The sequence below is a fragment of the Talpa europaea genome (genome assembly GCF_964194135.1).
Source record: "Talpa europaea genome assembly, chromosome: 14".
NCBI classification, from domain to species: Eukaryota; Metazoa; Chordata; class Mammalia; order Eulipotyphla; family Talpidae; genus Talpa; species Talpa europaea.
Window position 1 is genome coordinate 12041134 of NC_140082.1, and position 267308 is coordinate 12308441.

The 267308-nt window shown below is 46.0% G+C and overlaps 7 protein-coding genes and 1 pseudogene across 16 annotated transcripts; 6 read left to right on the forward strand and 2 right to left on the reverse strand.

The window, feature by feature from the left end:
* Window positions 1-304: 304 nt before the first annotated feature.
* On the forward strand, window positions 305-24816 carry CABP1 (calcium binding protein 1; the record flags this gene model as incomplete). Of its 4 annotated transcripts, none has more annotated exons than XM_084253463.1 (7): window positions 305-949; window positions 15436-15615; window positions 18718-18748; window positions 18982-19125; window positions 20079-20188; window positions 20413-20560; window positions 24395-24816. In XM_084253463.1, the coding sequence occupies 7 exons, from the start codon at window positions 305-307 to the stop codon at window positions 24418-24420; spliced, it is 1284 nt and encodes a 427-aa protein (XP_084109589.1). In that variant the 3' UTR covers window positions 24421-24816. The 4 variants fall into 4 exon arrangements, with proteins under 4 accessions (XP_084109589.1, XP_084109590.1, XP_084109591.1 ...); XM_084253465.1 differs by lacking the exon at window positions 305-949 and adding an exon at window positions 9946-9990; XM_084253464.1 differs by lacking the exon at window positions 15436-15615.
* Window positions 24817-35009: 10193 nt separating this feature from the next.
* Window positions 35010-45743, forward strand: MLEC (malectin; the record flags this gene model as incomplete). The annotated part of the gene is made up of 5 exons (XM_084254442.1): window positions 35010-35235; window positions 43264-43442; window positions 43860-44036; window positions 44123-44180; window positions 45514-45743. 5 exons carry the CDS (start codon window positions 35010-35012, stop codon window positions 45741-45743), a joined length of 870 nt encoding a protein of 289 aa, XP_084110568.1.
* A 10539-nt stretch (window positions 45744-56282) lies between these two features.
* Window positions 56283-65203, forward strand: UNC119B (unc-119 lipid binding chaperone B; the record flags this gene model as incomplete). The annotated part of the gene is made up of 5 exons (XM_084253697.1): window positions 56283-56526; window positions 59572-59685; window positions 62265-62376; window positions 62796-62968; window positions 65091-65203. The coding sequence occupies 5 exons, from the start codon at window positions 56283-56285 to the stop codon at window positions 65201-65203; spliced, it is 756 nt and encodes a 251-aa protein (XP_084109823.1).
* Window positions 65204-70669: 5466 nt separating this feature from the next.
* ACADS (acyl-CoA dehydrogenase short chain) lies at window positions 70670-78857 on the forward strand (the record flags this gene model as incomplete). Its single annotated transcript, XM_084254443.1, has 10 exons — window positions 70670-70715; window positions 72894-73057; window positions 76420-76569; window positions 76781-76892; window positions 77297-77448; window positions 77748-77918; window positions 78001-78138; window positions 78257-78352; window positions 78516-78572; window positions 78705-78857. The coding sequence occupies 10 exons, from the start codon at window positions 70670-70672 to the stop codon at window positions 78855-78857; spliced, it is 1239 nt and encodes a 412-aa protein (XP_084110569.1).
* Window positions 78858-94048: 15191 nt separating this feature from the next.
* SPPL3 (signal peptide peptidase like 3) lies at window positions 94049-205850 on the reverse strand (the record flags this gene model as incomplete). The annotated part of the gene is made up of 11 exons (XM_084253202.1): window positions 94049-94120; window positions 94775-94884; window positions 96050-96249; window positions 97082-97245; window positions 97730-97836; window positions 100506-100618; window positions 101506-101584; window positions 102237-102356; window positions 109474-109562; window positions 124862-124939; window positions 205828-205850. The coding sequence occupies 11 exons, from the start codon at window positions 205848-205850 to the stop codon at window positions 94049-94051; spliced, it is 1155 nt and encodes a 384-aa protein (XP_084109328.1).
* A 5152-nt stretch (window positions 205851-211002) lies between these two features.
* LOC311183659 (GTP-binding nuclear protein Ran-like) lies at window positions 211003-211789 on the forward strand (annotated as a pseudogene). Its single transcript has one exon. The product of its transcript is annotated as a GTP-binding nuclear protein Ran-like (transcript).
* Window positions 211790-240476: 28687 nt separating this feature from the next.
* HNF1A (HNF1 homeobox A) lies at window positions 240477-256799 on the forward strand (the record flags this gene model as incomplete). 3 transcript variants are annotated; one of them, XM_084253335.1, is made up of 10 exons in its annotated part: window positions 240477-240799; window positions 247943-248142; window positions 251063-251249; window positions 251682-251923; window positions 252725-252873; window positions 252998-253199; window positions 253886-254077; window positions 255179-255300; window positions 255385-255526; window positions 256672-256799. In XM_084253335.1, the coding sequence occupies 10 exons, from the start codon at window positions 240477-240479 to the stop codon at window positions 256797-256799; spliced, it is 1887 nt and encodes a 628-aa protein (XP_084109461.1). The 3 variants fall into 3 exon arrangements, with proteins under 3 accessions (XP_084109461.1, XP_084109460.1, XP_084109462.1); XM_084253334.1 differs by having other exon boundaries at window positions 255179-255526; XM_084253336.1 differs by lacking the exon at window positions 253886-254077.
* Window positions 256800-258859: 2060 nt separating this feature from the next.
* On the reverse strand, window positions 258860-265568 carry LOC311183828 (protein CUSTOS; the record flags this gene model as incomplete). Of its 4 annotated transcripts, none has more annotated exons than XM_084253470.1 (6): window positions 265324-265568; window positions 262298-262340; window positions 262045-262143; window positions 260060-260133; window positions 259726-259783; window positions 258860-259199 (listed from the first exon to the last, which is right to left on the reverse strand). In XM_084253470.1, exons 1-6 carry the CDS (start codon window positions 265550-265552, stop codon window positions 258860-258862), a joined length of 843 nt encoding a protein of 280 aa, XP_084109596.1. In that variant the 5' UTR covers window positions 265553-265568. The 4 variants fall into 4 exon arrangements, with proteins under 4 accessions (XP_084109596.1, XP_084109595.1, XP_084109594.1 ...); XM_084253469.1 differs by having other exon boundaries at window positions 258860-259202; XM_084253468.1 differs by having other exon boundaries at window positions 258860-259202; window positions 259726-259816.
* Window positions 265569-267308: the final 1740 nt, after the last annotated feature.

Below are 267308 nucleotides of genomic sequence, written 5' to 3' on the forward strand. Positions count from 1 at the left end.
GGGCCACTGTCGCTCCCGCCCAGGCGCGAGAAGGGGGCGCCGCGGGCGCGACCACGGCCCGGGCGTCTCCGGCGCCCTCCCCGGCCCCTCCTGTGCGGCGGGGCCGCGCCGCAGCGCCGCCGGGGGCGCCCGGAAGCGGGGCTCCTCGCGCGCGGGGCGGGGCGGGGCGAGGGGCGGGGCGCGCGGTACCTGGCCCGCCGGGGAGCCGGGGGTGGGCTCTCCGGGGACAGCCGGCGGCCCCCCCAGATCCGCACCGCCGGCCGCGGGGAGCTCGGGGCTCCGGGCGGAGAGGCTGCGCTGTCACATGGGCGGCGGCGACGGGGCCGCATTTAAGCGGCCGGGGGACGGCGCCCGCCTCCAGCGCGTCCTCGGGGTTGGCTCCCGCCGGGCGCCCCGCTCCCTGCCCGCCGGGGGCCCGGCGCCGCGCCGCACCGCGCCACCCCCGCCGGGCCATGCGAGCGCGGGCCCCGCCGCGATGAGCTCGCACATCGCCAAGAGCGAGTCCAAGACGTCGCTGCTGAAGGCGGCGGCGAGCGGGGGCAGCCGGGTGCCCCGCCACGGCGCGGCCCGGGACCCGGGGCTGCCCGGCCGCCGGCTGGCCGGCACCTGCCCGGGCACGCCGACGCCGGCCGGGGACCCCAGTTCGCGGAGGCCCCTGTGCCGGCCGGCGCCGCGGGAGGAGGGCGCGCGGGGGAGCCGGCGCGGGCTCCCCCAGGCGCACTGCAGGCCCCGGGAGGCGCTGCCGGCCGCGGCGTCCCGACCTTCGCCAACGCCGCCGCGGCCGCCAGCCCGCGGGCGGGACGGGGAGGAACGGGGGCTGTCCCCGGCGCTCGGGCTCCGGGGCGCGCTGCGAGCCCCGGGGCGCGGGGACTCCCCTCCGGCCGCCGCGTCCGAGACAGACCCGTTCCTCCGCCAGCTGCGCCCCATGCTCAGCTCCGCCTTCGGCCAGGTAAGGGCCGCGCCTCCCGGGAAAAGCGCGCGGGACCCTGCCGCGGCTGCGCGCCCGCGACCCCCCAGCCCGAGCCGGCCCGCGCGCCGCGCCCGCCGCCTGATTCAGCACCCCGGGCGCTGTCCACGCGCCGGGCCCCGCGGGGAGGCGCGCCGCCCGCGTCCCTCCACCCGCCCGGGCGCGCCGTCCCGAAGCCCGCGACCTCCACGGGCTGCCAGGAGACCCGCAGGGGTCAGGGAGGGGAGCTCCGAGCAGTGCCGCGACTCCCACCCCCCTGGCTTGTGGCCAGAACCGCCAGTGAAGGGCCTGAAAGAGCAGGGAGTTTGGAGTCTGGGGGTTGCTTGGCGTTCTGGGAGCTCACAGATTTGTTTGGGGATGAGGGACCCTAGCCACGACCTTCAGCGGCCCCAAAGACGTGGGAAAGTTAGAGACTCAACAGTATGAGAAAAGAGAAGTGTCTGGACAGGCAAGAAGTGCTGTACAGAGCTGTGGCTGCTCAGGCTAGAACTTTAGTGTGTTTGAAGAAGGCTGTGGCTCCAGGGGTGTCACAGGATGGCAGTTGTCAGGTAAGACACCCAGAGACCCCAGCCTGAGTTGGTGTGTGTTCTAAGGTCAGTTGGTGACTCAGGGTCACCACGGGCTCCTTATGTTTCCTCTAGGCCTTTCTCTCAAGGGCCCCAGGATGCTGGGCATCTGCCCTTAAAAAAATGCCCTGTAGTCATAGTCCAGACCTACGTTTTGGGAGCATTCTTCTGGAAAGAATGGCTCAGCAGACAGGAACCTGTGCACTCCAAAACGAAGTCCGATTTCCTCTAGTCTGAGTCCATAATTAAGTCAAACTCATTGGCACAGCAGTGAGCCGGTTCTGCGGCAGCCAAGGCGCGTGTAATGCAGAGGTCTGCTCAGCGTGTTCATGTGGTGTGTCGGGGAGAGGGAGGCCTGAGTGATTCTGGGCTGGGATGTAGCATAAAGAAGCTGTTTCAAGCTCCTGGCTGGTCTTGCACCCAAATTCCAAGGAGGCCCGGTGTGTTTTGCTTCAGATCTGCACAGTCCTTTTCAAAATACTACTCTGCAGTGGCTGATGCCAGTGGAGGTCTGACATGAAGGCAGCTGCACATGAATTCAGGTTGCACTGGGCTGCTGTGGTGGGGTGATAGGGCAGCAGTGTGTAACTTTGTTCCTCCGGGGAGCCCTCGTTAGTCGAGTTAGTTGGAAGCAGTTCTCCCGAGTAGAGGGTTTAGATCCAGAGCTGCGAGAGTCAGTGCAGTGACATGTTAAGGAGAGCCTCACCGCAGTGGCTTATGAATTGCTGAGGAGGTGTCTGGGTGTTAGGGTGGGAGTGGCCTGTGGAATGGGTCTGGGTTGCAAACTGAATGCCTTTGAATTGGTGACGCCCATGCCTCCATTTATGAAATGTTTTGCTAGGTGCCAGAGAGACACCAGTGAACCAGGTAACGGAGGTTCTGGCTGCTTGGGAGCTTACAATCTAGCAGTTTGGAAGGGCAGAGACTTGGCCCGGAATCACTCACTTTCTGGTTATTTAGTCTGCTGGCCATCTGACTTTGCTCGTAAGAAAAAAAGCCGTTTTTCCAGTCTTGCACAATTTGCCTGCCTGGACCCTTTCTTAGCTCAGAGCGTTTTAGCTACTTGCTTTTCTTACTCTCAACTTTCTCAGTCATTAAATGAAGAATATTCTCCAGCCCAGTGTTCTGAAATGTCACCAGAGTCACCTGAGTCAGAAAGAACTGGAGGTCCCCATCAAATATTTACTACCTCCCTCTGGAAGCTCTTTTCTCTGGAGCTGCAGACTTTTTCTTTCAAGCTGAGCAGAGTCAGTTTGGGCTTCCTGCTGACAGGCCTCAAGCCTCTGCCCAAATACCACCAGCAGCAGAAACACAACCCAGCCTGAGACTTCTGGGCCTAAGTCTTCAGTTTCCTGTGACAGAGAGGATTTAGTCCTTCCTTCCCTTTCTCTTTGAATGGAGAATTCTGTCCTTAGAAAGAGGGTTGAGACCCAGAGAAGGGAGAGGAAGTTGTGAATACAGAAACTTTCAGATAGATTCTGCTTAGGGCAAAATATAGCCCTGGGAAGATACATTTTTCATTTCTCTCCAGTTTATTTATTTGCCTTAAGTGAATGGTTTCATTTCACTAAGCCTCTATTTCTTTGCGTGCAGAGGACTCTATCAATGTTAATTGCTATTATTGTTGTTATGGTCTCTCAACTACTGATGGGTGTGTCAGACCTTCTTTCCGCTTGCCATAGAGTCAGGGAGAGCCCGGGTTCAAAGTGCTGCTGAAGGTACCAAGCTAGACTCCTATGTGGGTGGGGGAAGGTGTTAGGACTCTTCCAGTGGCCTCAGGGAGTATCCTTGTTGTCTCTAGGGAGAGGAGGTGGTTTTGATGCTAAGGCCTGGAATGGCGGCTTGGAGACGGAGCTGTAGGTTCCCCTTCCAGCTCTGTCAATTCCAATTTCCATGACCTTGGGCCTGTTATTTTCCCTCTCTGGTCTGAGTCGCTTCATCCAGAAAGTTAATTGACAGAAACTATTTCACAGAGCTATTACAGGGTTACAGGAGATTAGGAATGTCAAACAACCTGGCTCAGAGTGGATGCTAGGTAGGGACTGCCTCTGTCATTGTCATCATCACCATCATCATCATCATCATCATCATTATTATTATTGTTAATAGAGTGATTGTCTGAATGAGGGTATGAAAGCTACCTCTGAGCCAGGTGAGAAAGGCAATTAAAGGAAGGAGCTGAATGACAAAGTACCTTCCCCAGTTTCCTCTTTGAGGCCAGATAAGGACATGCCACCCAGCTGCCTAGAGAGAAGTGATGTCGGATATTAACTCAGAATAGGCATGCCTTGGTCCATCTCTTGGCATTGGATCTTGGGAAACTATTTTAAGAACAGTTTTTCTGCTCCTTACCCTAAGCTTGGGAAGAAACACCTTGTAGAGAAGGCAAATGCGAATAAAATGCACTATCTCATCTTTCCCCTTTTCAAGTTTGAAAGATGTCTCTTTTCATCTGAGTAGGATGGCCCACTTCCCAGCTGCTTTACACTTAGCAGGATCGCAGGACTGAGACCCTTTCTCAGTCAATGAGTGAATGAGTGGTATCTCCAGCTCCTGGACTTCAGAGGTTTCTTAGTTCCTATAATTTAGACCAGGGAGCGAGGGAGACCAGGGGAGAGAGGGAGACTGTGGTGGTTTGGGTGCTAACAAACTCAATCACAATCAAGGCCTGTATTCCTAGGATGAGAGCTGAGTATATTGCCCACACTCACCCAGTCAAATCTCTCCCTTCTGCTCTCACCCTTTGCATTTCCTCTGGGGCTGTGAAGAGGAAAGAAAAGGTCAGTTTGTTGTTAACATCAACCATAGGGCGTAGGAGTGACTTGTCTTCAGTTGTCAGTTTGATGAGAACCCTCCTAGGATACCTGTGTTGGCTTCTACGTTTTGGCGATGCAACAAGGGTACTTAAGACCTCTGTCTGGAGCCCCCTGAACATTTGATGAAGTGTCTTTTCATTGTATTATCTTCATAGCAACCTGTGAAGTTTGGACTTAGCCCCCTTTTTAGAGATGAGGAACCAGACTCAAGGGAGGGAAGGGGTTTGTCCAAAGGTGACACAATAAGTAAAGGGCAAGACCGTTCTGGGGTCTGGGTGCCTCCAAACTGCCTGCCTGAACCGCACCATGATGCTTGCTGGGAAGTTCTCTGAGTGTTTCCTATTTGTCAGAAGCTTCTACAAAGCACCTCTCATGTTACGACCCAGCTTTCCCCAAGTGTCTCAGCAGTGGGCTGTCATCCAAGTTCAAATACTGGCGACAGAACTGATCAGGGCTGAAGGCCAACCTCCCTTCTAATCAGGAATAATCAGTAACGGGTTTATCCTTCTTATCCCTTTGATCCTATTATTCCATTCCAGAACTCAAAGTGGAACTTCCCGAGGCCGGGAGCTGCTGCTGCCATGAATAGGGATGGGGCAGTAGGCTTTGCTCCTTAGAGAAGCCTCCACCAGTGCGTCTTTGAAAAAATTTCTGCTGAAGGTCCAGCCATCTGCCCCTCAAGATCACCAGTTCCTCCCTTCACTCAGGACCACCACCACTCCACCTGTCCAGCCCAAAACAGCTTGAGCAAATTCTGAGTAGGAATCCCTAAATTCCCGGATGTCCTTAAGGTGCAAGCTAGTGCCAGCACCCTCCTGGGATTTCTTCAAAGTTCGTGCCTTTTCCACGTGGGCCTGATTTTGTTGTCTCCAGGCTCCTGTTTCCAAGGACAGAAGCCTATTCCAAGGTCGACAAGTGGGTGTTGTGCTCAGGGCTGGCCTGCAGGGGGCAGGAGTCATCAGGTTAGATTGAGTGAGTGCCCTGCTGAGTGGAGGCCACTGCAGCCCTGTCAGACCATGCCACACAGGGAAAGGGGCATTTCTAGATGTGTCTATCTCATGTATGATCTCATGGACTCCTCGCAGAAGCCCCATGGGGTAAGTGTTGTTAGCGGACTGTAGGGATAGTGTAATGTTAGGAATGACCACTGAGCAGGTTTTCTAGGATCCAGCAGACCGGGTAAAGGAGGAGTCAAGTCCTCAGTGGTTTTTGCAGGTCTTTTATTGGGATTTACCCTGTACACAGCAGGCAGGGGTGCTGGGGGGCAGGGAGGCTGGCAGGCCTCCCAGCCCCCAGCAAGTCTCCACTCTATCTGGGCTCTCCGGCCTTCTCTGCTTCTCTCTCGGCTTCTGCTGCTCTTCCGTTCGTTCTCGGCTTCTCTTTCGGCTTCTGCTGGCGTCCCCGTGATGCCGCCCTTAAAAGCCCAGTCTCAGCCCAGGTGATTCCCATCTACCCAGGCCCACACCCTGCTCCAGGTGCCCGCCATCAGGCATGCGTTCAGGACCGCGAGGATCCATCATCTTTCCTGATGGCGGGAGGGCAGAAAAGCCTAATACCTTTTACCTTACCCTACAGATAGGAACAGGGCACTGAGCAGGTTTTCTAATCCAGCAGACCGGGTAAAGGAGGAGTCAGAGTCCTCAGTGGCTTTTGCCACTGGGGTTCACCAGGCATATGGCAGGCAGGGTTGCTGGGGGGCTGGGAGGCTGGCAGTCCTCCTAGCCCCCAGCAAATCCTCACTCTATCTGGGCTCTCCGGCGTTCTCTCTGCTTCTCCTCTTCTTTCGGCTTCCGTTCATTCTTAGCTTCTGCTGGCATCCCTGTGACACCGCCCTTAAAAGCCTAGTCTCAGCCCAGGTGAATCCCATCTACCTAGGCCCACACCCTGCTCCAGGTGCCCGCCATCAGGCATGCATTCAGGACCGCAGGGATCCATCATCTGTCCTGATGGCGGGAGGGCAGAAAAGCCTGATACCTTTTACCTTACCCTACAAGGACCCATTTTAGAAAGAAACCGAGGCTCAGAGAGGTGAATATGCTCCCCCCCCTTTTTTTTTTAGATTTATTTATTTATTTATACAAGCACTGGGTACAGTCAGAAGCGCGGGAGGGTGAGAGAATTCACCAGAGCCAGAGCGGGGAGCAGAGCAGGCAGAAGGACCGAAGGACACTGCTGAGGGGAGCAGCGGGCGGCAGGAGAGGTCTGCACGCCATGTGGGACCCTCCTCCTGTGGCCGGGGAGCAGCCGGGGATCGAACCAGCGCTGCAGATGCTGCGGGCAGCTTCGCAACCCAGCTCTCAACTGCTGCGCCACTGGGGAGGCCCTGAATATGCTCTTTAAGATCATATAGCTGCTATGTATCGAAGGAAAATTTGAATCCAAGTTAGTCTGACTCTGCATTGCAAGCTCTTAACCTTTATATCAGTGGTTCTCAGCACTGGCTGCAGGTTACAATTACCTGGTGTATTAAGCACCAGTGTCTGGAGCTCATGAACATTTAGAAATCAGAAGCTCCCGCTAGGGAAGCTCCCAGTCATCCTGATCTGCAGCCCATGCTGAGAACCTCTGTTTTACACCACACTGCCCTTTCATGGGGCCACTGTCTAGTTAATATAAATTGAGTTTGTACCTGGAGCCAAACCTCTCTCCCCTCTTGGGTCCCTGGTGAGCTCTAGCTTTTCTGCTAGGAGTCTGCAGATTTTGTCTACTGGCCTTCTCTATCTCCACCCTTCCCAAGACTATGTCTATCTCACATTCTCAGAGTTTTTGTGCTTCCCTTTTGTAGCATTTACCTGAAATGTATTGAAAAAGTATATCCATGGCTCTTCAATTTCTTGCCCTCCTGCTAGGCTGTAGCTCCCTGAAAGCAAGGATCATGTTTATTTTGTCCCCCAACATTCCCAGAGCCATACACAGTGCCTGGCACATAAACATTGGACAAATGATACGTCTTGCTTTCGTTTTATTTTATTTTTTAAAGATTATGCATACAAGAGCTGGGGTACAGGCCAGAGGTGTGGGGGTGAGAGGATTCACCAGAGACAGAGTGGGGAACAGAACAGGCAGATTGACCGAAGTACACTGCCGAGAGGAGCAGTAGGTGAGTCGGGAGAGGTCTGCTGTGTCATGTGGGTTGCTCCCCGGCTGGCCAGGGATCAAACTCATGCTTCAGAGGCTGCAGACAGCTTCATAGGTTGTGTCTTAACCCCTTGTGCCACCAGGGAGGCCCTTATTTTATATTTTAAAGGTTTATTTTATTTATGCATACAAGAGCTGGGGTGTAGGCCAGAGGTGGGGGGTGGGGTGAGAGGATTCACCAGAGACAGACTGGGGAGCAGAACAGGTGGACTGACTGAAATACACTGCTGAGGGGAGCAGTGGGTGAGTCAGGAGAGGTCTGCTGCACCATGTGGGCCACCTCCCTGGCTGGGGATGGAACTCATGCTGCAGTGGATGCGGATAGCTTCATGGTACTGAGATTTAACCCCTTGTGCCACCAGGGAGGCCCCGTTGCTTCTGTTTTAGTAATTACTTAACAAGGATCTTTTATGTGCTAGGCACTTCCCTACAAATGCTTTAGAAGGGCCTCCCCGGTGGCGCAGCGGTTGAGCGCTGGGTTGCGAAGCTGCCCGCAGCCACTGCAGCGCCGGTTGGATCCCCGGCTGCTCCCCGGCCACCGGAGGAGGGTCCCCGCATGGTGTCAGACCTCTCCTGCCGCCCGCTGCTCCCCTCAGCAGTGTCCTTCGGTCCTTCTGCCTGCTCTGCTCCCCGCTCTGGCTCTGGCGAATTCTCTCACCCTCCCACGCTTCTGACTGTACCCAGTGCTTGTATAAATAAATAAATAAAATCTTTTAAAAAAAAAAAAGGCTTTAGAAGCCAGATAGGAGAAGTCCTCTTTTCCAGTCTAGGAAACTGAAGAAGAAGTCAGAAGCGGCCAAAGCCAGCCCTTGGAAATGCTTTCTTCATGCTGTTTCCAAGGAGCACGTCTTTGAAGAGGCTTTTATCAATATATGGGCTGCTCACTCTTCTCATTGCAGCTCCCATGAGCCTTCACCCCATTTCCTGCCCTTTAGGAGTCAATGCCTCTAGGCTCCTCCCTCTGTCCTCAGGGGATGCCCCTCCTCTGTACCCGCCTTGGGAGGTTTGGCCCAAACAAGGCTGCTAAGTAACTTGTCTGTCCAACCATTTCGTGCTCAGCAGCCGCAGCAGTATCATCAAGAGCTCTGGAGGGGCCTCCTTCAACAGGAGCAAATGTCTGGAACCTTCTGGGCAGTGTCCCCGCCATCTTATTAACAGGAGTTCTGAGCCAGAGCTATACAAAAAAATTGCCTGGGAGAGGACCCCCTCTGGATCGACAGCTCTGCGTCAGGGACCCGGTGGAGTTCGACTTCCCAACCTATCTCTGGTGCCCCCTTTTGGGGAAAGCTGGTGCAGGGAAACAAGGACGCTTCTCTCTGGGTCTTCTGCCTTGGACTGTAGGTCTCAAAAGTGACGTTTGAGGTTTGAGATGAATTCACATCAAAACTGGAACCTGGAGGCCGAGGATGAGCCCAAAATCGCCTAAAAAGCTCCAGTCGTGGGACCTTGAAGATCACTTTGTCAGCGGCCTCTGCTCCGCACCCCAAGGAAACGGGTGAAAAATTCTCACTTAGGATCAGCCAGAGGATTAGAAGACGGTTCACCGCCCTCGCCCCGGCCTTCAGTGCCAGCACTGCCACCATTATGCCCCCCTCAGGGCCACCTCTTGGGTCTCAGAGGCTGCACCTAGCAAAGGGAGCAGAGGCTGCTTGCTGCTGTCAGTTCAGCTGTGCTTCCCACCTGGGGGCCTCGATCCATTTCAGTGAGGAAGCAAGTGTGAAAAATGGGGTGTGATGGAGATGTCACAAGATCTCCCAGATCCTCGACTGGAGCTGCCTGCTCTCCATCCAGCTGCAATCGCCAGGGAGCAATTAGGATGCTTGTCTCTGGGTACCTGTGTGCCTCTGTGTGTGTGTGTGTGTGTGTGTGTGCGTGTGAGTGTGTACACGTGAGTGCACACAAGGGACCCTGCTTTGGGGGCCCAAACTAGCCTGCTTCCCCTTCTGCGTCTGTTGGCTGGCCTAATTCCCAGCTGCAGCTGCCACTCTGCCCCCCTTACCCCCCCAGGCAATCTCCCAGCAGATTTGGCAGCGGGAGAGGAGGGGCCTGATGGAAGGGGAATGAACCCGAGAGAGAGGGCTCAGCTCTAATCTGATGTAGATGATCAGACAGCCTCTCCAGCTCCTTGCCCTCTGCCATCAGCTTCCTGGGTGATTTTCGCTGTGCCCAGCACTCTCCCATCCTGCCTTCATCTCCTTAAGAAAGTGGCCAGAAAGTTAAACCCACACACACAAACACACACACACAATCAACCAAAAAAAAAAAAAAATCAGAGAACAGGAGCAGGCAGACAGTAAGAGAGCAGGCGCATAAGAGAGGCCTCAGATCAGTCCTGGAGGAAGAGCGGCGCGGCGCAGGCAGAGGGAGGCTAGGGTTGGTGTCAACCTAAGATCTCCTAGCCCCTGAGGAGCCTCCTTCATGGACCCCGGAATCCTGAGAAGGGCTGCCTCAGCTTAGGATGGGCAACTGTGTCAAGTCTCCACTGAGAAATCTGTCAAGGAAGGTATGTTTCTGGAGTCTTCAAGCCTGGGGTGAGGGATTGGGGCATCCTGCCAGCTTTCCCAGAGGTCGGGCAGGGAGGGCTGGGCATCTGAAGCTTGCTCCCCTTCCCATGGGTTCTGTCGCGAGCCGTTTCCCTGTTCTTACCTCTCCCCCCGAGCACAGTTTTCTGTGTCCCAGGCTTGGAGCTGAAGTTGGACTTAGAACTGCACTGGGGTCTGTGTTTGAGAAGTTGCAAATCACGTAGCTCCTGGGCCATCAAAGGAAAAGGGTAGATCCTTAGGGTGTAAGTGGATAGACCTCTTGGAACTGGATTAGAGGAGGGTTGAGCTGGGTTTTGGCCTCGCTGCTAAGACTCCTGGCCAGTAGTGGGGCAGGGGTTCACTCACCCTCTTTAATTGTCTCTGACCCTTTCTGCCGGCCCCTAAGTCTTCAGAATTGTGGGTTTTAAAGTAGATCCTGCGCATTGGAAGGGCCCGGTCAGGGCATCCCCTTCTACCTGTGATTATTTTTGAGTCAGGTCAGAGAATGTCAATGAAGACCAGGTTGGTTGATGAGCCAGGGTTGTTTCCTTGAGGAATAGGATGTTGAACAGAGTGTAAGTCGCATTCTGTAGTGGATTTATTTTTTATAATGTAGGATATTCTTGTACAGGAATTCCTTTTGGAAAGCAAACAATGACTTCCAAAGCATCTTTCATGTGAATCTGGACTCACCTCTGTAGGGTTTGCATCAAGTGGGCTCTGCCTGTAGCCCTCTGTGGTTCGACACAGAGAAACTCATAAATATCATTTAAAGGAAGGAAGGAAGGGTGACAGGGATGTTTTCCGTTCAGATATTTTCATTTTCCAAACAAGGGACTTGATTCCCTGCCACTCAGGTGAAGTGACTCACCAGGTCTTGGGCTACCTGATGACACATCTATGCTCTGCCCCACTCTACTTCCTCGGCCAATTTAACAACCTCCCAGTTTAGGACATTTTAGGCTTTTCTGTTTGTCAGGCAGCCAAAGCTAAGCAGCTCACATCAAATTCCTTTTAATCTCCACAGTTCCTTGGTTCTTCTGGGGTTGGCTGTTCAGTGTGCCCCCCACCATCATCTGTCATCTTCTTAGGGGAGTCTTTTTTTTTAAAGATTTATTTATGCACACAAGAGCTGGGGTACAGGCCAGAGATGCAGGGGGTGAGAGGATCCACCAGAGACAGAGTAGGGAGCAGAACGGACAGACTGACCTAAGTACACTGCTGAGGGGAGCAGTGGGCGAGTCAGGAGAGGTTTGCTGCACCATGTGGGTTTCTCCCTAGCTGGCCGGGGATCGAACTCATGCTGCAGATTGCCTCATAGTGTGGTGCTTAACCCCTTGCGCCACCAGGGAGGCCCTTAGGGGAGTCTTTTGCATCAGAGTTGGCCCCCACACTGTTGCAGAGTAGAAATGGATCTGAATTAATCTAAAGAAACAGAAGACAAAAGCCCTTCCCCTGGGTTGTATCCAGAGCTTGAAGAGGGGAATTTAAGAGTAAGAATGGTCCTTTTGTCCCACCCAACCCATCTTCCTTTCCTGGCTGAGTGAGAGTCAGACTTCTTGAGCTGTGTGACCTTGGGCAAGTTACTTGACCTCTCTGGGCCTCAATTTCCTTGTCCATCAAGTGAATACTGATATTTATGGCCTATGGGGAAAACAAGAATAAAATAGTGTTATGCACCTGCCTGGAATATATAACTCAATAAATGTTAGCTTGCATTATTGTCATCACAATGTTATCATAATCATCATTTTTCCACTCTGGGTTTTCTGAGAAGGGGGGTAAAGGAAAAAAGGAAAATAGGAGAGGTTTTGGGTCTGTAGAGGAAGGTAAGAAGATCATAAGTTTTATTCCATCCAATGTCATACTTTTTATTTTTTTTTATGCATATAAGAACTGGGGTGTAGGCCAGAGGTGCAGGGGGTGAGAATATTCACCAGAGACAGAGTAGGTCATAGAACAGGCAGATCTGCTGAAAAACACTGCTGAGGGGAGCAGCAGGTGAGATATCAGAGGTCTGCCGTGCCATGTGGGTCAGCTCCCTGGCCGGGGATCGAACTTATGCCACAGTGGCTTGCTATAGCTTGATAGTGCTAAGACTTTAACCCCTGCACCACTAGTGAGGGCCAATGTCATACTTTTTATAGTGATAACAATGATAGTTTTTTTTCCCAGAAAATCTACAACATAACCAATATCTGTTTATCTCACTTGCCCTTTTTCCACCAAGTAGTTCTCTGCATTATTTTCTAGAGAAAGGAGCTGGGCTCAGAGATAAGAACTTTCCTAAGGTCCCAACTAGAAGCAGAACTGGAATTGGAACCCTGTGTGTGTGAATCTAGAGCTGGTGTTTTATTTTTATTTTTGCCTCTGTAATAAGCCGCCTCTCTCATTTTCCTGCTGTCCGAAATGTTGGTCATAGATTCCTGCATCTGACCTCACCACTCAGCTAGTCCGACTTCCCATTCATTGCAGTTGGTCATCCCCACCTCACGAGTTCAGCTTCTCCTTAAATACCTTCAGTGAGAAGGAGCTTTGACCTTCGTGCTTTTGGCCAGCTTGTGTTGCTAGAGAGCTGTTAGGTCATGAGGCATGCTGGCCCCTCCTGTTGCTGTGCCACACTCAGGAGACGTCCCTTGGTGCCAGGAGACATTGTCAACCTGTGGGCTGGTGCCCACTTGGCTTCTGAGTGGTAGCCAGGGAACTGGGAATGCTGAGAGGTGGCTCTGAACACGGCAGGACCAGGCTGTCAGGTGCTATCATGGGCTGGAGAACAGCAGCCTCCCAGGGCAACTTGGTGCCAGGCAGTGTTATCATCAAGATGCAGTGGAAATTCCCCTGCCACCACTGGTATGTTCTTTGTGGGAGAAAACTCTTCTCCATCCTTCTCACTTCTTTCCTGATTGGCAAATATTCTCCCACTTACCCTGGAGCCAGTAGGAAATGCCTCTGGCACCGGCATCTTTTAAGCTGCATCACCATTACCATCACTGACATCATGGTTTTCATCATCATTGTCATTGCCATGGCAACTCCATGTATGGGGCTCATACCACCCTCAAGGCCCCTATGCAATTGTTCACATATTTCTCACAAGAGTCTTGTGAGTTGCCATGATTATTCCCAAACAGAGAAGGAAACTAGAGTACAGAGAGGTACAGTGACCTGCCCAAGGTCACACAGCAAGCAAGTGGCAGAGCCAGAATCTGTCTGCAAAACTGTTTGTTTGAGTTTAAAGGCAGCATACTGAACTATCTCCCTGGGTCTGTGCTGCCTGCTGCCTCTTCTGCCTGGGTTGTGCTCACTCTGCACCAAGCATGTGAGAATCAGCTAGAAACGAAAAGGCTGAGCCTCTGCAAACATCTCCTGGCACTACTTCCTAAAGTCAAGCCACTGCCTAGCCACCTCCCCCCCCGCCCCCCCTCCCCCACACCCCCCACCCCCCACCCCCCCCCCCGCTTCCCCTGAGACCCCTCCCAGTCAGAATGGTCTCTCTGATTCTGCCCTCGTTCTAACCCAGGTCCCAGAAGCCTGTGTGAGTGTGACAGAGACTATGAACCTCTTTGGGGCCTCAAACCAGAACGAGCACTTGGTCCTCTTGCCTCCTTCAAGTTTCCAAATGACCTAAGACTGACCCTATTGCACTTAACCAAACTTGGGCTTTGGACGGAGGCCTTTCACCTTGGGTCTGAGAGGCTGCTTCCGCTTTGAGGAACCAGAATACTGCTCCTCTGTAGGCCTGGAAGAGGCTCAGGGAGTTGGCAGAGCATCTATATCTGTACCCCACAGTGTGGGGCTTTGGGGATAAGATGCGTGAGAAGACAGGAGAGGAGGGGTGGGTTGTTCTGCCTTTCAGCCTGGGAAAACAGGCTGCCCCCTAGGGCTTTGGGTCTTCCTCTGGGCGAGGCCTTCTTGGAGCTGGAGGAAGCTGAAGATAGTGGAATTCTGCAGGGTGGAAGGGTAGAGTATGCAGTTCTGGAGTTCACAGGCAAAGACTCCTCAAATGTTCAGCTGCTCTGTCTCCCAGGGAAGGTTCAGCTCCAAATCCCCACTGTGAGAGCAGGCCTCCCAGCTCCGGGCTGAAGACAGAGTGCTTTGACCTGGATTCTGGGGGGCCCTGGGCATCTGGGGAGGCCAGGGTGGAATAGAATGTTGTGTCTGGATGCTGCTCTTGTCCTAAGGGGACGATCTGTGGGCCGTGCTGACTTTTTATAGCTGCATGGGAATCGTCAGGGAGGAGGATGGGTTGGCCAGGGCCTGGGAGCACAGCTATATTCGGCAAGTAGAGAGGGCCCCTGTCTCAGCCTCTGGAGGCCCTGCTGGCTAGGCAGGGAGCCAGAGAGGGCGGGAGAGAGAAGGAGGATTGCTGGTAGCAGAGAACAGCTAGTCTTGAAATCACAAACTGGGGGGATTCTGACCCATCAGTGTGCTTTGTTTCTCCCACCTTTAAATCCAAAGGTCCAGCAACATCGGCTGGAGTTAAGTAATGCTTCCCCCTCAGAAGGGACATGTTACATCCATTTTGCCCTGGTGTCCACCTCTTAGTCCTGCCTGCTTCATTTAGGTCAGCCAAGGTCTTTGTGCTTGCAACCTCCAGGGTAGCAGACTAGCCGAGCCTGCTCCGGGTTGCCAGCTCCCACTGTCCTCACTACCCCCACTGGGGATCCAGAGCAGGTAGGGTTAGAAGTCAGTGCAGAAGCTGGTGTGGGGAGCTGGGAGCTTGCATCAACCTGGGGATTGCACTGGGATGTTGGGAACATCTTGGGAAAGGATATATTCTGTTAATTTCTTTTGAAGTATTCTCTTATTGTTTTATTGTGTAGAAGAACTGGGGTATAGTCAAGAGGTGCGGGGGCGAGGGTGAGAAGATTCACCAGACAGAGTGGGGAACAAACAGATTTACTGCAAAACACTGCTAAGGGAAGCAGCGGGCAAGACAGGAGTGGTCTGCTGTGCCATATGTGGGTTAGTTGGGATTGAACTCAGGCTGTAGCACTGATAGCACTGAGACTTAACCCTTAGGCCACCAGGGAGGTCCCCCATTAGTCTCTGTCCAAACAGAAGCTTCCCTCTGCCTGTTTCTCCTGCTTCTCTTTCTGAGTTTTTGCATGTACACACAGGGGTATGACCCTACGCACATGTATGTGGGGGGGGTGTATGTGCACATGTGCCTCACAGGGGTATTACCCCAGCTCTACCTGGAGTATCCATTTCAGTCAAGTACTGGAGACCTCATCTGTTGGACCAAACTGTTGCTGGCCCTGTGCATCCTGAGGGCTCCCTGAACCCTGCTGTTTGACTCTCAAGGATCTTCTCTCGAGGAGAGTTCCTTCTGGGACCGGGAGCCAGGCTGGGACCAGGAGCGTGCAGCTGGACAGGGAGGTGACGCCCTGCCTCTCTTTTGCATTTGCTGGTGCCGGCTGAAGATGTGCCCGGAGGAGAAGGCCAGCTACACAGTGGTGCAGATGAGCGAGGAGGGGCTGGCGGACAGCGGTGATCTCCCTGGACCACTCCTGATGCTGGCCCAGAACTGCGCCGTCATGCACAACCTGCTGGGCCCTGCCTGCATTTTCCTGCGCAAGGGCTTTGCTGAGAACAGGCAGCCTGTACGTAAGTTGCCCCTGTGGCTTCGCAGGGCATGAGGCGGTGCCGGGAAGAAGAGGACTCTAAACAACAGCTCTGACTCCCTATACGTATACCTCAAACCCTCAACTTGTGAATCTAATTCCCCACAGTTTCCCCCTCCTGGCTGCAAAGTACTGGTGAGTCCACATCCATCAGCAAGAAATAATAATAGCAGATGACCTCATTCTGCCTTATTTTTATTTTTGAGTTATTACTATGCGCCAGGCACTGTGTTAAGTGCTTTGGTGGATCATCTCATTTAAACCTCAGAGAGACTCCAAGAGGTAGGTACTATTATCATCCCCATTTTACAGATGGGGAAATTGAGCTGGAGAGGCAACATGCTCAAGATGACAGCTAGTGGGTGACAGAGGATTTGATCTCAGGAAACTCAAGGGCCCCCTGAATTCTTTTTTTTTTTTTATTTTATTTACTTATTTACTTATACAAGAACTGGGGTACAGGCCAGACGCACGGGAGGGTGAGAGGATTCACCAGAGACAGAGTGGAGAACAGAACAGGCAGACTGATGAAATACACTGCTGAGGGGAGCAGCAGGTGAGACAGGAGAGGTCTGCCGTGCCATGTGGGACCCTCGCTGGCCGGCCGGGATCGAACCGGCGCAGTAGAGGCTGCAGATGGCTTCACAGCGCGGCGCTCAACCAGCTGCACCACCAGGGGAGGCCCCCACCTTGCATTCTTTAACAATAGCACTTAATATGCAGCATTGTCTGGTAGAGCTCTCGACCATGTTGGAAACATTCTATGTGCCGTCCAATACAGAAGTCACTAGCAACATGTGGCTCTGCAGCACTTGAAATGTGTCTAGGGTCATTGATGAGGTGGATTGTTAATTTTATTTAGTTTGAATTTTATTTTTTTTTTTAGATTTATTTATGTATGCATATAAGCAGGTGAGACAGGAGAGGTCTGCTTCACCATGTGGGTTTCTCTCTGGCTGGCCGGGTATTGAACTCATGCTGCAGAAGCTGCAGATTGCTTCATAGTGTGGTGCTTAGCCCATTGTGCTACCAGGAGGCCCTTTGAATTTTAAAAACCATCTGTGGCTGTGTTGGGGAGTTCCCTGTAGGTATCTGAGCAGACACAGTGAGGAGGGTAATAATGACAGCGTTACAGAGGCAAGTGCCAGTAGGTTCCATTTATCCAATGCCACACGCCGAACAATTTATAAATGTTGTCTCACAGGTTGCTCTCAAAGGCCCTCTTATGTGCGTCCTGCCATGAACCCATTTTACAGTTGAGGAGATGCAGCTCCTGGAGCGGAAGTGCTCACCCGTGGTCCCAGAGCCAGGAAGTAGCAGAGCTGGGCTTGGTGCTCTAGTCTCTGATTCTAAAGGCCAAACTCTTCTCCCTGGACACCCTGCCATAAGAGGAGAGTGTGTGTGTGCTCCATTCCTGGCTGACACCCCAAGAGTTGGTTCTCACTACTATATAATGGGGGTCCCTCCTCTACTGGAAGCCACCAGGGCTCAGCCAGACCAACTCGGGCCATGCTGTGCAAGGGGTCCTGGCTTTCCTGCAACCTGGTTCCGGTATATAAGAAAGAGGGAGGGGGGGTTGCAGTGGGACTCAGCAGCATCTCATTCCTGTCCAGACCTGTGAAGCTGGGTCCTGGCAAAGTGGGAAGCTGCTTGCTTGAGACCTGACGCTGGGCAAGGACTTGCTATAGCTATATCACTTGTCCTGGTGAGTGTACTCTGCACACTCCTTGCACTGACTGGGGACTGGGTATTGCAAAAAACATCCCTTTTGGTCACCCAAGTTCCCAGTCTGGCCAGGAACAGGCGTGACAATGCTTTCTCTGATCATCGTGACAGGCTTTTAAAGTAGAAGTGAGTACCGTCATCAGAGTCCCTGCCTTCAGTGACTCCGCTAGAAATGCTGCCGGCACGCCTGCTGGCTGGTGACCTGCCCACTCCAAGCTCACGCACACGCTCAGCCCTGCCCTGCCACGTGTAGCCACTTCCGAGTGCCAGGTGTCCTGTGCGCCTGGTTGTCGGACAGGATGTTGCTCAATAATCCCTTTCAGGCTGATGCTCAGATTCCCCCGTGCCCTCTGCCCTGGGGCCAGGGTAGCGTGGATGGGCAGCAGCTGCCGTGCCCACCGGCCCATGGTGAGAGCAGCCTATATGCACAGCGGGGTGCTCACGTTCGCTGCTGCCAGCCCGCATGTCTGTGTACGTGGTAGGTGGCGCCCACACCTGGGGTGCGCTTTCTCAGGTTGGCACCCCCTGCCTTTGTTCTCCCTGCCCAAAGGCAGAAAGCTGCAACATTTGGGGGAGGATGAGCTCCGTGGGCCAGCTCTGCTGCCTACTAAGCAGGATCAGCTGGGCGCCCAGATCTGTTCCATGCCTCTCTGTCCCGACATCCTGGGGAGTCTTACCACCCGGCGTCTGCCCCATGCTCTCTGGGCCTGCTCTTTGGAGACCTCTGCCATCTGTTCTCATACCTAGACCCAGGGCTTCCTTGGCTCTCCAAGGGGACCTGGGAGCTGCTTGAGGCTGGAGACTTATCCTTTGGACCCTGGCAGCCACCAGAGGCATGGGTGGCCCCTACGGTCCTGTGCTTTGCCCTATAGGCAGGCCAGTTACAGGGTGACAGGGCACAGCCCTAATTCTGCCTGGATACTCTCGACTCCTCATCCTCTTTCTCCTCTTGGGTTGCCTGCCTTGGCCTGGTGCTCTCTCCCCCCAGCTCCTCCTTGTCCCCTACTTGTCCTGGTTTCATTGAGGGGTTCTCTTCTCTCCTATGTGATCTGCTGACCCTGCTTTATTTACAGGTTTTTTTCCCCTGGCCAGCTCTGCCCCCTGGCAGTCTTGTGTCTGGAATAAGGGGCTGGGGATGCAGAGTTTCTGTGCCCAACCTGCATGGGGCTCTTGGGTTCCTAGGCATCTCCCATGTCGGTGGGAGACGTGAAGGTCACGTCTTTGTTTCTCGAGGACATAGTCCGGCATGCCCCTGCTGCAGCCCTGTCCCTTCCTGACTGGTAGGCACCAGTGGGTAGGCATTTGTGACCCCCGGGCCCTCTGCATCTGCTAATAGAACTTGTTTTCTTGTTTTAGGACAGATCACTGCGGCCAGAGGAGATTGAAGGTAAGATCTGGTCCCGTAAGGGAAAAGGGTCTCTCAACGGTCCCAGAAGGGACACTGCTGTCTGGTTGGAAGGAGGGCAGAGCTACTCGGCCTCCTGGGGATGGGGCCCGGGGCAGGACACTGTGCCAGAGGAGTGCACAGTTCTGGGCAGCGCTGGGGCCTTGGGCTGCCTTTGCTCCCAGAGACTTGCGTGCTCCACCCCCGTCATGCCCACCTTTGTTCTCTGCCCTCAGAGCTCAGGGAGGCCTTCAGAGAATTTGACAAGGACAAGGACGGCTACATCAACTGTCGGGACCTGGGCAACTGCATGCGCACCATGGGCTACATGCCCACCGAGATGGAGCTCATCGAGCTGTCCCAGCAGATCAACATGAACTGTGAGTCCCTCTGGCCGGCACCGCCTTCCCCCCACCCCGGCCTTGAGATCTTCTGCAGCCAGCCAGACAGGGCTAGGTTCGCCCACTGGGCCCAGCTCTCCCCAGCTCTGTGACCAGTGGCGACCCACTTGCCTCCTCTCCTCACCTGTAAAAGGGGCTCGTAATAGGGGAGCAAAGAAGAGGAAGTAAATGAGGGGATAATGCAAAAGCCCAACATCTGGCCCACAGTAAGAGGCGAACAGAGGGAGGGACGCTGTGATTCCTGTGTCTTTCTCTGACTTAGTCTGGGCCCCGACAAGAAAGTCGGCGAGAAGGAATGTAGGGCCAGTAGTTCTCTTGGTAGGTGGAGGAAAGCTTTGGTAGGGAGTGAGGAAGTGAGACAGCAGAGAGGTGCCAACAAGGCTGCCCTCACCTGCCAGCCCCTCCTGGGACAATGGGATCTAATTCTTCTGGGGAGCTCCGGAGTTGGGGTAGGTGCTCACCCCCAAGTGACCCTCCAGCTCTTGCCTCTCTGCTGGGGGCTTATCCTCTAGACTGTCACTCCCTGGCTGAAAGCTGTCGTGAGCAGGTCAGTTCTCCAGCTCACCTCCCTCTGAGAACCATCGCTTCCCTGTGCACCAGAGTAAGGCGGGAGCGGGTGGGCCAGCACCCGGAACTTCTGCTCTCTCTGCCTTTCTGCCTGTGTGTCTCTGAAATTCCTTGTCTCTGTGACTGTCTCTTCCTTTCTCTGCTCCATAGCTACCTCTGTCCTCTCCCGGGGTTGGTTCCCTTACGTGGACTCTGGCTGCGTGCCTGAGCCATTCTGTGACAACCACCTTTCCACGGTCCAACCTTTGGTTAAATCCTGCACCTGGCACTGAGCGGGTCAAGGAGGGGTTGGCGGCTCCCTGCGTTGCCTAGTTGGAGATGGGTAATGGTTAGATGGATGACTGAGCCCGCTCCTCTGTCCCCAGTGGGTGGCCATGTGGATTTTGATGACTTTGTGGAGTTAATGGGTCCCAAACTCCTGGCTGAGACGGCAGATATGATTGGAGTAAAGGAACTGCGAGATGCATTCCGAGAGGTGAGTGAGGGACAGTGGGCAGGCAGGGGCCCTGTCTAGATACCAATCCCAGGGTGCTTACTTGAAAAGAAACCTGAGCTCTGGATCCCAGACCAGGGGAAGGAGCTTAGAAAGAAGAGCCTCTGGGGAAGGGGGCAATGACTCTGGAGAAGGGCCTCGACCTTGGGGCCTATACCTGACAGTCTCCATGTTGTAGCTGCCTCTCCCTCCTTCCTGCTCCCTAGTTTGATACCAATGGTGATGGGGAGATAAGCACCAGTGAGTTGCGAGAGGCCATGAGGAAACTCCTGGGTCATCAGGTGGGACACCGAGACATAGAGGAAATTATCCGAGATGTGGACCTCAATGGGGATGGAAGAGTGGATTTTGAAGGTAGGTGGGGCCGCCCATGGAGCTCTGCAGCTGTGTATCCATCCTGCAACTATCAATCCATCCCAACTTTCCTCTCCCCTGCCTTCCACGCTCCTGTCCCTCCATCCACATGCTCCTCTAATCCTCCCTTATCCCTGCACTCATCTGACGCGGGCAGGCAGCCCATGACGTTCTCAGCTGTGAATGCAGACTCAGAGTCTAAATGAATTTGCAGCAGGGGGAGGCTGGGGAGAGCCATTGAGAGCAGCTCTGCCTTTCACTCTCCCAGCCCAAGCTTTTATTCAAGATATGAACAAAGAACAAGAAAATAGCACGCAATTGTGTTTATTCTTATACAGATGAATAAGTTACTGCTGGAACAAGTTTTTCTGGCTAGTAGGGAGCATGCGCACAAGCCAGAGAACAGGAGCCAATTCTGGGAAGTTCTGTTTGTAGAACTTCTAACGTCTTGGAATTCTGGGTGCAGTAAACTGGGGCGCTCAGAGAACCCCAGCTCCCTCCAGGGCAGCAGGCTGCCAACACTCATCCATCCATCCAGCCGTGCGTGCATCTGTCCATCTGTCTTTCCCTCTGTTCATCTATCCATCTCTTCATCTGCCCATTACCTAAATAACCATTCATACAACTCTTTATCCATGCACTTATCTATACATCCGTGTGCATCTCCCCAGCTATCCATGCGTCTGTTTTAAATATTTACATGCCTCTACCTACCCATACTTCTACACATGCTTCCGCTGACCTCTCCATCTCTGTGCAATCATGTTTCCTTCTATGTCCATCTGCCCATCCATCCATCCATCCATTCATCCATGTGTCCATTTGCCTCCATCCATCCCTGCCCATCTGTCTGCCTACCTCCTCATGCATCCACCCGTGAGAGGAAGCTCTGAACACCACGTTCCTCAACTTGACACTGAGGCATCCTAAGATTCCACCACAGCTCGCCCTCCCAGTCACCACTCCTGACCGCCCTTCACTCACGCTCTGCCTTAAAGCCACACCAAAAGGCTTATGTTCCATGAGCCTGCTAGGCCCTCCTCTGAATGTGCTGGTTTTTTTCTCAGATATCTTTTATTCTCTTCTGGGTTAAATTCTTTTTTTTTTTTTTTCTTCTGGGTTAAATTCTATCCTTCAAGACCCAGCAGTGGGGCCACATCCTCCAAAACTTCTTGTCTGAGTCTCCACCCTGAACTTCCTCTTTTGCGGAGTGCTTTCATAACACCCCTCCATCATTCTTCACTGTCCCTTAACTACTAACTATAGTTGTCTCTCCTCCCAACTGATGTTTTTGAGAAGAACCACAGTCTCTTTTTGTCTACATTTCCCACATAACTGAGTACCTGGCATATAGCTAATATTCAGTAAAATTTTATTTTTTATTTATTTTTAAAAAAGATTTATTTTTTTATTTATGCAACAGCCGGGGTAAAGGCCAGATGCGTGGGAGGGTGAGAGGATTCACCAGAGACGGAGTGGGGAACAGAACAGGCAGACTGATGAAATACACTGCTGAGGGGAGCAGTGGGCGAGACAGGAGAGGTCCGCTCACCATGTGGGTTGCTCCGAGGCCAGCAGGGATCGAACCGGCACTGCAGAGGCTGTGGACAGCTTCACAGTGCTGCTCTCAACCACCTGCGCCACCAGGGAGGCCCTCAGTAAAATTTTAAAGTAGTCATTAATAGTCATAATGGTTACCATTTATTATTCTATACTTACAATGTGCCAGTCACTGTGCTAAGTAACATCACCTATATTTCTCACTTGATTCTCACATGACATTACAAATAAGGAAACCAAGGCTCAGAGAAGTAATATAACTTGGTGGAGATTGCCTAAGTCTTTTTTTAAAAAAGATTTATTTATACATACAAGAACTGGGGTACAGGCCAGAGGTGCAGGGGGTGAGAGGATTCACCAAAGACAGAGTGGGGAACAGAACAGGCAGACTGACGAAATACACTGCTGAGGGGAGCAGCGGGTGAGTCAGGAGAGGTCTGTTGTGCCATGTGGGTTGCTCCCTGGCCGGGCATTGAACTCATGCTGCAGTGGCTGTGGATAGCTTCATAGTGCTGAGACTTAGCCCCTTGCACCAGCAGGGAGGCCCCAGATTGCCTAATTCTTAAGAGCAGAGCTGGGTCATAAAACCAGGCTTGAGCCCCAACCATCACATCCATAACACTGTAGAAAGGCTGTTCACAACTCTGTGGGAAACGGAAAATACAGAAAACACTGACTCTGCGCCTAGGAACGTGCATTCTGAGCAGAAAGACAAAATATATATGGGGCAGACTATGAGTGTATCTGGACACAAAGATGGGGAGGCTCTTCCTGGGGAGTCTTTGGCCTTTGAGGGGGAGAAGAGTGTGGTGAGATGGAGGGACGGCTTTGCCGGTGCACCGGGCTGGAAACCTCAGGGACCCTGGGTCCAAGTAGTGTCTCCTGCAGGCGATAGCCATCCCCTGAAAGCTGGGCATGCTCGATTCATTCTATCAGCCTGTGTTGTAGACCCACTGTGTGCTGAGACCTGACGCCTCCCTGGAGGAGCCCAGCAAGGAGAACCCAGGAGCCACCTGTGTTGTCTGTACTGTGTTGGGGAACAGTGGGGTGTGGATGTAGAGGGGACGCCTGTGTCCAGCGGCGTGGGGGGGGGGTGGGGGAGTGGAGGGCGGGGGAGGAAGGCTCAGGAGGAGCTTATCTATAAGTAGAGGTCTGAGATAAGACTAGGAGCCACCAGGCGGAAATGAAGGAAGGAGTATTTGCCCAAACGAGCAGAAAACTTACCTCCGCAGAGAAGCCTGCACAAGGATATTTACGGCAGTCGGGTTCCTAATTGCCAAAACTTGGAAACCACAGAAATGCCCTTCTGTAGGTGAAGAAGTAAACAGCGGTCACCCAGACGGTGGGATAATATTCAGCAGTAAAAAGAAATGAGCTGTCAAGCCACGAAAAGACATGGAGAAAGCTGAAATGCGTATCCCTGGGCAAAGAAGCCAGTCTGACAAGGCTATGTTCTGGATAATAACACTATGGCGATAGTAATAAAATCAGTGGTTACCAGGAGCTGGGGGAGGGAGGGCTGAGTAGGCAGGGCACAGAGGGTTGTTAGGGCAGTGAAGGCATGCATTGCGTCAGCATGACGTGTGTACACGTCACTGTCCATTTGTTCAGGCCCACAGAATGGACACCACCTCAGGGGCCCTGACGTAGCTGTTTCTGGGCGATGATGCGTCAGTGGAGGGTCACTGATTATAACAAATGTCCTGCTCGGAGGGGGATGTTGATGGAGGGGGAGGCTGTTTGTGTTGGGGGGTATATGAGGATTCTGCTTTCTGCTCACTTTTGCTGTAAAAAGTGCTCTAAAAAATGGTCTAGTTGAGAAAAATAAGACAGAGAAGACAGGTTTCAGAAAACCTGAGAGGTGTGAGAGAAGGAGTGGGGAGGAAAGGAGAGTCAGAGAGAGGGAGGCACCTGACCAGGAAAGGGGCTGTGTGTAGCTGGAGCAGAGATGGCAGGTGAGAGGTGAAAGATGAGGCTGGAGCTGTCAGCTGGGGCTGGCCTGGCAGGAGGGTGGGGGGCGGGAGGCCAAGTTTGGATATTGGGCATTTTCTAGAGGGGAGCTGTGGGAGCTTTGAGAGGGTCAGATACACCGTTGAGGAAGCTGGTGCTAACTGCTACACAGAGGATGGACTGCAGGGCCTGATCAGAGGTGGGGACAGCCTTCTAGTCTCGGGCCATGGCTGTAGAGAGGGGACGCATAACTCAGGGTGATTTGGAGCAGTGTCCTGAGCTGGACCCTGACTGCTGCTTTTCCCTCACCTCTGCCCCTCCCAGAGTTTGTCCGAATGATGTCCCGCTGAGGCCGAGAGGGCCCCTCCAGGACTGCCAAGCTCCCATAGGCGGGGAGAAGAGGAGCCCGGGCTCACCTCACCCCTGCCGGAGACGCCGAGAGCCCAGGATGTACTGGCGGATGGGGCCTGCCTGCACCCCGGGGAGGTGCCCACCCCGGACCCCTACCCCTCCGCACTGTGAAAGACTTACAACTCCTGCAACTGGAAAGGGGGGCGCCCGCCGATGAGGAGGCCGCCGTGCCAAGCCAGCAAAGATCATGCCAGGCGCCAAGTGCCATGGACCCAGCCACCGCTGGCTGGGTGGGCCAGGGAGCCCGCCAGCAGACCCCACACAGCATGTGTGCCCTGGGGCAAAGCCTCACCCTCCTTAGCTCTCTGCCCGCCCCAGCTCACCTCAGCCCTGTTGTCTCGGAACCAATAAAAATATTTCCAAGGGAAAGGCGGCAGTGGGGGTCTTTGTTTCTCGGGCCTGGGTAGATGACACATTTCCTGAGTACCAGCCACACACCCAGAACTGGCTGGATACCCCTGCATTCAACATGCTTTTATTGAATGCCCATTACAGACTCAGCTGCTTCTACTCTCATCGAAGAAGCCAGAACTCGGTAGCTCTAACTGAAAGGAGACACAATTTAACTGGCCATATGGCTGTCCCAAATAAAATCGATAAGAAAGTGGACGTTGGCTAAGTCCTGAGCAGGCTCTGCCCTGCTTCCTGTCTTCTGGTGCTTTCTTACTAGTTGGGGAGGCAGATGTGAAATAATCACATCCATACATGATTATAAATTGGGATACTGCTGCTAAGGAAACACACAGGGACTTTCCGTAGGGTGACAGGAGCCCTGGGCTTCTCTGGGGTGGTCAGAACAGGTGCACTTGAAGAAATGCTGACAAGATTTTTGCCCTGGAGGGAATCCCAGCGTGTGTGAGTGGACAGATGTGGAAACAGCTGTTATCCTCTCTGTTGAGGGAGAAGCAGGATGATAGAATAGTTAGAGTCTGGGTTTACTTGCTGTGTGACTTTGGGCTGGTCATGTCCCCTCTCTAAACCTCGGTTTCTTCCTGTGTCATGTGGAAATGGTAAAGCGCTCTGGCTGGGTGCCTTGCACACCTCCAGGGGCCGCTATTCCCCAAACTCAGTGGAGAGTGCCGTGGAATTGTGCAATGTGATGAGATTAAACAGGATCCTCTGTAATTGTGATTGATTTTCTTAAAATTTTTGAATTATTTATTCACGCATACAAGATCTGGGGTGTAGGCCAGAGGTGCGGGGGATGAGAGGATTCAGCAGAGACAGAGTGAGGAGCAGAACAGGCAGAAGGACTGAGATACACTGCTGAGGGGAGCAGCAGGTGAGACAGGAGAGGTCTGTTGTGCCATGTGGGTAGCTCCCTGGCCGGGGAATCAAACTCCTGCTGCAGTGGCTGCGGATAGCTTCATAGTGCTGAGATTTAACCCCTTGCGCCACCAGGGAGGCCCCATGTGATTAATTTCTATAAGTGAAGGGTGGAAGGAGACTGGAGGGAGAAGACTGGGCCGACGTTGCCCAGTATCTTTGGCAGGTTTGGGGCATCATCAGACAGTGGTGTGGGATGGACCTCGTACTCCAAGTCAGTGGGTCTCAAACTCTTAATTTGCATATAAGAATCACCTGGCACTTTTGTTAAGCCACAAATCTGGGTCTCACCCGGTGATTCTGATTTCCTGTTGTGGGAGGGGCTCATGAACTGTCATCTGTAACAAACTCCCAGGGAATGCGGACACCTGCCAATTTGGGGACCACAATTTAATAACATGGCTGTAAAACTCAGGTGTGTGGGAGGCAGGTGTGTTTACAGGCTTGTGGGGCGGGAGGAGAGGCTGCGGGGCTAAAGGCTGCTTGGAAGAGGATGAGGAATCCCCTGCCCATATGCTACGCAGAGGGAGGATCCTTGTTCTCAGGCCTGGCAGAGAATGTAGAAAGGACTGTGGGGCCTGGCCTGAAGCCTGGGTAATTCCCATGTCCCTGAGGCCGGGGGGCTGGAAACTCCGATTTGCTCTAATAATCCAATTCTGAGACTAAGCTCTTGGCTCCATGCCATGAGAGGCCTGCCTGCAGCCCTGCCTGCTCCTGTTCCAACTCAGCTCTGGCCCCACCACTGCTTTAATACTCCCCTGGTGGGAAGCTCTGCGTGTGTCGTCTTAGAGGAGCACACAACATCTGAAAGGACTGCACGCGAACCTGTATTTGTCTCCATGTGACTTGTAAGTCCAGCTCATTTACTTATTCATGCACTCAGCTGATATTTATTGAGCACTTACTATGTGTCAGGGTTCCTATCTTCAAGGGCTCAGACTCCAGAAGGGAAAACAGGTAAGAGAACAGACTAGTGTAGGTAGGGGAGAAGTGTGACTCACTAGGTTATTTACAAGATTCGTTTAAGAGCAGTGAAGGTACAAGAAAGACACTGAATCCAACCTGACAGGGTTGGGGTGGGGTGAAAAGGACAGATTAACTAGGATCTGAAGGATCAGCTGATAGGAGGAGGTGGGGGACTGCGTGGATTGAGAGAACAGCCTGGAGGTAAGGGAGACAGTGGCTCCTTTGGGAAAGGAGGCATAACCCCACCTCCCTGGTGCACCGGGTGGAGGGAGGAACAGAGGCAGGCAAGGGGGGAATCCCACAGCAGACCCTGGAATGTGAGAGGTTCAGGTAAGGCCTCTGCGGAGCTGCTTCTTGTGTGCCCCAGGCCCGTGCAGCGGAAACCTTGGTGCTTATAAAAGGCTTGCCTTGGGAACAGATCTGTCCAGAAGGTGGAGCAAATCTCAGAGCAGCCGAGGAAACGGGAGCTTCCCAGTAGCGATGCAGGTCAACAGAAAGAAAACCAGGCTTCCTATCCCATAATGGAAGAACAACCCCCCCCATCCCTTTCTTTTACAATAAAAGGGTTAAAAAATGTTTATGGGCTCAGGAGCCAGCTATCTGGGTTTGAATCCCAGCTCTGCTTCTTATCAGCTGTTGTCATCGCAGATAAGTTATGAGACCCTCTGGGTGTCAGTTTCCTCATCTGTAAAACAGAGATGATGTTATAACATTTGAGGATTAAGCAATTAGTATAATTGAAGCCTTTAGAACAGTGCCTGGCACACAGCGAGCGCGCTAACGGTTTTCTCTATTATCATTATTGCATTGTCATTCCCATTTCCCTACTCCTCTCTCCCGTGTGTCTTCATGCCTCCATGATTCCCTGTCAAGTAAAGGGAAAGGGAGAGCCAGCCATGACATTCTTTAATGACTGTGGTGGAACCTCTCACAGTGACAAGTGACAAGATAATCACAGCCTAAATCTGGGATCTGGCTCGATGATCAGGGAGTGAGCAGTGAACGGCTGCTCCACATGGTCCTGCAAGGTGGCCTGGATCCTGTCAGCTGTGCCTGGGGCTCAGGTTACAGGGAAACATCCCTATGGCAACATGGTAAAGAGCCAGACTATCCCATCACCCCTTTGGAGGTGCCTGCCACCTGCTGTCATGTTTTTGCTGATGCCTGCCTTTCCTAGAGAGGTGACTGAGGCATAGACTTTGGTGGTCACATGAACTGGCTTCTCATCTCAGTTCTGCGCCTCACTGGAGTTAAGGGAATTATGTGGATAAGATGGATATCTTCAGACAGTCCCTTTTCCTCTTTGAGCCTTGTTATCGGTTACTAATTATTGCACCTTCTTGGTAGGTGTTTGTGAAGAAGTAGCCATGCATGTCTAGTAGAGGGCCGAGGGCCAGGCCTCATACATGCCATTTCCTCTGCCTGGAATGCTTTTCCTTGCACTCTCTGACTACTTGGATCCTTCTCATTTCTTTTAAAATAAATTTTATTTATTTTTATGTGGAAGAACTGGGGTGTAGGCCAGAGGTAGAGGGGGTGAGAGGATTCACTAGAGACAGAATGGGAAGCAGAACAGGTGGATTAACTGAAATACACTGCTGAGGGGAGCAGCGGATGAGACGGGAGAGGTCTGCTGCACCAAATGGGTCAGCTCCCTGGCTGGGGATAGAACTCCTGCTACAGTGGCTGGCAATAGCTTGATAGAGCTTAGACTTTATTATTTTTTTTAAAGATTTATTTATTTATTTGTATTATTTATTTATACAAGCACTGGGTACAGTCAGAAGCGTGGGAGCATGAGAGAATTCACCAGAGCCAGAGCAGGGAGAAGAGCAGGCAGAAGGACCGAAGCACACTGCTGAGGGGAGCAGCGGGTGGCAGGAGAGGTCTGCGCGCCATGTTGGACCCTCCTCCAGGGGCTGGGGAGCAGCTGGGGATCGAACCGGCGCTGCAAAGGCTGCGGGCAGCTTTGCAACCCAGTGCTCAACCTCTGCGCCACCTGGGAGGCCCGAGCTTAGACTTTAACCGCTGTGGGGTGGCTGTCATTTGTGATGGTTGCCTTCAGGGGCAGTAAGGGCTCCAGGTCCTGACCCTGGTGTCTCTCCTGACCTCAGGTCTCCCTCTGCTCCCACGAGCTAAAGGGACAGTTGATGAGTCAACAGTGCTAGTATAACAGGGTGGTCCCCAGGAAAGAGGGAGGTTCCAGATTTCCTGCCCCACCCAAAAGGAGGGTGGAGCTGAGCAGGAAGAAAAGAAGCTGCAGAGGAGACTGAGGGAGGAAGGAAGCAGGATGAAGATCCAGAAGGAGAGCTGGAGGAGGCACATGGAGCCGAGAGACATGTGAAGAAACTGCGCTTGCCTTTTGGTCATGGACTGGGTGACACAGGTGTGGGTGAGAGACCCACGGGGAGGTGACAATGGCGGTTTTTGTCTTGATTTTGATTTTGCTCTTTTCCTCCCAGACTTGTCTGGTTGTTTCTGATCCTTTTCTGTGGGTCTGCACTGGAAGATGCTTTAGACTCGTGGCAGGCTTTGGGGACTTGCTCTGGGCCATTCCTGCTTGGCGGACTTTTACCCACGAGGGGATGGGTAACTTTGGGTGCTTGATTTAGAAACTATATTCTTTGTCTTTCCTGTATTGTTTACTAACTCTATTAAAGTTTCTTCCCACTAAAGTCTTATATGTTTTGTGTTGATGCGATGGATGGCAGAAACTATTTAGAGCAGGCAGGTTCGTGGGGTCTGGGGTGCCCCTCTCCCTGCCCTGTAACACTAGCTGCCGTGTTTCTTCTTGTTGCTTCCCTAATTTGCCCACCTCTAGGGAAGAGAGAACGAAAAGGATAAAGCAGTTGCAATATTTATTCATGTGGTATTGTTGGGGATGTGTTAAGTTTCTCTTATTCATCATCTCATTCCATCTTTACAACTACCCCATTTTACAGATGAGGAAACTGAGGTTCAGAGAGGGCATGTGAGTTGCCAAACAAACACCTTGAACAGATAACAAACACTGTCCCTCAAGTTCCTGAATCTAAAAATGGTGTTCTTACTATAATGAAAAGAGTGGGAGATAGTATCAAGGAGATGATAAGAATAGCTAATGTATATGGAGTTCTTACGGTGGCTGTGGAATATATAATCTATATAATACTCATTCCGACCCTTGGAGACTGAAAGTTGCCATCACTTCATTTACAGGTAAGGAAACCAAGCTGCAGAAAGAAGTGACTTGTCCAAGCCCACCCAGATGGGAAGGTGCTTGCTTTTTCTTCCTTTTTCCTAGGGAATCTGAGGCATGACTGGCTTCTTCCCTGTGACTCACATCCTCTTGAGGGAAGAGAAATCAAGTCCATTCTTCCTCTCTTTGAAGTTCTGCTCAAGCTGCCCACCAGGTCCCAGCACTGGGATCCTCTTAAGGTGCCTCTGGCCCTCCTGCTGGCTAACTACTAGAGGCCCAGGGTCCAGGGACACTTGGCTTTGGCACCAGACCACCCACCTCCAAGTGCAAGGCCTGGCAAGGATAGCTGAGCAGAAGGCAGGACTGGCCCCACCTCCTCGCTGTGTTTACCTTTTGAACTTCTATCTTGAGCTTATCTTTAAGGGAGGGAGGGGATATTCCATAAACTTAAAATAGGCAAGACGTAATTAATAGTATGCTTTGTTCTTTTGATCCTTATCTGTACAGGAAGACACACCCCTTTTCAGTTTCGTGAGTGGAGGAGACACTGCCCCTGGGGATCACAGTTGTTCCATTTTCCACTTTTGAACTCTGGATCCCTTTGGCTTCCCTCTCCCCCTGGATAAAGGGTTTCCCCAAGCCTTCCCCTGAGCACTTCACCAAGGTTTTTCTATTTATCAAAATTACCTGCATTATCTGTTATCATTATTTCTTCTTTTTTTTAATATTTATATGTACAAGGTCTGGGGTGTAGGCTAGAGGTGCGGGAGTGGGGGTGAGAGGATTTACCAGAGACAGGGTGGGGAGCAGAACAAGCAGATCTACTGAAATACACTGCTGAGTGGAGCAGCGGGTGAGACAGGAGAGGTCTGCTGCTCCATATGTGGATTAGCTCCCTGGCTGGTCTGGGATCTAACTCATGCTGCCTTGACTGGTGATAATTTGATAGTGCTGTCTTTAACCCTGGCACCACCAGGGAGGCCCCTCATACAGAGTAGTTTTGAAGTCAGTTTTGGAGATGTTGGTTTCAGAGAGTGGGCTCCATTGGGTTAACTAGGAAAAGTTTCACCAGAGCTCCCCTTCCAGTGGCACCAGTGATTTTCCCCATGAGACAGAGGCTTTAGTTATATCCAGAAGGGCAGGTTTATAATAAAAAGGGAGGGAAGGAAAGGACGCTTGCAGACACAAGCGGGCACGAAGAGCTGCCCCTGGAAGGGCTGGGTTGACTAAAGAAAGGCCTGCATGGTCAGGGGCAGGCAGCCTGGGGAGGAGCTGCCTCTGCTACTTTGCAAAGGGAGAAGGTGTGTGGAGAGAAGCACTGGCTTAGTCACAGGCTGGTGGGAGGCTGCTGCCCTTTGCCAGGCAGGAATTGCTCTGCGATAGTCTTCTCTTTGGAAGGCGCTCATTCCTTTGTGGAGCTGTTAACTTTTGTTAACCTAATTACTTCTAGGGTGTCCCTAAGTTTTGTAGGGACCAATGATTCTTTACAACGACCCTCAATTGCCATATCCCCACCTCGGGTATGCGCCGTACCTCACGATACTCTCCATAGCATTCTGATACTTGCTATAGCATTTGGTGCCTAAGGATTTTTCATTTCATAGTTTTATTACTATGTTAATCACGCTACCCCCACCTCCAGATCCCAGCATTGCATGAACCAGGCTTCTGGTCTGGTGGTGCCTCTTTTCCAACTTTTCTACTTGTAGCCTCCATCAGTTTCGCTGCCCTAAAAATCCTCTGTGCTGCACCTATTCACCCCTCCCTCACCCAGCAAGCCCTGTAACCACTGATCTTTTGCTGTCTCCGTAGTTTTGCCTTTTCCAGAACATCACATAGTTGGCGACCTTCAATAAGAGAAAAGCAAGGTGAGTGAGCAAGCTAAAGTGTGTTTATTTGAGAATAGTAGAGAATGACAATGTGAGGTACAAAGATTTAGGCCGAAACCCAAAACATGTCTAGAGGAGGGACAAAGGTTAGGGCTTTTTTATAAATAGAAAGGAAGGATGAGGTAATGACCAGGTGGAGGCTGGTAAAAGTAGCCAAAAATTCACTTTATCAGTTTTTTCAAACAGACTATTCTTGTTTTTGCTGACTTCTTGGAGTGTTGCCTATTGGCCCAGTCCAGGGCTGTAGTCCAATTTAAAGAGGACAGTGAAACAGCCTTTTTAGTTGTGGTCTGCTCCAGCTCAATTTTATCTTATTTTATTTTTTTAAAGATTTATTTATTTATACATACAAGAACTGGGGTACAGGCCAGAAGTTCTGGGGGTGGTGGTGGTGGTAGTGGTGAGAGGATTCACCAGAGAGAGAGTGGGGAGCAGCAGAACAGTTGGATCCACTGAAATACACTGCTGAGGGAAGCATTGGCGGGACAGGGGAGGTCTGCTGCGCCATGTGAGAAACTCCCTGGCTGGGGATCAAACTCATGTTGCAGTTGCTGAAAATAGCTTCATAGTACTGAGACTTAATCCCTTGAACCACCGGGAGGCCCTCCAGCTTTATTTTATTTTATTTATTTATTTATTTATTTATTTATTTAAAGATTTATTTTTGTTTATTTATATAAGCACTGGGTACATTCAGAAACGCGGGAGGGTGAGAGAATTCACCAGAGCCAGAGCGGGGAGCAGAGCAGGCAGAAGGACCGTGGTACACTGCTGAGGGGAGCAGCGGGCGGCAGGAGAGGTCTGCGCGCCATGTGGGACCCTCCTCCTGTGGCTGGGGAGCAGCCGGGGATGGAACCGGCGCTGCAGAGGCTGCGGGCAGCTTCGCAACCCAGCGCTCAACCACTGCGCCACTGGGGAGGCCCTCCAGCTTTATTTTAAATGGCTTCAATAATGTCAACTTTTCACAGGTGAGATTGCCACCTTACCTTCTTTAATCCTTATATCTACCTTCTGAAGGAGGAACTATTATTTCTTTTGCAGTTGAGGAAATTGAAACTTGCAGAGATATATCACTTGCCAAAGAACACAGAATGAGTCCATGGGGGAGAAGGGCTTGAAACCCAGGCAGTCCAACTCAAACCCCGAGCTTATCCTGCCTCTGGGTCTTAGAACTTTTGTTTTATCTAAGAGGTGACCCAGTCCATAAGCACCTGCATCTTAAAGATGGAGCCTGGCTCCTTGGTCCAAGAGTATCCTAGCCAGGAATGGAATCTGAAGAGTCATTGGGGCTTGGCCAGGTATGTTGTTCACCACCTGGGGTTGACCAAAGGTCTGGGAGACTGAGGGAAAGCTTAAAATTGGGTCTTTTGAAACCTCCTCAAAAGTTTAACACGTTTTTGTGAGTTTCTCCAGACTAGATGCCCTGAGGATGAAATAAACATGAGCTCCTAGAGGCAGTGTTGTGTGTGGCTGCAAGACCAGCTCTGCAGGTCAGCTGCCTGAGGGAACATAGGCTCATCACTTCTTCCTGCCTGCTTTGAACCCAGCCCCTGCTCCAACTTGTCAAAGATGAGTTTTCATAGGACAGTAGGGTTAAAAACCCCAGAGTAGGGCCCCAGAGAGCCTTGAGAGAAGCCAGATCCTTGCAAAACAGAGGAAAAGAAGTGGGATCAGGAACAGATACCCCAAAAGTTACCCCTGTGGTGTCTGCCCTTAGAGCTGGGGAAGGAATTGCTGCTCATTTAAAACGCTCTGCTGAGACTCTCCATTTTTGTACACAGTTTTGTCCCTTTGTAGGCGTTCATCATTGTTCTAACAAAATAATGGAGTTGTGGGTAGTTCAGTCTGTGCCTCTCATGTGGGACCTTGGGTGTGTTTTTGTTTACAGCTGCCCAAAGTTCACTGCCTGGTCTGCAGATAGGGTTGTCACATGAAATGCAAAAATCCCAGCTAAAATTGAATTTAGACAAACGAATCATTTTTTAGTTATGACTAGGTCTCATTTTAAATATTTCAAAAGTTTACTTGAAATTCAAATTTAACTGGGTTTCCTGTATTTTATCTGCTAAATCTGACCATCCCCGTAGCAGAGTATTTGTGGAACAAATGGGTTTTGGGCGTGCAGCAACATTCCGTCCCGCTCTGGGCCTGTTTCTCTATCTGACACGTGGGAGCAGGGCCCGCTGCGCAGGCGAGCGCCGTGAGAACCGCCACGCAGCGAGGGGGCACGTGCGCCTAGTCGCCGCCGGCCCGGCCCTCCAGACCCGGCGCTGCCCCAGTCTTCGCTCGCCCAAGCGGGCAATTGCCGAGTCCCGCCCCCGGCCTGAGGCCGTCGCCATGGAGACGCGGGTAGCCTTCCCCCCCCCCGCCACGCGTTTCCGCTGCGCTGGAGTCCTCTGATTGGACAGCCGCCTGGACGCTACCACCAGCCCCGTGCCCCCTGGGGGTGGGGGCGGGGCCTTGGCCTCGTGGGACTCTCTCTGAGGGCCAGTGCCTGTGGCCTCTGGAGGAGGCTCACGCAGGGAAAAAAGACCGAATCTCGGGTCGGAAGCGTGTCCGTGGCTTCTCCTACTGGCGCCTACACTCATGCTTCTCCCCGAGAAAGGACGAGGGGGCGCAAGTCGGCAACGCCCCCTCTGGAGCCTATTTAGTCCCAAAATCTGGAGCACCGGAAGTGCTGGCGACGTGTCAGTGCGCCCTGTCCTAAACCTTCCCCCCTCGGCCACCTTTCCCAGTCAGCTGCGGGATTCCGGGGCCGCCTGGGCGCTGCACCCCGCCACTTCCGCATCGAACCATCGCTTCAACCGAACTCGCAACCTCTGCGCGCGCTCCATCTCGCGCCTGATGGTAGGGCCGGAGCCGGCGGGCGGCCACGCCCCTTCCCGCGCCTACGAGCCAATGGGCGGGCGCCTCCCGGCGGGGTAGTGGGTAATTAATGAGGGCCGGTCGCTGATTGGCCGCGGCGTCGCGGCCGGGGGCGGGCGGCGGGGTAGGTTGTTCCTGAGGTGGGAGGCGGCACCCGTGGCTGAGGAGAAGGAGGCCCGAGAGCGACATGTCCCCGGCGGCTGAGTCGGAGCGGCCCGTGCTGCTGTGTCTCTGAGCCCGGGGCGGCCTGGCGGCCGGCCGAGGACGAGGGTCGGCGGAGGCGGCCCCCGCTGTGGTGGCCGCCATGCTGGGCGCCCGCGCGGCGGAGGGAGCCGTCGTGGCGCTCCTGCGACTGCTGCTGCTGCTGCTGCTGCCGGCGCTCCGGGGTCCGGGGCTCGGCGTGGCCGGCTCGGCGGGGGCCGGGCTGCCCGAGAGCGTCATCTGGGCCGTCAACGCGGGCGGCGAGGCGCATGTGGACGTGCACGGGATCCACTTCCGCAAGGACCCTCTGGAGGGCCGGGTGGGCCGAGGTGAGAGCCCTCGGCCGAGCGGGGGTGCCGGGCCTGCCGGCCGGGCTGCGGGCCCCGAGCCCCCGCCCCCGCCCCCGCGCCGGGGCCGCCGCTCCGGAGCGAAGTTTCTCCCCGCGGTGTCCTCGGGGATCCGCGCGGAGCGCAGAGCCTGGCGCTGGCTCGCAGCTTCCTAGAGCCATTGAGGCAGAGAGTTGGCGAGAAGTTAAATCTGGACCTCACAGCCTGCGTTTTCTGGCCCCCTCACCTCCACCCGCGCTTGGGAAAGGCGAGGGCGGCCTTTGCCACCTCGAGGCCTCGGGTTGCAGGTTGTCGGGGCTCCGGCCTGCCTGGTTCTGCCCCCCTAGCAGGACGAGCCCGGCCGGCCCTGAATTCGGTCGTTTTCCCGAGCCCGTCTGTGGGAGTGGAGCTTGACTCGCAGCCAGAATAGAGAGGAATCTTCGAAGAGGATGGGCCAGGAAAGTTTGATTGTAGGCTCCCGCCTTCCCGGCCCCCTTTGGAGCGAAGAATACGTGTGCTTAAAAGTGGAAGCTGCAGGCCGCCCCCAGAGGGTGGCTGTATTGAAGCCATCCTGCACACGAGGCTGTGGAGTGTTAACTGGGTCAGCCGGTGTAACAGCAGAGTGTTTAGAAAGTGCATGGAGCCTGAGAGGCTGATTCCAGCCTGTGGGGAGAATGACTTTGACTTGTTTTAGCAACCGTAATTTTTACAGAACTGCACAGTCCTCAGAGCTCGTGTGAGACTTGCCAGGGCAACTGGTTGAAAATGCAGATTCCCGACCCCGACGCCAGATCTGGTAGTTTATAAATAGACGATTGATGGGACCCAGGTTTCTGCACCAGGAGCCCTTGTGATGTAGGTGGGCCGCCGAGCACTTTTGGGGCAAAATCTGCTGTAGTCTCTGTATTTTCTTGAAAGGGGGACTGGGAAATAGGTTTAAGAAGGAAGTTCCCTGCTTCATGTGTTGGAAGGAGATTTATGCTGTATGCTGTTCGCAGGCTGCCAGACTGGCAGTTTGCCACCTCCAGACGACTAGGAGACAGACTTTCACTCTCTCCACGAAGCCCAGATTTGGCTCTTGACTTTGCTAAGGGTTTAACTTAGTTCATCCAAATTAATCACAGTGCCCTAGAGTTTGTCCTATTAGGGAGCTTTTTGCTTCCATACATGTGAGGACTTGGGACACGGGGCTGTCTTCTGAAGTTCTGTTTGTCTTGGAATTTATCATTTATTCAGTCCTGGCATGTAAGTCGCAGTAGCCTGGGTTCAGCTGAGTCAGGGCCTCTGTCTTTAGCAGTTATAACAGCAGCCAAAACCAGACTTTATAGCAGGAGGTCATTACTGTCTTCATCCTGGACCCTTAATTTCTTCCTGGGTGTGGGAAGGGAGTTAGGGGCACTTGAGGAAACTAGCGACCGTTTGTGGACTTTGCCTCTTGAGATAGCGGTGGTGAAAACCATGCAGATGGTTCCTTTCGCTTACAGATACCAGACTTTATTTTACATAGGTTACGTGGTCCTAGGAGGCCCATTGTGCAGAGGAGGAAGCTGACTAAGACCACACAAGTTTAGTCCCTGGCTGCTCTCCTTTTTGACAAATCCTGTTTTTTTTTTTTGAGAAATCCTGTGTTTTTTTTTTTTTTTTTTTAAGGATTTATTTATTTACTCATACAAAAGCTGGGGTACAGGCCAGAGGTGCAGGGGTGTGAGAGGATTCACCAGAGACAGAGCTGGGAACAGAACAGGTAGATTGACCGAAATACACTGCTGAGGGGAGCAGTGGGCGAGTCAGGAGAGGTCTGCTGTGCCATGTGGGTTGCTCCCTGGCTGGCCAGGGATCGAACTCGAGCTGCAGAGGCTGCGGATTGCCTCAAAGTGCGGTGCTTAACCCCTTGTGCCATGAGGGAGGCCCGAGAAATCCTGGTTTTAATTTGCTGGTGCAGGTGGTGGGGGTGGTAGATGATCTGTGTTTGGGTTGCTTTTCCTTTGGAGGAGTTTGTTGTAGCAGGTAAAATTAAATGAGATCTACCAAAGCTTATGTAGATTGGAGTTATGTCTTGGACCCTGTTCTCTGGTGGGACGGTCTCTAATCGGAACTTCTCTGCACTTCTCTGCCTGCCGGTTTGGGGATAAAGTGTAACATTATTAAGATAGGAATAGAAAGAGAGGATGGTTGTCAGCTGCAGATAGGGCAGGACTGCATTTACTAGGATCCTGAGAGCAGTGTTTGGCCAGCAGGTCTGGGACTAAGAGGTGAGCCACTCTCAGGAGGCAGTTCTCTATAGTTTGTTTATGTGCTAAGAAGTCGGCACCAAGGGAAGTGAAGCTGTTCACTCTGCTTTCACTTCTGTGGCAGTGTCTGGATAAGGGGCGCGCCGGGTATTTGGAGACCCTGGTCTCCTACAGCTAGTTACACCAATTGCAGTAGGAACTGTATGTTTCTTTTCCCACATGTCTGTGATATTGTTTCCATCATGTTGAGGAAAGTTCATTTTATGTTGAATGAATTCAGGTATTTGTTGCCAAGTCAGTCCAGATAAGGGTTTGGCCTGCCTTTGAACTTGCTGTTTCTCTGTAGTGTCTTTGTAGTTTAGCATTCTCCTAACTGTGAAAGGCTCAGGGCACCTCGTGGCTTTTGCTTTCAAAGGCACTTCATAATGTTTGTTGAATTTCATTTGTGCCTTGAGGATAGCTACTGCTCATAGGAGATACCAATGGCTTGGGAAGGGCTTTTTTAACCTGTGAGCTTCAACAGATGGAAGTACCACTATAGAAGTGGTTCTGAAGCACTTTGGGGGGTTTTTGGCATGTGGCATATTGCAGGTTCTTAAGCTGCTCAGTCTGGGTTCCTCTTGATTCAAAATGGGCCTGGGTACTTGGCCTAGAGGGCCTAGAATTTAGCTTGATTTTAGGAGAGGGTATTTCCCTTTTTTTTCTTTTTTTAAGCTTTATTTTTATTTATGCATACAAGAACTGTGGTGTAGGCTGGAGATGTGGGGGCGGGGGTGAGAAGATTCACCAGAAACAGAGTGGGGAGCAGCGGGCGAGACAGGAGAGGTCTGCTTCGCCATGTGGGTCAGCTCCCTGGCCAGAGATCGAACACTGCAGTGGCTTATGGTGCTGAGACTTTAAAACCCTACTCCACCAGGGAGGCTCTGATGGTATTTCCTTTTTATAGAAAGATACCTGCTAATCATTTATATGAACTTAAAGAATTTGCTTTACCTTTCTGAACCTTACTTTCATTCTCAAGCTTTAGAAACTGGACAGGAGTCTGAAAGCTCTCTTATCCAGAGTAAGTTAAATTGTCTCTGTCTTTTCTTTGTTTGATGACCTTTTACACGGAATTAAATGTAGGGCAGAACATGACTCCAGAGTGGAAAAAGGCTGGCTGAGGGCCTGAGCCTATCCGATTACTAATTCTTCAAGCCTAAGGAAGACCCTTTCCTAGGCAGCCTTCCTTTTGGCTGAGGGGAAGGATTTGGCCTTGGAGGAGATAAGAACTTGAGAGATAGGATGAGAGTTTCTGCCTTTCGTTTGGTTAAGGCCCCAGGATTTGTTTAGAATTTTCTCTCTACTGTCACATAAAAGGCAGGCTACATTTGAAGGCCCTCTAAGTAGCAGAAGCTTGAAGTTAGAGAATTTAGGGTTGTGATAGCCCCATTTTACAGGTGAGAAAACACTAGAGAAAGTAATGTATTCCATATCACATAGTAAGTGACAGAGTCAAGATTCAAATCCAGATCTGTCTTACTCTAAACCTCAGCCCAATTCAGGCAGTCTGACTACTCCATTTAGAGTTAAAGCAACAGAATCATCTAGGCCCTTTAACCTTCTCTTTTGGTTAACTGAATCCTTGGTTTCCCTGCTTCTGTCCAATAAGAATAATTCTTTGTGGGGCCTCCCTGGTGGTGCAAGGGGTTAAGCACTGTACTATGAAGCAATCTGAAGCCTCTGCAGCACAAGTTCAACCCTGGCCAGCCAGGGAGCAACCCACATGGTGCAGCAGACCTCTCCTATCTTGCCCGCTGCTCCCCTCAGCTGTGTATTTCACTCAGTCTGCGCGTTCTGTTCCCCACTCTGTCTCTGGTGAATCCTCTCACCCCCGGCTTCTCTGACCTGTACCCCAGCTCTTGTATGCATAAATAAATCAATCTTTTTTTTTTTAATAGAGGCATGTTTTATTTATATGTTTGTTTGTTTGTTTGTTTGTTTTGTTTACACATGCACTGGGTACAGTCAGAAGCGTGGGAGGGTGAGAGAATTCACCAGAGCCAGAGCGGGGCAGAGCAGGCAGAAGGACCGAAGGACACTGCTGAGGGGAGCAGCGGGCGGCAGGAGAGGTCTGCGCGCCATGTGGGACCCTCCTCCGGTGGCCGGGGAGCAGCCGGGGATTGAACCGGCGCCGCAGAGGCTGCGGGCAGCTTTGCAACCCAGTGCTCAACCGCTGCGCCACCGGGGAGGCCCTAAATCAATCTTTTTTTTAAAAAAAAAGAATAATTCTTTGTGAACTGGCCTTCCTGGAGAAAGAAGTGATCAGGAGGCCTAATGAGGGGTGGTGATACTGGAGCGCTGCAGGGAGCTGCACTGTGGTGGTTTTATGGAGAAGCTGCTCCTGCTCACTTTGCTTTCCCATCTCTGTGGTTTCCAGCTGCGGTTTGCCCAGTTAGTTTTATTCCATTTCTGCTTGGTCCATTCCCTAGACTCCCCAGAGTGGAGGCATTTGTTTAGTGCTGATGTGTGTATATGTTTGTATCATTCCTGTGTATCAGTCTGTTTCTGTAAGGCATCGTATTAAGCTCTTCACAGATATTTTAATCCTCACCCCAACCATGTGGTATAGATGATAGCCCCACTTTACAGGGGAGAAATTGCTTGGAGAAAATAACTTGTTCTACATTACACAGTAGAAGGCAGAGCTGGGATTCATATCTCGGCCTCTCTTACGCTAAAAGCTAGGCTGCATTTTTAAGTAGCCGGGCTATTCCATTGTCCAGAACAGAGACGCAGCAGACATCATATATGCCCTTTGGCCCCCTTCTTAACTGTCTAGGTTGTATTGTTTTCTTTTTTTTTTTAAAGATTTATTTATTTATGCATACAAGAGCTGGGGTACAGGCCAGAGATGCGAGGGGTGAGAGGGTTCACCAGAGAGAGTGGGGAACAGAACAGGCAGACTGACTGGAACACACTGCTGAGGGGAGCAGTGGGTGAGTCAGGAGAGGTCTGCTGCGCCATGTGGGTTGCTCCCTGGCTGGTCGGGGATTGAACTCGTGCTGCAGAGGCTGTGGATAGCTTCATATTGTGGTGCTTAACCCCTTGCCCCACCAGGGAGGCCCTGTCTAGGTTGTATTGTGCCAATTTCAGCAGTGTGCTGACTGTACACTGTATTTTAGAGAAATCCATTTAGCTGTGAATGCATCAAGGCCTGGTGGGGCGGGGGGGGGGGAGGATGAGGAGGAGAAAAACTCCTTTTTTGCAGCTACATCTGTTGGGACTTGGGTGAATTCAGCTTTTCATGTGGCAGATCTCTTGGGAAAACCAGTGGGCTTTAAAGTGAAAATATTTAAAGATAATTCCAAAGTTGTTAAGTAGTTTTTAAATTTTTTTTTAAAAAGGATTTATTTATTTATGTATACAAGAGCTGGGGTACAGGTCTGAGGTGCAAGGGGGTGAGAGGACTCACCAGAGACAGAGCGGGGAACTGAACAGGCAGACTGATGATACTGCTGAGGGGAGCAGCGGGCGAGACAGGAGAAGTCTGCTGCACTATGTGGGACCCTTGCCGGCCAGCTGGACGGCTGGGGTCGAACCAACAAACACTATGGAGGCTGATGACAGCGTCACAGTGTGGTGCTCAACAGCCTGGGCCACCGGGGGTGGCCCAGCCTGTTAAATAGTTTTTGATCACATGGTTGAGTTCCTTCCTTGTGGGTCTGAGACTGACTACTGTAGATAGCAATGTTTATAGGTTTGTGTCCCAGTATAATGGCTTGAGCCTGGGAAGTACATCCTTAATAGTGTTACCCAGCTACCCTTCTTGGATTTCTTGAGGAGAAATAGGATGAGGCACATCTGAAGACAAAAGTACACAATGAATTTCCTCTTCTACTGTCTCATCAGTCCTTCTGATCTAGCTTAACAGGAACTGTTAACAGTTATGTTTATTTTTTTGAGGGCCTGCCCTGGGTTTTTAGTTACTTTTACCGCTGCCCTTGGAGATAAAAGATCCTCAATGGAGTATTGGTGATTCAAAAGATAAAGCTCCAGGAATGAGTGCTCTTGAACATTCCCCGAAGCATTTAGTTGCCAAAGGTCTTCAGAGTCACTGTGTGGGATTGCAAGGTGGTCCTGAGATCTTCATTTCAGACTGGAGGAAAGACTAAACCTGTAACTGAAATCACTGTTGTGTCTGTAGTTTGGAAAATGAATGTATGGAACACTGGAAAGCTTCAGTGTGTACACAGGCTGAAGAAGCCAGTGAGAGGCTGCTCTCTGAAGGAAGAAGCGTAGCTCTGGGACTGGAGTGTAGAGTCTTATATTTGAGGAAACAAATCCAGTTTAGTTTGTTTTGTGGGGGGCGGGAAGAAAAACATACAAGTTGGAGGAGGACTAGAAGCAATACAGGTTTTCTGTTCTTTTGCTTCTCACCCAAATAAGCAACTTCACTTTTATCCTGCCTCTGTCCTTGCTAGTCCGTGAAATGGGAAAGGGGGCTCTAGCCTTGTGGAGAGAAGTTCAGCGGCTTCACCACGTTGCAGGCACCTCTTTCACTGCCATTTGCTCATGTGGCAAATCTCATGAGTGCTTATTTATGTGCCAGGGACTGTGTTAGGTGCTGGGGATACACTAGGACCTTTTTTTTTTTTTTTAAAAGATTTTATTTTATTTATTTATACAAGCACCGGGTATAGTCAGAAGCATGGGAGGGTGAGAGAATTCAACAGAGGCAGAACAGAGAGCAGAGCAGAGCAGGCAGACTGATGAAGTACATTGCTGAGGGGAGCAGCAGGGGGCAGGAGAGGTCTGAGCGCCATGTGTGACCCTTGCCCAGTGGCCGGGGATCGAACCGGTGTTGCAGAAGCTGCGGGCAGCTTCGCAACCCATCGCTCAACCGCTGCGCCACCGCGGAGGCCCCACTAGGACCTTTTTTCCTGTGGTGTAACTGGGGAAATGTTCGAGAAAATATATGAGGTTGAGTTTTGTAAATCTTTGGGAAGTAAGGTATTACTTTACTATCTTATAATTTTTTTTAAATTTATTTTTTATACAAGAACTGGGGTACAGGCCAGAGGCACGGAAGGGTGAGAGGATTCACCAGAGACAGACCTGGGAGCAGAACAGGCAGACTGACGAAATACACTGCTGAGGGGAGTAGTGGGTGCGACAGGAGAGGTCGCCTGGCCATGTGGGATTCTCACCAGCCGGCCAGGATCAAACCCGCGCTGCAGAGGCTTTGGACAACTTCACAGTGTGGCACTCAACTGCCTGCGCCACCAGGGAGGCCCAGAATCTTATTTATAGTTAAGACAATAAGGAATGATTTTCCTAACAAATACCTGTTTATTTTAGACTTAACGGTTGTGAGAACAAGCATTCATTGAACTTCATTGTCTGAGAGAGTTCCTGACTAGCTCCCTTGTTTCACGAGGTTTCTCTGAAGCTCTCCCTCTCAGAAAAGCAGGCATCTGTAGGATAATATTTTGTTCTGGTAATGAGTTACACTCGTTCGCTTCCCATCACTCTCAACCCAGTGAGAAAAGTCATTTTAATGTGCTTTCCAAAAGTTCCGCTGTGAGGGTTACAGAAGCTGTTGGAGTGGTTAGTATTTGGTTTCTTTCTTCTTCCTTGTTAATACTTACCTGATACTTGCTTTTGTGTCTGGTCTGTTTGGGAGCTAGGTGCAGGGGAGGTGGCCCCTTCCACTGGGAAGGTCCTTAACTTTGCCCTGAAAATGCCTCTGCAGATCTGGGGTCTCTGCTTTTCTTTTGTGTTTTGCTTCTGATATAGTTTCTTTGTCTTTTGTTCCCAGCCTCTGACTATGGCATGAAACTGCCAATCCTGCGTTCCAATCCTGAGGATCAGATCCTATATCAAACAGAGCGGTACAATGAGGAGACCTTTGGCTACGAAGTGCCCATTAAGGAGGAGGGGGACTATGTGCTGGTGTTGAAATTTGCCGAGGTCTATTTTGCACAGTCTCAGCAGAAGGTAAGGCCTGGTCAGGACCCTGCTTGACCAGTGGGTACTTAACCACGCTTGGTTCCCGTGCTACGGGTCAGAGTATAAACACCTTCCAGAAGGTAGTAACACATGAGCTTTGAGGAAATGCTGGATTCCTTCTGTCCCCAGAGAAATTGTGTCCCATTGCTCACGAGGCTGCACTTCCGTTGGAGGTTGGTGACAGAAGGCAATGCCAGAATCCTTATTCTTGGCAACCATCTATTGTAAGGCCTTAACAGTGAAGGAACTGACTTTGATTTGGTTCGGGTAAAATAATTTTGTCACCTTGGAGGGTATTCGGCCTTGTCCTTTCTTAACTTATTTTTGAATTTGAAATCTGCTGTTGCTGTTCATGGGGTATGATGCTGATGTTTTTGGCATTACCTTCTTTTGTAATCTTGAAAGGTATTTGATGTGCGATTGAATGGCCATGTCGTGGTGAAGGACTTGGATATCTTCGATCGTGTTGGACACAGCACAGCTCATGATGAAATCATCCCTATGAGCATCAGAAAGGGGAAACTGAGTGTCCAGGGAGAGGTTTCCACCTTCACAGGGAAACTCTACATTGAGTTTGTTAAGGTAACAGTCCTTCTCTGCCCTTACAGCTAAAGAAAGGATGCAGGGGAAATGTTTACTGGGGTTGATCACGGTTTCCTATTTCCTAGGGTTACTATGACAATCCCAAAGTCTGCGCACTCTACATCTTGGCTGGAACCGTGGATGGTAAGTTGTGTTTTGACCTGCTTTTTGACTTGGGCTTAAAGGATATGGTTGAGAATATTCTTGGGCTAATTTAGCTAACCAAATTTTTTTTTTTTTAAGATTTATTTATTTGTGCATACAAGAGCTGGGGTACGGGCCAGAGGTGCAGGGGGGTGAGAGGATTCACCAGAGACAGAGCGGGGAACAGAACAGGCAGATTGACTGAAGTACACTGCTGAGGGGAGCAGCGGGCGAGTCAGGAGAGGTCTGCTGTGTCATGTGGGTTGCTCCCTGGCCGGCCAGGGATCGAACTCATGCAGCAGAGACTGGATTGCTTCACACTGCAGTGCTTAACCCCTTGTGCCACCAGGGAGGCCCCTAACCAGATTTTTGTAAGCACTTAAAGTCAACTTGTGGGGACTTTCAGAGTCAGTGGGTGGGATTGAAGTTTGGCTTGGTGGTGGCTGTAGCTTTGAAGTAAGAGCTGTGTTCAAATCTTGCTGCCATATAGTCATCTATTTGGTTTTAGACAAATTCCTTTAACTTCACTGTAAGTTAGGGTTAATAATGGTACCTCTTGGTATGCTCTGAACTGTGTAGTCAATTGGAATCACCTAAAACTTGTCCTTATTCTGTTTATAACATCTTCCTAGGGACAGAAAGGAAAAAAGGCAAAGGGGACAAGTTTTTAGGGTTTTTGGTAAGCTCTGAAAGAATCCAGTATTGTTGGACAACATTGGGACAGAAGTTTACTTAACTAATGTCTCCTTGTCCTTGGGACCTAACTGTAGGGTTATCACTGTTTTGGGTTTCAGATTGTCTTAGCTGCCAGCTTCCCAGCTGATTGTGCAGAGGATGCTTGTCTCTTATCCGTTTTCTCCCTTAACTCGCCTCTGTGCCTTTTCTTAACTCATCCTGAGTGAGGAGCTCATCCTATTGCCTTGATGCCTTCAAGTACTAATATGACACCTGGGAAGATGTCTCACCATCAAATAGCTATATAGCTCAAGCCCCTAAGGAGGGGACATTGCAGAGGGCTCAGTGTATCTTGAGAACCCAGAACTCTAGGTCGGATCTGTAGTTGCTATATGAATCAAAGAGGAATGTGGGAACAACTTGAAAAAGTTAACTTTGCGTGGGTCATAGTTCCTGTCCTGTCTTGTCACCTAGAGATTCTAAAGAAGTAGAACAGAAAGGGGAAGTGATAAGCCCCCCATTGCCAAGGGTTGGCAGTACTCGGCTCTGTGGGTCCTGGTTAGGCCATGGGATCTCTGTTACAGCCCACTGACTATTTTTAAAGGTCTTACTAAATACTGTGGGTCTTACTTAAAAGTTTTCCTCTCTCTTGGGTCAGATGTACCAAAACTGCAGCCTCATCCAGGATTAGAGAAAAAAGAAGAGGAGGAGGAAGAAGAAGAATATGATGAAGGATCAAATCTCAAAAGACAAACCAATAAGAACCGGGTGCAGTCAGGCCCCCGAACGCCCAACCCGTATGCCTCGGACAACAGCAGCCTCATGTTTCCCATCCTGGTGGCCTTTGGAGTCTTCATTCCAACCCTCTTCTGCCTCTGCCGGTTGTGAGAACAACTTATCATCCTGAACAGGGTGGAGGGGTGTGGGAAAGAAACCAAACATGTTGATTTTGGTTTCTGTATTTTTCACAATAACAAACAACAACAACAACAAAAAACCAAACAACAAAACACACACACACAAATTAAAGATGGAAAGAGGCAGAGTGAGTAGAGAGAGCAGCCATCATCCACCACCTGGTCCCAGACCTGCTTCAGTCCTAAGTCCTTTCTTTGTGACTGACCCCAGCTGTCTCTTTCCTCTCTAGGGTACTTAGGGTAAACTGGATCCTACCTGTGCAAGGATCCTCGTCTGTATACCTAGTGGAAAGGACTCTGAACTCAGAGCAGACAACAGTTCCTTTTTTTAGGTTAGAAATTAACAGCAGGGAAATATGATCTTATTACTGGAGAAGACCAGCGTTGGGAATTGGGTATGTTCTGAAGTTATGTCCAGATAAATTTTCAGATGTCCTGGGAGAGAGAGAGAAAGAGAGAGAGTGTGTGTGTCTGTGTGTGTATGGGTATGAGAGAGAGACTAATTTGTATAATAAAGATGAAAATGGAGGGGGGATTAAAGAAAAAGAAAAACTAGTTACTTCCTTACTTGGAAGCCTTTCTGATTTTCAGCCATTGGTGGTTCTACCTTAAGTGTTTGAGCTTTGTCATTGCTTGTCTCCCTAACATGTACCAGTTAGACGACTGTCTGGTATCCAAGACGATTACTTTATGTCAGGTCCTCAAGTTGCCTCTTGTTACCACAACAAATCATTTTGATTTCAGTGCCTGTTGGGGACTTGATTTCCTCTTTTTTTTTTTTTTTCTTTATCTGGTTCATTTGAAATCTCTTCTCTCTCAATCATCCCACTAAGTTATTGCCAAGAAGGGAAGAATACCCTGGGATGTTGGGTTCTCTCTTCTTGAATGTCATCCTTTACCACCTCACCTTCTTGGTACTCCCTCCCTGGATCTCTGAGCCAGCCTCCAGGAGGACCTGACCCAGCAGTTCTTTTACTGGCCCCTTTATAGGGTCTTGCTGCCAGGGGACAGATGCTTACCAGCCTGCAGCAACAGAACACTTGACCTTAAAAGTCTCTTCTGGTCTTTGGATTAGAAAAGGCTTATGTTAGCATAACTTAGGAACAACCTCAGAGACTTGAGCCCTACTGAGTGACTGACCACTATTGAGAGTGTCTGGTATCTGATGTTCATTTATTCCCATCTTCTGTGTCATGTTCCTCCAGTTTTGGTTTATGCCTAGAACTGTCCCCAAGGAATTAGACTGATTGGCTGTGTCTGGCCAGGTGATACATGTCATTGGTCTTAATATGCCGCTCTGTTCTTTAATTTCCTGATTTAAATAGCAGTCAGGTTTTTGGTATGGTGGGGCTGAAAGATTTCCAATCAGTCATAACCCTACCAATTCTGAAGCCAATCTTAGCATTTAAGTGTCTGTCTTGAATTCCCTGGAGAAATTTTTGTGGGAAATGAAGTTCCCTATTTGTCTGCTTTTTAGTTACCGTCATCCATTTCCCAGTTGGGGCAACAATGAGGGAGACCTCAGTCAAACTACAAGAAATTTTGTGGATGGATGCCAGCGGGATTAGCTTCACTTGGGCTGGAACAACATAGAATCCCAGGCAAACCCCATCTTTTTAGAGTGTGTTCAATTTTGCATTTATCTTTTTGGATGTGTTTCTAAAGAACTTCATGTATTTGAACTGCTCTTTATGTAACAAAGTAAATAACCCTTGCGCTCATGCCCTGGGTTTTTTCTCTTAATGAATTATTCCAGGCTAGTCATTTAGTCCTTTGAGAGTCACAGCCCTTTGTTTTAGCTGCAACTTGGGTCTTGGTACTAGGGTATTGAGTCAGGCAGCTGAACAGTTGTGACCTGAGGCCATAAGCAGAGGAACATTTTCTGGAGTGCTTCACAAAGCTCCCCTGCTTTAATCAAAGGCATCCGATAGCCTTGATCCTGGGGACCATCTACCTAGGGCAGTGGACACCCTGACTATTAATTGGACACCTGTGCTTTGGTTCCCATTCTATCACAGCCCCCCAAAGTGGTAGTCCATTGCTAGTGAAGTAGAGAAGATGAAGTAGGAAGACTGGCTTTTTGCCTTGTTTGTTTGTTAGTTTGCTTGGGGCTCTCTGAGGAAGGAGGGGCTCCCACCTCCTCATCTCAACCCATCCCTTCAGTGATTCAGTCTCAGGAGGAAACCATGGCTCCTGGGGCCATTTCCTAATGGTACTGTAAACCAAGCAGCTCTGCTTCTGCCTGTTTCCAAGCCCACCCTTCTTTCCTGAACGCGGGTAGGGATGGGCGCTTTCCTCTTTGGAAGGAACATGTTTCAATGGCTCACAAAAAACAAAGGGGAAGTGAGGAAACAGGAAGAGATATAATGGGGGCTGGGGTAGAATCAGATCCCCTGGAGCCAAGCCCACCTTGTTCACAAGAGCTGCCCATGGCTGGATACAGCTGGCTGGTGATGCTAAACTTGAAAGTTATTATTATTATTATTATTATTTTTTGCCTCCTCCAAGATGATATAGGTACATGAAGTTTAGGTTAAGGGGGTGGGATGGGGCACTTTTTTATTTTTATGTTGTGTCCAGAATGACTGTTCATCTTTTGCTTTTTGCACTGTTTGTTTCCATATCTGTAATCTGAGCTAGTGCTAGGACTGGGAGGCTACACTGCAGGAAGTCTGAATAGGTTTGGGAAGGTGATGAGTGATGCCAGTTAGGGCTACGGAGGGAGAGGCCTGGTTTCTACTAGATCCACACTCCTAGACCTGTAGATCCCCCTGAACGCAGATAGCCAAGACCAAGAGCTGACGGCAAAGGTGGAACTCCTTTGCCCAGAAGTGTGACTTTGCCTCAGTTTCTTGGCAGACCATGCACAGGTTTTTGCTGAGATGGGCTGAGTCTGCAGTCTAGCCCTGATTTGGGTCAGGGGCCAGCCAACCTCTAATCAAACCTCTTTGGGGCTTACTCATGCTGATGGAAACATCATGGCTGAAAACTATCAGTGGGACCCACATCATCTCAGCCAGGCCTGTTTTTCTGAAAAATCTCCACAGTTGAGTAGAAGCTGTTCAGTGGATACCTTGAGTTCTGGTGACTTGAAAGATGGTTATCTTCGAGTGTCGGTGGCATTAAACCCCCAGGAGGGTTGAAGGACCTACAGGGTTACCTGTTGGTTTGAGAGGTTGATCTTCTCTTACTCTCACCATTTGCCTAAGAGATACTGGCCTAAAATTAGGGGGTCACATTAGAGGTCACTTAGACTTTGAAGAGATGGTGTGAAGTTATGTTTACCCTCCTCCTTTCTGTGCCTGGGAACTGTTTAATCCAGTTTTAGAATTGTGATTTGACTTCTTATCATTTGGAGAAGCTTCTGTTTTAAGGAATTTCTCTTATCCTGCCTCTCCCCTCCCTTGGAAGGTCTGGCCATGGCTTCTAGAATCTCAGTTGAATTTAAGAAAGCAGCAGCAGTACTTCCCTTTCCCTCGCACTTCCATTCCTTTCTCTAGAAAGTGTCTCACCTTGGGAAGCCCGGGGGCAGAGTCAGCAGGCTCTCTGCCCTCCCTGGGCATTGGGGATTGGGAATCACCCTCCCCGGTCAGCACAGTGCCTTTTCCTCTCCTGCTCTGAGCCAGGGTGGGCATTCCCTCTAGATGCGGGTCTGGGCAGGGGTCCTACAGTCCCTGCCGTGGGGCTGCTTCCTCATCCCTTCGTCCCCTCCCCTCTGCTGGCCAGCTCTGACCTAATTCAAGTGTCTTCTTGCCTCAAGGAACCTTAATGGCATCAAGTGGCAACTTGTAATACTGTCCTCCATGTCTCTCCAAAAGGACCTTGGAGAGCAGCTGAGCTTTCCAAAATGAGACCTATAGATCCTCCTGTTAAAGAAAAAGAGGTGGTGGGTGGTGACCGAGGATGTCCTTTGGGCCTCCTGCTGTGGCCCTTGAGGACCGAGTCGGGTGAGGCTAAGCAATTGTGCACTGAAGCCGAACTAGAAACAGCAAGGATTTGTTCAGAAATCTCAGAAGAAATCTGCTTCTCTTCTATGGAAAGATGTACTTAGGGATCAAAGAGCTCTGAGCAAATTGCAGTGAAGCCTTAACTTTCAAGCTTCAGAAAGATCAGAGTAATTTTTTCCTTTTAGTCCGGGCTAGGACTCTTCTGTATGTAGATCTCTCCTTGGGCAAGAGGGCTAGAGTTCTTCGTTTTATTACGAGACTAGATTGGTGTCAGTGGGTCAGCTGCCCAGTGAGGGAGGGTTTCTTCTTTGTATGTGGTAGCTTGCACCCCTCTGCTCAGTCCGTCCCCAGCTTCCTTTTGGCTAGCCATCTCTAGGGTGCCAGGTCATTTGGATAAGAACATGATTTGGGGATTGCATGGGTTGGCAGAAAGAGAGCAGGATGGATCGCTTGGGACGGGTTCCCCCTAGGAGTATAAAAACAAGGAGCCAGGATTGTGCTGGCAGCCAGGGAAACAGTAGTGCCTGTTAAAGTTGGCAAAGAGGGCCCTGGCATCTCTTGCATCCAGGCAGTCTTGTGAGATGGGGGCACATAGCACCAGGAAAAGCAGAACTCCATTCTCACCTCTATTTTGAGCTTCAGTGCTTTATTTCAGTATGAGGAAAAACAACAACAAACTGAAGTGTGCTTTCCGTCCTCTCAAAGGACAACTGTCGGGCAAGGAGAGCTGAGTTGCCAGGTGGGAGGAGAGAATTGGCAGGGACAGACGTCATGGCAACACCAGGAATGAGACATTGTTGTCTACTCTTCCCTGGTGTTCATGATCCGGGGAATGAAAAGAAATTTGACCCTGGATTAATTCCCTTAGATTTTTCTTGTACCAAATTCTATGCTAGGACCAGCTGCCCATTCAGGGCTCAGGACAGCCTCTTCAGTCATTATTGACCTAACCTGGCCTGTCAGGAAACCTAACTCTGCGCCTTCAGATCGGACCGGACTGCTCAGTTCTGTACCAAGTATTGGAGAATAGTGTCAAGTTCTTAATAGCCCTTGTAGCTCCTACTCTAGATTGCCATCCTTTCCCCACGGAGGCCAAACCAACTCTGTAGCCACGGTGGCAGTGACAGTGGCACAGTGAGATGCGATTGAGGGGCTTTGAACCTGGCTGGCCCGGGAAAACAGTTGGGGTGGATAGAGCTCTTTTTCCTTCTGGGCTGTCTCCACCTGTCCCTAGCCCTTCCACGCCCCACCCTACTCCCACCAAAAAGTAAAAAAATCAGGATGTTTTTCACTGTCCATTGCTTTGTGTTTTAATAAACAATTTGCAGTGACACTCTGTGTTGGGCTTGAGTTTGGACTTGATTGCAACGAAATGAAGTGATGAGGTGGGGAAAGGCAGACCCAAGGGTTTACTGTCTGCAAAGCATTCTCCTGTGACGAGGTTAGGAACTTCTGACCATGTAGCCCATGTCTCTTGCTTTTATTTTTGGTTAAGGGAATGGAGTTCTGTAAAAATCTTGCCCTGGCCCTTTCAACCAGTAGTGCACTCAAGGAAAAATAATTATTCTGTTTTTGTTACCACTTTTACTGGGACACCAGCCCACCAAGGCATAGGAGCCTGGATGCCTCCCCTCTCATCTTTCCCTCTTTCTCCAGAGCCTGTGGACAACTAAACCACGGAGACCATTTTTTTTTCCGCTTTTACCTTCTCTGGTATGTTGTAAGTGTTAAGTACACATGGGAAGGGGCAGGAAGAGCAGAAAGGATTTTTTTCTTTTAAGTTATCTACCATGTTTCACGGCTGAGTTACACGAAACTCAAACTTCAGGCTAGTCAGAAAATTGTCAAGCCATGATTCAAATCCAGTTGTTGCCTACAAAGCCCATGTTCTTTCTAAGGTTGCGAGAATAATTATAGATATCCTTTACTGAGCCCTTGAAATGGTCCTGACACAATGCCAAGTACTTTTACAGATGTTATCTACTTTTAATTTTTAACAAACCAGTTGGTATTAGCCTTTAAGTGGTGAAGTGACTTGCTTAAGGCCATACAGCCAACAAAAGACAAAACTGGGTTTTAAACCAGGCCACTTGCTCTTAATAACTTCTGCCTCCCATTTCCCCATGATGCTGTGTGACAAAGGCCCAGAATCTACCTCTGCTGTATTTCTCCAAGTGGGGATGGAGGCTGCTAGTAGAAGGGGGAGGAAAAAGGAGAGTTTGGCCTACTTCCCTCAGCCTTTGAAGGACAGAATTGCAGAGCTCAGCTTAAGACTGAGGCTAGCGTCAATGGAGTCCCTTCTCAGGGCGCAAGTAAGCCCAAAGGCCCACAAAACCTTTCTTAGCTTGAGTCCACTCATAACTGGAGTTCTTTACTAATTCAGACTTAGCTGTTACTATTTCAAGTAAACTTTGCATGAGCTGCCAAATGGGGAAGAGACCTGAAGAAGGCCCTACTCTAGGGAGTTGCAGGGAGGGAAATAGTCTGACAGAAGATCTTGGGCCAAGTGCTGGGGGTTGGGTTAAACCACTCCTTGGGGCCAGATCTTAATCTTGCTAAGGAAATCAGGCTCCCGGGTGGCTGGAGCCGGTGTGTCGGACCTTTCTCCCTATTTAGTACCCTTTCCCTACAGAGGAAGGGAGACGAGTTTTTCCAGCATTTACTGGAAAGCATGTTGCTATAGCAGTGGTATGGGGTCAAGGCAGAAAGCAGAAAGGAGTTGGAACATAGAGGTTCTGGAGTAGACTTGACTCTCTAGCAACCTGAGATGGTAGGCACCTCCCTGCAGCACTCTGGCCCAAGACACTCAGTTTGTCGCTAACCACTTAAAAGTAAAAAACCCCACATTTTGGCTTGGGCCTTGTACTAACACTTGCTTTTCTGGGGTTCCTTACTACATCTTGAATCCATCTATTGCTTTCTCAAGGCCTGGGCACAGCTTGTTTCCTCTCAGCTCCGACTTCAATGTTCTTTTTCGCTGCATTCTCTCCTCCAGCTCTGTGGCGTCTCCCTGCCCAGTGTGTCTGCCCCCAACAGAGAGGTGCTGGAGAGAAGCCACCAAAATAATATTGCCACAGCGACCATTCACGAGACACTCCCTTGCACCTGCATAGTGCTCTTTGTTGGTAGTTTTCATCTCTTCACAACCACCTTAGGACAAACACCATACTAGCCTGACTTGTAAACGAGGAAAACAAAGACTCAGAGCAAAGGGGTGAATGACCTACTCCAAGTCACAGAGCTGGTAAGCGGCAGAGCAAGAACTGGGACTCAGTCCTGTGTGTCTGCAAAGCCTGTGTTCTTGATGCCATGGCATTCTACTTGAAAAAGGAGCCTTTTGAATGTAGATACCTGCTAAAGCTGGGGGATGTTTACAAAGAAATTTTATTATGGTATTCTTTCTCTGATAAAGTAAACTTTTAGGGCTTTGTGAAACAAGAAATATATTTTAAGAAGTCATATAGGTGCAAAATGTGAAAAGTCATCCTTCTTTTCCCCATTTAGCCCCTAGAGGCTAATACAGATGACATGACAGTCTAGTGTATTTCATTTGTTTTATGGATAGGTAGGTAGATAGATAGATATAGTACACATGTCTTTGAAAAATTCCATTAAGGGATTACTGGAGCCAGCAATATATACATTTAAAGATTTGGAAGTACTGCCCTCAGTAAGGCTACGTGAGTTTTTCACTCACTCATCTTGTGCTATATGATTGTGGAATATGTCAGAAATCCCTTTTGGAAACAGGTGGGATATAAATAACAGATTCATACTTTATTTAAAAAAAAAAAAATTCTTCCATCAGGGAGAGAAGTGACTTGGGTACTCGAGAAATTACTAGTTCTCAGTCCCAGGCCACAAGGCATGCCTGTAGTCCCAACACGACTTACTGACTTGATGGGTGCCGCCTTTAGGGAGGCAGCAGAAAGGACTGAACTTCCCAGTCTTGGCAGAAGAAAAGCCCTGTGATGTCTTGCTTACCTTGGCCGTACCAGCTCTCGACCCCAGCTGCCTGCCTGGTTGGAGGCAGACTGCCTGGCTACTCCAGGGCCCCCCTGGAAAACAGCCACTGTCACACCTCTACAGTGGGAAAGGAACCAGCTGAGAGGGATGATTCACAGAGCACTGAGCTGGGAGCACAGGGAAACTAGCCTCTTTACCTCCAGTCTCCCTATGCCTACCCCCGGGAAGCCTGGGGGTTGTTACTATTTAATGTGGTAAATCTGTATTCCCCACTCCCCATAAGGTATTAGTATGTGTACTTTTCAAAAAACATTTAAAAAGATTTTTGACATATCTTGGTAAGAGTTGGTGAGGAGAGGCAGAGGCAGATTGGAAGTTACAGCCCTAATTTTTCCTTTTTGGTATAGTGTGTGTTTTATTTTCCTAAAGACATAGTCTTTTTCCTTTTGACCGCAAGTCATGGGCAGTGATGAGAGAGTAGGCCCTGATTCCCTTAGATGACAGAGATTATTTTTAAAATTAACAGAAAAAGGTTGCTTTTTAAATTTAAAGAGGAAATAAGGATACTCTGGCTTAGAGTCTGCTTTCCAAAAATCCTAAGGTACTTTCTTTTTATAAAAATGAAGAGGCAGTTGTCCCAAGACTGCCCACCCACCTGTGTCTTTGTAGGTGCCTTCTTTTCTCTTTTTCCTAATAAAACTGCCCTTCTGAATACAAAATAAATAAATAAATAAAACGAAGAAACCCAAGCTCATAGGCGTGTGATACAATAGTACAGAAGTAGCTCTCAATAGTGTCAAAGTGAACATATCCCACTTTAATCCCTTCCATTGCTCTCCTAACTAGAGGGAACCACAGATAACAGCTAAATGTATATCCAAAACTCTCCCTTTGCAGTTACAGATGCACATATATTCTTTTTATTTTAATCACAAGTTTCTATACCTTGTTTCCTCCCCCACTTAATATATCTTTGGGATCTTTCCATACCAGAAAGAACAGGTGAATCATTCTTTTTTTTAATAGGTGCATGAATGAATGCAACTGCAATTTATTGTAATTCTTCAAAGTTACAAATCATCCTGCAGTAAACATTTTTATATATACATGTAGGCTGTATAACTGGATGTGGAATTTCACGTAAACGGGTTAATACCTTTGTTGTCATCCTGAGAAAGATAAATAACTCTAGTCCTGGTATTCTAAAAACAAAGGTTCAGTGAGCAAGTGAGTGGGAAATGACTGCATGCTAGGCCCCCTCTTGGCAATTCAGAAGTAGCCTATTAGAAGTTCTAGAAATTCTTTAGCAATTACTCACTGTTCAGTGGTTTTTAAAAGTACTCAGAACAGCGCTGTGTAAGTAACCTAGGAGTTTAAAAAAGAGTTGTTTGCAAAGGGAAAGACTTTAAGTCTTTGTACACATTTATTAAAATTTCCATGAACAGTGTGGTAAGTGCCCCTACGTGGTAATTTTTGAAAGACAGGATGGCATTTAGATAGGAACTTGGCCACACACTGTTCCACCAGGTTGAGCAGCTGGGGTGGAGTCAGGTTTGTATTTTGTGCAGGAACTGGCTAGGCCTGTCAGCCCCTCCCAAGCCCTTTACATCAGGTGAGGGAACCAGCCAGGCCTGACATAAATCAAGTCTCCAGGCTGACCATGGGGAGAGGGGAAGAGTTTTGTTTTGGCTGAAGTCTGGGTGAGAGGTAACCTTTTGAGGAGACACAACTTTGCATCAGTCAGGGCCAGGTCTACAACACGGGGGTGTGGATCCAGAATTTACCTAGAGCCGGAGCCACTTGGGACATGACAGGCCAAGACCCCAAAGCCACTCCTGTGCACCCAGGCAGCACCTTTGCTGTGCCCATTAGAGCAGTCAGCACTCTGGTTTGTCTTCTGTCCATTCACACTTAATGGACAGTGTGGACAGTTATTTCCACAACTGGAGAAGATGCAGTCAGGAGTCATAGTAGAAAGAAATCAAGGGAATTTTTTATGATCAGTACTATTTTGGTTAACTGCTCAGGTTGTGATAGGTCTTACTTCACTTTGAGCTATGGCCTTGCAGGTACATCTGTCCTGTTACTTGTGTAGGTATGGTTCACCCCACGCCTGGTTTTGAACAGCCTACAACAGCCTCCACATAATGAATGACGGGCCTCACAGTCTGGCAGACTCAACCCCTGCCCTCTTTTTCTTCCCTTCCCTTTGGGTAGCCTAGCCCAGTGTTTGGAAAGCTGCCTCTGCCTAGCACGCACTGTTTTGCCTTTCATCTGTGCTACACATTAGAAAACACCTTCTCGGTGTCTTGTGCACAGTTTACATCACCGTCATTTCACTGTACGAAATCGCTTAAAAATATTCGGGGTGACCTCGGGGGCCTGACCGAGAGTCTGGGGGTACTAAGGCCCCCACCAGCCCCGGGCTCACCCCGGCGGCACTGAGCAGGGAGAGGCCCCGCCCCGCAGGCCCCGCCCCCGCAGGCCCCGCCCCCGCAGGCCCCGCAGGCCCCGCCCCGCCCAGGTGCTCCCGGCCCCGCCCCCGCTCTCCATAGTTACGGCGCGGTGGAGGCGGCGGCCATCTTGGCGGCGGAGCGATGAACGGGTCCAACCCGAAGGCTACGGCCGCGGGCTCGGCGGCCGGGCCGGGGGCGCTGGTGGCCGGCAAGGACGAGAAGAAGAAGGCGGGCGGCGGCGTCCTGAATCGGCTCAAGGCGCGGCGGCAGGCGCCCCACCACGCGCCCGACGCCGGCATCGGGGCGGCGGTCACGGAGCAGGAGCTGCTGGCCCTGGACACCATCAGGCCGGAGCACGTCCTGCGCCTCAGCCGAGTCACCGAGAGTGAGTCCGGGCGGGCCGCGCCCTCCCCTCGCGCCGGGCCGCGGCCCCTCGCAGTCTTGGGCAGAACCGGCCGCTCGAGGCTCGACGGGCCGCGGGGGCGCGCAGGCCCCCGGGCGGGCCGGGCCGGGCCGGGCCCCGCTGCTCCTGCGGCCGGGGCCGCGCTCCCGCCCGCACCGGGTCTGCCTGGGAAGGTTCGCCCCGAGCCCGGCTGAGTCCCCGAGCCCGGCCACGCCAGGCGGCCCGGGCCCGCGCCCTGCTTGCGCCGTCAGGCCAGGCCCGTCCCCTTCTCGGCTGCATCTGCTTGGTTAGGGGGCCCCCTTCAGCCTCACCGGATCCGCCGACCCTGGCGAGCGGGCCCGCCGCCTGCTCAGCCTGGAAGCCCTTCCACAAACACCAGCGAAGTCCCCGCTCCGCCAGGCCTCCATGGCCGCCTGCCCCCTGCCCTGCAGCCCTCTGCCAGCCCAGCTCCCCTGCTGCTGCCTCCTCTGCGTGTCCCTCCGCTCTGCCCCCTGACAGCCGCTCCCCGCTTTCTGGCCCTCCTCGGTACCCTGCTTTGGTCTGAAACATTGCCCCTGTGTGTGCAGATGGGAGCTTCCTCCCTCAAACGCTTTGCCCTGGCATTTCTTACGAATTTAAAGTATCCGAAACAACGATATTTTAATAAAGTTTCAGTTGATGTACAAAATCCAAACTGTGAATCTTGCTTTTGACAGTTGTTGCAGTGAACTAAGAATTATGTCAGGATCTCAGAAATGCCTTTCTTGCATAAAATGCAACCACTCACCTTTTCGTTGCTCTAAGGAAGTGTGGAAAGAAATATTGCCCACTCCGTCCTGAAATTTCTTCTTTTTCTGTTACCTTTCAACCAATTCTTGACTCTTTCTCTTGCTGCTCTTTCCCCCCAAGAGTTTGCAAACGCTAGGACCTGCTTCCCCTACCTTCTTCCTCCTCCACCTTCCCCCAGTGGCTCTCAGCCTGCCATGGTGGCCTCTGCTGACTTGCTTTAGTAGTCAGCCCAGGGCTGCTCAGATCTGCTAAGGGCCCTGGGGTCAGCTCCAGTGATTTGGGGGCTACAGGGAAAGGCTTGGGGGAGGTGCACCTTGGGCCTTGAAAGGGAATCCCCATCTCCTGAGATATTTTTAATTTGATTCTAGATGTTTTGATGGCCCATTCCCCCTCACTGTTTGGCTGGGGCTGCCTGTGGCGTGGCAGTTAGTGCTTTTAGGTCTTGCTGTTCAGTGTCATGAAAGCATGTGGAAAAAGCTGCATCTGTGCTGACCCAGTTTTCATTTGGTGATCTACAAGTACAGAAATGCTCAGCACCTCACCTTTCCGTCCTCATGCTTTCTTCTGAAATTGGGGGTCAGTCAGGCCATTGTAAAGCGTGGGTCTAATGGGCGCTCAGGCCCTGCAGAGGATCTTGGGGTTGGTACTGTTGCCCGAACTTACCTCTGTAGCTAATTGGGAGAAAGCCACAGTCAGAGTTAGGTGACCTCTGGGTTTTGTCCTCTTCTTAAAGTTTGTTCCTTTCAGCAAATGTTTTCAGTACCTTCTACAGGAGCAGAACCGCTCAGCCTTTTTGGGATTACAGAGCGAGCGATCTGTAGCTCTCCAGTTTGCCATCTTACTGGAGAAATAACCTGTGCAACGTGAAACAAATAACACAAGCAGGCAATATGTGATAAGGTGCAAAATGCACCTTATTTCCATAACTGGAGAAGATGCAGTCAGCAGTCATAGTAGAAAGAAATCAAAGGAATTTTCTATGATCAGTACTATTTTGGTTAACTGCTCAGGTTGTGATAGGTCTTACTTCACTTTGAGCTATGGCCTTGCAGGTACATCTGTCCTGTTATTTGCGTAGGTATGGTTCACCCCACGCCTGGTTTTGAACAGCCTATAAGCTAAGAATGTTTTTTTAACATTTTTATTTATTGAATTTTTTTTTTTTTAAGATTTATTTATTTATACAAGCACTGGGTACAGTCAGAAGTGCGGGAGGGTGAGAGAATTCACCAGAGCCAGAGAGGGGAGCAGAGCAGGCAGAAGGACTGAAGTACACTGCTGAGGGGAGCAGCGGGCGGCAGGAGAGGTCTGCACGCCATGTGGGACCCTCCTCCGGTGGCCTGGGAGCAGCCGGGGATCGAACCGGCGCTCCAGAGGCTGCGGGCAGCGCAAGCCATTGCTCAACTGCTGTGCCACCGGGGAGGCCCTTTATTTAATCTTTTAAAGATTTATTTTGTTTATGCATACAAGAGCTGGGATGTAGGTCAGAGGTGCTGAGACTTAACCCCTTGCACCACTAGGGAGGCCTCAAATTCATAGTTTTATTGAAAATAACCTTACGCTCATTCATTTGTGTGTCGTGGCTGTGTGCACTACAGTGACAATGTGGAGTAGAGATTGTGTGACCAAAGCCTAAATTATTTATGACCTGGCCCTTTATAGAAATAGTTTGCTGGTGTCTGCTTTAGGATGCTCCCTGTTGGCAAACAAGCATTGTATTAGCCACTGAGTCCGTGTTTTGTAAATGGATTTCTTTAAAAAATTCTATCCATGTTGATAGAAATCATGAAAAGTATGTAGGCCATTTTTGAGATGCTTCTGAAGAAATCTTTCTTTTTTTTTTCTTTAAAGATTTATTTATTTATTTATACAAGCACAGGGTACAGTCAGAAGCGTCAGAGGCGTGGGAGGGTGAGAGAATTCATCAGAGCCAGAGCGGGGAACAGAACAGGCAGACTGACGAAATACATTGCTGAGGCGAGCAGTGGGTGCGGCAGATGTTGGCGCGGCGGATGTCTGCACGCCATGTGAGACCCTTACCAGAGGTCGGGGATCGAGCCGGCACTGTAGAGGCTGCGGGCAGCTTCGCAGCCCAGAGTTCAACTGCTGCACCACTGGGGAGACCCTGAAGAAATCTCCTTTCTATTCCTGTTTATACAAGGATTCCATCCAAACCCAATCCAAGATCTTTTTTTTTTCCTCGTATGCCTAATTCACTTCACACAACTTTGCTTATAACTTTTATTCTCTCATTTTCAGATTATTTATGTAAACCTGAAGACAACATCTACAGTATTGATTTTACACGCTTCAAAATTCGAGATTTGGAGACAGGGACAGTGCTTTTTGAGATTGCCAAACCTTGTGTTTCAGGTAGGCCTCTATATTGTAATTGTCGCTTGACATTTGAAGCAAAAGTTCTTTGGCGCTTGAGTGTTTGTGTGCCCTTGGATCCCATGTCGTGGGCTCCAGCGTTCCCCCGCGAGACCACCCCATGCTGCTCGGCCCACCAGGTGTGCTGGTTGGAAGCTGTGTTGAGAGTTGGATGTATGTGGAGCATCAACTTGGTCCTGGTCCATATGTTTCTCTTCTTTCTGCTCATATCTGCTCAGGTAACCCTCCAACCTCAGGGGGGAGTTTTTAATCCCCACTTTACAGATAAGGAAACTGAGGCTCAGAATTTCCTGGTGACTTTCCTAAAGGTCTTGTGCTCATCGTGCCGTATTCCCTCTCGTTAGGAGAGATGTCTTTGAAATTTGACTGTAACGAGGAAAGCCCACCTAAGCCTGCATCTCGGGAGTCTCTGGAAGGCTGACATTGAGGGCTCCGCTTGCTACTTTGGGACAGTTTCACCCCCCTCCATGCTCTTTCCTTTAAAAAGTGCCTCAGATTTCCCAGGAAGTTCTGTTTGGATTTTAATTTCTGCCATTTTCTGGTTGAACAGGAAGCCTATACCTGTGAAGTCATCTGCTTGGGCTTCCTTAAATTAGCCCTGAATAGACCTTTCCTGCGCTTGTGGTTCAGTTCCAGGGTGATTCATTTCTGGCTAGGGGACCATACAGAAGTCTTTGGAGCTCATTGCTGGAGATTTAGCACCCTCTGGAGTTAGATATTAGAAAACACACTAACCCTTCAGAGTGTCAACTGTGGTTAGTATCAATACTTCTTTTTGCAAAGCTTTTTCCCCATCTGATTTGCTACTTGGGAAAAACCAGTGAAAGCAGTTTTCAGTACCTCAGATAAATCGAAGACCTTCCTGGGAAGCCTAAGCTCAGATTAATTACAGAGCCAAGTCTAGAGACCCGGTCTCCTACGCCCTCCCAGGGGCTGTCATCATCTAGTTCTGACCAAAGCACCTAAAGGCTCAAGCCTTTGGATTCTTGTCTCAGGTTTCCTGGGTCTGTGTTCACGTCCCTAAGCTATGTGTCCCAGTGGGTGGTGGATTTGGGCCATACTGGGCTCAGAGCAGTCACTTCAGTACAAAACTGAACTATCTGAATGAGTTCATCTGCAGAAACTGTAGAAGTACTTTTTTTTAAAGATTTATTTATTCATGCATACAAGAACCGGGGTACAGGCCAGAGGTGCCGGGGGATGAGAGGATTCACCAGAGACAGAGTGGGGGGCAGAACAGGCAGACTGACTGAAATACACTGCTGAGGGGAACAGCAGGCAAGACAGGAGAGGTCTGCTGTGCCATGTGGGTATCTCCCTGGCTGGCCAGGAATTGAACTCATGGTGCAAAGGCTGCAGACAGTTTCACAGCGCTGTGCTCAACCACCTGCACCACCAAGGGAGGCCCTGTAAAAGTATTTTTTAAAAAAGATTGATTTATTTATGCATACAAGAACTGGGATACAGGCCAGAGGTGTGGGGGATGAGAGGATTCACCAGAGACAGAGTGGGAAGCAAAACCGGCGGATTGACTGAAATACACTGCTGAGGGGAGCAGCGGGTAAGACAGGAGAGGTCTGCTGCGCCATGTGGGCTCCTTCTGGCCAGCCAGGGATCGAACTCGTGCTGCAGAGACTGCGGATAGCTTCACGGTGCTGTGCTTAACCCCTTGTGCCACAAGGGAGGCCCTGTAAAAGTATCTTGAATTTTGAGCTTTCCAGTCTTCACACTTAAGAATCTTGATTCACTTAGGATATATTTACACGGAATCAGCGTCCTCCTTCAGTGTTGATCTGATGAGTTCAAATCCTTGGGAGGATTTCTTGTGGCTCTCACTGAGTCTCAACTGTTGAACTGGAGTGCCTGAGTCTACTTGTCCAGTTGCTCTTGGACTTGTCATAGGCAGAGATATTCATTGCTAAGAAAGACTTCTTCTATGCTGCATGCTCATTGCGCCTAGACCTGGAGAAAGCATCCTTGCTGGACACTGCTCACATTAGAATGGTTTCCTGATTCACTTTATAAATCATCACTGGGGTTCAGGAAAGGACTAGGCCAGAGACTATTGTGGAGCCTCATTCAGGACCCACACATGGGATTGTTGCCCATCTGCCTCATCCTTTCCAGGTGATGAGAGCGCTGGGCCAACGCTCTTGGGCAGCTGTCCAAGGAAGTACAGTATCCCAAGGCCATAGGCCCACCTAAACAGCAATTACTTCTAGGGGTTGATCTTTGCTGCCTGTCTTAAATTTTTGTAAAAGGCAAATAGCTTAGTGTTTCAGAACAGACCTCAAGTCAGATGGATCTGGAATCAAATCTCCGCTCTGTCCCTTTACTACCTCAGGGTCATTTACCTTCTCTGAGCTTGAGCTCAGAGAGCTTGTGAGATGGCTTCTACGAATTCTTTGTGATGTTTAGTGTGGGGCCTGGCACACAGCAAGTGCACGGTGAACATCGGCCATGCTCCTGTTGTGCCAGTACTTACAGTGACTTGTGCTGTTTGGACTGGTGGTGCTGAGTTGGTGCCTTCAGGACACTGTGTGCTCTTTCAGACCAAGAGGATGAGGACGAGGAGGAGGAGGAGAGTGGAGATGTGGATATCAGTGCGGGACGTTTCGTTCGCTATCAGTTCACACCAGCATTTCTCCGCCTCCGGACAGTCGGGGCTACGTGAGTACCCAGGATTTCTGCTCCCCAGCAGAGAATACTCTGCTTGTTCACACAGAAGAATGTTCTCTATTGGATTTTGGGTTGGCTTTATTTTTCTTTTAAGATTTATTCATTTATGCATATAAGAACTGGGGTGTAGACCAGAGATGCGGGGGTGAGAGGATCCACCTGAAAGAGTGGGGAGCAGAGCAGGCAGATCTACTGAAATACACTGCTGAGGGGAGCAGCAGGCAGGACAGGAGAGGTCTGCTGCGCCATGTGGTTTGCTCCCTGGCCAGCCAGGGATTGAACTCATGCTGCAGTGGCTGCCTATAGCTTGATAGCACTGAGACTTACCCCCCTGGCCCACCAGGGAGGCCCTGGATTAGATTTAGAGGGGGGAAGAGGCAGATTAGGGCTCACGGAGATTTATTTTGCAGGGTGGAGTTCACAGTAGGAGACAGACCTGTGACAAACTTCCGGATGATTGAACGGCACTACTTCCGGGAACGCTTGCTGAAAAACTTTGACTTTGATTTCGGCTTCTGCATCCCCAGCAGTAGGAACACATGTGAACACATCTATGAGTTTCCCCAACTCTCTGAGGATGTCAGTACGTATCTCCTGATTTTTATTACATTCTAGACTCAGGGCTGGAGGAAATGAACCTTGAAATCCATCTGGTTCAATGCCCTCATTTTGCAGAGCAGAGAAATGTGACCTGATGGTATCTAGTCATTCGACCTCAGGCTTCTCATTTCTTGGTGCTCCTGCCTGATGTTTCAGACTCTCACTACCTATAGGGACCATTGAAGGTTTTAATAATGAGGCTTATCCTTTTTATTTTTATTTATTTATTTATTTTTAGAGATTTATTTATTTATGCATACAAGAGCTGGGGTACAGACCAGGGGTGCAGGGGGTGAGAGGATTCACCAGAGACAGAGTGGGGAACAGAACAGGCAGACTGACCGAAGCACACTGCTGAGGGGAGCAGCGGGCGAGTCAGGAGAGGTCTGCTGCACCATGTGGGTCAGCATCCCGGCTGGGGATCAAACTCGTGCTGCAGAGGCTGCGGACAGCTTCGTAGTGCTGAGACTTAACAAAGCGCCACCAGGTTTTTAGATGCCTGCTGTGGGTAAATGACTGACTGAGCGAGATAAGAGGAGCCCGTGTCTATTGAGGGACCCCGATAAGATAAAGGACTTGTCTTCTCCAGTGTTAGTCGTAGTTTTCTACTGGGTTCTAGTCACTGGCTCCTGCTTGGCACTGTGGGGCCTTTCATTGTTTCCTTCATGAGAGCAAGATGTGAAATTAGGGGTTAAGTAGAGTCATAGCCTGAGAACCTCCCCTTTCTAATTCTCCGCAAGCAGGTTGATTAGATACACTGTTAGAGTAGACCCAGTCGGAGATTAGGAGCTGTTAGAGGTTGCAGGCAGGAGTGACGCGGTGGAAGCAATGTCTTAGGAAGAATAATCCTGCAGTTCTGTGGAGGAAGACCAGGGACAGGCACCAGAGGGAGGTTGCTGGGCAAGCGAAGAGGTGAACTCAGAGAGAAAGAACCGGCTTTATCGGTATCTCGGACATTGGTCCTGCTAGCGCAGGTTAGCATGGTGTCAGTAATTAGGGGGACGGCTCCAGAACCGTGAGGGTGTGAGCGGTGGGGTTCAGCTGGGTTACAGAGAGGATATACATACACAGGCTAATTTTCTCAAAAATCCCAGGTCCTGAAATTGTCAGTCTGAAAACCAGGTATTCTTTACTGCGTGGCAGTGTTGTTCCCAGGTGAAATGTGGGGTAGGGTGTTTATGACAGCCGCTGACCCTGGTTTGAGTCCCACTTCCCAACGTGGGCTGGAATAAATAAGTACTTGCAGTGAAAGATTATGCATAGCATTTCAGGTTTACACCCAAGGTAGTAAAAGTTTTCTTCTTGAAACTAAATAAGCTAAGGCGTGCGAAGGTGAATATTGTGGATATAAACCAAATAACTTTGGCCTAGGTTGGTTCAAAGCACTTTAAGCAGTTTCACCTTTTCAGAACGGCAGTGAACAATAGGCCTTTTCTCCAGAGGCCTCAAAACGGCATGTCATCATTAACTCGGGGCTGGTCGGAGGTGTCGTGACTGTTCGTTATCTTGACCCTGCAGTCTAGTTAGCAGTCTGAACTGTGTCTGAGCAAACAGAAGAGTGAAGGCTGGACCCCGAGACAGGTGGACCTTTGGCTGGACGTTTGCAAGGCTGACACTGTGAACCATCTCCAGAGCAGGCTCCTTCCCACTGCCCCTGCCCTCATGCACCCATGGGATTCCTGTAGTTGTCAGGGGCATCTGTGAGCAGTGGCACGGCGATACACAGCTTTCTTGGTACAGATTTGGAGCCAGGTGGGGAACGTACCAGAGGTGCGAGTGAGGAAGCTTCTGTGGTCCCTGCTGGCAAAGGGTAAGCACATATTCTTGGGCCACTAAGAATCCACGCTGGATTTGACCAAGGACGGCCATGTCAGAGAGTTGACTGCATTCTCACGTTGAAGTGGACATCATGTACAGTTGAGGGGCTTCAGTGGTCCCCATTTCACCGTAGCTCTCAAGGGATGACTTTGTTGGTTCTCACCTTGTTCTGGCAAAGTACACTCTCATTTTCTGGAAGGACTGACTGAACGTATTTTTTCCCCACTTCCCCCATGGGGCAGACTCACACATGATTCTTTGCTTTTTTTCTTTTCCCTGACTTGCAGTTCGTTTGATGATTGAAAATCCTTATGAGACTCGTTCTGACAGCTTCTACTTTGTTGACAACAAGCTGATAATGCACAACAAGGCCGATTATGCCTATAACGGAGGCCAGTAACCGCTGCAGGAGGAAGAGGGGCGGTGCTTTGCTGTGGCTGAAGGTCCCGGCCCGTGGAGGTGACTGACACTGCTGATGGTGAACACTTCTGGCTGGAACTGGCCTCGGGGAGCCCCTGCTGGGTGCCAGTTTCCTGTGCTCCAAGAAGGGTGCCAAGCAGGGCTGCGTTTTCTTTCCCAGTATTTTTTCTTCCCTTTCCCACCTGCCCCTTTGGTTGCAGAGGTACTATAACGAAGTAAAAGGTTTAGGATTAGTGTGTTGGAATCCAGATTTAAAAACAAGAAGTTTATTTTCATGTCATCCTAGCTGCCTGCTGGTGGCCTTAACGAGCTTAGGTCTCCCCAGTGTCTGCTGGGCCCCGCCAGCCGCCTGCAGGTTAGCAGATCCTGTAGGTGCTAGGTGCTGTGGAAGCTGACAGCCAGGCCTCTTCCGGGCAGCTCCTGCTCTCATTTCTGATGTTGCCATCAGCACAATCTGACCTCAGCCTGTGCATCATCCTAAACCAATCGGGAAGAAACTTGAAAGGGGGCAGAGTGGCGTCAAGGTTGAGGCCCTGGGGCTGGTGAGGCTGCCCAGACAAAAGATTCATATTATGGAGGGGCCAGCTTATCTGTCTGACTTCCAGGGTTCTCAGCCAGTCCTCTGGGCATGCACCAAGGTTCAGCCTGGCAGTGCCTTCCTGTTCTTGTTTTGGAGGAAAGCTGAGCTTGCTCTGCTGTTCTTGGCTCCCCACTTTTGAGTACCCCCTGAAATAGAATGTGACAGTTTTGCTCTTGCAACAGTAGTATCGCCCAAGGCCAGAGCAGTCTTCATTGCATTTTGTTTCTAGGCTGCTTTTGGGGAGGTTTTATGCAGTGCAGTGGGGTTCCCAGCCTGTGTGGCGTGCGGTTGGCGTCTGGTAGTACTAAGCAGGCTCCCTGGGCTGGTCTGGCTCCTGTCGGGTGGGATGCAGTTAGGAGCCCGCAGCTCCTTTAAAGGCGCTCCAGGACAGCTGGAGGACTGGCTTTTGATGGGGATTTGCCTCTGAAATTCTTTGTAGTTTTCTCATTGAGGAGGAATTTCTTTTCTGCCTTTTTACTAAAGTAGTTTCTGGAAACATCCTGGAAGAATCGACCTAAGTAATACATATTTTTCTGATCTTTCAAACTGCTAGTTTGGCATTGTTTTGGGCATTTGGAAGGGGTGAAATAGGCAGAGGTCAGACAGATTGCGTTCCCGAAAGAGCCCTCTTGCACATCTGTGAGCTTCTTTTTTCCTTGGGCCCTTACAGGAAAGACCCCTGCCGCCTCAGCTCCCTGTGCTCGTCTGACTGTGTGGCTTTAGGTGCTGAGCCCAAACTCCATGATCCTCTGATAAGATTGTTGCTGCGGCCGGGATTTAGCTCTGATGGAAAGCAGCATAGGAGTGCTGGGTGTGCAGAAAATAGTCCCTGTGAGACATCACAGTAACTGACAGGAGAGCTGTCTGCCAAGGTGCTTGGGAATGGCTGTGGGGGCTGGGGAAGAAACCCCTGTGCATTCACTGATGAAGTGTCGCTCCCATTTTGCATCCTGGGAAATGAGTGACCCGGTGCTTTGTGCCAGGCTGATGCTGGCAGCTGTCTCACAGAGAAAGCCCTGAATTACCCCATGTGTTGGCACTGGACCCAACCACTGAGGGAGAGAAGTGCCAGGTGCCCTGCAGCACAGGTTAGTCATCACCAGCCCGGGTGAGCCTCAGAACTGGAGTCCACTACTAATCCCGGTGCCTTAGGTGCGACCCTGCCCCACACGCTGCTGCACGGGCGCTGCCTTGCCCTCCCTCCCTCCCCATCTGCGACAGGCATTGGCTCTGCCTCCTCACCTCTGGGTCTCCTCGAGGCTCCTCTGCTGTAGTCTCGCCCGATCGATGTTCTGAATAACCCCTTCTCTCTGTGACAGAAGCCCTATGCGGAGGGTTTCTGATATTTAATTATTACCTGGGATGTGGTTTCTGGCGCTGCCCAGAGTTCTGCTCTGTAGAACACGTCTTGGAAACGTGTCCCAGGGCAGACCAGGTCCTGTAGACCAGTGGGCTCTCTCTTATCTGCAGTGTTAACTTTTGCTCGGAGGAGGCCAGGAGAGCAGGGCCAGGCCCTGTACTCGAGTGCTGTCTTCTCCGTTAGCTTGCCTGGTCTCCATGGAGCCCGCTTGCAGGCCAGGTGCTCCATGAGTGCCCAGCAGGACAGGGCTCGCCACCTTCTGCACCTGAAAGTCTCGTGTTCTGTCTCTGGCCTGCATTCTTGTTTCTGGCTACTCAGGAAATCGGGAGAAGTATTACCACTCTGTGGTGTTAACCAGGATGAGTTTGAAATTCAAATTTTTGTAGTGAGTTGGGGAGAGAATGGAAGTCTTACTTTTTCTGAAAATAACAGAACTGATCAGAAGTTGAATCAGGAGGCTGTTCTGTTAAGAAAACTGGATTATTATTAGCTGTTACCTTGTGGGTGATAAGTGGAAGGAAAAAGCTACCTGTGTGGGGAAACCAGCCCCTCTGGTTAGTGCTGGCCTCTGAGAGGCCACTCCTGCAGGGAGCACGTTCCAGCAGACTGGCAGGTCTGGCCTGGTGCAGGGGCCCTGCTGCCTGTGCCCGCCCCCCCCCAGCCTGTCTTGCTTCTGTTGCTCTTTCTCGGAGACTCCTGGGAGAGCACCTCTCTTTCCCTGTGACGTCTTGGGTTAAGATGCCCTACCAGCTTCTCCAAAGACGAGCCTGGTTTATTTCATTCTGTTTTCTAAAGAGCAAACAGGAAGTAACAACTAAAAGTGGTTTGGGGCTCCAGTAGGTTGCCTCTCCTGTAGCCTCTCTTGGGGAGACGGCAGTTGTCAGGGGTGTGTAGTATTTCCTGAGGACACCCAGAGCTTTTGGGCCATCTGATTCCCAGACTGGGGCAGGGGTTAGGGGCCACCGGGGCTGACCATAGGCTGTGTCTAATGTACAGATTGGGTGAGTCTTGCCTTACTGTGTCCTGCCACCCCTGGTAGGCTCCCAGGATACTCTTTTCTCTGTAAAGTCACTTTCTTCTGGTGGCCTTCGTCACCATGACATCAGTGAGCTTTGGGGAATGGGCATAGTCTGTCCAAAAATCACAGCACAGACTCTTCGCCTCCTTGCATGGGGGTTGTGGTGCAGAGGGTGCCGCTGTGCCTGATGCAGGCGCCTCATCGTCAGATCACCATGTTACCCACATTCCACGTCATAGAACGTCCAAGCCACGAGAAGGGTCTGGTGGAGGTAGATTTACCCCTTGTGTTACAAAGGATCATGTAAAGTCATTGAAGTTGTGAAAGTCTATTTTTTCCCTGTAATTCTATTTTTCACAGAATATAAGGAACATCAATGACCTGATCTGTCCTCCCTCCTCTTTCCCTTTCACCTGAGATCCTCATTCCAGTTTGTATTATCTTTGTGTCTAAAGTAAACTAGGTGACTTATTTGTATAAAATGTTATTTTGCCACAAGAAATCATAATAAAAAGAAAGATTTTCACAGCACCTATGATCTTTCTTGTCTCCTGATTGGGCCCTGGAATTGCTGGGAGGGGCGGGAAGGAGGTGGGGGGTAGCTCTGGGTTTCTTTACCCAGCCAGTCTGAAAACAGTGTAATGACTATACACATGGGGGAATTGTACTGATTTTCAGATTTAGTGTTTTTGCTTTACTTCTTTCACTGGGGGACTTTGAGAATTAAAAATAGATAGGTGTGCTGTAACTAAAGTAAAATTCACCTGAAGAGTACAGTTTGATGTGTTTTGGCAAAAGTAGACAAGTCCTACTACCCCATCACAGCCATGATACAGGGCATGTCCATCACCCCAAAAAAGGTCCCTTGAGGTCGTTACATTTGTGGTCAGTTCCCTTCCTCCCTCTGCCCCAGCCCTGGGAACCAGCATCTAATTTATGCTTCTATTGGAAATGTTGCATACCTTTGAGATAAACCTCATCCATATTTAAGATCACAGACAACACAGTTTTAAAGTCCGTATAAGTGGCCTGGGGCACCGGAGTGATGGCTGACCTCTGCCCACAAACAACATGTATTTCCCTCCATTTTCCTGCTTATTCCCCCTTTTTCTCCACCTAGGGCTGGTGCCCATGGCAGGTGATGGAAAGATGAGGAAGAACTCAGAGTATTTGCTAACAACAGAAATCCATTCAGCTTTAAAGTACTGTGGCTTTAGAGGGTTTTTTAAAAAAAGTATTTCTTTTTTTCTTTTTAAATGATGACATTAAGGACTGCATCTTTTGGTTGATCTCCAGCAAGTAGAGCAAGGTCTTGGAAGAAGACAATTTTGGGTGTCGGGGCCAATGCTTGAGCATGCCAGGCTGAGTTATGGAGGGAGGAAGCAGCTGGGAGGGTGTGGCGGTGCCCCAGAGGCTGTGAAAGACAGAGCTAGTGACCCCTCCATGGCTTCTTGGGCAGGGCGAAGACATTCCAATGAGGAGGCTAAGTACCAAATACGTGGCATTAAGGGGCAGTGCCCCTGCTCCTGAAGGACTCTTGTGCCCCAAATTGGTGGGGGGGGGGCAGAGAGAGAGATGGGACTATAGTGGAACAGGGAAGTAGCATCCACCCCACCTTCACAATCTCTGAGGAAAAGAGATCTTCCCAGGCAATTAACTCCCTGAGCATATTGAGAATCGGAGCAAGACAAGCTCCTGTGCCCTGCTGAAGCTCACAGACTAGTGGGGCGCTCAGACACTAAGTGCCTCCAATAATAAAACGAAGATGGCATGGAGAGGGTGTGGAGTCAAACGCGGGCCTCCTGTGGTCAATGCAGGCCTCGGTGAGGGAGCAGGCGCAGACCCGCGGAGGGGACAGCAGTTGCAAAGGCCCTGAGGCAGGAATATGGAAAACTGCCTAGGCGGGCTGGAGCAGACAGCCAGGGAAGGGTGGGCTTGCGGCCGGGGAAGTCGCGGAGAAAGGTCACAAGGAGCATTCGAGGCCACGGGTTTGGGTTTTGGCGGAGGTGGGCCGCCGTGGGAGGCCTTCCAGAGACCGCAGGGGTTCGGGTGGGTTCACCTCCCGGGAGGTCGGCAGGCGAGGCTCGGGTGGAGCGGCTGGCCCCGCCCCCGGGGCGTGGCCTCTGGTGTGCGCCGCCCCCGGGCCTCGGGGCGTGGCCTCTGGTGCGCGCCGGCCCCGCCCCGCACTGTCCGGCCCCGCTCCGCACTGTCCGGCCCCGCCCCGCACTGTCCGGCCCCGCCCGGCACTGTCCGGCCCCGCCCCGCGCTGTCCGGCCCCGCCCCGCGCTGTCCGGCCCCGCCCCGCGCTGTCCGGCCCCGCCCCGCGCTGTCCGGCCCCGCCCCGCGCTGTCCGGCCCCGCCCCGCGCTGTCCGGCCCCGCCCCGCGCTGTCCGGCCCCGCCCCGCGCTGTCCGGCCCCGCCCCGCGCTGTCCGGCCCCGCGCGCCGCGGCCGAGGTCGCGGAGAAGCCCCGCGCCGCCGCCGTCGCCCATGGCCGCCGCGCTCCTCGCCCGGGCCTGGGGCCCCCTCCGCGGAGGTGAGTGCGCGCGGCCCTGCCCGGGGCCGCCTCGGGCCGACCAAGCGGACTCGGGCTCCGGCCGCCCCGGCCCCCGACGCGGCGGGCGGCGTCCACGGCGGGCGGGCCGCGACCTTTGCCCCAGTCCCGCGGCTCCTCGCGCCTGCGCGGCCCCTGCCCGCTTCCCCGGCGCGGCCCCGTCCCCCGCCCCCTGACCCCCGACCCCCGACCCCCGGCGCCCCGGCCCCGCGCCCGCCCCCGGCCCGACCCCCGCTGCCCCTCGTTCCGCGCCCGGGGGAGCTCGGGGCGCGCCTTCCGCGGGAGCCGGGCCTGGGGGATCCCGCGCCCGCGAGCGCTGACCGGGGCCGCGCTCAGCCCGCAGCCCGCGGCCGGGAGCAGCCCCCGGGCGGGTCGTGCTGCCGCGAGGGGGACCGCGGGCGGCCCCAGCAGCCATGTGGGTGGCTGCGGATAGCTTCATTGATTGCATCTTAACCCCTTATGCCACCAGGGAGGCCCTGGGTTTTTTGTTTATACTCTAATACTGTACAGGCTAATATACTAAAAAAAAAAAAAATACTGATTATTTTCAAGTCTGAAATTCTGATTTGCCTGAAATTCTGAAAGTCTGTCTCCCCCCGCTGCCATCTCTTATATCCCCTTCTTTTTCTCCCTCTCCCCATTCTCTCTGAATCCTCATGGAGTTTGATGCCTACTAGTCTGTTAAGTATTTCACATCGTGAAAGTGTCTGCTATCTAAATGTTTGGTATTTTTTTTTTGTCATTCTGACTTGCTTTGCTACGAATAATTCCCTCAAACTCCTTTCATTGTACTGAAAATGACTCTTTCATCTTTCTTTATGACTGAATAGTATTCCACAGTGTGGTTAGACCACATCTTTTGAGCCAGTCTTTTTTCTTTTTTTTTAAAAGATGTTAGGTGTTTAGTTCCCAAGCTAAACATCCTTTTAATTTAATTTAATTTAAATTTTTTAAAGATTATTTAGTTATACAAGAACCGGGGTACAGGCCAGATGCACGAGAGGGTGAGAGGATTCACCAGAGACAGAGCAGGGAACAGAACAGGCAGACTGACTGAAACACACTGCTCACGGGAGCAGCGGGCATGACAGGAGAGGTCTGCTGCGCCATGTGGGACCCTCGCTGGCCAGCCAGGATCGAACCAGTGCTGCAGAGGCTGTGGACAGCTTCACAGTGCTGCGCTTAACTGTCTGCGCCACCAGGGGAGGATCTGTTTTTTTTTTTTTTTTAAAGATTTATTTATTTATTTATACAAGCACTGGGTACAGTCAGAAGCACCAGAGGGTGAGAGAATTCACCAGAGCCAGAGCAGGGAGCAGAACAGGCAGGCAGATCTCCATCTGTCTGAGGGGAGCAGCGGCCGCGGCAGGAAAGGTCTGTGCACCATATGGGACCCTCGCCGGCGGCCAGGGTTGCCACCCAGCACTCAACTGCTGCGCCACTGGGGAGGCCCTGAGCCAGTTGATTTTTTGATGGACAGTGAAGTTACTTCCATGTCATCACTTCTGGAATTAGGAAATAGAGTGGCAGTAAACATTGCAGAGTGAATATTTTTTGCATTGGTGGTATCATGTTCTTTGGATACATGCCCAAGAGTAGAATTGTTGGGTCATATGCTATTTCCATCTTTAGCTTTTTTTTTTTTAAGATTTATTTTGTTTATGCATACAAGAACTGGGGTACAGGTCAGAGGTGTGTGTGTGTGTGTGTGTGTGGGAGGGTGAGAGGATTCACCAGAGATAGTGGGGAGCAGAACAGGTGGATCTACTGAAATACACTGCTGAGGGGAACAGTGGGGTGAGACAGGAGAGGTCTGCTGTGCCATGTGGGTCAGCTCCCTGGCTGGGGATCAAACTCATGCTGCAGCAGCTGGCGATAGCTTGACAGTGCTGAGACTTATCCCTTGTGCCACCAGGGAGGCCCATCCATCTTTAGTTTTTTAAGCTTAATCCAGATTGCTTTCCATAATGGCTGTACCAGTTTATATTCCCACCAGCAGTGTAACGGGGTTCATCTTTTCCATATCTTCAGCACATGTTGAGGGCACTTTGTAATGTGTGCCATTTTCTCTGGTGTGAGATGGCATTCACTGTGGTTTGAACCTACATCTCTTTCCTGGTAAGCAATGATGAACATTTTACCTCTGCTTCTTGCTGGCAGCCCTGCGCTCCCGGGACTGGTGTCAGTTCCATACTTTCTACCAGTCTGCGGAGCTGCCGGAGACCCACCAGATGCTGCGTCAGACATGCCGAGACTTTGCCGAGAAGGAGCTGGTTCCCATCGCGGCCCAGGTGGACAAGGAACACCGCTTCCCGGCAGCTCAGGTGAGAGCACTAACCCCGCCGCCCATGGTGGGGTCTGCTAGGCTCCTGGGGGAGGTGGCCATGGCGGCCAGGGGCATGGGACCCCAGTCAGGGGACACTGAGGCAGGTCCTGGCACCTAGAAGGTGCTCTAGAGGTGTCCCTATTCCAGCGTGCGGGACCCTGGGCCACCATAGCCAGGAGGTAACTTCCAGCGGGCCAGCGACAAGGGCGGCGGGTTGGTGTGCTTCCGTGTGCCAGGTGTTATGGAATAATAGTGTCAGCGCTTACGGCTGCAACACGCTCGGCACTGTTCTCAGCTCATCTGTGTCTCACAACAGTCTTATGAGGTGATGGTCCTTTTATTATTTTCCCTCTTGTGCAGGTGATGAAATGTAGTCTGATGAGCGGGCTAAATAATGTGCCCAAGGTCTTGGAACTAATGCGTTGCAGAGTAGGGCTTGAGCCCAGCTCCGCCTGGGATCCGGGCCCACACTCCCTCCCGGCCATTGTGTCCTTCCAGTTGTCAGTCCGTGAGACATGTTTAAGGTGCTCCCCTGCTTCCCCTGGCCTGGCAGTGTCTTCAGCACGTAGCATAAGTGCTCAGTAGATGTTTGTCAGCTTTTTCAGTCTGAGGAATTCCACAGATGTAGCTGCCATTTCCATGTCTTGTGGGCTCTGGGACCGCTGAGTGTTGTGTGTTCACAGGGTGGCGGCTGTGTGCCTGCACTGTGTGACCACCCAAGGAGCGCGAAGCCGAGTAGGCAAGTGGCATTCGAGGCATGAGAATTAATGGGGCAACTTTTAGGTTTTGAAGAGTTTTACATGCATCATTTGGTTTCATCGTAAAGACATTACCACCTCCAAATCCAGCCTCTATTTTGCTTCCTGGAATGCCTATGAGGATCCAGTGAGCTAATGTAGATCAAGTTCATCGTCCCTGGCACTTGAAAAGTGGTAGCTATTAATACAACTACTGTTATTTTCCTTCCAGTTGAGGAAATGGAAGCCCAGTGATTTTTTTCCCTCCAGGTTTTCTGGTTTGTGGAGCTAGAATTCACACCGCAGGTCTGACCATCCTCAAAACCCTTCTCCATCCACTGTCCACATGGCTGTCCCAGAAGCTCAGCCGGCGGCAAGGAAGCCCATTCCAGGCCCTCAGCGACCCGGCTGCCTGCTGTAACCACACACGCTGCTCTTGCTGTCCCCATCTGGCATCCCCTCCCCTCTCAGTGCAGCTGCCAGAGATGTGGGCAGACAGCCTGTGTGAGCAGAGGACAGGCTAAGCCATTAGGCCATTGAAAAGCAGGAGGCACTGCCCCTGGAGGGGTTGTCGAGATAAGACTGTGCCAGGGAGGTTGGGAGGGCCAAACAACAGACAGGGATTTATTTTTCTTTCTTAGCCCTGATTCCTTCAAACTATTGCTGATATTATAGATGTAGATTGGCTCTAGGCAAGAAAGCTGACAGTAGACCCCAACTTTTCACCACTCTGTTCTTAACTAACCCTCGGGCTGTGCAGTCTCCTGCTGGCTGTATGGGCTTGTGGGGGAGATAAGGACTGTGAGCTGCTCGGTGGTGGTAAGTGCTCCTCGCCTCCCACTCAGCTTGTGCCAGGCCCTGGGCTCAGCAGCTTATATACATGCCTCAGGTGGCCCTTGGACACTGACATAGCTACTGTTTGAGGGGGGCTGTAGAACTTACAATCACAGAGGTAAAGTTGATTATAGAAAAACGAGAAGACACTGCCAAATTCATATTAATTTTGCTGCTTTTCAAAGTTGAAATCATTTAAGAACATGGTTATAGGGATCAAATAGGGATTCAATAACCTTGGGCCCCCAAGGGTTAAGTTGTTTCTTCTCGAAGCTAGGTAGGTTCTAGAGTGGCCCCTGTTGCCAAGCAGGGGCTCGCTACCAAGGTGCATGGAGGGTGAGAGCCTGACGCCAGGTTTTTGAGACAAGAACATTTACAAATTAACTAAGGAAAGAAAGAAACGTTATTGCATTGCCTCCCCGATTAAGAAAGGGAATGAGGTTATATAGGATTTGGGGATCAGGATTGAGAACAAAGGAGTTAAATTTTATTGGGTAAGGAGTGGCCTAAGGGCAAAGAAATGTGAACTTGGGGGAAGTTTATTGGCAGTTCATGCCAGTTTCAGGGCAGTTCATACATGAAGAAGTACGAGAGGCTTTTCTTCAGCTTTGAATTTGTTGGTGGGGCTCTGGGGAGCCCTGTCCTCTGCCTTTGTGCCTCTCTGCCAGCTGGTCTGGACAGGGTTAGTAGCCTCCAGGCTGGGTCATCTGCAAATGAATTGCATCTGGTAATACAAACCTCAAAGAGAAAGTGAAATAACTTTCTTTTCTTGTGTGTTCTAGGGTCTGAAAGCAATTTAACCATTTACCCTTCGGTTATATCCCCATTTCTCTGGTGGAAAACACAGGCCAAGAGGCCAAGGGATTTGCCCTCAGAGGGGCAGAGCTGTGCAGCGTGCTAACGTGGTCACGATTCTGGAGTCATTGCTGGGTTTCCATGGCAACTACGCCACTTCCCTACCCTGGCCCAAGCAGTTGCTTCACCTCCATGAGCCCCACTCCCCCGACTGTGACAAGAGGGCGTCTCCCAGCATTATTCTCATGAGCTTTGGAGAGATGAAAGAGGATACAGAATGCTCTTAAATGGGGGAAGAAAGACTCAGTTTGGCATAGTGCAGGTACTTGATAATTATCCCCCATTGTTGTTATTCCAATCAGAAATCCCACACTCTTGGTGCTCATTCATTCAGTGCCTGAAAATACACGGTCTCGCTGTCGGTCAGGGAGAAAGACCTTAATCAGAACAATCACAGTAATAGGTGTGAAATTCCAGCTGCATAAGCAGGGCAGAGGGAGTCAGGGTGCACTGACAGCAGAGCGGAGCATGTGATTAAAGGATTTACCCAGTGAGGTCAGAGCTGGCAGCCGGGGAAGTGAGGCTTGAGCTGAGCGCCAAAGAGGAGGGGGAGATAATAGCTAGTTGATAAAGGGTATCTAGTGGCTAAAGGGTGTTGTTGACCAGAAGCAGCACGTGCAAAGGCCCTGGGGAGGGCAGGCGGGAATCGTGTGCAGCATGGTGCAGCCCTGCTTCTTCCCGCAGAGGCCCCTGGGGCTTCCTGCGCCTTCCTACTCACTGCTTGCGGCTGTGGCAGGGTGACTTGAGAGGTGATGGGGTTCTGCAGACCTCAGCTGAGGCTGGGTCTTCGGCGTTTGGACTTGGGGGTCATGGGGTCGGGGCCACATGACCTGAGTTTCTGCAGGCACTGGCTTGGGGCAGGAAGGTGTGGGGTGGAGAGGGGTGGGCATAGGCTCCCGGCTGCCCTGACTGTGACATCTTTCCCTGAGGCCAGGTGAAGAAAATGGGCGAGCTCGGGCTTCTGGCCATGGACGTCCCCACCGAGCTAGGCGGTGCCGGCCTCGATTACCTGGCCTACGCCATTGCCATGGAAGAGATCAGCCGGGGCTGTGCCTCTACCGGAGTCATCATGAGTGTCAACAATGTGAGTCCACCTCCCTGGCGCCCGGGACACGCAGTTGGGCTTGGCTCTCCAGCCACGGGTCCCGACGTCCCTGGACCCAGAAGCCAGGCCTCGGTTCCTAGCCCCTGAGCACCTCTGGACTTGGCCCTTTGGAGAACAGGCCTTGGGGTGGGTCGCCAGCAGCAGGGAGGCCCGGGCTTGAAGGCCTCCAACTGCTCCTCTGTCCCACCAGTCCCTCTACCTGGGTCCCATCCTGAAGTTTGGCACCAAAGAGCAGAAGGCACAGTGGATCACTCCTTTCACCAGCGGCGACAAAATTGGCTGCTTTGCCCTCAGTGAACCAGGTACCACAGTGGGATGGTGGCCCTGCCCGGTGCCCTCTGCTCAGAAGCCTTCTGGGCAGAGGTGGGAGCTGTAGCCTGTGCTGATTTCAGCGGCGCTTTGCTTCCCGAGGCTGGAGGCTGGGCTTTCTGGGAGAGCGGTCTTGAGCTCTGGAGCTAAGGGGCATGCAGTAGCCTCAGCTGAGCTGGGGGGGCGGACATTTGCTTTGGGGTCCCTTTAGCTTCTGCAGGGGAGCCCCCACGCCTCTCTCTCAGACCAGTCCCGGGAGCTGCTTGCTGGTGTAGCCCTGGAGCCCCGGCCACAGCGTCCTCGGGCTTGCTGGCCGGGGGGTGGAAGTGTCCTCTGCTGAGCTGGTGGCAGTACCCTGCGGGTGTTGGAGGGTGCTGGACTCTTGTGTGTGGGGCAGGGAATGGCAGCGACGCGGGAGCTGCCTCCACCACTGCGCGGGCAGAGGGCGACTCGTGGGTCCTGAATGGCACCAAAGCCTGGATCACCAACTCCTGGGAGGCCTCAGCCACCGTGGTCTTTGCCAGCACAGACAGAGCCTTGCAGAACAAGGTGGGGACACTGGAGAGGGTCACTGAGGTCTCCGCTGCGTCATTTCACAGGTTGTGGGGATCTTGCCCGTGGAGCTGTTCCTGCTCCGGGGCACCTTGGGGCTGTCCCTTTCCACCCCTGGCTGGCCTGCCATTGATTGGCACCTTCCCCGGAGGAGCCAACAGAGGGCATCGCCGCCCGGGACTCTGAGACAGGTGGTGGGTAGGGACTGGAGTGTGTCTGGCGTGTTTGGTAGGGTGTGGCTGAGGGCACACCTTCCTGTCCTTGGCGGCCTCTAAAATAGTCTTGGGCTCTTTCAGGGCATCAGTGCCTTCCTGGTTCCCATGCCAACGCCTGGGCTTACGCTGGGGAAGAAGGAAGACAAGCTGGGCATCCGGGCCTCATCCACGGCCAACCTCATCTTTGAGGACTGCCGCATCCCCAAGGACAATCTGCTGGGGGAGCCAGGGATGGGTTTCAAGATAGCCATGGTGAGCTGGGCAGTGGGGGCGGGCCCCGGGAGGAGGTCAGTGGATCCAGCTGGCCAGCCACTCACCCTGGTGCTCCCCACAGCAAACTCTGGACATGGGCCGCATTGGCATCGCCTCCCAGGCTCTGGGCATCGCCCAGGCTGCCCTTGATTGTGCTGTGACCTATGCTGAGAATCGCAGGGCCTTTGGGGCACCCCTCACCAAGCTCCAGAGCATCCAGGTAATGGGGTGGGGTCTCCAGATGAGCTTTCACTGCTCCCACGTCCTCCTCCCTCCTTTCTGTCCTTGGCGGCGGGAGGGGCAGCTGCTGACAGGTGGATGCGGCTGGGTTGTTGCAGTTCAAGCTGGCAGACATGGCCTTGGCCCTGGAGAGTGCCCGGCTGCTGACGTGGCGCGCCGCTGTCTTGAAGGACAAGAAGAAGCCGTTCATCAAGGTGCCTTCAGGGTGTGGTCTCCCCAGGCATGGTCTGGGTGGGGGCTCAGCTCTTTGGATTTGGAGTGTTTTGCTCCACGAGGAAGCACCCCCTGCTACGGAGCCTTGTACTGGGGTGCCCCCCTCAAGGTAAGGCTTCTGACTCCACCATCCCCTGTGATTAGGAGGCGGCAATGGCCAAGCTGGCTGCATCAGAGGCTGCAACTGCCATCAGCCACCAGGTGAGTGTCCCCGCTGCCTAGATGTGCTGCCTCGGCGAGACCCCAAGAATTGAGTAGAGTGAGGGTGCACTCTGCCCTCATCTTCCTGTGGGTGGCGTCTTCTCCTGTCTGAGCCCCGGCTTTCTACCTTAGGCCATCCAGATCCTCGGTGGCATGGGCTACGTGACGGAGATGCCAGCCGAGCGGCACTACCGTGACGCCCGCATCACCGAGATTTACGAAGGCACCAGTGAAATCCAGAGGCTGGTGATCGCTGGGCACCTGCTCAAGAGTTACCGGAGCTGACCTCCTCTGGGTGCCGGCCTGCACCCCATCTAGGAGCTGGGCTGGCAAGAGGATCGTGGGAAAGGGGACAGGAGCCTCGTGACCTTAACCCTGACTCCCAGTCAGAGACGGGGCGGACAGCGGAGGGCCATGCCGCCTCTGCCAGGACCACCCGCCCTTGGTCGCCTGGTCTGGACTGGCTGGAAGGGTCGCTCTGTGCGCTCACCTCTTCCCGCCTGGACCAGTGCCTGGGAGGAGGCTCAGGGAGGGGCTGTCCTCTGTGCCAGGGACACGGTCTTCTGCTCAGTCCTTGATGTGGCTCCCTTTCCACGACTGTGCCTTATTTCCTTCATCAGCTTGGAGGCCGGGCCGGGCTAAGTGGTCAGGTGGGGGCTCCCCAGTTCTGTTCTTTTGGGCCCTGAGGTCAGGGGTCAAAGGAATGGGTGGGGCCAGAAGGGCCAGGCCCTAAAGTAGTGGCAGTTTTCAGCCCCAGGGGACCCTAGTATTGGGAAGGCTGTGGGCCTTTGTCTTTCTGGGAGCTTCCTGAACCTTATCTTTGTCCAGTACAATTTTAGCAGGTGGTCCGATGGGGCGGAACTGCCTGTAATAAAGAATACCTGTGTCCTGAGCGGCCTACTCTCTGCCTGCCGGGTGCTGCTGTGGGGGAGGGAAGCCGATCCAGAGCCGGAGGCAGTGAGCAGGCAGGGCTGGCAGGTTGGGCCTACAAGCAGGAGGGAGGAGGTGGATGGGCTGGGGGAAGGGAAAGGTGGGAGCAGAGGTAAGTGGTTCTAGATGCCCATTTTGCTTGCTTTTTGAATGCTGACTGGGCCAACAGGGGGTCTGCCAGAGAGAGGGTCCCAGAGTAGCTTTGGGTCAAGGTCCCAGCCCAGGCCTTTGACCCCTTGGAACCAGGAGCGAAGCAGCAGGAAGAGAAGCCTGGCAAAGGCACTGCAGGGGTGGTGGGTACAGCCTCCGCAGAGCAGGAAGGGCAGAGCAGCTGGCCTGTCTTACTTAGTTTTGAGTTTTCCGAAGGGAAGGGAGGGAGACGTGACCCATTTGGAGCCACTCCAAGTGGGCGTCGGGCGACGTGGGCCATGGCCCGTGTGGCGTCGCCTCTCTGCCCCACCAAGGAAGCAGCGGGGGGGATTGGCCTGCTCTGGCTTGTGGGGGTGGGGTGGGGTGTGTAGGCTGAGGCCCAGGGCAGCTCGTGGCCAGAGCCAAGGCTCCCACACGAGGGCCCAATTTGGTGGTTGGGGCACACGTGCTGCTGCTCATGGCGCTTCTGTTGGAGCCGCACCTGGTGTGGGGGGAGGGCAGAGGTGTGTCCCTCGGGCGCCTGCGCGTAGTGAGGCTAATCCCATGCACCTGGTACCTGCGAGGAAGCTGCTTCCTGTGCACCTAGCGTTTGGGGTCTGACGGAGACCTCTGCTTTTCTCCTGCTCCAGGTAAGCCCTGGAAGGTCTTGCCTCCTACCTCTCGCCTTCTGTGACTCCTGGAATTGCCAAGGCCTAGCCTGGGCTCAGGCGCAAGCTGAGGGAGGGGGAGCGGGGTAGGAGTCAAGGCTTTGACCCCTGCACGGCCAAGTTTGTTTTGAGTTCTGCTGCCTCCCCCCACCTGGGAGGCAGATCAAGGTCCTCCTGCTCCACCGAGTTGCTGACCCCTGACCCAAAAAGTGGGAAGGGGGTGTTGAGCGGCCACAGGCCCTCTCTAGCGAGGTAGTCGGGCTCCTGGCCAGGGTGAGCACAGGTGGTGGTGGGGGAGGGAGTTGAAGTGGGTTTTTTTGGCTTTTGGGGGGTCTTGTGGAGGGTGAGGGGCTTCAAATTCTGAGGGAAGAGAGCCCAAGTGGCCCGCTCCCAGGCCGGGACAGCCTTGAGCCAGGCCCAGAGGGCTGCAGGCCCACCTGCTCTTCCTGCTGGAAAGCGTCCAGGCCTCAAGGGCCAATGCCTGTCAACTAGAGCTGCTCTGCCTGCACCAGGGCAAAGGGCAGGCGGTGGAGTCAGCCCAGGCCAAGATGCTGGCTGTCTTCCCTGGTTCTGCACCAGGCGAGAGCCTCGCAGCCCCAGGCCATGCAGTCCTGCACTGCATGGATGAAGGGCCTGGGCCCCGATCCAAGGCCCGTCTGCTCCAGTGTTGGCCTCACTGGGAGTCCACCCTGCGGGCCCACGGGGCACAAACCCTGGGCTTTGACCTGGAGCAGGCCTGTTAGCGGACCCTCCTCTGACCGGCAACTATTCGCTGAATTGGACCCTTGGGTGCATTTGAAGCTGAACTCTGTGCTAGTGGTTTGCAGATTTCACATCCTTTGTGTCTGAATACCCCAGGGTGTATTACCTAAGGGCCTAAGGACCGTGGCTTAAGTGGCTTAACTTGCAACAGGAGTGTCACCAGAGCGGGGGAAGGCCAGGAGGCAGTGACCTCTCTGCCTACGGGCCTTTTGGCCAGCTGGTGGTCTCAGGGCAACTTGGGCCGGGGCCTGGGGTCCTGCCTTACATTTCTAGCGAGACTCATCATCACTGGGGCAGTTGCTCAGGTCGAAGTGGTTTTCCAGGACATGGTACTTCTTTTTTATTTTATTTTTTTAAGATTTATTTATTTATTTATACAAGCACTGGGTACAGTCAGAAGCGCGGGAGGGTGAGAGAATTCACCAGAGCCAGAGTGGGGAACAGAACAGGCAGACTGATGAAATACACTGCTGAGGGGAGCAGCGAGCGGCAGGAGAGGTCTGTGCATCAAGGACATGTCGCTTGAAGTGTGGGGCCGGGTGGCCCTGCAGGCTTCCCTCGGTGGCTGGCAGGATGGCCGCTTCGCCTGTTTTTGGCAGCGATGGTGTGAGGTCCCTGTTTCATTGCTGACCTCCATCATTCCTGTTCTGTATTTTTTTTTTCTTTTTAAGATTTATTTATGTGTACAGCACTGGGGACAGTCAGAAGCGCGGGAGGGTGAGAGAATTCAGAGCGGGGAACAGAACAGGCAGGCCGAGGAAATACACCGCTGAGGGGAGCAGTGGGCGGCAGGAGAGGTCTGTGCGCCATGTGGGACCCTCGCCTGGCGGCCCGGGGACCGAACTGGCGCTGCAGAGGCTGTGGGCAGCTTTGCAGCCCTGCTCTCAACGGCTGCGCCACCAGGGGAGGCCCTGTTCTGTGTTTTTCTTACTCTGAGGTCGATCAGCAGTTCAGTCTCCCTCAGGACCAGCTTTAGCTCTATTGACAGTTTTGTGTTTTTTAAAAGTAATTTTATTAGATAATAAAATTGTTTTCTACTTTTTAAAATTGGCTGTTCTTTGTCTAATTTCCTGGGATTCGTTGATTTTTCAGTCTTTTTTCAGTCATTTTTCTAAAAAGCGAATGTAAAGTTATGTGTTTCTCTAGGCAGGGTTTAGCTTAATTTCAACAGATTGTTTTCTCATTATCAGTTTTCTGAGTTCTGTTGTCCTTTCTCCTGAGATTTACCAGTTACTTAGAAGAGCATTATTTCATTAACATGGGGTTTTCCTTGGTACTTTTGTTACCGATTTTTAAGGAATTTGGCAAAATACTCATAACAAAATTTTCCCCCTTTAACCTTTTTTATGAAAAAATGAACACTTTGGTGGCATTTAATACATTGATAATGTGGGACAACCATCTCCACTATCTAGTTCTAGCTTTTTTTTTTTTTTAAAGATTTATTTATTCATGCATACAAGAACCGGGGTACAGGCCAGATGTGCGGGAGGGTGAGAGGATTCACCAGAGACAGCGGGGAACAGAACAGGCAGACGGATGAAATACACTGCTGAGGGGAGCCGCGCCATGTGGGATTCTCGCCGGCGGGCCAGGATCAAACCCGCGCTGCAGAGGCTGCAGACAGCCTCACAGCACTGTGCTTAACCGCCTGTGCCACCAGGGAGGCCCTAGTTCTAGGTATTTTCATCAGTTTTCAAAAGAAAACCCCATATTCACTGTTAGTGATTTTTTTCCTTAATTGCACTGTGGTCTTGTTACAGGGCACCCCCCATAGAGAACGGGTTGCCTGACTGTGGGTCCTCACCCGCGCGCTTCAAGGGGACTTACTAACGCTAGACTGCAGACACACGCAAAAGGTTGATAAAAGGCTTATTTACAAGGGAAGGGGAGATGGGGAAATGAATAACTCAGGGAGAAAAAGAGGGAGATAAGTTCGGAAATGCGTCCTACCCGTTCCGCTGACCTGGAATCCCAGTGACCCTCCGAGCTGGCAAAAACCTAGCCCGCCTCGTGGCCAAGAGGGCGACCCGGCCCCATGGCCAGTTCAGTACTCAAACCCAGAGCCTCGTTGCTTAACTCTGCCCTCAGGTCCTGGTGACCTTCCCTTTGGGGATCATGGGATGTGTAGTTCCCAGTGTCGTGGGGGTGGAGTCCACAAAGCCTGTGTGGAGTTTGCTCAGGACATCCTTTCCCCCTAACAGTCTCAGAACATTTTCTAAATTATTTAGTTTCTTTGAAATTGTTGCTATTTGTTTCATGGTCTTAAGTCACCTTTTATTTTTTTTTTGGTGGGACCCTCGCGGGCGGCTGGGGATTGAACCGGTGCTGCAGAGGCTGCGGCAGCTTCACAGCCCAGTGCTCAACCGCTGCGCCACCAGGGGAGGGTCTTAAGTCACTTTTTGTAAACACCAAACATCGTTTTAGAGGCTTCCCCCCAGGTTGGCGCACATAGCAGGTTTATTAAAACTTTGCACCCCGCTGTCCCCTCTCAGGGGACATCGGAATTCTAGCATATCACTCGGATGTCCCTCTCAGGGGACATGGCAATTTATTAGTGATTACGGGGAATTGAGTTATTTCAACGCAACTTTTTGAGACATACATGTTTCCCCGAAGTTTTATTTTATCTTGAAATGGCACAAGAAATTAAATCAAAATATCGTGAAATTACTAAGATATATACAAGAAATGTCAGCGGGTTTTGTGTCGGATGAGAATGTGAGCTGCCTGCTCACGACGGTCCCAGCACTTCGCGAGATGCCACTTGAAAGGAGCGATAAGGGGAGTTTGTAGAAGAAAGGTTGGTTTTCGAACATAGCGCGCACTGTGTAGTGAGATATACAATTACAAATAAACAAGTCTACATCTGGAGGAAAAGATTTTCAAAGCTGAGCTCATTTTGGTTTGAAGCTTCGAGCAGTGCGCACAGATCTAACGAGGAGAAAATCGGAAAAGTGATTCTTAGTGAATAAATTGTTTGGTGAAAGCTATTTTGGTAAATATCATCTTGTCAGTTAGTAATAACAATTAGAAATTTTCAACCCATGCATCATATTTTTTATTAGGCCAATGGCAAAGCGTCCAACCACAGATGAGTCTCATGACCCAAGTAGTAGTGAAGATGAGCTCGGGACAGACCCTACACAGACCTGTCAGACATGCACTAACCAGCCTGCAGTGCATACTGGGGAGTGTTACAAAACTTATCATACTGTACAAAATTATAAACAATAGAATATTGGTTTTTTTTTGCAAATATACATTCCTCGATGTCACCCAATTCATATAAGTCCAATATCATTATAATACGTTACTTGGTTCCAAAATTATACTAAATAATACGAGGGTCTGTAAATGCACGTTTCCGCCTCAAAGTAGCGTCGAGTACCTGGTAGCCGATGTCCAGAATGGTTCGGAGTGCAAAGGATTAACGTTGTTGGCTGCCTGGAGACTCTTGTAGAACTAGTCCACAGTTGGGGCGTTTCCAGCTTTTCACTGTTAGAAACCATGACGTGGGGAATGTTCTAGAATGTGCCTGCTTGTTCATATGTGAGAATTCCTGAGCGTTTAAGAAGTGGGCTTCCTCGGACCCGGGCTGTCCCTTCAGCTTCACCGGGTACTGCCCAGCGGACCCTCCACAGCGGCTGGGTTGTCCCCCAGCCCCGTTAGGGGGCACGAGTGTCGCCCCTGGGTCCCGTCAGACTTTGCACCTTTTCATCACCTGACTGTGATTTTCAGGTGCATCTCCAGGTTGCTGGAGAACTTGACATCTTCTCACGTGTGTTCGCTGCTCTGCCGTGAATCGCCGCTTCGGTCCTTTGTCTCTCCCGTGGCTTGTTCCTTTTGCCCTCCCGGGGCTGTGGCCGCTGTGGGCGACGGGCGTTCGCACCGCAGATGCGGGGTGTGTTCAGGACGCCCGTCATTTGCTGGGCAGTAGCGAAAAGACTCGACAGTGTGTGTTTTACTTTTTAAAAAGGCTTCACATTTGAATTCCACTTTCGAACTTGAAAAAACTGTTTGAGGACTCTTGCCTGGGCTCCACAAACATCTTTTAAACTTCATTGTTTACTTTTTTTCCTCTTAAAAGGATAGGCTTGCTAGGAAAGGGAGAAAGGGAAAAAGAGAGGCACCTGCACAGGCAGTGGGGGTCCAGCGAAGGGCGCCTCTACAAGCAGCTACACCCAGGTCTCGCGGTGACAGTGACTTCCCCCGGCGGGGGTGGTTAGGGTGCACCACACCCACAAAACCCCATTTATGCCCCCCACCCATGGAATATACTGTTTTATATGGCTTCCTTTTTTCACTTCACATTTTCCCACGTCAGTGCATTTGAACAGCTCTCGCTCTAGCTGACTTTAAGCGCCAGCTGTAGGGCTGTGCCTCCCGCCACTCCTGCAGCGCAGCACGCTGGCGGCCCCTATTTCCCATGTGTCCCCAACACGACGCCTTTACTGGACACCTCATTTCCTTTCTTTTTAAAAAGATTGATTTATGCATACAAGAGCTGGGGTGCAGGCCAGAGGTGTGGGGGGTGAGAGGACTCACCAGAGACAGTGGGGAGCAGAACAGGCAGACTGACTGACATACACTGCTCAGGGGAGCAGCGGGCGAGACAGGAGAGGGCTGCTGCGCTCAGACCCACACTGCAGAGGCTGCGCCCGCATCAGCAGGGAGGCCTACTCTCACTCAACTTTGATTGGAGAACTTAACCCGTTTGTATCTATTGTAACTTTTTGTATTTGGACTTATTTCTGCCATCTTATATTTTCCCCTTTCTTTTTCTGTCTTCTGCCTTTGATAACATTTTTACAAATTTTCTCCTCTTGATTTTTGAATTCATGCATTCTAATTTTATTCATCTGCTGGTTACTTATAAATTAGAACAGCACTTTTGTTAGCTATTTCCTCTTAATTTATTTCACATATCTTTTTCCCAGGACAGGAAAAGAGCCTTAGCATTCTCTCATCTTCGGGCCTCCCCTCCCCTCCCCGCTCAGCCTTGTCTGTAACGTGTGTCTGGGCTCAGTTTTTTCTGATTCCTCTTCCTGGCCCCACCTTCCTCCTCAGCCCCCTTTCTTGCTCCCCTCAGTCACAGTGAACTGCCAAGGTATTGTCTTGACCTTACCTCCCACACATCTCACTGCCAGTATGATTTGTCTTCTTTTTTTTAAAAAAGATTTATTTATGCACACAAGAGCTGGGGCACAGGCCTGAGATGCGGGGGGTGAGACGATCCATCAGAGGCAGAGTGGGGAACAGAACAGGCGGATTGACTGAAATACACTGCTGAGGGGAGTAGTGGGTGAGTCAGGAGAGGTCTGCTGCGCCATGTGTGCAGCTCCCTGGCCAAGGATTGAACTCGTGCTGCAATGGCTGTGGACAGCTTCATAGTGCTGAGAACTCCTTGTGCCACCAGGGAGGCCCTAAACCATTAATAATATAATTATTGATGTGTTTGGATTTTTGTTGGTCACTTTGCTATTTGATTCCTATTTGCCAATCTGTGTTTTGTTTTTTTTTTTTGGTATTCCTTCCCAGCCTTCTTTAATCAAATTTTTTTTTATAATTTTTAAATTTTTTTTTAAAGATTTATTTATTTATACAAGCACTGGGTACAGTCAGAAGCGCAGGAGGGTGAGAGAATTCACCAGAGCCAGAGCGGGGAGCAGAGCAGGCAGAGGGACCAAGGTACACTGCTGAGGGGAGCAGTGGGCGGCAGGAGAGGTCTGCGCGCCATGTGGGACCCTCCCCCGGTGGCCAGGGAGCAGCCGGGGATCCAACCGGCGTTGCAGAGGCTGCGTGCAGCTTTGCAACCCAGCGCTCAACCACTGCGCCACCGGGGAGGCCCAGCAGTTATACCATTTCTAACAGTTATACCATTTTATAACACACTAGCATTGTATGAGGGTTCCACTTTTTCTACATCCTTGCTAACTCACTATTGTCTTTTCCCCCCCAAATTCTATTTCCCCCCAAATCATCTTTGTGAAGTGTGATATGTTGTAGCTTTGGCTTGCATCTCTCTGATGACTAATTGTGCTAAGCATCTTTTCATTAATTTATTGGCCACATGTGTCTTGGAGAAATGTCTATTCAAATCTTTTGCTCCTTTCAATATTATCTGTTTTTATTGTTGAATTGTAAGGGTTCTTTATATATTCTGGATGGTAAATCCTTATCAGATAGGACTTGCAAATAATCCCTCCCATTGTTTGGACCTTTTACTGTCTTGGTTTGGTCCTTTAAAGCACAAGTGTTTTAAATTTTGATGACATCCGATTATCTAGTTTATCCTTTTTGTTGCACTTCAGGTGGGTATCTGTGAACACATCTTAGAAATCTGACTGTGTCTTTTATGACCCATCCTTAGAAATCACACATCATTTCATATTCTGGTGGCCACATGGACCAAACCTGATATAATGCAAGGGCGGGGCGGGGTGGGGGGCGCACACAGAACACAAATACCAGGAGGGAAGGGTCACTGGAGGCCGCTTTGAAATGATAGGCTCGGTTAGCTTAGTACTTCCTGTGCATCTGATTGCCGTTTGCTGTCGTCTCCCTTGAACTGAAGAATCTTTTACTAATTCTTGTCGTGTCAGCCTGCTGCTGCTGAGGCCTCTGTCATTGTTGATGTGAAAGTGTGACTATTTCAGAAGGTGTAGAATCGGGGCTGACATGTTTCACTTCCATACCCTTAAAGGGCCCATGGTTTCTGATGAGGACTCTGCAGGAATTTATATGACCGTATCGCTCATTGTTCCCCTCTGCAATAGTTTTTATTTTGTTGCTCTCAAAAAGGTTTATTAACTTGTGTTAAGCTTCTGGAAGTTTGACTTTGAAGCCTTGGGTATGTGGTATTTTTTAAATTCTGCTTGGGTTTTGCTGTGCTTCTTGAACCTTTTCCAAATTTGGCTATTTTTTTTTAAAGATTTATTTTGATTTACTTACCCCAGAAGAACTGGGGTGCAGGCCAGAGGTGGGGGGTGAGAGGATTCACCAGCGATAGAGTGGGGAGCAGAACAGGCGGATCCACTGAAATACACTGCTGAGGGGAGCAGCGGGGAGACTTGGCCGCAGTAGCTGGCGGTAGCTTGACAGTGCTGAGACTTTAACCCCTGCGCCACCAGGGAGGACTGGCCTGTTGTTTTAATAGCAGCAGCAGGGGGTTCACTTCAATTCTGAGACCTGGGGGCTTTTCTCCAAGGGAGTCTACTTGTTGGGTCCTGGGTCCTCAGTCTGCTGGTTTGTGCAGGGTGTGACCCTCTCTCTGAGTGTGGCCCAGGTTGCTGCAGTGTCACTGGGCGTCTCCTGCGTGCCCCTCTGGTCAGCACCGGGTCCAGGCAGCCAGGACTCTGTCCTGCCTCCTAGTAGGGTGGGTGGTTCCCTACACCCCACAGGTTGCTGTTTGCAAAGTCATTCCCTCTTCATAGAAACTTCCCCGCCTCTGTGCAAGGCAAAGGCAAAGCCTGGCTCTGATTATGCTGTGGGAGTCTCAGCACTGAGTTTAGGCTCTGGAAGCAGGAAGACCTGGGGCAAATAAGCTGACTTTGAAACTCAGCCCCCTGGCCTGAGTGTCTAAACTGTGAGGTTTTGTTAAAAATCTGAATATGCGTAGAGAAGGCCAGGACAGACTCTTGCTGCGGGTCTTATTTGCTGTAGGCAGTGATGCATTTACAGTGTTCTGGAACTCGGAGAACGTCCTGGAGCATCATCACGGGCTGTTGAATGTGTTTTCTGCAGAGGCGGCCTGCGCCGTCCGTGGTGGGAAGGAAGTGCAATGGTCGGGGTCAGCAGGCGGCGCTCCCAGGGGCTCTGCGCGCTCCTCCGTGAAAGGCCCAAGGTAGCACCGCTGCCCCGAGGAGCTGAGCCGGGTGCGCCGAGCATCGTGTGGACTTGCTCCCGCTTCCCTTGCTAGGCCTGGCGGTCAGGGTCTCCTCCGCCGCGCTGTCCAGAGAAGCGCTGGGCAGCGCCGAGGACGGAGGCCGGGGCTTCCAGGCTAACCAGGGCCTTCACTCCTCCGCTCAGCTGGGATTAGGCCCCACCAGCCCATGAGTCTACCTCGGGGCCTCTCCCCGCGCGGGGACCCCTCGGCCTGCAGGCTGCGGTGACTGAATCCTCGGGTGTGTGTGTGTGTGTGTGTGTGTGTGTGTGGGGGGGGGGTTTGAAAGCCTGGACGAGGACGCAGGCGCCCCTCACCCCTCAGAACTGGCAAGAGGCCGTCTTCATGCTTGGGATAAGGGCCCTCCACCCGCACCCCGCGAGGAAAGGGCGGCTCTGAGGGGCTCCCCCGCCCTCGGGCGGCGCAGCCTGCGGGGCTCAGGGCGGAGGCGCCTCACGCAGCACAGGCGGGAGCCGGGGTCTCCGTCCCTGCGGGGTCGCGCTGCGTCTCCCCATCTCTCTGCTTGCGAGTCCCGGTTCCAGCGTGCGCTGTTCTCCAAAGCGGCTCCGCTCGTCCCCGCCGCGTCTTCAGCCGCGACAGCCGGTGGTGCCGGCGAGGGCCGGGCGGGCGTCGGCGGGGGAGGCCTCGAGGGCTGGGGAGCCCGACAGCGCGGGGGCGGGTAGGGAGGTGACCCTGGGGGAGGCGCGCGCGGCTCCCTCCGGCCGGCACTGCCGCGCCCCTGCAGGGCCCAGGGCGCCCCTGCGGACCCCGCGCTGCGGCCACTAGCGGGTCTTGAACCTTCTGCAATGGGGGTTGCGCGGAAGCCTGCGCGGGGGCGCCGCTGCACACCTGGGGCAAACCCCAACCGTCGAGTCACCCCACCGTGACCCGTGAGAGGAAATCTGCTTCCCCTGAGGGAGGGGCTCCACCGCAAAGCCTGGGCGCCAGTGTGTGTGTGCCTGCGGCACCCCAAAAATCTAGGCAAGCCGAGCAAACTCGCACTAGAAGGCTGAGGGGCAACCTGCGCGGAGCGGGCCTTTGGCGGCGGACGCGCACTCGGGGGCCCCCAGCGCCGCCCCGTCTTCCGCGCGGGGTGCCAGCTCGGGGGCCGCGGCCCACGCCAGGCAGTGCCCCCAGCGCCAGCCTCGAGCCTGGTTCCTTGCCCGACGGGCTCCATCCCGCCGTCCTTGGCTCCGAGACGCCCCGGGCCAGGGTCAGGCTACCCGAGGGCCGCGCGGGCTGCTCTTCCAGGCGCTGCTCGGCCGGGCCGGGCCTCGGAACCGCAGCAGCCGAGGCGCCAGAACCGCAGCGCAGGGAGCCCTGAACAGCGCCGGGTCTGCGGGACGAGAGCCGAGCCCGGGCCGCAGGTTCAAGTCCCCGCCACCCGCCGCGCTCAGGTGACACGGCCCCGCCTCTGCGGCGCCCCGGGCGCGGGTCACGTGCCGGCCACGCCTGCCGCCTGGGGGGGGGGGTGTCACCCCAGCCCTGGCCGGCCGCCGCCCGCCCTCCCCTGGCGTGCCCGGTGCCCCACGGGCCGCGGGGCCCAGGCCTGGGGGGGGGGGCGCGGGCCGGGCGTGGAGGGAGAAGCGCGGCCTGGGCGGGGCTGCGCGTGGGCGCCGAGGCTCCGGGCCCGGAGCGCGGGGTGCAGGGCCGGTGCGAGCTCTGCAGGCGGCGCAGGAATGAGAGACTTTTCTGGTAACAAAAACCTCTCACCTGGCTCGTCCCTCCCGGAGGGGGACGAGGCCCGTGGCCGCGGGAGGGCGCCGCGAGGGCGGCGGTGTGAGGAGCTGCTGCCTCGAGCGAGCCTGTGGGGCGTCGCCAGAGAACCGTGATTCGGCCGCGGGGCCCACGCACCGCACCGGGAGGCCGGAGGGCGGGTCGGGCCCAGGCCCCTCCCCGGCCCCGACGCGGCGGGTGAAGCTCGCGAGCGGCGCTGGGCAGACGCAGGCTGCTTCCAGCACTTCATTGTTGGCCACGCAGAACCCCCTGCCCCACCTCAGGGCCCTTGTTTCATGCGGCAGCAACTCACCCGTTAACCAAGGTCCGCGCGGGCCGCCAGCGTCTCCCCTTCCCAGCCTCCCAGTTTTGGTGTGAGCGGCTCACTCAGACCAGGCCTGGCTGTGAGGAGGAGCGCGCTAGGCTCTGGGCCAGGTTTGCTGCCAAAGCTTCATTAGCTCAACTTGGAAAGGAAAAAGCCACTGCGAGTAAGAGTCACCCCTCAGCTGCTGCCCAGCGGTGGGGGAAAGACTCAGCCCAGTGAGAAGGGGGAGGGCGCACGCGGGAACGCTGTGCACGCCGAGAAGGTGACTTAATGGCTACAGGAAGCCCAGGCCCAGAGCATGTGAGGAACCAGAAGACACCATTCGTCTGTCGGGCAGCAAGGAGGGGAACGGGGAAGACTCAGGGCTTCTAAAGCATGGACCTGAATGCCCCTTCACCCCACTTTCAGAGCTGAGTCTACTTTGGTGGTGCAGGTCAAAACAAAAGGAGGGCCTTCCTGGGGGCACAGCAGGTTGAGCACAGCGCAGTGAAGCTGTCCGCAAGCCTCTGCAGTGTGGGTTCGATCCCTGGCTGGCCAGGGAGATCCCACATGGCACAGCAGACCTCTCCCGTCTCGCCCATGCTCCCCTCAGCAGTGTATTACGTCAGTCTGCCTGTTCTGTTCCCCGCTCTGTCTATGGTGAATCCTCTCACCCTCTCGCACCTCTGGCCTGTACCCTGGTTCTTGTATGAAAATAATCTTCAGGGCCTCCCCAGTGGTGCAGCGGTTGAGCGCTGGGTTGCGAAGCTGCCCGCAGCCTCTGCAGGGGCCGGTTTGATCTCCAGCTGCCAGCGAGGGTTCCACATGGCGCGCAGACCTCTCCTGCCGCCCGCTGCTCCCCTCAGCAGTGTCCTTCGGTCCTTCTGCCTGCTCTGCTCCCCGCTCTGGCTCTGGTGAATCCTCTCACCCTCCCGCGCTTCTGACTATACCCAGTGCTTGTATAAATAAATTAATCTAAAAAAAAAAATCTTTAAAAAAATAAAAAAAAAAATCTTAAAAAAGGAACATTTCAATCCCCCTGATCAGGTCTTGAGGGCTCTGAAGACTGGCACCTGCCATCCCAAGCACCTCCAGAGGACTGGGCCTTCCTCTACCTGCGCTGGAGATGCCATTCCTTCTGTCTGGACCAGCCTCCAGGTACTGCTGCCACCACTACTGCACCTGCTCTCAAGCGGAGTCGTGCTGGAAGACAGCCCAGCTCATCGTTCCTGATTAGCCCCCACCTTCAAGGCCTAACAAAGAAGTAGAGCTGATAAACAGCGAGTGTGTGAGTGTATTTTGGTCTCCCCAAATCCAGGTGCATTCTGTTGCTTGACATCTGGAACTGACCTAGATCCGCAGGTGACCCCTTCTGGGGACAGACAGGGCCTTCCCATTAGTCTTCTAGAACAGGCAGAGCAGGTAGTTTTTAGGAGCTCTAGACCAGCAATCAAAAGTGAAGATGAGGTGACAAAGGCTAGAAAGGAGTCATTTATTAAAAAAAAAAAAAATGAAACAACAAAACCAAAACTGCCCTCTGCAGGATTTGAAGCTACCACAGAAACCTCGCACCATCCCAGCGGAGTCACACATCCCGGACATGGCCGGGAGCACCGCCGTGAGCTCTGTCCTCTGTGACTTCAGCCACAGGAGCCACCGCTTGGCAGCTCAGGACACGGGTCACCTGCTCAGGGAGGCACCGGGCCCCTGGGCCCTTCTCCAACCTCCGCCGTCAGGCCTCCGGGCCCACTCCAGGCGCACTGCCTTTTAGGCTGTTTCTTACAGGCCGCGACGCTGCACAAAGGCAAGTGTATGTTCTCGCGCCGGTGCCTCTCCTACAAGGGCCTCAGCAGTTTGGGCCCGCCTCGGGGGCAGCGACGTTTGTCCCCAATACCCAGTTGTCACCACAGGTAAGTCAAGATTATAATCACACCAGGGACAGGATTGTGTTGCTTTCCTTTTTTTTTTTTCTTAAAGGAGTGAGGGCATGGAAAATACAGCACACCAAAGAATAAAATGAAAAAAAAAAATACAAAAAAATAGAAAATAGAAAAATGTATTTACAAGTGGTACATTACTATGATCAAAAGCACAAAGACATTGCTGCTGTCACACATGCACTGATTCAGGGGAAACCACTAACCTTGCTGGGAGAAGCTGTAATAACAAAAAAAGGGCCAAAAAGTTCCAACTTTTCATCCCTAATTTGCTACATGGAATAAAACCAAAGGCGAGCCCTAGGTCCGTGAGTACAGTGTGCAGATACTACACGGGGTGCATCTGCACGGTCAGTGGCGGGGGAGAGGCGGCAGCTTGTCGTACACAGGAAGCCACGGTGAGCTGCTCCACATGCTAAGTCACAGCGAGCCCGGCTGCCGCGCGGCATGGTCTCAGCAGGTCCTAGTTCTGTTTACCAGACAGACCGATGTGCGTGTGTGCGTGTGTATAAAAACCGTGCCCTCGTTCACTGCCAACACAACGCCCGGCTGGACGTGAACGCATTACAAGTTCTCAGGTGTGCGTTGTAAGAAGTCACTCAATGTCTGTGGATTTAATAAGTCACTTCACACCACAGAAAATATTTAATAAATCCAAAAAAAAAAAGGAAAGATTATAACGACAGAAGAGCTTCTGTCTCAGTTCTCTGAAAGGAAAATTTGGTCCCACAGTTCTCGAGGGTTCACTGAGGACTTGCTTGCAAATGTTTTTTTTTCCTTTTCATCTTTTTAGTGTTCAAAAGTAGAGAATGACTCCTTGCCGTTGTCATTTTTAAGTCCATCTCCATCCCCCACAGGTACCAGTCTGGTGCAGTTCCACACACACGGGGGAAGGAGCAGCGCTGGGCAGGGCCTGCCACTTCAGGAGGCCCCACCTCTACAACGGCAGGAAGAGAAGGAAGCGAGCTGGCTCAGGGCCCCAGCACCTCCCTCCTGCACGCAAGCTCCCTGCAAATGCAAAATCCAGTCACACGTCAGTTCCTTAGACAGGTACGTCTCCGTACCAGGCCAGCTCTAAGAGGAAATAAAACCACGCGTCGACAGACAAGGACTATGATGGCCGCTCTGGTCACGCTTGGGATCCATCATACTTCCAGGAAGCGGGAGCTGCTGGACTTGGAGTGGAATGGCTCAGACCACATCCGCCGTAAATCACCCTGGGAAAGAAGGAACTTGCTAAGTTACAAGCTATCGCACGAGTCCCGTGGATCTACAGGTCCTGATTCTGCGTCTCAGACCAGATTGCCTCTGTGGAGAATCAAAAGACTACTCCAACCGTACTACAAGGTAAGTTCTAGTGTTCTGTGAAGAACTCACAGGAAGGGCTCTTAGGCCCCTTGAGCAGAAAGGGCTTTTCCCCAGCTTGGTCTGGGGTTAAGTTCCATCATCGTGAGTCAGATGATCTAGGTGAGTTCTTTAATGCTAGCATCTGTTTCCTCATCTGACAAGGGGGGAGGATAATGCCTCTAAGTCGTTTTTATCATATTGCCTCAATACGATTAAATACTAATCTTCAAAATTTAATGCAAAGTACTAAGAGATCTGTTAGATGGCAGTGGTGTTGCCATTAAGAGGAACAGGAACGATCTGCAGCTGGGCTCATGGAAGTTTGGTTCGTTGACCCAGGGCAGATGTGGACTGAGCTAACGCATTAGCATTTTCTGCCAGTGGCTGCAAGATCTGGAAGAGACTGCTAATGTCAGATTAGCTGCTGTCACGATCAAGAGCTCAAGGGCTTAAGCAGAACCACCTCCAGCAAGGTCACACACCCAGTGCAGGTCAATGCCAGGGGTACAACTCGCATCTCTCACCTTTAAGTAGGCCATTGTGAGGAGTGGCAATAAGGTAAATGGCACCAAATAAAGAAGGGCGGGCTGGGCTGCTCGGTGAATGCGAGACGCCACAGTAGCAGTGAGCAGACCTGTGAGGACAGAGAAACAGTCACGAGTAAGTAAGGTCAGTCCTGAGCGAGCAACCTCTCACCTGGCCTCTTCTCGGCAGTCTTAAGACCATGGGGAGCGAGTGTGAGCTATTCCGGCCAGTCACAGGGAAATGCCCGGCTGAGTTAAAGGAAACTGGAACGACGCAGCTTTACAAGACCTGGGTTTCCAAGGACCAGGCTCCTGCTGCCGCTCTGCTGCTCTCCCAGTCTCTGTGTGTGTGATGCCAGGTTTGGATGCTGAAGACCCGGTTCCGGTTCCAACTCTGCTGCTTCCAGCAGCTGCCCTGACTTAGGCAAGGCATCCGGCCTCTGCCCCCTCCCCGTGAGTGGGGGTGATGCCACTTGCCCTGTCCCTGTCAGGGGCTTTGCACTGAAATAAACCCACACATGGCCATCCCCTCTTAACTGTAGGGGACACGATCCTGGAACTGTGGACGGTACGCCAAGCCCATTTGCACTAGGGCTTCCCGCCTTACAGGCGTACACACGACGCTATGACTTACAAAGTCAGCCACAGCAAGAGATTAACGATAATAAATTTCATCACGCAGCATACTGTTGTGTGAACACGGCCTCTCACGTTAACTTCTGGTGTAGTATTTTTGGACTGGATGGGGGACACGGTCTAGGAAAGTGCTGTTACCAGCGGCCCGCGGATGTGGAGGAGCGGAAGAGGCGCTCCTGGCCACTCAGCCCGCTGCCGTGTGCCCTGTACAGAAGGGAGCCCGCCCAGCCCCAGCAGTCTCCTCCTGTCTGCCTGTGAGTGGGCCAGAGAAAAACTAGCTGAGGAAGCGTCTGAGGTGACAGGAATGTTAGACTAAATGAAGGAAACTGTCTAACGAAGGTCACGCTCAATTCCTACTTTAACTCCAGCTGCAGACTGAACGCTCAGGCTGATGCACCCGACCCCCGGGTGCCGGGTGTTCTCGGCTCTCCCCGCGGTGGTCCTGCCGGCTGGGCGCTGGGCTGGCCGGTACAGAAAGCACCCGTCACCGTGCGGGTGTTCCTTTGTTGTTCCTTTGGGCTGTGTGTACCAGCGACCAGAGGCACTACTCTCCTTCATGCAGCCTCTGCAGCTCCGGGACCTGAGAGAATCCCAGAGGGCGGAGGGGGATCCCATGGTGCTTCCCTGGTGTTCTCTTACCTACGAAATAACCAATGAGGGTGCAGTGAAAGTAGGAGACCTTCTGCATTCGTCCGGAGATGTTGGCGGGCCCAGAGGCGCTGCAGGAGTCACTGCTGGCTTGTTTCTTGTAGTTGTCGTAACGAAGGACGAAGCACAGCAGGAGTCCGGGCATCACGATGTCCCCAATGCCCAACATGGAGAAGTGGCTGCCGGTGGAGCTGGAATGCAGGGTCACACGTCAGCGCCCCACATTCTAGTCTCCTCCCATGCAAATTCTGTCAGCCTTTTATGAAGTCAGAGCACTTATCTGAATGATAGGTGGAAGCCACTAGGGTTTTAAATCTAGATATTAGAAGCCAGGCGTGTGCCGGCAACTGTCTTCAGCCAGGCCCTTGGGGCTCAGAAGAGCAGCCTGTGAAGCGCCGGCTCCTTGAGAGATGCCCGGCAGCTCACTACCTGCCCACAGAGCCGAGATCTCACACGCGCACCTGACCACCACCAGACACAGGAGGTTTTTTGTTTTTGTTTTTTTTTTTTTTTTATAGAGGCATGCTTATTTATTTATTTGTTTGTTTGTTTTGTTTATACATGCACTGGGTACAGTCAGAAGCGCGGGAGGGTGAGAGAATTCACCAGAGCCAGAGCGGGGAGCAGAGCAGGCAGAAGGACCGAAGTACACTGCTGAGGGGAGCAGCGGGCGGCAGGAGAGGTCTGCGCGCCATGTGGGACCCTCCGCCGGTGGCCGGGGAGCAGCCGGGGATCGAACCGGCGCCGCAGAGGCCGGGGGCAGCTTCGCAACCGAGCGCTCAACCACTGCGCCACCGGGGAGGCCCCAGACACAGGAGGTTTTAATACAGTAGCAGCAAGTGGTGATGTGAAAACATTAATGATCAAAAGCAGCACTCCTGTCACTGAGTGATGCACCTTAGCAAGTCAATATTCTCTTTCTCATCTGTAAGGTGGACATGACTCACAACCCTTTTTCAGACTGACCCAAGGACAGGCACAGGAAGGCGATCTGTCCCCCATCACAAGGGGAGGCCGGCCTACCTCGGGAAGACCAGTTTTCCAGGCAGAGACAGGCGGGGAACGTCACGCCCAACGCTGGGTCCCAGGTGGAGCTTCCGGGATAGAACGTCAAGGGGATTGTCAGCTGGCTGCGTGGCCACCTTCACCATGACGTTGCTATTGAAGATGTAGGCAGAGAAAAACACCTGCAAAGTGGAGGGACACAATTTAATAGGGCGCTGCAGGCACCCCTGCTTTCAGCACCAGCCTGCTTAGTTCTTATCAAGAGCAGAGCCTCGGAAATGGCAATACCAAGCTTTTTAACCTGCATGCTTTGAGGAGAAAGGAAGCTTTGCTCCTCACGGTACGTGCAGGCTGCTTCTCCCACATCAGAGAGGAATCCCTTCTAGCATATTTGGGAGTGCTCCCAAGGCAGTGAACCTTGTCTGCCTGCTCCCCTTCCGCTCTGAGAGTCACAAGCACACTAACTATTGTGACACATCTCAGCAAACAAAGGCTGGGACAGCTGCCTGCTCACCTTTGACACGCACAGGTCAGGAGCAGGGAGTGGTCTTAGACAGGAGGTGCTCTGGTCAGTCAGACTTTGGACACTCAAAAATTAACAATTTTCAGGCATGAACACTTCAATTAAACAAAGGACAGCAGCAGCTTCAGGAAACAGACACTCACCCAAAAGACATCATAGATGAGAAGCCCTGAGAGAAGCAGGCAGGAGACCTTGAGGCTGGGCAGGCGGACGAAGGCGATCATGGCAACACACAGACCCATGGCCAGTGCTGGGGGTGGACACCAGACAGCAAGTTACTCAGGTTATAAACCTTACAGTCGTCAGCTCTTAAAAAATGAAGGTGGCCTAAGCTCCAGTCAAGCCACTTAATCCCACTTGTGTGACCTGCTGGATAGTCTCACTCTGAATGGTCCAGCTCTGAGCCAGGTGCAACGCTGTCCTCCCTGGCCCTCACCACTGCAGATGCCCCATCTTGGCTCTTTCCATCCTGGATCATGCCCCTTTCATTTACTCAGGATCATGGTGCCAGTGAATTCACTCTTCTCTGTGCTTTTTTTGGTTTTTCTTTCTTGAACCTCTCAAAATCTTTCATATAACCTTTAAAAAAAAATCTCAACCATGGTTCAATGCTGCATCACAGAAGCCGACCACAGACCGGATACATGAATGGTCTCTCCCCACACTTAGCCCACCTCCAAAACCTAGGTCTGTAGCTGCCCACACACTTGCCATTCGTTCTTGCAGTATAGGGCTGAAAAGGCTGGACTCCTTGGCTAGGAACTGGGGGTGTGCAGGAGGGCATGCTCCCAGTACGCTCCTCTTGCTGACCTGTTCTTTAGGCACTCAGATACGACTGCACCTCTCAACACATAAGTTCTTTCACGCTCTACCAGAAGGTCCTGTTTTGGCCTTTCTCGCCTGCAAAATTCATTCTCATTTTCAAACAGGTGAGAAAGCTCTTCTCGGGGTTCTTTCCTGACCCAACCAGATTAAGTTGTTTTCTCTCTGCTGTCACAGAACTTTGAATCTCTCAGTTCACTCATCCATTCTAGAACAGCATGATTCTTTATATAGACAATTAGTTTATTCCCTACGCTAGGTGCTCCTGGTAGACAAAAATCATGGTTTATTCTTTGGATCCCCAGCACTTGACAGATTAGATAATAAATATTTGCTGAATGATCAAAAAATTATGTTCTATCAACTTCAAATTTCAAATCTAAGAAAAGCAAGTAAAACAACATTATTTTAATAGAACGGATGGTAAATTGACAATATATCTATGAAGTAGGACTCCTCTATAGTTCCTGAGCCAGTCTGGTCCAGCTGGTCTTGAGCACTAGGTCTGAGCACCAAGACTCACCACCTCTCAGCTAATGCACCACACCACCTGTCGGTCAGATGCTTTCAAGCCTTCCCCGAAGATTACTTTGCCAGATGAAAGTGAGTTCAAGTAAATAACAAAGCTCTGGCTTCCGTTCAAGAAAAATCTGAAGTCCCTTCTTAGTATTATTAACCCTGAAAAATATACTTCTACCTCCTGCCTTGCCCTAAAAGAACCCCCTTTTATCATTTTGTTTTCACTCTAAGGTAACATCAAAGAACAGGTTTTAATTAAGAAATACTTGTTTGACACTTGTTTAAAACACTCTACCACTAAATTATCACTACCTACAACAAGATTTCTGATTCTGCAGAAGTCTGGAAAGAATTTCCATGCTAGAGAAAAACATTTCAGAATATTAAAGACCATGGTTAAAAGCTAAATTTTCTGTAAGAGAAGAAAACAATCCAAACATATCAATACTAATCTGAGAAACAAAAAGTTCAAAGGCTCTCTTTTTATTGAGGTTAAACTTTGCCTGCCCACAAGGGTAGTTTACCCAGCATAAACTGGTGGAAGAAAGAGATCCTAGACAAGTAAATACTGGGAAACAGCAATGGTAGGCAATGAGGCAAAAGCCTACTAGTTAGAGCCAGTTAGTTTAAGGAGACTCAATGAACATTCAGAAAACAATTTCAACTAATAGGTAAATTTTACATGGAAGTATCTTTCTGATCGTGATCAGAAATACTGGAAAATAAGGTTTGTCCTCTGCAGTCACCTTCCTGCTGACTCTAAAAGGGAGAAGAACTGGTGGTGAGACGGGCCCGGCGGTCTCTCTGTGGAGGGCTGCTTATCCCAGCCTTCCTTTAGAGTCTAATGAACAATGGAGAAAACTCTGCTGACTTGCTCTGGAATGTTTCAGATGGCTGTGTAAATCAGCGCATCTTGAAAAGAACGTCAGCTTCCATCATGCCAACCTTTTATAGCGACATACTACTAGTAAACAGGTATTTCTCTGTCCTATGCAATGACAGGGTAGGGCAGAGGGGAGAGTACAAAGAATACACTTGCTGTTTTGAGAGCGAACCAATCTTTCTGGGGTCAGCAGGCTAGTAAGTACTTAATTATCACACAAAGTATTAAGTGCAAGTGATGACTGGATAAATGAAATTGGTATGTCTCTGCAATGGCATAGAATTTCCACTGAAAAGGAAATACTGATGCAGAAATCACAACAAGGATGAACCTGAAAAGCATTAAGCTGAGGGAAAGAAGTCATGTAAAAGGCCACATGATGCATTACCTTATCCATGTGAAATGTCCAGAATGGGGCAAATCCATAGAAAATAGCAAGGAGATTATTAAAAACCACTGAATTACAGACCTTAAATAAGTGAATTGTATATTATGAGTCATAACTCAAAAAAGCTATTATTAAAAAATCTTAAGCATGTGGGTAAAAAATAAAAAACTAGATACATAATACAATCTTTAGACATGTGATAGTCATGGTAATCACAGAGGTAATATTACCAAAATACAGAAAGTAGAGGGAGGGCAAACTTATTTGTAAAACTTACTAAAATTTCAACTTGTCACACATTACTCACCATCCATGAGAAGCCAATGGCCAGTGAGAACCCAGATGAGGACGAGCATGACAGACAGAGAGAATGATAGTAACTCAGCAGCAGTGAAACGCCCACAGCAGCCAAAGGAAATCCTGGAAAACACAACGTTATTGGATTGTAGACAATAAATTATCTCCAATAACCAAAATCTTCTTTAGGTCTTCATGATTACAGTTTATGATGGCCAGATCAGAACAGCAGGCAACAATACCTAGATACCCAGAAAGTCAAAATGCCCAAAACTTTTTGGAGTAAACCACAGAAAGCTCACAGGAATTACCCTTTTACATCCATTAGACAATGTACTTTAATGTACCAATATGGGTGTTTAGAAGTTTAAAGTGTCCTATCAATCTCTGGGGAACCTATATAGGTATAGGGGAAATGCTACTCTTAGGAGGAAAACAAAACGAACAATTCATTTAGCAAGGTGAATAAATACAAGATGGTAAATCTATCTATCATTAATTCTTGGGAAAATTGGCCCCAAGTGACTGGTTTCCTAAGTGCATGCAGCATCTCCATTAGCAAATCATTTGCATTTTGTTTTCGAGGGGCAATGGCTTCAGGAGTTAAGCTGTGGAAACTGAAATTAAACCTAAATGAGTAGTATACATATTTGAGGGCAGAAAGATGAAAAGGCAAAGATGAATGTTTGAACCAACTGCTGTTGCAGAGTCGATGAGCTCTCTAGGTAGGGAATGCAAGCGCTGCATCAAGAGACGGCTCAACTTTCAACAGTCCAAAAAGGAAGCATGCTACAGTGACTCCCTTCACAAGGGTTGCTTGTATCTCCCCTGCTATGATAAATGCAAAAGGAAGTACTACCTTCCAGTTTTAAAGATCAAATATCTCTTCCCCGTTTTCTGGCATTTGTGTGCTCCAGACACTAGCAGAAATTTATAACTTAATAATGCTATCAAGAATGAGAGAAAAACATACACAAGTTTGTAAGTTAGAGGTAAATCCAAGTCCTTACTTGTTCTGAGGTGAACAGGGCCTTGTTAAATACTGGCACATCGGGAGAAGAAGAAAAGCAAAAGCTATTGTTGCAAGAACTAGAGAAAGAAAATGCAAGGTTAAATTATTTTGTTACCAATTATAAGAAAAATAGCATGACTTATGTAAACATAAGCATCTCAACATTTGGATATAATTAACTAGTGAAGAAAAATATTTTCCTTGAGCATTGCACAGATAATCTCTTTGAAAAGGAAATACCTGATTTGAAATAGGGGAAGCAGAGGTAGGTTTTCTCATTCTTTTATTCAATAAGATTATAGCAGACCACGGAGAGGATATCCCAATAAACCTAGCATTTTGTTGTTTCATACATTTTCATCCTCTCTTAGCCTGAAAACAGGGCAGGGAGCTGAGAGTTGAAATATCTTGGGTATTGATCACAATGTTCTATCTGCAGAAACACTGATGCACAGGGGTTGCGAATGACTACTCTGCCACACTGGACCTTCTGGGATCCTACCAGACCAGGCCACAGTGATCCCACTCCGGTGTCACAAAGCTCAAAGTTTTCAAACCTGTGGTCTATTAGTCAGATAATGCTGGTGGGTCTGAGCTGATGACAAGTGCATAATACATATGTCTCAAGTGGGTTCAAAGAAGGGCAAGGGGAGAAAAAAGCCAGACTAATGAAGCAAAAGTTGCTTGGCAGCCAGTATAGGTTAAAAATAAAATGAGAAACTCATTTACCTGCTGTACATATTGTAAAAACTACTTGAACTGAGTCGAAGAAGAAGAACATTACTAGGAGAGAGACAGATGCTCCAATTGGGAGGAACAGGGCCTGGGTAGAGTCAATAGTTTGGATACCTGCAAGAGAAAAGGGGCATAATTAACAACTCTGGGAGCAGGCACAGTGCCCAAGCACTCCCTACACGCCACGTCCTCAAGGGCGGACACAGAGCCCAGCACGGAAGGCGGGTTACTTGGCCCTTTGGTCGTTTCCTCCCCACCCTGCCCGCAGCGCTGCTATTACAGCAGGTTCTCACTGCACGCGGCCGCCTCCTCTCTAGCCATCTAGACGACAGACTGCCAAAGAGAACATTAGGAGGTACTAAGAATTCAGGTTAATTCAGATTACTATTTGTGGTCGTGTATACACAAGGTCTGGTGAAAGAGGTGGTTTACATCCACTGACCAATTTCTTAGCATCTGCGGATTTAATGCACTCATGTTCACTGTTCCTCATTGCTGCTAATAGTTGAAGACTGACTATGGGTACGGGGAGTGCAGAGAATAAGACAACTGCAAACAGCAAATCACAAAATCTTCTACGGAAACATTTTAAGGTACCAAATTGGAGATAAAAGGGAGAAAACTGAATCTCTTGGGATAGAGTAGGACTTAGCACAGTGGTTTTCAATTCTTTGGGTGCTTAACACTCACCTGGAGAGTTTTAACAACATTATTGATAGGGGGAAAGGATGTCCTGAGCAAACTCCACACAGGCTTTGTGGACTCCACCCCCACGACACTGGGAACTACACATCCCATGATCCCCAAAGGGAAGGTCACCAGGACCTGAGGGCAGAGTTAAGCAACGAGGCTCTGGGTTTGAGTACTGAACTGGCCATGGGGCCGGGTCGCCCTCTTGGCCACGAGGCGGGCTAGGTTTTTGCCAGCTCGGAGGGTCACTGGGATTCCAGGTCAGCGGAACAGGTAGGACGCATTTCCGAACTTATCTCCCTCTTTTTCTCCCTGAGTTATTCATTTCCCCATCTCCCCTTCCCTTGTAAATAAACCTTTTATCAACCTTTTGCGTGTGTCTGCAGTCTAGCGTTAGTAAGTCCCCTTGAAGCACGTGGGTGAGGACCCACAGTCAGGCAACCTGTTCTCTATCGGGGGTGCCCTGTAACATTATGATGCCCAAGGCCAACTCCAAACCAATTAAACTGAAATCTCTAGGGTTTAACAGGCCCAGTTAAAAACTCCCCACAAAATTTTATTCTACATTGAGAAAAATTAATAGAATTATTTGACAGAGAAAAACATGGCAAAATCTGATAACCACTGAATGAAAACAAAAAATAATTAAGTTTATCTTGTGTGCTATCCACTTCCAAATTAACCCTATTGAGATAGCATAAAGAAAAGCACATGAGGAATCAAAGAAGAAATTTTCATATGACTTATTGTAAAGAAATATCAGAAGTGGAGGTCTCCATTAAAAGTAAGGCTACGTATGAGATTTTATGAGACCAGAATGAACTAAACACAACGGGCTGTAATCATCAACGAACATTTAAAAATTGCTCATTGGCATTTACTGATCTCCAAGAGAGCTTTTAGGGATTTTGGTGAAATAACATATATTTTTATAAAGGACATTAACTTCTTAGTGGCTAGGGAGATGACTCAAATAATTAGGGATAGGACAATTCAATTCAGGGAGAATGATCTGCATGTCAAGACAAACAGAAATTACAAGGAGCAGAGGTCTGACCCAAACTGCAGTCAAACCACTCAGGTTGGCCCATGAATTATTTTAGGAGGGGGTATCTTAAAAGTGCCATGTGGGCATTTTCTAAGACAAAACCGTGAAATCTCTCTAAATTTCCCCTAAATGTCTTTATAACTGGGTGCGCTACAGTAGTTCATGGAACTAGAGGAGACTACAGAGCCAGGTGCCTGTCACAACAGAAAACAATGGTTTCTCAAATAAATGATTATTCTACAGTAAGAAACAAAAAAAATCCAAAATTCTTAAAATAACCAGCACACTCATCATCTGAAACAAAGCGTCATCTGGCCTGCAGATTAATTATATTGGTTTAAATTCTGAATAGAAAAATTAAGTGGCTGGCTAGAAGAAAGGGTGTTCAGTAAGTTGGTTATATGAGAAGTATTTGTTTATAATCTAAATTTTAGAAGCTCAATTTGCAATTAAAATGCAAAACTGAGTACAAAGAACTATTCTAGAATATTAGACGCAAAGATTTTTGTTTTTTGAAAGCACAGACTTTAAACCAGGAAGTATCAGTCACTGCTCCCATTAGCTGCGCCAGGGGCTGGCCAATAAAGTCTGCCAAAAGGCAATGGCACAGGGCAAGCAGAGCTCCTTTTCGTTGCCCAAAATATGCTACCTAAAAATAATGTGTACAACTTCAATACTGTACTTCCTTAAGACCTCATGATAAAGAGAGATCTAATTCAAAATTTTAGCCAAATTGCAGTAATTGAAAAACAAAGTAGAGCAAAAGCCAAACAGAGCAGTCATAACTGGAAGACTTACTCAAGCACAGCCACAATATCTTTAAAGCCAAAATCAGCATTAAGAAATAGGAATGGATGGGCTTCCCTGGTCATACAAGGGTTAAGTCTCAGCTCTATGAAGCTATCTGCAGCAAGAGTTCAAACCCCAGCCAGGAAGCTGACCCACACGGCACAGCAGACCTCTCCTGTCTCCCCGCTGCTCCCCTCAGCAGTGTATTTTAGTCAGTTTGCCTGTTCTGCTCCCCACTCTGTCTCTGGTGAATCCTCTCACTACCCACACCTCTGGCATGTACCCCAGTTCTTGTATGCATAAATAAATCTTTTTAAAAAACAAACAAAGAAATAGGCATGGTGATGGGAAGTAAGTACAAAGTACAGACATTATTTTTTAGCATTCAGTGAGTGGGACTAAGGCTACATAAGTTTAGTCATGAGATAGACACTGGCAATATACAAGTATTGTTGGTAATTTATTTCCACAAGAGTAGAATACTTTTTCACTAAATATATACCAAATATCTATTATACAGCAGGCATACATGGGAGAATTAAAAACAAAAGTCATTTCCAGACCTTAAGGAGTTTATAGTTTATAGTCTAAGATTATATATTAATATCAATGAAGGAAATTCCAACTACACATCTCTATCAATCTTCATTGCTCAAATTATATGGGAAGCTTAGTAAAGAACTTCAAGAGGTCAGACAGTGGGTGGTGGGCTGGTTTTAAAAACAACTCAATACTAACTAACTGAAGGACTGATGTGCTAGGGGGAAAATCTCTTCATAGACTTCCTGGGGCAGATGAAAGACGAGAAAGTAGTACACAGCTAGAAAAATCAGAGAGGACCTGGAAGGAACTATCTCCCCCACCCTTTTCTTTCTAATCCTTTCAATTGAAAAACATAATATACATACATAAAAGTACACGAGCTCAGTTAAAAAAAAAAAAAAAAAACAGCTCAGTGAATCATTACATAGCTAATTCCACTCAGGAAGGAAACACAACTCTACCGACCCCAGGAGATTTTCCTGTGCACCCAACCCTCCCCAACCTGTGGTTAGGCTTTCCCCCAAGTGGAAGTGGAACACTAGCTTGCTTTTTACAACACTTTCTTCTGTGTTTTCTACCCAAGCATGCATCCTAAAACACTAATGTTTATTTAGCCTGTTTTTTGAACTTACATACAATTGAATTATGTGGCATGTATTTTTTGTGCCTGTTTTTTTTTTCTCAACATTGAGAAACATTCACGCTGTCATACACAGCTAAGTTCACTCGTCTTCATGTCTTTTCCAAATTCCTCAATTCTTCTTTTCTTTGGGAGTAGGCAACTGTGACCTTTAAAAAACCTCTAGCGAGCCTCCCTGGTGGCACAAGGGGTTAAAATGCAACCTATGAAGCTATCACAGCCACTACAGCATGAGTTTGATCCCCAGCCGGCCAGGGAGCAATCCACAGGGCAGGGAGCAATCCACAGGGCGCAGCAGGCATCTCCTGACTTGCCCACTGCTCCCCTCAGCAGTGTATTTCAGTCATTCTGCCTGTTCTGTGCTTCACTCTGTTTCTGATGAATCTTCTCACCCCCCACACCTCTGGCCTGTACCCTAGTTCTTGTATGCATAAATAAATAAATCTTAAAAAAAACCCAACAACACCTCTAGCTACTCACTCTCTCAATTCCAAACACTCCTGCCAAAAGCCTAACACACTAAATTCATACCGCCTCTCTTAGAGCTGTACCCCAAGATTTTCTATACAATTCCTCATTCAGGACTTCAGTGTCTTTAGCACCTACACAATCTCTTGTGTTTCTGTTTATCTTTCTGGCTGTTATTTCTTTGATAGAAGTACTATTCTGTTTTCCATGCTATTTCTTCATGGAAAAAGAAATGTCACATATGTCAAGTATGATGTCATACTCCACAATCGAACTGGCTGCCATTCATTATATATTTCCTGATAGTCTGCAGTTATTCCTTTTGGTGTGCATGGTTCACACTGGCCCTCTTCTAACCACTATTCTTTTTCCCCTGAAATGCAATTACATACTATAGTTGTGGAGGGTAATTTAACACAACACAAAAAGTAGATTTAAGAAAATGATCATTTATACAACCATCTGCTACTCTTTAGACACTGATTAATAATAAGAAATAAAAAGCTGAATTACCAGCTAATTCCTTCCATAGTATGGGCTGACTTAATCTTTAAGTTAAGAATAAAACTACTTTATCCTAGGTTTTTGTGATGCAATGTACAACAGAATTATAATGTGGTTTAATTACATCATTTACACATATGCTATGTAACACAGACTTTCTGAAAGTTTCCAAAATATGTGATTTGACTTAAAGTGGTGCTATAAGGTAAACTGCGATGTAAAAGTAATAGTTAATAGTAACAATAACTGCTATATAATAACCTGAAAATCAGATATTGACACTGGGTTCTACCTGGTTCCTGGTAAGGTACTGGTATGACATTTTACCTCCTACAAAGAGCTGTGTCTTAAGTTTAAGAAAGACTCATTATATTTAAAGGATTCTTTGTACTATATTTACCATACCCCACTTTGCACTGATGAAGACAATAAAACACATTTAACTGAGTGAAAACTGGGCAAGTATAATTTAGTGAATTTGGTATTAAATGACTAGAAAAACTTAAATGTTAAGTGATTTCTATAATTTAACTCAATATTTTATCTAACTTTATATTAGAGTCTCAGTATTTCCCATTAGGTGGTGACTTTATAAATCATGCTCACTCTATCCTCTCTGTACCTTCCCATCGGGAACGACTTCTCCACTAACTCAAGTTCACTGTATCAAGTCAAACTACCTTCTTCAGGAAAGAGACTCTTACCAACTTGACCCATCACTGTTCACTGTACTTGTCTTTCTCTTTATTTTCTTTGTACATGGATGTCAAAATGACCATCTCCAGACTTACTCTCATCTCTTGACTGTAGATGCTTATTCAAAAGGCTCAGTGGGAAAAAGTATTTATTGTAGGTATGTGATGGGCGGTGCTATCTGCTATCTCTGTCTTAGTATTTTATTAACACCTTGGAAAATATCTTGGACATAAGCCTACATGGTACCAGGTACCAGCTCCTGTACTACTGCATCTTTCAAAATATCTAATAGAATGTCATCTGCATGATAGGTACACAATTATCAATCTCTTTATCAAATCAAATCTTTTTTTTTTGGATAGCAGTTGTTCCCCCCCCCCCAAGATTGATTTATTTATTTATACAAGCACTGGGTACAGTCAGAAGCGCGGGAGGGTGAGAGAATTCACCAGAGCCAGAGCGGGGAGCAGAGCAGGCAGAAGGACCGAAGTACACTGCTGAGGGGAGCAGCGGGCAGCAGAGGAGGTTTGCGCGCCATGCAGGACCCTCCTCTGGTGGCTGGGGAGCGGCTGGGGATCGAACTGGCGCTGCGCAGGCTGCGGGCAGCTTCGCAACCCAGCACTCAACCGCTGAGCCACCGGGGAGGCCCAAATCAAATCTTATTTCTAATTTAATTCTCTTTCCTTAGTAAGCATCATTAATTTTCTAAATTCTATTGAGGTACAATTTATAAAGCATAAAATTTGTGCATTTTAAGGGTAAAATTTGGGGGTGAAAAAAGTTTATTGAGAATGGAATCACCACCATAATCTAGTTTTAGACAATTTTCATCACCTCAGTAAGATCCCTGATGCCAGTTTACAGCATATTTTCTTTTTATCCTTGGCCTCAGGCAACCATGATCACATTCTGTCTCTATGTATTTGCCTTTTTGGAAATTTCATATAAACAGACTCATACAATATAGTCTTTCTTGTCTGGCTTTTTTTTTTTTTTTTTTAAAGACTTATTTATTTATTTATACAAGAACAGAGGCACAGTCCAGATGCGTGGGAGGGTGAGAGGATTCACTAGAGACAGAGCCGGGAACAGAACAGGCAGACTGATGAAATACACTGCTGAGGGGAGCAGCGGGTGAGACAGGAGAGGTCTGCCGCACCATGTGGGACCCTTGCTGGTGGGCCGGGATCGAACCAGCGCTGCAGAGACTGCGGACAGCTTTACAGTGCTGCGCTCATCCGCCTGCGCCACCAGGGGAGGCCCTTGTCTGGCTTCTTTTAACAATGTTTTGAGGTTCATCCATATTGTAGCATGGATCAGTACTTCATTCTTTTTCTTTTTGGTGCTGAAGAGTGTTCTACTATATGGGAGCTATTTTGTTTACTCATTTACTAGTTCATGGATCTTTGAAATGTTTTTACTTTTGGCTATTCTGAATAATGCTGCTGAACATTTGCCATATTGCAAATGTCATTCTTTAAAAAAGTATTCTTACAAAATAATCATATATCAGAAGACATACTCAAAACAGTTACATTCGACATTTACAAATTAATCAGACTCACCAAAAGTATTTAAATGAAGTCATAAGCAGGCAGATACTACTATCCTGCTTCTCTTTAAGAAAAAAAGAAACTCAGTAGCATGACTGCAGGAATGAATTAAAAGCAGTACACAAGAAACCAGTAGTTCAGATTTGAAACATAAGAATTTAACAAATTATATCATACAGATCAGATTTTATTACTATACCAAGTATAAATCCTTGAACCCAGGAAATCATTAACTGGGTATAGAAAGAGTCTAATTAAGACAACCACACAAATGAAGCCAATAGACATAAAATGTCTTACTATTATTGGTGCTGTTGCCATTGAAAGACCCAGAAGAACTGTTATTGTCTTTCTCCTTATCTTGATTTTCAAAGTCCATGTTAAGGGACCTGTGGAAGAAGAAATCGTATAGTAAGTGTTACTTTGCTTAAGAAAGAAGTAGGTCAGAAAAGTCACGAATGAAACAATAGTTTTAAATACTAAGACATTAAGGAAAGAAAAGAAGATCTCTTGATCAATTTTTCAAAAATAGCTTAACAGTGGGTTAACAATGGGTTTATGTGTTTAAAAGAACTGTGATGATAAGAAATGTTCTTGTCGCCACATTTTAAAATACAATCTATATTCTTTCCTGTATGTCAGTTCAAGAGCTTTCCAGAGATCTGTTGTTGATTTCTAATTTGATTCAACTGGAATTTGTAAGGGGTTGAATGTTTATGTCCTGGATGAAGTTCACTTGTTGAAGTCCTAGCCCCCAATGGGATGGTGTTTGGTGATGCCTATGGGAGGTAATCTTGATGCGGCCATCAAAATCCTTCATGATGGGATTAATAGCAAAGAAGAAACACCAGGAAGTTGCTTCTTGCCCTCTCAGACAGAGAACACACCGAGGAAAGTCCACGTGATGTGTGAGCACACAGTTGTCTGCAAGTCAGGAAGAGTATGCTCACCAGAACCCAACCATGCTGGTACCCCACCTTGGATTTCCAGCCTCCAGAACTACGAGAAAATACATCTCTGTTGTCTAAGCTACTCACTTTGTGGCAATTTGTTCTGGCAGCCTGAGCTGATTTAGCAATCACAGATCATAATTGATATGTGCTGAATCCTCTCACGGAGACTTGTTTTATGTCCCAAAATATGTCTTATTTTGTAAATGTTCCAAATGCACTTTGAGAAGAATATGTACTGTTGGATGGTTTGTCCTACAGATGTTGGTCAGTTCAGGTTGGTTGAGAATATCACCTGAGCCAGTATATCCTTGCTGGTTTTCTGACTCCAGTTGATCCTTGAACAACAGAGGTTTGAACTACATGGGTACACTTACACAAAGACTTTTCTAACAGATGAAGCAAACTTACAGTTTTGATAAAAACAGTATAGTATTCTTATAATAAAGTAAGCTAAAGAAAAGAAAAGGTTATTCAGAAGTCATAAAGAATACTTTATACCTTTTCTTTAGCTTACTTTATTACAAGAATATGGTATATAAGATATAATGTACAAAATATGTATTAATCAACTGCTTATGTGTTATGAGTGAGGCTTTCAGTCAACAACAGGCTATTAGTAGTTAAGTTTCTGCGGAGTCAAGAGTTGTATGTGGATATCTGTGCAGTGGGTCAGTGTTACTAACCCCTCAGTTGTTCAAAGGTCATTCTGGCTCCCCTGGCTTTATACCTATGGTGTGTTTCTTGTAAGCAGCCAGTAATTGGATTTTGCTTCTTAAATTCAATCTGACAATTGCTGCCCTTTAATTGAGTGTTAAAGCCAATTCATTTAATTTGCTTATTGCTATGATTAGATTTGAGACTATCATAATGCTATTTGTTTTCTCTGTCCTCTTTATCTGCCCAGTTTTGGATTAATACCGTATTTTTTTTATCAATCTATTTTTTATCTCCTTTGCTTATTAGCTGTAAGTCTGTTCTTTTATTTTAGTGGTTACTGTAAAATCTTATTATACTATCCATTATTACTATACTATCCATATATAGTGTGCAAACTTTGTAAAACTTTACATTGTTTCTCACTCCTTAGCCTCTACTATTACTGCCATGGATGTCACCTTTATATGTTATGCTATAAACTCCATATTATTCTTTTTAATACAACTCAATTATCATTTAAAGTTTTATTTATTTTTTTTTAAAGATTTATTTATACAAGAACTGGCGTACAGGCCAGATGCGTGGGAGGGTTCACCAGAGACAGAGCAGGGAACAGAACAGGCAGACTGACTGAAATCCACTGCTGAGGGGAGCAGCGGGTGAGACAGGAGAGGTCTGCCGTGCCGTGTGGGACCCTCACCGGCCAGCCGGGATAGAACCAGCGCTGCAGAGGCTGCGGACAGCTTCACAGCGTGGCGCTCAAACGCTGGCGCCACCAGGTGAGGCCCTATTTAAAGTTTTAAATAAGGAAAAAAAAAAGGGACCATAAATATCTTTACTGATATAGTTTCTATTTCTGGTGCTCTTCATTCCTTTGTGAATTGTTTTCCAACTGGAAGCAAATTTAATCTGCTTGAAGCACCTTAATATTTCTTGTAGTGTAAGTTGGTAATGAATTCTTTCAGGTGTTGTGTGTCTGAAAATATCTTTACTTTGCCTTCATTTTGGGTATATAATTTCATGTTGACAATTTTTCTTTCTGTACTTTCAAACTGTTGCTCCATCTCACTTGTATTGTTTTCCATAAGAAACTGAAGTCATCTGTACCTTTGTTCCTTTGTATATAACATACCTATTCTCCCCCTCCCTGCTTTTTCACATTTTCTCTTTTACCACTGATTTTGGGCAATTTGTTTATGATGTGCTGTGCCTTCAGTGGTTATCTTCATGTTTCTTCTGCCTGGGGTTTATTTTCTTGGATCGGTTATAGTTTTCTTTAAGCGCTGAAAAATTTGGCCACTATTTCTCCAAGTACTCCCTCTTTCAGGGATTTTAATGACACATAGATTAGGCCACTGAAGACTGCCTTTCAGATTCAGCTCAACAATACAGTTCCCCTCCTCTTTTGTCATTTTGGATAGTTTCTACTGTGCTGTACCTTCAAGTTCAACTAATCTTTTCTTCCAAAATGTCTATTTGCTATTAATCCCCTCCATCTTATTTCCAATTTCAGACACTGTCATTTTCATGTGCAGAAGTGCAATTTGGGTATTTTACCAACTTCCAGCACATTTTACATATGGAATATGGTAATATCTGCTTTCATGTACTTCTTGAAGATCTTTTATCAGTTTGGGTTGGTTCTGATTGAATCTGATCATCATGGGTCATTTACTTCTTCTTTGCTTGTATGCCAAGTTTTGTGAATATGGCCCCTTGCCTTGATATTTTTGTATTGTTTGCTGTTTGATATTTTTGTATTTCTATAAATCCTCCTGAGCTTATCTGGGAAGCTGAAATAGCTTAATTTGTTCAGGTCTTGTGTTTATGATTTAATAGGCAGTTGTGAAGCAGTGCTTAGTCTGGGGGAAAGGCAAGACCTTCTTGAGTGTTTTACTATACACCATGTGAGGAAGTTTTTCCAATCTAGCTGGTGCAAAGAGCTACTCTTCTCGCTAATATTTTGACATTATTCTCAGCCTTAGGTAATTTCCTCACTTGCATGAAATGATCAAATACTTTGATAAATGAGCTCTGGGTCCATCTGTAGATCTTTGTGGCTTTCTCTTTGTAGCTTTCCTCCTTTGACACTCTTATCAGATTAACTCTAGTTGCTGCAGTCTCTGCACTCTCAGCTCCATCTTGCCAAATTTAGGGACTCTCTCCCTGATTACCATAACCTGGGAAGTGTCTAATTAAAATTTTTATCCCTTACAAATAAAAGTTGGATATATTCAAGGTATATGAGACATTTTGATATAGGTATACACTGTGAAATAACTATGCTCAGACAATAAGCTAGGAAAAAAAGTTTATGATTCCCTTTATCTTCGTTTATCAACTGTACCCTGTTGTCCTGAAAAACTGTTTCAGGTGGGATAGCAAATCCAGTTCCTGTTACTCCATCTTGGTTGGAATTAGAGCTAACTCTAGGTACTTCTAAATATTCAGGTCCTAAACTGGGCAGATTTTGAAGTAAGGATAGTGTTCCTTTTATTTCTTGTTAACACTGCTTAAAAATTCCTGAGGGTATTGGAACACTGTTGAGTTTTCTCTCTCTTTTCAGGAGGGCAGAGGCTACTATCTCAGAGGAAGTTAGAATTCCTCTTGGAAGGGTTATTTAAACCAGACTACTAGGCTCAGGTCCCACTGATACTGTTTTTTAGTCCCCTGGGTCCCACCACCCTTACAACTCAAAATCTCTTGCTGGATTCAAGAGATGTGCCCCACTACTGCATTAGCTTAACTCTGTCATTTGGTATCAATACTTTCATCCACTGTGTAAAACTCCCTTTTCTGTTACTTGTGCTCAAAGAAGCCTCGACTGACAGTGACTTCAATTAAAAGGGACTGACCTGGGTAGGAAAGCATGTGTATAGTTGGGGAGGTACATTTCACCCTGGTCCCCTATTAATTAGTTGTTTAGAAAACTATTCCATTAGAAGGGCAGTCCTAATGGGTGATATATTCCCCCAAAAGACGAAAGGATGGTATTTTGAAAGGTGGTGAGACTGCTGAAACATGGTTAAGACACTTTTTCTGAAATAGTCAAGAAATAAGATGTGTTAGCTTTCCTGGGAGTTTTTAATTTAAAAAGCCCTGAATTTTTAGAACATCATCTCATAGCTAATATGTGGGGCCGTACATTTCTCCAGACATCGGAAGACATTTTAACAAAGATTGAAGTGTATACTAGCTGTTCCCACCTCAGTCAACCATAGAACAATTGTTACAGTGACTGGTTCCTGAGATAAACCTTTCCCAATCAATTTTAATTAGTTCCACAACAAACTAGATACAATGTTTTGCATACATAACTGGTTTCATTTCTATGGTCTTTCAAATTTTAATTCATGTTTCTCATGGAAGAGCTAATCATTTGTGGAGAGCTAAAGTCTAAGACTGGTGATATATTAATGGGGAACTGTCTGGAGTCACTGGGACATAAAGACTGTGTCTTCCCTGTGGACGTTTCAGGAAAGACATATTAAGTTGGGTTTTTCAAAATCACTTATGTATTGAATAGTAACAACGATAGCTGTTATTTCTGCTCTGCTTCTCAGAATTTGGTGATAACATGGTAAATTTATAGGGACTGTTAGCTACATCTCTATTGTAGGGGCTGGATATTACAAATTGTTAGCTTCTCCTAATCCTTCTCTTCCCATAACTGATATTCTGGACTGGAAAGCTGCCGATCACCTCTTTGGTTTCGAGGCGCAGTAGTTACACAGCCTTTCTCCTAAGATTGGGTAATAACAGTGGTGCTGAGAGTAGTGTAAGACAGGCTTACATGTCACCTAAATCCATTGCTGAGGCCTATTTAAAACTCTATCCTGGTTCTATTAAGGCAAGAATTCTCCCTCTTTTCAAATATTAGTAGGATGTGGTTAACTTAAAAATGGTTTTAGTTGTTCCTTTTCCTTAGGTCCTAATTTGATAAAACCTGCTGTAAGAAAATGAAAGCTTTAGGCAGGCGAACTGGTGGGGGAGAGTGAGGAAAGGGAACTATCAAGCATTTTATATAATTTGAAGCTTATTTTGAACTTTTCATTGCCTCAAACAAGCTTCGCTAAAGTCAAGCATGCTCTAATCATCTGAAGCAGATGATCATCTGAAGCATGGGTTCTACTGCATAAAATAAACATCTGGTTAAATGAGGTTGTGGGGCTCCACATATTTGCTCAAACAGGGAAGATTTATATATTCCAGTTTGACAAGATCAAAGGCTACTGGGACTGGGGTCCCATAACAGTTACCTACCTGGCAGAGCTGACAGCAAACTTAAGGTGTTTATTATTGCTAATTTTATTAGTCTTTTCATCAACTATGACTGAACAGGATCAAGTTCTAACAGGTAGACAAATTTCCAATCATTGATCAAGAACCTAGTAAGAGTTCAGGTAGAACAGATGGCCTTCCAACTAAGCTGCTGAAAACTCCCTGAGGGTGAAAACAATAACACCTAACCCTCACTGACTTCATATTATTAGGTGCTATGCTAGGTACTTCAGAAACAAGATTGTTTTTGATTCATAGACTAAGTCTATAAGTAGTTTGATCACAAATCACAATCGAAAGTGTCTTGGCTTGGACAGTAAATTATATGATCATCCCTACCTTCCAGAGATTTTTATGGATTGAACTACACTTTTGCCCCCTGCCCTCAGAATGTGACTATATTTGGAGATTAAAGCCTTTAAGGAAGTAATTACATCAAATGGAGTTCGGGTTGGTCCTAGCCCAATATGACTGCAGTAGACTAGGAGAGAGATACAGACACACCAGACATGTGCAGAGAGAGGGGGCCATGTGAAGACGGTCATCTATAAGCTGTTTCAGAATGAAACCAACTCTGCTAACACCTGATCTTGGTCTTACAGCCTCTAGAACTATATTCTTTAAGTTCCTCAACTGACTGTTATGGCAGCCCTAGCAAACTAATACAAACTAAACTAATGTTATTACCCTTATACCATAGGACACCTAGGTATTATTATACTGCCCTGCCTTTCTGTATTCTATCCCCTTCCAAAACAATCAACTTTCCCCCACTCCCCATGATTATTAAAAAAATTTAAACAATGGTGAATGCCACAAAACAGACTCCCATTATCCTTATATCAAGAGAGATACACATTTATTTTCTCCTTAAAGGCTAAATATAAATAACTTCAATTAATTTTTCATTTGGTAGTATGCCAAGGGTATTTTTATCATATTAGTATATATGGCTTTATTTCATAAAAAAAAAAAAAAGGTACAAAGTATCCTTCCTTGAGTTACCATGAGTTGCATATATCCTGTCTTATTACAGACCAGCACTAATACAAGCAGATGACAAGGTTTTATCCTGAATTGGGTGGGTTCCAACTGAAAACTGAGCATGCTAGCTAATTAATGCTGAAAAAATGACAACTGATCAAAATTCTTCACATTTAAATTAGTATGTAGGTATAAATTGCAGTGTCACTTGATGTACATTTCACAAGTAGTTTATCACTACACTACAGACACTACCCTAGGAAGTAGTTTACTATTCTAAGTACTTTAATATGATTTTGTTTTGGCCGAGATGAGGAACTTGTTATATTTGCTCTAAATTTCTTTTCAGGCTAAAATTAATTTGGCTGTAAGAAATATAACTTTAGGAAACCAACTACCTATGTACTAGAATGATTACAAAGCACTTTCTGAGAAAGGTATTAGGCCTGTGAGAGAATTTTCACTGCTTGCTCAGGACAAGGAAAAATAAGGGCTTATAGGCAGGTCTTTTTATATTTTAGGTTCCTTGGTTCTGATAAAAATACAAATGCTCTGTGAGTACCATTAAGACAAGAAGGTCTATATTCAGCCAGCAACAGAGTACATGTCTGGAATCCTGACAGTATGTATCAAGAGATCAATATTCAGGAAAAATCAGTTGAACTAACAATCCATTCATTTCTCTGGATATTCTAAAATATCCAGAGTAAGTATCTTAGTAAGTTAGCCCTCTGGACCACAGCTTTCTGCTACTGGTTTCACTTTCAATTATGTAAAACTGCTTTTGCTGAAATGTATTTTCATACAATACTGCCAGCTTATATTGAAGGGTACTATAATTCATTCAACAAACACTTATTGTCTGTTATACAATACTATGAAACTCAATGTTGTAGCCTCTCTATGAAGCTCTTTGGGATAAAGATCTGTCTGATCTTAAGATCAAGAACAGTTACAATTTACCCGAACAACTAGGTTCTTTCTATTCAAGAGCATTGTGAAGTGTTAAATTTCTTTCTTTCTTAAAGTTAGCTGCCAGAAAGTGTGTTGTGGTATTTGTGGGTCACCAGCAGTAAGGGTGTTGGCCAATAGATAGGAACTTTTAGACACTTTTGGCTCTATTTTGTCTTCACTTGTACCTTTTATTTTCTTTGGCTCCATTTTGATAATTTACTTTATCTCATCACAACTTGCAAAAATTTAGTGAATAGACTGAAACTTATTTTAACAGGGCAGAGCAAAAACAAATGATTGCAGGAAGCAAAATGAAGCTGAGAACAATTACTGAAAATTATACTTGCTCATTCACTGAATTTTGATAACAAAGTACACCGAATATTGGAGGAGAGGGTAAACTGGAAATTTTTATCTTAATATTTTAAGAATATCATGTGTTTTGATCATCCTAATATTGGAAGCAGGCTTAGTAAAGGGGACAGAGGTAAAAATACCATATGGCTGAATTGCCTTTAAGCTAAATATGTGTTCCTAGAAAACTTGTAGTGGTTTTTATTAGCGGGACATTTTAAAAAGAATTGGTGAAAACTGTTAAAACATAAAGGAACTTATTCATATACATTATAAGGCATATAACCTTTCCCTATATAATCCAATTAGCTTTGATTTCTTTATAGGTCTTAAAAAACAGCCCAGATTGTGAGATGGCAGAAAAGAGCAGTTCAAGCACAATAAACATACCACATACCACTTAAACTTCATGGCATTTGTTTGGGTTAGCCTAGTCTAACTTTACAATTATATGCATTTAGTATAAAAGGAAAAACAATCCTATAAAGAGCGTTATTATATGCTCTTACTATCTCTGCAGTTTTATTAACACGTATATATTATACATTATATGTATAATACATAATACGTATAGTTAATATAGTTATAAAAGGCCCATTATTTCTTTCTACAGCACCTTTACATACATGTATTACATATATACTCTCCCGAAGCGAGCACAAATATAGTTAATATAGTTATAAAAGGCCCATTATTTCTTTCTACAGCACCTTTACATACATGTATTACATATATACTCTCCACTATACATATACTTATTAAAGAATATATCAAGTATTATCTTCCTTTTGATTACCTTTTAAATTATCTCAGATCTGTTACCTTTGGCCTGTAACTCCTAACTCCAAAACAGAGAATTTGTTTTGGCTTTTAGAATATAGTTTCATTAGCTTTAACTTTCTTCTCTGAACTCAGAAATGTGAAACTCTGGTAGGAAGTAACCAGTACAATTAAAAAATCTTTTATCCAGTATTTTATGACCTTCCCACGTTTTCACAGTTCTAAATAAACATGATCATTTAAATGAACAAATATATTTTAGTGGTCCCAAATCAGAGGACACAAGAACTTACGTAGCTGGGCAATAAGGACAGTGCTATTAAAATTCAAAAAGAGGGTCTCCCTGGTAGTTAAAGAGGGTAAGCGAAGGCACTACAAAGCTATAGGCAGCCACTGTAGCACCAGTTTGATCCCCAGTGCCAGGGAACTAACCAGGGAGCTGACCCACACAGTGCAGCAGACCTGAGCTGTCTTGCCCGCTGCTCCCCTCGACAGTATATTTCAGTAGATCTGCCTGTTCTGCTCCCCACTGTCTCTGGTGAATTCTCTCACCCCAGCACCTCTGGCCTATACACCAGTTCTTGTATGCATAAATAAAAATATATCTTTAAAAAATTTCAATAAAGTTTTCCTGTGCATGTCCTATATGAAAGATTACATGAAGGTAGTAGTAAGTGGTGGTAAACCATCAAGAACAGATCAAGAATGAAGACTGAGGGGAAACTCTTTTAATTTCACAGAAGGGAAAACTGGGTACTCTAGGAGAGTTTCAACAGAATTGTAATGGGTAAGTATCAGTGAACTGGTTCTCAAAATGTTACCAGCATTTAAAAATGAATAACTTAGAAAGCCAGTCCTTCATCTAGAAATCTCTTGTTTTTATTAAAGTAACAAGGAAATTACTTTGCTACTAGCTTTGCTTCAACAACTATTGCAATTTTCATTACTGCTACCAAAAAGATTTTTGAGAATAAGCATACACAGAAACCCTACATAGCTAAGTTGATGAGCGAAAAGAATTATCAGGTTGAACTATATAAAACTGCCAATATTTGACAAGTTTTGCCCTACCAAACCAGTAATTGTCAGTATGGTTTATTAAGCATGTAGAAGACAAAGATGTGAAATTTTTTGTAAAAATATTTGGCTAAGTACCAGTAAAACAATATTCCTACAACCCATTCTGGAAAGCTTAAAGAGAGACAGCTGTACAAGTCAGAACAGTCAGTAAGTACTATACCACTATCACTAAGTAACTACTTTGTAAGACAGGGATCTGAAATTGCCCAAAATTAAACAGTGGGGGGAGTCAAGCTAGAACCATCATTAGTCTCTTGACATACTGCATCTGCTTTGTATATCAAGTTTCCACAAAATATCTGCTTCTCTTATGGAGAAAGGTGGAATTAGCTAAATAACATCAGACAGAAAAGTAAGAATTTTTAAGACAGAAATTGTTACTAGGGATAAAGAATATTTTATCTCAGTCAACCCACATGGAAAATATAACAATTATAAATATATGAAGTGAAGACAAACCCACAGGTTTAGAGAAACTCTTTGCAAACATTTATCTTATGATAAAGGACTTGTCTCCACAATATATAAGGAATTCTCAAAAGTGAACAATATGACGACAATCTAATTTTAAAATGGGCAGAAAACCTGAACAGTCACATTAACAAAGAGGACATTAAGATGGTTACGTAAATAAATGGAGATGCTCAATATCATTAGTCACTAAAGAAACGAAAATCAAAGTCACAATGAGATACCACTTGATATCCACCAGAACAGCAGAGTATCAAAAAGACAGATAAATAATCAGAGAAACTGGAACCTCATGTATTGCTGGTAAGAATGTGAAATGGTATAGCTGCCCCAGGAATCAGTAACAATTTCTCAAAATGTTGAACAATGACCCAGCATTTCCACTCCTAGGAAACGAAAGATAAATGAAAACTTAAGTCATACAAAAACCTGTACTTTATAGTGTTTGTTAAAATGTAAACATGTTTGCAGTTTCTATAGTTTAATTAGCCATTCTTTTGTTTTGTGGATGTTTTTGGTGTTATACCACGGAACTCTTTACCTAATCTATGGGCACAAAGTTTTCTCCTAAGTTTTGCTTCTTACTTTTAAAAATCTATGTTCATAGAAGCCAAAATATGTAAACAAGCAATATAGCTATCAATTGATGCATAGAGAAGCCACAGAGTAGTATTTGGCAACAAAAAGCAACAGAGTACTGCTACATGTTATAACATAGATAAACTTTTAAAAACATTATGCTCAGTGAAAGAAGCCAGTCACAAAAGGCCACATGCTTTATGATTCCATTTATATGAAATGTCCAGAACAGGCAAATCTATAAAGACAGAGAACAGATTAGTGGCTGCCTAAAGCAAGGAAAAGAGGGACAGTAATGATGGTTAATGGGTGCATGGTTTCTTTTGGGATGTTTATGGTTGTACAAGTTTATAACTATACTAAAACTACTGAACTGTACACTTTACATGGGAGAACTTTATATTACTATTCCAACTCGTTCAATGAAGCCAATATTACCCAGATAACAAAAACACAAAACAAAAAACTATAGACGAATATCCCTAATGATTATACACAAAAATCTTTACAAAATGCTGACAATGTAAAAAAATTATTACATATTATGAATGAGTGGGATTTATCCAGGGAACACCAAGGTTGATTCAAGATTCAGGTATTAATATATTAAAACATATTAATAAAGGACAAAAACTTCATGATGATCTCAATGCATTGAAACATGACAAAATACAATATCCATTCATGATTAAAAACTTTCCAAAAACTAGAAACAGGAGGACATTTCTTCAGCCTGATAAAGGACACTTATGAAAAACCGATAGCTAACAGCATATTTAATGGGAAGCAACTAAAAGCTTTCCCCTTAAGATTAGGAATAAGACAAGGCAGGATGTGTGCTCTTGTCATTCTAGTCAACATGGTATTAGAAGTTCTGGCCTGTACAATAAGGAGGAAGAAAGGAGGGGGGAAATATTGAAGGTATTCAGATTTAAATGGACGCAGCAAAACTGTATTTATTTGCAGACCTCATTATCCTGTGTATAGAAAATCCCAAGGAATACATACACGAAAAACTGTGAGCACTAATAAATGAGTTCTACAAAGCTACAGGGTATCAGAACACAGAAAAACCAGCTACAGTTCTATGCACTTAGCAATAAACAATCCAAAATGATAGCAATAAAAAGTAACATTAAAAAGAATAAAATACTGAAGAGTAAATCTAATAAAAGTAGTGTACATTTTGTACACTGAAAATTATAAGGCAATCCTAAGAAAAATTAGAGAATATCTAAAGAAACAGAAAGACATTCTAGGTCCCTGAATTGGAAGACTCAATGATACTGAGATATTAAGATAATACAGTAAGAAAGCAATTCTTCCTAAAAGACCTGTTGATCCACAATGCCTATTAAAATCTCAGCAGACTCTTTTTGGGGTAGAAATTGACCAGATCGCTCTAAATTTACATGGACATGCACAGATTCCAGAGCAGCCAGATGATTTTGAAAACAAAGTTGTAAGAGTTATCTTACTGAATTCCAACACTTACTATAAAAGCTACAGCAGTCAAGAAACATGTTACTGGCTTGAGAAGAGACAGAACAGAAATGGGAGTCCAGGACAAATCTTACATTGACTGTCAAGTGATTTTTTTTTTAAAGATTTATTTATTTATACAAGAACCGGGGTACAGGCCAGATGCGCAGGAGGGTGAGAGGATTCACCAGAGACACAGCTGGGAGCAGAACAGGCAGACTGCCGAAATACACTGCTGAGGGGAGTAGCGGGCAAGACAGGAGAGGCCTGCCTAGCCATGTGGGATCCTCGCCAGCAGGCCGGGATGGAACCAGCGCTGCAGAGGCTGCGGACAGCTTCACAGCACTGTGAAGGACAGTCTGCAAATGGTGATGGGATAACTGGACAGACACATTCAAACAAGTAAATTTAGATTTGTCCTTCATGTCATATACAAAAAAATATAAGGGGCCTCCCTGGTGGTGCAAGGGGTTAAGATGCAACCTATGAAGCTATTCATAGCCACTGCAGCATGAGTTTGATCCCCAGCCAGGGAGCAACCCACATGGTGCAGCAGACCTTTCCTGACTCGCCCGCTGATCCCCTCAGCAGTGTATTTCAGTCAGTCTGCCTGTTCTGTTCCCCACTCTGTCTCTGGTAAATCCTCTTACCTCCCACACCTCTGGCCTGTACCCCAGTTCTTGTATGCATAAATAAATAAATCTTAATATATATATATATATATATATATATATATATATATGAATATGAAGTAAAACTACAAAACGTCAAGAAAACAGGAGAAAATATTTGTACCCAAAGAGTTCTTTGGTATAATACCGAAGCCATGTTCCATGAAACATAAAATTGTTAAGTTAATCTTTATAAAAATTAAAGGTGTTTACAGAAAGACACTATTAAGAAAATGAAAAGGCAAGTTAGAGACTGGGAGAAAAATATTTGTAAATCATGACAGAAAGAAGTTGTACCTAGAATATTTAAAGAACTGTTACAACTCATATAAGATGAACAACCCAATTTAAAAATGGGTGAGGATTTGAATACACAGTTCACCAAAAAAACAACAACAACAAATGGCCTAATAAGCACATAATAAGATGCGCAATATCTTTTCAACATCCTAATCTCAATTTTTGGGGAAATGCAATCAAAACCACAATGAGTTATCTTTCTAGTAATACAATGACTATAATAATATGATAAAAATGTTTAAAAATGCTCTTATCTACTACTGAGCTGGATACTTAAAAACTGTTTAAAATGGTAAATCTCATGCTATGTATATTTAACCACCACAAAAAGAATTTTTTAACCCCTTACCAACACTTTGGAAAAAAAAGTGAACAAAGCAGGGAAAAAAAAAAAAACCAAAAACCTTCCCACAAAGACAAGACCAACTTTAGGAGGTTTCACTATGAATACTTTCAAATATTTAAAGAATACCACAATTTTATATAATCTTTTCCAGAAGGCAGGAAGAGAAGGAAACACTTCCATACACAAGCAGTGAGGTCAATTTAAATGTATAATTAAAGGCATCATGATTTACCTTGCAGAAACTATTATAGTAAAAAGGATAGAAGGTGCCAGGCCAGAAATCTTGGGAACTGGGATCCAATCCAGATTTGGTATGAGGTATCAATATTTGCACATCTTTGTCAAGCTACTCATCTATTTGGGCTTCAGTTTTCTCATTTGTAGAATAAGGAGGTTCACCAGAAAAATCCTTTCCATCTACAGGATAGGATTCTATTGTATAATTATTATATAAAATTTTTTTGAAACTCATCCATCCTAAAACTGGTATAAAAAATTCTTTTCCATGTGGAAAACAACATGGCAACAGGTAGTAAGCGCCAGTTCATACTCAATGGCAAAATATTTCAACTTCTGGATATCTATCATAAGGATATGAACAAAAGAAGAACACATAAAAAGATGGTTTTTTAGTAACACAAATGGTTCAATAATAATGGACTAATATATACCACAAACAACACATTACCAAATAGTATAAAGATGATTGTCGAAAATACTTTTGTTAGGTGCAAATAATCAAAATATAAGTGACTTAAAACTGAAAGTATACTTGGTAACATTTTACCAAGTAAAAGAAATTTGTATTAATGAATGCAGTATTAGAGTTGTGGGTCTAAAGTTTTTTAATGACGGCCTTTTAGCAAGATTATGTTGCTAAGGTTCTATGTTGTTCTGACATGATTAATGCTTCCTAAATTTAGTTATAAACCTAGGACTCTGAATTAGTGTCAATAATTAAAACTTTCATCAGCTGAGATTGGAATTTCCAACAGTATTTTACTCATTCTATCCAGTGTTGAGTTAAAGTCTGGAAAGTGGTGATTCTACCAAGTAACCCATTAAAATCCAGATAAATATCAGATAGTTCAAAATTCCTATGCCTATCATAATCACTTCTCTAATTTTCAATTTCAAATTTCTTAGACAGCCTTTATCTTTTTATCAGTCACAAACTATTTGAGTTACACAACTACTCTCGAGTAATGAGAGTGAAAGTAAGATGGAAGTGCGTGTCTGACTTCTGACTTTCCTTTCTGTTTCTATGGCTGGGAATTTCACCAGCATTGATGAATTGAGGGTGGGAATTTCACCAGCAGTCAAAGGTCAGCAGAGGGAACTTTTAGTAAATGTTACCGCACAATCCTAATAGTAGGCTGAAAAGATTTTTAGTTCAAAAAAGTTGACTACTGGAAATTTCATATGGCTCAACCTATGTCAATACCTTTAAGAAAAACTTGAGAACACTGCATTAAGAAAAACTTTTGTTCCTTTTGAGACTCTAGATTCCCTGTCAAGGCTTCTCTCCTAAACTGTCCCAATGAGGGAGCTTATGCTAATTATTCTTTTCAGAATCAGAATTTAAGCATGTTTGCACTAAAATGCCAAAGTCATAAGCAAAACCAAGAAATGTCTTAACAGCAGCCAACTAAAGAATAAATATCAGAATTATTCCACTGTAACTCAATTCCTGTCAAAGTCAGGTTTCTCGTCACAGAGCAATTAAGTTTTTGTGCCAACAACCAGAGCAGTGCTTCTTGCACCTCCATTAAAGTCCTATTTTGAGAGCATCTTACCTGAAACTGCCGTAGACTATAAGCAGAATGGAAATCAGGAATGTAGACACTTGACTGGAATCCACCAGGGAATAGGCCCTAGAGAAAAAAAGAGAAAAAAAATTAAATCCCATGGCAGCAAGTCCTCATGGAGTTCACAGTTTAATGGGGTTCTACAAATTCCATTAAGTGTTGGAGAAAAAGGGAATAAATGAGCATTAACAAAATAAGCAAAATGGGATTTGTTAGTTTAACAAAGGGTCAATGTGTAGATTTCAGTTAATATCACAAGATGTTAAGTGATATCAATGTACAAATTCTATCTCTCTATAGTATAAAATATATGCTTACAACAATCACTCACAATGAAAAAAAACAACAAACCAGTATCAAAATAACCAACAACTCTTCACCAGTGGTGAAAAAGTCTCAGGGACCAAACTATCAGCCTACTTAATTATCAACAGCATTTTACTCTGCGATGAGGTAAAGCCTGTATGTCTTTCCTGAGTTCCATTGCCATTTTTATAACTGCCCACTGGTTTTCTCCATCTGAGTGTCCTATAGGAACTCTCCCTGCTTTATTCCTATTTTCTTTAAATATCTACAGAGTATACTATTGTGTGGATATACCAGTTTGTTTTAAACAAATCTCTCAGGTGGACACTAAGGCTGCTTCCAAAAATTCATTTATAAACAATTCTATAAGAGCCCTGTAACTTACTTGCAATGACACATCTGTGTAGCACAAAGTTTCTAAAAAGAGACTGTCAAAGGGGAAAGGCACTAGCAATCTGATAGCCAAACTGCCTCTGGAGAAGCTGTTTCATGTTACATGCATACCAGTAACGGATTCTAGAATTCCGGTTTTCCAAAGCTTTGTCAATAGTGAGTGTTGCCTAATCTTTGAATTTTTACCAACCTGACAGATGAAAATTGGTAAGTCAATAGCTTTCATTTACATTAAATTTTTTTTAAATGTTGGCACCTGTTTTTAATTTTTTTTTTTAAGATTTATTTATTTATTTATACAAGCACTGGGTACAGTCAGAAGCGTGGGAGGGTGAGAGAATTCACCAGAGTCAGAGCGGGGAGCAGAGCAGGCAGAAGGACCGAAGTACACTGCTGAGGGGAGCAGCGGGCGGCAGGAGAGGTCTGCGCGCCATGTGGGACCCTCCTCCGGTGGCCGGGGAGTAGCCGGGGATCGAACCAGCGCTGCAGAGGCTGCGGGCAGCTTCACAACCCAGCGCTCAACCGCTGCGCCACTGGGGAGGCCCCTACATTAAATTTTTTTAAAGATTTATTTATTTATTTATACAAGAACTGGGGTATAGGCCAGATGCATGGGAGGGTGAGAGGATTCACCACAGACATAGTGGGGAGCAGAACAGGCAGACTGATAAAATACACTGCTGAGGGGAGCAGCGGGGGAGGCAGGAGAGGTCTGCTGAGACATGTGGGACCCTCACCGGCCGGCCGGGATTGAACTGGCGCTGCAGAGGCTGCAGACAGCTTCACAGCGCGGTGCTCAACCGCCTGTGGCACCAGGGGAGGCCCTACATTAATTTTTTGACTTAATAAAAATCTTCAATTAGAAGTATGATTGAGCAGCCTTTTGTATGATTAAGCCCCTACCCCCAAATCCAGAGCTATGAAAAACAAAGACAGGGTTTTGTTTTTTATTTTTTTAAAATAAATTTTATTTTTATATTCCCCATACAATTGCAACCCCCCCATTTTGACCCCAATCCCTCCCCTCCCACCCCTCACCCCCCAAAAAGTGTCTCTGGTTCATAGTTGTTTGTTGATTTTGATTTTCACTTTCTTATAGTTATTCATTTTCCTGGTCCCTTATTTAAGTTTTCTAAATTCCTGCTATGAGTGAGACCATCCGGTATTTTTCTTTTTCTTTCTGGCTTATTTCGCTGAGCATGATCCCTTCCAGCGCCATCCATGTTGCTGCAAATTGCATGTGTTTATATATTTTTTGAATGCTGAGTAATATTCCATGGTGTATATGTACCACATCTTCTTGATCCAGTCATCTATTTTTGGGCATTTGGGTTGTTTCCAAAGCTTAGCTATTGTAAACAGTGCTGCTATAAACATAGGGGTGCAGGTGTTCTTTGGAATTGATGTTTCTGTGTCCTTTGGGTAAATACCTAGGAGTGGAATTGCAGGGTTTTGTTTTTTAAAAGAACTTTTCCTTGATAGTGTTTTATTATGACGACTTGACTTTTTTGTTCCCCTTGTATTCTGAAGCACACTGTCATTACCTAAAAGGTTGATTAATCATCTGAACTTTCCAAACTCAACATCTTACAAAGAGGGGCTTTATCCTATACAAAATACCTTATGAGGAAGCTGAGCAGGGCTACCAATTTTCATCTCCATACCTTACAGAAATTGGCCCCACTACAGAATTAAATGCAGAGTCAGAAAAAAGTTATATTTAGTGATTTTTTTCTAAGCAGGATATTGGGTTGTTGGAAAAATCACTTTTTAAAAAGATTTTTTAAAAAGATTTGTTTGTTTATGCATACAAGAGCTCCCCAGAGACAGCAGGGGAACAGAACAGGCAGACTGACTGAAACCACTGCTGAGGAGAGTAGCAGGTGACACAGGGAAGGTGTGCTGTGCCATGTGGGTAGGGTAGCTCTCTGGTCGGCAGGGGATTGAACTGATGTTGTAGAGGCTGCAGACAGCTTCACAGTGCTGTGCTTAACCCCTTGTGCCACCAGGGAGGCCCATCATGACACATTTTTGCTTGAAAAATACAGAAAAAAAATGATTCATGACTTTTCTGACAAGCCAGTCATTTAATTTTTTTTAAGCGCCATTACTTTTTTTTTTTTTTAAGATTTATTTATTTATACATACAAGAACCGAGGTACAGGCTAGAAGTATGGGGTGGTGAGAGGATTCACCAGAGACAGAGTGGGGAACAGAATAGGCAGACTGACTGAAGTACACTGCTGAGGGGAGCAGCGGGCAAGTCAGGGGAGGTCTGCTGAGCCAGGTGGGTCACCTCCCTGGCCAGGGATTGAACTCGTGCTGCAGTGGCTACAGATAGCTTCACAGGTTTTGTCTTAACCCCTTGCGCCACCAACGAGGCCCCCAATCATTTTATTTTTCCAATAAATCTATACCAGAGGATCTGGTTAAAGCTGACTCCTGGGCCTCCCCGGTGGTGCAGCGGTTGAGCGCTGGGTTGCGAAGCTGCCCGCGGCCTCTGCGGCGCCGGTTCGATCCCCGGCTGCTCCCCGGCCACCGGCGAGGGTCCCACATGGTGCGCAGACCTCTCCTGCCGCCCGCTGCTCCCCTCAGCAGTGTCCTTCGGTCCTTCTGCCTGCTCTGCTCCCCGCTCTGGCTCTGGTGGATTCTCTCACCCTCCCGCGCTTCTGACTGTACCAAGTGCTTGTATAAATAAATAAATAAACCAAAAAAAAAAAAAAGAAAAAAAGAAACTTAAAAAAAAAAAAAAAAGCTGACTCCTAATATGGTATTTTGGTTCATAGTGTTTTGTAATTTATAATAAAACTTTAAAAGAAGTTTATAAGCATTGCAAACTATACCAAATATTACATAATTGGAGCTTATAAATTATGGTGTTATTTGAAATTTCATGTATTTTCAATTCAAATTAACATTGCTGAATTTTATAAAAAGCCTTTTAATAAAGAGTTTACTACAGTTTTCCTAGTTTTTTGGTAGGTTATGGTATGATTTGGCCCTAGAACATTATTATCCCTAATTTATGTGAAAAAATTTCAAATGTCCCCACATGCCTGCAAAACCAAATCATACCAAAGAGGAAACACTCTACTTGTGGACAATGAAGGACACCTGTACAAAATATTGAACATGGATTAACTTTAGGCAATTTACATTTTAAAATCTTATCAATTTTCCTCTCAAAAAATTACAAAGATAACTTTGTAAAAATTAAAAAAAAAGGGGGCAAGTATATAAAGTATAAGTATACAAGCGTCTTTTACTCCTCTGCACATCCCAACCCCAGGAGCAGACACTATTTATACTATTTATCCTTCCATGTAAATTGTGTTTCTGTAAAATTGGAAATATACATATTCTTCTATAACTTGCTCTTTTTAAACTCAACTATGGATGAGTTTTAAAGGATGTTATTCTTTTCTATTAACTTTCTGTCCTTTTGCTATAAAACTAAGACATGGAAAACTTTCTAATACATATATCTTTTTTTATAAAGAGGACATTCTAAGTCCAATGAACACAACTTTATAACTACGTAAACAGGTCTAAAAATTCTCATCTGAGTTATTAACAGCAGCAGTATCTATAAATGTTTCATATTTTTTTCCTTTCACTTAGCTTTCTGAATTTGGATGGTAGATTGTTATTTCTCGTGAGAAACAAATGGATGACTTTGCTCATACCTCTCTTTTTAGCCAATTTAAGAACTAGTGACGATGGAAACATTTTGATTGCCTTTTTTACTGAACGCATACCATGGAATCCCACATGTAAAGATATTGAATGGCCACTTCAGGATAATGAACATTCACATCTCCTGTGAATATAGCTTTGGAAAGAACTTGGGAGATGCACTCTAAAACAACAACTACTTAGCTTAGAGGAATTATAAAACACTGACATTGTGCATAATAGTTTAAATGTGTATAGGAAGCATTTTTGGAAAATAATCTTTGCTTAACAAATGTGACCATATCAGCACATCTTGCTACAAATACTGAATGTAGCAGAACATTCTGCTATCCTAAAATAACTTTATAACAAAGTTTTCCCTTGTCCCAGGGAATTTTCTGTCACTTAAATTCTCTAGTTTAGGGACTTCTTGGCATACATGCACTGTATTTTATGAATCATTTAAGCTGATTTCTTTAGAGATTGATTGTATCAAGTTCAAATAGAAATATGTGCATTTTACTATTAAGACAGCACTTGGGCCTGCTACAGAAAGGAAGCAGTGGCTCTTCTACTAACCATTCACCCTGGGAGAAGCAGCTCCAGTTTCTATCTTAAATTATACCTTAACTAGCTATTTCACCTTCCCTGGCAAGCCTTTACATCCTTCTGGTCTCTATAAAATCCTCTTTGGCCTAGATTAACCTGAAGACCCAAGTAATTTCTATTTTCAAGATTTTTGCATTGTGCGTTTCCTAACAAAAATCAACAACACAGTAATATTACCAGAAATAGGCTTTCACAAATAACTCAATTGGCTGATCATCGACATACTACAGTTAAATAAACCAGCACTGACAGATGACACTGTCTCTAGGCTACTGAAAAAAGGGATATTAGTTTTCTTCTTTTAATCATCCAGCATTTCAGATATGAAATGTCTCATATTAGCAGAGACAGATGAAGTCATTATGGGGGTAGACTCTCTGCTTGATTTAATCAAACCAGGGAAAATTGTACTCTTGAGTCACTTTTTTAAAACTTTGGTGGGCACTAGGGTTTAACTCACAATTTTTTCCCGCTTTGCCAAATAGATCACTTTGTCCAACATTTGTTTGTGTATGTGTACACACACACACACACACACACACACACACACACACCCTTGCTCTCCTGAAGGAGGGCCACTTTTTACCTACTTTATAAGTACATTCAAATAAGCATATAATAGTTTCAAAAATGTCTAAAGGTTTTCCCTGATGATAATGAAGAAGACGGTTGTGTTCATATCTCCATTCTTTTCTTTGCACACACTAAGAACTGAAGATTCATCTCTATGTACTTCAGAAACACATGCAGATCCTAGGATTTTACTATAGGACTTGGAGTCTGGTCTCTGGGGCAGGTAGATAAGGAAAGGTGAAAGGGTGGAAGTCAGACTAATTTATGGAAATTCAAGCAATCGCATTTATTGACAGCCTCTTCCTGTCCTATACTTCAGGCTGTTACCAAAGCATCAACAGAAATGTGTTGTCTCTCTCAGGCCCTCCTACCAACGAGTCAGTTTCTAGAGACTTTGGATGCACGTTAAGGACAGGAGCTACTCTACATTCTAAAATAAAGACAATCCTATTGAATTGCATAAAGAAACTAAAAACATGCATTTGAGAAATGCCAAATGAGGTTAATTAAATGTACTGAAAACAAATCTGAGTACCTGGCCAAATGATATTATTAGCATAGGTCAGTTACTGAGTTGAAATATTTCATATGGTATATTTTCATATTTTCATTATGAAAACCACTAACTCTTTAACTACATTTCCCCAAGTCTTAATAGATAAATACAAAGAAATACCAGAAAGTTCTGTGTAAGATTATATTCTACACCCTAAAATTTTTAGAAAACGATGCTGGGCTTTAGTAACTACTCTACAGTCAAACATCTATTTCTAACTGCTTTACCAGCAAGTGCCTTTAACACATTTCCTGCTAAAAATCATGCCAAACTGAGACACAGAAAGCACTGTTCTATAATGTGTTCTATGTGTCAGCCATTCAGCTATACAATGAGAGCATTCTTGTCCACCCAACAAACCAGGCAACTACTATTCCAACACTGCACAGACATTGCCTTAGACCAGTACTTCACAAACTTTTTGGTACTGAGACCATTTCTACTCTTAAAATGAGGACCCCCAAGAGCTTTTGTTCTGATGGGTTATAAGGATTGATATTTGCCACTAGAAGACTGAGAAAAGTTTAAAATATTTAATTCATTTAAGTATAATAAAACCATTACATGTGAACATTGTATTTTTAAGGAAAGAGTAACTATATTCCAAAGCAGAAAACGATTTGGTGAGATGAGGGGCATTCTTTTATACTTTTGCAAACCTCTTTAGTGTCTGGCTTAAATAGAAAATAACTACATGAGTCTCACATCTACTTCTACATTCAATCTTTTGCCATATGTTGCTTTCGTTAAACTCTGAGGAAAAAAATGTGGTTTATACAGATGAGTAACTGGAAAAGGGAGGGTATTCTAATAATCTTTTCAGAGACCTAATACACTAAACTCCAACAAGTGGTAATTTTTTATTTTTTTGTGGGACCCTCACCAGTGGCTGGGGATCGAACCAGTGCTGCAGAGGCTGCGGGCAGCCTCACAACCCAGCGCTCAACCGCTGCGCCACCAGGGAAGGCCCGGTAATTTTTTTTTTTAAAGATTTATTTTTATACAAGAACCAGGGTACAGGCCAGATGAGCGGGAGGGTGAGAGGATTCACCTGAGACAGAGTGGGGAATAGAACAGGCAGACTGACGAAATACACTGCTGAGGGGAGCAGCGGGCGAGACAGGAGAGGTCTGCTTTGCCATGTGGGATTCTCACCGGCCGGCCAGGATCAAACACGCGCTGCAGAGGCTGTGGACAGCCTCTCTGTGTGGTGCTCAACCACCTGCACCACCAGGGAGGCCCACAAGTGGTAATTTTTTAAAGGTTAGCTGCAATATGGAATCTGAAACCTTAGTGTTTCTTGTTTTGTTTTTTAAACTAATGTTAAAATCAAATGGACCATGCTATACTGTGAATGGATTTTTTTCCCCATGGATGATTTTATAACATTAGGCATTCGTCTTTTGGAAGTTAGTGGTTCACTGAGTTATGCAGTTCTTCCAGATTTTGTCACATTTCATTCTATAACAGTTGAAAACCATTCCTGAGGTTACTGATAGCTCATACAAATTACCAATTATTACTTAATAACATTACTTAATATTTACTTAATATTACTTTTACTTTATTACTTAATAACAATTTACTTAATAATAATTAGGCTCATTACTTAAAAATTCAAATTTTATCACTAGCAAACATATTTTATTTTTTTCCCCCTTGAAGTGACAGATTCAATTTATCCAATTTTTAGAAACTGTCTACCAAATATTCTAGTCTGAATAATAGTAATTCTTCAACTAAAAATTTTCTTGGAACTAAAAATGTTCCAAGAAAAAAGTAGCTCAGCAAACATCTCCAACGATCATACAAATGCTTTCCTCAAGAATACCAATGCTGGGCCTCCCCGGTGGCGCAGCGGTTGAGCGCTGGGTTGCGAAGCTGCCTGCGGCCTCTGCAGCGCCGGTTCGATCCCCGGCTGCTCCCTGGCCACCGGAGGAGGGTCCCACATGGCGCGCATCCTGCCGCCCGCTGCTCCCCTCAGCAGTGTACTTCGGTCCTTCTGCCTGTTCTGCTCCCCGCTCTGTCTCTGGTGAATTCTCTCACCCACCTGCGTTTCTGACTGTACCCAGTGCTTGTATAAACAAACAAACAAATAAAAAAAAAAAAAAATACCAATGCTACTTCAGCATATATGTGCTTAATGGGATCTTTCCATTTATCATAAAAAATGTGTGCTCAAGGGTTGAGATGTAATAAAAGTAATTTTTACTGCTTAGTCCTAAGTGAAAGCAATTTTTAAAAAAGTGCGTGGACAGTGGTGAAGAATACGATTACTAGTGCTTTGGCGTGCTGCCTGGATTCATGATATATAGCACAGCAGTGGGTCTCACCTGCCACTGCCTTTTCACCATAAGAAAGAGGTCAAAATGAAAAAAAGACAACTTTAGTAGCATTATGAAAACAGTCTGATCTCACAGACCCGTTGCAAGGGTCTCAGGAACCTGCAGGGACACACAGGCCACATTTGAGAACCACTCTCTTTGCCCACAAGCCTGGATATACAAACTGTTAACATTTTCTCACATATAGTTCTAACACATCACAGAACACCAAGAGATGTTACAATTTTTTTTTGCTATGTAAGATTTTGGCTTCAAATGTAACATGCAGAAAGTAATCATATTCCAGGCCTAACAAATGCTATAAGCTTTTCTTTCATGGTGGATATGTTGAAACAGCATTTATATTTTTATCTAAAACATTTGCCTGATGTCATAATGGTCACAATAATTCTCTCTCACATTTTCCCATATTTTAAGGGGAAAAACTAAATACGTACTTTAAGCTGAATAATGGGATTGGTATTTTACTGAATAAAAATTCAACAATAAACTAAATTTAATCACTTGTGTGCAAGATACAAAAAATAGTAAGAACGTCACATAAGGTTACAATCTAATAAGAAAGATACTTTATATAACTGGCAGAATGTCATATTTTAATAGAGAAAGAAAGTGTTATGGGTTATCACACAGCAGGGGTGGGCACAGTAAGGCCTACTGCTAGCCAGTCAAGCACAGCTCAAGTACTTCACTGGCAGAGCCATCTGGCTGCAAACAGACCGTATGGATCACAAAGCCCAAAATACTATCTGGTCCTACAGAGAAAAAGTCTGCTGAATCTTGCTGCATGATGTTGCACAAGGGTACTGGGATAATGCAAAGGCTCTGAAATGCGTAGTGGTGACAGTGGCACAAACACGTGAAGCTACTTAATGCTGCTGAGTTATACACTTACAAGTGGCTAAACTGGTAAACTTTGTTATGTTTTATTTTTACCATTACCACACACACGCACGCACACACACACACACAAAACCTCCAACCCTTTAGAACATTTTTTTAAATGTTGCTTTTAAAAACAGAGCAAAGTGACTTTCACAATATTAGTCTTATTAGAAAATTATTCTCTTCAAATTTAATGCTGATAAGAGCTATAGAAATGCATTTAGAAACGAAGTCATAAAAGCATCCAATTCCAAAATCTGGACATTAAAAAGAAAATTCCAATGACTTATAAACATGGATGTTTCAGGTTAACAGTTAATTATTTACTGGCAGCTAACCTTCTCCTAGTGAGAAACTGTAAGGAGCCTTACAATTTAAGTCATAGTGCTTCCACTACTACTTTTTTTTTTTTTTTTAAAAAGGATTTATTTATTTATACAGGCACTGGGTACAGTCAGAAGCGCGGGAGGGTGAGAGAATTCACCAGAGCCAGAGTGGAGAATGGAACAGGCAGACTGACGAAATACACTGCTGAGGGGAGCAGCGGGCGTGGCAGGAGCGCCACGTGGGACCCTTGCTGGTGGCCGGGGATCGAACTGGCCCTGCAGAGGCTGCAGGCAGCTTCGCAGCCCAGCGCTCAACCGCTGTGCCAGCAGGGGAGCCCATGCTTCCACTACTTCTATCAAGCCAAACCAGAGCAGTTATCTCCTAGTCACACACAAATGGAATTTTTAAGACTGAATTTCAGTAACAAACCACCAATGCCTGTGGGATACTTCTACCTGCATATATATATATATATATATATATATATATATATATATACACACACACACACACACACACACACACACACACCAAGATCACATCAAATGCAACACCTCTAAAACCAAACATTCCCCCCGCCCCATCATATATATTGCAACAGCTAGGGTCTGTTACAAGCTTCAATTAATATTTTTTTTTATAGAGGCATTCTTTTTTTTTTATTTATTTATTATTTATTATATTTGTTTGTTTGTTTTGTTTATACATGCACTGGGTACAGTCAGAAGCGCGGGAGGGTGAGAGAATTCACCAGAGCCAGAGTGGGGAGCAGAGCAGGCAGAAGGACCGAAGGACACTGCTGAGGGGAGCAGCGGGCGGCAGGAGAGGTCTGCGCACCATGTGGGATCCTCCTCCGGTGGCCGGGGAGCAGCCGGGGATCGAACCGGCGCCGCAGAGGCCACGGGCAGCTTCGCAACCCAGCGCTCAACCGCTGCGCCACCGGGGAGGCCCAAGCTTCAATTAATATTAACTGCCACTGGTCATTGTTTCTATCTTACACATTCACTGCAATGCATGACTATTTAAATTAGTACTCTGCTAGGTGCTGGCACTCCAAGACAGGCCCTGCCACCCATCAAGAATTGTTTAATGCAGAGACAGAGAAATAAGCATGCTGTCAAATTCAGCCATGATACAGGTGTAGGAGTTCAGTCCAGAGCCGGAGGTGTATATGTTGAGTGTGGCTGACTGGGAGATTATACTCAAGTAGTTCAGTTGGGCTACAGAGCAAGAGAAGCAAGAGATGTGAGGGAACAAGCATGGCTGGGACAGAGGAGAAGACAGCAAGAGTCAGAAGCTCTCAAGAGAGAGGAAAAGGGGGAGGGTAGGTGAGGTAGGGGGAGAAAGAGAGAGAGAACATCAATGGTGATGGAGCAGCAGGGAATTGGAGAGGGAGGTGCAGAGGGAGTGGTGAAAAGAAGAAAAGCTAGAAAGGTTTATAAGGTCAGGTCATAAAGGGCTGTCAAACTGAGGGTTTCAAGCTGTATTTACTGTCTCTACAGTTTGGTATCTTGACACAATCTGACTTCTGACCTCAATACTCCAAGGAACTTGCTTTCCCCAAGATCAGCAACAATCTTATTGTTTCATCTAATAAACACTTCAATACAATATCTTACGTGACCTATCCCTTTTGGCCCCTTGGAGGATCTCACAACACTGGTCATACTTCTTTTCCTGAAACAGTTTTATCCCAGTTTCTGTGATATTCTCAGGAATTCTCCCTGGCCCTCTGGCACCTAACTGTCTCAATTTCCTTTCCAACTGCTATCAGGGCTCTGTTACCAGTTCTCCTCACTTCTTATTCCACACATGGTCTCTGGGGTACTGCCCGCTGTCACGTCCTCAGTAATCATCTATGTAGGCTGATGACTTCCTCTTCTAAGTAATAACAACTATCTTTTATTGAGCAATGTGACAAGTGATATATTAAGTGCTTTACATTATTACTCCCCTTTGACATATGAAGAAACTGAAACATAGAAAAGTGAATCTTTTTATTATAGCCAATGAAGACATTTTAAAAGGATAGCATGGAAAACTTACAGGAAAAAGCAGGCTGAAGATAAATTTATCCCATAAACCCACTTTTATTAAAAATGGAACTCACCATTTCACATTTGTATTATTTGAGTTTTTTTTAAAGATTAATTTATTTATGCATACAAGAACTGGGGTACAGGCCAGAGGTGCAGGGGTGAGAGGATTCACCAGAGGCAGAGTGGGGAACAGAATAGGCAGACTGACTGAAATATACTGCTGAGGGGGAGCAGCGGGCAAGTCAGGAGAGGTCTGCTGCACCATGTGGGTAGCTCCCTGGTCGGGGATCAAACTCATGCTGCAGCGGCTGTGGACAGATTCATAGGTAGCGTCTTAACCCCTTGTAACACCAGGGAGGCCCTATTTGAGCTTTTTTAAAATAATAACTTTAAATGACTCAATTAAATTGAATTTAGGATCTTAGTGGATTTGTTAAGGAAAAAAAGAGATGTTTGTGATTTTTTTTGACTTGGTTATATTTTTCACTTATTTTTAACCAAATGTAAAAGTTTATGTTCTGCTAGTGTTAAATGCAGAATTCCATCTATAGTATGATTTTCAAAAGGCCACAAGACAAAGATTTTCCTAAATTTAAAAGCACTAACATTACAATTACATACATACTTTAAGATTTATTTAGTCACATAATCACGTCAACTGAGATGTTGATTAGCACTAAATGCTACCTGCAGGTAAATGTTAATTTTCTGGTCACTGGTTTTCACATAGGAAATGACATCAAACTTTCATACTCTAATTCCAAAATGAGCTTGAAAAAATTTATTTTAGAAACACTTAGAAAGTTTATTTGCAGATGGGGCTGAACAAACATTAAAGGGGAAATAGGCCCCTTTCCCATGTGTCCTTCATATATGACACTACCTTAAATCTACTGGACACTCATAATTAGCAACATAAACAGGAACACTTACTTATTAAAGTCTCAAATTCATTTTTAAAAAGACAGACCTAGGGCCTCCCCGGTGGCGTAGCAGGTTGAGTGCCGCGGTATGAAGCTGTCCGCAGCCTCTGCAGTGCCGGTTCGATCCCCGCTGGCTGGCGAGAATCCCACATGGCACAGCATTAGATCTCTCCTGTCTCGCCCGCTGCTCCCCTCAGCAGTGTATTTCTGTTGTCTGCCTATTCTGCTCCCCGCTCTGCCTCTGGTGAATCCTCTCACCCTCCCGCGCCTCTGGCCTATACCCCAGCTCCTGTATAAAAATAAATAAATCTTTAAAAAAAAACTTAAAAAAAAACCCCTAAATTTTAAAAATATTTTATTTTATATAATTCTTACATCATTTTTCATTTTTGCACAATGTATGCATTTTCATTTTGGTTATATTCTCCTTACAATTGCACCCCCCCTTTATTTTGACCCTAGTCCTTCCTCCCCCCGTCCCTCCCCACAACCCGCACTCCCCACACATAGTGTGTCTCTGGTTTATAGTTGCTTGCAGATTTTGATTTTTACTTTATATTAATTAGTCTTTTTCGTGGTCCCTTATTTAGGTTTTCTAATTTTCTGCTATGAGTGAGACCATCTGGTATTTTTCTTTTCTTTTCTGGCTTATTTCGCTGAGCATGATCCCTTCTAGCTCCATCCATGTTGCTGCAAACTGCATGTGTTTATCTTTTTTGACTGCTGAGTAATATTCCACTGTGTATATGTACCACGTCTTCTTGATCCAGTCATCTATTTTTCGGCATTTGGGTTGTTTCCATAGCTTAGCTATTGTAATAGTGCTGCTATACACATAGGGGTGCAGGTGCCCTTTGGAATTACTGTTTCTGTGTCATTTGGGTAAATATGTAGGAGTGGAATTGCTGGATCCTATGGAAGCTCTATGTTTAGTAGGTCCAGAAATCTCCACACAGCTCTCCATAGTGGTTGGACCAGTTTGCACTCCCACCAGCAGTGCAGGAGAGTTCCTTTTTCTCCACAACCTCGCCAACATTTATTGTTGCTAGTTTTTTTAATATGTGCCATTCTCACTGGTGTAAGATGGTATCTCATGGTAGTTTTGATTTGCATTTCCCTGATGACAAGTGATGTTGAATATTTTTTCATATGCCTGTTGGCCATTTGCATTTCCTCTTTGGAGAAGTTCCTTTTTGGCTCTTCTGCCCATTTTCTGACTGGATTATTTTCTGTTTTTGTTGGGCTCATCAGCTCTTTGTAGATTTTTGTGATCAATCCTTTATCATTAGTGTTGTGTGCAAAAATTTTCTCCCAGTTGGTGGGGTTTCTCTTTGTTTTGGTTATTGTCTCTTTTGCTGTGCAGAAGCTCTTTAATTTGATGTAGTCCCAGCTGTTTATCTTTGCCTTTACCATCACTGCTTTGGGTGATATGTCTGTAAAGATGTCTTTGAGGTGCATGTCATGTAGTGTTTCGCCTACATTTCCTTCTACGTATTTCATGGTTTCAGGGATAGACCCAAATTTAAGGGGATTTTGATCCAGAACAATTTTTCACACATTTTAATGAATTAAATTGAAAATAACAAAGTATTAAAGTAACAATTGAAAACTTATAGTCAAGCCAATTCGTTATTGAGATTGAAGAACATGATTGTAACACAATGAAAAGGAAGTTGTAACAAAAATAATCCCCAACTGCAATAAAACAGACCTGAAATGTTGAGCAGTATTTTCTGTAGGTAATAAAATATTAAATAGCATCTATTTATTGAAAACCTTAAAGAAATTTGTTCTGGGAGAGGGAAAAGCAAGTGAAGGAAGGAGAAAGAAATCTAAAAGGGATATAAATCACAATTTTAACCCTCTGGGAAGAGGGGACAGGTATACAGGGAAAGTAACATCAATAGGACCAAGGCTCTCTTGTCTCATATAAGAGTGGAATTCCACAGAGAGCTTCTGTCCAATGAGTAGGTTAAAATATGGTGTGTACTATCTGTTGGAGTTTTAATCTCACCTAGAAAAACTACCTTTATCAGTGGTGTAGGACCATAAAATAATACATATTGTTACAGTATTATTTTTTGAAAATCAATCAGGTAGAAATAAACACTCAGTGTACATGGAAGGGGTAGAAGAAATTGGAATCAAGGAAACCAACTGGGACTTTTACAATAATCTAGGTATGAAATGATAAGGCTTAGCTTAGTAAATGGAAAAAGAGAAATGCAATACTTTATATAGAGACAAACTATATACTAAAGAAGAACCAATGAGGCCTAGTGACACAGCGGGTAACCGGAATGGAGGAGGAACAAAACTGCAAAATTTCTGAGTATGGCAACCTCTGACCTAGCCTGCTGACTGTGGTGGACTCCTAAATCCTGATCAGGCAGTTCATATTTATCTAGCAGAGGCAAGTGCAAGTCAGAACCCTCTGGACACTTGTATGGCCTGATGCTGTCCCAATCAACAGCCCAAATAACATCAGCAATCAGAAACATCTACACATTCTTCCTTCCTAATATGGAAGAACTAAGATGTTCTACTTTCTTTTGACTTTAAAAACCCTAGCCCCCCTCTTCTTCAAATCTCATCTCCCATAACCTAGACTCTGATGGGACAGGTTCCTGCTTCGACAGCAGAATGTTTCCACTCAGCCTTCACCCTTTATTTCATTTTTCCTTAATGCCTGGCAGAATTTAAGTTTCTACAAGGAAGAGTTTCTAAAGATGAGAAGAAAAAAGACCATTTTTGGAAAGCAACGAAGAGTTAAATGTTGAGTACATGTGCCAGGCAAAAACTGTGGTAGTGAGAAGTTAAGAACTTCACCCAATGTTACACAGATAGAAAGGATTGAAAACAGATTATGAACAAGGTTCACATTACACCAGATTACTTCTCAACATAAGCATGAGATTAAAAGGACTGAAAATAAGCCATTTGGTTCAAGAGAGGTTGCAGATAATTTTTTAGGGCAGTTTCAATACAATGATGGGTAGAGAAAAATGGAAGTAGTGAGATCCTGAGGAACTCTAGCACTAGAAGTCAGGAATGAAATTGAGTGCTAATGTGTGAAAGACAGAGTGACTTTGTTTCTTTAAAGATAGGAGAGATTTATGCTACATGGAATACAGGAAAAATAGAAATTCCTAGAGAAGACGAAATTAAGGATAATCAGAGGAGGAAAATGGCTACATGTGTGAGATTCTAGAGAAAACAGGAAAGAAGGCTTTACCTTTAACAAGTAGAAATCGACACCTTCTCTACGAAGACCAGAAAGGTCAGATAAGCAATAATGAGCTGAAGAAGAGAGGTAGTTTTATGAAAACACTAATGCCAGGAGGAAGTCTCAATCTTCTTCAGAATTTAGGGTTAAGGTTAAGTTCTTCAATACAAGGTAAAGATGACAGCTTCAAAGAGGAGAGGGGGTTGGTTTAAAAGCATCTTAAGCTAAAATGTCCTTAAATTCAGAGTTCGGTTCAAAAACTAACCACTTACTTTCATAAAATTTGTATTAGAGGGCCTCCCTGGTGGCGCAAGGGGTTAAGACGCAACCTATGCGGCTGTCCGCAGCCACTGCAGAACGAGTTCGATACCTGGCAGGCCAGGGAGCAGCCCACATGGCACAGCAGACCTCTCGTGGCTCATCCTCTGCTCCCCTCAGCAGTGTATTTCAGTCAGTCTGCCTGTTCTGCTCCCCACTCCGTCTCTGGTGAATCCTCTCACCCCCCACACCTCTGGCCTGTACCCCAGTTCTTGCATGCATGCATAAATAAATCTTTTAAAAATTTGCATTAGAGATTCTTTATATTGAGTTACTGTATTAAAAAGGGATACTTGAATTTCCTTCGGAGAATAATGAAGTTCTAAATGCTGTGAAAATCAGCCAAGTAAAGATGCCCAAAACGATAGCAACAGCTGGGTGAGGTGGACAGTGGACGGGTTCTCAGAAGACAGGTTAAAAATGAGGGGGGGGGGAAGAGGGGTGGAGCAACATGGCGGCGAGGAGAGGCTGCGAGTAAGATCTCCCATTAAAAAGTTAATAGGGAGGAAAAGCGGCAGGTCCCAGTGAGAACTGGGACACGGAAAAACGGACGACTCCAGCAAACTGCCCAAAGAAGAAAGTTGCCATAAAAGAGGACCAGAAGGGAGGAAAGCGCAGAACCCTGCTCCCCTCCCCCGCCCACAGAGGCGGCACTCTCCGACCAGCAGAGAGGAGGGAAACAACAAACCAAAACGGCCAACAAGAACAAAGGACGCAGCAAGCGGGACTGTGAGTGGAAAGGAACTATTGCAGCCACCACACCCCGTGAACGGGAGCTGTGGAGAACCCTGCAGGATCCGCCGCGGAGGTGAGCTACAGGCGCCATTAAAGAGAGCCCCGCCCCCCAGGAGGAGGCCAGCACCAGCACACAGCCCCGGGCCGCCCCGTAAGCTTACAATCCAAAAGATCAATGAAACCAAGAGCTGGTTCTTTGAAAAAATCAATAAAATAGACAAACCCCTAGCCAGGCTCACAAAGGAAAAAAGGGAGAAAGCACAAATAAACAGGATCATCAATGAAAGAGGAGAAATCACAACGGACACAGCAGAAATCAAAAGAATAATCAGTAACTACTATGAACAGTTATATGGAAACAAGTTTAACAATCTAGAGGAGATGGACAAATTCCTACAACTCTACAATCACCCAAAGCTAGATAAAGAAGAAATAGAACACCTAAACAGACCAATTACAATTAGCGAAATTGAAATGGTAATCAAAAACCTCCCCAAAAACAAAAGCCCAGGACCTGATGGATTTACAAATGAATTCTACCAAACATTCAGAGACGAATTAGTGCCTATCCTTCACAAACTCTTCCAAAAAATTGAGAAGGAAGGGACAATACCAAACACGTTCTATGAAGCCAACATTACACTAATACCAAAACCGAACAAGGACAACACAAAAAAGGAAAACTACAGGCCAATCTCCCTAATGAACACTGATGCAAAAATCCTCAATAAAATTTTAGCCATCAGAATCCAACAATGTATCCATAAGATAATTCACCACGACCAAGTAGGATTCATTCCAGGGACACAAGGATGGTTTAACATCCGAAAATCAATCAACGTTATCCAACACATCAACAAAAAGAAATATAAAAACCATATGATAATATCAATAGATGCTGAGAAAGCTTTCGACAAAGTGCAACACCCATTCATGATAAAAGCCCTTGAAATTCTTGGGATACAAGGAACATACCTCAACATCATAAAGGCCATCTATGACAAGCCAACAGCCAGTATCATTCTCAATGGTGAAAAGCTGAAAGCAATTCCATTAAGATCTGGAACAAGACAAGGATGTCCACTCTCACCACTGCTTTTCAATATAATACTGGAAGTCCTAGCCAGAGCAATAAGACAAGAGAAAGACATCCAAGGAATCCAAATAGGAAAAGAAGAAGTCAAACTATCACTATTTGCAGACGATATGATATTATACATAGAGAACCCCAAAAACTCAACAGAAAAGCTAATTCAACTCATCAATCAGTTCAGTAAAATCAACACGCAAAAGTCAGTAGCCTTCCTATACACAAACAATAAATCTGAAGAAGAAGAAATTAAAAAAAACCATCCCTTTTGTTATTGAAACAAAAAAAATCAAATATTTGGGAATAAATCTAACAAAAGAGGTAAAGGACCTATACAAAGAAAACTATAAAACACTGTTAAAAGAAATAGAAGAAGACACAAAGAAATGGAGAGACATCCCCTGCTCATGGATTGGAAGAATAAACATTATTAAAATGGCCATCCTTCCAAAAGCAATATACAGATTCAATGCTATTCCAATCAAAATTTCAATGTCATTCTTCAAAGAAATAGAACAATTATTGATGAAATTCATATGGAATCACAAAAAACCCCGAATAGCCAAAGCTCTCCTGAAAAAAAAAGAAGGGAATGGAGGCATCACACTCCCAGACTTCAAACTATACTACAAAGCCATAATCATCAAAACTGCATGGTATTGGAACAAGAACAGACATACAGACCAATGGAATTGAATAGAAAATCCAGAAATAAACCCACAGATTTATGGTTAACTAATCTTTGACAAAGGAGCAAAGACTATGCATTGGAGCAAAGAAAGTTTGTTCAATAAATGGTGCTGGGAAAACTGGGTCGCTACATGCAAAAGAATGAAGCTTGACCACTACCTCACACCATACACAAAAATCAACTCAAAATGGATTAAAGAACTAGACATAAGACCTGAAACCATAAAATATATAGAAGGAAATATAGGCGAAACACTACGTGATTTGCAAATCAAAGACATCTTTACAGACACATCACCCAAAGCAGTGATAGTGAAGGCAAAGATAAACAGCTGGGACAACATCAAATTAAAGAGCTTCTGCACAGCTAAAGAGACAATAACAAAAACAAAGAGAAACCCCACCAACTGGGAGAACATTTTTGCACCCAACACTAATGATAAAGGACTGATCACAAAAATCTGCAAAGAGCTGATGAGACTCAACAACAACAAAGAAAATAATCCAGTCAAAAAATGGGCAGAAGAGCTAAAAAGAAACTTCTCTGAAGAGGAAATGCAAATGGCCAACAGGCATATGAAAAAATGTTCAACATCACTTGTCATCAGGGAAATGCAAATCAAAACTACCATGAGATACCATCTTACACCAGTGAGAATGGCACATATTAAAAAAACTAGCAACAACAAATGTTGGCGAGGGTGTGGAGAAAAAGGAACTCTTCTGCACTGTTGGTGGGAGTGCAAACTGGTCCAACCACTGTGGAAAGCTGTGTGGAGATTTCTGGACCTACTAAACATAGAGCTTCCATAGGATCCAGCAATTCCACTCCTAGGTATTTACCCAAAGGACACAGAAACATCAATTCCAAAGAACACCTGCACCCCTATGTTTATAGCAGCACTGTTTACAATAGCTAAGCTTTGGAAACAACCCAAATGCCCAAAAATAGATGACTGGATCAAGAAGATGTGGTACATATATACCGTGGAATATTACTCAGCATTCAAAAAAGATAGACACATGCAATTTGCAGCAACATGGATGGCGCTGGAAGGGATCATGCTCAGCGAAATAAGCCAGAAAGAAAAAGAAAAATTAAAAAAAAAAAAAAAAAAAAAGAAAAAGAAAAATACCGGATGGTCTCACTCATAGCAGGAATCTAGAAAACTTAAATAAGGGACCAGGAAAATGAATAACTATAAGAAAGTGAAAATCAAAATCAACAAAAAACTATGAACCAGAGACACTTTTAGGGGGGCGGGGGCGGGAGGGGAGGGATTGGGGTCAGAATGGGGGGGCTGCAATTGTATGGGGAATATAACAATAAAATTTATTATCTAATAAAAAAAATGGGGGGGCGCGCACATTTTAAGTAGAAGAGATGGCAAATATAAGAAGATGGAAACATACCACATTAGTTTGACCTGAGGAGAAAAAATGCCTAATAATTGTAAGAACTGGATTAATGAAACAAGTGGACCAGACAGACAATGCTTGTCAGGTGAGACAGACCATGAAAGAATAGAGTTTCCTCAGTTGGATATCTTGGGTTCAAATCCTGACTTGGTCTTTTGCCAACTGTGTGACCTTCAGCATACTGTCATTTTTAAAATGACGATGATAATAATACTGTCTAGCTCACAGAGACAAACTTCTGATGAAGATAGCTGGAATGTTAGTAACATAAATTTACTGTTGTCTTCAGTTAAGGAAAGATGAAGAGATGAAAGAAGAGTAAGAAAATTATTTAATAATTCCATAAGGGTAATAGCTAACATTTACTTATAAATTTGGCTTATTCTGAATAATTTTGTTATTTAATTCTCATTACCACTCTAAGAAACAGTTAGCTTTTATATACCTAACTTTATAAGGTGAAATCTTGCTCAAAGTTACAAAGTTTGGATTCAAATTCAGACAGGTTGAGTCCAGCAGATCTGAAGTATTCTGTTCATTTTGAATAGCTGTTATATTTTGGACTTCCTAAGTAAACACTTCCCTCTATTAGTGAAAATAATCGAAGGCTTACTGCAGATAGAATTTTTTACTACTTTTCAGCAGACAAATCATGATTAGCCCCAAAGCATATTTTTCCAGAGCTCCAAAGTTATGCAGAGTGGCGGTGGTATCTTGGGGCTGCCTGTAGTAGGGAGGTGGGGGAGGAAATGTTAATTCTTGTTGAGTTAAACGTCTCTTGCTCCCTTTGGGATACATGCTCCTATTGGCTACTTAGTCCCTCCACCCTTCTTCTACCACTATGAATAACACTTTCAAGTGCCAATGATCTGGTTCCAATTTGATCCCCCCAAATTATTCAATGGGATTTCACCTGAATTAGATATTACCACAGAATATAAGGAAAAGACACACTTACAATTAGTACAACCCACCTTAAGACTGGCCAAAACTGTTATTTTGTTTTAAAGCAAATGGGAGTTAACTTATTAATCTGCCTCCAAATCACTAGAAAAGTGTAAGGTTTCCAAGTAATATATTAAAAACTAAGAGCTTTTAGGTTTCTGAAAGTTTTAACATTATATTTTCAATATACTTTATAATGAATCTAAAACCAGGATGCTGAGACTAAATTCAAAATCTGAATAATGTCTAGTTATAGCATGTTAAAAATGACCAACATTTACCATCTCAGTGTAAAGGCAACTTACTGAAGCATTTATATAATACAAATCAAGTCCCCCCACTTCCATTAAAAAAAGTTTTGTTGCTACTTTGATATTATAAATATCAAGTATACTCTAAGGTCATATATAAATTCCAAGTTCCCCATTCCTTCTCATTCTCATTGGAAAGCAGCACAATTTCTACTCCTGAGTATACAGGGTATAATCCCCTGTACAAAGAAATGCAGTACCTACTTTACAAGTACCTAAGGGTTTAGTGACTCAGAAATGATAAAGCAGAACTTGAATAAAATTGGTCATAACTGAGCTAATGTCTTAAAACAAAATTAAGGGTAATAATAGGAAAATAATTTGCAAACTTCAATATCACCCAAGAAAAACTCCTAAATGGTGTTTCCCAAAGCAGATTCTGAGACAAGTTACTTAGGCAGATACCAGAAATCCATGAAATTATGATCACCTGATCTTCAATGTGGGTGCCAGGTGGGAAGAAACAGTCTTTTCAATGCTTAGTGTTTGAACAACTGGACATCTCTATGCAATACAAATAAAAACCTCATACTGTATACACAAATTAACTAAAAGTGAATCATAAACTCAAATCCACAAAGCTTCTAGAAAAAAGAGAGGAGAAATATCTTTGACCTTAGGTTAAAGATTTAAGACTCAAAACATACAAATCAATTAGAGAAAAGCTGATAAATCAAACTTCATTAGAGTAAGAGTTTCTACTCTTTGAAAGACACATCCAGAAAATGAAAACAAACCATGAACTTGGAGAAACTTCTGCAAAATACGTATCAGGTAAAGGACAAGTAACCAGAATGTATAAATGATGTTCAGTAAGAAAAGGGACAATCCATATAAAAAATGAGCAAAAGACGAACAGAAACATCATGAGCGACATAGATGGCAAATAAGTACAGAAAGAGATGTTCAACTAACATTAGTCTCTAAGGAAGTGAAAATATAAACTTATGTATCTATTAGAATAATTCAAACTAAAAACCAAAAAGTGGCTGTAGCAAGCGCCAATGAGGAAGCTGAGCTACTGGAAATTTCAAACATTGCTAATGGGAATGCAAAATGGTATGTCATTTTAAGCATGAGTTTCGTAGTTTCATATAAAGCTAAACAAGGCCTCCCTGGTGCAGCAAGGGGTTAAGTCTCAGCACTATGAAGCTATCCAGCCACTGGAGTTCAATCTGGCCAGGGAGCTGACCCACATGGCGCAGCAGACCTTTCCTGTCTCGCCTGCTGCTCTCCTCAGTAGTGTATTTCAGTAGATCCACCTGTTCTGCTTCCCACTCTGTCTCTGGTAAATCCTCTGATCCCCTGCACGTTTGGCCTGTACCCCAGTTCTTGAAGGCATAAATAAACAAATCCTAAAAAAAAAAAAAAAAAAACAACTAAACAAGTTACCACATGACCCGAGAGAGATGAAAACATACATTCATATAAAATTGTGAACTTGAAGGTTATAGCAGTTTTATCCCTATTTGCAAGCAGCTGGAAATATTTCAAATATCCATCAATGAGTGAGTGGATAAGCAAACTGTGGTACCTTTATACAAAGGAGTACTATTCAGCAATAAAAAGATGCAAGCTACTGACAGATGAAAGGTAGATGAATCTCAAATGCATTATACTAAATTAAAGAAGCCAGACCCAAAATATTATGAACATTTCATTTATCTGATATTCTAGGAAATTTAAAACTTAACAGAGAGAAAAGAGACCTGCTGCCAGGGATTGGGAGGGAGAGGGTCAATTCCAGAAGAACATGAGGGAACTTCTTGGGGCAATGGAAATATTCTATTTCTTCATTATGGTGGTCAGTACTGGACTGCAAGCATTGTCAAAACTAATAGAACTCTGTGCCTAAAAAGAGTGAATTTTACTGCTTGAAAATTGATACCTCAGAAATCTGACTTTTTTTTTTAGAGTGGGGGGAAAATGATGACTGATTTAGAACAGATTACAGTGGAGTAAGGCAGAAACAGAGAAGATGGGCCTCTATAGTAATCCAGGCAGAAGACAACAGGTGTGGCTTGCAATGGGAGTGAAAGTTGTATTTTGAAGCTAAAGTGGGGGGGGGGAGGGGGGGCGGGGAGGGAGGGAGAAGGAAGGTGAGGGGGGAGGGAGGGGGCAGGGGGAGGGAGGGGGAGCGAAAAAGGGTTGATTGTGTTCGTGAGAGAGATTGATATTGTGCATGTGTTGGTGGTGAGGTTGGGGGTGATCAGGAATTCAGCTCTAAACTTCAATCTGCTATAAAATGGAGACAATGTCATTACTTATCTCTTAATTTGTTTGGGAATTTTTAAAGTAAAAAATGCATTCCTCCATTTCAGCCAGAAGTCCCATCATGCAGACTTTGTTGTGACCCTAGAAGGCACCCAGTCATCATATAGCTGACTCACTGTAGTCTGCTAATTGATGGTTCTTCTAGTTCTCACCGAGTTAAGCATGCTCTGCTTTTAAAAAGGGAAAATGTGTTCACTGTCTATGGCTCCTTTATCATATCCCACTCACTCCTCTAAAAGAAATTCCTCCACATTAGTATTTCTATATTTCACTCAATATGCCCACTGCTTACTCTATTGTGTTTGTGGTTAAATATTTTGGGAATTCATATCCTAGCCACCTGCATCTTTGACAGAGCTTTCTCTTTGCGGAGTTTATCATTTCCATTAATAAATGTGTACTTAACACACAAAAACAAAACAAAAACTGCTTTTCATTCTTCCATCTTGTCAAGCAGTCAGTTTCTCTGAAGTTTTGGTTCAGATCCTTTTCGCAGAGGCTATTCTCTACCTTACATTGACTATCAATTTAATCTGAGAGTTGGGAAGAAAGAAACCAATAACAAAACAAAAATAAATGCCACTATGGATTCCCACTGAACGCTTTTTTCTCTGAAGGGAGAGCCAGTCCTGTTTCCTACTGCAGTACTGTCACCTAGGAACCAAAATTCTCAGCTGACATAACATTTCGGGACTAATCTAATTCCTAGGAAACTGCTTGGCACAGTTCAAAAGATAAAAACAGCAGTTTTTATACCACCACCAATCTGAAATCTCAAATTGTAAATTCCTAATAGTAATTTTACTTGTTTAGTTTTACTGACCATTTAATATACATGAGGTTCTATGCTAAGTGTTTGAAATAAATTAGCCCATACTCAAAACAACTCCATGACAAAGTTATAATTATTCTTATTTTACACATCCAAAGTTAGCATTTAAGACCATATTCACAAAAACAGGAGCTATGCCATCTTAGAAATAAGCCAGCACCAAGCACCTAAAATTTGGTTTTCATGGCAAGTATTTAGGCAGTATACTAAGGAGTATGATATTTAATTAATCCCTATAGGATTAGGAGAGATTGGCTTTTGTCATATACTATTATTTTCTGGTTCTAACAAAAAAAAAAAAGAAAAAATACAGGTGTCTTTAATATAGGTTATTTGAACAGGTTACTTGAAAATGTCAAATTTATGGATGAAAATGAAAAATCCTTTACTTGTAAGTTCTCATAACCAAGGCGGAACTCAATGTTACCTTCAAGCAGTTAAAGGCTCACTGTACTAATCAGGCTGGTTGCTTCACACTGAAGTTTAATATTAAGGACAAACATTGTACAAGAAGGCTCAGTGTATCGGATAGACATTTTACTGAGCACTTCTGAAATATAAGGGACTACTTTAGGCACTACCATCAGCGTTGTGTATAAGGATATGGTGATAGCTCATAGCTCCAGACCTCAAGATTACAATTTCAGCAGGAGATAAAATGCACATAAATAAGTTTAAATGAACCAAAGAGAGATCTAAATTTCAATAAAAGGAACAGTTACAGGAGAGAAGGAAAAGACTACTTCCAAGTGCAGGGGTCAACTTAGCCTCTGCTGAAGAGGTGAAATTTTATTCTCAAAGGATAAAAGATATAGCTATGTGGAATCCAGCAAGGACAAGACTATTCAGAAGAAAAGGCATAATGATAAGGTAGTGTGATAGCTTATTTGTGCACAGGAGCCAGAAAAGAAATACAAAAGAAAACAAGGTTGGCCAGATAGGTTAACCTGGAACCATGACAGATCTTTAAAAAGAGCAAAGAACCTAGACAGGAAGCAATTATTAATACTCTAGGAAAGAATACAGGCTGAATCCAGAAACATTTAACAGACAGTTTTGGCAGCTGACTCAGTATGGCAAAGCAAGAGAGAAGCAGGCACAAGGCTGGGTAAATGAGAGTGTAGTACAGTAATAACAGTAAGAACAAAGGAGGAGATGCAGAGGTATGAGAGTGGGAACAGGCAAAAAATGTCTTTTTTATATACTGAGCTTCAAGTGATAGAGGGATATTTAAGTGATTAGATCCACTTTTAGACACTAGTGTGAGCTGGGATAGGGCTCTGCATTGAAAGTACACCTTAACATATACACAAAGGCTACTGTAAATCTGCACAGCAGTAATCTTTGAAGACTCAGAATAAATGTGTCAGGAATTAGACACTTTCACATACCCACTCCATTAATCCCAATGATGATAAATAATATTTATCTCATAAGATTACTCATCACCACATCTCCTGAAATTTGGCCTATAAGTTCTTCCTAGCTAATGAGTTCACATAACTAGTCTTATGTTACCCACAACCTGTAATGCAGAAACAAAGGAAATTAGACAGGAAACCGAGTTAGTGAGAGAATCTTTAAATTAACTTTTATTCCTTGTAGCTTCCTGATCTTTTGAGCACCATCTTGTGTGCTAACTATGCTCAAGCCAAGTGTGCATGGTTACCAATAGGGCCATGGAGTGATGACAGCTAATCAGTGGCCTGTGAAGTTACTGCAGTTGTCTTCAGCTGCCTCAAGTCTTGTTTGAACGGATGGACTAAATCATGGACTGGAGTTCTGTCCAAACAATCTGGCCCACCATACTGACTATGAGGCATTAAGAACGACAGAAAGTTTGAGATCCTGACTAATGATTATCTCACAATTTCCTGGAGGGAGAAGATTAAGAGCCCACATGTACAGTTGGAACCTAACCAGTCTGTTAGGACTTTTCATTTTCATCCATAAATTTGACATTTTCAAGTAACCTGTTCAAATAACCTATATTAAAGACACCTGTATTTTTTTTTTGTTAGAACCAGAAAATAACAGTATATGACAAAAGCCAATCTCTCCTAATCCTATAGGGATTAATTAAATATCATACTCCTTAGTATACTGCATGCCCAGGAGTAGCCCAACACGGAACAAGCTATGATGCTGCCCTCCTCCTCCCTGCCTCAGAGGTCTCCCCTTTAAATAACTCCTCCTAACTCCCTCTGAGGAGTCAGACTATAGTCTCCTTTTCAGTACTGGCTCCCGCATGCATGAGTCTCTAATAAAGTCTTACTTGGCTCAATTATACCTAGCCTTCTCTGGTGAATTCTTTGCCTAGAAGGCATAGGATCCACTCATTTAGGCTATGGTCTATAACAGTGTTCCCCAGGAATTTTGCCCTCTGAAGCACCCTTTGAGAGAATACCCACATGGGCCATCAACAGCTTCCATGTGAATACCTAACATTCAGGAGGTGGGAAACAAAAGAGAACCCATGGGCATTCACTATTAGCAGATGACATATTAATACAGAGGCAAACCAAAAGACTACCAAAAAATAACAGAAATAATAAATGAATAAAGTGGCAGGATACAAAATGAACACACACAAAAATCAGCTGTATTTCTATATGCAAACAATGTATCAAAAGAAAGAGAAATAAGGACTACAATGCCATTTATAATCATTCCAAAAAGAATGAAATGGCTGAGAATAAATTTAATGAAGGAAGTGAAGGACCTACATATTGAAAACTATAAAACTCTTTTAAAGGAAATAAAAGACATAAAGAAATGTAAAGGTATCCCATGGTCATGCACAGGAAGAGTTAACATCACTAAAATGGCCATATTACTTAAAACAACTTACAGATTCAATGCAATACCTATCAAAATACCAATGACCTTATTCAAGGAAATAGAAAAAATGATTATAAAATCTATACGTAACCACAAAAGGCCCTGAATAGCTAAAGCAATCTTGAGAAGAAAAAAAAAAAAACAAAATGGAGGTATCACACTGCCTGATTTTAAACTATATTACACAGCAACAGTAGTCAAAACAGTTAAGGTACTGGAACAGAAACAAACTCAAACCCCTGGTGGCCCAGAGGTTAAGTCTGTGCTACCATCGCAAAAGTGCGCCACAATGGCCTGAGTCTGATCTGCGGCCAGAGAGCTAACCCACGTGGAAGAGCAGACCTCTCTTGTCTTGCCCACTGCTCCCCTTAGCAGTGTATTTCAGAGGTCTACCTATTCTGCTTCCCATTCTGTCTCTGCTGAATCCTCTCATCCCTCCACACCTTGGCCTGCGCCCCAGTTCTTCCACAAGAAAAATCAAATCTTCAAAAAAACCCCACGAAAAACAAAAACAAAACTCAGACAAATGTAAAATGCCTAGAGATAAACCCACAGAAATATGGACAGTTGATCTTTGACAAAGGCACATACATTGGAGAAACAATAGCCTCTTTAATAAGTGGTGATGGGAAACATGGGTAGCCACATGCAAAGGAAAAAAAAATTAAGATCCGTACTTAACTTCCATACACAAAAATTAATGCAAAATGGATCAAAGATCTGGATATAAGAGCTGGAAACTAAAGTACTTCCAAAAAAACCACAGGAGGGCCTCCCCTAGTGGCGCAGGCAGTTGAGCGCTGCGCTGTGAAGCTGTCTGTGGCCTCCACAGTGTGGATTCGATACTGACCGGCAAGGGTCCCACATGGCGCGGCGGACCTCTCCTGTTGCTCCCGCTGCTCCCCTCAGCAGTGTATTTCCTCAGTCTGCCTGTTCTGTTCCCCGCTCTGTCTCTGGTGAATCCTCTCGCCCTCCCGTGCATCTGGCCTGTACCCTGGTTCTTGTATAAATAAATAAATAAATCTTTAAAACAACAACAACAAAAAACAAAAACACAACCACAGGAGACACTATAAGACATCTACCACAAAGAAATATTTGGGGACTCAACCCAAAGGCAAGGGAAACAGAAGCAAAAATAAACAAGCAGAACTACATCAACTAAAAAGCTTTTGTACCTCAAGAGAAACCATCACAAAACAAAAAGATAACCTGCAAATTAGGAAAAGCTATTTGCACGTGGTCACACACCCGACAAAGAGCTAATCGCTAAAATTTACAAAGTTCTTATAGAATACAAAAGAAAAACAAACAACCCAATTAAAAAATGGGCAAAGGACTTAAGACACTTTTCTAAAGAGGACATTCAGATAGTCTACAAACATATGGAATGCATTCAATGCTACTTATCATAAGGGAAATGCAAATTAAAACCAAAATGAGATATCACCTCACTCCTGTGAGAATGGCCTCTATGAATATGGAATACTACAAAGCTATGAAAAAAGATGAAATCTGGGACAAAATGGAGTTTGAGGTGATTATGTTATATGAAATAAGTCAAAAAGTGAAAGAAGGTTAACAGATGGTTTCACTCAACTGTGGAATATAAATAACCAAAAAATAAACACTGGTAAAATACAGTAGGAATAAATCTTGAACTCTGTGAAAGAATATAATGGTTACCAGAGGTGAGTTGCCTCAAGGATGGGGAAGGGTAACAGAAGAGATATTGGCAGGGCCTCCCCGGTGGTGCAGTGGTTGAGCACTGGGTTGCGAAGCTGCCTGCAGCCTCCGCAGCGCCGGTTCAATCCCTGGCTGCTCCCCAGCCACGGAGGAGGGTCCCACATGGCGCGCAGACCTCTCCTGCCGCTCGCTGCTCCCCTCAGCAGTGTACTTCGGTCCTTCTGCCTGCTCTGCTCCCCGCTCTGACTCTGGTGAATTCTCTCACCCTCCCGCGCTTCTGACTGTACTCAGTGCTTGTATAAATAAATAAATCTAAAAAAAAAAAAAGAGATATTGGCATAGGCAGTTTAGTGAGGGGTGAGTGGAACATGTGCAAATATGAAAGAGCAAAAATGTCCCCTTCCCAAACTGTCCTGTTAGGCCAAAATCTCCTGGAAATAGGAACCCTGCTCTATTTTCTTTATGATGTCAACTAGGCGTTCCACCCCGTGAGAATACACAGTAAATGTCTGTGAAATTGGTTATCACTCTGAAAGGAAGGCAGGAAGGAAACTCACAGTCAAGTAACATTGTTCTAAAACTCTGAGTGAAAACTGATTTCTATACTTGAAACCACAACTGGATTTAATCATCCTCATGTTTTACCGAAGGCTGTTAAGCATGTAATCCTCACTGAGCAACAGTTCTTTAGTTATCTAGCTCTCAGATAGATAAGGTTGCCAGAAATTCTATGTAAAGCTTATTCCTTACAACAGATGATTCAGAATTCTTCCAATAAAATCAGGACCTAATCTTTGACCACTCTGCTGCTACTCTCACAACAAAACCAAGGAAGTGTAATATTTCATAGCAAAAAAAAAAAAAACCTTAAGAGAAAATAAAAATGCTCCCCTGATTTCAAATCCTTAGCTGAAATGCATGTCTCTTTCCTTCTGCAAGCCTATTCCCTCTGAAAAGATCTTTTCTGTGTTCCTGAACAATATCCCTTATGCCCTACCTTAAAAAAAAAACAATGAAAAGAGGGAAATCTGTATGGTTTTTCAAAGTTTGTATTACAGAAATCCGGAGCTATCTATGTATACAAGTCCCTGCTATTTTAGTATCATAAGAAAACAGCTAGCCTGGGAAAACAAAAGACAAGTGAACCATTCCTAACATCTTAACAGCCTCTTAAGCAACCACTTGTTCTGCAAATACCACAGATCCCTTGGGAATCCTTACATTTGGTCAGTAAGCTGAGCTCTGACAATTTGCCTGGCAAAGCAACTATTTGAAACAGACATTAATAGTGGAAAACTGTGTAATCTAATTTTATTCTTTGTACTTTTTGTGCAATTCAAGTAAGGTAACATTTACAACAGATCCAAACAAATACATGTGCTATCATTCCTATACTCCAAGCTGGCCACCAACGATGCCTCCCACTCCGGCAGACTTGCTGCTCCCTAATTAAGAGGTGGAGTCTCTCCTCTCCCCTTGAATCTGTGTTATCTTTGTGATTTGTTGCAGAAGTAAGGCTGTGCAAGTTGTGGGTCTAAACTGAAAAAGACCTGGCACATGAGGAGACCAGGCTCTACTGCTAGAAGTGAAGGGAGACCCTATAGGAAGAGACCATATGAGAGGCTAAGGGAGGAGCATTTATACATGTAACCCAAAGTCACACCAAGGCTCCAGACATGTGCCTGATACCAAATTAGATTCTCTAGTACAGCAGATACCACGTAAAACAAAGACAAAGCACCCCAACTCAGCCCTGCCCTAATTGCAGATTCACAGAATTGTAAGCAAAATAGTATTTCTGAAAGGACAAACTTAGAAATGGCATGCAGATTAGTGGTTGCCAGGAGTTAGGGATGGGAATAATGATGGTGGGTATGGGACATGCTTATGAAAGGGCAATAGGAGGGCTACATTGAGTGTTAGTCATGTTCCTGGCCTCTGGCAGTAGATACCTAAACACATACGTATGTATACACACACTAGTGCAAGTAAGACCAGAAAATCTGAATAGTAAATTATATCAAAGTCAGTATCTTGGCTGGATTTAATATTGTTATAACCTGTGAATATACAACTATTTCAACAAAAATGTCAATTAGAAATGGTTACATAAGGGCCTCCCTGGTGGCCTAGAGGTCTCTGCTATCACTGCTACCGCCTACGTTCAATCCCTGACCAGGGAGCTGACCCACATGGTACAGCAGACCTCTCTTGTCTCGCTTGCTGCTCCCCTCATCAGTGTATTTCAGTAAATCTACCTGTTCTGCTCCCCACTCTGTTTTTGGTGAATACTCTTACCCCTTACACCTCTGACCTATACCCCAGGTTCTTCTACAAAATTGAAAAAAAAAAAAAAAGTTTACTAGAAAGTTATCAGGTTTTGAAGTAGGCTGTTCTATAGCAATAGATAACATCAATAAGAAATTATACTTAATGTAAAAGGTGTTAGTTTAGCTTCATAAAGATTCTGGGTGTATAACTGGTGTTAATAAGTGCTATTATTAGTAGTATGGTGCATTTTTTTTGCCAGTTTATTTGCATTTAACCAAACAGTCCTCAATTAAATGCAATAATTGGCTAGAGAGAGATCAGAAAACAAAATAAGACATGAAAAAGATTAATACTGTCGAAGACATTTTTCCCTTACTCTACAGAATTTTTGAAGTTGCATTTTTTTTCTTTCTTGGTGGTACAAAAATAACGTTCTGTTTTAAATCAAGTCTTAGATTAAATAAAATACATTATGCTACAATCTGAACTTTTTTTGAGTCCAAATATGTTATTGAGCTGTAATGCAAAATGTAAAATATTTTTGTAATTTCTGTAATTCTTTCCTTTATAAACTACTATCTTCATTTTTTAGTACATATAGTTAAAACTAATCCTAACTAATAAATATGACCCTAATTGTCATCCAAAATATATACCATGGATCATAGCTTTTCAAAACATTCTTTTTTTTTTTTTTTTGAGGAAAAAAAAATTTATAGTTAAATCAGCAGGAAAACACTGTCCTATGCATTAAAACCTAGACTCCTCAAAATCAACAAAATTACTTCCCTACTAGCATTGGAAACTCAAAAATATAAAAACTTATAATCCTTTCTATGAAAATTTTATGCAATGTACTGAAATATGCAATTTAAAACACCCCACCTAATTGTATGTTCTATTTATACCTATGACATTCTTGTAACAGCTGGTGTATAGGCTGACTACAGTAGTAGTTGTCTAAGTTTTAGAGAAAGAATGGGAGTACAAGTTGGTTAGTAATTTAAGGTTGATCATGAAGCAGGGATATAAGTCTTTATTAATTCACCCAAGAGGCCATTATAGGCACACCTCATTTTATTGCACTTAAAAGACTTGAAAAAAAAAAAAAAAGGAGGTCTGTGACAACCCTGTACTAGGCAAATATTTAGCACATTTTTCCAGTAACACATGTTCATTTCATGCTTTTGGGTCACATTAGGGTATGTACGCTGCTTTTTCAGACATAATGTAACATAATGTAAGCTAGAGTATGGTGTAAACACAACTTTTATATGCACTGGGAAACCAAAAAATTTCTGTGACTATCATACTGTGGTTCTGGAAAGGAGCCTTTAGTATCTCCAAGGTATTAAGAATCACTATACTGGGCCTCCCCGGTGGCGCAGTGGTTGAGCGCTGGGTTGCGAAGCTACCTGCAGCCTCTGTAGCGCCGGTTCGATCCCCGGCTGCTCCCCGGCCACCAGAGGAGGGTTCCACATGGCGCGCAGACCTCTCCTGCCGCCCGCTGCTCCCCTCAGCAGTGTACTTCGGTCCTCCTGCCTGCTGTGCTCCCTGCTCTGGCTCTGGTGAATTCTCTCACCCTCCCGTGCTTCTGACTGTACCCAGTGCATGTATAAACAAACAAACAAACAAACAAACAAACAAATAAAACATGCCTCTATTAAAAAAAAAAATCACTATACAATTTGACAAATGTCTTCAGGCAATTAGATAAGAGGAGTTAAACACAGTACCACCATTGTTTACTTTCTCAGTGGTATGGCAAATAAAATACCATTTATTAATTTAGTTTGAACAGTATTAGTGGTTTTAATCAGATTATTAAAATATCAAAGTATACTCTTACAAATCCTGATTCACTTACAATAAAAAGAGATCTACAAAGTTTTTTTTTTTTTTTTTTTTGGTGGGACGCTCGCCGGTGGCCAGGGATCGAACTGGCACTGCAGAGGCTGCGAGCAGCCTCGCAACCCAGCGCTCAACCGCTGCGCCACCAGGGGAGGCCCGAGATCTACAAAGTTTTTATACAACCATGTTCCCTGCTGTGTGACTTGGCAATGCCTCCCATTGTGGGAACAGTACATTCCTTGGTCCCACTGATATTGGGCTTGGCCATATAATTTAATTCGGCTAATAAAACTGGGAGAAGAATCAGTGTGCCAATTCCCAGTTGAAATCTTACAAGGCACTGCATGTTTCTACTCATCCTTCTTAAACTCCTGAGATACTTTTTTATATTGAACTATATTTATTTATTTAATATTTTACTTTATATAATTCTTACATCATTTTTCATTTTTGCACAATGTATGCATTTTCATTTTGGTTATATTCCCCATGCAATTCTCACCCCCCTTATTTTGGCCCTAATCCCTTCTTTTCTCCCCCACCCCCATAGTGTGTCTCTGGTTTATAGTTACTTGTTGATTTTGACTTTTTCTTTATTATAGTTAGCCTTTTTCCTGGTCCCTTATTTAGGTTTTCTAAATTCCTGCTATGAGTGAGGCCATCCAGTATTTTTCTTTTTCTTCTGGCTTATTTCGCTGAGCATGATCCCTTCTAGCTCCATGCATGTTGCTGCAAACTGCATGAATTTATCTTTTTTGATTGCTGAGTAATATTCCATGGTGTATATGTACCACATCTTCTTCATCCAGTCATCTGTTTTTGTATATCTGGGTTGTTTCCATAGTTTAGCTACTGTAAATAGTGCCACTAAAAACATAGGGGTGCAGGTGCCCTTTTGAATTAATGTTTCTGTGTCCTTTGGGTAAATACCTAGGAAACGCCTCCTGAGATTTTTTATAAAAAGAATATGCAGCTGCATACCCATGTATCTTGTCAAGCCAGGCCATCACTGAGCAAAAACAAAACATTCTTCATTGTGACAGATGTCTCTTCAGTCTTAGAACTCACACAGGGATTATGAATACAGTCCACACTTATTACTTAAAGGAACCATTTAAATTTTGTTTAACAAAACTATATACTATTTTACCAAAATAAATAATAAAAAGACAGAAAGAATCCGCAGGAAAGGAGAGTTGATCTTTTGAGGAAAGTTGGCCTTCTGAATTCAGTAGGTTATCAGACCCAGACAAACTGCAATGAATACCAGCTCTTCATAAGAGAGGTATGTCTCTGTAGTGGGTCTGTGTTGGTTATGTCTCCAGGAAACATTCTTCCATTCTTTTCCAGCAGGGTCGTCTTAGACTGCAACACCCACTCCCAGCTCCAGCTTATCCCAAATACTAAACAAAGATGAGCACACAACCTAAGGCAATATTAAAAACTACATCATGACCATCCAATAGATCAGAGCAGCAGATCTGACTGGGATGGGAGTTGAAGCCATCAGGGAACTCTGTTCTAGTCGGAGTGAAGGACCAAGTCTTGAATGAAGCTAGTGTTACCTGGACTTTCAGTTACTATAACAGAAAAGCTTCATTATTACTTAATGACAGTTTTCTTTCCTTTGCATCTCAACTTACAATTAATACATTTTTAGAATAATCAAGGAGCAAATGCGAATTTAGAGATATTATGGAAGCCATCATTCCAAGAAAAGTGAGCAGACAAAAAATCCAATGAGATTTCTTCAACTCACCTTGAACTAAGAATCTTCCTCTTAAAGTAACCAAAGGTGGAACTAAATAATAATATCCCTGGCACTGCAACTAAATTATTTTTTCACTACGTAGACACATCTGACACATTCCACCTACCGAAATAATCAACAACGGTATTACTTAAAATAAAATATAAAATGAAGCACCTCTACTCCTAGGTAAAAACTCAAAAGAACTGAAAATACATGTTGATATACATACACAAAAACATGTACATAGGTGTTCATAACAGCATTATTCATGAAAATCTGGAAGTGGAAACAATTCATGTTCACCACTGAGGTATGGATAAACAAATTGTGGTATATCCACATAATGGACTATTTGGGGGCCACAAAAAGGAATGAAATACTGATATATGCTAGAACATGAGGAACCTTGAAAATAATGTTAAGTGAAAGAAGTTAAACACATAACATCATATAGTGCAAGATCCCATTTATATGACATATCAGAAGAGGCAAATCTATAGAGACAGAAAATGGAAGTGGTTGCTCAGGGCTGGGATAAGAAGTAGGGTAATGGAAGAGTTTCTGCTAATATGTATGGGTTTCTTTGGGAAAGATGAAATTAAACATTGATGATAAGGCACAATTAAAAACCATGGAATTATATCCTATGAAAAGAAAAATTTTATAGTATGTGAGTTATATCTCAATACAGCTGCTATTTAAAGCTGTTATGTCTTTAGAAAACAGAATAAAAGCTCTGAACTGTTTCAAATCTTTATTATTCATTGGTATTCTTTGTTACGCATGTTTAAGTGAAAAAGAGTACTTGCATGCAAAACATCTGGGTTGTTTCTTCCTCTCCAATTTTCAATTATATAGATTCCTGAACTTTTTATATTACAGGAGGATGAGAAATAAAAGACCAAGTTACCTACTTTACTTAAAAGAGTGAAAAGAGAAATTGCCTCGATTTGTTCATTCATGTGAATTAGGTTAAATTACTTGACTATATAAATTAGAAGTTCTGGAATATGAAACAAAATGTGTTATTTAGGCAAGTCCCAGTCTGTGCTTTATACAATTAGCCCAATGTTACAAAAACAAGTATCCCTTGTTATCAAAATCTACTCAGTTTCTGAGTTTGAAAGTGAAAGGTCAGACATGGAATGATAACTGAATTTTCCTTTGGTCAGAGTCTTGGTATCTGACTACTGGCAATTACCACTTTTTCTTCAAAGCAAAATAAGGAACAACATAATTTATCTTTTGGCTTTTACTACTAATAATAGCTTGTTGGTTTGCACATTTAACCATGTACCAGTATGGCCAAGCATTTAATGCAAAATATGACAGAGTAACTATTATGTTCTAAGCTTCCATTTTTGGGCCCCACTACTATTTTACTATCTGGAATAGTAACTCTAAGGTCCACAGGCCGATTTAATTGTTATCACAACATAGATTCTGTCCGCATCTCTTATGCTTGACTATCACAGTCCAGATAGAAAATAAGGCACAGTTGCAAATTTTGATGGCAAAAAGAAGAGCTCAATTTTGAAATGATAGGTAAAATGCCCACATAGGCAGTTGATAGAGGGACAGAGTTTTAGGTAGAGGGAGAAATCATCATAAAATCCTCTAGTGATCAACTTGACTGATAAAATAATGCCAACAGTCACTACATAGTTAAAGATAACTACAAACAAATATCAGAAACTCTTGTTACTCAACCTAAAACAGTGCCAGAATATTAAGTTACACAAGAAGCTGCAGGTAGGGGAGTAAACCTCACCAATAGTTTATAAACTGGTCCTATAAAAAGTGTTCCTGAAAACTTTTTTTTAAAAAAGATTTATTTATTTATTATTTATTTATTTGTTTGTTTGTTTGTTTGTTTGTTGTTTATACATGCACTGGGTACAGTCAGAAGCGCGGAGGGTGAGAGAATTCACCAGAGCCAGAGCGGGGAGCAGAGCAGGCAGAAGGACCGAAGCACACTGCTGAGGGGAGCAGCGGGCGGCAGGAGAGGTCTGCGCGCCATGTGGGACCCTCCTCCGGTGGCCGGGGAGCAGCCGGGGATTGAACCGGCGTTGCAGAGGCTTCGGCAGCTTCGCAACCCAGCGCTCAACCGCTGCGCCACCGGGGAGGCCCAAAAAGATTTATTTATTTATTTACACAAGCACTGGGTACAGTCAGAAGCGTGGGAGGGTGAGAGAATTCACCAGAGCCAGAGCGGGGAGCAGAGCAGGCAGAAGGTCCGAAGTACACTGCTGAGGGGAGCAGCGGGCGGCAGGAGAGGTCTGCGTGCCAAGTGGGACCCTCCTCTGGTGGCTGGGGAGCAGCCGGGGATCGAACCAGCGCCACAAAGGCTGCGGGCAGCTTCACAACCCAGCGCTCAACCGCTGCGCCACTGGGGAGGCCCCCTGAAAACTATTTTTTTTTTAACAATATGTGGAAAGGGTAAAAAACAGTATTGGAGACAGAGTCCTACAGTGTTATTGGAAAAACCACCCAAAAAGGCACTCATTAAAATGAAGGACCTGCTGAACAGCAACATGAAAGGTGCAGTAGGCAGTACACACACATGTTCAACTATGCCTTTTGCACTATCTTATAGTGCAAAATTACATAGTTTGAAATCTAGTAGATCACAGCATTCAACCACAGTGACTTACTTAACCCATATCCAGGAATGTAGCTACATGAAGGACCTCTTGGCCTATTCTCCATTCTACAGCATTCACACAGTGATGGATCACAGTGATGTATCACTATAAATACATGTGTGTTTACAGGGGATATAAACAATTTTTTTTATATTGTAACATTTCTGAGACTGACATCAGATACAACGTACATATATGCTTGCTATCCCTGTTCTATCTTAGAGAATACAATTACCTGTTACATCTATTATAGTTCTTTTGTGATTTGAGAGTTCTGTATATAATCACTGTTCTCTCACTTCTGCTCTGGCCTTGACCCATTCATCTCTCCTCCACTGAAAATGCTCCTGTTAAGAGTGACTCCCTAAGCTGATATTTCTGTTGTTCTTATTTAACTTGATCTCTCAGTAGCATTTCTCAGTTTCTATTCCTCCTTGAAACTTTCAACTTTTAGTTTCTCTGATGCCACAATCTACTGGTTTCCCCTCAATTACCTTTGCTGTCTCTTTCTCCTGATGTCCTCAAGCAATGAGTACTCTTCCTCTTCTCAACAATCTACATAATTTCTCTAATGATCTTATCAAGTCCAAGTTTTTAAATACTTGCTCTCTACCGTTTAATCTTAAATCTATACCTCTAGGCCTGGCCTCCCCCTGGAACTCCAGACTCATATACTCAATTTCTAATTGAGGACCCCAGTTGGTTATCTAATAATGGGTACCTTTAAAAGGACAAAACATTCTCAAGTTTTCTCAAAACTTGCTCTCCCCCTACTTTTCACCGTATCAGTAAAAGCACCAGAAATCTAGTACTCAATTCAAAACCTACAAGCAGGGCCTCCCCGGTGGCGCAGCGGTTGAGCGCTGGGTTGCGAAGCTGCCCGTGGCCTCTGCGGCGCCGGTTCGATCCCCAGCTGCTCCCCGGCCACCGGAGGAGGGTCCCACATGGCGCGCAGACCTCTCCTGCCGCCTGCTGCTCCCCTCAGCAGTGTACTTCGGTCCTTCTGCCTGCTCTGCTCCCCGCTCTGGCTCTGGTGAATTCTCTCACCCTCCCGCGCTTCTGACTGTACCCAGTGCATGTATAAACAAACAAACAAACAAATAAATAAATAAACATGCCTCTAAAAAAAAAAAAAAAAAAAAACCTACAAGCAAATCAACCATACCTTCAAAACATGTCCTAAATCCTACTTTTAAGCATTATAAGCATCTAATTGAAATTACTACAATCTCTAGCCTGAATGATTACAATGGTTCCTAACTGATCTTACTTCAGTTCTCCTTCAGTCCAACACACAACCAATTCATTGCACAAGTAGCATTATCATGACTCTGTTTAAAACCCTCCGGTGCTTACCCTTATTCCCTGAATCAAGTCTTCCCTGGCACCTTTATGTCATCATGCTATGCCAATACTCTGAGAACACTTGTTTCTGAATACCCACCTCATTTCCAATTTAGGACTATTCCCTTTGCTTAGAATGTTTCCTCTGATCTTTGCAGGGCAGGTTCTTATTCAGACATTAGTTTAAATGTCACCTTTTCAGACTCTGTCATTCTTTATTAGTTCTCAGCCTTGAATTCATTGCTGGTATTTGATTTGCTTACTGTCTCTCATTCTAAGGTAATCTCCATGAGAACAGGGCCTTGATGCCTTGTTTGCTGCTGTATGCACCTATACCTAGAACTGTGCCTTGCATATAACTGGAGCTCAGTAACTACTTTAAATCACTGAAAATCTGCACAGTAGGGACAGTCTAAGGGGATAAAAGATAAATTCCTGATTTCGCAAATTCATTTCAAACATGCACAGCATAGCACATTTGTTTACTGCATCACTTAATTTTATCAAAGATGTTACGTTGAGTTCTTCAAATATATTTTTAATTGCATGAAAGGCAATGGAATTCAACTGTGTTAAATTGATGAAACCACCTATAGTCTCTGGTATACTTTCACAGATGTTGTTTCAATTTAAAATAGTTCTTAAAATTCTAAAGTATGAGCATGTTTTTCCCACAAAGGCTTTGGAAAGCAAAAGAGTGATTCAGGAATGTTTGCTTATTTAAAGAATGTTACTTAAGACTAGAAAGAAACAAGACTTACAGGGTTTTAAAAACTTGTGATAAAACTAATTTTTAAAGCACACAACAACAAAGTTTTCAAGAAAAATAATCTTTTTTAATTAAAAAAAGGCATGGAGAAAACTGGCAAAATGGAATGGAAGTAGTAGAGTTTTGAGCACTTGGCTTAGCTGAGTCATTATAAAGTTTCTAAACCTGTTTCACAGAAGCCCTTGGAACAGATTCCATGTTTGTGTTTGCCAGCTAGAGGGCAGGAACAGAAAACCCAAAAGGGCTCATGGGGGTGTATGTGTGGAGGCTTCTTTCAAGCTCTCATCTGGGTATTTATATTGTGACAGCAAACTCTGTGGTTAAGCTTGTGCAGTAATTAAGTAGTGTGTTTATAACTTAAATCTCAATGGATTTTTCTAAGATTTCCCCTCAGGCTCAAAAAGAAGTGAAATAGGATTCTGACTTATAAACACAAATAAATGAAGTTTCATGCTACTAAATACCTGTACCAAATGGCTCAAGCTTCACCATGCACAGAACCAAACAAAAGGAAAAAAGGAGATTCAAACAAAATAAACCAGGGGTGTAACACTGATTTCAAAATCAACTGGAGAGAAGGTAAAAAAGAACAAAGAGAAAGAAAAAGACTAATTTAGTTAGTCTCTCTGGGGAAGGAGGAAATACGAAGTAGGTTTATTTTTAAGGCAGCCATTTAAACTGGCTTTTAATCTAACTTTTAAAATAGTACCAACAGTTATCATTTATATTCCACAGAGTACTGGAGTACTGGTCTTCCTGTTCTGTGTGTGCATGCCATGATCACCTTGGGTGTGTGTGCTTGCTTTTAAGATACCATGGTGAATATGAACTGTGTTCCTCAAAACTGCTGAGACAAAAGGGTCACTCTCTGGTTTGGGTAGAGAGTGATTTTTTTAATATCAGTTGAATGTCTGGTGACAGAAAAGTAGGCATTATGCAAACAAACCCCCTCCCCAACCTATTCTTGTTCAATCAACACTGGTGTGGGACGGTAAGGTGGCGCCTGTGTACAGGAGTACATACAAGCACACGTCTGAGCTAGACTATTTACACTACTGATGAACTGAGCAGCCGGAAGCCACTAAAGGGAAAGACGACTCACTAGTACTTCTTTGTCAGAGACTCTCAAGGCTGTTCTAGTTGGCACTGCGAGCCAAGTTGTACTTGCAGTGTCTAGCCTCATTTTCTCCAATGGCCGCTTTCTAACATACCAGGATCAGGATGGAAACCTCAAGGAAAGAGTCTAAGAAAACAAGCCAAACCACAGCCATAAGATCCTAAAGCCCTGGAGTGAACTGAGAGCCAAAGGGATGTGTATAGGTGTATAATTATTCTCACAGAATTTACAGAACTAAGACCTCAAATTAAAGTTTTTCAATATTGGGGCGCAAGGGGTGGAGAGGGGGAAGACACAGCACTGCTATTTTCAGTCCAGTCTGAATGGCGGAGAATAGTGGTACCATTAAAAGAATGGCAAGAGTTTATTTTAAATAGTTTACTTGCCTCCCTCCAAAATGAGTTAGCTTAAACTATTATTTTAAAATTGCTTTATTCCTTAGGGACTAAGAAAATCCTACTTTACACAGATTCATGGGACTAATCTAGAAAGTTAATCTACATAGTTAAGATTAAAGGATGCCAATATTGTAATGTGCTGTTTCATTTCCAAGTCACACTTAAACCCAGAAGGGTTACAAAGGGAATGGCTAGGTTTCTCACAGGTGCTTAAAACTGCTCTTTTAGCATATCTCCTATCTAAAAGTATAAGGAAAGAGTAAAGAAAATTAGCAGAGGAAGGAAAATATTCTTTAAAAATATGTCCATAAATTACTTTATCACTGCTATGTGGAGTAATTGATGACCAAAAAATGAGTAACTATAGATGATTTGTATGACATTCGAATTTTTTAAACCATCTTTTAGTCCCAGAACATAATACAAACTCAGTTACTGGGGTTTTATGTTAATAAAAGTAAAATAAGAACTAAACTTACAGACACTCCCAGCACTCTTCTTTCCCCTAATGAAGTTACCAGAGATGGGTCTCTAACATCTAAAAAGCTTTACTGTACATCAAACCATCTAAATCAGGTTTCTAAAGGTAAAAAAATAATTTCATGTTACTGGTACCAACTTTCACAAAGTTGCAGCCAACTGGCAGGACAGTTTCCTGCTACTGTTCAGCTACTAAGAGATTAATAAACCATCACTGAGGAAGCTGAAATGAATCATCTGTTCGCACTAGCAACTGCTTAAAGGGGGCAGTTAGGTTATTAGTATAGAACAAATATAAGTAAAATCATGGGTTTTACTCACAACATCCAAATTACTCTGAAGAATGGAGACCAACACATATGGATTTTTCATGTGGCATCTGAGAATATATTCCAAAAAATGTCTGGCTTGTAACCAGGCATTCTAGCAAGCTCTGAACTAGGCTGGCCAGTGAATGATATATATGGTCCAGCCCTCTGGGACTAGGGAGATCCTACCTGGCTGAGCATCCTGAAAACAATTCTGAGTTCTTGCTCTCAATCTCACACACATATTCTCCCCTAAAATTTCCATGTCCGTAAGTCTTACTACTTCTTAATGACAGCTGTGGCTTTATAAATCTATACACCTAGTGTGATGTATTTCTATTTGAAATAGAATTAGAAATGGAATCTAGGATTGAAAGGATGTTGACAAGGACTTAGTAAAAATAACCATTCCAAACAACCTAACAAATACAGACAGGCAAGCACTGGTCAGATGCTTTCCTCAGCTAATGACCAGGCCAGGGCAAACCCCAAGTTTGCATTTCAGAAAGAACCTTTGCATACCCTCTGGTGTGCAAATTTAAAGTTATTTGGTTTGGAGAAACTATTTTAAAATAACTTGCTGGACTTGGCTTAGTTTAGAAAAATGATGATCAGTAAAAGATAGCTTCAGAGATGCCAGAGGAACTCAATTCCAGGAACCCTTTGCATTAACAAGTGTCAAGAAGGCTCAATTAGCTCAGATGTTTCAGAGGTTTATGAGTCTTACACACTACTCCTTTCAAATTTAATTACTAACTCAAGGTCTCTAAAGACATCTGCGTGTTGGAGCCAAAGGAAATCTTATCAACATGTACATATGATGGAACTTCATGCCTCAGGACAGCAAGTCTGAAAATCAAGTACTACTATTCCAAACTATACACTACAAAAAGAATGTTGAACCCCTAACAATGGACTGCTTTAAGAGTAGACCAGCTTCCTACAGAGTTTCCCTTTTTCAGGTTGAGTAGTTTTCTATTGCTACAAATTTAGTAACTTAAGTAACACAAATTTATTCTCTTATTCTGGAGATCATAAATTAGAAATGAGATAAATCCCAAGGGGCCTTTCTGGGCAAGTCCTTCTGGAGGTTCTAGGGGGAACAACATGTTTCCTTGCTTTTTTCAGCTTCTAGAAGCCCACCTGTAGCCTATGGCTCAAGCCCACCTGTACCCTATGGCTCATGCTCCCTTCATCCTATCACTCCGATCTGCTGTATCTTCAAATCCCCTTCTGCTCACTCTGATGTCCTGCCTCCATCTTCTAAGGTTCATTGTGTGATTGCACTGGGCCCACCTGGATAATCCAGGATAGTTTCCCTTTCTAGAGATCCTTAACTTAAATCATGCTTACAAGGTCCCTTCTACCATATTCATGGTAATAGGAATTAGGATGTGGATGTATTGGGGGGGCCATTATTCAGTCTACCACACACCTGTATACAGATTTTAAATTCTATAAAGCACATAATCTTAGGTAATCTTTATGATGTGTTATTTATAGTTTAGGAATGATAAACAGGTCTAGAAAAGTTAATTTCTGGGCCACAGTCATATAGTAAGCCAAAGAACTAGGACTCAAAACCAGAGCATATGGCCCTAGAGACCATATACCACTACTGTCTTGTCTATCACGCTGTTTATAACTCCTTGGCCTTTCTCCTCTCATTTTCTAGAACAACTTTTTTTAGAAATTTATTTATTTATACAAGCACTGGGTACAGTCAGAAGCGTGAGAGGATGAGAGAATTCACCAGAGCCAGAGCGGGGAGCAGAACAGGCAGAAGGACCGAAGTACTCTGCTGAGGGGAGCAGCGGGCATGGCAGGAGAGGTCTGTCACGCCATGTGGGACCCTTGCTGGCTGCTGGGGATCAAACCAGCGCTGCAGAGGCTGCAGGCAACTTCGCAGCCCAGTGCTCAACCACTGGCCACCTGGGGAGACCCTCTAGCACAACTTTTACCCTAACTAAAGTACAACTGCAATTTACCAAAAATATTTAGTCCACCACAGGTTCCTAAATGTTCACAGTCATTGGAATCTCAGTCATTTTTTTTTTTTGGTTTGCCTGAGGCCAAAATAAATACCTAGTTATTTGTGTTAGGTTCAAACTAAATAGTACTTAAATCCTAGCACCTTTTGCTAGGTACGTTTAACCTGTAATTTAGTACCTTTTGGGTACTCCACAACTTCTCAACTTCTAATAATTGTTAGAATCCGATTGGTCAATGTCACTCTTATTTCCTGTTTCACATTTATTTTCCTACAGGAATTGCATTTATTCTCGACAATAGCCCAAATTCCAGCTTTGTGAAAGTATAACATGGTATCAAAAGGAATGAAGCAATTTAATGTTTAATTATTAAAACTGCTACCTTAATTAAGCTAGCAGTTTGTGTGATGTCAGACATGACACAGATGTCATTGTGTTTCCCCGGAAAATTAAAAATATCCTATGATGCCCATGTGAATCTGCTGGTGTGTCCCATGGTACTGAGGCAAACTGTAGGACCTGTGGACTGACCCTGTTTTCCTCATTGCTGGTACAGCCCCAACAGGGATAACATTTTGGCTTTGGCACAAAAAATGCATAGCTGTAGCTCCAGATAACAGGCTAAGGCAATAAAGAAAACTTCCAACTTGTTGTAACACTAATTTGAAAGCCAATTTTCTATTAAATATATATTCTCTATCACCACCATATCTGCTTATCCAGTTTTCCCCTGAGAAAAGCAGGCAGATGAAGGAAAATGTCTGTATGTAAGGAAGATTTTTATTTACAAGTCTCCAGGTGTATACTACAACTAAAAAGCAGAGTCCTATGTTAAACAAACAGAACACACTGACATTTTTACCTGCCCAAGGGAATTGATTACATTTACTCATTAAAATGTCACAAGAATAAACAAGTGACACCAAACATCAAAAAAAATTCTCACTAACTTTAAAAATGTACACAATAGTAGAAAGACAAAAAACTGTAACACAAGTTGTCATATTTGCTAATTCCTTTGATAACATTTTGACTAATGTTAGAAAGGAAGATGCAAATCCATGGATTTTCTAGATCAATGATTCTCAAAGTTGAGGAAGCATCAGAATCAACCTGGAGAATTTGATAAAATATCTTTTTTTGCTGGGTTTCACCCCAGAGTTTCTAATTAAGTACATATGGGGCAGAGCCGTGAATCTACATTTCTAAAAAGTTTCCTGGAGATACAGATACTGCTACTACAAGGACCATGCTCTAAAAACCACTGTTTTAGTTTAAAATTCACGTTTTCACAGCAATTCAGAAAAGTTACTGAATGCATTATGAAAGCTGATTAACTAGAGGAATTTGTATCTGAAATAACAAAATCCACCACTACCACACACAGGGGAAAAAAAAAAAAAAAAGCTAGTTCTTCCTCAAAGCAGAACACTATTCAAATTGGGTTACTTGTGGTTTGTTCAAGTTATCAATTTACCCTTCACCAACTGCTCTGTGAGGATTAAATGTGACAAAACAGATAACAGCAACCTCCTGCGAGGTTGGCAGAGAAATCTAAAGCTCAGAAAAGCCAAGGGAGGGCTCACCATTAGGAACCAGAGCAATTCTCAACAGCCAGTGGGAGGGTATTGAATTTATAAACAAGGCTCCTTGCTTCTACACTGCTTTAGAATGCAAAGTGCAATCTAACAGTTATATGTAAGTAAATCTAGTCCTGCAGACAAAAATGGAAAAGTATGCAAGCAGACAGCAGACTCTTAAAAATCAGGGGGGGGATAAAGTGTGTCACTCTTTTCTTACAGCATATAACATGTATAGATCAGTAAAATAATAACTGATGGGCAAGAGTCTGAGGTGCTATCAAAGCTGACATAATCAAATAAATGTTAAATTGCATTCAGTTTTTTATCAAAGCAAGAAAGCATTCTAATATAGTATTTTTTAAAAGATGAACAAAAATGACTGTTGAGTCAGTCTGAATGCCAGAAGTTTAAGTATCAATAAATTACAGAGCTTTTCAAAGGTTATTTGACAATGAAAAGTTAAAATTTCCTGCTATTCCTATTCTTTTTAAATAATAACCACTGTCAAATGTTTCCAAAGCAAATGCATTTTGTTTTGGTATAATCAAAACCTGATCAATTCAGAGAAACAGAGAGTGTTAAGAACACCTTTATACTTAGGATATGTGTGTTGCTCATTTGGATCTAATGCCAAGTCAGGATGTTCAGCACATCCATTTCTGTTTCAGTCATGACCCTCTACAAGGAGAGAGAAGCAGCATGCAGAGCTTACCTGACCCTATCTCTAGTATGCAGGAAAGAGAAGAGGAAAAATCAGTATCTTTCTAGCTACTTTTTCTTTTCTTTGTATGGAATTATCACAAGACCCCAGAAAATGCAAGAATGACTAGGGAAATAAAGGAGACTATCAATGATTATATCCTTTTTTCTGCCACCATGATGAGCAACAGCAGAGTAGAAAGGGACACTTAGGCGATGGGAGCGCACTAGAACCTATATTTACATTCACGTCTTGATAGCACAATAAATGAATAGAAAACAGTTCACTAACATTTTTCAACTACCCAATTAGAAACTGAAAAATATACATAACCAATTTTTATCAAGTAAACCACAAATCCCAGCTACTCAGCATTATGATTTCAAAGTTTAACGTTTAAAGTTATTGGTCTCAAATGAAATATAGCTGCTCCAGAAATGTGTTCAGTACTCTTTAAGGCAGGAAGACAACCTTACTCTTTTTCATATGTGGAAGAAATATGTTACTCGTACAACACAATGTAAATGTACCTGAAACGCAAGAGTTACACCAAGTGGAACCATTGTGAGACACTGTGACTATTCACCAGACAGATGTCCCTGGAGGGCAAGAAGGCAGTTTTAAGACTGAGTGGTAATTATGAAAGGTCCAGGAGGTAAATGATGATTAATGTAAGTAAGTACTGTCCAACAGAACTTTCTATGAAGGTGAAAATGTTCCATATCTGCACTGTCCAATAAGGGAGAGAGCCCTCGAAATGTGGTGAGTGCATCCAAAGTTATGATTACTAAGGTACAGGTACAAACAAAATTTTTCAAACTCAACTCTCCTCCACCATTTTAAACAACTACAAAATACATACAGTATTTAAAATACCTAACTGTTCCCAAAGAAAAGCAAAATTCATGATGTGTTACTGGACTAATCATATAAAGACAGACTAAATCATGTTTTATAAAGTGAAAAAATTCACACTGGCGCACTCTCTCTCTCTTTTTTAAAGATTTATTTATTTATGCATACAAGAACTGGGGTACAGGCCAGAGGTGCGGGGAGTGAGAGGATTCACCAGAGACAGAGTGGGGAACAGAATAGGCAGAATGATTGAAATACACTGCTGAGGGAAGCAGCAGGTGAGACAGGAGACGTCTGCTCTGCCATGTGGGTTGCTCCCTGGCTGGCTGGGAATCGAACTCCTGCTGCAGAGGCTTGGGACAGCTTCACAGTGCTGTGCATTTAACCCCCTGCACCACCTGGGAGGCCCCTGTTTGGTACTCTTAATGGATCAAGACAGTATATCACATCAGAGCTTTTCCACTATATTGTGTTTGACTTCATACCCATTTTAAATTAAGAAACAAAATACTAGCACTCTCATTTTTTGCCATTTTTCTGCTCAAAACAAGCATTAAAAAATATTTAATTATGCGGGCCTCCCTGGTGGTGCAAGGGGTTAAGAAGCAACCCATGAAGCTATCAACAGCAACTGCAGCCAGGGAGGAGACCCACATGGTGCAGCAGACCTCTCCTGACTTGCCCGCTGCTCCCCTCAGCAGTGTATTTCAGTCAATCTGCCTGTTCTGTTCCCCACTCTGTCTCTGGTGAATCCTCTCACTCCCCGCACCTCTGGCCTGTACCCCAGTTCTTGTATGCATAAATAAATAAATCTTTTTTAAAAAATGTTTAATTATGGGACAAGAGTCTGGAATCATGGCAGCAGACAAAACGTTGTTTTTGAATCTGCTGGATTTCTGACATAAGAACAGGTTAAGCAGTCTGGACAACAAAAATCTGCATCTAACAACAAAAGTAAGTGATAAAGTATTTGTTTAAACCAAAACACAAGTCAGTAGAAATAACTATTGAATGCTAGAACCACCACTACAACAGGGGACTTGATAAACCCCAAATTAGAAAAATACCAAAAGAGAAAACAGGTATTCACTGGAAAGCGCAGTGGGCCAAAACTGGGAAAAGGAGTGAACTAAAAGGTTTTGCATACTCCAATTTGTGGGTGAGTGCAAGGAAACTGACAGTTGGAAGGGGGTAGAGTAATCTGGGCTCATAAACTCTATAAACGAACCATCAGAAGCACCCTTTCAAAACAGCCTTACACTGAGAAGAAACTACTGGGAACAGAATACAAATTAAGTGGAAGAGAGACAAGAGAATAAAGGAGGAAGGAGGCCCAAATAAAAAACTAGGAGAATAAGGACCAGGAGATGTCTGAAAGTACAAGGTTTCCCTCTGCTCCTCTCCTTCAGAAGAATCAGAAGCAGTAGTTCTAGAACTATGAGGCCAGAAAAGCTTTCATGATTCATTGGCTTTTTCCTAACACTTTAGGAAAATTTTACTTAAAAAATGAGCAAAAGCACTGCGATTAAATCTCAGTCATTTATAAGTGTCCCAAAAGACAATGCAAGTATACTGGACAAACAGACCTTTCCAACAGATATAAGTCATATATCAAAAATCAGCTTAAAGATTTAAAAAAATAATAACATAAAGTGGCAACATAAACACAAATTAGAGAAACTCAAAAGGGATCGACAAAGCTTAGGACAAAATCAGAAATAACAGATCATTTCAGAAATGAAGACTAAAGAAATATGAGAATGAACAAACAATAGGTAACAGATAATGCCTTAAGGAAACTAGAAGGTGAAAAGGAGGAAAAGCTTAAATCAAAAACAAGTAATTTGTGAACAAGAGTAAAGGGATAGTGGCAAGCAATCAACAGAAAACAGGAGGCCACAATGTGTGTATAATAGGAGGCCACAAAGAAGAAAATCAAAGTGATGCAACATAAACACTAAAAAACATAATTAAGGCAATTTTTAAGAATTAAAAAAAAAATGAAACTATGTGTGTGTGTGTTGTGTGTGTGTGTAGTAGCATCCAATCCCTAACAAACAAATCTGAGATAAAGTCTAGTAAAACCCTGACTTTTTAAAAAAGCAAAAAATAAAATTAAAGTCCTGGCATGCAGGCAAAAAAAATATTCATTCACCTGTAATGGAAAAGCTATCAAAACATCATTAGTCTTTGACAGCAATGCTGTAAGAGTGGGAGAAAAAGAAACCAAATGTCAACAAGGAATTTACAAGCAGTCAAACTAAAGTGAAACTACAGGATCATCTGATAAATTTGTTTTAAATTGTATGTAAAGAACTAGTTTCTTTTCTATAATACTGTTTCCTTTATTAATTTAGCTGCTCCACTTAGAATCCTTATTACAAAATTACTGTGTTTCCATTTTTAATTCTCATTTATCTTGGAATCACAGTTAAAATATTTTCAATGGGGAAACGTTAAGTTTTATTTATGATGAAAACTTAGAGTGTCTTCTAGGCAAAATATAAGAATAAATACTAATACATGTTCGTAAACAAGATAAAGATTATCAAATCGAAATGCTTTTTTTTCAACCAATAACTGAGATTAAAGTTGTGATAGTAAATAGTATTGTTAAAAACAAAATTCAACTGAATAAGAGAATGAATTTACTAAATGATTCATTAATTGGGCAGCATCCCACCTAGCAAAGGCATTCTAGAGTTGTCAAATAGAAGATTTTTATAATCAGAAAGAGGTTAAGATGGTAAGAAAAGAAAGGTTACTTTAGGGTCCTATCAATCAGGTTATTTCACTAGTGCTAAACCAGAAATTCTAGATTGATCGCTTTAAAATTCCAATTTATAAGGAGGCTGAAACTACAATTAGGTAAGTATTAAGTCTTGGTGGGGTTTGTCATGACTCCATGTTGGGCCTTTCCTTCCTTCCTTTCTTTCTTTTTTAAGATTTATTTTTTCATTTATACAATAGCTGGGGTACAGGCCAGAGGCGCGGGAAGGTGAGAGATTCACCAGAGACAGAGTGGGGAGCAGAACAGGCAGATGGACCGAAAGCACTGCTGAGGGGAGCAGGGGGCGAAACAGGAAAGGTCTGCCTCGCCATCTCCCTGGCCGGCTGGGAATCAAACCTGCGCTGCAGAAGCTATGGACAGCTTCACAGTGCTGCGCTCAAGCCGCTGTACAACGGGAGAGGCCCTTTTATTTCTTTAAACACACACACACACTTTTTCTTTTTTTAAACACACACACACACAAATCTTCCTCCATCATTTAATTTAACAACCCCCCCCACCATCCGATAATACATGAAACAAAACCCTATAGGAACTACTGATTTAAAATCATTCTTGGTGGGCCTCCCCTGTGGCGCAGCAGTTGAGCGCTGGGTTTCAAAGCTGCCCGCGGCCTCTGTGGCACCGGTTCGATCCCCGGCTGCTCCCCGGCCACAGGAGGGTCCCACATGGCACGCAGACCTCTCCTGCTGCCCGCTGCTCCCCTCGGCAGTGTACTTCGGTCCCTCTGCCTGCTCTGCTCCCTGCTCTGGCTCTGGTGAATTCTCTCATCCTCCCGCGCTTCTGACTGTACCCAGTGCTTGTATAAACAAAAAACAAACAAATAAATAAAACATGCCTCTATAAAAAAAAAAAATAGTTCTACAAAAAAAAAAAATAAATCATTCTTGGTCTCTCTGGTGGCCTAGGGTTTAAGTCTCAGACTATCACTGCTGTGGCCTGAGTTTGATGCCCAGCCAGAGAGCTAACCGACATACGGCGCAACCTCTCCCGCTGTTCTCCTTAGCAGTATATTTCAGTCAATCTGCCTGTTCTGCTCCCCACTCGGCCTCTGGTGAATCCTCTCAGGCCCCACACCTCTGGCCTACACCCCAGTTCTTCTACAAAGTAGTTATTTTTTTTTAATTATTTTTGAATACTACGTATAGCAACATTGTCCCTATTAATAAGGAAGATTTGTGAAGTCTAAACACAATAGAGAACAATCGAAAAGTCTACTCAGTCACCAGGCAGAGTTTTTAAGGTGCTAATGAACATATCAAATTACCTAAGAAGTATTTGGCTTTCCACTGGAAGATTCATATCACTTTCAGTATGTACCTTCAGTGTGTTTTAACATATTCAACAGGAAGTATATAAATGTATAATATGCCTAATCTATAGAGATACTTGCAGGAAAAAGGTGAATGAATTGCATAATATAATAATATTCTAGTGGTAGACTGAGTATAAGAGCAGGACTATTCAAAGTGTGGTCCAGCACTGGTGCTGATTCACAAACATTACAAACTGATCCACATCAAGCTAAGAACAAAAACAGAATGTTTAGAAACCTTTACAGCAATTTGGTAATCTTCTGTCTGTTGACTCTAAAAACAAAAATATGGGGCATGCATTTTGTTTTATTTCTTTTACTTTTAGTAATTGACTTCTAATACATCTTATTAAAAAGTATGGTTGTGACAAATTTGGGAGGAGGAACCATGCTTTATCAGAAATAGTTTGAGAAGCAGTCAGTAAGCTTTTTCTGTAAAGGCCAGATAGTAAACATTTTAGGCTTTGTAAGTCTCTGTCACATCTACTCAACTTAGCCATTACAACATGAAAGCAGTCAAAGATGATATGTAACCATATCAAATTCACGGGGCTGTAGTACAATAAAACTTTATTTACAAAAGTAGTAGCATATTGGATTTGGATTGGCCTGCAGGTCATAGTTTGCTGATTCCTATACTATATAGTTCAAGAAAAATAGAAAAAGGAAGGTGACAACATTCTCCGAAACTAGAACTATGCAAGGAAATTTGGCAGTAAATTATCAGAAAGTGTCTTTCACCACCAGATAAATCAGGATTCCATCCATTGCTACAACACATATAAATGAAAACATCTTGCCTGTGTGGTTATCACCATAAGGCACTGAATTTACTGTAATAAAGCAAGGATCCACCACAGCCTGATTAACCTGTAACTACAAATGTGGTTACTGGCACAGCTAAATGAAATCTAGAAGACAGTGATAACAACCTCTTCAGGATTCCAAAAACCTTACTCTTTCCCCTTTTACACTTAGTTTAAAATCAAATCTCTGATAGATTTAAGAAAAGATACCTTCTTGAAACCAACATGTTTTAAAAATAATCCCTAACATCTCCTAACAAGATAGTCCTGTCCCTTATTCTTTGTATTATGAATTAGTTCCTGGGCCTAACAGATACAAAACTCTGCTGGTAGTATGCATTATTAAGGGTAGAAACATAAGATTTTTACCCTCAAAAAGATAGTATGATAAAAATAAGATAAATCGATAAAGAACAAAACACCATGTTAAAAATGGTATCACTGCTCCTACGAGAGCCAAAGTTACTAGAGACCAGAATTTGTGCCTCATTCCTCTTTGTGCCTCTACTCTACCAAGCACATTAAAAAATCAGCTATTTGCTGAATGAGTAAAGTTAAGTAAGGGTGAGTAATTACTACCTGCCTCTTGCAGATGAGTAAAACCAAAGAATAAAAATTTTCATAGCTGCATTTTACATGCAGATTGAAGATCACAGTACGATCTCTAACTCCATTATTTAGGTTTTCCCACCATGACTGCCTCAACGTATACAAGAAACAAAATTGCATTGGCAGTTAAACAGCCAGCCATCTGAAACATAAAATCAGGAAACTTAAGAGACACATAAGATATCTCTAAAGAACAATCTCAATTTTAAGTTGAGGGTCAGTTAACTGTATTACAGGTGAGCAAGGAGGATAATAAGACGTGATAGAAGAGGAGGGAAGACCAAAAAGTTTCCTTCAAAATACTCTCGATTCCTGACACCAAAGAATCTCATATGCAAGGAACAGGAGGACTTTATGAGACTTAGGAGTAAGGGAGAACTCTCAAAGGATAAGGAACATGACCTTGGGTGACAGCTCTCAGTATTTTCATGTTTTCCACAGAGTAGAAATTGTAGAATTTCTGCTCCATTGTAGAATCTTGGACAACATACTTAAAAGGATTAAGACTCAAAACCAATATTAAACAAGCCAAGAGTAACTATATATAAGCAGTACTACTGTAAAATAATGTCCACGGTATCTAGAGAAGCTGTTCTCAACTCTGAGGTTTCAAGACTCCTACTGAAAATAGCCCCTCTCTGGTGTTTGCATTGTACGTTATATCTACTGATACTTACCATAGTAGAATTAAAACTGAGAACATTAAAAATATTTTAAAACAATAAACCCATTCCATATTCACATAGATCATATTTCAAGGAAACAAAACTTTTCAAAAACAGACCAAAAAAGTTACTAAGAAAGGCACTGTTCTACATTTGTGCAAATATCTTTAATGTTTGGTTTAATAGAAGTCAGCAACAATTCCTATCTAAGCCTTTGTTTAATCTGCAGTGATACACTGTTTTGGCTTAAGTACATGAAGAAAATCCAGTCCCACACAAATTTACAGTCTTAAAATTTAATAGCATTGCAGATAATTGTGAATATTCTTCATCAATACTGCAACAAAATTCAACGCCGTGGTTTTTCAAAGATTAGATGCAATGTGGAATTTGAAACCATCTCACTGAACTTTCTGTACTCTGATATCTTAAAATCCATTGGGTCTATTTTGCACTTTCAATGGTTCTTTACTCGGGAAATATTAGTTTGCTGAGTTATGAAAAGCTCTTCAAGGGCCTCCCTGGTGACACAGCGGTTGAGTGCTGGGTTGCAAAGCTGCCCGCAGCCTCTGCAGCGCTGGTTCAATCCCTGGCCACTGGGCGAGGGTCCCACATGGCGCGCAGACCTCTCCTGCTGCCCGCTGCTCCCCTTAGCAGTGTATTTCGTCACTCTGCCTGTTCTACTCTCCACTCTGGATCTGGTGAGTTCTCTCACCCTCCCGGTGCCTCTGACTGTACCCAGTGCTTGTATAAACAAACAAACAAACAAATAAATAAATAGATCAATCTTAAAAAAATAAAAAGCTCTTCAAAATGTTGATACATTTTATTATTCAATTTCAAAAATTCATTTTTTGGTTAAAAAGTCATTACCACTGATTTCATTACAGACGTTTTTTAAATACTAAAGCTCAAATTTTATCACTGGTAGATAACACTATTAGTTCCTTTATTTTTGAGAAAACATCCAAATCAAAATAACCATAGTTTCTCTGTCAGTTATCTTTCAAGTAAAAATGGTATTCTGTAAGAAAAGATGGCCAGGTCAGCACACTACTCAATCTCCCAAGTGCTTTTCCTTACAACAACCGTAGTACTTTAACATGTAGAAACACACGTATTTTCCATTATATCACACAGTATTAAAAAGATGTACCCTAGGGCCTCCCCGGTGGCGCAGCAGTTGAGCGCTGGGTTGTGAAGCTGCCCGCAGCCTCTGCAGCACCGGTTCAATCCCCAGCTGCCAGCGAGGGTCCCACATGGCGCGCAGACCTCTCCTGCTGCGCACTGCTCCCCTCAGCAGTGGACTTCGGTCCTTCTGCCTGCTCTGCTCCCCGCTCTGGCTCTGGTGAATTCTCTCACACTCCTGCGCTTCTGACTGTACCCATTGCTTGTATAAATAAATAAATAAATCTTAAAAAAAAAAAAAAAAAGATGTACCCTCTAGGGTCAAGATTTAATAAAAGTAATACTTTTTTTTTTTTGACTTGGTTATTGTTTTATTTCACTGACTCTCAAATATATTTGTTTGCTCATTTGATATTCCATTTAAAAGTTAATTCTTTTTTTTTTGTAATCAGCTGTTTCATTTTCTTTTTTTTTTTTATAAATTTTATTGTTATATTCCCCATACAATTGCAGCCCCCCATTCTGACCCCAATCCCTCCCCTCCCGCCCCCGCCCCCCTAAAAGTGTCTCTGGTTCATAGTTTTTTGTTGATTTTGATTTTCACTTTCTTATAGTTATTCATTTTCCTGGTCCCTTATTTAAGTTTTCTAGATTCCTGCTATGAGTGTAATACTTTTGATTACACCAACAAGGACATTTTTTGATAAGGAAGTCTGGAGCAGGGCAGGGAGAAGAATCAAGAGAAGACTGGCAGAAGGAAGCAAGGAGATCAAGAAGAGGACCTGGAGGAGGCACATGGAGCAGAGACATGTGAAGAAGCCGAGCTTGCTTCTCGGCCTTGGACTTGTGCGGGGGGGGGGGGGTGTGCTCCCTTGTACTTGTGCTGGGGGGCACGCGGGGCGTGGGGACATGGAACAATATACTTGGAAGATATGTGGTGAGAGACCCATGGAGAAGTTGTCAATGGCAGCCTTTACCTTGACCTGTATTTCAAATTTGCAAATTCTTACCAGACGTGCCTGGTCCCTTCTGCCCCTTTCTTGTGGTCACCACCAGAAGGTGGCTTAGCCTTGTGGCAAGCTGATGGGCCTCAGTGGTCCTGCTCTGGTCCAGCCCTGTTTGGCTGGGAATGGGTAACTTGGGGTGTTTCCAGGGGAAACTCTGAAACTATTCTTTTTCTTCTCTTTTCTTTATTACACACTAATTGCATTAAAGTTCTTTTCCATGGAAGGTCTTATACACTACAATATGTTATGTCTTTATGCAGCAGACAGCAGAACCCAATTAGGGGCCCTGGAGTGTCCCTCACCCTGAAACAAATCAATCCTACCCCTTTTTTAAAAAGCAAAAAAATTTTTAAAAAGATTTATTTATTTATATAAGAGCTGGGGTACAGGCCAAAGGTGCGGGAGGGTGCGAGGATTCACCAGAGACAGAGCAGGGAGCAGAACAGGCAGACAGACTGAAAACACTGCTGAGGGGAGCAGCAGGTGAGACATGAAAGGTCTGCCACGCCATGTGGGTATCTCCCCGGCTGGTCAGGACTCGAATCCGCGCTGCAGGGGCTGTGGACAGCTTCAGGGTGCTGTGCTCAACTTGCTGCGCCACCAGGGAGGCCCAATCCTACTCCTTTTTATATAAAGCAACAGGGAATTCTTCCCCCTAACACACTTTTTAAAAACAAACAAACAGTCTACGGCCATACCACCCTGAACGCACCCGATCTCGTCTGATCTCGGAAGCTAAGCAGGGTCGGGCCTGGTTAGTACTTGGATGGGAGACCGCCTGGGAATACCGGGTGCTGTAGGCTTTAAAAAAAACAAAAAACAAAAAACAAAACAAAACAAAAACAAACAAACAAAAAAAAACCAGAACAATCCATGTCACAAACTTCATGCTTAAACAAGCATTAGTGATCTTCCTCCACCTAACACACCAGGAACACCTGCTTCAGTTCCAACGTATTCTTTACACCAGTGGGATTTTTTTTTTTAAGGGATGAATAAAACAAGGTAATTACAAAAATTACTGACAGATATGTATCAAAGGACCATTAGGATTTGTCTACTATAGCTGTTGGGTAAAAAGCAAATTCACAAAAATCAACAGTATTTCTATATGAGAAATAAACAAAAGGAATGGTGATATTAGCTCTATTAAAGTAGTGACAAAAATTATAAAATAACAGGTAATTATTGGTAGAGAATGTATGAAAAAAATTACACTTGAATGGAGAAGAACTTGGTTAGTTTGAGTATACCTAACATCGTGAAGACAATTTCATCCAAGTTTAAAAAAAAATAGATGCAATATATTTCTGATTAAACTACTAATAAAATATTTGAAAGAACTTGGGAACTTGGAAAAATGGGCAAAGAAAAATTCTGTAAAAAGGTAAAGATGGTATTAGCTCTATCATATATTTAAAGCAACATCTAATTGGATGTGGTCTCAAACTGATAAATGGCTTTCTCCTGCAAAGTAAATGCAAACAGGCTGCTGATTCATTCTTTTCTTGTTTTGTTTTTTAAAAATTTTTTTTTTTTTTTTTAAATACAAGAGCTGGGGTACAAACCAGAGGCGAGGGAGAGTGAGAGGATTCACCAGAGACAGAGCGCGGAGCAGAACAAGCAGATGACTGAAATACGCTGCTGAGGGGAGCAGCGGGCAACGACAGGAGAGGTCTGCCATGCCATGTGGGAATCTCCTTGGTCGGCTGGGAATCGAACCTGTGCTGCAGAGGCTGCAGGAGCTTCACAGCACTGTGCTCAACCCGCTGCACCACCAGGGAGGCCCCATGATTCATTCGTTGACCAACTGTGACACTAGTTTCTGTTTAATGTTTAAATGGAACACTCATGACAGAGACAAAACAGATTTCCTAAATCATAGTTTATGTTATCTGTGGTAAAGCTAACGTAAACAATTCATGACCAAGATATTGGGTTGTCGGAATAGTCATGACATATTTAATATGTCATGACTATTCCGACAATGCAACAGAATCCTTAACTGAAAATTCACACATAAACAGTATTTGAAGGTCAAATATTTTTTCTGAAGTCTCGCTAAAGGGATGCCTTAAATGCATCTGTTGTATTATATTTTCCTGTAACACACTGAAATAAAGCTAGAGTTTAATATTTACTTGTCATACGGGCAAGGAAAGTTGTGCAATTCACGTCTGTCCTCTTTTGAGTTACCTCACAGAAGACTTGTGTATAAGCTGACCCTCAATTTCCAAAAAACACACCTGGTTTGGGTTAGGTAATTCTTTAGGCTGCTTCTTTTCTTCATTAAGTCAAGATTTAATTTCCCATCCTTAGCCTTTCCTGAGATTTGATACAAAAAAGAGAACACAACTGTGAATGGCACTTCCCAAAATAGTATTATGGGAGAACTGTGCCAGGTATCGTTAAGATGCCAAACAAACTCTTCCCTTGAGCAAGTGTCTTTTAACATTTTTAAAATTTTTTAAAAGATTTATTTATTTATACAAGAACTGGGGTACAGGCCAGAGGCACAGGAGGGTGAGAGAATTCACCAGAGAGAGGGGGGAGCAGAACAGGCAGACAGAACAAAGACACTGCTGAGGGGAGCAGCGGGCAAGACAGGTGAGGTCTGCCTCGCCATGCGGCTATCTCCCTGGCCGGCCAGGAATCAAACCCATGCTTCAGAGAATACAGACAGCTATAGACAGCTTCACAGCAGAGGCGTTCAACCCATTATGCACCGGGGAAGCCAATGTGTCTTTTAACATTTAAAAAAAATTAAACAGGTTTCTTTTTTACTGCCCGACTTCTCAGAGCCCATAATATGCTAATTCAATTCAGTCTATGAATTTCAGAGAGGGATGTAATATTCAGTCTTTCTCGAGCATACTTGATTAAAGGTTCCCTTTATTCTCCGAGAACCACTAATGGCAAAGAGCCCTGGCTTTGAAGCCAAAAATACCTGTGTTCAAATTCTTGCTCTGCCACTCATTAAATATATAATCTTGGGTGAGTAATCAGCTTTTTCCACTGTAAATGGGAGAAATACCTACACATCAGAGGACTGATTTAAGGATAAATTATATACAGTGTGCCTGATGAACTCTCTACAAAACAGCAATTTGCACTCCTGAGGAAAAAAGTTGATATTTAGTCCCATCCACTCCCTCCTTTTCTTTCTTTGCTTTATGTCTTTTCCTTTCAGTTTTCATTCTTAGATTTAACCATCTAATATTCTTATCTGATTTTTAACATTTTTATTTGATTTTTTAAAAAATTAACACTAATATTTATAATACCAAAAAATTCTCCTATATATGGACTCACATCTTTCATCTGAATATTGGCGAACAAAACATATGTCAATGGGGTTGAGATACATTATTAAGTTGAAAAAAGCTAGATATAGCATCATACAATGTATAGTATACTATCATCCTTACTATTAAAGAAGAATTACACAGAAGAAAAAGTTGCACATTTACAATATAATATAGACTAAAAAAAACAGATCAAAGATCTAAATGAAAGACTTAAAACTATAAAACTCTTAGAAGAAAACAGAGGGGGGCCTCCACGGTGGCGCAGCGGTTGAGCGCTGGGTTGCGAAGCTGCCCGCGGCCTCTGTGGCGCCGGTTCGATCCCCGGCTGCTCCCCGGCCACCAGAGGAGGGTCCCACATGGCGCGCAGACCTCTCCTGCCGCCCGCTGCTCCCCTCAGCAGTGTACTTCGGTCCCTGTGCCTGCTCTGCTCCCCGCTCTGGCTCTGGTGAATTTTCTCACCCTCCCGCGCTTCTGACTGTACCCAGTGCTTGTATAAACAAAAACAAACAAATAAATGAATAAATAAATAAAACATGCCTCTATTAAAAAAAAAAAAAAACAAGGTCTGAAAAAAAAAAAAAAAGAAGAAAACAGAGGGAAGTTTCATGATGTTGGGATTTGACAAAGATTTCTTGGATATGATACCAAAAGCACAGGTAATGAAAGAAAAAACTTGGGATGGCATCAGAATTAAATACTATTATGTGCCAAAAGATCACTATTAACAAAGTGAAAAGGTAACCTGTGAATGGGAGAAAGTATGTGCACCTCTTATAACTGATATGGGTTTGATATTCAGAATATATACACTCCTACAACTCAACAAAACCACCCAAATATTAATAAAAATGGGCAAAGAGCCTGAATAGACATTTCTCCAAATATATACAAATAACAAATAGAAGGAAAGATGTTCAACATCACTAATCACCAGGGAAATGCAAATCAAAACTACTCAGTTACACCTGTTAGACGTCTGAGAATTCCTCAAAAAGTTAAAAACCATGTCTTCTGATTTGGTACATATACACCATGGAATATTACTCAGCATTCAAAAAAGATAAACACATGCAATTTGCAGCAACATGGATGGCGCTGGAAGGGATCATGCTCAGCGAAATAAGCCAGAAAGAAAAAGAAAAATACCGGTGGTCTCACTCATAGCAGGAATCTAGAAAACCTAAATAAGGGACCAGGAAAAAGAATAACTATAAGAAAGTAAAAATCAAAATCAACAAACAACTATGAACCAGAGACACTCTATGGGGGTGTGGGGGCGGGGAGGGGAGGGATTGGGGTCAAAATAAGGGGGTCGCAATTGTATGGGGAATATAAAAATAAAAAAACATTATATATATAAAAAAAAAACAACAAAAAAACAACAACCATGTCTTCTACCAATCCCACTGCTGGCATATACCCAAAAGACCGGAAAGGAGGGACTTGAACAGATAATTATATGAGTTCACAGCAGCATTATTCATTATAGCCAAAACAAAAGGTAGAAGCAACCCATGTTCATTGATATATGAATAAACCAAATGTTGTTATTTCCATTTAATTGAGTGCATATAGTTATTAGCCATGGAAAGGAAGGGAATTCTGACATGTTACACGATGGATGAACCTGGACGTCACTATGCTAAATTAAGTCACAAAAGGGCAAATATTATGAGCCCATTTATATGAGATACTTAGTCAAACAGATTGAGACAGGAAGTAGAATACTGGTTGCTAGTAAACAGGCAGAGCAGAATGGGGAATCAGTATTTAATGGGTAAGGAGTTTCAGTTTGGGAAGATGAGTAAGTTCTGGAAATGATGGTGGTAATGGTTACACAACAATGTGAATGTACTTAATGCCACTGAACTGTATACTTTAAAGTCACTTAAATGGAAAATTTTGTCTTGCATATTTTACCACAAATGCTTGAGTGATCCATGAGGATCACTCATGGATACAGTTCTAGAAGATGAGAGGAAACTGGTAAAAAGTTTTACTGGAGAAGGGGACCAGAAGATCAATAAAGAGGGGTTGAAAATAGTGGTCTACAATGTGCACATTAAAAACTAATCTAAGAAAATTATAAGGGCCTCCCCGGTGGCGCAGCGGTTGAGCGCTGGGTTGCGAAGCTGCCAGCAGCCTCTGCAGTGCCGGTTCGATCCCCGGCTGCTCCCCAGCCACCGGAGGAGGGTCCCACATGGCGCGCAGACCTCTCCTGCCGCCCGCTGCTCCCCTCAGCAGTGTACTTTGGTCCTTCTGCCTGCTCTGCTCCCCGCTCTGGCTCTGGTGAATTCTCTCACCCTCCCGTGCTTCTGACTGTACCCAGTGCATGTATAAACAAAACAAACAAATGAATAAATAAATAAATTAATTAAAAAAAAAAAAAAAGAAAATTATAAAACACTGCTAAAAGAAACTGAAGAAGACACAAAGAAATGGAAAGACAAACCCTGCTCATGGATTGGAAGAATCAACATTATTAAAATGGTCATCCTCCCAAAAGCAATATACAGATTCAATGCTATTCCAATAAAAATCCCAATGACATTCTTCAAAAAAATAGAACAAATACTGATGAAATTCATATGGAACCACAAAAAAGCACGAATAGCCAAAGCCCTACTGATGAAAACAAAGGAGAAAGGAGGTATCACACTTCCAAACTTCAAGCTATACTACAAAGCCATAATAATTTAAACAGTTTGGTATTGGAACAAAAACAGACACACAGAACAATGGAACCAAACAGAGCACCCAGAAATAAAGCCACACTTATATGAACTAATCTTTGACAACAGAGCAAAGAATATGCAATGGAAGATGGACAGTTTGTTCAATAAATGGTGCTGGGCAAACTGGACCTCCACGTGCAAAAAAAATAAAACTAGACCACTACCTCTCACCGTGCACAAAAATCAACTCAAAGTGGATAAAAGAACTGGAATAAGACCTGAAACCATAAAATATATAGAAGAAAATATAGGTAAAACACTACAAGACATACATCTCAGAAACATCTTTAAAGACTCATCACCCAATGCACTGATAGTGAAGGCAAAGATAAACACCTGGGATTACATAAAACTGAAAAGCTTCTGTATAGCCTAAGACATTAACCAAAACAGAGAGACACCCCACTGATTGGGGAAAAATCTTTGCACTCCATTTAACTGATAAGGCACTGATCATAAAGATATACAAAGAACACACATGGCTCAACAAAAACAAAACTAACAATCCAGTCAAGAAATGGGCAGAAGAACTCAAAAGACATTTCTCCAAAGAGGATATGCAAATGGCCAACAGGCATATGAAAAAATGTTCAACATCCCTTATAACCAGGGAAATGCAAATCAAAAGCACACTGAGATACCACCTTACACCAGTAAGAATGGCACATATCAAAAAAACAAGCAACAACAAATGTTGGCGAGGATGCGGTGAAAGAACTCTCCTACATTGCTGGTGGGAGTGCAAACTGGTCCACCACTGTGGAAAGCTGTCTGGAGGTTCCCCAGTCTACTAAAAATGGAGCTACCATACAATACAGCAATTCCACTACTAGGGATCTACCCAAGGGACACAAAAACAGTGATTAAAAAGAGCACCTGTACCCCTATGTTTATTGCAGCACTATTTGCAACAGGTAAAACCTGAAAAAAACCCAAATGCCCAAAAATAGATGACTGGATCAAGAAGATGTGGTATATATACACAATGGAATATTATTCAGCAATCAAAAAAGATAAACTCATGCCATTTGCAGCAACGTGGATGGAGCTAGAAGGAATTATGCTCAGTGAAATAAGCCAGAAGGAAAAAGAATATTGGATGGTTTCACTTATAACAGGAATATAGGGGAACCAAATAAGACACCGGTGTGAAAAAATATTAACAGTACAAAACACAACAAAGCAAAAACAGACAATTGTAAACCAGAGATATACTGCAGGGGGGGAGGAGGGAGAGGGGTGACAGGGAGGGAGGGAGGAGCACAGGGGACTGTGGTGATGGTGCAATGGGGAAGGAAATTCTATGGGGACTCAATCTGAGGGGGTGGGGGAAGCAAATATTGTCTAAAAAATGTAAAAAAATGATAAATGTTAAAATAAAATATATATTTTTTAAAGATTTATTTTATTTATTTAAACAAGCACTGGGTACAGTCAAGAGCACGGGAGGGTGAGAGGATTCACCAGAGACAGAGCAGGGAGCAGAACAGGCAGAATGACCGAAGTACACTGCTGAGGGGAGTAGCAGGTGCAGCAGGAGAGGTCTGCGTGCCATGCGGAACCCTCCCCCAGTGGCCAGGGATCTAACTAGCGCTGCAGAAGTTGTGGGCAGCTTCGCAACCCAGCGTTCAACTGCTGCACCACCGGGGAGGCCCAAAATAAAAAAAATTTAAAAAAACTAATCTAAGGTATTTAAAGGTAATGAAAAGATGTTTGAACTACAGTAATGAAAAAAGTAAAGTATCACTTAACAACAAAACACTATCACGTTATACACACACACACACACACACACACAGAAATAGTTTATAGAGGTGAAACTAGAGATCACTGAGGAAAAAAGGGACTTCAATAAACGTACTAGGACAAGTGGATTCCTTTTTCACCCACAGATAAATAAAACAATTCTAGATGACTTAATTTAGTCTCATCTAAATTCATCTTAATTTGGACTAAATTCTTAATTTAATCTGGGGTCTAGATTAAGAATGTGTTATGTGAAAAGCAAAGTATTAGCCATAGCCCAATCCACTTCAGGTCATAGAGGATTTCGCATGACACAAAAGCACTCATCATAAGAGAGACCAATAGATTCATGGCATAGACACCATGAACCAGGTATATATACAAGAACGTTCACAGCAGAATGCTTTGAAATAGCCCCAAATTGGCAACCTAAATATTTATCAACAGGAGAATAAATGAAGTATGGTATATCCAAAGGATGAATATTATATAGCACTGGAAATGAGAGCAACAACTGAGACAAATTCTAAAAACAATATATATATATTTTTAAAAGATTTATTTATTTATTTATGCAATAAATAAATAAGCACTGGGTACAGTTAGAAGCACGGGTGGGTGAGAGATTCACCAGAGCCAGAGCAGGAAGCAGAACAGGCAGACTGACGAAACACACTGCTGAGGGGAGCAGCGGGTGCAGCAGGAGAGGTCTGTCGCGCCATGTGGGACCCTCACTGGGGGGCTGGGGATCAAACTGGTGCTGCAGAGGCTGCAGGCAGCTTCTTAACCCAGTGCTCAACTGCTGTACCACCGGGGAGGCCTTAGAAACAATACTGACTGAAAAAAAGCAAGTTATAAAAGACAGCAAGTTATACCTTCTAATACCCAAGTCCATAAAAGTAAGGCATAATAAGCATTATGTGTTACAGTGAAACATAAAAACATAGTAAATGTAACACTAGATTTTTTAAAAGCAAGGGCATGGTAAATACAAAATACCTGCAAGTCTCTGAGGGGAGTGGGGGACAGAGGCAGGAAGAAAGGTCAAGGAGGAGTACACAGGGAGCTTGAGCTTCAAGAGAATTAGTAATCCTGTAGTTCTTTAACGGGTTGGTGAGGTTCATTAGTGTATTATTATGCTTCATCACTTCTATACACAGCATTAATTTTTCTGTGGCTATTAAATATCACTCATAAGTTAAAATACAGTGTGAGCTTATTCCTACTTTGAGGTGAAAAATGATCAATAGTTTCTATCACATAATTCCCCAAAGGATAACATGAAATGTTACTATGAATTTTCTAGGTAAATTTAAGTAATTGTAATTTTATTATTTATTCAGAATTTCTGATTTCCAACCATGAACTTGCTTTGTGTAATTAAAAAAAAGTCATAAGCATATGCATAGTTTTAAAACACTGAAAGATATATAACAAATTTAATGAAGAATTTCTGTGGGTTGGTGATTTTCTCTGTATTTATCTGCATTTTCCGAAATTGCACAGATAAAATATGTACTGCAGTTCCGTATTCCTTTATTTGATGATTAACTCTTACAACCAGACATGTTTCAGAATTCTGGTTTTCCTTTTCCTGCTTTTAGAAAGGCAAACAGTACATTTATTAGGATTATCTAACATCCCAGCAGGGGTCTCAGGCAGTACCCATAATCAAACAAACACTTTTTCAGCCAAGTGAAGAGTCACAGTAAGTGGGATAAATAGGTACTATAAAAAACTTCATGTCAGTTAAAATCTTGTACTTTTGCTAAAAGAAGAGGCCTAAATTAGGTTTTACCACCAAAGAAGCAGCATTATCTAGTCTATAGGACCAGAGAAGAGTTTAGCTTCCAGTTCTGTCCCCACTGGTACAACTAACTTGGAACTCAGTCACTTAGGCTGTGCACATAGTTAAGAACAGGTAAAATAGTTCTTAATTATGTATACTTCTTAAGTTAATATTTTACAATACCAACAAATCAAAGCCCTTCAAACTTAACGACTAAAGGACACTATTTCTCTTAAGCTAAGGCTTTCAAGCACATTTCAAACGTGACATTAACGAAGGTGTCAAAATATAAAATACTTGGGAACTTTCAAAATCAATGTATATAAAAAACTCAACAGAGGCAAATTAGAAAATGTAAGCTATGAGTAAGGCAATCAAATTCTAAGACAAACTTTGATTTGATAAACTCAGTCCTTCTAGTAATCAAATGATTGATTAGGACACAATGTCTGTACAATGGCCCACTCTGAAATCTCCTTTTTTTTGAAATTGTCTTAATTACACTTGCTGGCATTTGACCCAATCTGTAACAATGACATAAATTCTTAGAAGAGAGAGGATACCTTTTATTCTGCTTTAGTTACTAAAGTGGAGCCCCAACAGTCATTCTTTAATTACAGAGATCAAATTACAACCTTATTCTGTCTAACCAAGTAACTATATGGTCAAACAGGTATAAGCAGTATATAACTGATAAAGAATAGGACAAAGTAGACCCTGAACATCTAAAACTAGAATAAGGACCAAACAATAGCAGTGTAAACAGATTTCATTTGCTAAGAACTAGAGAGTCTGGTAGATCCTTAATAATGAGTTACATCACTCTTCCTCCTGCTAACTCATCTCTACTTACAAAAATCTGTAAGAAACTTGTCTCTCTGTACCACTCTGAAGAACTTCTTCCATGTTAAAAAAAAAAAAAAAAAAGGCAGGGCCTCCCTGGTGGTGCAGGCAGCTGAGCACCATACTGTGAAGCTGTCCGCAGCCTCTGCAGCACAGGTTCCCTCCCGGCCAGGCCCATGGCACAGCAGACCTCTCCTGCCTGGCCCACTGCTCCCCTCAGCAGTGTATTTTGTCAGTCTGCCTGTTCTGTTCCCCACTCTGTCTCTGGTGAATCCTCTCACCCTCCCGCACATCTGGCCTGTACCCTGGTTCTTGTATAAATAAATCTTAAAAAAAAAAAAAAAACTTAAAAAAAAAAAAGGGTGTGTGTGGGGGGGAAAGGCAGTAGCATCATAAAATTAAAGAACCAGGAATAAGCTGATCAAATAGTTATCCATCCCTACCCCCCACCCCGCCTGAAAACACAGATCAGCATATATGTAAAAGAAGAGCTCTAGATCATAGACTCTTTGGTCTCCAGGATCATGTTTTCAATATGGCAGCTGCCAGCCACTTGCAGCTACTGAGCTCTTGAAGTTAATAATTTTTGTAATGATTACATCCAATGATATAAGTAATTTTGATACACTGGATTAAAATAAACTATTACTAAAATTAATCTCACCTGTTTCTTTTTACTTTTTAATATGGCTACTAGAAAACTTTAAATTACATACACACCTCATACTATATTTCTATGGGGTAGTGTTATCTCAGGAAAGATGATTATTTTACAATTAATTCCTCCAGTGATTACTTATCTGCCAAAGAACAGGCATGGAACACTCCCCTCATTGCCCATGTCCCACCCCAAAAACACTTAATCATTAACAATCCCAGGATTACTGATGCTGCTGGTTGCCAGAGTAATGCCAGAGTAATCCAGCCATTTACTTACCAAAAAAGAAGAAACAATTTATCTGAGGTTGGCTTAAAAATCTGTGGGTGACAACACTAATGATAAAGACTGATCACAAAAATCTGCAAAGAGCTGATGAGACTCAACAACAACAAAGAAAATAATCCAGTCAAAAAATGGGCAGAAGAGCTAAAAAGAAACTTCTCTGAAGAGGAAATGCAAATGGCCAACAGGCATATGAAAAAAATGCTCAACATCACTTGTAATCAGGGAAATGCAAATCAAAACTACCATGAGATACCATCTTACACCAGTGAGAATGGCACATATTAAAAAAACTAGCAACAACAAATGTTGGCGAGGGTGTGGAGAAAAAGGAACTATCCTGCACTGCTGGTGGGAGTGCAAACTGGTCCAACCACTATGGAGAGCTGTGTGGAGATTTCTGGACCTACTAAACATAGAGCTTCCATAGGATCCAGCAATTCCACTCCTAGGTATTTACCCAAAGGACACAGAAACATCAATTCCAAAGAGCACCTGCACCCCTATGTTTATAGCAGCACTATTTACAATAGCTAAGCTTTGGAAACAGCCCAAATGCCCAAAAATAGATGACTGGATCAAGAAGATGTGGTACATATATACCATGGAATATTACTCAGCATTCAAAAAAGATAGACACATGCAATTTGCAGCAACATGGATGGCGCTGGAAGGGATCATGCTCAGCGAAATAAGCCAAAAAGAAAAAGAAAAATACCGGATGGTCTCACTCATAGCAGGAATCTAGAAAACTTAAATAAGGGACCAGGAAAATGAATAACTATAAGAAAGTGAAAATCAAAATCAACAAAAAACTATGAAACAGAGACACTTTTCGGGGGGGGAGGGGAGGGATTGGGGTCAAAATGGGGGGTTGCAATTGTATGGGGAATATAAAAATAAAATTTATTATTTAAAAAAAATATTTAAAAAAAAATCTTTAAAATAAATAAATAAATAAATAAAAATCTGTGGGTGAAAAGGTTTTATTTTTTCCCTCAGTGCTAGATTTTTAGGAACAAACTGAGACTCAACTTTGGCACTATAAAGACAAACAAACGTAATGTTTTAAACCACTGCTTTTTCTCTACAAACCCTTAAAAATAAACATTACACACATACACACACACACTTCATACCTACTAGGATGGCTCTGATAAAGATGGACAATGACAAGTGTTGGTGAATATGTGGAGAAATCAAAACTCTTGTACATTACTTGTGGGAATATACTGCAAAATGGTACTTTCGTTTTGGAAGTTAGACAGCTCCTCAAAATGTTAAACACACAGAAACTCTATGAGCCAGCAATTCCACTCTTAGGTATGTACCTAAGAGAAATAAAAACATACATTTGCACAAAAATTTATACATGAATGTTCACAGGATAGGGTTGTTAAAAAGTGAAAACAACCCAAATGTCCATCAATTGATGAATGGATAAGTAGAATGTGGTATACAAAGGATTATTATTTGTCAATTAAAAGGAATGCAGCACCAACACATGCTACATCATGGATGAATCTTGAAGATATTATACTAAGTGAATGAAGTAATAACCCACATCTTGTATTATTCATTTTTATGAAATAGGCAATTCCATAGAAACTAAAAGCAACATCAGTGGTTGCCAGGATTTAAGAAGAAAGCGAAGAGAGGGGAGTAATTGCTAATGGACAGTTTCTTTGGGGGATAAAAAAATTTTCTACAATCCAATGTACCAATGGTTGCACAACTCTGTAAAGCTACTAAAAACCACTAAATTGTACACTTTAAATGAGAATTGTATGGTATGTGAATTACATCTCAAAAAACACACTTTAAAAATTTGAAACATGGGCCTCCCCGGTGGTGCAGCGGTTGAGCGCTGGGTTGTGAAGCTGCCCGCAGTCTCTGCAGCGCCAGTTCAATCCCCGGCTGCTCCCAGGCCACCGGAGGAGGGTCCCACATGGCGCGCAGACCTCTCCTGCCGCCCGCTGCTCCCTTCAGCAGTGTACTTTAGTCCTTCTGCCTGCTCTGCTCCCCACTCTGGCTCTGGTGAATTCTCTCACCCTCTGGCACTTCTGACTGTACCCACTGCTTGTATAAATAAATAAATAAATAAATCTTTAAAAAAAAAAAAAAGAAACATTAGAATGAAAACCAGAATAGAGACCAATAGAGAGACCTATATGAATTTGACTATTGAATCTGACTACATGAAATGTTTCATGTTAGCCCAGAATAAAAAAGAGCTAACTAGCTGTATGAAAGAGAAGGAACTTCAACTGTGACTGATTGCATTATTGGGTGGGGTTTTTTTTTTTTTTTTTTGTGGGACCCTTGCCAGCGGCCGGGGATCGAAACTGCGCTGCAGAGGCTGCATGCAGCCTTGCAACCCAGTGCTCAACCGCTGCACCACAAGGGGAGGCCCTTGCATTATTGGTTTTAATTGCTCACTCCCCGCTCCCCCAATTTATTCCTTAGTCAGCTCCTCCTACAAGAGGGACATTGTTTGGTTTTGTAGCTCCTCTGGTGGGTTTCCACCATATGACTGCTTGAGTGGAAAGAATGAAGCAGAAATGGCAGCGTGTCAGTTCTGGACCTGAGCCTCAAGAAGTCTTGCAAGTTTTTGCTTGCCCTCAAGTTTTTGCTATGCCTCTGCCATTGCAGCAAGAACTTCCCTGGGTGGGTGTTGCCCAAAAGGAACACACAGGAATCAGAATCACCAAGCTACCTGATAGATTTAAAGCAAGAAACAAAGCTATCTCAGTCAACCTCCAGGTCCTTGAGAATATCTGAATGCTATTTTAAGCCACTGAGTTTTGGGGTAATTTGTTATGCATTATTATTGTGGAAATAGCTAATGGCATAACTAATTCTCTCAATGTATTCTGAAAAGGTACCATTAATTAAGGAGTGATTATTAATCTAGGTGGGTTTGGTCTAACACCTTGAATAATAGTGTCATTTATTCAAAATAAGAAAGTAATCTATATATCTTGGATGGTATTTGATGCTTGTCCCTTGAAGCCCTAAAACTGAGGGCTGACAGAAATTTAAGATATCACATACTTTTTCATCTTACTAATTTTCTTTTTCAAGGTTGTTATTTTAAAAACCAAATGTAAATGATACTCATTTTAATAAACTATGTGATAAAGATGAACAAATATAATACATGTCCTCAAAATTTTACAAGGAGAACAAGGAAACATCAGTTGAAAGACGCAGAGGCAAAATGCAAAGGGACACAGGGGAGGGCCATCTAGGAACAAAGAAGGGACTAAATCTTGGCTTCGGGACCCCTGCCACCCACGTGTATCCGTGCCATGCATCATTCTTAGGCCTGCAGGTTTTTCTCACCACTGCATAGTGTGCAAAAGTTCAAAACCAAAACAAACCCCCAGCCCCTCCCCCCAACTTATGGCTTGTGCCTATTTCAGGTGACTAGTTTATTTAATTCTGACCTAAGATTGAGGAACTACTGTATTTATGAAATTTAAAATACGCACACACCAGGCCAAGAGATTTTTTTCCCCTTTGAGAATATTATTAGAGACAAGAAATGAGTTGAAAGAAAAAAGCCTTTCAGAAACAGAAAAAAAGATGAAAAAACAAGTTTCTATTTAAAAAACAATTAGTGCTTTTAAACAAAAGTTTAAATACAAATAATGTGAAATTATGAAATAGTAACAAAATAGAAAGTGTTAAGTTGCTCAGAAGTCAGTTTCTTTATACCTCAAAGGAAGTTGCCTGCAAAATATTTTCATTTGAGTACATTACTGATATTTCCCCCCCCAAAGCTACTTTGCTAACTGCAAAAAGATTCGTTTCTCCACTTCAAATAATAATACATGTCACATATTTAACAAGTGCCTGCTTGAGAGAGAAACTTTAAATGAACTGGTAGCAGTTAGTCTGTGGTCAACTTCAAATAAGACTGGAGATAACTGAAGATGACTACTCTAAAAAGCCAATGGTACACAGCAAATATCTCCCCTAGTTCTGTTCTAGGGCTGAGTCATTTTCTCTCTCTAGGTGCTATATGGATATTAGGAAATTAGGCGAATTTTGCCACAACACTTGACCAAACTTAACAGTATCAAGTTTATATGTTCTTCACAGAACAGTGGACATTAGGTAAGTTATTTTCTCTTCCATGTTCCCCAAGTGCCATATTTTTAGGAAGGCATTCTTTTCTAAAATACACCTACAGTATACAGCAACATTCACTTCTAAAATACTGATTCTTTAAAAAAAACAAACTGAGCACCTATTAAGTATATATACTTGTACTATGAAATTAATGACTTTGACCTCACCCTTAGAGAGCTCATGGTCAAGGTGGGAAGATAGTCCTACAAGTACATTCAATACAAGGTCAGAGGAGCCTGCCCTATGACACCATCAGATGAAAAAAGTACAGGAATTATGAGCCCTATTAGATGGCCCTGAAAGGGCAGGACAGTGTTTCCATTAGATCTTCAAAGATGGGTAGGAGTCACCTGCTTAAGATTTGAGAGAAAGATTAGCCAGATGCATGGATCAGCTTAAATAACAGAGGAAAACAGTGAGTAATTCCTTGGCTAAACTAAGTATTATAAAGAAAACATAGGTAAGTAAAATTACAAAGTCAGATTGTTTTGAAAGTCAGACTCAAGGTGCTGAGTTTTATACTGTAGGCAATTAAAAAAAAAAAAAAAGGCCACAGGACATTCAAATACAACACAATCTGAATAGTGACCATGTGAAGACCTAAAGAAACAAAGACTAAATATATCCCAACTATTCATTTCTATTAAGTTCTCTTTGCACTTTTTTAAAAAAGACATATTTATTTTTTTTAGCTCTACAAAGAGCTGACAAAACCCAACAAAAACAAAGTAAATAACCCAGTCAAAATACGGGCAGAAGAGCTAAAAAGACACTTCTCCAAAGAAGAAATGCAGATGGCCATTAGGTATATGAAAAATATTCAACATCACTTGTAATCATGGAAATGCAAATCAAAACCACGAGATACCATCTTACACCGGGGAGAATGGTACATATTATAAAAAGGTAGCAATAACAAATGTTGGTGAGGATAGGGAGAAAAAGGAACTCTCCTGCACTGCTGGTGGGAGTGCAAATTGGTCCAACCACTATGGAAAGGTGTATGGAGGTTCCTCAAACTGGTAAAATGGAGCTTCCATATGATCCAGCAATTCTACTTCTAGGTATTTACCCAAAGGACACAAAAACATTAATTCAAAAGGTCATCTGCACCCCTATGTTTATTGCAGCACTATTACAATAGCTATGGAAACAACCCAAAAGCCCAAAAATAGATGACTGGATCAAGAAGATGTGGTATATATACACAATGGAATATTACTCAGCAATCAAAAAAGATAAAGTCATGCCATTAGCAGCAACATGGATGGAGCGGGAAGGGATCATGCTCAGTTGAAATAGGCCAGAAAGAAAAAGAAAAATACCAGATTGTGTCGCTTATAGGAGGAATGTAGGGGATCCAAATAAGGGATCAGTTGAAAAAAAAAAAGTAATTATAATAAAGTAAAAATCAACAGGCAACTAACTATAAGCCAGAGATATTTTTCAGGTGGGAAGGAGGGAGCTGTATCAAAACAGGGGTGGGACGAGCACAAGGGACTATGGTGATGGTACACGGGTGAACTGGTGGTGGGAATTTCATGGGGACTGTATCAGAGATGATAATGCATATATTGTATAAAAATGAAGAATGATGTAAAATTATATAAAATAAAAAATAAACTTTAAAAAAAATTTATTTGTGTATACAAGAACTGGGGTGTAGGCCAGAGGTGCAGGGGATGGGGGTGATGGTGGTGAGAGGATTCACCAGAGACAAGAGTGTGGAGCAAACAGAACAGGCAGATCTACTGAAATACACTGCTGAGGGGAGCGGCTGGCAGCCAAGACAGGAGAGGTCTGCTGTGCCATGTGGGTTAGCTCCCTGGCTGGGGATCAAACTCATGGCTGATGACTGATAGCACTGAGACTTTAACTCCTGCCCCACCAGGGAGGCCTGGCCTCATTGCAATTCTTAACTGAAATCCAAGTAAAAATCTTGAATCATATACAACAGAACAATCTCTTTTTAAGACCAATTTCTTAGTCTCCCTGCCTTCAAATACACAATTCACTACCTTATTTAAAAGCAAAAGGTCTTTATGACCCTGCTGTCTTTATCAACCATCCTGCTCTTAAGTCTTTCACATCTCATTTCTCAAGCAAATGGTCAATATCCAAGGGTGCCTTTATTTTGTCATTACCCGGCCCAAATTTGGTTTTCACCCTCACTACTCTGATCTTTGTTAGGGCACTTTCAGTAATGACTTCCTTTGTAAATTCAAGTCTGTTTTTTCTCTTCATTCTCTTTGAACCTTGTAGCTTTTTTTTTTTTTTAACACTTCTGATGCTAAAAATTCTGTGCCTTTTCTTTCATCTCCATTGCACTTTCCTAACTGTCCTGCATCTGATGGAGTTTCCTGTGACTCCTTCCTCCCTTCTCTCAAAGGTGAGTGCCCAAGTCTGCACTTGCAGGCTTCCATTCTCTCTCCTCTATACGCTCCCTGCTTAGTTAACTGACATCTGAAATCTTTAAAGTTTGCATAGCTGTGGTCTCAGGTGGTATTTCTGTGTTATCAGTAGATTGAGGACCTATGAAAGTTATGTTTGAAAATATTTTTAGATCTTAAACTTTTTAAGGTATTAATGCTTGTCCTAATCAACGACATAGCTAAGAGAATTTCTTGTCTGAAACTAAGCAACAGTAATATTGGTAACATTTTTGCAAGCATTTTAAAGAAATGTATGTAAATTTCTGGAAGTTTATAAAGTCAGAGCATATGGTCAAAGGTTTAAAAGTTAGGGCGATCAGACAAGGCTGGATGATTTAGGCAATTTGGAAGGTCAAACTAGAAATTCTGGGCAAAAATTAAGAGATGGAAACAAGAAGACAAAGCACTGTTCTTAAGTCAGAATGTGTATATGACCAGGTTGAAGAAACAATTAACAACACTTTGCCACATGCTCTTTTTAGGTCATGAGAGAAGCCCAAGCCTCAGGTTCTCAGAAGAAGGAAAGTGGGTTTGCCAGTCTGGATTTGGCGTGGAGTGAAGGAACAGATAAGAAATAGCTAACAGCCCCTCCTCAGGCATTTTAGGGCAGAAGCTGTTCCTGTGCATTCCAAAAGAAAATCAAGACAAGACTAAGATCATCCCTTCTAAGGTTAGTCCTCCCTCATCTGAGCAGATGAGGAAAACAGCTGAGCAGATTATTGGGAAAATTCTTCAAATGCTCAAAATAAAACTGTTATGAAAACCTGCCTCTAGTCAATTCACATTTTTTCATCTTTGTTTTGCAGCAATGAACTATTAAACTTGTGACTAAAAGATGACCTTATAATACAATTCAAAGGTAACAATCTGCCAATGACAATTTGCAAACTTTCTTTTAATATGGCATCATTTGGACAGCTAAGTAGAATTCTCACTAGAATGGATGACTCAAAGTTTAAAGGGCAGTTAAATTATGAAACAAAAAGAAAAATCATTTCTGTAATGAAGAACTCCCGCAAACCTACATGATTTACAATGTAGAGAACAAATAAACTTGCTTTCATATTATACTTAGCAGTTTGCAAACATTTTCACACACATCTCAATGAATCCTCATAACAATCCTGTGCTTAGTAAGAGAGCCATAACCATGGTACAAAATACAATCTGGGATTAAGATGAGACTGGGTCACAAATAAACCCAGAAGAAAACTGTTCTTATTTAAGATTTTCTGATTCAAAGAATCAGAACAGAATTAGATCCTCATACCTTAGGATTTCAAACGAAAATTTAGTGAGATTTAAGAAAACTTAATATTTTTAAGTGATCACTTATATTCAATGTAATTAACTATGTAAAAAACAGCCAGGGCACACCTCCACTGAAATGCACTTTCTTTTTTTTTTAAATTAAAAAATTTTTTTTAACCTTTTAGTGGCCTTCACTATCAATACTAGAACTCCAAAACAGCGATTATCAAATTTTCCTACCAGGTTAGAGTGAATCTTACAAACCAAGAAATGGGATTTTCTATGAGGTCTTATTAGGCTAATAAACCATATGCATTGACCTATTACCTTAAAAATATTTTCAAACCTAACTTTTTGATAGGGGCTGATGTTATCAGGACAACTTAGTGGGGCTGTTTTATTTTAAACTGTGGTCCTCATGAAACCTATTAACAAAATCTGAGAGGTAACAATTCACTGCAAGGATCTTGGGTACTAATTGGATCTGTTCTGTAAAATCAAATTTGGTCTCTTGGAATCCATCCCTGTAGACACTTAAGACGTTAAAATTACAGAAAAGAAATATTCTATATACACTCTTTATTTTTTTTTTAAACTTTTTTTTTTTAATAGAGGCATGTTTTATTTATTTGTTTGTTTGTTTTGTTTTTATGCATGCACTGGGTACAGTCAGAAGCGCGGGAGGGTGAGAGAATTCTCCAGAGCGGGGAGCAGAGCAGGCAGAAGGACCGAAGTACACTGCTGAGGGGAGCAGCGGGCGGCAGGAGAGGTCTGCACGCCATGCGGGACCATCCTCCAGTGGCTGGGAGCAGCCGGGGATCGAACCGGCGCCACAGAGGCCGCGGGCAGCTTCGCAACCCAGCACTCAACCGCTGAGCCACCGGGGAGGCCCTATACACTCTTTAAGTAAGGATTAGAATACATGCTATAGGGCCTCCCCGGTGGCGCAGCGGTTGAGCGCTGGGTTGCGAAGCTGCCCGCGGCCTCTGTGGCGCCGGTTCGATCCCCAGCTGCTCCCCGGCCACCGGAGGAGGGTCCCGCATGGCGCGCAGACTTCTCCTGCCACCCGCTGCTCCCCTCAGCAGTGTACTTCGGTCCTTCTGCCTGCTCTGCTCCCCGCTCTGGCTCTGGGGAATTCTCTCACCCTCCCGCGCTTCTGACTGTACCCAGTGCATGTATAAACAAAACAAACAAACAAACAAATAAATAAAACATGCCTCTATTAAAAAAAATTAAAAAAAAAAGTACATGCTATAGAAAGTCAAAAATTGCAAACGTTTCTTGATTTATACAGAAAATAGAACCAATACTTCCTTTTTACTCCTAAGAAGGTACCATCAAACTCCAAAAACATTACAGAATTTTAGAATCAAAATATACTTAGGGCTCTACTGCCAGCAAGAGTAATCTTACGGAAAGTTTCAGATGCCAAATATAGTCAACATCACGTGGTTAGACATTCACTTCTTAGGTTATCTCTTGATTTTTCATGAGCTAGTTTAATGAAACAGATAAGAATGATGAAAACTAAATTTATTAATGTTGACATAACACAATTATATTATGTAATTTCAATGAATAATTGAAACAATGATATATGCATCTGTAAAATAAAATTATCACATAGAAATCTGTTTTGAGAAATGCATGAATATCAGGCTAAAAGTTCATAGTACTTCTTGATAAATTACAGGCTGATATGGTTACAAACTCTTGCCCTCCCCCAAACACTTCATAACAAACATTGAGAAAAATTATTTCAATGGAAATTCATGGTCTTAGCTTTCGCTAATTTTAGTTTGATCACCTATCACCAGCATCCCAAAACATTACCACAGCACTTCAAATACAGCCAAAACAGGTTTTAAAAATAATAAGCAACAGGGCCTCCCTCCCTGGTGGTTTCAAGGGGTTAAGCATCAGCACTATGAAGGTATCTGGAGCTACTGTAGCACGATCCCTGGCCAGGGAGCCACCCACAAGGCACAGCAGACCTTTTCTGTCTCGCCTGCTGCTCCCCTCAGCAGTGTATTTCGTCAGTCTGCCCGTTCTGTTCCCCACTCTGTCTCTGGTGAATCCTCTCACTCCCCACACCTTTGGTCTACACCCCAGCTCCTGTCTGTATAAATAAATAAATCTTAAAAAAAAAAAATGAACAAATTAAAATCTACAATGCTAGACACACATTTCCAAATAATTTCTCTCTGAAAAACAGATGCAAAGATGACTATAATCAGATGTGATCACAACGTACACAATAAAACAACACTAATCCAAAAGTAGAAGTGACTTCCATTAATTCTAGAGACCTGCTTTGTTTTTCATTCTCAGGTTTAGCATTATTTACAAATACCTGACAGAACAATGCCCATTATCAGATCATTATCACTTCAATGTAACGCAGTCCTTAGATCCTAAAAATTTACCATCCACCTTTCCTATGCCAGACACTGGATTTCTATTGAAACAGAAATAATTACCCTGCTGTGACTTTTTTAGTTTACTGTCTGTCGTCCCTCAGAGACACACAAAACCAGACCATGAAGGGCTATACTAAGGGATTTGGATTTTATTCTTTGGCGAAAAGCCCTTTAAGAGTTCTAAGCAGCGAACGGACAAGATGACTTTATTAGAAGGCCACCTGGGAGAATGGTCATCATCTGGAGAATGGAGGGGACCCGGTGAGGAGATCAAGGAACTCAAGCAAAAGATGGTTGGTTTAAGGACAGTGACTGCAGAAGAGGGACAGATTCAGTGTCAAGATTCTTGTCAAACAATCCTGACTTTGAACCCTTTTACCATTTATCTCCATGGACTAAAAGTTACTTAAACTCTTTGAGGCTCAGTTTCATTAGCAATGCTTGTAAAATCCCAGCACATAGAAAACAGAAAAAATGATGATGATGCTACCTTGACAATGAAATTCATCTGAAAGAGATTTACATGGTCTGACTTCCTTTATCTTCGACACTAACCCTAACAGAAGTAATTTTTAAGAAGATTCAAGTGCAGTTATATACAGTACTGCATTAACTCCATGAAAAAACAACTGTTTTTCAGAGAACTTAAGGCAAAACAACTTCATAAATATACACTAAGCAAGGTATTTTTCTCAAATTAATAAGTCTAGTTTGCACCTTCAATGTGTGTTTTCACATGCATTTTTTTTACTTCCTCTGTGTTTATAAGTAAAAAGAATATAAGCAAAATCTTGTAGTTCAATCCTGATAAAGACTGTGGTGTTACTACCAATTATTTTAATTTCTTCTGTCAAGTCTCATTTAAAACTTTATTACAGTGTAGCACCCCTCATTCTCACAGCACTGGGATGCCAGTAAACTGGGTGTTAAATGTTCTCTTTTATAAAATACGGATTATGGACACTCATCTATGGGTAGCTTCCCCTTACACTTAATATTCTTTCAACAAAGGATGAACCACCCTGAAAATCTATCATATTCAATTACTCAATATTACTAAGCAGGAGCTACCAGCAAGACAATGTTCAAGGCACAGTAGGAAGACAAAGGTTAGCCTAGCAGCATCCTTATCCCCAAGGAGTTTACAATCTAGTGACAAGACTAAGTATCCACACATGAAAAGAAAGGAGTGATGCAGAGAGAAGTACAAATATTAAAAATAAAGATATCACTTTCAGTAGGGTGGTGAGAAAATGGAATTTGAATTGGACCCTTGGGTTAACAAAATGTTGAGAGAATTTGCTGAGAAGAAAGCAAGCACAAGAAACCAGAGAACAGCATGAATTTAGTTGTAAGTACTTTATTAAAAAGCTTTTTAGTATGGAAAATGTAAACAGGTAAAAGTGTACAGAATAAAATAATGCACCTTTATGTACTCATCAATGAGCTTCAGTAACTACCAACTCATGGCCTATCTCGTTTTATAATATACATGTCTTATATGAAAACCCTAAAAGAACCTATTTTCATGTTTTACATTCTTTACTGACTCCATCCTCAGACAAATCTATAATGTCACAGTACTAGCCACAAGGTTGACTTTTCCTAAAGGCCAGAGACAAATAAAATGCAAGTCTATTAAAAAAAAAAAAACAACCAACTCCAAGTGAACAGTGACAAAGATATTGCAAAATGATAGATAATCCCAAAACCAGTTTACATATACTTAAGGAATACCTTTTCCATGTTTATATTTCAATGAGAATGAACAAAAAAATGGGAGATTTCATGCCAAATAAAAATATCACAAGCATCTAACACAAATCACTTGGTCTCCTGAGCCAGCATCATCCTCTACAAAACAGGGAAGATCATCTAGCTAAAGGATGTGTGAGAATTAAATGAGTGTAAATTAAATGCCACACATACAAGTTCCTTGTGTTAATACTCAGTTGACCCATGAAGGACTGACTAGAAGGTTGCCTGGCTTCCCAATCCTTTCCCTTCATACACCACCCTCTCTTAAGATGACGTGAGAGCTTTTCATTTCAAAACATGCTAAAAGCAAGGAGCTAAGCATTCTAATTCCAAGTTTCTTTGCCATTAAAACAAATAAAGGGAGCTTTAGTAGGATAAATCTTGTAGACTAACTTCACAAAATAGCGTCCTCTGAATTAATAGAGCGAACAACACATAGAGGTAGTGTATGACCAAACCTACTAATACTCTCATTTTCCCCATTTCTGTGTTTATTCTTTCTACATTAGCACAGTAACAACAGCAGGGCAGCCATCAGCACCTCAGGGGAGCTAAAGTGTAAGCTCAAGATGAGTTAGTTTCCACAAAGCACCTTCACCTGCAGTTCCCACTCTGCCGTAGGAAAACACTCCGCACCACTTGCTGCGAGAGGCAGTCCACTGCTCCTCTATCAAATCAAACACCTTTTAAAAATACACACGCCGTCACAACTGCTCACCAAGACTTTAACTCTGCCTGTAGTGTCTTCCCTTCACTCCGTTATCTTCTTTTAGAGATTGTATATGTCGAATACATCACTGAATTTTCCATTTGAATTGTCTTCTTCAATTACTAATCCTCTTTCCATATGTGCTGACACACTGGGTTCGACTCTCACACTCTACCGTTTGCCAGATGCCTTGGCGAGTTCTTCATTTACTCCTTTCAGTCTATAGAAATGGTAATTCCCCTATTTTGGAGGTAAGGAAAGAGGTACAGAGAACTTACTATCTTGTCCAGCTACGAAGCACACTAGGGGTGAACGGGCCGTCCAGACCAAGTCTGCCAATTCCAAACGCCAAGTGCTTTCCACTCTAGCGCACTCTATTCTATGAAGGGAAAGCCTGTACAGTTTTGTTCCAAACCACATTTCCTTCCAAGAGTAAACCATCTCCCAACAAGCTCTCTAGATTGCAGCCAGATTTTCCAACCCCCTCTCCCCGACAATCTTCCTGTGCTTGCTTCCACGGCCTCCAACCATTAATTCCTACCCACCATCCAATTTCCACTCTTCACGGATGGGATCATCATTCCTTCAAGCTCTCCTGCAAATATTTCACCTCCGCGTGCCAACCCCTGACACGCCTTTCTCAGGACAGGCAGGTTCTCTCACTCCATAAACTACACAGTAGGCTTCTCGTTCCTTAACAAGCCGCTTAATAACTTTAAAAGTCCCATAAAAATGGGCATAACCTCCTTGCAGATCCTGCATCTCCATCCTTGACACCGGGCCACTCCAAATTCGGCGGAACCAAGTACCAACCCTGAGAGAGCGTCAGCCCATGCCCACTGTCCCCGACGACCTCCTTTGCAGAATCTGGTTACCCAGAGAGGCTCCCCTCCCACCCTCCTCACGAGGGGCTTCCCTCCCGTTCCGGAGACGCTGGCCCGCGGTGCTTTCCTTCCTCACACCTGGGCCTCTCCCCGCCGGGTCCCAGCCCACCCCAGCCGCCCCCGCTCAGGCGGCTTCTCCCCGTTTTCAACTTCCAAGTCGGGCCTGTCATCACCTGTTCCCCACGGCGCTACCCGCAGCCCAGAGCCCACCTTTGCCCGCGGCCGCCCCTCCACCCTGCCCACCCGCCCGCCCGGGAGCCGCCCCCTCAAGTCAATTCCGGGGTGCGGGCAGGATTCGGCTTCCCCCCCCGTGGGCCTCCCACCCCCGGGGTCCAAGGGCCCTTCTCCATCCCCTGCTCCGCCCCCGGCCGGATGACACCCGCCCGGCCTCCCCCGCCCTCTCCCTGCTCGGACGCCGGGGCCCCGCCGCTCGCCGCCTCCCCGGAGCGGCAGCCGCCCCCTCTGGTGGGGGAGCGGGGGGCGTGCACCCCCAACCCGCGGCCCCCCCGACGCGCACCTGTTCCTCCTCCTCCTCCCGCCCCCCCCCCCCCGGCCCCGGCCCGCCGGCCGCGCCCGCGCCCCGGCTCCCACCCCGGCGCCCGCGCCCGCACTCACCACGAGTAGGTCTGCTCCGCCATGGCGCTCACTCGGGCTCGCCGCGGGCTCGGCCAGGCCCGGCGGCGGCGGCGGCGCGGAGCTCGGCCGGGAGCGGAAGGCGCGGCCGGGGCCCGGCGCTCGCTCGTCAGGGTGCGCGGCGGGCCGGCGTCCGGGAGGCGGCAGGCGGGGGAGGCCGCGCGCCGGGCGGCCCCGCTCCCTGGGCCCCGGGCGGGGCGGGCTCCGCGCTCGGCCTGCCTCACCGGCGGCGGCCGCGGCGGCTCCGCTGCGGCTCTAAACCCAACATGGCGGCGGCGGCGGCTGGAGAACAAGGGAGCCCCGGGGCGGGCGAACGGCGAGCGGGCCCCGCGCTCACTGCGCGCCGGGCCGCGGGAGCGCCGCGCTCGGGCGGCGGCGGCGGCGGCCGGGGGACATGGCCGGCGGGCGGAGGCAGCGGCGGCGGGGCTGAGGGGGGCGCCAGGCGCTGAGGCGAGGCCGCTCGGCTCACACCCGCCGAGGGGAGGCGAGGGGGGGCGGGGCGAGTCCGGGCCCTCTCGGTCACGTGCCCAAAACACGCTCACGTGACGCGCGCCCCGCCCCTCGCGCCGGGCACATGCGCGGAGACGGCGGTTCGCGGTGCGAGGCGCCCGCGGCGCGCCGGGCTCGGGGCGGTGGGGCTGCTTCCGCCGCCGGGGCCGCCCCTCCCCTCGCGGAGCCGCGCCTCGGCCCCGGCCCCGGCCCCTCCGAGGAGCTGCGGCGGCCAATCGGCGGCCCCGCGGCGCGTCCGCGCGCTGCCGCTCAGCTGTCAGCTGTCAGTCAACAGTCTGCGGGCCGAGGGTCCCCAGCTGTCAGTCATCTGTCGGCCCGCGGGCAGAGCGCTGCTGCAGCGCTTTGTGGTTTGGTCCTTGTCCGCCCGTCCGTCCGTCCATCCATCCATTCATTCATTCATTCAGCAAATAATCCGAGCAGCCAATCTTTATGGCGCCCAGGCTCCGTGCCACGTCCTCGGGGTGCCAAGGGGAATACCCCATCCTTTGCTTCATTTAATCAATCCATCAACAGATATTTATTGGGTGCTGATTCTGAATCAACTCATTTCTGGGTCTCTGACCTCCTTCGTGAGGAAGAGACATCGCCCATGCTGTAAGTGAAGATAATTCCAGATGCTAAGTTGTATGAGGATGTTAACAGAGGTTACTAGTACAGAGTGGGCGGGGGGGGGGCATCTAAAGGAGGTGGTGACATTTGAACTTACACCTCAAGGGTGAGAGGAGCTGAGCAAAAAGGCCTCACCGGAGCAGTCGACGTGGTAGAGCTAGATGGGAGACCAATGGTGAGTCTAGGGCTTAGGGAGAGCAAGGAGAGAGAGAGAAACTGAGCCCTGGGCACTGGGGGATGATTCTCTAGGAGTGACTCAAGCGGTCTGGAAAAGAAAAGGCATCCTGGGTATTCTAGGAAGAGAGAATGGCATGAGGCAGGCCTGAAGATGTGACAGTTTGGGGTGACATGATTTGTGCCGGGGGATGTTTCAAAAAGAAACTGAAAAGCTGCATAGTTTGAAGGGCCTAGCCAAGCCTCCTTGCCAGTTTTTATGTTCATGAATGAAAATGGTCAGTGCAGCTACAGGTTTTAGAAGTCTGCCTGGGCAACAGTCATACTAACCCTCCTGGACCCCCAGTCTCCACAGGGAGCAGAGCACACACACCTGAAACCAGCACACTCAAGCTGCTCTGTGGTTTGCCCAACTGCAGGCCAGGATTTAGCTCTGCTCCAGTTTCCCAGGACCTGCCCAGGCTTATGGGGAATACCACGCCCTGAATCTATCTCCAAATGGATCAGTTGGCCACTGCCCATACACCTGCCACTTGCCTGTTCCCCAAGGGTAACCCTTTAATGAGAAAGCCAAGTACATTTTTTCCTTCAGAAGCAAGCTCTCCTTCCTCCTTCCCCTGCTGCAGGTGCCAGAACTAGTCAGGTTCAACGTGTTTCCTTGAGGCTCCACCAGAGAGCCCTGGGAAGGGGCCAGTTGAAAAGACTGAGCTCTTGGAGCAGATGTGAAGCAGGGCCCCAAGAAAATCATTGGGGATCCTTCCTCTGATTATTCACAGCAGAAGAGTCCAGCTTGCAAATATCTTCCCACCTATGAGCTGCACTGAATGTGGGGATATCATGGGGCTGCGAGAAATCAAAGAGACTAAATTCTTCACATTTGCGTAATTATTACAGCTTTGTCAGCTGCTTTTACAGGGTACCGGTTGTACCCTTGAACGTGACACACAGTTGTTCTGAGTCTCAGAGGGGCACCAGTGAAACTGCAGGCCCTTTGGGAAAGACCAGAAGCCATTGGCACAAGTGGCTTTGGGAGGTGCAGAAGCGCCTTCTCTGGAGAGCTAAGAACAAACAGACCAGACATGTCGCTAATGAAACAAAAGTGACACATTGAGCCCCTGGGCAGTTTACTTGAGCTTTCATTCCCAATGAGTCATGGAAGACAAAGCCACATGAAAAGTTGGCATTGAGAGGCTGAAACAGGAGGAGGAAAGAAAAGCAAGGTCTTCTCACAAGCAAAGGGGCCATTCTTTGCACTGAGAAAAATTTGGTGAAAGAAAGCATGGAGAAATCTGGTGACGGTATGGGTTTAGAAATAAGAAGAAAGGTTTTCTTCAGTCTACACCAGAGGGCTTCAAAGTGCCTCTGGGGGAAACATGTGAATGCAGAAGAAGCCAGTAGCATTTAGTAGGGATGGAAGTGTTCCAGCCACAGAACCCTGTATCCCAAGAAGATGGAGTATAAGCTTAGAGACTTGACTGGTGGCTTGAGCATCTTAGGCTAAGGTTGCCCAGATGTAGAAGGCACCACCAGGTCCTAGTCAGGGTCTCTGTACACTTGAAATCCCAAGAAGGCCAAGCCTGAAATTAATCTGAGCCTGTGGGTTGGCTGGAGGCTGCCCAGCCTGCGGCACTCGGGTGTGACTTCCAGCCCCTCTGCCAGCAGCACTCAGCTCCAAACTGGAGCAGCCCCAGGTGTATCTATGGCACCTGTGGACCTCAGCTGGGGAGTCAGGTGTGTTTGGCAGTAGATGCAAGCATTGACTCCCCACAGGAGAGGTGCCTGGCTCCTCCCGCCCCGCTCCCTGCGCAGGTGAGAGGGCCACAGCTTGTGCAATGATTATTGAGAGAGTCCATGGAAGTTCCTCTAATTATCACCAAGGTAATTATAGGATCACTCCTTCCACCTCGTGTGTTCAAAAGAGACTTGGTGAGTCTCTCCAGGTCGCGTCATCTGCCTGAGGCACAGACTCTGGGGAGCAGGCATTGCCAGGCCTGGCTGGGCTGCGTAGGCACATCTGAGAGGGTCAGCCGTTCAGGCCTGCCCCTCCAGCCCATTTCTCACCTCTTCCATCCACCCCCAATAGTCACACGCACACAGGCAGCCACATTCCACAATTAAGTACTTGCCACTTCCCAATGAGCTGTTTATTTTTGCTTCCAGATATCTGGTCAAGCCCAGGAGGCTTTCTCATTGCCTCTTAACTGCTACTGATAATTTTGAAGCTTGGCGTCTATGTCACCTCCTCTAGAAAGCCTCACCTGACCAAACCTAGGCTGGGTTAGTGACTCCTTCTCTGTACTCACAGCCCCTGAAGGTACCAGGTCATAAGGCTTAACACAACGAGCTGTCTCTGGCTGTTTACCTGTCATTCTCTCCCTCTGGATTGGGGATGTCTTGTGGGAAGAGACTCTGGATTCTTGCCAGTTGTACCTGCAACTCCCAATGAAAAACTTAGCTCAGACGAGATGCTCAAAGATTATGGGATGAATACTTGAGTGTGCAAGAGGGGAGCCGGGCTTCAGAATGATTGGTTTTGCCTGATAGTCCCATGATTCTCTCCATGATCTGGTATTCGGTTGGCATCCTGTCCCCTACATGATCCTCTCTTAGCAAAGAAGAGGATCTTTAAGGGCAGAGAAATCTGTTAAGACACATTATAGGGAGACAGAATTTCGGAAGTATTAGGTAGGCACCAGGTACTTACATTCTGTGATTGTGGGGTTTTTTAAAAGATACTTTTCTAGAGCAGTATTAAGTTTACAGAAAAAATTGATGGGAAAGTGCAGAGATTTCCTACATATGCCCTCTCCGCCAACACAATTTCCCTTATTACTTGTGTCTGCTGTTACTAGGGTACATTTGCTACCATTGAGGAGCCAATAGAGGTGACTAAAGTCCGTCATTTACAGTGTTTTGCTGTGTGTGTTATACGCTCTGTGGGGTGTGATAATTGCGTAATGACATGTACCTGCGATTACAGTGTCATGATGGTTTCACTGCCCTAAATTCCCCTGTGCTCCACCTATTCATTCTCCTTTCCTCCCATCCCCTGGTAATCACCAAATTTGTTACTGTCTCCATAGTTTTACCTTTTCCAGAATGTCATATAATTACTAAAGTACATACAGTAACTACTGTAGGTGTTGGGGTCCATGTAGGTGTTGGAACCATACAATCTATAGTTTTTTCAGATTCACTTTTTTCCACTTAGTAATATGTTTCTAAGGTTACTGCATATCTTTTTGTGGTTTGAGAGCTCATTTCTTTTTATCACTAAATAAAGACCCATTGTATGAATGTTCCAGAGTCTGTTTATCCATTCACCTATTGCAGGGCGTCTCAGATGTTCCCAGGTTTGGGCAAGGTTTACAGAAAAATTGATGGACAAGTACAGAGATTTCCCATATATAAACTCTCCTCCAACACTATTTAGTAGTTATAAACAATGAGATGCAAATTTTCTTGTGGACATAAGTTTTCAACTCATTTAGGTATACTATGGACTTTTTAGAGGGTGTTGTTTCATTTCCAAGTATTTTGGGCTTTCCCAGATGTTTTATTGCTCTGATTTCTAATTTAATTCTGTTGTGGTTGAAAATATACTCCTGAAGATGTCAGTCTTCTGAAATTTGTTAAAATCTGTTTATGATCCAGCATATGCCTTATTTTGGTGAATATTCCATGTGCACTTGAAAATAAATTGCATTCTATTATTTGGGGATGTGGTGGTCTATAAATGTCCATTAAATCAAGGTGGTTGAAAATGTTGCTGAACTCTTCTAAGTCCTTACTGATTTTTTGTCTAGTAGTAGTATCAATTATTGGGTGGGGGGAAGGGGGCTAGGAGGGGAAGGGAGAGAGGGGGGAGGGAAGGAGGGATATAAATCTCCAGTTCCCTCCATCCTTGCATGGCTGGGCCCCGTTCATCTGTGGGCATTTGAATTGCACTTTCACGGTCTTTCTCGCCCTCATTCAGAAAATTCAGGGGACACTTCTGGATGTAATATCATGATGGCTGCCCAAGGAGAACCCCAAGTTCAGTTCAAACTTGTGTCAGTGATGGTGGCACTGGGAAAACTACATTTGTGAAACATCATTTGACAGGTGAATTTGTGTTGTAACTATGTAGGTATTGAGGTCCATCCTCTTATGTTCCATACCAACAATGGACTTACTAAGTTCAGCGTATGGGATGGAACTGGCTGGGAGAAATTTGGTGCACTAAGAGATGGCAATTATATCCAAGCCCAACGAGCTATTATCATGTTTGCTGTAACACTGAGAGTTACTTACAAGAAGTAAGAGAGTTACTTACAACTGGCCTAGAGATTTAATATGAATATGTGAACACTTCCCTATTGTGCTGTGTGGCAATAAAGTGGGCATTAAGGACAGGAGAGTTAAGGTAAAATCTATTGTGTCCCACTGACAGAAGAATCTCCAGTACTATGACATTTCTGCCCAAAGGAACTACAACTACAAGCCCTCCCTTTGGCTTGCTAGAAAATTAATCGGAGACCCTAACTTGGAGTTTGTTATGTCTGTTCTGGCCCCACCAGAGGTAGTCAGGGACACAGCTTGGGCAGCGCCGTGTGAGCACAATTTAGAGGTTGCTCAGACAACTGCTCTGACAAAAGGTCACAGAGGATGACCTGTGAAAGGAAGAAGCTGGAGTCCAGGATCAGAAGTTTAGTTTTATTGGCAACTCTCCTGTGATGTCGGTGGTGCGGTGCGCTTGCCACATTATTAGATAGCTAAGCAGATCATGCGCTGAAACTTGGGAATGCTGAAGGAGATGAATGGGCTTTGGAATGAATGCGGAAGCTAAGAAAGCTTTCATTTTTTAGACCTGAAGATTTAGCTGTTTTGGAACAGAGTTGTTTCCTTCTTGAGTTTCAAATGTAAGATGGCTATAGTCACATCCCAGAGTTCAGTGGTGAAATATTGTTTGTTACCACCATTCTCATTCCTTTTTGTTTAGTCAGAATAAAGTTGCATTTCAAATATCTAAAAAAAAAAACCCTCAAATGATTGTGTTTATCTACTTCTGCTTTTAATTTTATCCATTTTTGCTTCGTGTACTTAAAGGGCTAGGATTGGGTAATGTATACTTAACATTGTAATATCTTCCTGATGAATGGCCTTTTCTATCACTGTGAAAATGTCTGTAACAGTCTTTGTTTTGAAGCCTACTTTATCTGATATTAACATAGTCATTCCAGCAGTCTTATGATTTATGTTTTTATTTTACATTGTTTTCCATCTTTTGACTTTCACACTGGTAACTTTGTGTTTAAAGTATGCATCTTGTAGACAGCATCTATAGGGACCTTGCTTCTCTATCAGTTTGTGTTTTGATTAGAAAGTGTGGTCCATTTATATTTGATGTCATTACAGATGTGTTAAACTTTGGTTTTGCTATTTTGCTATTTGTTTTCTACTTGTTCTATCTTTTATTATTGTTCCTTTGTCCACTTTCCTTGTCTTCTGGGGGTTAATTGAATATCTCCACTGAATGTGGAAATCTGGTTTGAGAGGTGTTTTTTTTTTTTTTTTTTTTTTTTTTTTTGGCACTTTAAAAGTATTTATCAGTTGGGGGTCCAGCCTCCTTTGTGGTGAGGAGTCGGTTGTCATTTATATTATCATTTCCCTGTTTAAGTCATTTTTCTCTGACCGTTTTAAAATTCTTCTGTTTGTCTTTCGATTTGAGTAGTTGGACTGTGGCAACTTTGTATTTATTCTGCTTGAGCATCATTGAGTTTTTTAATCTGTAAATTTACCCTTGATTACATTTGAGAAATCATCAGCAAATACTTCTTCAAATATATTTATGCCCTATGCTCCCTCTTCTTCTAAAATTTGAATTACATAGTGTATGTAGATATTTTCATGTCATCCCATAGGTCTATGAGGCTGTGTTTATTTTTTTCAGTTTTTTATCCCTGGTCTTCAGGATGAGTAATTTCTATTGATCTCTCTTCAATTACACTGACTCTTTCCTTTGCCATATTCATTCTGCTATAAAACCTATCAAGCCAGTTTTTTCATTTCCATTATTATACTTTTCAGCTTAGAATTTCCATTTGGTTCTTTTTTTATAGTTTAAATTTCTCTGTTGAGTTTCTCTATCTGCTCATCCATTATGACTATATTTTACTTAGAGTCTTGAGCATGTAAAGGTTGCTTTAAAATCCAATATTGGAATATTGCTAATTCCAATATCTGGGTCATGTTTTTTGGTCCTTGAGATTGGGTTTTGAGAATGAATAGTTTCTCCGTATGCCTAACATTTGGTTTCTGTGTGCTGGACATTGTCAGTAATACATTATAGAGACCCTAAATTCTTTTTTTTTTTTTAATAATGAATTTTATTGTTATATTCCCCATACAATTGCAGCCCCCCCATTCTGACCCCAATCCCTCCCCTCCCACCCCCGCCCCCCTAAAAGTGTCTCTGGTTCATAGTTTTTTGTTGATTTTGATTTTCACTTTCTTATAGTTATTCATTTTCCTGGTCCCTTATTTAAGTTTTCTAGATTCCTGCTATGAGTGAGACCATCCGGTATTTTTCTTTTTCTTTTTGGCTTATTTCGCTGAGCATGATCCCTTCCAGCGCCATCCATGTTGCTGCAAATTGCATGTGTTTATCTTTTTGAATGCTGAGTAATATTCCATGGTATATATGGACCACATCTTCTTGATCCAGTCATCTATTTTTGGGCATTTGGGTTGTTTCCAAAGCTTAGCTATTGTAAACAGTGCTGCTATAAACATAGGGGTGCAGGTGTTCTTTGGAATTGATGTTTCTGTGTCCTTTGGGTAAATACCTAGGAGTGGAATTGCTGGATCATATGGAAGCTCTATGTTTAGTAGGTCCAGAAATCTCCACACAGCTTTCCACAGTGATTGGACCAGTTTGCACTCCCACCAACAGTGCAGAAGAGTTCCTTTTTCTCCACACCCTCGCCAGCATTTGTTGTTGCTAGTTTTTTTAATATGTGCCATTCTCACTGGTGTAAGATGAGACCCTAAATTCTTTTATGTACCTCTGGAGACTGTTAATTTTGTTCTATCAGGTGTTCATTTTAGCTGGACTCTAACCCCAAACCTTGTCTCCCTTTTAGAGGGTAGCAGTTGAAATTTCTGCTCAGTTCTTTCAGCTTCCAGCTGCTGATTTCACTGCGATCCCTGGAGCCTCCGGTGCATATGTGTAGTTTAGTAGACAGGCAGGAAGGATCTGGACAGAGTTTATATACAGATTTGGGGATTCATCATCTCTACAGCATCTTTCTTTCTGGGATTTCCCCCTCAGTCTTCCAACAGTTTGAGTGGAATTCTGTACTCTTGACATCTTAAAACTAGTAAACTGCAGCTTTCTACACGTAGTCACCTCCCACACAGATTAGAGTGCCTCAAGCAAAAATCCACAAAAATGCAAACCTCATCCAATGCAGTCCCTAGCTTTCAAGTATAAAGTTGACTTCCTTCACATTTCTGCCTAGTGTTGGATGTTTTCCAGTGCCTTCAAAAAATTGGGGTTTTGTGGTATAAAATTTATTTAAATTTTATCATTGTTTTCTGAGGGAAGATTATTTTAACCCAAGCTACTTTGCTATTGCTCACATTAGTCTTTAACCCCTTTAATCCTCAGAGCCCCCCCTACAGGACAGTATAATTAGCTCTCATTTTTAAGCTGAGGAAACGGAAGCTTTGAAACGGTAAGCCTAAGATCACACAGAGCCAAGATTTGAAACAAGTCAAATGTTATACCCCTAACCTTGCCCTACTTTGGAACTATTCCTACATATCTTCAAGGTAGTCTGGATTCCAGATTGGAATCCACTGGAAAATATTCAGGGATGGGAAGAGGTTCCTCAAACCCTTAAGCAGGGCTAGTGCAACATCAGAATCATTTGAGAAACTATGAAGAATAGAGAAGCTAGGCCCCATCTTATGGACTGGTATTTCTAACCGCCAGGACTAGAAGTCTACATTGCATACCATTTTCTGGTGATTAGAATGCCTAGCCAGGGTTAAAATTCTCTCTGATAAAGGCAAAGTCCTCTCATTAGTATTCCTCTGTCAACTGTGGCTTGTGTGTCTCACTTTCCACCATGCTTCATCCTAGCAGCAACATCAGTGCCAAAGTTAACACGGTGGACTCAGGGAGTCACTCCCCTTAGGTTCACATCCTGGCTTTGTTAGTGATTAGCTGTGTGACCATAGGCAGGTGGCCTCACCCCTCTGAGTCTCCTACTTTCTCCTCTCTTTGATGGATAAGATAATAGCAACAACCTCACAGGGCTGTTTTAAGGGATTGCATGAGATAAGCCATGTGAAGCATTTAGCACAGTGTGTGGCACGTGGTACGCTCTCAATAAATAGTGATTAGTATCATGAACACTTCCTCCCTCATCTTTTCTGCCCTTGTCAACTATTTGTATCTCTTATCTAAACCCAACCGCTAAAGTTAAACTATACCCATATCTTCTAAGGTATTTCAAAATCCCTCCGTCCCAAAATAACACAACCTCCATCCTTGCAATATCCCTCCCCGCCTAAGCCCCTGCACCCTAGAGCAGGAAGCATTTTAAAAATGAGCCCAGAACTTGAAAGACTTTCCGGATGTGACTAAGGCACCTTTGGAGTCCCCCTTCTTAGCTGTGAGTTGGAGCTCACAGGCCACACCTTCAGTAAAGCCCTGAGTGGCAACTTTGAAGATCGGAATGGGGAGGGACTTCACTGGCCTGAGTGAGGCTCAAGTCAGAGTGTCCAGAGGTGAAGGCAGGTCTGACCTAGAGGACCCCAGGCATTAAGCTCCTAACACCCCATTTTTAGAGCTCAGCCCAGTTTAGAAGCTCAAGGGGTGAGAGGGGACTCACTTGTTCCCCTTGAAGCTGGCTTCTCCCCACCCCCTCCATCTGGTAGACTTCTCTTCAGACTCCCCCCATGGAAACTTTTCCTAAGTGACACATGGCACACCCCAAGCTGACAAGGACCTGGCACAGTCCTGGGATGCTTCTGGTGGTCAGAAGCATCTATTTTATGTCAAGTTGTAGATTTCTGTGAACATTGAGAAGGGGAGGTTTTCTCAGATCTCCTGGGAAGGAAGGAAGGGCCCCCCATTTATTGGGGGCCCCCTCTGTGTGCCAGATGTTGACAACATTTATCTTCACTCATCCACTGTGTTGGTGTCTGTTCTCTTCTCACCATCGAACCCCCTGCACCTAAATCCCCAGCACCTAACAGACTAGACTCTTGGTAAATATTTAATCATGATAACAGTAAAATATCTACCATGTACTGTGTGCTTATTACATGCCAGGCATTGTTCAGAGTGTTTTCCAGCTCTTGACTCATATAATACTGGATGGAAAATTTGATAACAAACCTATGAGGCTGGACTCTTTAGCCTTATTTTACAGAAGAGGAAGCCCATGTGCAGAGCAGGGAAAGAGGTGGTGGAAGGGCAGGCAGTAGATGAACAGCAGTGCCAGGCTTTGGATCTGGGGAAATGAGGGGCCCCAGGAAGGGGAAGGGAGGGCCTGGGTTGACTGAATGAGAACGGGAACACAGGGAAATCCCAGTGTGCACGGGAGGAGGCGATTCTGGGGAAGAAGGAGCAAAGGTGAGTCACAGTTTGGAGGGGGCTGGCTGCCTCTTAAGGCCAGTATTTCAGATGCTGCCAGACAGCCCCAGGCCACTCCCCTAAGAAATGCTCACATCACCTCCACAAGGACCAGACCCCCTTCCCAAGGAAGAGGCAGAAATGAATTTTGAATTTCTGCATGGCCACTCAGGGAGCTCAGGGGAAGGGGTGTGACTGCTGCCCCATTTATTCTCTGGTCAGGCCCTCCCCTGGTGGCCTGGTGCCAGAGCAGGGTTGCGGGTGGCCAGGAACCCCCTGTGATGAGTCACAGGTAACGCCCCAGCCCTGAAGCTTGGGTGAACCTGGGCCTACCTGGCCCTACCTGGGCAGGTAGGAGCACCTCTTAAACCCGGACAGTCGTTCAGAGAATACCCACCCTCATTCCTAAGGTGCAACCGGTGGCAGTGGCTTGCCCAGGAGGCTGTGGAACTTGCCCTGCCTTCCTGGGAGAGCATTCGAGGGCCTGAATTCTCAGGTGATACAGGCCCGGACGAGGATTGGCCTGAAAGTGGTATTCAAGGAAAGGAAACAACTGCGATGTGTTCCCCCATCTCATCCCACAGTGACACAAAGACCAAGTCTGCCCTGAACACAGCCCCACGCAGCTCAGGCCCTCCATCGGTCCATCTGTCCATCTGTCTGTCTGTTCGCTGGCAGATTTATTTGCTTCCAGGTCTGGCCTCACCCTGTCTGATCTGATCTGTAGTTATCTCCCCTGCTGCCCCAGAAGCTCTGGCCTGTTGTCCCTCACTCTACCCTTGGGATGGAGGGGGACACAGCAGGTGCAGCACAGGGGCAGCTCAGCTGTGAGTGTCACAGGTATGCCGAGACAGCCACTCCCACTGTCCTGATGCTCTGGCCCCCCTCCCACCCACCCCCCACCCCCCAGCAGAGTCAGCAGGAAGAAGTCCTGTCTTGAACTTGAGCCCCCTGCTCCAGGTTTTCAGTGAGGCTCTGGGTTCTGACAGGACTCTCCATTCTCTCTACAGTCTGGTGAGGGGGGAGGTACTTCAGAAGTGGCTAAAAACACTGCATGTGTTGGCAGAGGCTAGAAGCCCTTTGCCCCTGTCTGCAGGGCTGAGCACTGCTCTGATGCCCACTTCCTTCCAGGACTCGCCTACCCAGGAGGCTTTAACTGACCCATCTGTCTGTCTGTCTGTCCGACCAGACCCCGCAGTAAGTCTGGTTGAGCTTTTGTGAGGGGGAGGGGGAGGAGGCGTCCCTTGGAAGAGCTCTTTGTGCCCCACATGAGCCCCTTCTTGCTTTTGCACCACAGTCTTCTCCACCCCACAACAAAAGAGGACCATGTAGATGAAGGACAAACAGCCTCCAACTGTTCCTTGGACACCTATTGTCTCCAATCTCTAGGCCCAGCCGTCTGCCAGACATCTTCCTGCTGCTGTTTTCCTTCTGAGGCTCTTTTCCTCCCTTCTGTCTGTCCCTGCCAAGCCAGTTGGGCTGGTTTGAATTTGCCTGAATCCCAGGTTGAGACACCTGGATAAGAAGCCCATGAGTCCCACATAAATCAGGGGTGTGGCTGGCTATATTCTGCAAGGGGTCATGCCCGCCCCCTCATACCCAACATTCCATAGCTATTTAAGAACCTGTTTATTTCCAGCCCACAGGGTCTCTCTGGAGGGCACTGGAGCCTGATTTTTTAAATCTGGCCTCTAATCAAAACATCCCCACCTAGGAACTCTGCCCACAATCAAGAAGTTGAAGACACATTTTCTAAGTAACACTATGAGTCAAGCAACTTGTCAAGCCCTTCCCAATTTAAGATGTCAGAATCACCTAACTCTTTAATAAACTGTAGAGACAACTCCTTCTCTGTGTTATGCTTTATTGATCCTGGCTCATTTTACAACATTTTTGTGACCTGTTATTTCCATTTCCAAATTGCGGAGGCTGAGGGTCAAGGGAAGTGAAGAGATATTTCCAGGGTTATATAGCTAGTAAGTGACTCACAAGTCATTTCACTCTGCCAGCTTCAAGACCTTGAAGGACATGCTCAAGGGAAACAAGACGTGAAATACAACATGATCCTCAACCTAAAAGGGCCACAGACTCAAGCACCTTCTGGATCCAAATGGCTCATTTAAATGAATGAAGTAATCCAGGTGCAATGCAATAGGGATGAGTGGAGACTGTGGATAACTGAAGAAGTCACACCTATCTAAAGGAGGGAGATGCTACTCAACTCCAACCAAATGTTACCTTGTGGGAATATGGGTCACTGTGGTAAGACCTGATTTTTTCAAGAAAATCTGAAGCTTTCACATAAAATTTGCAAACAAGCATATCTGCATGTTGGCTATAACAGACTGACAAACCCCTCCCCCTCCCTGAACTAGAATATGCTCCGTAATCTTTGGAAGGATTTTATGTCAATGATCCAGTTGTTTCTGAGTTTTGCACTGTGTTTGGGCCCTCAAGATACCCACTCTATCTGGGGAGGGGAGACATAAAACATACACCCCGAAAGGCATGGCATACGTAGTAAAGGAAAGGCACAGAGTTCACATAGTTCAGAACCTCAGGACCTCTCAAAATTTAAGTCTATCAGTTAACAAAGGCAGAATCCAAAGCTAGGTAACTAAGGCAGAAATGAGTTTTATGGGAGGCTATTTGGAAACTTGGAGAACTGGAGAGAGAAACAGGATCAGAAAATTGGCAGAAATCCATGGGAACTGGATGCCTGGGACCACAAGTCAGGTTTTGTCACAGACAGCCTGCTCCTACCGCGTGCACTGGAGTGCTCATCTCTCCTCCTAGATAGCCCTCGACCCACTCAAATAATCCAGCTTGTGGAGAACAGGTATTTGATATTTTTGTTCCATAAGGTAGATTCCCCCAAACACAGGAATGAAGATCAGATGCTGGGAAGTCACACACACACACGCACACACACACACACTGTTGGGAAAGGCAATCAAGAAAAGATGACTTCCCCTTCACCCTGGAGCTGGACCAAGGGAATTGGAGGCTCCTTGCCTCCTCCTGTCCTTGGAATGTACATTCTGCTTGCTTTCCCGGCTCCCAGAACCTGCCCAAGGACATACCCCCGAGATAAGATGTGTTGTTGACACCATCTGGATGACATATGTGACTAAACCTAGTGGAAGCCTCTATATAAACGTATACGATTTGGCAAGAGGTTGCAAAAACAGCTCATCTCGTGGCTGCCTATCGCAGCCTCTTAAGGAAGGTGTCCTGGTTATGAAAACTGCCAGCACCTATATGGAGAGGTCTGCCTTTGTCCTTGGTCTGTACCGGGGCGGGTGCTGGTTTTAGATGACACCTGGGACATTCCTGAGGTTGGACCCAAGACACACACACACGCATACACACACGCACATGCATGCACACATGCACACGCATGCACACACACACACGCACAGTCCAGTTCACAGTGCATGTTGGCAGAGGTTTTGAAGAACCTTCTGCCTTTCATTTTCAGAATGGAGAAACACACAGAGCAGCCAAGGACTTGCTCAAGTTCACACAGAGAGTTGTGGTCCAGCCACACATTGAACCCAGAGCTCCTGACAGTTTTTTTAAGTGTAAAATGTCACAGTTCTCATGAGGAAGGAGAAAAATATCTATTGTAGCTAAAGTGGGGGGCAGGGGCATAAGGGAGCCTTGAAAACGATGATATGAATGACATACTTGTATTGTTAGAAATGCAGAACTTTGGGCCTAGCGCCCATTTTCACCATTTCCCCCAAGTGATTACAGTGCATGCAAAAATTCGAGAAGCAATGCTCTAATCAGTGGGGAGAAAGCAAATGCCTCCCCCCCCAACCAAATCATAGCTTCAGGAGTGACATGTTCTAGCTCTTAAATTGAGAAGTGGGTTCACAGATAATGTTTATTTTGTGATTAAGATTTATAACTTATCTTTCAGATTTTGCTTACAAGTCATCTCCTTGGTAGCTTCTACAGCACTATCCAGCCACTATCCAGTATGTCCTCAACAAATGCTTTCAAATAAATATATGATATGATATGTATCAAATATTACATAACAAAATGCCTTTTTCAAAGCAGGAACACTCCCTAATGATGGCTGAGGGTTGCTCTGTGCCAAGTCCTGGGTGGAACATTCTATGTGTCATCCTATCTCCTTGAATCCTCTGTAATGAGGACACTGAGGTTCAGAGGGTATCTTGCTTGCCCAAGGTCTTACTAGGATGGGATTTTAATTTAGTGAAGACAAGAGGCTGCAACAATTCTGGAATTTGAACTGGGGACTAGGAGCTCAAGGAGTCATATCGGAGGGGAAAATTCTTTCCCAACACAGGGCCATGTTTCAGAGCCTGCAGTCGAGCAGCTCAGGATTTCACCTGGGGCCTCTGAAGTCACTTGGGGAAGGTGGGTTGCATGTCAGCCTGGCATGGAGCTTGTCTGCACGCACTCAGATGATAATGTCCTAAGAAGACAACTCAGAACCTCATAAACTCACCCACTTGGCCACTCAGAGGCCCGGAGAGGGCAAACTACTTGCAGAAAGACATGTAGCCAGTAAGTCATTGAGTAGAGGTCACACGCTCTGAGACTTTCTGCATCCCAGTGCTGTGTGGCATCTCTTCTCTGAGCCACTCAGACTGGGGGGCCAGCAACTCTCTGAGAGGGTCTCCACAGTGGCTGCTATTAATGCTTTTCTGCCAGGAAATCACCCAGGGCTATTCCCTGCCCTTCTCTGCCCCCCTAAGTAATCCATCTTCAAAATAGACCCCAAATTCCATCACCCTTCTCCCTTCCTCTACCCCTTCCTTCTTTTGATTGAGATATAATAATTCATATATATATAGGACAAAGTTCTCCAGAGACACATAACCAATAAGGTAGAGATAAAATATTTACAACAGGCATTTACTCATGCAGTTATGAGCAGAGAAGTTCCTTGATCTTTGAATTGGAGACCTGGGAGAGCCTCTGGTGTCCAGTCGAGTCCAAAGGCCTGTGAACTGGGGGCACCAGCACATGAGGACAAGAGACTGATGTCTCAGCAGAAACACAGAAAGTAAATTGACCCCTCTCTGGGTTCTATTTGAGCCCTCAATGGGATGATACCTGCCGACATTCGGGAAGGTCCATCACCTTTATTCACTCCACCAATTTCAATGCTATCCTCTTCCAGAAACACCCTCTTAGACACGCTCAGGATAAACATTTTACCGGCTATCTGGGCCTTCCTGAGCTCATCCAAGGTGACACAGCAAATGAACCATCAGAACAGTCTAAAAAATTCACCCTTAAAAAATCATTTATTTATATATTTTAGTTTACAACATTGTATTTGTTTTAGGGGTTATAGGTTCAGACCTCTACAAATGTGTGTGTTCATACCTTGCCTACCTCCAGAGCCCCAATAATCCGCTGGGCCCCTCCGTCCCTCACTCCTATCTGGTTGCCTCAGTTTTGCAGATGTCAAGGGTTTGTTATTGGTTTGGTTTTCTCTAACCCTTTGTTTGGTTAAAATTCACCCTTTTAAAGTGTAAAATTCAATAGTTTATATCTAGTCATCAGCTTGTGTGGCCATCACCATGATTAATTCCAGATCACTTTTTACCAACCCCTTGCCCATTAGCAGTCGCTATTCATTTTCTGCCACAGTCCCCCACTCATTTCACTGTTGACCTGCTTTCTGTCTATATGGTGCTGCCTCTTCCGGACATTTACATTAATGGACTCGCACCATATTCTTCTGTCTTTCCTGACCCTCCATGTGCTAGAGGGGTTTCACATTATACCTGGGACACTCTTGAGGTTGCAACCCAACTACCACTGTGTGTACCTAGTGTTTTATTATTTTTCTCATCTGTAAAATGGGGGTGATGACTGCAATGGACTGAATGTTTGTGCTCCCCCCTTCATATATTGATGCCTTGACCCCCAATGTATAGTATTTGGAGGAAAGTCCCTTATGAAAGTCATCAAGGTTAAATTAGGTCATAAGGGAGGGGCTTGAATACAATAGGCTCAGTATCTCTAGAAGAGATCTCTCTCCTTCTCCCCACTCCACAGTGTGCAAAGGGATCATGTGAGCACACAAACAAGAAGGCAGCCACCTACAAGTCAAGAAAAGAGCCTCAGAATGAAACCTATCTTGCCAACACCTTGGTCTTGGACTTACAGCCTCTAGAGCTTAAAAAATGAAATTTCTCTTGTTTAAGCCATGCATTCTATGAATTTTGTTATGCAGCATGAATGGACAAAGACATAACAGAATCTGCCAAATAATTGTCTTTTCAGGACTCATTGTCAAAACCTGTAAAGCACCTAAAACTGTGTGTGGCACATTTTTTGCCCTATTGACTCTTAAGATTGTCACATGCCAGATGTAAGAATTGGCAGAAGGAAAAAACAAATCAATTTTGCAAGGTTAATTTCTTAAAGTGGACTTACCTGCATCATTATCCCAGGATATCAGATACAAACTGCAAAAAGGGCATTTATAAAAACAAAAGTATGGAGCTATAATAGCTAGGCTCTGAGTATGTCCAAATTTTTGGTCCCTGGAATGTCCCCTGGAAGACCCTAGAGCTCTTTCTCCTTCCAGATCATACCTGGCCCAGCAACTTCTGTGGGAAGCACAAGAAAGCTGAGTTTTCTCAATGGGTTTATTCCATAGGAGTAAAAATCACAGGGGGGAACAGATGGAGGGGGTGGAAATCCTTAGGAAGCAAGTCAGAGTCTTTGTTTCACTGCCTCTGAGCTGCAGTCTTGGTGACATCCTGAACCAGGTTTCCTCATCTAGAAACCAGGTTTCTTCATCAAGCACACCTAGTTGTTGGCAGGACCCAATAACAGTGTTTTGGAAAATGCTAGCTGTTGCTATGGTATCAATAAGTTGCAGGGACCGATTTTACAGGCAGTGTCTTGTCACAGAATTGTGCAGTGACCAACCCCTCCCCCCCGACCTGATTCAGCCTGCCCAAGTCCAGTAACACTCAGAATTTGAATGCATTTAGGCTGAATATGATTTTTTTTTATTACCATCTCTGTCATTACCTATATATGTATATGCTTGTCTTAATTTGCTTGCTTTGCTTTGCCTCTCTGGCCCCTAAAGTCTTCTGAGTTTGCAACTTCCCACCTAAATAGAGACTGCTAAAAAAAAAAAAATAGAAACTTCTGTGCCAGTCAGATGATATCTGACATGCTGCATTAATAATTCCAATCACTGCTATTTTTTGAGCCAGGCACCAAGCTGGATGAGTAATATACATAAGCCAAATATAACCAGGGCTTCTGGTTGCCTGGTCGCTCTGCATGGTGACTTATTTGGCAGAAAAATGTAATTGAAAGTCATTAAAATCGTTTCTCCAATCTCTCAAAAAAATGCAAAGGAGTGAATATGTTTTTAAAAAGAGCTTTGTTGAGGTATAAATGACATGCAGCCAACTGTACACATTTAAAGTGTGTGGTTTTGATATGTTTTGACATAAGCATACACCTGAAAACCTATCACCGCAATCAGGATATGAACATACCTTTAATTCCTAAAGTTCCCTAATGTGCTTGGCAATCCCTTCCTCCCACCCATCCTGCCCTCCTGGCCTCCCCCTTCACCGGTAACCATGACTCTGCTTTTTATCATTGCAGATTAGCTTGCATTTTCTAGAATTTTATTTAAGCGAAATCATACAGCATGTTCTCATTTCACTCAGCATAGTTATTTTGAGACTCACCCATGCCGCTGCTGCCCAAACCATCCATTCCCTTTTGTTACCGAATTTAACACCATCAATTTTCTATCCATTATTTTCCCCTTCACTGGTTCTGCTCATTTGCTTGCTTCCAGTTTTGGGCTATCATGTAGACAGCTGTTAGGGACATCTGGGGTCCTCAGCCATGTGTGGACATGTTTTCATTTCACTTGGGTAAGTCCCTAGAAGTGGAACCATCAGATCACAAGATAGTTACATATTTAACTTTTTAGGAACTGGAACACTATTTTCCAAGGTCGTTGTACCACTTGACGTGCCTAACAGAGAGGATGAGAGTCCTGGAGGCTCCACATCCTCCAGCACTTGTTAAGGTCAGTCTTAAATTTTAATCCTTCTAGCTGTGATTTTGGAGTAAGCACATTTTCAGAGGAGAGTAGGAAGTCTTTTTTTCCTTTTTTCTCCCCAGGGTGTCTCTGAAGGAGGCAGTAGTTAGTTGGAAGTAAAATCCTTAGACCCTGTAGTGTCAGCAAGGGATTGGGCAGGTTGGATCGATTGGGAGACGGGTATAGAAGAGTCCTGGAGCCCCCAGTGCCTTTTTCAGGCCTTTAATGTTCTTTCTACACCATTTGTAGTGAGGCAACCAGGTACAGGGCCGGCCTGGGCGCCGGGAGAATGGCTGGCAGGCCTCCCAGCCCCCAGTGAATCTTTATTCTCCCTGGGCTGGGGTCCTCTCCTGGCCCTGACTCCATAGTCTCTCGTCCTCTCGTAGCCGTTCTGCCATTGTCTCGCCATTCTGCACTGTCCTCTATGACGCTGCTCTTTCAGGCTCCATTTCTTGGCTCAGGTGTGACCACTTATGCATGCCCACACCATGTTCCAGGTGCCCGCCGCAAGCATGCGTGCCTCGAGCCCAAGTTCCCAAGTGCCTCCGGCATTCAGGGCCACAGGTGATAGCCACAGAGGCCAGCTGTGCAAGAGCCCTCAGGCTTACCTCACTTACCCTGCAGACCCATACTCAGGTTATCAGCTCGCTGACCACTTTTCTCCCATGTGTAACCCATTGCTGGGGTCCTGATTATAAAAGGAGAGCTAAGGAAGTGAACCCTCTTCCCTTGGGAAGTGAGGAGGGAAAGAGTATGAAAAATCACCCCTAGATAATAAGAAATTAGCTCATCTCTGCCTCATATTAACCCCAAGAGATTGTAAACATTCTTTACCAAATTGTAGTGATAAAGTAAAAGGCTCAGGGAGAAGATGATTTGCCCCAGGTCACACAGCCAGTTCTAGGATTTGAATCCAACTCCACTTGTTTCCACTGTTGGCTCCTGCAAAATTCCCTATTCTGGATACTACAGTCTTGGAAGGTCCCCAAAACACTCGCAGAGTCACAAAGGTGCAAACAGACTGTGTGAAATATGTCAGCTGAAGATTGGACAATGGAATTAGGACTGTTTATCCAGGAAGAGAAAACTCCCAGCAGTGGTGTGAAAATAGTCTCCAGACATTTGAAGGATGGTGTTTGACCCAGAACATTTTATTTTTAATACCCCCTTTGTCTAGGGCATAGAAATATTTTCCATATTAATCATGTAGAAGTCAATAAGCATCGTTGATTCAGTCTTTCATCTTAAAACAATGAACAATTGGACACTAGGAAGACATTTTAATTTTAAAGATATTATTGAAATTTGGTAAAATATTTCAGGCTGGAACTAAAATCAGCACGGACCAAACAAATCACACCTTGCCCTTCACACTTTTTGAAATTTTAAGCACAAATTAAAAACTCCAAGTGGTTACATAGAGTTAACAATATTGAAGTAGAGTAGGTTCTGTTTCTTAGTCTTTATAATCACTGGGCTGTCATTGTTTTTATTTTTTTAATCTGTTGTTTAAATGAGGACTCTTTCATATAATTGGGTGCAGAGTCCTGAGCTGTGCCCAGTGATTCTGTATTGTATAAACTTACTCTTGAAATCAGCATAGCTAGGACCATCTGGATCAGGGGTCAGCTGTGTAGCTGGGAATTCTCCAAATGAATGAATGAATGAATGAATGAACATAGATGACAATCTTTATTAAGAGGCAAGTTATTAACAAGTGTTATTTTTTATAAAAATTTATTTATTTTTTACTTTTTATTTATTTTGCATAAAAGAATTGGGGTGTAGGTCATAATTGGGGTTGGTGAGAGGATTCACCAGAGACAGAGTGGGGAGCAGAACAGGCAGGTCCACTGAAATACACTGCTTAAGGGGACAGCGGGCAAGACAGGTCTGCTGCGCCCTACGTGGGTTAGCTCCCTGGCCAGGGATCGAACTCAGGCCATCACATTGCTAGTGCTGAGACTTAAGCCCTAGGTGCCACAAGGTCCAAGAAGTGCTACCTTTAAACTTCTATTATTTGTGTTATATTTTATAGTATATTTATATTACTATATTATCATTGACATTATTAAAACTCAATGGTAACTGCAGCCGTGGTCTAGAACTTAAGCTCATGAGGGGAAGAATATTTGATCGTTGACAGTGTTTAGAATTGCCATTGCCTTTTGACAATCACTAACTTTTAGTTCTCGGTTTATATTATTGCTTTAAAATCCCCTACACATGGACCTCCCCGGTGGTGCAGCGGTTGAGCGCTGGGTTGCGAGGCTGCCTGCAGCCTCTGCGGCGCACGTTCAATCCCCGGCTGCTCCCCGGCCACCAGGAGGAGGGTCCCACATGGCACGCAGACCTCTCCTGCCGCCCACTGCTCCCCTCAGCAGTGTACTTCGGTCCTTCTGCTCCCCGCTCTGGCTCTGGTGAATTCTCTCACCCTCCCGCGCTTCTGACTGTACCCAGTGCTTGTATAAACAAACAAATAAATAAATAAAACATGCCTCTATAAAAATAAAATAAAATCCCCTACACAAAATGCTCCTCTCTGTTATTTATCACTCCCTCTGGCCTGTCACTGGCCCATCACTGGGTGCATGGACAGGTTGGACGCCTAGTGGGGCAGAGAGGTTGGGCAGAGAGGGGTGGCCATGCTACCCTGGGAGATTCTTTCCATCTTCTCCAGTTTTAATACACTTCAATGTGCGCATGGACTGTCCATTCATTTTCATCACTGTGCAACCTGGGGGTGGGATTAGTGACTCTGGGGGTAGTGGGGCTGCTCGGTAATTCTTGGAGGAGACGGGGCCAGCAACCTCAGCACTTAGACATCACACATGAGCAGCGCTCAGAGCTCATGACACTGACTGCCCCCTCGTTTCCTCCTCAATAGAGGAAAAGACAAGGTGTGGGGAGCTGGGGGTCAGCCTGAGCACAGAGGACACTGAAATTCCACAACCTGCAAACTAAGATCAGCCTCTGCATAGCCCTGCGTGGACTGGACCTGATCTGGGAGGTTTCCATTCCTTGCAATAAAATAGCACGTCTGTTCTCATTTCTGTTCTGCTCAGAAGCTAATATGCCAGGGATGCACTTGCCCCAGCTGCTCTCAGCTTGTAGTCCCCATAACCTCAGAGACAGGCGCAGGAGTGCTCTTTGCCATCTGCTGTCACTCTCTGGAGACCCAGAGGTGTTCCATGAAAGGAGACAATCGCTGAGAATGTTGTTCAAGTGACTTACACAGCTGTGTCTCTGGCAGGCTATAGTGTACAGTGAAACAAACAAGAGGGGGTCCCACACACGGAGAGCCACACTTTAAAAAGTACCTCCCCTGTCAAGACCTGGAACCAATCTTGTCCACTGAGGAATAAATGAATGAATGAAGAAAATGTCACACACACCGAGAGGTGGGGGAATACTATTCAGCCACGAAAAGAAGGAAATCTTGTCAATTGTGACAACATAAACAGAATTTTGAGGGTATTGTGCTAAGTGAAATAAGTCAGACAGAGAAAGGCAAGGATTACATGATCGCACAGGTGGAACCTAAAAACAACAATGAACTTGTAAATAGAGAGAACCAATTGATGGCCAGCAGAGGAGATGGGAGAGGGTTAGGTGCAATGAGTGAAAGTAGTGGAAAGGGACAAACTTCCATTTACAAAATAAATCCTGGGGATGTAAGGTACAGCATGGAGACTAGAGTTGATAAGACTATATAGTGTATTTGAAAGTTGCTAAGAGTACATCTTTAAAGTTCTCATTACCAGAAAAAAATCTGTAACTCAACTCGACTTATGGTGGTAATCTTTTGCAATATATGTAGATAGATAGATAGATATCGCTATATATTTATCAAATTATTTGGTTGGACACCTGAAACTAATGAAAAGTTATTGATCCATTAGATCCCTGGCCTCTCCCATCTCTGGTGTCGCTGGGACTCCTGCCTGACAACTGCAGTTCCGTTCGCCTCCGCTTCTATCCCCACATAATGTCCTCTCTGTGTGTCCAGCTTGGGATTGTTTTCGCCGCTGACTTCCATAGGAAAACATCCTAACTGACCCCTACAGGGTTAAAGTTGCTTGATATTGGGGGCTGAGGGCGAGGGTGGAGGAGGTAGGAAGATAGCAAAGAGAGCTCTGCCTTCGCCCTGGGCTCTCAGGAGGCCATCTCTGGGTCTCTGGGATGTCCTGGCTCACAGGAGTGTCTTTGTTTGCTGGGGACTTGGCCACCAAATGGCCTAACAATGTGGTTTGTGACCAGGGAGGGCTTGGATTCTAAAGGTCAGCGAGGCAGGCAGCATGTGATAGGGGCCCAGTAATTGCCCGGGACACCCAAGGCTTGGGTGAGCTGGGGCGGGGGGAAGTACTCTGAGTATTGTTGCACAGCATAGCTGGGGAGAATAACTGTCCAGGACTCCCCAGAAAGAAGCTGCCTGGACCTTGTCCTGTACAGGTCTACATCAGGCTGGTTCTGATGTAGATCCTTTTGCTGTAATAAATCATCATCGTAAAGGCAGTGCTTTCCTGAGTTCTTCTAGTGAACTATTGAGCCAGAGGCGGTAGTGGGAACCCCCACATTTTTAGCCAGCTGGTCAGAGGTGAGGGCGGCCCAGGCGCTCCTGCACCCCCCCCCCACACACACACACTCATGGCTGGGTCTGCACTGAGGCGTCTCTGCAGAGAACGCCGCCTGGCACCTCGAGTTTAGCAAACTCATCGAGGTGCCTGGTCATCTGCCTCTAAAGTATACCCCATTTCCTTGCAATGTGGAGGAGGAATGGGTTTCTGCCACAGGGACTAGAATAGCACTTATTTCTTTCTGAAATCCAATCCTTCCTGACCCAAAACCTCCACATGTCCCAGGTCTTCTTGTTTACATCCAGTCTTATACAAAGGTTGTGAGATTCTTACCCGGGTAACAATGTTTGAGGGGAGGCTTTATGGTCTTTGTCAACACTGATTACCCTGATATGCCTCCGTTCAAGCCTGCAGAACCTCCCCAGGCTGGCAAGAAGACAGCCTCCATGCCAATTTTGGTGCAAGAATCTGCTCAGTCTATTCCAAACGTAGGCTCTCCAACTTTTGCCTCTGGAACCCCCAAACACTTCTCTAATCTTGGGGCATCTCCCACGTCCTAGGATAGGGTTCCCTTTCTTCAGCCCCAGCCCTCCAAGCTCCTACCACCAGTGCCCCTTCCCGGGAGGGTCCATTGCAATCTCCTCCCCCGGGCCTTAGAAATGGCCTGGGCCTTTTCTCTATGGGTGAGTGTGCTCTGGAGTTGTACAAAAACCCTGTAATCTTGCTCCCCTGCTGACCTGCCTCCTCCTGTCCTTCCTTTTTACAGCTCATGCTCTCCCTCCTGCTCACTGCCCTGGTCCTCAGATGGAACATCACCCATCCCTGTAAAGATGTCAGACTCCGGGCCCAAGCCCCTTTCTGTAAATTGCTAAGCACACAGTTCCCAGTGTCTGGTGACTGTCAAAAGTCTTTGTTCTAGGCGTTTCTGCTGACTCTTGGAGGGGAAGGTAGGACTTCGGTCTCACTATTCTTGGCTCCTCTGGGGCAGGAAGGGGTGGGGTCAGCTGGAATGAGGGTGGTTGCCGCACAGGTAGGGGCTGGTTTTCCCTTGTCCTTCTGAAAATATTCCCTCTTTATTTTCTACATGGGAAATAACATTTTCCTCCTAGTTTTGATTTTTTTTTTTAGATTTATTTATTTATTTATACAAGCACTGGGTACAGTCAGAAGCGCGGGAGGGTGAGAGAATTCACCAGAGCCAGAGTGGGGAACAGAACAGGCAGACCGATGAAGAAATACACTGCTGAGGGGAGCAGCGGGTGGCAGGAGAGGTCTGCGCGCCATGTGGGACCCTCCTCTGGTGGCCGGGGAGCAGCCGGGGATCGAACTGGCGCTGCAGAGGCTGCGGGCAGCTTCGCAACCCAGCGCTCAACCGCCGCGCCACCGGAGAGGCCCTCCTAGTTTTGATTTAATTTAATGAGCACCAATGATCCTGACCTTATTTTGTTAAGGAGACGTTACTCTTCCCTGCCTGGGTTCACAGTGGCTCACAGTGAAGGGACCCTGCTGACACTGAATCCTCTCTCTCTCTCTCTCTCTCTCTCTCTCTCTCTCTCCCTCCAACCCCCACAAGGGGCATGTAAAGTCAGGAATGGACCAGTGCAAGTTTTCTAGGATCCCATGCAGACCGGGTAAAGGAGGAGTCAGAGTCCTCAGTGGTTTTGCAGGTCTTTTATTGGGGTTTACCAGGTACACGGCAGGCAGGGGTGCTGGGGGTGCCGGGAGGCTGGCAGGCCTCCCAGTCCCCAGCAGGTCTTCACTCTGGGCTCTCCGGCCTTCTCTGCTTCTCTCGGCTTCTGCTACTTCTTTCTCGGCTTCTCTTTCGGCTTCTCTTTCTGCTTCTGCTTGGGCTTCTCCTGGTGTCCCCATGACGCTACCCTTAAAAGCAGTCTTGGGGCCTCCCCGGTGGCGCAGCGGTTGAGCGCTGGGTTGCGAAGCTGCCTGCAGCCTGCGTGGCACCGGTTCAATCCCCGGCTGCTCCCCGGCCACCGGAGGAGGGTCCCACATGGCGCGCAGACCTCTCCTGCCGCCCGCTGCTCCCCTCAGCAGTGTACTTCGGTCCTTCTGCCTGCTCTGCTCCCCGCTCTGGCTCTGGTGAATTCTCTCACCCTCCCGTGCTTCTGACTGTACCCAGTGCTTGTATAAATAAATAAATAAATAAATAAATAAATAAATAAATAAATAAATAAATAAATAAATAAATAAATCTTTTAAAAAAAAAAAAGGCACAGTCTTAGCGCAGGTGTACCCACTTCAGGTGCCCGCCATCAGACATGCATTCAGGATCACAGGGTTCCCTCATCTATCCTGATGGCGGGAGGGCAGAAAAGCCTGACATTTTTCCTTACCCTACAGGGCACAAGGCAATCTTGTTTGATTAGCCTATACTTATTAAGTGCTTAGCTCTATGTCTGGTACATAGTTGATGCTCAATGAATTTAATCTCATTGAATTCTCATCACAGCCCTGCGGAGACCCAGGTTCCCCTACTTCACAGATGAGGGGGCCAAAGCTCAGAGAGGTGGCGGCCTTGCCCCAGGTCACACAGCAGAGCAGTTTGCACGGGCTTGGGTCTGTGCGTCGTGGCTGCAACTAGCCCTGGAACTAAAGTGTTGTAAAGGCAGGAAAGACCACTGAGCAGGTTTCCTATGATCCAGCAGACCAGGTGAAGGAGGAGTCAGAGTCCTCAGTGGCTTTTGCAGGTCTTATTGATTTACTAGGCACATGGCAGGCAGGGGTGCTGGGGGGCTGGGAGGCTGGCAGTCCTCCTAGCCCCCAGCAAATCCTCACTCTATCTGGACTCTCTGGCCTTCTCTCTGCTCTTCTGTTCGTTCTGCTGCTTCTCGGCTTCTCTTTTGGCTTCTGCTGGCGTCCCCGTGACGCCGCCCTTAAAAAGCACAGTCTTAGCCCAGGTGAATCCCATCTACCTATGCCCACACCCTATTCCAGGTGCCCGCCATCAGGCATGCATTCAGGATAAGGATCCATCATCTATCCTGATGGCGGGAGGGCAGAAAAGCCTGACATTTTCTTTACCCTACATAGGGTAAGGAAAAATGTCAGGCTTTCCTGCCCTCCCGCCATCAGGATAGATGATAAATCATTGCAGTCCTGAATGCATGCCTGATGGCGGGCACCTGGAGTAGGGTGTGGACCTAGGTAGATGGGACTCACCTGGGCTGAGACTGGGCTTTTAAGGGCGGCGTCACGGGGACGCCAGCAGAAGCCAAAGCAGAAGAAGCCCAAAGAGAAGAAGCCCGAAGCAGAAGAAGAACGAACACCAGAGAGCCCAGATAGAGTGAAGACTTGCTGGGGGGCTGGGAGGCCTGCCAGCCTCCCAGCCAGCACCCCTGCCTGCCATATGCCTGGTGAACCCCAATAAAAGACCTGCAAAAAAGCCACTGAGGACTCTGACTCCTTTACCCGTTCTGCATGGGATCAGGAAACCTGCACTGTGTCCATTCCTGCCCTTTACACCCTACAAGTGTGAAGTCGCAGCGAACGTATTTATTATTCACTTTGTTTCCCAGTGTTGATCTATAGTCCGTCTCCGGGCTTCTGCCCGTTGGGACAGGTTATCTGTCTTCTAAACACCTGGAACGCGGAAGCCACACCTGAGACAAGCAAGAGGTGGTATGAGACGTCTCGGTGTACTTGACTCTGAGAAAACTGCCTGAGGTGTTTGTTCCCACAGACTCTCTGGCATTTCTAGTGGAGAGCTGGATTCAGGAACAGCTGGGGGCAGGGCCCTGGAGTCTCCATTTTTTTAACCCAGTGACTGAAAATTCTTAGACGATGGCAAGTTTAGAAACCTTCGCCGAGTGGAGTCAGCGCGCCCTCTGCTGTCGATGAACGGGATGACAATAAAGGAGACGGAGGCTCTCTGGGGCCGGCCCCCAACTTTCTGCAGGCTTTTTCCCTCCGTAAAGTCTTTGCTCCAGCCTTGAGGATCAGGATGTGGCCAGATCAGAGCCAGGCAGGGGCAAGGGAAAGGAAAGTCGAGGTTCTTCCTTCAGAGTTTATAACTGAATCGACTTCACCTGGATTTAATGGGCCTCCCTGAAAACACCTTCAGAAAATCATGAGAAAAATGTTGGGACAGAGTGGATCGGGCTCCTTCTGTGTGAAACTCAGGTGCGGAGGGACATTTACCAGCACCAGGAGCTCATATGTGGTTCTTGTCATCTGTGATCCAGAGCCCTGGGAACCCAGAAAAAGCACCTGAGATGGGGCACAGAACTGTGCTTGACAGGTAGCCTGGCTCTTTGGCGGGGGGCAGGAAGGAGGTACCACCCAAGTAAAAATGACTTAATTTTTTTCTGAAATGAAAATATTTATGTTAAACTGTTCAACTAGTACAGAAAAGAATAAGCAAAAAAATAAAAACCACTCAAAACCCTATGAGTTATGACAGACTTATCTTTGGAGATTAACTTTGCACGTGGCCTCCCGTGTATGCTGACAGGATGGTGGTAAAGCTAGGTTTACGGCAGCTGAGGTGATAAAAGCAAGTATCATGTAAAAATTAGTGTGGAACGAACGGGAAATGAGGTCATGTCCAATCTAATTCCAGCTTGTATAGAGCGGAATAGCCTACACCCTTGAGCAGACAGAGTCATGTTCTGCATAAGATGGCTTTTGGTCCACAGCTTGTAGCAGGATGGCCCACCAAATCCTTATTGCCTAGTGACATCCCAGGCTAGTGTCCTATTGGAGCAACAAGGAGTCACGGATGACCCAGTTCCTCTTCCAAGAAGCCCTCCTGAACTGCTGTGCCAGCAAAATGAAGTACTGTTTGGAGAATAACGTCCACTCTGTGATGTTTGCACAATAAGAAACCACCTAAGGGTACATTTCTCAGAAATACCCCTGTTGTAAAGACACTGTGCTTAAGATTATTTGAGAAGGAAGTAAAATATTATTGTGTCCTTCAATTTGTGTACATCTGTCAAGTGGCTACTAAGTTGTCAGACGTATCCTCTTATGAGTTGTTTAGATCTAACTAGCTACTAACAGAATCAGTAGGGGTTTTTGTGTGTGTGTGGAAAGTACTGTGAAAAAATTATTGAAGTACCACCACCACCACCAACAACAACAAAAAAACAACCCAAAAAACCCCACAAAAGTCCCAGAAGCCAGAAAGCTTTTTTTCCAAATTGTATTATTTGTTTTAAGGAAATGTCAGTTTACAACACTGAGTATGGTTTAGGGTACAGGTTCACACCTTTTCAGATGTATGTTACTCCACCGTTAACCTCTACCACAGTCCCTAGGACCCCTCCTCTCTTATCCCTCACCTCCAGTCTCTCCCTTTGGTAGCCTCAATTATGCAGTCAGATCAGTTAGTGTCGTCTAGAACCCAGAAGATCTGAAATGTCTGCATTATGCTCTTACAAAAAGTGGTTTTAATCGACCCAGGAGATCCGCATCTCTATTTTATTGATGAGTCAAGAAAGATTAACTCACTTGCTTGAGGCCAGCTAGCAGGGGGTTGGGAGTGGTGGAGGGGGTAGTGAAATTCAAGCTAGCTTCTATGTGCATCTTTCTTTTTATTTTCTTTTTTTTTTTAATAGAGGCATGCTTTATTTATTTGTTTGCTGGTTTGTTGTTTGTTTTTGTTTATACAAGCACTGGGTACAGTCAGAAGCGAGGGAGGGTGAGAGAATTCACCAGAGCCAGAGCGGAGAACAGAGCAGGCAGAAGGACCGAAGTACACTGCTGAGGGGAGCAGCGGGCGGCAGGAGAGGTCTGCGCACCATGTGGGACCCTCCTCTGGTGGCCGGGGAGCAGCCGGGGATCGAACCGGCGCCACAGAGGCCGCGGGCAGCTTCGCAACCCAGCGCTCAACCGCTGCACCACCGGGGAGGCCCGCTTCTATGTGCTTCTAAGAAGGCAAACTGGCACAATAGCTAAGATGTGGCAACGACATCAATACCCCAGATGAATGGATAAAGACGTGGTATGTGTATTCAGTGGAGTACTATTTGACTATAAAAAAGATGAAATCTTGGGCCTCCCCGGTTGGCGCAGCGGTAGAGCGCTGGCGCCGGTTCGATCCCCGGCTGCTCCCCGGCCACCGGAGGAGGGTCCCACATGGCGTGCAGACCTCTCCTGCCGCCCGCTGCTCCCCTCAGCAGTGTCCTTCGGTCCTTCTGCCTGCTCTGCTCCCCGCTCTGGCTCTGGTGAATTCTCTCACCCTCCCGCGCTTCTGACTGTACCCAGTGCATGTATAAATAAAACAAACAAACAAATAAATAAAATAAAAAAAAAATGCCTCTATAAAAAAAAAAAGAAAAGATGAAATCTTGCCCTGTGTTCCAAAGTGGATGAAACTGGGGCGGGATTGTGTTATGTGAAATGGCAGAAAATGTAGGATAATGGTCGAATTTAGACTATAACAACCAAAGCAAACAAATCACAACAAAAATGACTCTGACTCTCAGACTCTAGGAAAAATGTAACAGTTCTCAGAGGGGCAGGGGAGGGCGTGGGAGGGAAGAGACGAGGTGCCAACCTGCAGGTGGGAAGGGCTTTACTCAAACATTGGTGTTGGGTGAGGGGAGGTTTACACACATAGCGCTGAAGAGGTCGCCCTGAAATCAATATAGTTTTGTAAATCAGTGGTAAATTAATGCCATCTTATTAAAAGAAAAAAAAAAAAAACCAACTCCTCAGCTCAGTGTGGCCACCCAGCCCCTTCTCCCTCTATAGCCAGAGGGGTGGGAGGAGGGGGTGGGAATTATCACCCCATCCTGCTGTGGGCAGATATTTGGCGCTTCCAGTAGAAGGAATTCTGCCTTGGGGCATGGAAATCCCTACAGGCCTTTGAGGAACTCTGGAAGGAGAACCACTTTAACCTGAAAGACCCGTGTGTTCTTCTGCAGCTGATAAAATCCTTGAACTCCGGCTGGTGTGTTCATGGTCTGGGAGGGGCTGCCTGCATTAAGACAGAATGAGGATTGCTAGCAGAGTCCCAGCCAGCGGGCTCCAAGCCTTCTCAACCCGGCCCACTTAAGGTGCATCTGCATTCAAGTTGGCAGGCACACCGCTCATAGAATGAGTCAGTAAAAAGCGCCCAGAAAGAAACCAGCTCGTGCTTAAGCCCAAAGAATAGCAGGTGGACAAAGTCCTCTTTGGCACTGCTTGGCGTGTGCCCTGGACCCAGCTCTTCATATTATTGACTGAGAAGCATATTTCCTAAGGCTTCATTACTAATAAAGCTTTGAAAACTGGTGGGTTGGGGCCTGATGAATATGGCAGACTCTCTCTCCTGATGTCAGATTAATTCGGATTTGTCCCCTGATTGTGTCAAGGTGCAAGCTGGGGCTGGAACGAGCCCCTTCTGATGGTGGAGAAGTAGGGTCAGGCTCCTGATGGCCCTTCTCAATCATCAGTGGGCTCCCCACCACAGGGCGCTGGGCTGGTCACCTCTGTGTGTCCTACGAGAGTGGAAGTTGGGCCTTGGAGGTGCATCTGTCCCTGGACTCCCTGGATACTCTGCCTGGCTACTGCTGCTCCTGCTTCCCACCAACTGTATCCACCCTCTGCCCTGGAGTCACCAGCTCAGCCTCTTGGCTGCTGGAGGACCCGGTGGTGAGTCCACGAGTTGTGCAAAGAATGCAGGTCCTATCCTGCCTGTTCCCTCTGGATCCTCCTTCCAGGTGAAAGTAACCAACGGACAGTGCAGGCAGCAAGCAACATTTTGGCTAGAAAGCATAAGCAGGAGAACCAAGCAACCCTAAGGGGACAGTAGCTGCATCCCTGCGTCCTTTACCCTGGATTTGAGAATTCTGCTTTCCTAGAGAAGTAGCATGTGAACACATGCATAATTAAAAATTTCTGGTAGTACCATTAAAAAGGTAAAAAAAACCCCAAAAACCAGATGATCATCTTAAAATACAGAATGGGGTATACATATAGATAATGGAGGCACCTGACTTCAAAGCTACACGCCTTGGAAGAAAATGAAAGCACTGGAGGAAAAATGGGGTTCCACTGCCCCCCCACCCCGAGGAAGGGGTGGCTGCCAGCATCATCCTGCACAAACTGCCCACCTCCAGGAGACTCAGCAGGTCATTCAGCCTCTCTGAGTTTCTGTCTCTGCAGAATGAGAATAATAACAGTGCCTACTTCATAGAGTTGTTTTGAGGATTATATAGATGATTACTAAAGCTTAGCGCTGAGCTAAGAATACAGGTCCTGTGTGCAATGAAGTCTAGTGACTCGTTCATTCAACAAATATTTATTGAGTATCAACTAGCAATATTCTAGACACTAGGAAAACAGCAGTGAATGAAACAGACAAAAGTCCTGCCCTCACAGAGCTTACATTCTAGCCAAGGAAGACTGACCTTATATAATAAACATAACACAAACATTATAGAGCAGCGCTGTTCTAGAGAAGTAGCATGTGAACACATAAGTAATGAAAAATTTCTGGTAGTACCATTAAAAAGGTATAAAAGAAACAGGTGATTGTGGGTTCCTATGAGCTGACCTCTCATGGGCAACTGTGAACTATTTGCTATCTGCAAATCACAGCAAAGTATTCCTGGTTGACTGCGGATGAACAATAGCCTGTGTCATGAGGCAGTCCTGGGGATGCCTAGGCTGCTGTTGACCAGATTATGTGACTATCTCCATGGTGGTCTCAGGACAACTCTGCCTGTGTGAACATCAACATAAACTGTGCTGATGCAAATGTCTCTTGACATATGGTCACAATGTCTCTTCGCAAACCTTTGTCCTGGACCTTATTCCTCATACCACTGTCGCATGATCAGTTTTTACTAGCTTGTGTGCTTTCAATAAATGGCACAAAAATTTCTGCTCAAGCAGCAGAGTCTTGCCTTGCAAGCCTACTCCACAACTGTTGTGTCCCTCATCATGTTCCTGTTGCAACAGGTGATCACTTTAAAATACAGAATGGTGTATACATATAGATAATGGACTATTACTCAGCCAGGAAAAAGAAAAAGGTGCAATAAATGTTTCTAATTTTTAATTTTGAAAATTTGAAAAAATTTACATTTCACCCTGTATTTCCAAAATATTGTCATTTCAATCTGTGGCATTGATTGTGCTCAGTAGCCACAGGTGGCTCATGGCTTCTGTACTGGGCAGCACACTTGTGGTGTATGTTATAAGGGGAGTGTGTGAAGACATAATTTAAGGTCAGGGTGCTGGAATAGCAGGTAGGGGAGCAGACAGACATTGAAGGTGGACTTGAGCTCCACTATCATTGTTAACCAGCCTTCTCTCCTCTCTGATGGCCTGGCGGGGCTGCAGAGAGGGTCTTGTGGCCAACCGCATCTTCTCTCTTGCTTCCTTGCCAAGCATGACCTTGGTTCTGCAGCCCCGGGAGAAATGCAGACCTTCAGGAAATGCTCCTACCTGGGGGCAGTCCCTCAGCATTACCCTGTCTACTCTTGGGCACACCCCCAGTTTGGGGGTGCAGGACATCAATTCAGGGATTCTGTTAAGACTCTGATTGCAAGAGGGAAGAGGTGGGTAGGGGTGTGTGAGTGATGGGTCTTGCCAGGGCTGGAATTAGAAGGGAGGTAAGTCAGCCCTGGAGCCTCTCTAAAAATCTTTGATAATTTGTTCATCACAAGTTTTTTGCATTAATTAAAATATTATTTTTTAATTGACTCATACAACATAAAATCCAACCCATTTGAAAGTACACAATTTGGTAATTTTTATTACATTCATGGATTGGCATAACATTCTCCCAATCAATTTTAGGACATTTTCACCATCCCCAAAGAGACCCTGTACCCATCAAGCTGCTAGTCCCGCTTCTCCCCACTCCCAGCCCCTGGCAATGGCTTACCTGCTTTCTGTCTCTATGGATTCGCCTGTGCTGGCTAGTTCCTAGAATAGAATCACACACTGTGTGGTCTTTTATGGCTTCTTTCTTTCAGCAAAATGCCTTCAAGTTTCACAAATGTGGCTGCCCATGCCAGCACTTCATTCCTCTTTGTGGCTGAATAATAGTCCACCATATGGCTAGACTACATTTTCTTTATCCATTCATCTGTTGATGGATATTTGTGTTTTTCTTACTTTGGGCCGATCATGACAAATGCTGCTATGAACAGACATGAGCCAGTTTTTGTGCGATGTCTGTATTAAATCCTTTTGTGTTTCTTTTGATTTTGCAATGTATTGTGTAAGCATATTATTTTTCTTGATGACTGAGTTTTTCGGTGCCCTTAATGTTTTCACCCCAGTTAAGGCCCTCACTTGCTTCACCCCATTCCCACCCCTCAAGTCTTGTCCCTTCAGAGCCTGGGCTGCCTCCCCTGTAAAATGGGGAGAGTCTCTGTAGTGCCTACAGCTGTCGGGGTGATGGGAGATAACGCTGCACGTCACAGACCCAGCACACAGTAGACAAGTGAACACATCTTCACTACGTGGAGGCTGTGCTGGGGCTAGGGTGGGGCCATTCCCAAGATGGTTGTGAACTAGCTCTGCCCTTGAGGAGAGCTGGCCCACCTGCCTGGAACTTCCCACCACTCCTGTTCCCGCCGGACCCCTCCTGTTTTTGCTTTCCTGCCTAGGCCTGACCCCCTACCAGTTCCTCTGCAGGGGGGACCTGACGCTGCTCTCCCGAAGGCCTCCCCGGCTCCTGGCACCTGCCATCCCAGCCGCCCTGGGCCCCACCACTGCCTCCCCCACCCTCTGTCAGCCATTCCGAGTGAAGGCCGCGCTCCCTGTCCTCTGCCTGCCATGAGGCCTGTGCTTTGCAGGGCTGAAGTCCAAAGTTCAGCCCCTTCGTTAAGCACACGGATAAATATGAACCTTGGAGAATTTCCCCAGCTCCAATGTAAACAGAGCGGGCAGGGGCCCTGATTCACCGGCCGCTGGGGCCAGGGTAGGGGGTTGGGGGTGCCCACGGGGCTTGGCTAGTGGGGTTTGGGGGGGCAGTGGATGCAAGGAGCCTGGCTCGTGCCCGCCTGCTGGCTGGCCGGTAAGTAGGCAGGCCACGCGGTGGGGGAGGCGGCCAGCTTGGTGGCCCGGGCTCGCGTGGTCCAGTGGAGGCAGAGCCATGGTCTCTAAGCTGAGCCAGCTGCAGACCGAGCTCCTGGCGGCCCTGCTGGAGTCGGGGCTGAGCAAAGAGGCGCTGATCCAGGCGTTGGGTGAGCCGGGACCCTACCTGCTGGCTGGAGATGGCTCCCTGGACAAAGGGGAGTCCTGCGGTGGTCGCGGGGAGCTGGCCGAGCTGCCCAATGGGCTGGGGGAGACGCGGGGCTCCGAGGACGAGACGGATGATGATGGAGAAGACTTCACGCCACCCATCCTCAAAGAGCTGGAGAACCTCAGCCCCGAGGAGGCGGCCCACCAGAAAGCCGTGGTGGAGACCCTGCTGCAGTAAGGCCCCCGCCCCAGCCTCCCCTCCTGAGCTGCCCCCAGTCCAGAGCTCTAGGAGCCGCAGCTTTATCCTCCCCGTAGGCGAAGGGGTCAGTGCCCCTGAGAGCTGGTCGGGGGGTCCTTGCTTTGGGGTTGGAGCCTCCCCAAGCTGCTCTCTGCAGAGTCCCCAGTTCCTTGAGAGCCAAGGCTTTCAGCCCAGAGCCTGGGACGTGGGGACATGCCCCGGGGAGCTCCACAAAGGGGGCAACAGCAGGAGAGCCAGAGGGTGGTGGGAACTTTCACCCGTCTCAACCCTTTCCTCTCCCCAAACCCTAACTTCCCTGCTAAGCGCTCAGGCTGAGGCTCTGGGCTGGGAAACACGATGGGGGGGGGGGGGACGCAGAGGATGGGGTTTGGGGGCTCCCCAGGCTGCCCCAGAGATTCGAGAATTCAGCCAGGAAAACCCAGGTCTTCCTTACCTGAAGGAGACAGAATCTGGGACTTGAGCTGCGCACATTTCCCAGGACAGCCTTAGCCCCTGCTCCCCACCAGTAGGTGCCATTAGAGGCTTCCCGGCTATGTACCCCCATCTCCTGGCTGACTCCCCATCTCCTGGAGAACTGGGTGGGTCTGAGCCAATGCCTCCCCTCTCCTCAGCAGAGCTGACCTGGTTACTAATTACCCACGGGCGTTATTATTTCTCTTTTGTTTTATAAATTTATAAACAGCAAAAGGCTCTGATAAGGCCTGTGATCATTAACTCGTAGGGCTGGTGGCCTGGGAAGGCCTGGCTCAACCAACCTGGCCCCCAGTGGGGGGTGGGGGCTGAAGCGTGGGGAGTGCGGGGTGGGAGAGGTGGCCTGGGGGCTGCAGGGACAGCCCCCTAAACACTGTAGACCCCCCCACCCCTACAGCTGCCTATGCATGGGTTCCTTGCGTATAATTTTGGAGAACGTTGAGGGGAAACCTGGGAGGAAGCCATGGGGGACTCTTTGACAGAACAGAAGCCCAGAGAGGGAGGTAGCTTGGTCAAGGTCACCCAGCTGGGGCCCCACACAGTAATGCTCTTAGACGCTGTGACTGGTGGCCAGGGCCAGGCTGTGTGGGCTTGGGGGGTCTGAGGAAGAGCCCCAAAGATGCTCTGCAGGGGGCCACCTCTTTTCTGTTTAAGGTCCTGGTCCCAGCTAGGGGTGGGGAGACCTGGTGCCCTCCTCAGTGAGTGCTCAGGGTCTGCCAGGCCTCAGGAGGGCCTGGGCAGGGGGCAGGGGCCCAGTCAGGGCCCCCTGACTTGGCAGGAAGTGGAGGGCAAAGGGCTGCCGGGCCGCAGGGGAGGGGCACTGCCAGACCCAGGGTGAGGGCAACAGGGACAGGGGCGGGGTGGGGCTGGGCAGATCTGCTCAGGGCCCCAGATGGGATTGGGAGCCTTTGGGTGGGAGTGGGGGCTGGGGGTGCCAAAGGCCTTTCTTACCTGACTGGGTGGGGCCTCTTGATCAGCAGCCCCTTTGGTGGGATGGTGGGTGGGGGGGTGGCTTGATCCACAGCACCTGAGGGGGGAGCAGAGGTCAAAGTGCTCCCTGGGACCAGCAGAGACCTGGAGGCCGAGGGAGAGAGGGGAGACAGGCAGGAAGAGCGAGGATGCCCAGGGAGATGGAGAGCTGCTGGGCAGCAGAGAGCAGGAGCCTGGAAGGGAGAGGGGCTCACGCCCAGGGGGAGAAGGGGCTGGGGAGAGAGCAAGGCGCCCCAAGCTGAGAGGAGGCTGGAGTGTTTCTCGCCTGCCCCGATTGGGTTTTCTTTAATGCTAACAGCATGCTATTTACTTTCCATTTAAATTTGAGATGTTGCTATAAATTATCAACCAGCTCCTTGTTCCTGCGGAGTTTATAACTAACTACCTGGGTTACTTATTGTTCAGGTAACAAAAGGGATCTGAAAACGCCCCAATGGAAAAAAGTGGGGCTTCCAGCCTCAGGGCACAGGAAAAAAGCAAGGGGTTGAGGTGGGGGACCCCCATAAAGTCTGAAGGAGGGAATTGAAGGCTGGGCAGGCTGGGGCAGAGTCAGGGCTTCAGGGGAAGCCACTTCTCTGACAGGACAGTGTCTGGGGTATGTGGGGACAGGTCTGGGTGCCCCCAGCTTGCGGTTACAGCAGGAACTTGAGCTCTTCCCTCAGCTCTTCTCCTTTACTTCATCATGTGACCTTGGGCAAATCTCTTCTCCTTCTGCCTCAGTTTTCCAACCTGGTCAATGAATAAAATTCAACTCCTTGGCCTGGTTTCCTGACCTCTTCCCAAGGGACCTCTCTTCCTCCCTTGCTTCAGTTACATTGACTCTGCCGATTCCCACCCCAGGGCCTTTGCATGTGCAGTTCTACCTGGAATCCTCTTTCCACATCTTCCCATGGTCCATTCCTTCTCTTTCTTTTGCTCAACTATCACCTCCTCAGGGAAGCCCTCCCTGATTGCCCCCATCTAAAGATAGCCACTCGGATCGCAGTTCTCTCTCTTTCATTACCTTCCTTTACCTTATCTTTTCCATTATCACCATCATCATCATCATCATCATCATCATCATCTAATGTGTCTGTGTTCTATCCTGCCATGAAAATAGCAGTTCTTCAAGGGCAAGGCTTGTATTGGCTTGTTTACCACTTATACCCACTCATAGTCAGCCCAGCTGGCACACAGCATGAATGAATGAATGAATGAATGAGAGATAGGATTCTCTGAGTCCCTGGGCATATCTGCTGCCCCATTGACCAGGGGCCCAGGAGACTAAAGCTGTGGCCATGGGGTCTTTCCTGGGTATCCTTCTAAATCCTCCCTGTCCCTGACCACCTCCAAGTATAACCTTGAGGCCTCTGATTTTCTCCATCTGGTAGTGCCAGGGCATTGAGACCCAGGAGTCAGCAGCCAAGCTAGGACAAGCTGACATCGGACTGAGGCCAGTTGGCATGGGTCTGAATCCCAGCTCTGCCCCATTCTAGCTCGAGCAGGTGATTTCATTTTTTCTGAGCTCATTTCCTCTTCAAGGTAGAGGTAATAGAAACACCCACGCATGGGGTTAAAGAGCACAGTGTGTGTAGAGTGCACATTTGGGGCGGCTGTAAGTGCCTGGAATCAGTGTAGTCCATGGTTGCTGTTATTAGCAGCAGAAGAGCAAAGGAAGGCTCACAGAAGTGAAGTGATTTGCCCAAGGTCACGCCTACAAAGCAGTAAGGCCAGGACTTGGACCCAGGTCCCCCAAGCCCCACATTCAGCTCAGCGTGAGGTTGGACGCCTGTCCTGATTGTGTTTATCTCTCTTTGACCCTCCCAGTCATTCTTGCTGCTCACCTTCGCCATCACCTCATTTTCACGCAGTGCTTCAGTGCTCACAAGGAGCGTACAGACGCTTTAAACTAATTTCCTGTTCCTGACAGCCCATGAAATATTCTTGACCCATGTCACAGATGAGGAAACTGAAGCATATGGAGGTTAAGCAACTTCCAAGGCCTCTTGAGGTGCTGGGGTTCAGAGTGAGATAGAGGGTTCCACACTGAGAACTTGGCTCCTCTTCCAGGGGCTTGGTCCCTAAAACCTCAGGTGCTGGCTCCAGAGAGTCCCAAAGCCTCGAAGCCGACTCTAGAATCAGTAGGAGGAAGAAGGAGCAGATGGTCATGTCTCCTGGGCCCTCTGCTCTCTGCTGTGGGGCCAGGGCCCCAGGGCTACATGGTAGTGGTGAGGACGAGCATGAGGATGATGGTGATGATGACAATGGGGTTCTGGTAACCGAGCACTTAGTGTGCTCGCCCAGAGCTAAGGTTTCACTCCTATTTGAAAATCATTTACTTTGCCCAAAGGCACGGCGGGCAGGTGCGGATCACCTGAGTTATGGGCTGTGCAAGGTCACATATGTGTGGGGTCACACTGGTGGGATTCAAACCCTGGTTATTTTGAGACTCAAATCCATTAGACTCAAAGCAGGAGATGCCTGGGGACTTGCCTCTTAGTTCTGGATTGGGGAAACTGTCCTGAAAAAAAGTCAAGTGTGTGTGTGTGTGTGTGTGTGTGTGTGTGTGTTGACTTGGCACTGCCAGATGGGTGAGAACGAGGTGGAACACACAGAGAGACACACAAAGATGGCAGGGAGAAGGAATCAGATGGACAGAGACAGCAAATCTTTAGTGTGAGCCCAGGAGTGGCTTTGCTGAGAGGGGGGCTCCTTCTGTGTGTGTGTGGAGGGGAGGGGGGATGGGCAGAAGGGAGGATTACGCAGGAGGGTGGGGAGTTGGGGAGGCGGGAGGCCACGGGACAGCTCAGCCCCAGAATCAGATAACCATGTTTGCCATGGAGCACAGAACTGGACTTTGTCCTGCCGTTCCCTCCTGGCTCTGACTGGCGCCCAGGACGCAGGGGAGGTAGAGAAGAGAGGATTTGGGAAAAGCAGAGAGAGAGAGAGTAGTTACGAGGGTCTGGGGGGGTCAGAGATAAGTGAGCTATTCTTGAGTCCCAGTCAGGTCATCTGGTACAAGTGAGTCTCGCCTTTCTAAGCCTCAGTTGTCTCACCTGGAAAATGGGCTTATAAGTAGGCCTTGCTTCGTTGGGTTACAAGATTTATATGATCAGCTCCCAGCACAGTGCCCTCAAGAAACACACCTACTCAGGAAACATTCATTCTCACACTATCATTTTTCCACGAACGGCACTTTGCTGACCAGTTCAAGTTTTATCTGTCTCTACCTTTGTTTCCTTGTTTGTACGAGAACCACAGTAAAGCAGAAGGAAGCCCCAGGGCCAAAGCTGATGAAAGGTCCAGGAGTGCTGGACCTCTGAGGGAGGAGAGAAGGGCTGGCAGAGAAGACAACTCAATGGGCTTCAGAGTGCTGGGGGGCTTATCGGCTGGTAACTTTTACAGTTCCTTTTTAAATATTATATATGCATATGTAGTGCATGCGGAAAATAAAATAACATCTCATGCCTATGGTAATACATGAGGGCATATTAGCATCATAGTATAACAGAAGCATTATGCTATATTATAGTGCCCATATTATGATATCTTATACACTTTTAAAAAGTACGAGACAGTAACCGCCCCACCCACCCTGTCCTCTGCACCCAGTCCCTTCAATCAGTGTCGACACTTCCTTCTGGGCACTTCTGGTATTTCACGCAAGCACGACCAAATATGTAGAAATCTTCTTTCACCCCACTTTAAATTTTATACAAATTTATACACGGCAAACCTATCGGAGGGACCCTGGTCCCTCTGGGCACCTGCAGGGCTTCCTGGGGTTGGGGGGGGGCAAGGCTTGAAGCTAATGAAGGTGCTGCAGTTGAACCACCGCCCTCCTGTTGGCAAGCCACGTGCAACAAACTGCCTCCTACAGGTGCTGTTTGTCACAACTGCAAACATCAGAACACACGTTCCAGGAGCAAATGGCTGAGTGTGGGGGGTGGTGATGACGCACTGAATGCCAGACCAGTCTGGTCCCAGCTCTGCCTGTTTGAACTGCTTTTTACGGGACACATATTTGTAACACAAGTGCAGGAGAGGAGGAAGGGGAGGGAGGAGGCTGGGAAGGGGGAAGATGTCTGTATCAAAGGCCATCTGATTCTTTCCCTTCCCCCACGAAGCAGAGGACAGGAATATGAACCATGGCTGACCCAGGTCCCTTGAGTCTCTCTAGAAAATCTCAGCCTAAAGAATGTGGTTCTGGGGCTCCCTGGTGGCACAGAGGGTAAAAGTCAGTGCTATCAAGCTATCACCAGCCAGTGCAGCATGAATTTGATCCCCGGCCAGGTAGCTAACCCACAAGGCACAGCAGACCTCTCCTGTCTTATCCGCTGCTCCCCTCAGCAGTGTATTTCAGTCAATCTGCCCCCACTCTGTCTCTGGTGAATCCACTCACCACCTACCTCCCTGCACCGCTGGCCTACACCCCAGTTCTTATATGCATAAATAAATTAAAAAAAAAACTTAAAAGAAAAAAGGAGTGGGAATCTGGTGCTCGAACACGCATGTCTCACAGTGAGGCTGCAGAACGCCAGCCCACAGCCTGCGCATGGCAGCCTGGCCTGGCGTTGCAGGAACTGTCAGGCCACTCCCAGGATCAAGGGTAAACTTTCAGGAAGTGTGACCCTGAGTGATTTTCACCTGCTAGTTTGACTTAGACTGAGTCCTTTGGGTGGGATGGGTTCTTCTGGGTTGCTTCTGTGACCTTGGTAAGAGACACAGCACTTAACCTGTATCTTCAGGGACCTCAGCTGTGAAATGGGAGGATCCTGTTTCTTACCTTGTTTTCAGATCCAATTTTTTTCTCCAATAAATCTCCCTTATCTGTCCGTCCATCCATCCATCCATCCTTTTGTCCCTCTGTCTGTCCATCTATCTGTCCATCCATCCTCCCACCCCCCCACCTACACACTCATTCATTCATGCATTCATCAAGGGTATACTCTATGTCAGGCCTATTTTGGGTGCTGAGAACCAGACAGTTCTTGTCCTCAAGGTGTTTGCAGTCGCTTACAGTGGATAAGTATACAGCCAGAAATAACACTTCCAGTGGGATGAGGAGAAAAGGTTTATTTATTTATTTATTTAATATTATTTTTAAAATTTTTTTTTACATCACTGTTCATTTTTAAACATTTGCTTCCCCCCACCCCCTCAGGTGTAGTCCCCAAAGAGTTTCCTTCCGCAAGGCACCCGTGCACCATCACCTCAGTCCCCTGTGCTCCTCCCTCCCTCCCTCTGATCCCTCTCCCGCCTCCTCCCCTGCAGGATGTCTCTGATTTATAATTGAGGAGACGAGTTTCAAAGAAGCTACATGGCCTGTGCAACTTCTTCTGGGAGTCTGTTCATGTCTGTCTCTGTCCTGTGACTGCATCATGTTTCCAAACCCTTCTCTGCTCCCACGTCTGTGAGAGAGGACCGAGGCCTGTGACAACATGTCTGTAGTGTGTGTGTGTCTTTAAGTCTGTTACCCCACATCCGTGTAACGTGCCCCTGTGTCCTGGCATGAGAACCCACACCTCCCTGTCCCTGGGTCCAAGTGTAGGCTCTGGGCTCCGGACATGGTGATGGCCTCCACCATGTCCCCTCCCAGGGCAGACAGGGTTTCTAGTGCCCAAGACCCTGCCCTGCCTGTACCCCGCACTGAGTGGGCCTGCCTTGCTTGCTTCTAGGGAGGACCCGTGGCGCGTGGCTAAAATGGTCAAGTCCTATCTGCAGCAGCACAACATCCCCCAGCGGGAGGTGGTCGACACCACCGGCCTCAACCAGTCCCACCTGTCCCAGCACCTCAACAAGGGCACCCCCATGAAGACGCAGAAGCGGGCTGCTCTGTACACCTGGTATGTCCGCAAGCAGCGAGAGGTGGCCCAGCGTAAGTAACGACTGACCACAGCCCTCCTTCCCCGGCAGGGCTTGGGACTCAAGGGGTGGGGACCTGGAATTTTCCCCACCCCCTTTCTCCAACTGAGACTGGGAGGGAGTCAGTGGGATTCAATTAAATATATTACTTATTATGCACAAGGGGCTCTGGGGGCAGGGAGCAGGGTCCTGAGCATCCCGAGATTGATAAACTGAGTCTCTGCCTTCCAGGAGTTCTCTGCATAGTGGGGCAGCAGAAGGACAGCTCATTATGATACAGGGGAACATGTATTAGAATGCAATAGCAAAATAACAATAGCTAGTGTTTCGAGAGCACTCACTGTGTGCAAGGCCCAGGGAGGAGCCCTACGCAAAATATTTCGAAGTGTTGAGCTGGCACAAGAGGAGCGAGGGATCTATTCTTCCTCAGGGAGGCAGGGCATCGGGGAGGATCACACTAGAATTAGAAGCTTTCAACTAGATTTTGAAGTGTAAGTTGAACTTTGATCCATGGACATGCAGGGAAGGGTGTTTCAGGCAGAAGGAACAGCATGCGTAAAGGCTCAGAAATGGATGCACAGGGAATCCCCCATTGCACACCACGGAGGACCTATTATTCAGGAAATGATGGGTTTCCGTAGGCAGGCTTTATGCTCTACCAAATCCTAAGTTCACCTCCACACTTTTTTTTTTTAAAAAGATTTATTTATTTATTTATACAAGCACTGGGTACAGTCAGAAGCGCGGGAGGGCGAGAGAATTCACCAGAGCCAGAGCGGGGAGCAGAGCAGGCAGAAGGACCGAAGTCCACTGCTGAGGGGAGCAGCAGGCGGCAGGAGAGGTCTGCGCACCATGCGGGACCCTCCTCCTGTGGCTGGGGAGCAGCCGGGGATTGAACCAGCGCTGCAGAGGCTGTGGGCAGCTTCGCATCCCAGCGCTCAACCGCTGTGCCACCGGGGAGGCCCTATTTAGATATTTTTTAGTTATCCAGGTTTTTAAAAAGGCAATACACGCTTAATTTTAATTTAATTCCTCCCAAAGGAACCACTGGCATTCCATCTCATATGTCTCCTTCCGGAGATATTTTATGCATGCATTAACAATATGTACAGATATACACATATATGTATGGATGTGTGTACATATGGAGTTGATCCCTGGACAACACAGGTTGGGACTGTGTGGACTCATTTATATGTGGATTTTCATGTAAACAGTGGACATAAATGCATGGTATTCATAAATACAGTCCAGTACTAGAAATGTCTTTTTTTTATGATTTTCTTAATAACATCTTCTTTTCTCTGGATTCCTTTATTGTACGAATACGTATCACGACATAGAAAGTACAACCATGTGTCAGTCTTCTGTTGATGCTACTGGTGTGGTCCATGAACAAGTCGACACTGGTGCACTACCATTAAGTCAGGGCCAGAATGGGTTCAGATTGAGGTTTCTCCCCATGGCCTCTTTCTGGTCCAGGACCCATCCAGTTGTAAACATCTTACATTTAGTTGTCATATCGCCCTAGTCTCTTCGTGGTTGCGACCGTTTCTCAGATTTTCCCTGTTTTGCATGGCCTATGCAAGGTCACTTTTTTACCTGAAATATTTTCATTTGGGGGGGCTAAGTCATAGGGTCCTGGTGCCAGATCATATCGAGGCTGTGGGTGTAGTCAGGCTCACTGGGCGTCAGTGTGATGGATGCTCCAGCCACAGCTGCTGAGATTGTTGGATTCTTGGCCAACTTGGCTTCTAGTCATGTCTCTGGTTGACTTCTGAAGGGTCTAACTGGTGCCGGCTTCTGCCTCTTGGTACGTGATGTTGGGGCACCCCTATTGCTTCCCCGCTAAGAATCTTCTTTCTCCCCTTTCATAAAAACATGCTGGCCCCTGTCTGCCCCATCCTTCTGGTGGCCTGCTCAGGGAAAACCTAATAGACTAGTTTCCACTAAAGTGGAACCAGCTGACAAGGGCTGGCTGGCTTCCTTCTCTCCTGGCTAACCCTTGCCCATAAGCCTGATTTCTTGGTCTGGAAAGTTGCAAATAGCTCTGAATCTCCTTAGGAGATAGAATCCAAGTTTCTGCCTGTAAGGGCAGGACCTGGACACAGGGCAGGTTTTCTGATCCCATGCAGACCGGGTAAAGGAGGAGTCAGAGTCCTCAGTAGTTTTGCAGGTTTTTTTTATTTGGGGTTCACCAGGCATATGGCAGGCAGGGGTGCTGGGGGGCCGGGAGGCTGGCAGTCCTCCCAGCCCCCAGCAAATCCTCACTATCTGGGCTGTCTGGTGTTCTCTTTGCTTCTCTGCTCTTCTGTTCATTCTGCTGCTTCTCTTTCAGCTTCTCTTTGGCTTCTACTGCTGCTCTCTCGGCTTCTAGCGTCCCTGTGACGCCGCCCTTAAAAGCACAGTCTTAGCTCAGCTGAATCCCATCTTCCTATGCCCACACCCTATTCCAGGTGCCCGCCACATCAGGCATGCATTCAGGACAAGGATCCATCATCTATCCTGATGGCGGAAGGGCAGAAAAGCCTGATATTTTCTTTACCCTACACTGCCCCACTGTGTGACCCGGGGCAAAATAATCTCCCTGACATCAGCTTCCTCATCTGTAAAATGGGCTAGCAAGTGTGTCAGCTATGAATAAACACGTGTGCTTGCCTGGAGCCTGGTATTGGGAAGGATTGGGAGAGAACGTCTTGGCTCAGTACAGCAGCGTATAGGGCTTGATTAGTGATGTCTTCCCTGGACACAGGTTAAGAAAGTGGTGGCATGTTTGGTGTGTGTATGTCATCCCTGGATTAGATGATTTTTAAGTTCTAGATGTAAACACTTCTGTATCTGCACCCTGGGAATGGGAAAACATGGGTGTCAGGGAAGCCATGTGGGAAGGTGGCAGTGGCCGGTTCCCTGCTCACATCTCTCTGTGCCTGCAGAGTTCACCCATGCAGGGCAGGGTGGGCTGATTGAAGAGCCCACGGGCGATGAGCTACCAACCAAGAAGGGGCGGAGAAACCGTTTCAAGTGGGGCCCAGCATCCCAGCAGATTCTGTTCCAGGCCTACGAGAGGCAGAAGAACCCCAGCAAGGAGGAGCGAGAGGCGTTGGTGGAGGAGTGCAATAGGTAGGCTGGCCGGTGGGTACAGGGCTGGCGGGGTCTGGACTGGGGGAGAAAAGGGGGGCTGAAGGGCTCAGGGAGGCTACCCTGTTCTTCAGAGCTTCAGCTGTTGACCCAGAAGTTCTCAAGTCCTGCTCAGTGACTGGAATCTAGCTCCACAGCACCCCCCAGCCCCCACCTACCCAAGCAACTCTTGAACGGCTCCTTCTCCCTCTTCATCCTCACTACAACCTTGTGGCTATTTTGCTCGTTTTATGAATGAAGAGTAAAATAGCGATGTCATTTGCTCAAGGTCACACAGGCAGAACTGGGGTTGGAACCCAGATCTGCCAGCCTCAAACATTCAGGTAGAACCTCACTTCGCAGAACCCTCCCCCCAACCCCAGGAGAGGGTTTTCTGAGCCTGGCCTGGGGTCTCACCAATGGCCATTTCTGCAGAGCGGAGTGCATCCAGAGAGGGGTGTCGCCATCACAGGCCCAGGGGCTGGGCTCCAACCTCGTCACGGAGGTGCGTGTCTACAACTGGTTTGCCAATCGCCGCAAGGAAGAAGCCTTCCGACATAAGTTGGCCATGGACACGTACAACGGGCCCCCGCCGGGACCAGGCCCGGGCTCTGCACTGCCCGCCCACAGCTCCCCGGGCCTGCCCCCACCCACCCTCTCCCCCAGCAAAGTCCACGGTGAGTGCTACACAGGCAGGGGGATTCAGGGAGATGGTAGTGGAGACAGAGGGTAGGTTGGAGGGCCGGGTAGCACTTTCGGTTGGTTCCATATTCTACTCTACCCTAGTCAGGCTACTCTCTCCGCTCCAGTGACAGTTCAACTCCAGCCACTCCACTCCATCCTATTCAATCCATCCACCTTCATTTGAGTTCATTTCCATTCCTTCGTTTCAGATTGAGTCCACACAATCCAATCCAATGCAGTGCTGCTCTCAACTCAGTTATCCAAGTTAGCTCACTTTAACTTGGTATAGTTTAATCCATTCCCATCCAATCCATTCAGTTTCCCTACACGTAATCCAGAGAAATTTGGTTCATCTGGTAGAGTTCAAGTCAATCCAATTCAATTTGATTTGATTCAGTTGAGCTCAATCAAGCTCCATTCATTTCAGGTCCCATTCAACTGGATTCAGATTCATTCCGCGAACTCTGCTTCATTCTATTCAGTTCTGTTCAGCGCAGTTTCATTTCATTAGACTGGATTCCATTTGGTTCAACTGTCGTTTAATGAGCACTTACTGCGGTCAGGTGTTGCTGTAGGCGGTGGCAGTCACAGGCTGATCAAGCACAGCCTCCTAAGGAGGAGTCAGGAGCAGGGAGCACAGGGCCTGGCAGGAGGGGCACATGCAGGCCAGGTTAGCTGGCTGCCCAAAGATGGCACGCCTGCCTAAGCAAGCCATGTAGCCTGGAGAGATGTGGGCTGTGGAGGTGGGGCGGGCAGGGCAGGGCAGTGCTGAGGCTGGCCTGCTCCTGCTCCAGGGGTACGCTACGGACAGCCCACAACCAGTGAGGGAACGGAAGTACCCTCAAGCAGCGGGGGGCCCTTGGTGACGGTATCTACTCCCCTGCAAGTGTCCCCCACTGGCCTGGAGCCAAGCCACAGCCTGCTGAGCACAGAAGCCAAGCTGGTGAGTATCTACCGCTGCGGGAAGACCCTTCCAACCTCACCTTCCCTTGGCTGGAGATCCTGCAGTGGCCCCCAGGGGGGAGGTGTGGGGCTCCAACCTGACTCAGTGTGGCTTCCCCTCCAAGGTCTCGGCGACTGGAGGTCCCCTCCCCCCTGTCAGCACCCTGACAGCACTGCACAGCTTGGAGCAGACATCCCCAGGCCTCAACCAGCAGCCCCAGAATCTTATCATGGCCTCGCTTCCCGGGGTCATGACCATCGGGCCGGGTGAGCCTGCCTCCCTAGGCCCTACGTTCACCAACACAGGCGCCTCCACCCTGGTCATTGGTAAGCTGGTGAGATGGGGGTTTGGGAGCGACTGGGTAGGGGCCACATAGGACTCACATAGACTCCAGGGGCTGGAAGGGCAACAGGGGCTGGTCTATTTGTCTATCTATCCATGCATGCATTGAGTGTCTACCCTAAGCCGAGCACCATGCTTGGTCCCTGACACGGATCACACGAAAGAGCCAAACCAACCAAAAGCTCAGCAACTCTAGTGGGGAGCAGGCAATATACAGGAAACATAAATAGCATCTGAAAAGGCACAATGTTTATGGAAAACGGAGCAAGGAATGGGGGGGGGGTTGACGTTTTCCAAGTTTTAGGTTTTTTTTTTAAGATCAGAAAGACTTTTTGCAGGAACTACATGCAGAATTCAATATAGAAGACCAAGAGGGAAGTGCTAGGAGAGGAAACAGTTAAGCCCCAGGGCCTTTGCTCTGTGGTAGCACCCCAGGGCCCCAGGGAACCTGGTTTCACATCCACCCCTGCTCTATAATGAACTCAAGGCTTAGAAACTGGGAGAGACTTGCCAGGGCCAGGGAAGTCAGGGAGGTCCCAGAGCATGGGTGTTTCCTGTCCCAGGGCATGGTCCCAACTCATTGGTGCTGGGAGGGAGGGTGTGGGGGGTCTGTGCTGGTGCTAGGGAGTAGTGGTGAGAGGCCTGGTTGACTCCTGCCCTCCCGCTCCAGGGCTGGCCTCTACACAGGCACAGAGTGTGCCAGTCATCAACAGCATGGGGAGCAGCCTCACCACCCTGCAGCCGGTCCAGTTCTCCCAGCCACTGCACCCCTCCTACCAGCAGCCACTCATGCCCCCAGTGCAGAGCCATGTAACCCAGAGCCCCTTCATGGCCACCATGGCCCAGCTGCAGAGCCCCCACGGTGAGCACCCTGGGCCCGGGCTTGGCAGGTGGGGGAAGAGGTTGGCTGCCAACGTGCACAGGGGAAGGGGGTCTGAGAATGCGTGGTACAAGTGTCCGTGCTTCTGTGACAGGGCGTGACTGCAGGCCAGAACATGTTTTGTGTGAGTACATGTGGCTGCGTGTATACACGAGTGTGTGAAGGGCTGTGCATCTGAGGGCTCGTCGCTGTTTGTGTGTGCCTGCCCACGAGTGGGATACAGGGCGCAGCCTTTCTCTGAAACCTTGGGTGTTTCACAATTTCTCAGGTGTCAGAGTGCAATGTGGTAGCCACACCCCATATTCTATAACACCCCAGCAGGCCTCGGGGATGGGGGGGCACCCGGTCTTCAAAGCACTGCGATTTCTGCAGCAGGAGGTAGAATGCCATGGAGTCGCTTTACTGAGCACTCGCACCAAGTTCAGGTCTGATTGTGCCAGGAGCCCCAGTGCAGACCCTATAAAAGCGTGTTGGTTTTCAGACCTTTTAGGCATTTGGGCCAGGGCGTCAGGGACTGCGCGTCTGTGTGTATGTGGCTGCACAGATTTATGAGCGTATGTGGGCGGTTGTCTTCATCTGAGTCAGTGTGAGAATATGCGGTTTATGTGTTTTTCTGCTGGTATCTCCGTGTGTGTTTTCTTCCGGGGGGGGGGGAGGGGTGCCATAGGTGAGACGGGTACATTTAGGAGCAGTGTCCTGGAGATGGCGACGCTGCTGTCTTCTGCTCCCCCTCACCCCTAGCAGGGGTAGTGGCCTTTTCCTCTGCAGCCTGGACTTAGTACACCCCCATCTCCCACTCCCTTTCACACCTGTCATCTCCGGGGGATGGGAGGAGCTGAGTGTGGGTTCCTGGCTGCCCTAGGCTTCTTTCCACCAAGATGGGCTGAGCGGGCCCCTGTAGTCAGGGAGAGCGTCTACCTTTCTACCTGGAAACCAGCCCTGAGTCCCCAGGCACTGCCCCATTGGGCATTTACCAGGTCCCACCCTTCTCCCCCCAGAGCACCAGGCCTTGAGGACCTCCTGGGAGGGCTCCAGCCCCGCCCAAGGTGCATGTCTATACCCTATCCCCTTCCCCCTGCCCAGCCCTCTACAGCCACAAGCCTGAGGTGACCCAGTACACCCACACGGGCCTGCTTCCGCAGACCATGCTCATCACCGACACCACCAACCTGAGTGCCCTGGCTAGCCTCACGCCCACCAAGCAGGTAAGGCCCAAGCCTGCCCTGGCCCTCCCTCAAGACCTGTCCTGGGGTACACCTCAGGGGCTCAGGAGGCTACCGTTCCCCCAGGTCTTCACCTCAGACACAGAGGCCTCTAGTGAGTCCGGACTTCACACGCCGGTGTCCCAGACCACCACCATCCACATCCCCAGCCAGGACCCTGGCATCCAGCACCTGCAGCCTGCCCATCGGCTCAGCACCAGCCCCACTGGTGAGCGGTCCCCTTGTTGCTGTCACCACGGCGGGGGGAGGGGAGTGGGAGGAGCCACAGCCAGGCATTGGTGGTGTCTTGTGCTTCCCTAAGTGGGCCAAGAGGGGTGTGAAACGGAGGGAGATGGGTTCCCTCCTCAGGAACATCTCGCTGACTTGATGGAGGAGAAAGACCGAGTCACTGGGAGGGTCAGTAGAGACCAATGAGTAAACTGGGCTTGCTGTGGGATAAGGGGACGCATGGCGGTGTAGATTTGGCTCAGGGTTTAGCACTCTTAATTTGCTGCCAATATTTAAACATCAGGGGTTTTGCAATGTAGTCCTGACATCTGGCTTCTCTGGGAAAATTAGACTGACTCCATTCCCACAGCACGGCAGCTCTGCAGCCACCACGTCCCACCTAGTCCTTCATTCCCACCCCCAAGGACCTGAGCCTGCAGCCTACGGTCACAGTTAAGAGCGGGCACTTGAGACGGCAGTTGGGCCTTGAGGCCTGGCGCCTCCGCTTGCTAATTGCGTGACTTTAGCTAAGCTGTCCTCCCTGAGCCTCAGATGCCTGGTGGCTGCCAGGGCAGTCCATGCTTTGCCCTGTGAGGTGCCTGTCTCATCACCCCCACTGTGATGATGCCCCAGCAGGCTTGAGACTTGGCCTGGCTACTGGGTGGCAGGGTGAGCATGTGAACCCAGGCCAGCCCATTCTTTAGCCATCTGCATCTGTCAGACCCCCCTCCACCCGGAGACACAGCACCAATAGCAATCTATACATGTAAGGAGTTGGGTGGCAGGACTGAGGGGCTGGCAAATCCGAGAGCTTGGAGCAGGCCAGCCTGCAGGTGAGGAGGGAGGAGTGAAGGCTGCAGTCTTGAGGCAGAATTCCTTCTTCAGGGAACTGGAGCCTAGAGCTCAATGACCGGGCAGGACAGCCGAGCCCCCCACGCCATCAGCTCCTGCTAAAAATGTCCTGAGGCCACTCCCAGGCTGGCCCCTGAGTTGGGCTGGGGCTAATGAGGACAGAGAGGTTTTGCTTTGGGATCCCGTTAGCTGCTGAGATTCAATTCAGCAGGCGAGGCACTGCCTCCCCCGTGCTGGGACCCCCTGAGGACCAGTGGGTGGTCTGGGTGCTCAGCAGCATCATTTGTCCCGCAGTGTCCTCCAGCAGCCTGGTGCTGTACCAGAGCTCCGATTCCACCAACGGCCACAGCCACCTGCTGCCATCCAACCACAGCGTCATCGAGACATTCATCTCCACGCAGATGGCCTCTTCCTCCCAGTAACCATGGCAACTGCCTCCCAGGGAATGGGCCCTAGAGCCTGCTTGGGGGGTGACAAGGACATCTGAGCCTGCAACTTTTGCTGCCGTGGGGTTGCTGCTCTTCCCTGGAAACCTGCCATGGTCCCCAACCCTCTCTGCCAGCATCAGAAAGGGAGGCTCTAAGGTGCCCAAGGAGCACAGCTTGGGATGACCCATTGCTGCTGCTTGTCACTGGCAGCAGAAGGGGACAGACTCTGGGTTCTGGGCCTGTGGACAGTCCTGGTACCACGAAGGGGACTCTGCTGCCACACCTCAGGACACAGGCCAGTGTAGCCGTGACTTGCTGAGCTCTGAGAGGGCCTAGATCAACATGGCCTCGTTCTGTCACCTTTGACCTGACCAGGCCACTCCACCTGCCCTCCTTAACCCACATGCCCATCTGGACCTGCCCGTCATCCACTCACATTATATTCCCTCAGTGGCTCCTCTGTACCAGGGCCTGAGGCCCTGGGGGACCCCAAGCTGATAGAGAAGGCCTGCTGGGCTCTCCCAGCATCCTCATCCTGAGTCATCCCTCTCCTCAGTCCCCATGACCTCATTTTGGACATTTGTCCCCCTGAGCATCACGCCTTCTTATGCCAGCCTGGCATCTTGCCTCCACCGGACATCCCCTTCTGGACTGGGACGCCCTGTGCTCCTGTGGGAGCCTAGAGACTCCGTGCCTGGTGCTAAGTCCAGGTCCCTGGGCAGCCCTTTCTCAGACTATGGACCCTGCAGACCCTTCCTCAGTTTGGGGGAGAAGCTGCTGAGCTCAGCAAGGCAGAGCAGCTGGTGGAGCGCAGGAGCCTGAAGGGAGAGGAAATAGCTGTGTGGCCAGAGCAGTGCCTGGGAGCATGGGAGCCTGGCTGGTTGAGGACGGGGGCGTGGTCTAGGCGGTTTGTAGCCACCCTGAAGAGTGTGAGGCCCCAGGCACCACTGGGGGGCAGGGTCATGTGCCTGGGGCCCTCATCTCCCTGGGGCTGCTGCAGATGAACTGGCCTGCGGGGACCATCTCCCTCCTGGGCTAGAGAAAGCAGCCGGGAGAACCAGTACCATTGTGGGTGAGCCTGTGCATTTATTTAACTTTTAGTAAAGTAAATGAGGAACATAACGAAATTTCTTGCTTGTTCCCCTGGCCCTTACATGCGGATGAGCAGAGGGAGGCTGAGGGGGCTGGGGCCTGAGTAGCCGGCTCAGAACACCCTCACACCCCGCCCCTCTCCCCCACCAGAGCCAAGGCCGGGTGAGAAGGCCCGCATCTCACCTTGCGCCCTGGCTGCTTCTGCAGACTGTCTACAGCAACCCAGTCCACGAGTGCTGGGATTCTCCCTACAGTCTTGAAGTGTGCAAAGGAACACAGCTGGGGTACAGGCAGAAGGGCACCCCGACTGTGACACTTACCTAACATACAAAGAGTCAGCTCTGGTAGGGACGCAGCACCCACACCACTCTGTTGTATTTTGTGTCCCCTGACAACTTATTTCCAATAATCTGTTTGGCTCAGGCACAATTGTGCCTGGTATATTCACAGATAGGCAGAAAGAAAATTCTAGAAAACAAGGGGGAAAAAAAAAATCTCTCTCCTTGTTTTTCAGACAATGTTGTATCAAGTCTGTGTGGCCTGAAGGGAGAAGTACAAAACTCTGTGGGCGCTGGCATCTCGGGATCCCCTTCCGTCATGTTTTAAAGGTCATCACCCACACCAGGCTGAGGAGGTGGAGGGGAAGAGAAGGCCTCCCTTCACTTGCTGGCCTCAGACAGTCCTGGGGAGATGGAGGGAGCTTTACTGAGTGGCTATCAGTCTTGAAAGGCTGGGAGGCACTTCTGGAGGCCATGGAATGTTCTGGTGTCACAGGTTTACCCCAGCCTGCAGCAGAACACAGCAGGGCACTGTATCACTCAGGAAACTCACCCTATGACCAATGCCTCAGGCAAACCCCACCATGACTGAGTCTGGACTTGTAGGAAGGCAGGGCTTGGAAATGGCTGTTCTCGGGGGTGCCTTGTCCTCAGAGCTGCTGGGCCCCGAGCCTAGAGGCTGGGTCAGTTTGCAGGCACGCTTGCTGCGCTCTGTGCTGGTGGGAATGGGGAAGCCTCACTGGCTTTCTTTGCCTTTTTCTTCCTTTTCTTCTTTTTGGTTCCAAATGATACCTGGTCACCGTTGAGCTGGGCTGACTCCTTTTCCTGCCTCCCGACCATGGCCTTGTTTATGGTGGCCAGGTCGGCGCTGGCCTCCTTCCTGGCTTTCTTTTTCAGCTTTTGCTTCTTCTTTTTTGCCTCTTTCTCCACCTTGACAGGGCTATGGATGGCAGACTCCTGGAGAATGTCAGAGGCTGACACGGCGGCCTCCCGGCACCGCTGCCATTCTTCATCACCACTCTCACTGCTGCAAGGGGAGGGCAGACTGGGTCAGCTGGAGTTGGGATGGGGCCTCACAGCTGCTGCTTGCTTGCCTCCCTCAGTCCAAGCCACCAGAGAGAGGCCACAGTGGGAGGCAGTTAGGAAGCTTGGGCTTGGGAATGAGGCCAACCTGGGTTCCAATACTGGCTTCCGTGCTTCCTGCTGTGTGACTTTAGTAAGTGACTCAACCTCTCTGACCTTCAGTGTCTTTATCTATAAAATAGGGACCTTCTATTCTTCTCTCTAAAAAAAAGAGCCCAGGCTTCACAGGCATGTCCCAGGAGTGAGTTGTCTGGCACAAGCTGGGTGCTCAGGAAGCAGTAAATGTACTATCCACTCTTACCAGATGCCTATCCCCTCCTACTGAGGGTTACTATTTCTCCAGCTACCTGACAAGGCTCCTTCTTGGCCTGGACCTGACTGGAATCTGCCTGGCTATTTGGGGGTTCTTGCCAAGACAGAAAAGGGTCAAAATGGAGGGAACTTGAGGAACTGGTGGGAGAACGTACCTGGAGCTGGAAGGCAATCGCTTTCGGCGGGGCACAGAGGAAGTTTCCTTCTCAGGGACTCCAGGGATGGACGTGAAGAAAAGGCGGAAGCCTAAAATTCCAAGGGGCAGAGTCAGCTCTGAGTCAGACATGCGAGGGGACCTCAGAGAAATGGCTTCATTTCTTAAGAGTCTCAGTTTTCCTTACAGTTCCCCCTATAAAATGGAAGCATCATATGTGCCTCAGGGCAGGGCTGCGGATGAAAGAACACACCAAACCATGCTTCCTGGCTCCAGGCTCACTGGAGGCGTTTAACAAAGCAGAGCTGTTACTGTCAGCATGAAGAGCTACTTACCGTCATCCTCGGAGTCAACATTTTGTACCCCAACCTTTGCTGGTTCCTTCACTACTTCTGAGATGGTAATGGAGCTAAGGGGAAAAGAGATGGCTGATTTAGGACGAGGTTTTGGATAACAACCAAAAATTAGAACAACTTGTTTTTCTTTTTAAGATTTATTTATTCACACATACAAGAATCGGGGTACAGGCCAGATGTGGGGGAGGGTGAGAGGATTCACCAGAGACAGAGTGGGGAGCAGAACAAGCAGATTGACTGAAATACACTGCTGAGTGGAGCAGTGGGCGAGACAGGAGAGGTCTGCTTCGCCATGTGGGATTCTCTCCGGCTGGCTGGGATCGAACACATGCTGCAGAGGCGGCGGACAGCTTCACAGCGCTGCGCTCAACTGCCTGCCCCATCAGGGGAGGCCCTAGAACAACTTTATTTTAAAATGGTGGGAATAGGATCATGTTTTTGAAATGCAACAGCAGAAAAAAAAAAAAAAAATGCAACAGCAGAGGACAATGACCTGAGAAGAATGCTGGTGCCTACAGCTACTGAACAGCTTAAACTAGTGTTTCATTTATTTAAGCCTCACTTTATTCCAGAAAGTATTGAAGAAGTTTTAAAGATACAACATAAGGAATGCAATTTCAAGTAGGGCAAAGAGAAAATAATGGCAGGAGGGTCTGAAGAGCCAGATGTGTGGTCAGGATGTCCTAGAGACTTGTTAGAGGGCACACATTGTGTTCTGAGTTTCCTGGCAGCAAGCAAGAAAAGGGAAATATGGCCAGTCTAGACATGTGTTTTAGAGGTCAGGTTCTAGGGGAGGACAGATTTGTTATGTTTTTCTAAAATTTTTAAATTAAAAAAAAAAAAATTGGTTCTTGATTGGCATGCATTTGCAAGAAATAATACAAAGATCCTAAAATCCTCTTCACCAAGTTTCTCCCTAAGGTAACACTGTACATAACGGAAGCTCTATCACAACCAGGTAACTGACATTGATAAAATCCATCTACTTTATTCAGACCTCAGAGACCTGGTTTCAGTCTGGCTTTGTCACTTACTAGCTTGTCTCCTTTGGCAGGAGACTTTTCTCTCCAAGCCTCTGCTACCCACTTACACACTGGGAATAATCACAGTCCCCTCTCTTAGGAGGGGACTAAAGTGTCACAAAGACTAAAAGTGACAGTGGACATCAAGCACTTAGCGCAGGGCCTGTCACAAGCAGGTACTCAGTAAATGGACTATGAAGAAGATGAAAATGATTACTTTGTCAAGACAGGCAATAAGCTTTGCAGAACCTCTAACATGAAAACAAACCTTCTCTCTAGGAGCCTAGAGAAAGCAGGGAGCACTGCCGAGGTCAGGAAGCCTGTTTCAGGTGAAGGCTGCCGGAGGTGTCTGCATGTGCTACAGAGAACAATGCTCTCGACAGGGCCCGCAGCAGACACAGCCAGGCTCTGGGTGCTTTCTCCTAACTACCTTCCTGGGGTGCCAAAGGTATCCCCCAATAGTTTCTCAACTTCCTTACAGTTGGATCCCTTTCTTTTAGAGCCACACTTTGGACTAGGATCCCTTGGCACCTGCTTTACACATGTGTAATCTCAAGTGTAAGGAAGAGAACTGGCACAGTGCCCGGCTAGAGAAAGCTCCAAAGAAAGAGCAATTCTGTCTCGTAATCGCTTGCCCTCTTGTGGCGATTTCAGGTGCGTCCATTCTCACAACAGCAGGCCAAGAGCGCTGCTTTGGGGTCAAAAACACTTGGGTTGTGTCCCAGCTCTGCTCCTTACTCCCTGTGACTTCATGCAAACACTTCTTGCAGAGAATCTGCTTCCTCACTGAGAGGTCTGAGGACCATATGACTGACGTGGGAGGGGGATGATGAGTTACGAGGGGATGTATAAAGTGTGGGAGCACATCTGGAACTCCCAGTCAATGTGAGCCATTACGGTGTACATTCAGGAGGGCTGGGAGAGAAACGCGTTCTTGCTTACCTGTCCAGAAGCGCTCCCAGCTTCTTGGCTATGTGGGCTCGGAATTCAGGGGTGGTCTGAAGCTCATTGCCATCTTGCTCATGCTCATCCACCTTATGCCTATAACACACACAAAAGGACCTCACTTCCTGCCAGCTCAAAAGCTGCCCCCTTGAAGGCAGGAACTTCGTGGGTCTTGTTCATGCTGACATCCCAGGGGCTAACCTAGCAAGGAACAGTATTTGTTGAACATATGGATGAAAGTGCACAGTACCTGAGACTTGGTTGTGTGGTTGGCAACTGATTATTTGCAGCATCTGTGGAAATAATGGAAACTGAGACATTTAAGGAGGAAAAATAAGAAACATCTATTATATGCCAGGCAATATTTTAAGTGATTTACATGTATAAATGATTGAATCTTCCCACCAACCACATTAGACAGGTCACTATTATCCCAATGTTGCAGAAGCAGAAACTGATGCAAGGAGATGTAAAATAACTTAGAGTCAAACAGTTAATAAGTGAGAGATGGGATGAAGACCCAGGCCATTTGGTTCAAGGGCCCTCCCCACTCCAACCAGCATGCCGAACAGGTAACTAAGTTACTAAGTGTAACTTGATTCCAGCATTTATTGAGTGCCTACTATGTGCCTGTTGTGTGCTACCATGTTGGGAGAAGATAAAAGAAGGTGGCTCAGTTATGTTGATTACATTTTTTAAGCAAAGACATTGGAGATGGTGGTCATTCACTCAGCTAAATACTGGATGTCTAATATGACCCAGGTGGTGTCCTAGTTGCTGAACAACTTACACAACGATCCTGCCCTCGTGGAGCTTACATTCCAGTAGGTGGAGACAGATGACAAAAAATATAGATAATTAAAAAACAAAATAGCTTGAGACTCACAAAAACTTAGGAGTTAGACATTTAACTGATAAGGAAACTGTGGCTCCCAGGAGTTATGTTCCTTGTCCAGGACCAGCATTCACTGCCATATGGGAATTCATTCTGTCAAGGCAGAATCAAGCACGGGTCCGGGGTGAGTCTCCCCGCTCATTCATTAGAGAAGTGCCTTTATGGCACTATTTTCCTGAGCACAGAGCCAGGCCCTGTGGATACCAAAATGAAGGGACAGCCCAGCACCCTGCCTTTATGAAGGTCACAATATGTAAACTTTTAATAAATATTTGTGTAGCAAGTAGGTGCCCTGGTTTACTCAAGATGTTAGGGATGCAGGGATGAAAGGAAAAAGACATATAAGGGGGCAATAGTAGGAAAAAAGGAAAGCACTATCAAGGAAAGGAATCATACAAAATATGATGGCGGTACAGAGAAGGCATGCAACCCCGTTTCCCTTAAAAGGTGGGAGCTCAACTAGATTAAAGGATGATTGAGAGTTAGGCAGGAGGGAGAAAGTAGTCCATGTAGAGAGATCAAACACAAAATTCTGCCATTTATTAGGCCTATAATATATGCCAAGTACTGCAGATGTTGTAGACTCATCATCTCAGTTACTTTTCAACCTGATGGGGTGTCTACTACCTACCATTACACCCATTTTACAGATGAAGAAAACCAGGCAGAGTGCGAGTTAGGTACCTTGCCTGAGTTCTCACTAATTGCTAGTACTAGTGAGTGGTGGAAATGGAAAGAGATCTTTACATGGAAGCTGAAGAGAAAACTGCAGAACTGTGGTACCAGAGATGAGAGGGCATAGTGTGGGTGGGGGACTACTTTCCGGAGGTGCAGTGTGGCTGGGAGGCAGGAAGGGAAAGTCAGGCAGGGAATGGATTACCAAAGGGTTTTAAAGTCCTTTTAAATAAAAGCAGGGATCTTAAACTTGTTTTGCCATGGCTGATGCCAGCTAGCTCTGAAAGTCTGGATCCCTTCTCAGAATATGTTTTAAAATGCATAAAATGCAATGCCTAGGTTACAGAGAAAACCAATGATACTGAATTTAGTTATCATCAATAGTAAAAAAAAAAACAAATTTGGGATATTAATACAAATAAGAGCTACTGATGGGCCTAAAAAATTACTGCAATTTTAAAGCAGAGATGGTAGAATAACTTTTTCCTAGCATTTTGTTGTGAATAAAATGACATTTTGCTATCTGCAGAGATAGCAATTGGATATGAAAATTTGTGACTTTTGTTAGGACAAAATAACAGGTTTTAACAGACCTACTGTGGCTTGTTGCTCACACACACAATGGAAATTAAGGTGTTAAATTTCAAAGGGAGATAAATAAGAATAAAGATAAAAGTTTTCCCATTCCAAATTTACAGGCCACCCATGAATTCTATTGTGAGATTCCAGATCAGGCTGTCCCAAGATGTGCCAAAGTGGCATACAGATTGTTTTAAACTAAAAAAACAGTCCATGAAATTACTGATTTCCTAAATTTCACTTTCAACTAAAAGTGGGAATTTTCTCTAGCTCTTCTTCTGTCTGTACCCCTTGAAAACAGTAAATAAATGTGTGAAAGGTATTTCCCTTCCTTCCCCATCCACAAATCTGAGACACCCTTGCGGACAGAAATAGGGATATGAAACTATGCAACAAGTTCTACTTAACTCATGAAATCAGTTGTTCAAACTTTCAAACATTTCTTTGTCCTATCTGTTCTTTACAGATCTATTGCTTCTTTGTTGAAAATTTTATTATATAAACTTGCTGTTTGGGTCATTTACAGCAATATGTCATATTCACAATGGCACCTTCATGAATAGGAGATTAAATTTTTTTTCTCTCCTATTAACCTGTCATGTGCCAATTTAATTAATTTTCATCCATAAGGACCTAAAAGAATAGAGGAAGATTAGCTTCCTCCCCAACACTATCCATGGTTAGCGACGCTTATGTTGAGGGGTTCTGGGTTTATTCCTAGGGTGCTGGGAGTCAAGGTTACAGTTACACGTTGAACACAGCTCGCTGCAGTCCCAGCGTGAGACCGCACAGAAGTGATGAAGACTGGAAGCGAGAATCCAAGGGGGCTGGGAGCATCGCAGTCATCTGAGAGTTGCGGGCTGCCCAGTATGAGGCAGTGTGCTGCAATGAGGATTGACGGAAAGCATCGGAGTACAGACATCCATGTGCCTCAATTTCTCTGACTAGGATAATGGGGCCCTCCCTGCCGTACTCACCCACGTTTGAATCTGAACCCCACAAATTTCAGAATTATCTCCGGGAAGGTAGAGAGCAGGTGAGTACCTCATTATTCTCATTATCCTGCCTCGCTGCCACATGGGAAAAATCACGCCCTGAAGCCAAACTCCCCGAACATAGTTCCCTACCGGCTCTCGGTTTCTCTGGGCCCTTTGAGCACTGCTTCAAGCCCCAAGCAGGCATCGCTGCTTCGCGACACCGCGCCAGCTCCTCCGCATCGCTGCCGCTACTGCTACTACTCTCCGAATCGCTCACAGAGCCATTGGGCGCCGCCATCTTGGCCATCGCAAAGGATTGTGGGAGCTCTGCGCATGCGACCAGCGTTAAGACCCAATGTGCGAGGGAAGCGCAGGGCATTGTGGGGATTGTAGTTCTTTGGTTTGGTCCTCATTGCCTCTGAACTGTCCTAGGGTTTCCTCAAAAGTGAGCGCTGAAAGGGCCCAAGAGATCAGCTTCTCCATCCCTTTCCCGATGAGGAAAATGAGACCTAGAGAGGTTAAGGAATTGCCTAAGGTCACACCAGGTGTAATGACAAAACCAGGATTGGTTCCCATGGTTTGAATCAATGTAGTTTCAATAGTATTTCTTTACTCCAGTTATTATTCTAAGATCCATCTGGGAATTTAAGCGCCTTAGGGAGCTTGTTAAAATGCAGATCTTACTAAAATTAACTGAATTTTAGTTGAGTCTAACTAAAATTAACTGAATCAGTATTTCTGGGAGGTGGGACTCAGGAACTTCTATTTCCTCCAGTGCTTCAGAGTCTTGCTACTGGAAGTTTGTTACAAATACAGAATCTTGATTTCAATGCATACCTGAACAGAAATGGCATTTATTGTTTGTTCATATATTAAAATAATTATCTATTTTTGCATAGAAGAACTGGGGTGTAGGCCAGAAGTGTGGGAGGAGAGGGGTTGGTGAGAGGATTTACCAAGACAGAGTGGGGAGCATAACAGGTGGAGCTACTGAAATACACTGCTGAGGGGAGCAGTGGGTGAGACAGGAGAGGTCTGCTGTGCCATGTGGGTCAGCTCCCTTGCCAGGATTGAACTCAGGCTACAGTAGTGATAGCTCTGAGACTTAACCCCTAGGCTACCAGGGAGGCCCAGACACTGCATTTAAACAAGGTTTCCAGGTGATTTGTGTGCACATTAAAGTTTGAGAGGTGATTCTGATGCATAGTTTGGGAAACATCCTGCAGTTTTCTAGCTCAGGACTTCACTTTGCCTGCACTTTGGAAACATTTGTGGGATCTTTTCAATACTGAATCTCTGAGGATCCACTCAAGTCCTCCATGCTAGAATCTGAAGTTAAGGCACTCCTCTAGGAAGGATGAACAAAATCATTTTTTGTCTTTGGCATGCTTTTCTTCATGTTTTGTTTTTTAAGTTAAGAGTGTCAGACTTGTTTTTTTTGTTGAAACAAATTTTCTCACTTTGGGCTTTTCTATTACAAAAGAGAGGTGACTTACTTCTTTTTAAAACAACAACAACAACAACAACAACAACAACAAGAATTTGCCACTACCTAGAATGTGGGCTGTACGAATATTGCAAAGGGTACAAAGATGTGGGTGAACCAGCCTGTCTACCCCATGGAAAGGAGACACTTTCTGACTGTGAAGGCAAAAAGTGGTGGGAAATAGGTTACTGTTGATACATTTCCCAGAGACTGTTAAGAACCACCTCTAAAGTGCAGTTTATATTCTATGGTAAGAAATCTACCAGAAAGCAGGGCAAAAGGGAGGGGGGAAAAGAAATGTCATTGGTTGGTGTCAATGTGGTCACATGATGTCTTTGGGTAATAAAGAGGCTAACATTTTCCTAAACTCATTGGACCATTATGCACTCTCTGTTATGTGTACTTCAGGAATTGAGGGGATTTTTTTATACTATTGAAAGGTCCATGCAGGAGGCCGGAATGCAGAAGCCAACTAGGAAGCCCACCTGGGGGGCAGGAATGCGGATACCTGCCTGGAGGATTCAGGCAGTGAGCCTCCCGCCTCCCCCTACGAGTCTCTTCTCAGACAAAGAACCTCTACCTGCCCCTCAAAACTCCCCCCACAACAAACTTTCTCCCGCTATAGGAGCCCAACTTCCCACCTGACCCC